This window comes from Pleurodeles waltl, chromosome 8 (assembly GCF_031143425.1).
Source record: "Pleurodeles waltl isolate 20211129_DDA chromosome 8, aPleWal1.hap1.20221129, whole genome shotgun sequence".
NCBI lineage: Eukaryota > Metazoa > Chordata > Amphibia > Caudata > Salamandridae > Pleurodeles > Pleurodeles waltl.
Window position 1 is genome coordinate 724,537,908 of NC_090447.1, and position 288,358 is coordinate 724,826,265.

Here is a 288,358-nt window from a genome sequence, read left to right on the forward strand (position 1 = left end):
AGGAGGAGCTAACAGTTTTCAAGGACTAACAGCTGCAGACCTTACTGAGCATGTGCGAAAGTGGGAGATGCTAAATATAACTTGTCACTAGGCAGATTTCAAGAGTAGTTAACAGAAAGGTAGGACAGAGCACATGGTGAGCACATGGCAGCATGTGGCAGAGAAAATGGCTGCCATGAATACAAAATGGATTCCGCGAAATGTTCACAATAGTTACAAACACATATGTCTTCTGCTAATGCTTAATCTAATCGCTGCTAAACTACAACACTCTGGTGGGTGTACAGTTAGGGTGACCTCCATCATGCAGGTCACTGTGCTCTGCTTGCTAAGCCAAATGACACATGAATCACCCTCAGCAGACTTCATGATGCTCCCTCCACTGAAAGAAGATATAGATCAAGCCAGATAGGCAGACATGTGCAACTTTGCAAGGACGCACGGTCCCTTGGGCCTATGATGAGTGAAAACAATAGAAAAGAGTTAAAAACTTGATTTCAGAGGAGAAAAGAGAAAAAAAGATTCTGAAATTGATATATTTGAATAACTTGAAGAGGATCATCATTTCCAGGGTGGCTCCTCCGCAATGGCCAAGGAGCTACGCCACACTGGCCAAGAGCCAGGAAATGAAAAATCAAACAATAATTCCACTATCATTTCATTTTTCATCTGCTGGCTCAGCCAGCTGTTCTGGGAGAGGTGGGGCTGGGCCACAGGAGGTGGGAGGTTTGAATAGGAGAGAGTGCATTTAAGTGCACATGTGTGTGTGGCCGGCAATCTCAGGCTGGCCAAACACACACGCACACTTAGGTTTTTCCAGCTCGGCTCGGCTGGTGTCATGTGAATTTTGGGACATCACAAGAAGAGGAGCGACCAGCAAGGTGACAAAGGACAGCGGTGGCGGAAGGTAAGTGTCCTTTTTTTACATTATTTTTTTATTCTTTCCACCATCCCTTTTGACCCCCCAGGACTGAGATTTGCAGTGGCTGCCGCTGATCATTCCTAAGTGTATTGGTTGTTTATTTTAATTCAGAGTGGGCAACACATGTCAATAACTTCCTCAAGGACACTATCGTTAATCTTTCAGACACGAGTGTTGAATAAAAATTATGCATCTGGCAAATTAGTTTTGGTTTATAATATATCAACGTCATGTGAAATAGAAGACACCATTTGAAATGGTGAACTTTTTGCAGAGCTAATGTTGAACATTTTCAGTTTTTAACTTTCCCTGGCTCTAAAAGATGATACAACTGCATTCCTCAATAATAAATTATTCTCCCCAACATTTAAGTAGAACAATTAGGGTTTCCTTCCTTTAATAACTGAATATATTCAGGATAAATGTTTAAAATAACTGATCACTCAGCAACTACTGAAACATATATTGCTAACTGTATGCAACTAGTATGACACATTTTCTGCTGTCATTGTTAGTCTAGTATAATGAATGGACTATTTTATTTTATTTCAAATAAACTATTATTTATATGGAATATAATCTTATTCAAATAAGCATGACAAAGAGCTGTTATCAAAATTTTTAACATACTGACAGCTTGGAGAAATCACTTTTGATCTCGTGATCATTCTCTAATCACTTTGGTAAGCACATTCAAGGCATAAGGTTAGATGTGTATCAGGCACAAACACATGAGAATTAGTTGACTGATGCTTAGGGAGTTCCTAAAAAAATACATACTTGTCACTAGTCAAACTCAGGTGGCATAGGTCACGTAAAGTAATTATGACAATATTTAATGCACACAATGAGAAAAGCATAGCGAGCTTTAGAAATGTGTATGAGCAAAAGACACTGCAATCAAATGACAACATTTTTTCAAAATAGACAGTGAAATGTAAGGAATATTTTCTTTCAACTGAATACTTGTCCATGATTTGTCAAATTCACTCTCACAAAGGTGATAAAGGGCACTATTGAACCCCACACTTGCCCAGAAAGATCACTTAGGGAGAGGGGGTGCAAGGGTAAAAGAGAAGCAATGTGATGTATGCCCTTTACGGAAGAAGGACACTTGGTAAATTAAAAGTAAGCAAGGAACACACTAGTGGGACAGACTTTGTATGAGTTCTAAAATTATTTGAAATACGAAATGCTGTTCACAAAGTAATAACCTATCATCCACTTGACAAGACTTGACCATCGTTGGATCACTTTAAAAAGTATTTTCTGTACAACAGAATACAAATAATCTCTGTGGTTTAACATAAATCACACATAATCATCAATTAATATTTTAATTAGCATTCTTTAGAAAGTTGTGACTTAGTAGTTCTTCTAAGTCATGGAACTAATTACAAAAACGTTTAGAAGCGAAATGTGCCAGATGCAAATATGCACCTGAGGCCAAGTACAAAACCTGCATCATGCTGTATTGACAAAGATTCCTGGCACAAACAAGTAATCATAATTATTTGTCACAATTTATTAATATGCACACGTAATGTACAGCATCAAACATATAGGGGGTCATTCCGACCCTGGCGGTCATAGACCGCCAGGGCCGGGGACCGCGGATGCACTGCCAACAGGCTGGCGGTGCATCCAGGCCAATTCTGACCGCGGCGGTAAAGCCGCGGTCAGAAAAGGGAAACCAGCGGTTTCCCGCCGGTTTTCCCCTGGCCTGAAGAATCCTCCATGGCGGCGCTGCAGGCAGCGCCACAATGGGGATTCCGACCCCCTTCCCGCCAGCCTGGTTCTGGCGGTTTTGACCACCAGAACCTGGCTGGCGGGAACGGGTGTTGTGGGGCCCCTGGGGGCCCCTGCAGTGCCCATGCCAATGTCATGGGCACTGCAGGGGCCCCCTAACAGGGCCCCTCAAAGATTTTTAGTGTCTGCATAGCAGACACTGAAAATCGCGATGGGTGCAACTGCACCCGTCGCACCCTTTCCACTCCGCCGGCTCCATTCGGAGCCAGCATTCTCGTGGAAGGGGGTTTCCCGCTGGGCGGGAGGGCGGCCTTCTGGCGGTCGCCCGCCAGCCCAGCGGGAAAGTCAGAATGACCGCCGCGGTCTTTTGACCGCGGTACGGTCTTCTGGCGGTTCCCGCTTGGCGGGCGGCTCCTGCCGCCCGCCAAAATTGGAATGACCGCCCTAGTATTTTCTCCACAAATTGTTTTCACCTGTCTTTTTGACAGGAGTGCACATGGATCAAATGGTTTAACATGAAAAGAGTGCTGTAAACATGACAGAAGGAAACAAGACCTAAATAGACTGGACCATGGCCCTATATCTTAAAAGAAAAAGGAGGTTAGACCATTGGGGATAAGAAGAGCTATTGAATCTATTTAGCTACATCATTTGCAGAGTCCAAACATAAAGGGTCTCTTTCACAAATCTACTTGCATGTGTAAGAACCTTGGTAAGAATCTTCTCCTTTGGGTGGGGAGTGGTTGTTGCAGAGTGGGAATGCCCTTAAAGTTGGTGAACACACACATTGGCCATGTTTGTGGGTATTCACAAATCATTTTCGGATTTCTTTTAATCCTGGAAAACGTCAGAGAGTTACCTGTGGTGAGGGCATAAATAAATCGCTTTCCAGATGAGGAATTGTTCCCGAAATTGACGAGGCCTTTCTCACAGAAACATTTTTACCCTTTAAAGACCAAAAACATAGACGAAAATTAGTAAATGCTAAAATACACAAGTGCTAAATATTAAAATATAACAAATGCTAAAATATACAAATGTATATCTTGACGTCGGAAAAATGAATTCATGAAGCCTTTTCAGAATTATACAATTTAAAACTGAGTTGCAAGGTCAGGAAATTGTAGCTAGGATGAATAGGACTGCTAACGGAGCAAGCGTAGGCGCAGTTTAGGTCAGTGGAAGCTATTTGACATCCTTTCCCAATGTTAGTAGTACAAGAAGGGCAAAAATAGAATTATCCACCCTTTAATCAAATCCAGACAGTACATCTGCAAAACTGACCAACCCGAGTCCGCTTTCACTATTCTGCCACTCCTGAAAACATACACAGAAAATCCATGATTGCACAGGCTCAGAAGAAAAAGAATATGAAACTGTAATGAAATTACAGGGTATTTGCTATTTGAACTGTTTTAAGAAAATTCTACAAAAACGTATTTCTTCTAAAAAATAGCAGAGAGGCTTTGCATACAGTGGAACTAGCAGGCAATAGACATTAAAAAAAAAAACGAAAAACAGAGCTTGATCAATGTTAGATACAGCAAGATTTGAAGTTATTAAATCAAACGACAACATTTCAGTCTGAAGGAAAATTCTCAACAGGGGGCATTCTTTACCCTTTGGACCTGGTTAAGGAGGATCACTTGCTCCTTTTCATTGGAAGGTCATATCGTTTCCTAATCGAATACATTGGCATCAAAAACGTGTGTCCCCTCACCCTCCAAAGCACATGGGAAGTTGGAACCTATGTTGCACCACTGATCGAATCCTCAATATGATCCACCCCACATTTTTATCCGTTGAACCTAAAAGAGAAAAATCTGTCCTAGCTCCTTGAACACGTGACACTTTCGGCATCCAAGTATCCCTGCCTCCCAATCCGCAACCAAATTGACCTAGTCACTGATATTAGCACCTCTCTCAGTTCCATTTATACAAAGCATTTTGGGGGGCACAAACCTTCTGATTTGCAGAATCATAAGGGTTTCCGCTGCACGATGTACTAAATCCCCCTTAAAAGAGTGTCAGAAAAGTTTTAGCACATAAAAAGGCTTTTGCAGACCTTTGTGACTTGCCTATTTGTCATTTTGCAAAGGGATGTTTCAATGGTTTGTGACCACAACAGAAGTCTCAAGCCACTGTTTCACAAAGGCTTCCTCACTGTGATTTATATTGACAGCCAGAGGGCAGTAGGCAGTATTTCAGAGGAGACAGCTGGTCAGCTCTGACAAAACCTTTTTTTGAAAAACAGCACCATTCCTTTTAGTGCACTTGGCATGCTTACAAAAAATCTAATTTTGCAAAGGAAATGCAGTTGTAGAGGTTTGCTTTCCCTTGTAGAACTCCATCCCTCCATTTGCAGCTGTTCACCTGGAGTTCGCAAATTCTCAATTGCCTAATTAATACTATTTAGTGTGATCATTTTTCAACCAGCTGCAAATGCATAATTTGTGATGAGTCCTATTAGTACATAGGTCACATGGGAAATTGCATTTCCATTCACAAACCAATTTATAGGCAATGATCACATTGTTAGTGTTTGGGAATAATGAATGTGTCCCGAAAATAATTACAACAGTTCTGCCCATGACATATCTGACTGCTTAGTTCTACTTCAATTAAAACATCATTTGTGAAAAGCAAGCCAGCTCCGATTTATGAACTTCCTCTACAAAACAATAACGCAAAATAGCAATGATGGATCCACTTGGTTTCTCCACAATGCTACAAACCAGACTGAATATTTTAAGAAGGGACTGTAAACAAGCAATAATCACTGCCAAATAAAATTGTATTCACGACTAGAGTGTCACTTCCTCAAACCAACCCCAAACTCTTTTTCTTTAAGTCCATTTCAATATCTCCTCGTCTACAACTTTAAAACTTTCACCCAACATCGAATACAGCATGTTCTTCTACTACTTCACAAAAAAATTGATTTCACAAAGAGCAAATTTTAATCTGACTCAAACCCAAATCCAACACCTAGCCCCAAAACTAATACCTGAAATTAATTTTGCACTGCCAGCAATAAGTACAGACACACTTGCCGGAACTGTAAAAAACTTGAATTCCTCTGCATTCTTACTTTCATTTCCATCAAAAGCATTTTCCACCTTTTTGAGCAAATATGTTGTTCCTTCATCAACTCTTTAATTTCTTTTATGAGTTTTTGATTGAATTGCTAACCACCAAATTTCCTTAATCTTACAAAAAACACCCTCGAGCCCAGAGTCGTGTTTATTTTTGTTTACATTTTGTTTATTTGTTGCCAAATGACACAAACACTACCCAGTGATTTTGCAAACACAGCAAAGATTTACAAGTGATACATGGACACAGATTTGTCGCAAACGGAAAGGTAATTAAAAGCAGTTACTCATCAGATAAAAGGACTCAACTGTATTGAGCATATCGTTATTTCAGTGCAACAAAGGCTTAACCACTCATAGGTAGTCATAGTTGCCAATGATAAGTAGCAGGATGTCAAGCATTGTACAATTACAACTAAAACAAGATGCAAAGATATCAATTACATTATAGAGTTAACTTTGATTAGTAATTAACTTACAGTGCAGTAAGGTTACATAATACTCAAGGCAGATATTGGAGAAGGTATCTTATGAACGTATTTGCTGTAACAGTCACCAGGGTGGTGAAAAAGAAGCATTTCTTTTCCACATTTTTTAAAATATTTTAATATTTGTTGAGGGCCATGAGGAATCCTAAGGGCCCCTACAGCCCTGCTGGCTCCCCTACCAGCACCTATCTCGGGTGTTAACAGGAGCCAGCATTGCTCTCACCTGGTGAGAGCAACTTTTCTTTCTGTTCCTGCTGACTGTGAGCAATTCTGTGTTGTCCTGCCTAATAGCACAAGGAGGGAGACACTTCTGTGCTCCTACCTGGTTGAAGCATCTTTCTGCTCCTGCAGGTGGGAGTACAGGAAGACTTCTCTGCTAGGGCTCTCAAGCAAAAAAAAAATGGTGTCCCGGGGAATTCGGTCCCCATGGCCATATCATGGATTGGGGAGGGGCCCCACACACTCCACTCCATTATTGAAACACTGGCCACAGGAGATGGGGCTGGTATTTTATCCCCCATAAAACACCCGGGGGCTAAAAAAAAAAGACTGGAGACTGTTGCATTGTTTTTAAATCAGAACCCAGGATCTTCCACAGATCTAACAAAAAAAAGCTTTTTTGGCACCTGGGCATCCTAGTTGAATCCACCCCATCAATAAGGCCTTGGGTGGTGTAGGGTATCCCCTCCTTGCCTCCCATATCTTTCGTTTTACTTTGTTCTAGGATAGAGGACCGAGTCCCTGAGTCCTGTCATGACTGCCATCACATCTTTGTTGATGTGGTCGCAGCCAATAGATCTTATATAAAGATCTGCTGGTTTTGGACATCCTCCCCAGCATGAAATACACAAAGGTGTTTAACCTTAATCACAAACTACTGAACAGTTTAACACCAAATCATAAAAAGCACACTTTGTGGACCAAGATCCAGCTTTCTGGCAAATTTGGTGTAGTTCCTTTTAGCACTTTTTGCGATATCGCTGTTTAATTTTCTTTTAGAAAAATGAATAGGGAAAATGTGTTTTGGGATCACCACCATTTTCTCGGTCCCCCATTTGAAGGATCACCGTAAAACTTTCCAGGAAGATGCTGAAGCACCAAAGTTATAAGCTAACCGAAAAATGTTTTTACTATGGTGCCTCCTTAAGTTAAAATGTGAAAAAAAATAACTTGGGTCATGCGTACTGCACTACCAATGCCTATTACTGCAGTACTAAGGGTCTCACCCCCGGTGGTGGCACTCAGTTGGTATCGCAGTACCACTCTACCAATGAACAACAGTACTGATGAATCATTAAAAAAACATTAAGAAGGGTCTGTGAAGTCCCTGTGGCCAGGGGCATAGCTTCATGGAGAGTGTTTGGGGTGTTACGCCCCCTCCCAATAAATGTATTTTCTCATAAATAATTTTGTACAGGTGCTTTCAAACGGTTATTGGGAGGTATCTGTTGGATTTCATGAGTAAGTTTCATGTCAATACAAACAAAAAATTACACATACTCTCTCCCTCTCTGCTTTCAAAGTCTGCAAAAATTTTGGTTATTTTACAAAATATTGTGATTTTTCACACTTAGTACCCCCACCAAGCCACATCCATCTTGATTTCTGCTGCCCCTAGAGACCCTCTTGTGTGTCCTGCTTGTCGTATAATGCATTTTAACATTACATGTCAGGGTGACTGTTGGGAAATCTGAAGGTCAACCCCCAACCCCAAATCTTATTAAGCAACATACACTCCTGTCTGTGGCCAACCCTCATTGGGCAGGCTATAAAGCTAGAGTAGCAATAGGCTACATGTTTCATCCTCCACTCTGGTTTTCATACATTCAACTAGTTTTTGAAATTGTTGGACAATAAAGCAGTGATCTTGAATGTGGCCTTTCTCTCAAACCTAATGGATTCTCTTTTGGTTGTACTGAGCAGCTGAAACACTTACCTATTAAATTTGAAATCGTCTTTCATAATGGCTTCATCCTGAAAATTAATAAAGGCTTTGATTACATAAACAGAATGTGCACACAATAATCACACACTTCTCACATCCTATCCTTTTGCACAACGACTCAAACTAACATACAAATACCATTATTGATAACTAACAGGCACGAAGCATAACTCTTAAAACATTGCACTTTTTCATTGCATGTAAAATAGCAACATATAAACACACTCAAAACAGCCATTCCCATCGTTAAAGCATAAACATCACACACATCATTCTTCTGTTCTATTAGCTTCAGCACTCAATAACACTTCAACTCTGCCACTAAAAATATCAAAAGATAACAGATGTAAGCGCGTCTGACCTTATTTGGTTAATTTATAAGGGGACGTGTTTGTAGATCGATGGACCTTTTGACTGTGCTTCGAGTAGTTCCCACCATGTAACCCCATACCAATACAAATTAATAGCAGTAACAATCAATAACATCAATAATCAATAGGAGTCAGCAATTTCCACACAACATGACCATCTCTGCCATGAATAACAACACCTTTATGTAAAAGTTAGAATGTTTAGCTCACTATATTAACAATTCTAAAATCCCTTAACTTAGCCTCAAAATCAAATGGTACGCATAAAGAAACAATACTGGCTGACCAAATAGCCTAAAGAATTGCAATTTAATCAAAGCCTGGACTACTACACATTCTAAGATTACAGTACAAATCAATAGTAAGAATAACTGTGCAAAAGAAATGGCAGACATTTAGAGTCAGCAATGAAAAGACATCAACTGTTACTGCATGTATCGAGCATCATTAGTGAGTACCCTAACTAACCTTCAGATTAGAATAGCATGTTTGGAATTCATACAAAAGCAATCTAGTCAACACAAATTTGGAATAATATCTAACTATGGCTCTATCAAAATTTCCGATTGGTACCTAGGAACAAAAGCAAATAGACATAGCAATCAGTAACATCGTCTTATACCTGGCATCAGTATGGCTCAGAAAGCTGCGACAGTCTTCATCAATTGGAAATCAGTTCGGTCAGCAAAGCATCGGAATTTGGCATTCAAGTTCAGAATAGAAATTTCTCAAGAATAGACTTACAGAATTTTGCTTCTAGGCAACAAAGTTAAGGAAAATTAAGCATGTCTCCTCTAGGGACAGTCAAGAAAATAATGGCGAAGTGTGTTCACTCGGTGCAGACTGCCTACGTTAGAATTCCCAAAACTACTTCCCACATTGCTATTAATCGAAGAATTGTACTTTACATTTATCCCAATTAAAGTAGAACCCCCAAATCTAAGAATTTACTAGTACACAGTTCACATGTCGATGAATGGCTCCACTTCTCCTGTTCCCGTTGTTGGGCTTGTCAGGTATCAATATTGTCCCAACTTATACCCCAGTCAGTACATTCTTTGTCAGCTACTGGGAAGGTCACCTTTACACATACTACATTATACATTGTATCCCAAGTTAGTACAGCATAGTCTAGCAAGCATTTCTAATGAGAAAGAATTTCAGCTATGAGCATTTGGTCAGTTCAGTGGAAAATGACAATTACAATTAAATTCTGTAACCAGCCATTTTATAAGTCGCCTAAGAAATGCAGCTTGACAAGAGGCCATGCAGCTAGGTCCAAGACCTCACTAAAGTTGGGGCTTACGATTCATAAAACTAATACATAACACATAACCCTTAATATGACATACTACTACATTAATCAAAACATGAGCTCAAAATTTTACATTAATAAGCCATTTATAAGTGCACTTTGTAAACATTGGAGGCCACTCAAGTAGGTGCAATTTCAAATGTGTGCATTATTTCCTTACGTTAACTTATTTTCTATGCAAATTCAACACTCAGAATACATGAATATTCATTAGTAAAATTCAGCTTTAGCAATCCCTCCTCTGATGACTAAATATGTCATCACACCTACATCTTCCCACACAAATTTTCTGCTTCAGCAAAATGTTTTTCATCTCTATCCATCTCAATCTTCGTTCCCCCTTTGAATTTTTCCTAAACAAATTTTCCCGTTTCATTTCTTCCCTCCTCTGATAATTTTTCATCTTCTTTAATTTGACCATCCTACACAATTTACATATTCCACATGCTCCAATTATGCAAATCACAATAATCAATAACCCTTGCATTATTTTCAATATTATCTCTTTCCCAGTGATGCTGAGCCAATTTCCCACTGAAACAAATCCTTTTTCAACTTTCTCCCAAACACCTGTTTTGTTTCCGCTCTTTCAAATCAGTCAGTCAAATTAGTCAGGTTAGTAGTAAGCTTCTAATTTCTTTGCTATTATCAGGAATATTCGAGCAGCAATGCTTCGAATTAAGCATTTTGCAAACTCTGCCATCTTTTGCTAAAAGAATGTCTAACGCAAGGCGGTTCTGAACAGTCATAGATATTATCACAGCCATTTCTGTATCCATTAGGATCATGGCTCCTGAAAAATTTGTCAACATGTTAATCACAATAGTAGACAACGTTTGAATATTTATAGAATTCAGAACAACTCCTACTGAAGGAATCATTGCTCCAAATATATCTCCTACTATACTAGAAGGATACTGTCTCTTTTGTTTAATGTGATGTAACTCAGTCATTTTCGGTAATCTTTACAAGTCCTCAAGTTGAAATATCTTTGGGAAAACTATCCCCAAAAAACATGTGCCATACCAACCTCTTTGAAGACGGTAATAAGCATTTGGTCCACAGATGTAATATATACCAGGAATCCTGGACAATCCAAAGCTTCCCACAGGGCTTTTTCAATCCCATCATCAGTGAATTACATGGACTGCTCAACCCTTCTTTTAAAACCCCTTGGTTTACAAATTCTGCAATTATGCAAGCAACCTTTTCAATGATATCCTGTGGCATGTGGTATTGGGGAATCTGGAGAACATTTCCGTTTGGCTTTATTGGAACTTTATCTGGCCCAACTCCTTTTATCAGACCAATCTCTTTCCCTCTCAAATCCCACACTCTCTGTTTGACTGTTCTCTGTAAGTCAGGAGGAAAATCCTTTCCTGTGAACACTGGAAAGAAACTAATCGGGGGTACTCCTCCTTTTTTATCTAGTACTCTTTCTCTGGATCTGGTTCATCCCCATCATTACTGTTTGTCTGTATCTCGAAGCCATCATTTGAGCAAGTAATTGAGCATCTGGCTTTATACAGCAAGTCTCTTCCCAGTAGGGATAGTGGACTTGAATCACAGACTACAAATTTATGTAATCCTTTAAAGTTGCCAATTTTAGCCCAAAACCGGTTCTGTGATTGGATTTGTCAAATACTGATTCGCTACTCCTACAATCTTGCCTGTTTCCCTGAAAGGAGCAGGTTTGGAACTCCTGCAGTTCTCACTGTAGAGCATGTAGCTCCTGTGTCAACCAAGAATGAAACTTTGTGACCCATTACCTTTCCCTTCACATATGGACATTTCTGATCTACTTCTAAGGAAGCTGCAAGCACACATTCCTCTTCATCCAAACTCTTGCTCATCCGATCATCATTTATTTCATTCTCACTGTGTAATGGGAATTTGTGTACTGTGTTATTACTCTGGTTAAACTTCTGACCTGTGACCTGTTGAGGAAGCATCACTTGCTGCTGCTCCATTGGGGCTTAAGGTATTTTGAATTGCTGTCTAGGTACCATCTGAACCTGCTGTTGCAATGCCTGCGACTGTGTCATTTGCACATGTGGCATTTGCACCTGCTGCATGGGTTGAGAATTTTGCATCTGATTCACACTGTTATGGAAATTTGGATTATGACCTCTCATTCTGGGTCATCTCTTTTTTTGGAACAAATTGATATCACTTGTTTGCTGAACAACACCTTCCTGTACCATCATGGGACACTCCCGCTTCCAATGTCCGACTGCTCCGCAAGCGTGACAAGGCAGCAATCTCTTCATTCCCTGCACATCATTCTGAATCACTACAGTACCCAAATCGTGACTACGGTTTCCATTACCAATTCCTCCGCAACCTCTACCGCTCATCTGATTTTGAAATATCACATTTACCTGCTGCTGCGGTTGCAGCTGTTGTGGAAAATGTACCTGCTTCCCTGAATGACTCATCATCTGGCTAATTTCGGGTCTCAATCCTTCCTCAAATCTAAACACAAAATAAAGCATGATTTCGGCTCGATCATTTCTGTACCTCTGTAATGTTTAAATGCCTGCAACAATCTTTCATAATACGCATGTATTGACTCCTTTGCTTCCTGAGCTGTCCTGTCTATCCTCTGCCAGTCAATGTTTTTGGGCGAAATTCTCGTTTTCAAAAACTCAGTCACTTTGTCGTAATATTTCATTACCTCAGGAGATGGTGCACCTTTAGTCAGATCTCTCTCTTGTTCTTTTGTCGGCCCATCTATACTCCTCTTACACTCCATCCATAAATCATCGGGAACTTCTATCTCTAGTAGGGTGTTCAAATCCTTCCACAGGTATTTTGCAAGTTTCACAAACCTGTCTGTTTGCTGGTACAATTCTACTGGCTTCTCTCTCAACCTGGGATTATCATTTGTAAAGGATAGAATGTTACTTCTGCTTTAAGGGGCATGGACAAAATTCCCTCCTGGAATCTCTCTCATTGGTAAAATTTTCACTAGGATCCCTACCCTGATGCACATTTGCAATGAGATCTGTAGAGTCTCTTTTTCTTTTATCTCTCTTCTTTATCCATCTACATTCCCACTTGTCTAATGCAGCCCATGTCTGGACACATTGGAGTAACTCCCTAAGGTGTGCCTTCCTTCCTGCAGACCTCAAGTGTTTAAAATCTTTTGTGTCAAAATCTAACCTGTAACTCCTTTTCAAATGTTTTGTTTTGTCTATATTCCATACTTCTCTGCCAAATCTGCTGACGTTTGATGCACATTTCTCACTTCCCTCATGATTTGCGGGCACAGATATCTCAATTCTGCTTCGGTGTAGGATTCAATTCTGTTCACACCCATAGTTCCTTCAATGAGCTCACCCACTTCCATTCCCAGTATCGTATAGTTTAAGTACTCCTCTCCCTTAGGAGCACTCTGTAGGGTATTCAGCTTGTCTAACCCTTCAGTCAATTGTTGGGCAGTCAAACCTTGCAGCAAAATGTTGTTAGTTTGGGTCCTTGGCACCGGTTGTATAACTACACTTGGAGACTGCAGTGTCAATAATTTCAGGATGTGACTAACATTTGATCCTATTACAGTACCTGGAGGAACCCTGAATGGACTGAGGTCTAGCAATAATCTTGTTCCGTCAAAGGTTTGTCCCACAGGAGAGACTATTCGAGTATTCTCATTGAGTTCTCCCCTCATTGAGTTCTGATTCAGGATTCCCTTTCCACTTGCACTGTTATTTTCTTGTGCAAACAAAGGTACAATTGGGCCAATGGTGACAGGTACAGGTACAGGTACAGCATCTGGGCTTGGTCTAACATTCAGGTTCCGTGGGTGCAAAATTCCCGTGTTCTGGCTCATCAATACAGACATGTTTGTCTGTGTCTCCCGTTACAGGAGTGTACTTTGGCATTGCTTGTGACTGCACTTGAGGCAGTAAAGGCCATATGTGCGAACACATTTTCCCATAGACACACAATGGGTAAAATGGTTTAATACATCTGGCCCTAAGAGTGGAGTCAGTTCTGTCTGAACCAGTGTCGGTTTGGGGAAAACCTGTCTTTTGGTTTGTGGCAGTTTCCAGAATGGGTACATCGGGGTAAATTCTTGGGACATTCGGCTGTGGCATCTGATTTTGTGCTACCGTTGTAGCAAGACCATTAAGACTGCTCTGCCTTGGGCTCTGTGTAATGCTAGGATTAATCTGCACTGGACTCATCATCATGTTAACTTGTGTCGATGGTGAAGGGTTTACACTATTGTTCGGACCACTTTCTTGTGCTGCATATGGTGGGGGACAATTTCTCAATAACTGTAAAACAAACTCATCATCATCTGACTGTTCCTCAAGTGTAGAAGATCTACTAGACTCCTTTGATCTCTGCTCCCTACGCTCAAAAGGGCTTCTGTTTGTCTTTCTAGTGGCTTTCTTCCCTCCTCTCTCACTGTCTTGTGTAATTGCAGGAAACAACTTAATCCCATGTAAAGTCTTGGTTCTCCAGAATTTCTGATCACTGTCCCATCTAGCCTCTGTTAGTGTTTTTTCTGCCTTTCTCATCCTCCTCTCAAACTTCTGTTGCTGTATGGCTACTAATTCCCAGATTACTAAAGCCTCAAACTGTGCTGGTCTCGGAGGAGGTTTCAGATCCTACAGCACCCTCCTCAAAATTCTCTAAGCTCCTCAAATTAAATGTTCCGTGGGCACAAAACTCTAAATTCCCATATTTTTCCATCACTTTGATCCATCGCTTCAGCCAAAGACATGGCACGGCACCCTTTCTTCAATTACAATGTAATGTGGTGTACCTTCTGGCGTTGTAATATCCCCTATACTCGTTATAACATAAATATCTTCCCTTAAGGCACTCTTTAAAGCTTTGAAAAATGTCATTTTTGTGACCTTTATTTTACTCAGAATCAAATCAGGAAGAGACTTAATCCCAGAATCACCTTCACCAACCTTCTCAACCAATTGCGCTTCACGGTTGTCTGCCAATCCGTGCGTGACCCTTTTCACTACCCAACCTATCCCAGCGCAGCTCAAATGACATCACACTCACATGTACAGTGGCTGACAAAGTCTTGCGGCTTGTCCTCTTAACCTCAGATTTACATGTAACTAATGCAAAATTATTGTGAGCACTGAACAAAATCAAAACCCAGTTTGTCCGTTTACTACAAGTAGGGTAACATAATCGCTTCAGAAACCTTACAGATTTTTCACTGATGGTGTTTCACTCTAGCAGCTACTCCTTCTTTCTCAATTTCCCTGATTCGCAAGCAAAATTCAACAAACAAATTTCACTCTCAACTGATCAGTAGGTCTGTCCTGGTGCACATAGGACTTGCCAGATCTCAGCTGAAAATTCTTTCACTCACTTTGACTCACTCTCTGACTTGTCGACCATGCCCGATCGACCTACTAAACTAGACAAATTACAACAAAAAACAATTGTCTCATATACTTTTCAATATATTACGGAGTCTTAGACCATGCAGGGTCCTTTTACCAACAACCACGTGGACAATTTTTGAGCACAAAGCACCACACACGTGAAGTTTGACGACTTCCCTACTCTTACGCTTTGGAGTACGCACACTGCTTCTACAACTTCATTTGGAGTAGGCAAACTCCCTAAACCCTCACAAACCTCACAATTCACATGCAATTTGCATAAGCTGTGCAAGCGCAAAGGCTTCTTCATTCATACGGTCACTAGGATGCCAGGAACATCCTCAAACCATCATTGGCAGGCTCCAAGGTTCTGGGAAAGTCATTCTAATTACTTAGGGGCACATTTTCTCTCCACTTTGTGTAATTAAATCTGAATAAATCCAAACTTTCACCAATTTCTCTTACCAAATCTGTAAATTACTCTGCCCTTTGTGGGGACTAACCCTTACCCCACTACGATCTGTGGGAAAAACTTATATTCCCGTCTCAGGGGCCAAATAATCTTCTGATGGGCTCTTAAGGAGACTGACCACGTATAAGGCCTTTATGATGGGCTCCTAAGGAGACAAACCATCAAATTCTGCTACCATCTCTGTTAGCGCGTCTGACCTTGTTTGGTTAATTTATAAGGGGACGTGTTTGTAGGTCAATTGACTTTTGACCGTGCTTCAAGTAGTTCCCACCATGTAACCCAGTACCAATACAAATCAATAGCAGTAACAACCAATGATCAACAGGAGTCAGTAATTTCCACACACCATAACCTCTCAGCCATGAATAACAACACCTTTATGTAAAAGTTAGAAAGTTTATTTCCCTATAGTAACAATGCTAAAATCGCGTAACTTGGTCTCAAAATCAAATGGTAAGCATACAGAAAAAATATTGGCTGCCCAAATCGCCTAAAGAATCACAATTTAATCAAAGCCTGGACCACTACACATTCTAAGGTTACAGTACAAATCAATAGTAAGAATAACTGCACAAAAGAAATGGCATACACTTAGAGTCAGCAAAGAAAATACATCAACTGTTATTGCATGTAGCAAGCATCATCGGTGAGTACCCTAACTAACCTTCAGATTATAATAGCATGTTTGGACTTCCTGCAAAAGCAATTTATTCAACACAAATTTGGAAAAACATCTAACTATGTCTCTATCAAAATTTGCGGTTGGTACCTAGGGACAAAAGCAAATAGACATAACAATCAGTAATATCGTCTTATACCTGGTGTCTGTATGGTTCAGTAAGCTGCGACAGTCTTTGTCAATTGGACATCAGTTCGGTCAGCAAAGCATCGGAATTCGGCATTAAAGTTCAGAATAGAAATGTATCAAGTATAGACATACAGAATGTTGCTTCTAGGCAACAAAGTTAAGGAAAATTAAGCACGTCTCCTCTCGGGACGGTCAAGAAAAAGTGTGTTCTCCTCTCGGTGCAGTCTGGCTAAGTTAGATTTCCCCAAACTACCTCCCACATTGCTATTGGTCAAAGAATCATACCTTTACATACAGTCCAATGAAAATAGAATCCCAAATCTAAGAATTTACTAGTACATTGTTCACATGCCGATGATTGGCTCCTCTTCTCCTCTTCCCGTCGTTGGCCTTGTCAGGTATCAATATTGTATCAGCTTATACTCCAGTCAGTACATCTATTGTGTGCTTTGGAAAGGCCGCCTTTACACACACTACGTTATACATTGTATCCCTAGTTAGTACCGCATATTCTAGCAAGCAGTTCTCATGAGAAAGAATTTCAGCTACGAGCACTTGATCAGTACAGTGAAAAATCATAATTGAATTCTCTAAGCAGCCATTTTATAAGTCGCCTAAGAAATGCAGCTTGACATGAGGCCATTGAGCTAGGCCCAGTCCCTCGCTAAAGTTAAGGCCTATGATTAATAAAGCTAATACATAATAAATAACCCTTAATGACATACTACTACATTAATCAAAACATGAGCTCAACATTTTACTTTAATCAGCCATTAATAAGTACAATTTGTGAACATTTGCGGCCACTCAAGTAGGCGAAGTTTCAAATTTGAGCATTATTTATCTATGTTAACTCATTTTCTAAGAAAATTCAACACTCAGAATAAATGAATATTAATCAGTAAAATTCACTGTTAACACAGATACCTATCTTTTCTACTGACAGTCTTTCACTACTCTGCCCTCTTTCTGCTTTGCTAACTTTTCAGTAGTGCACAATTGCAAGATTACTAGCAATAAACTAAACAAATTCGTACTCAAGTTGTCTTTTTGCAAGTAGAAATAACATCACACATCTCTAGTAGATCACAAATATGCTGTATAGCTGAATAAAAATATTATACAAAATTCTTCTCTTTACATAGTTTTCCAACAAGCTATCAAGTACTGCATACAACGTAAATAATAGGACAGAACTAAAGGCGCTCTCAATGTTTTTGTAGGAGTTATGCACTTGTGTCAATCTGTGGTGACCCTGAAAACTGTTTATAGTCTAGATAATAGGATATGATGTCTACTGAGAGGGTCCACAGCAACTATGTGCAATATTTATAATACAGATATAAACAGGCAAAAAGTCTGATCAGTAAATTTGATGCAATTGCAAATTTTGTTCCACTAAAAAATTACACTTCACAGAAATAAAGCTGGGAAGTTCCGTGAAAACTGTGCATTGGGTATTCTCTCATATACAAAAGTTATGCGAGAAACCTACTCAATGTACCTTCCTTACAGTTTCTAAAGTAAGGGAGGAAAAGTGTCTCATGCTGTGCTGCAAAAGTCCATTTTCACAATTCTTGCAAGACATTTTCGGCTTGAATATCTCTCCTGCAGACAAAAATTATGCACAAAAGTATAAGCGAGAGAAAACAAAAAACATGAAAAGTCATTAATAGTGATTTAAGTGAAACTGTGCTTGCATTATATAAATTTTGCCTAGTTTACTTATAACTCAATGTGATGTTAATACGAGGGAATATCAATAAATGCTTTTGTGAATTCAGTGCCTAATCCCATTCAATTTTAACTGCGATTCTCCAAATATACTGTGTTACTAATCTGTAAACACTAGATTAAATAATCTGTGCGATATTCTGCAATCTCTAAATTTTCAGGGGGGTTTTCAGGTAAACATGATTGTCAAGCATATAAAAGATCATAGATACACAGCAGAACCAACAAAGTCAAACATGATTTAAAATAATCTTATTCGGCAATTCTGCGTTAAATTGTGGAAAATGAAGAAGGACAAAGCCGGGCCATGTGAAAAGCCTTACATAGACTGGAAGAGATAAATTCAATGAATACCTTTTGGTGGTCTGTGAATCTCTCAAGACGATTAGGGTCTGGTGATGTCTTCTTTCAGACACTTGGGATCATACTGGTTTGACCTGCAAAAAATACACGTGTTTCTGATAGCTGCTATCGGGATTTAAGAATACAAGTATGTGAGACCATCAAACGTAAATCTTAGAAATTGTGGAATGTAATTCTAGCTAACAGTGCCAGTGGTGTAGAAAGGGGGCCTTGGTCATTATTGCAGGCAAGCAAAATAGGCTCCTAGTACTCTATTTTTCACAGTTAAAAAAACAGCTATGATTGGAGTGCAGCTGGCCCTTCAGCCCGCTGGGCTCTGGTGTCACTGCGCCTGGTGCACTGTTGATAGCCACGCTCAAACGTACCTTCAGAAAAAGTGTAAACGTATTAAACAAAAGGAGACGAAGTATGGAAGCGTGTGCTGTCTCTTAGGTGCATATATTAATCCTTGTAGAATTAATTATACTGGTCTTTGTCAGTTTTATGACAAGTAATCCTACCTACAAGAAATGTTTGCAGTCTAAACCTGAACCCTAAAACCCATCCTCAGAAAACACATTGACACATATCTTGACGGCTATCTTATGCTCCAGCAGAGTACGTTTCAGGTTGTCTGTCAAAATCCCGAATCAATAGAAGGTCCATGACTCTATTTTACCGTCGAGATTGTCAAAAAAGGTTCGATTGTGACTTGGGCATTTAGAATCCATTTAACGCCCAAAAAAACTGTCCGACTTTCTCTCTACTATGAATCCATATCGCGCAAAACTTGTTCTTGTCTCGCCTTCATACTGCGTCTGAGAATAAAGTAGGCACATCGAGCCTGTTGCTACGGCGCGTTACGTGGGCTTAGTTTGGGGAACGTGACTATATATTAATAACTGAATATTTTGCGGCTGATGCTTCTAGCACAATTCTTGAGGGCACAGCCTCTTTTCTATTGCACAAAACAAGGTGTCACTTTTTTATACCCTGTTCGTCTGCTGCTTAGATCGAAGGCTCTTTGATACATTAACCTGTTGCATTAGTCATGCTTGTATATATGTCAGCGATGCCTCCATTAAAAAGTCGATGCTATGGGTTAATACCAGATGTTTCTGAATGGAATTTAGTATACTTGGGGCTTGATTTAGTGTTTGGTGGGCTGTTAGTCCCTCATAAATGTGAAACATCTGGTCCTCCTTATTGCAAGTGTCATAGGATGTGTTAGAAATGGGGTTTCTGGTTGGCTAGGGTATGCACCTAAGCCAGGCAGAACCCACCTACTCTAGTCAGGGCGAGGGAGTTACACACCCAAGATATCCCCTGCTCACCCCCTAGGTAGATTGGCACAAGCAGTCAGGCCTATCCCAAAGCGTTTGCACAACACACACAACACAAGTGACACACATCCCCACCACAAAGGAAACACAACACCAAGTTATATAAAAATTAACTGTATTGTACACAGCATCATTAGACCAAACACAACATGTCTTTAATATCCTGCAACCCAAGTAGTTCTCAGAACATTACACAGTACTATTATTCTGCGTAAACCAGCAGTAATCACATACACGTATATTTGCTGGTTATTCTGCAACATACGCAGTAGTCAGGTAAACATTGCTGAAGAAATGCACATGACATAGTATACATAAATGCCCATAAAAGGAAGATTAGAGAACGCATGGCAAGTCATGAAAACATATCAACATAAATGCATAGATCACAGGAAACACGTAATTACGATTGCCAGGACACCAGAATGAATGCCCCAAAAGGTAAAATATCACAAAAGAAAGTGAATGGCAGGATTAACAGATGAACATGGAGTTCCCCCTGCATAAGTGTCAAAACAACATCATGAATGATCATACTGCGGAAACATCAGAGGAACTCATTGCACCATGGTAAATGCACAGGACATCCAACTTTCCTATGGGGCATAGGTCAGCTCAACCAGATTATCAGGGTTACCATGACCTAGGGCAAATGGGGACGTCCGTTTCCCGATTCTGGAGTTTCTATGCTCCGATTACTGTGGGGCTCAAAAATGTCTCTCAGCGGGATGGGTTCTCTGATGAGGCCTCTGTCAATTCTTGAAGGTGATAACCCCCACAATCAAGGTCCCAGCAACCCCCTAATGTGGTCAGGGAGGAGGGGAAAAACAACAAGAAAAGCACGCACCTTCGTGGGAGGTGACCCCATGCCTCACACGGGGGCCCCATTCCAAGCAAAAGTCTCCTGGCTCTGGGGGGTGCACAATCTACGATGAGCTCTCTGGCTTTGGGGCCACAATCCCAAGCTCCCGCCCAGCTGCACGTCCCCCTACTGCGGTCTGGGAGTGGCAGAGAGGCGGATGGCTCACCTCCACGGGGAAGGCCTCCTGTGGCCTCGTCTCCTTCTTTAGAAGAAAAGGGAGGGGGCACCACAAACCCTCCTGAGCTCAACGCTTTATTTCCCCCAGCAGGCCTGCACCTGATCCTGGTGCACAAGCCTTACTCCTTTCCTCCCGGGCCATGAGGGTGTCTCAGGCCACATGTTGGTGCCTGGTTGTACCCCGGGGCACTGTGCTCAGTGTTTAACTCCCCCATGGCACTGTAAGGAGTGCCCTTGATCTGGTCTTTATTTTGCCGTGCCCCAGGGGTCTCCAGCTCAGTACTCTTTGGACGTACTTCGACGACACAGCCTGCCTGAGTCGCAGCAGTGATTTCTCTGGCAATAATGTTAGGAAAGCGCTCTCAAGGTGTTAATCAAACAAAAGAAAGAGTGGTGTCAAGGCGCTAAGTGAAACAAGTAAAGCATTTGTCGGGCGCTTATGCTGTAGCACAGGAGATTTAAAACACAGTTCTGTCCTCGCCCTCGAAAGCAATTAGCTGCAGGGGGCAGAGGCCACAGCACCTAGGTCCTTGGGACACAAGTGGAGCACAGTGCAGTAGGGCCCAACAGCAGGACAGCACAAGGGAGATGCAGTCAGGCAAGTCCTCCCAGTTACCCAGCAGGTCACAGGTCACACAGCAGCAGCAGTCCAAGGCAGTTCCTGGTAAGTCCCTCTAGCAGCATTCTGTGTCCATGTCAGTTGTTCCAGAGTGTCTCTCAACATGGTGAATAATCCCTTGTACTTATACTCAGTTTTGGACACACTTACAAAGAGGGGGGGAAGAGGTTCCAATCAGTTACAAATATTTCTAGGAGTGTCCCATCTCTCCTCCAGCACAGGCTGCAGACATCAGTTGGGGGTAAACAAGCTCTTTGTGTGAGGCCAGGGCACAGCGTTTACAAATGCAGGTGTGGCCCACCTCTCCTTCTCTCAGCCCATTATGCAGATGCACCTCTGTGACACCTTGACCCTCCCTATGTGCAGGCTGTCTGATAAGTATGCACAAAGCCCAGCTGTTACTCTGCCCTAGATGTGGATTAGAGTCAAGCTGCAAAACACCGGAGTCATAAGCATAGAGAAATGCTCACTTTATAGAAGTGGCATTTCTATAATGGTAATAAAAAATCCACCTACCTCGGTAAGCAGCATTTCTCACTACCATTACAACAATACCAAACATGCCTATGCTACCCCTCATATATCAGACAATACCCCCTAGACATAAGGCAGGGCATTTCCAATGCAATCCTATGGGTGGGGCAGCACTAACAGCAGTGAGAAACCAAATAGGCTGGTTGTCACTACCAGGACAAGCCCCACAACCAGGCACATGCCCTGCCTCCAACATACATAGCACCCTGCCCATAGGGCTAGGTAGGGCCTACCTTAAGGGTGACCTACATGTATGAAAAGGGGAGTTCCAGGCCTGGTAAGTAAATTTAGATGCCAGGTTCCTGTGGCAGTAAACTGTGCACGCATGCCCTGTGCTAGCAGGCCTGAGACAGGTTTGAAAGGCTACTTCTGGGGGTAGCGCAAGCAGCACTGGAGGCCCAATAGTAGCATTTAATTTACAGGCCCTGGGTATAGGGATACCACTGTACAAGGTACTTATAGGTAATTTAAATGTACCAATTAAATGTAAGCCAATCATACCAACTTTAGAAGGGAGAGCACCTCCACTTTAGCACTGATCACCAGTTATGAAGTGCTCAGAGCCCCAGAACTAACAACAAGAAGTCAGAAAAAGATAGGACGAAGCAGGCAAAAATGTTTGGGGATGACCCTGAAAAAAAGGGGAAGGTACAACTGAATGTTATGGATTTGCAATAAAGCATGTGGGATATCCTTCAAAATTCTGACAGTAATCGGTCCACCAAACACTAAATCAGACCCTTAGGCTTCGTCAGCCAATATCATTAGTTGATGTCACGTAATTTGAAATTGTAATTTTTTTAGAAGGGTCAACTTTCAGGACTTTGTGCTAGTACTCTGCTGGTTAGCATTATTATTCGGTGCCTTTTTCTTCCCTCCTTTTAGGAAGATAAGAAACTGCTAACTATACGACAGAATGGCAACATGCTGCATCTAGAGCTGCACAAGACAACGATGGTGTAATTCACGTTTATTCCTTTTTGACATCATAATTATTAAGCAATGTACTATTTTTACTTTGTATAATTACACCTGCATTTTTTAAAAAAAACATCCCTCTGTTATTGTTACAGTGTGATAATGTAACTCTAGGCCCTTCACATAATCTTTCCAAGTTTTTGCTAGATTCTCATATGTGTGGTGTGGATTTGAAAAGTTGGGAGTCAGTAAAAAGGCGCTTTTGCTACTGTGCCAGCATTTTTGCTGCCACTGGGGGACAGGAGAACTCTGCAGCGAAGACTTCAGCTTGTTGTCTTCCTTTGCCTGATCACTTTCAGCTCCCATTTTCTCAGACCATGTATGTCAATTTACCAAAAAGCCAGGGGTAGCAGAAGTAACATCACATACCCATTAATCTTAATGACATTACAGGAAGTGGCATCATATGAACCCTCACCTTGATTGTGTCAAGGAAGGCATGTCACCTAACCCTAACATCACAACAACTGAGGATTTGCATTGGATAGTATCACAAAGTAACACAAAGTGTAGTGTGTGTTGCTTTGCATTATTTTGTATCAAGGGGCATTTCATGGATGGTGCATGGGCATTCCCATGCAACCAACCATGGCTATAGATGCAAATCCCTACCTACAAACATTGGTAGAAAGGAATTTGAGCTAAAATCTTATGCCTCCTTAAGGCAGACGTAACAATGAGGATTTTTTCATTCCTGCTTGTTATTAGAACTTTTCATATGTGTGTTGCACTGTACAGTACATATATAAAAGGTGGGAAAAGTATTAAAGCAGGGTTTTTTCCTGGAAGGGGCCTCTTCCAGTGCAAAACCTATAATTCAGACAAAGTATACACTTTCACTCGACACAAGGGTCTGTGTTGTGGTGCATGGCTGCCAAAAGTGTACCAGCGGATTGAGAAAGAAAAAAATGCACTATATCTAATAAGATATGGCATATTTTTTCTCTCGCACTTTCGCACAGGGCAGCGCAGCAATTCTGGTCCATTGTTGCCTTGTGCATAAGAGCAGTAAATCTGGGCCTCAATCTCACGCAATCACACTCAGTACCTTTCACTTGACTGTCACTCACTTTGACTCCCACACACATGCTTACCTATACATAAACATTTTTCACACATATTCATACTCTGTCTTGCTTGAACACACTCTCAACCACAAGCACGCATACAACGTACATTCAAAACCATTTTTACTTACCACAGCTGCCACCATATGTCCTAGGTGTGCTCCATTTTTATTACACTATTAGTGAATAATAGACTATTATTCACTATTAGTATAATGAACAGTAGGCAAATGATGAGGAATATGGAGTCCCATGTTCTTCGCACTAATATTGGTACTTCTGAGGCCAGGCATTGTAAAAACAGTGCCAGGGGTCACAGCTGCGACCCCTGGTGACCACTAAATGACATCGATATGTCAGAGGATTTGTGGCAGGACAAAATGGATTGGGAATTATGCTGCTTGTCACGCATTCATAGCGGGGACAAGTGTGTTTCCCTTTTGCCACTAATAGGGCGTAAGGCAGCTCCAAGTGAGAGTGGAGATGGAATATCCGAGAATTGCAATTCACAGCAGTTGGATGTCAGGCAACTTGTCTTATTTTTATGTATGTTCTATTTCTACTGTACTTACATCGAAACATTTTTGCTTCTAAGCTTTATCAGAGAGAGAAATATAGTACTTTGCATCTCTTATGAGGCACTGATGTGAGTGAAAGGCTGGGTAGCAACATACAACACTTTGAAGTTTAATTTGAAAGTGCTGAACAGCAGATACCTAGGTGGAAATCATGTTGCTGTTGTGCACGATTGTCCAGAGTGGTAATTTTATCTTGATATAAGGCACTGTTCTGGGCGCAACTGGGGGACGATGAGTGAGGAATAGTACTTGGTTAACTGTTCTATATGGTTGAGGGGGTGTGGATTAATATGAGTGTTTATATTGTGGAAAGTATGTATTTTTTGTGTTATGCTGATGAGTATTAGGGTACTGTAGCGTCGCAGCCCAGTGACGTAACTGGACCTCCCGAAATTACCACCTGGAACTGACCCATGTGGAACTGAGAGGAAGACCCCCGGCATTTGAGTAGCCCTGTGGGTTACTCCATGGGTCACGTGAGGAAGCTAATAAAGGTGTGGAGAAAAGGCGCGGAGAGGAGAGTAGTTAATTGACCGGCCTTTTGACCACAAGTAGTCACAGCCAGAAGTGTCCAGTGTGCTTATTTGACCAAGCTGAGCGATGCTCTGATAGCGCGCTATACACCCACACCCAGGGACACTACAGTGATGACCAGGGACCCGCGCTGTGCCCCACAGTCCACCAGCAGTGCCGGTGGAGCCTACCTGACCAGAGTGCCGACTGGCTGACTCCCGCCTCACGCATACGTGCATCAGCTGCCCCAGAGCCCTGCACCTCGTCAGTAGCCACGCCCTGCTCCCTGCATGCACTAACTGCATGGACCTCGATGCTGTGAAGCATGCAATTTTTAAGAAGGTCAGTGAGCCCAACAGTGACACGGGCATACTCCGACTACAATCACTGCAGCACTGGGGAGGAACTGTGCCAGAGCGCGCTGTACAAAATGTTGCAGAGTGGGTGTGGTTCTTTTTCTATCCCACCAATACACAAACTTCCTTACAGTCAGAGGAACTCTGTGGAGAACTATCATACCCTTACTCCTGCAGCACCCCGCCAGTGCCAACTATGCACTCCTTCAAAGGAGAGGGAAATAATAAAACTGAAAAAAACAAAGGAAACAATCACACAGGCCCTAAGCTGCCACCCAAGCCCACCACAGTCTGTGCCCAACACCAGACGTGCTAACATCTGAAAAGTGAGAGGAGCAGACCACGGCCACAATACCCACACTTGAACCGTTCCAAATTGATTGGGCACCATCGGCACAAGCCTCAAGGTGGAAGGACTGGGTAGAGAGAATCCTGCTTTTTTTTAAGCAACGAAAGTCGAAGACGCCCAGAAACGCGAAATGATTCTCCACCTAGGGGGAAAAGACATCCACTGAATATCCAAAATGGTATCTGAGGCCGTACAGTAGACTCACCTCACATTGATTGTTGCTCTCAATGCCCACTTTGAGCCCATGACCAACATGGACTACGAGAGATTCGTGTTCCACCAGGCACAACAACAATCCGATGAATCGATTGACACTTTATACATGAGGCTAAAAGAGCTAGCCAGCACATGTTGATTCACCAATGAAACCGAAGAAATCAGAGGCTAGATCATACAAGGGTGTATGTCGACAAAACTGAGAGAGAGGATATTAGAAGAATCCGGACAGTAGCTAGCTGACTTACTAACGTTAGGCAGAACAAAAGAACTGTCCAAAGGTTCGGGTGTCCCACATGGAAGCCGCACTGACTGGGCCAGTCAAAATAGAGCCAGTGAATGTTGTCATCTCAACACCCAGCAGACCAGCACCCCGGAGGAATGCGGCCTCCCCCAGGATTGCAGCTACTGCGGAGGGTACTCCCACCGCCCTGCTGACTGCCCGGCAAGAGGAAAGAAGTGTGCTGGCTGCGGAAAGCTAGATCACTTCGTGAAAGTCTGCCGGTCGACCAAGACCCACACTCCCAGACCGACAGTGAACACCACCTTCGAAACTCAATCGCACCATAGTGACATGGACGATGACGATCATCTAGAACATTCTATACACTCTATCTTAACCGCTGACACCGCTCTCCACACAATACGCCGGCTGCCAAAGTGCGACATCCAAGTAGGGGGACACCATACTACGGTGGTGGCAGTCACTGTTGCCTCCATAAACATCATGTCCGCGGACTCCTTCCAAGAAATGCAGCCACACCCTGTTTTGACCCCCACTGCTGTGAGAGTATTCGTCTATGGACAATTCACCCCGCTGGCTCTGCGAGGGAAGGTCAAGACAACCATCCAATATGGGACACAAGCCATTGAGCAGACAGTATATGTGGCAGAGGATGGCCACGGAATGTTACTGGGATGCCAAGCTGCAGAATCATTAGGCATCGTAACATTTGCATTCGAAGTTCAGGAGGAGCCAGTGAAAGAGATACTACGAGACTTCCAGGGCATCTTTGACGGCACTGGCTGCCTCAAAGGCAAAGAAATACAACTGCACATCGACAAGACCATCCAACTGGTAGCACTGTGGCACCGTTGCATTGCTTTTCGTCTGAGGCCCTAAGTGGAGAAAGAACTTGACAAACTAGAAGCCAAGGGCATCATCGAAAGAGTGAATGGGCCCACACCATGGGTATAACTGATTGTGGTTGCCAGGAAGCCCATACAACTGGTGAGGTACGCATTTGCATTGATACGAAGCTGCCCAACACAGCCATCAAGAGAGAGCGGCACCTCACCTCCACCATCAACGATCTGATTGGGGAGCTATGCGGACCTAGGTGATTCTCCAAGCTCGACCTCCGGTCGGGATACCACCAGCTGGTGCTGGCCGAAGAGTCGCAATACGTCACCACATTCTCAGCACATGTAGGTTTAAGGTGTTACCGCAGGCTAAATTTTGGAATATCCAGTGCTGCAGAGTTCTTCCAGAATATAATTCAAGAGCTCCTTGCGGATCTACCTGGTGTCATGAATGTCCGCGACGACATACTTGTCTATGCTCAGACTGTGCCAGATCATCATGCCTGTCTGAAATGTGTGCTCCAGCGAATCCAAGAGTCAGGCCTCACGCTACACTGCAGCGAATGCAATATTCAGAAAAGTTTTTTCTGCAGCCGGAGTCGCCCCTGACCCCGCCAAAGTCCAAGACATCAAGGATGCCACTCTCCGACAACAGTGACCGAAGTCTGCAGCTTCCTGGGAATGGTCAACTACTGTGGATGCTTTACAAAAGACCTCACCCAAGTGACACAACCTCTGCGGGACCTCACTAAGTCAGTGGTGCCCTAGTCGTGGGGACCAGACCATTAAGCAGCGTTTCAAGCCACAAAGGATGCTCTATCTGCAGACACCACACTCAGATACTTCGACCCTTAGATCAGTACCACCATAGCAGTCGACGTCAGCCACAGAGGACTCAGGGCAGTGCTACTCCAGCGGCAAAATGAAACCGAATGGGCTCCTGTTGCATATGCTAGCAGATCCCCTACCCCAACGGAACAACGGTACTCACTGATAGAGAAAGAGGTGATTACAATCCACTGGGGTTGTAAACACTTTCACTTGTATGTGTATGGTCATCCCTTCACAGTAGTAACGGACCACAAACCTGCTACCCCTTTTTCGTGGGACAGCTTCAAAGCCGCCCCCATGGATAGAGAAGTGGATGCTCCAACGGCAGGGATACAACTGCCAGATAGAATATTGCGCAGGGTCTCACAATCCTGCTGATTACCTGTCAAGACATCCAAGGGCTGAAAAAGAGGAGGGGGAAGAAGGAGCCAGTGATACGGAAGCATACGTGAGCTGCATCACTGAGCAGTCCAGGCCCTGTCCCATCTCGACTGAGATTATTCGCCAATCTACACAGGAGGATAAGTGCCTACAGAAAGCACTCAGAGCTGTGCGGACCAACCAGTGGCACCTCCTGAAGAAACAGTGGTCACAGTAAGAGCCCAACGCAAGGCGCATCCTGGAAAGTCTGTATCAAGTCAGAGATGAGCCAACTGCAGACCCAGAAGAGTGCTTACTTGAAGGACATCATTTAGTCATCCCATCGAGTCTAACAGACCAAGTTGTCAAACTCAATCATGCCTGAGACCAAGAGTCGTTTATGAACCAAAGTGTGGTTTCTATTGATGGATGAGAAAGTAGAGTCCCATGTCAGAACCTGTGAGTGGTGCCAAGCAGCGGGGATCCCAGCCCACCTACTCCTGTGGAAACCGAGAGAGGGCCCCAGCAGCCATGAGTGTCGATCAGCCTTGACTATGGGAGCCTTCACAAAAACAATTCTATATGGCTTTTTCCTCTGCATCACATGTAGAAAGAGGAAAAAATTAGGAGAAATAAAGATATTTCTTCTCGATGCACCTCTACTGGGAAAGTATAGCATTTTGATGTATTTCCAAAATCAATGGGTGGATGCGTGGGAACTCCCAAGCTCCACCCACCCTGGGGCAGAGTAATACAAGACAGTGACTTGCTCTGCCTTGCATTACTCCGGATATACCAAGCACTGCAGGGCCAGTCAAGGTGGCCTTGCATGGCTTGGTAAATCTGACTTTAGTGTTGTTTTGCCCTAGGGTAACCTTGTGTGATGCAAGGGAAATGTGACACTTTGATAAATCTGGCCCATAGTTTGTAGCTTTGCCACTCTTCCATATGTCTGTTGTCAGATGAAATGTGCGCACTGTGGCCTCCAGCATTGGTTTTTCAACCAATGTGACTGTTAGACCTGACAGCCTGAGGGTGTCACCTCTAACTTTTTGCCTGCCCCCCTCCACTTTTGGATACTGTTTTTGCTGGTTTGAAGACTGCACACTTTTAACACTGCTAACTAGTGCTAAAGTGCATATGCTCTCTCCCTTTAAACATGATAACATTAGATCATACCCAATTTACTTATAAGCCCCTGGTACCGTGCACTATATGTGCCCAGGGCCTGTGGATTAAATGCTACTAGTAGGCCTGCAGCACTGATTGTGCCAACCACTTAAGAAGCTCCTTAACCTGGTGTCAGGCCTGCCATTGCAAGGCCTGTGTGTGCAGTTTTACTGCCAATTCAACTTGGCATATAAGAGTTCTTGCCAAGCCCAAAACTCCCCTTTTTCTACATATAAGTCACCCCTAAGGTAGGCCCTAGGTAACCCATAGGGTAGGGTGCTGTGTAGGCAAAAGGCAGGACATGTACCTGTGTAGTTTACATGTCCTGGTAGTGTAAATTCGTTTTTACGCTGCTGTGAGACCTGCTCCTTTCATAGGCCAACACTGGGGCTACCATCATATACTGTGTGAGTGGTAGCTGCTGAAATGAAAGTAGTAGGAAGGTCATATTTAGTATGGCCAGAATGGTAATACAAAATCCCGCTGACTGGTGAAGTTGGATTTAATATTACTATTTTGGAAATGCCACTTTTAGAAAGTGAGCATTTCTCCGCACTTAAATCCTTTTGTGCCTTACAATCTATGTCTGGTTGGGTTCAGTTGAAAGCTGCGAAAATCGACACATAGCCTGCCAGAAACTACGCACAGCCTGCATCGCAGTGAAAAATTCACCGCACGCCGAGTCGGAACAATGCAGCCTGACTTCGCAACGAGAAAATCGATGCAGCCCCAGCGTAGTGACTGGAAATTCGACACACGGCCACTGGATCGAAGCAGCCCCTATGACTTTGCCTTGTCAGCGCCGGAATTCCACGATTCATCCCCGGGGCATCCGGAAACCCCACAACCCGAAGAGGATCCAAGACCGAGCACCGGAAATCTATGCAAAGCCTCCACTGCGTGAAAAATAAATGATGCATCGCCGTGTGCGGCCCGAGAAATCGACACACACCTCTCTGTTTTCCACGCATCTCCTCCTCTGTGGTTCTTCGCAGAGATTTTGAACGCAAACCAGGTACTTTGTGCTTGCAAGACACATTTATTGCTTTTAAGAGACTAAAGACACTTTATATCATTTTTACAGGGATATCTCAAAATATACTTATTGCATTTTAATCGTTTTGACCTGTATCTTAGCAGATAAATATTAAATATTTTTCTAAACACTATGTGGTGTATTTTTGTGGTGCTATACTGTGTTATTGCATGATTTATTGCACAAATACTTTACACAGTGCCTTCTAAGTTAAGCCTGACTGCTCGGTGCCAAACTACCAGAGGGTGGGCACAGGATAATTTGGATTGTGTGTGAGTCACCCTGACTAGAGTGAGATTCTTTGCTTGGACAGAGGGTAACTTGTATGCCAACCAAAGACCCTATTTCTAACATTGGTGATCAGCGGTGAGGTTAGGACTAGTATTTGTGCAGTGACATACAACGCTAAGTGCACACTACCTACCCACAGTTGAAGGTCAACTTGATTTTTTATCTTTTTCTGCAAGTTCGTTTTCTACCTGACATTTTTTAAATAAAATCCTCATTCAACATGTCTCTGGCTGGGTCTCAAGCTGGAGATGAAGCTTTTGACCTAACCATGCTGGAGACATATACTGTCAAACAGCTGAAAGGGTTGTGCAGGTATATGGGAGTACCTACACAGAAGGCCTCTAGAATGGAGGAATTCCTAATGACGCTGAGGGCCTGGGCAAAAGCCCATTCTGATGAGAATGTTAAGGAGGAGGGTCCAGAGGAGGACCCCTCAGAGGATTTTTTGCCATCAATGGAAGATTTTACCACTGTAATTGTGCCCCCTGCCAAACCAAGCAGCAGTGTCTATGACCAAGGCCTGACTGCAGAGGAAAAGAGAGAGGAGAGCGAATTCCAATTACAAATGGCAAGGTTAAAAACTGAAGCTCATCAGGAGGAGAGGAGGGCAGAGAGAGATGTCAAACAGGCTGAAGCTGAGAGAGCAGCCAAGCAAATTGAAGCTGAGAGAGCTGAGGCTGCAGCTGCGAGAGCCTTGGCTGAAAATAAACTTTTGTTGGCTCATGAACTGAGTCTCAAGGAGCTGTAGATCAAGGCAAGATAGTCTGAGTCCAACAGTGATGGTGGCAGCATACTTACAGGACGTGTTGGGGAGAGAAAGGTTTGTTTACCTAAAAATGTGGTGCCAAGTTATGTGGTGGGAGATGACATTGATAAGTGGTTGGCTGCCTATGAAGTTGCACTAAGGGCTCATGGGACCTCTGAAGAGCAATGGGGGCGGCCTTGTGGTTTTATGTACCAACAGTGGGGAGGGACACACTCCTTACACTAGATCCTCATGATCAGAAGGTTTATGCACCCATGAAAGGCGCTTTACTGGCCAAGTTTGGGCTGACTCCTGAACTGTCAGAGGTTTAGGGACAGCGCTAAACTTTCCACACAAACTTGGGTAGACTGTTTTGATTTCTCCAATAAGGCACTGAATGGAAGGGCGCAGGGCAGCAAAATAAATGATTACAAAGGATTATATAATTTCATTCTGAGAGAGCATATGCTCAGCATTTGTTTTACAGAGCTGTGTCAGCACTTAGTAAACAGTAAGATGACTGATCTCAGGAACCATGCTCAGGAGGCGGACCTCTGTGTTAGCACCAGCGTGTCCAAAAAGGTATCTGGGGGGACACCCACAAAGATGGTCAGGGTTCCCAACAGAAGAAAGAAGGGGGAGAAAAACGTAAAGATAAGTAACTCTCAAAAGGCCCCCAAAACAATTCCTAAGTGGGGGGGGGGGTGGTAACTATTCCTCATCTAAATTTGGGAAGAAGCCAGGGTACTTTAATAAGAAGATTGGGAAGTTCATCCCCAAATGCTTAGACTGCTACCACCATGGACACTCTAAGGTCGACTCCCAGTGTTCCAAGAGAGCACAGCCCACCACTGGAGAGCAGACACCTGGGTTGGCTAGTGTAGCGCTCGGGGGGAGACAGTTCAAGTTAGTTTTGGGGAGCAGATAGAAGTGTCCCTAGTATTCCTGGGAGATAAGGAGATGGTGCCAAAAGCCCACATGCCTGCCAATACTTCCAAGTATAGGCAGTGGGTCACCATTGATGGGCAAAGGGCGGAGGCTCTGCGTGACACAGGAGCCAGTATGACTACTGTCAAGAGTCAGCTGGTGTCAGCAGAGCAGATAGTCCCTAATACATTCCACCAGGTCATAGTTGCTGACAATCATGAGAGTCACCTACCAGTGGCTCTGGTTCCCTTTGAGTGGGAGAGTCTCTGGTACTCTAAAAGTAGCTGTGAGTCCTGCCATGCCTGTAGATTGTCTGTTAGGCAATGATCTTGAGCATACTGCCTGGAAAGAGGTAGAGCTCAGATCCCACCTGGAGATGTTAGGTTTGCCTGAATGGGTCTGCATGACCACAAGGTCCATGGCTGAACGGTAAGGGAGTCAAGGGCGTCTGGAGTCTGGAAGAATGGCCCAGACAGCTGCACAGAGGAAGGGCAAGAGGCACGGGAAACCCGCCTCAGATATTCCCATGGTGGTGGACGGGATCCCAGTGGAGGAGGCCCCTGAGCCAACTGGAGAGGATATTGCTGACCTGGGCAACCTGCCTGAACTTGCTGGCTGGCAAGTAGAGAGTGGGCCAACCAGGGAAGAATTCTGCGAGGCACAGAAAGAATGCCCCACCCTTGAGAATCTGAGGCAACAGCCCAAGCAGCAGGTGAAGCCTCTGGCAATCACCATATCTACTGGGAGAATAATCTCCTTGACAGTGAGCCTAAGGCTCCGGCCATTGGGGTAGCACGTGTGCTGGTGGTCCCCCAGTATTACCGGGCCTTCCTACTGGGCCTGGCACACGACATCCCCCTGGCAGGACATTTGGGCCAAGACAAGACCTTTGCCAGGCTTGTCACCCAGTTCCATTGACCTATAATGTGGGTAGCCTCTGATAGTTTCTGCAGGGCCTGCCCCACCTGCCAGGCTAGTGGGAAGACAGGGGAAAGGCTTAAGGCCCACCTGTTCCCACTCTCTGTCGTTGGCACCACCTTTGAAAGGGTGGGCATCGACGTCATTGGTCCCTTGGACTCCAAAACTGCCTTGGGCAACAGGGTTATCCTGGTTTTGGTGGACTGTGCCACCCGCTACCCAGAGACAATCCCTTTGAGAACAGTGACTGCACCGGTGGTGACCAGAGCCCTGGTGGGAATATTTACCCGTGTGGGGTTCCCAAAGGAAGTTGTATCTGACAGAGGGACAAACTTCATGTCCGCGTACATGAAGTCCATGTGGGATGAGTGTGGGGTAACCTACCGGTTTACCACACCTTACCATCCTCAATCCAATGGGCTTGTTGAGAGATTCAACAAGACCCTAAAAGGCATGATCACTGGCTTACCTGAGGCCATGAGGCATAAGTGGGACATCCTCTTGCCATGCCTTCTTTTTGCTTATAGGGAGGTGCCCCAGAAAGGGGTGGGGTTGAGCCCCTTTGAGCTTCTCTATGGTCACCCTGTCAGGGGACCACTAAGCAGAGTGAAAGAGGTCTGGGAGAAAGCTCCCAAGACACCTCCCCAGGATGTGATCAGTTACATTCTGGCCCTCCGTAACCAAACTCAACGCTTCTGGAAGCAGGCCAAAAGTAACCTTGAGGCCAATCAAGAGGTTATGGAGTGGTATGACCGGAAGGCCACTCTGGTTGAATTCTCACCTGGAGACAAAGTTTGGGTAATGGAGCCAATAGAGCCTAGAGCTCTCCAGGACCGGTGGACTGGCCCATTTGAGATCAAGGAGTGGAAGGGGGAGGCCACTTACCTAGTGGACCTCAAGTTCCCCAAGAACCCCACTAAGGGTCCTCCACCACAACCGACTCAAGCCTCATTTGTAGAGGTCTGAGGTCAGTATGCTTCTTGTGACAGATGAGGGCATGGAAGAGGAGAGTGAGCCTCTTCCGGACCTCCTCTCTGCCAAAGAAGGTGATGGGTCAGTTGAGGCTGTCAATCTCTCTGACTCCCTCACTCTAGATCAGAGAGGAGACTGCTACGAGTTATTGGAACAGTTCTCTTCCCTGTTTCCCTTACTCCTGGGCTCACCCACTTGTGTGTCCACAATATTGACACAGGAGACAGTCCCCTGTAAAGAACAACATTTACAGGTTGTCAGATAAGGTGAAGGCCAGCATCAAAGAGGAAGTCACCAAGATGCTGGCCCTAAGGGTTATTGAGAAGTCCAGCAGTCCCTGGGCCAGCCCGGTAGTGCTGGTACCCAAGGCTGCTGCACCCAGTGCCAAGCCAGAACTCTTGTTCTGTGTGGACTTCCAGGGTCTCAACTCAGTCACACAGACTGACGCTCACCCCATCCCCCGAGCTGATGAGCTCGTAGACAGGCTAGGCACTGCCAAATTATTCCTTAGTACTTTTGATCTCACATCAGGGTACTGGCAGATTGCCTTGACTGAGGGGACCAAAGATAGATCCGCATTTTCCACATCTGAGGTCCATTACCAATTCCGGGTGATGCCCTTTGGGTTGAAAAATGTCCCCGCTACCTTCCAACAGTTGGTCAACAGGGTCCTAGCTGGCAAGGATGCCTTCTGTGCAGCCTACCTAGATGACATAGCCATCTTTAGTTCCAGCTGGGAGGAACACCTGCTCCACCTCAAGAAGGCGCTTCAGGCCCTGCAATAGGCAGGCCTGGCCATCAAGGGTAGTAAGTGCCAGATTGGACAGGGTTCCGTGGTGTACTTGGGACACCTAGTAGGTGGTGGCAAGGTGCAGCCACTCCAGGCCAAGATTGAAACTATCAAGGCCTGGCAACCACCTGGAACACAGACAGAGGTGCGAGCCTTTTTAGGCCTCACTGGATACTACTGTGGGTTTATCAGGGGCTATGGATTTATTGTGACACCATTGACAGAACTTACTTCCAAAAAGCAACCTAGGTTGGTGAATTGGACAGAGGCTTGTCAGAAAGCCTTTGACTCCCTGAAGGAAGCCATGTGCACGGCCCCCATGCTCAAGGCTCCTGACTAATCCCAGGAATTCACTGTGCAGACAGACGCTTCAGAGCATGGCATAGGGGCTGTTCTAGCACAGATAAATTAGGAGGTCCTAGACCAACCAGTAGTCTTTATTAGCAGAAGACTATTACCACGGGAACAGAGGTGGAGTGCTATTGAGAGAGAAGCATTTGCTGTGGTCTGGGCACTGAAGAAGCTGAGACCATACCTGTTTGGGACGCACTTCCTCATCCAGACAGACCACAAGCCCCTCAGATGGCTCATGCAGATGAGGGGCGAGAATCCTAAACTCTTGAGGTGGTCCATTTCCCTACAGGGAATGGACTTTACGGTGGAGCATCGCCCAGGGATTCACCACGCCAACGCTGATGGTCTCTCTAGATACTTCTGCCTTAGCGATGAGAGCTCCCAGGAGGTTGGGTAGCTCTCCCCACATTCAGCAGGGGGGGGACACATGTTAGACCTGACAGCCTTAGGGTGTTCACCCCTAACTTTTTGCCTGCCCCCCTCCACTTTTTGGATACTGTTTTTGCTGGTTTTAAGACTCTGCGCACTTTATCACTGCTAGCCAGTGCTGAAGTGCATATGCTCTCTCCCTTTAAACATGATAACATTGGATCATACCCAATTGGATTATTTAATTTACTTATAAGTCCTTAGTAAAGTGCACTATATGTGCCCAGGGCCTATAGACTAAATTCTACTGGTGGGCCTGCAGCACTGATTGTGCCACCCACTTAAGTAGCTCCTTAACCAGGTCTCAGGCCTGCCATTGCAAGGCCTGTGTGTGCAGTTTCACTACCAATTCGACTTGGCATTTAAGAGTACTTGCCAAGCCTAACCCTCCCCTTTTTCTACATATAAGTCACCCCTAAGGTAGGCCCTAGGTAACCCATAGGGCAGGGTGCTGTGTAGGTCAAAAGGCAGGACATGTACCTGTGTAGTTTACATGTCCTGGTAGTGTGAAACTCCTACATTCATTTTTACACTGCTGTGAGGCCTGCTCCTTTCATAGGCTAACATTGGGGCTACCCTCATATACTGTTTGAGTGGTAGCTGCTGATCTGAAAAGAGTAGGAAGGTCATATTTAGTATGGCCAGAATGGTAATACAAACTCCTGCTGACTGATGAAGTTGGATTTAATATTACTATTTTAGAAATGCCACGTTTAGAAAGTGAGAAAGTGAGCATTTCTCCGCACTAAAATCCTTCTGTGCCTTACAATCCACGTCTGGCTGGGTTCAGTTGACCGCTCCCTTGTGCATTCACTCAGACAAACCCCAAACACAGGATGCTCAGCCTCACTTGCCTGACTGCTCAGTGCCAAGCTACCAGAGGGTGGGCATAACATAATTTGGATTGTGTGTGACTTACCCTGACTAGAGTGAGGGTCCTTGCTTGGACAGGGAGTAACCTGACTGTCAATCAAAGACCCCCTTTCTTACAGTAACATTTCCGTGTGCTGCTGAGTCACAGCAACAATATAGAAATAGGTTTAGCTTTGGACCTTCTTATTCTCCAGTCCGATTGTATCTTGGCTGCAGATGTGCCAAGAACCACATTAGATGGTGAGATTGTCTGCAAGATCAGCTGTGGTACTGGTCAGGATTGCTTATTAGCCAAAGATGCTGTGGGCCACCAAGGGGCGATAACAGAGTTCCACCAAGATGGGATGATATGATTTTGGGGGTCATTCTGACCCTGGCGGTCATGGACCTCCAGGGCCAACGACCGCGGGAGCACCGCCAACAGGCTGGCGGTGTCCCGCCGGTTTCCCGCTGCCCAGGGGAATCCTCCATGGCGGCGCTGCAAGCAGCGCCGCCATGGGGATTCCGACCCCCTTACCGCCAGCCTGGTTCTGGCGGTTTTGACCGCCAGAACCTGGCTGGCGGTAACGGGTGTCGTGGGGCCCCTGGGGGCCCCTGCAGTGCCCATGCCAATGGCATGGGCACTGCAGGGGCCCCCTAACAGGGCCCCACCAAGATTTTCAGTGTCTGCCAAGCAGACACTGAAAATCGCGACGGGCGCAACTGCACCCGTCGCACCACTTCCACTCCGCCGGCTCCATTCGGAGCCGGCATCCTCATGGAAGGGGGTTTCCCGCTGGGCTGGCGGGCGGCCTTCTGGCCGTCGCCCGCCAGCCCAGCGGGAAAGCCAGAATGGCCGCCGCGGTCATTTGACCGTGGTGCGGTCATTCGGCGGCTCCCTGCGGTTACCACGGCCGGCGGGAGTCAGAATGACCCCTTTTATGTCTTCAGGCACTGTATGAGAATAGTTGGAGGTTATGCAAGACTACACATTGACCTAACTAGAGCGTATCATTATTTTTCAATTATGAATAAACTGGTATTAGCAGTTAATAAAATGCAACACCATTGCACTATCGATGAAATCCACCCCTTTTAGCACCAGTAAAAATGGTGTTTGCTTTGCACCTGTAAATACAGAAAACGTGCAGAAACACAACGTCTGCATGCTATTAATTTAAGTAAAAGCTGCCGTAGTATCTCCATTAACAGTTGTGGAAATAAATTATGGCATTACCACTAGGAACCCTCCCCTCTATAAATACGGACACTGAGTTGTAATTTCGAAGTTGAATGCATTTGCAAATCCTTAGGCTCAGACTAAAAGCAAAGTTCTGTTTTTTGACTGAGACATGGCTCTACAGCACAATTAAAGAATTCATTGAAGCTGAATAATATGTTTAAAACTGATTGGATATTTTTTCCTGCTTCAACCCATAGCAGCACTCAAAAATCCAAATTGAAAAAACACAGGAATAAACAAATAACAGGTAGATAGATTTCTTGACAGTCTTGACTAGCACATTTATTAACAAGCCATGAGGGATGATTATATGTTTTCTGTCATTTTTTGAGGAGGGGAAGAGGGGTGAGTTAGGTACCATTTTAAAGGTATATAAAGAGGATGTCTGCTTCTGTGCCTTGATGACGCTGCAGAATAAATTCGTCCGTAACACAATAATATAATTCGGGCATTAGCCCAAACTTAAGGTTTCTGCAGTATTTGCATGGTAAATTTAGAGTCAAATTTTGCTCACTGTATTGTTCAAAGTAATGTTCACAGACCAGTAAGCTTTGTCATATCTCTGTACCTAAGGTATTCCATAGAGCCATATGCTTAGAACCATTTCAAAACATTGACATGACACTGGGATCAGTTTTCAATCAGTCACGCTGACAGTAAATGCACAAAGAGGAGACATTTTGGTACAGAAATGGGTCACTCCTGTAAATGCTTGTGCGCTATGTTCCAAATATGAGGTTAAAGTCTGGCTTGAAAATAGAGTTGTTGCTACATCTAGTTTCGAGAAACACAATTCTGACATAATCCTGCTTTCTAGGTTCTTCTGTCTGGCAGATCTTTGATAGCTTATGATCAAATACATGCTATTAAAAACAGTGGGCCTGATTTAGAGGGTGGTGGGCAGGTGCTCCGTCACAAACGTGATGGATGTATCGTCTACCTAATTACAAGAGCATTCTAGCCTAATGCACTTGCAATATAGTGGACAGGGTATCGATCACATTTGTGCAGGAGTACCCATCTCAAGCTTTTCAATAAACCAAAGATATTCCATCTCAAATGATATATCTTACTCAGATATAGTGCCTGAATAGGGTTTGGTGGGCAGAGTTAAGGGAGGCAGGCAGGTAGATCATGCCTATCCACAAAGGACAGGAAAAAAACGAATGCTCTGCCTTATTCCATCGCAAAATTGAGAAATATCCACTGGCACCAGCAAAGTTTGACAGACAGCACATGATCGACGCCGTCAAACGTTTTCAAAGTTTTTTATTTTTCAAAAAAAAAAACCCAAAGCAGGAGTTGCTTTTTGAAAAAAAACAACAAGTGCCCCCTCACTATTGTAGTTTTCTCCCATGGTGTAGCAGTAACTATTTTTTCCTGTCCATCCTAGACAGGTTTTCACCACTAATTTGGGTGACGAACATAAAAAAAGAACAAATAACACCAGCCCTGATCATAGCTCCTCATTAACAAAGTACCATTTATTGCACCTTATAACTAACAACACTCCAGGATATGTTACTAAACATGTGCGACAAATAGGCCTATGACAAGCTACTGGAGATTAACATGTGGCTTTTGTGTTACCAAAATATGCATGATATGGTGAATACTGTATACTTTTCCCTTATTAAACGTTGGTAAATTTGACCTGCCAAAATTTAATCAAGGGTGTGGCATTTAACTCGCTTGGGGACTCATTTACAAGTGGTCTGCACCGTTGGCGCATTACTTTGCTTGATGCACCAGCAGCAGAGGCTGCAGGGCCATATCTACAAAGCCACACAGTAACTTTGCGTGGCTTCACATGGCCTTGTAGGTATGCCCCCCCTTTCACACATTACTCTGTGTGAAAGGGGCATTTCATGGGTGATGCTGTGGGTTTTTCCATGCAATGCCCATGGAATCTGGTACATTCCCAGGTTTGCAAGGTTTCGTAAAATTCGGAATGCTTCAGTTTCCTACACCACCCCAGTGGTGGCATAAGAGTGCCTTAACGGGAAGAAATAACATTATTTCTCCTAGTTTTTTCTCTTTCTATGTGTGCTGCAGAAGGAGGAAAACTCCTCTAGTGATTGTTTTTGTGCAGGAAGGTGCCCCTTCCTGCACAAAAACAATCATCCCCACCACAGAGGCATCCTTGCACCACGGAGCAAGGGGGCCTGCTTTAGTGCATGGCAACATTTTGTATACCAGATCAGGGGACATGGACAGGAATGCACTGTATATTGTAGATGCGCCGCATTCCTGTGCTTTTGTTTTGAAGCAGGGCAGTGCAGCAAAAAGGCTTGCAACTCTTTCCTGTGCAACAACTTTGTAAATATGGCCCTCAGCATGTAGTACATGCATTAAAAATCACCAAATCCATAATTGTGACCCCTGTAGCACCTAGGGGTCCACACAGGGGTCAGAAAAAAAAATGATCCACTCATAATCAGGGCCTAAATAGTTAATTTGACACGTCGGCGTAAACCGTGTAGTCTGCCTGACTCAAATACCCTGTGTGGCCTGAAAGTTTGTCAGAGAAGTAACTCTCCGTCAAACTCCAAATCGGGCCCATAGTCTAAATTTACAAGATTTCCTGGGTAATTGCATTTTTTCAAAACATTCAATACCGCCCTAAGCTAATTTAAAGAAAAGATTTTGCTGTGAAAATGTTATCTTTATGCAAAGATGCCACTGGATGACAGACAGCACATAATTGACGACTGTCAAACTTTCTCAATTTTTTTTATTTATAAAAACAATAACCCAAAGCAGAAGTTACTTTTTGAGGAAAAAAAATGCCCCCCTCGCCATTGTAATTTTCTTCCAAGGTGTAGGAGTAATTCTTATTTTTCCTGTCCATCATACAGAGGTTTCACCCGCTAATGTGCGTAACGGGCAGAAAAAAAAGTAACATCAGCCCTGATTCGAGTTTTTCATTAACTAAGTGCTATTTATCACTACTCATAAATAACTATACCGCAGAATACGTTATCAGGTGTAACAAATAGCGCTTATGACGAACCAATGGAGAATATCATGTGGCTTTTTGGTGTTTAACATACCAAAATACGCATTAAACTTTGGAAAGTTTGACTACTCATCATCAGGGCCTAAATAGTCAATTTGACACGTGGGCATAAACCTGGTAGAGTGCCAACTCAAATAGGTACAGCCGGATTGAAAATTTAGCAGAAAAGTGACTCTCCACCAAACTCTAAATCGGGCCCAAAGTCTGAAGCTACAATTTTTGTCGAGCAATTGTTTATTTTTTTTTCAAAATATTCAATACCGCCGTCAATTAACTTAAAAAAGACTTTGTTGTTAAAATGTTATCTTTCTGCAAACATGCCGTTGGATGTTTGCCATGTTTAATCTGGTATAAATTTTTATTTTATCGATCTTATTTTTTCTTAAAAGGAAACATAAATCCAGTCAAGAGAAAGATCTTTACTAATGCAACTTTTAGTTCACAGATAAAAAACTAAATTCAGAGACTGAAGCTGGCTTTGGAAGGCAGGTTGCGCCTCAAACTGTTGATGCTTCGGTGATTAATGGCGTCAGTAAGTACCCGTCTTTTTCATATCATGCTTGTCAAAGATGAAATCTCTGTTGCAGGTGTTCATGCTAATGAATACATGATTGACATTCTCCTTGAGCTGCCTCCAGTTTCCTTGCATCTCCAACAATTCTCCACACAATGCAGACAGATCAGCACCAACTTGCAAGTGAGGACGAATTCCGATTCATTTGATCCTTCAGGAAAAATTACATTCAATTAAAAAATATACTTTTCATGCAGTGATGCATTTCAAAGTATTTTGCATATCTGAAGCAAAATATAAAACATTGTAATTTAAAAAAATAAACAGATGATTTGTTTTCAAGCCACAAGTGAGTTTGAATAAATATATACTACACTTATTTAAATATTCAAGATTTGCATTTACTAATATTTTGGTTCAAGTTGCATCATGTGTACTTGATGTTATTGGTAGAGAAGATGTTCATATCAGTATTTACTGTCAAAGTGTTTAAAAAATACATGTGGTTGGCCTTTTCAAATTCCATCCATAGTATTCATTGATTCAAGAGAGAGTAGTATTAGGACAACCAATATTTGTTACATCTGATTGCATTAAGATCCCAAGATATTCGACCTTAGACACGCGGCCTGGAATATAAACCCCAAAACCCTTCATCACCAACACCTGAGTTTTACTGTACCTAAATCCAGACTCTGAAATTTCCCAAACATTTTTTGTAAGTCGCAATGTTTTTAAAAGCATGGTATGTGTCTAACAGGCTGACCAAAGGTCAGCTTGACCAGCACTCACCATGTTATGGTCAGGCAGTCAGGTGCTTTACATGTGCTAATCTGCAGGGAAGTTGAGCCAAGCTGTGCTAGGCTGAAGAATTTACAGCCTTGAGGGCAGTGATCTAGTCACCACAGCAAGGCTCTGTGAGGTGTCCCCCGTCATGATGAGGGGGAGCGTCACTGATAGAATCATTCCTGGGCATGTCAGATTTATGACCTGAGGAGCTTAGGGATTTTTATCAATGCTGCCTTGTCACAGAGTAGAGTGAGGTCAGCAAGATTTAATGAACCCACCCCACTCTGTAACAAGAAAGGGAAGGTACTCATCTCATTAGTTGACCCATGACAAGGTCAGCCAATAAGAGGCATGGGTGGAATCTTCCTTGAGTGGCTTCCCTTCCTGAAGCCTCCAGCATCTTTTAAGGTCAGTGTGCTTCTCCTTTCCGTCTCCCTTCGACACCATCACAACCCAGGAAGTACTTATTGAATGTGGGGTGCATGGGTATATGTACGAATTCATGTGTATTTGCACAAGTGTGCTGTGAATGGATGTGCGCTTGTGTAGGCTGAATGGATGGGTGTGAGTGTGTCTGTTGATGGGTAGGTTATGTATGTGCTTGTGAGTGAGTGGTTTGAAGTGAGTGTGCATATGTGCACTACTCATTCACATTATGAGCCATCACTGGTTATGGACATATGCTGTCAAATTTATTTCCGCCAATTAAAATCTACAGGATGAAAATTCCCATGTTCCAAAAGATTAGCTATAAGTAGCTGGAAATAAAGAACACAAATTAGTGGGAGCAAACAGGCCCACCTGTTAGTGTTGTACTCTAACAAATATATGATGCAGTCTATAAGAGTTGATTGCTTCTTTTAAAAGAAACAATTATATCGATCCAATGTCTTGAAGGTGCAATCTGATGCCCTGCTGAAAGATGATTAACCAGAACTAAAAATGTTGCAATAACGTTGTAAAATATCCTATTTTGTTTAGCTCCCAGTAAACTCCAAAATAGTGCCTTCACCCCTCCTGTTTTTCTGAACTTCATATGCTTTGGGATTAGGCACCCTGCCACTGCTAACCAGTGCTGCACTCTCATTTAAACATGGTAAAATGGCTTACAACCAATTTGCACTTTTAATTTACTTATAAGTCTCTCGTAAAGGGGTTTTACATGTTCCCAGGGCGTGTAAATTAAATGTCATTAGTGGGCCTCCAGCAGTTATTGTACCACCCACTTTAGTAGCACTTTACAACATGTCTCGTGCATGTCAGTGTAGCCTGAGAGCAGTTTGAAACTGCCAATGTGACCTGACAAAATAAACTCTTTGCCTTGCCAATCTTTAATCTCTCTTTTTAATACATATAAGTCACCCCCAGGGTAGGCCCTAAAATACCGATAGGGCACAGTGCATTGCATTTAAAAAGTTAGACAATATTTTAAGTTTCACATGTCCTGATAGTGAAAAACTCCTAAATGTGTTTTTCACTGATGTGAGGCCTACCTCTCTCATATAATAACATTCGGGTACCTTATTACATTAAATAAGTGATAACTTTTGATTTGGTGTAGGTAGGAATGTCATGTTTACACCTAAACAAATAGTCATTTAAACCCCTCTTTCATGATGAAGTCAAATCTTAAGATGGAAGTATGAAAATGACACTTTTAGAAAGTTATCATTTTATTGTCCTGACCATTTGGTGCCAGCAGCCTGTATCCTGGGTCACATGACTATGGGGGTGATTCTAACCCTGGCGGTCGGTGATAAAGCGGCGGCCAACCCGCCAACAGGCTGGCGGTCCAAAAAATGGAATTCTGACCCTGGCGGGAACCGCCAACAGAAACCGCCACTTTAGCACTCCGACCGCCACGGCGGTACAGACAAACAGCGCGGCGGTCACCGCCAACAGACAGGCGGCAGACAATGTACCGCCCACAGTATCATAACTCACCAATCAGCCACCTTTTCCGGGGCGGGAGCCCCGCCGATAAAAACACGGCGGAAACAGACTACGAACGGGAAAACGCTCACCTCTACGCACTCCACGAGGAAGGAGGACAGCATGGAACCCGAATTAAACATCCTACCTGCTCTCGTCTACCTGCTCATCTACCACGAGTATGAACGCCGGCGCAGACGACAACGGTGAGTACTGCACCTACGACACACGGGAGGGGGGAGGAGGAAAGCTTACGGCACACACATATGCGACCCCCACCCCCCAAACTATGTACACACCAATGCAGAGCAACAAGTCACAGTGACACCACCCAAACCCCCCTGAAAAATGCAAAGACATAATTAAATTGTGAATAAAAATTTATGTACAAAATAGGCTCTGAAAAGTATTGGTCAACTAGCCAAAAAATCAATATCAAAATAATTCTATATACATTGCAATGGATAACCGAGGCAATTAGTCCTGCACATCAAAAGAAAATCAAAGTGTCCGTGGCTCAAAGTGTAACAACACAAGGGCAAAGCCCACACAGGAGACCTGAGTCCTTTGGAGAGAACACTGCAGGGGCATCTGATGAAAAAACTACAGGCACCTCAGGGGGAAGGGAAGGGGGGGGGCACCACAGCCACATGAGTCCACGACGCCAGATCCACAAAGGGGCCACCATGCCTACTGTGCCATCCTGGGGAGTGCAAAGCCACAGTCTCTCAAGTCTATACAGTAGGTGGGTTGCCCACTGTTCCATCCTGGGGAGTGCAAAGCCACAGTCCATCAGGTGGATTACAGTCTCCACTGGTCAAGGAGGAGGCATGGTGGGCACAGTGAACCGTTAACAGTGCATGCAGGAAGGGCCCAGCGGAGCGGTGCTTGAGACGGCGGGGCCCAGCGGAGCGGTGCTTGACAGGAAGGGCCCAGCGGAGCGGTGCTTGACAGGAAGGGCCCAGCGGAGTGGTGCTTGAGACGGCGGTGCCCAGCGGAGCGGTGCTTGACAGGAAGGGCCCAGCGGAGCGGTGCTTGACAGGAAGGGCCCAGCGGAGCGGTGCTTGAGACGGCGGGGCCCAGCGGAGCGGTGCTTGACAGGAAGGGCCCAGCGGAGCGGTGCTTGACAGGAAGGGCCCAGCGGAGCGGTGCTTGAGACGGCGGTGCCCAGCGGAGCGGTGCTTGACAGGAAGGGCCCAGCGGAGCGGTGCTTGACAGGAAGGGCCCAGCGGAGCGGTGCTTGAGACGGCGGGGCCCAGCGGAGCGGTGCTTGACAGGAAGGGCCCAACAGAGCAGTGCTTGACAGGAAGGGCCCAGCGGAGCGGTGCTTGAGACGGCGGTGCCCAGCGGAGCGGTGCTTGAGACGGCGGGGCCCAGCGGAGCGGTGCTTGACAGGAAGGGCCCAGCGGAGCGGTGCTTGAGACGGCGGTGCCCAGCGGAGCGGTGCTTGAGACGGCAGGGCCCAGCGGAGCGGTGCTTGACAGGAAGGGCCCAGCGGAGCGGTGCTTGAGACGGCGGGGCCCAGCGGAGCGGTGCTTGACAGGAAGGGCCCAGCGGAGCGGTGCTTGAGACGGCAGGGCCCAGCGGAGCGGTGCTTGACAGGAAGGGCCCAGCGGAGCGGTGCTTGACAGGAAGGGCCCAGCGGATCGGTGCTTGACAGGAAGGGCCCAGCGGAGCGGTGCTTGACAGGAAGGGCCCAGCGGAGCAGTGCTTGAGACGGCGGTGCCCAGCGGAGCGGTGCTTGACAGGAAGGGCCCAGCGGAGCGGTGCTTGACAGGAAGGGCCCAGCGGAGCGGTGCTTGAGACGGCGGGGCCCAGCGGAGCGGTGCTTGACAGGAAGGGCCCAGCGGATTGGTGCTTGAGACGGCGGTGCCCAGCGGAGCGGTGCTTGAGACGGCGGGGCCCAGCGGAGCGGTGCTTGACAGGAAGGGCCCAGCGGAGCGGTGCTTGAGACGGCGGTGCCCAGTGGAGCGGTGCTTGACAGGAAGGGCCCAGCGGAGCGGTGCTTGACAGGAAGGGCCCAGCAGAGCGGTGCTTGACAGGAAGGGCCCAGCGGAGCGGTGCTTGAGACGGCGGTGCCCAGCGGAGCGGTGCTTGACAGGAAGGGCCCAGCGGAGCGGTGCTTGACAGGAAGGGCCCAGCGGAGTGGTGCTTGAGACGGCAGTGCCCAGCGGAGCGGTGCTTGACAGGAAGGGCCCAGCGGAGCGGTGCTTGACAGGAAGGGCCCAGCGGAGCGGTGCTTGACAGGAAGGGCCCAGCGGAGCGGTGCTTGAGACGGCGGTGCCCAGCGGAGCAGTGCTTGACAGGAAGGGCCCAGCGGAGCGGTGCTTGAGACGGCGGGGCCCAGCGGAGCGGTGCTTGACAGGAAGGGCCCTGTTCAGCAGTGCTCTTCTGCACGGCGGGGCCCTGTTCAGCGGTGCTCTTCTGCACGGCGGGGCCCTCTTCAGCGGTGCTCTTCTGCACGGCGGGGCCCTCTTCAGCGGTGCTCTTCTGCACGACGGGGCCCTGTTCAGCGGTGCTCTTCTGCACGGCGGGGCCCTCTTCAGCGGTGCTCTTCTGCACGGCGGGGCCCTCTTCAGCGGTGCTCTTCTGCACGGCGGGGCCCTCTTCAGCGGTGCTCTTCTACACGGCGGGGCCCTGTTCAGTGGTGCTCTTCTGCACGGCGGGGCCCTGTTCACCGGTGCTCTTCTGCACGGCGGGGCCCTGTTCAGCGGTGCTCTTCTGCGCGGCGGGGCCCTCTTCAGCGGTGCTCTTCTGCACGGCGGGGCCCTGTTCAGCGGTGCTCTTCTGCACGCCGGGGCCCTGTTCAGCGGTGCTCTTCTGCACGGCGGGGCCCTCTTCAGCGGTGCTCTTCTGCACGGCGGGGCCCTGTTCAGCGGTGCTCTTCTGCACGGCGGGCCCTGTTCAGCGGTGCTCTTCTGCACGGCGGGGCCCTCTTCAGCGGTGCTCGTCCAGTAAGTCAAGGGAGCCAGACCTGGCCTGGACTCCCTGCTCAGTCGCCCTCCGACCGTGCTGTTGCTGGACCCTTCGGTGACGGAGTCCTGGGCCCTTTGGTGTCCTCCCTAACACCCGGGATGGGGCTTGTGGGGCCCTCCTGCTCCGCGCTCCTGCTGGCTGACTTCTCCGCCCTGCTGCCCTTTCGCTCCTTAGATGGGGCTCTCGGGCCCTTGCCTCCCCTAGATGTTGTGGCTGGTGAAGTGGGCGAACTTTGGTCCTTGGGGGCAGCCGTGTCAGTCCTCTCACGGCGGCCCTTTAGTTTCCTGGTCCTCTTGCCTGGGGGGGGGCTGGCTGTCCCCTTGCTGCTGATTGAAGTGTCACTGCTGGCAAAGGGTGGACTCCAGAACCCATGCACCACAGTGACACTCAAAGCTGGGCTGGTGGTGGCTGAGGTGCTCTTGGGACTCTTTGCAGATGGAGGGGGTGGGTCAGGGGAGGGAAAGAGGTTAAGATTAGCGAGGAAAAGTTTTTTAGGACCAAGGTAAAGGGTAGGAGTAGTGGTGATGGGAGTGGAGGAAGAGGATGTGGTTGTAGGAGAGTCAGGTGTGCTGTCTTTGGGTGCAGGTGCTTGTGCTGGAGGCTGTCGTGAGTTGGATGGCTGTTGGGTGGGTGTCTGCCTGCGTTTGTGTGTCTTGGAAGAGGGGGTGACAGACACAGTGGGAGAGGACACAGGGGACGTGTAAATTGTAGTGGGGGTGGTGACTGCACGTGTGCGGACTGTACTGGAGGGTGTGCTGGTGATGGAAGCACTGGCTGATGGTGGTGTGCATGCAGGTGTGAGTGTAGACGTCACTGGGAGGGAGGAGGGAGACGAGGAGGAGGGGGACACAGAGGTGGTAGTGACTGTTGGAATGTCTGCATCTGGGTGTTGCTTGGGTGAATGCTTGTGGGTTCTGTGGTGCTTGTGTCTGGATGAGCTGCCCTTGGGTGTTGAGGTGTGTGCAGGCTGGTCTGATGGTGTGGATGGGATAGGCTGAGGAACAGGAGACAGAGACAGGGTGGAGGCAGTCAGAAGAGGGAGGCTGGAAACAGGGACAATGGCTGCCGTCAGTGCTGAGGCCAGAGCATTGAACGATCGTTGATGGGCAGCCTGACCCGAATGAATGCCCTCCAGGTAGGCATTGCTCCGATGCACCTCCCTTTCTACCCCCTGGATGGCATTCAAAAGGGTAGTCTGCCCAACAATGATGGTCTGAAGGAGGTCAATGACCTCCTCACTGAGGGCAGCAGGGGTGACAGGGGCTGAGGTGCCTGGGGCGAAGGAGACGCCCGCCGTCCTGGGTGAGCGGGCACGGAGCGTAGGCTGAGGGGCTGCTGGGAGGGCGGGGCTGGTGCGCTGTAGAGGCGAGGGGCCCGGATGTTGCCGCCACCGCTAGGGAGCTCCCATCCGAGGACGTGTCGGTGTCGCTGGTGTCACCACCGGTCCCCGTTGTGGTGCTCCCCTCGCCCTCCGGATCACTGGTGCCCTCGGTGTCTGTTCCTGGGCCCACCGGGGCCTTGTGACTTGCAGCTCCCTCGTGCTCCGATGCCAATTCTCCTCCGCCTGATGATGCTAATGCACACATGCACAAGAAGATGAAGAAGAAGGGTGGGGGGAGAAAAACGAAGACCAGGTTGAGTGCATGCAATGTCAACACCGTTGGCGGAGAAGACAGACACAGGAGCCTCATGCACTAAGCCGCGCATTCGGGGTACACTACTCAGTACTTCTGACTAGGACAACAGGTCTAGAGACGACAAACGCGCACATGTGTGATGCTGGACGATCGATAGCTGTACTTGTCACCCTACAGAGGTGGGGGCCGGGAGCACAGGGCCATGCCTAAAGGAGAGGACTACACTACAGAAAGCGCCCTGGCCTAATGTCACCCACAACCCTCCTCCCCACCCAGACACCTCCACTGCGCAGAAAGATAGCAGAATGTGCTGATACTCACCCCCTTGTGTGTGCTGTGATGTCCTCAAGCGCCCATCCAAATCAGGGTAGGCCACCGCCAGGATCCGGGACATCAGGGGGGTCAGGGTACGACTGGCACCCCTCCTAGGTTGGGAGACCATCCCCAGCAGTGACTCGGCGGTCTTCCTGGTCCCGCGGCGGATGTCCTCCCACCTCTTGCGGCAGTGGGTGCCCCGTCTGACGTGGACCCCCAGGGCCCGGACTTCCTTGGCGATGGCACGCCAAATGTCCACTTTCTGATGGGCGCTGACCTATTTGACATGTACAGGGTGGGAAGGAAAAATTCATCAATTTTCTGCATGTTAGATGTGATTGCCCCCCCCTCCCCAACCTTGCCATATGGCACATGCTCTCATGTGTCGTGCGTTGCACTCCTCATTCGCCCCCCACCCCACCAACTTACATCCACCCCACTCCACACAGGCATAGCCCATTCAATGTGCACCCAGTGTACTTACCTGTTGGTCTGGAGGACCGTAGAGTAACGCATACTGGGGGAGGACCCCATCCACAAGTTTCTCCAACTCCTCAGACTTGAAGGCAGGGGCCCTTTCCCCAGTCGCAGCAGCCATTGTCACTTCCAGACCGAGGTCACAGCAGCACTTGCAGTATAGGTCCTCTCCTGTGGATGATCAGGTCTCGAGTGATTAAGCAGATAGAAAATGGCGGTCACGCCCGCAGCGGTGCATACCGCGGCGGTGCGTACCGCGACCGCCGGCGCACCTCGTCATTGGCTCCTGAAACCCATAGGCTTCAATGTTAACCAATGCGGCTTCGTATTGCGGTCTTCGACCGCCTACCGCCACGGTGTGCCACACCAGCGCATTGACCTCACATCCCATTGTCCGACTTCACAGGTCAGGCAGCTGCCATTTCAAGGGCCCACATGGCATAATTTGTACTGCGTCACACAGGCCTAGGCCTTGCATTGCCACACATACACGCCTTTCAATACATAGATAATCGTGTGCTAGGCATGCTGTGGTGAACGTACCTGTGATTTTCTTGACTCTGTGCTCCATGTTGTCCTTCCTAGGCACCGTCCGCTGGGACTTGCGAGGAGAAGGATGAATCCTCGCGTGTACCGACCGCTGGTGGACCTGTCGACAATGGAAGAACGCCATATCATACTACGATACCGACTTGACCGAGCCACTATACATGAACTGTGTGCCCAGCTGGAGCCAGCCCTGATGTCCCCCATCCGCCAACCCACAGGAATTCCCCCTCTAGTGCAGGTTCTGTCAGTCCTCCATTTTTTGGCAAGTGGCTAATTCCAGACAACAGTGGCCATGTCATCTGGAATGTCTCAGCCTATGTTTTCAAAAATTTTGTCTAGAGTGTTGTCTGCCCTGACGAAACACATGCGGAGCTACATTGTATTCCCTGAGGAGGTTGATTTGGCCACTGTGAAGGGTGATTTTATGCCCTTGGACATATCCCCAACATAATTGGTGCCATTGATGGGACCCATGTGGCTTTAGTACCCCCAAAAGACGATGAGCAGGTGTACAGAAACAGGCAAAGTTACCATTCTATGAATGTCCAGGTGGTCTGTTTGGCTGACCAGTACATCTCCCATGTGAATGCCAAGTTCCCTGGGTCAGTGCATGACGCGTATGTGATGTGTAATAGCAGCATCCCTTATGTGATGAAACAGCTACAGAGACAACGTGTGTGGCTAATTGGTGACTCTGGTTACCCCAACCTGCCTTGGCTATTGACCCCAGTGAGGAATCCCTGGACCAGGGCAGAGGAACGGTACAATGAGGCCCATGGGCGAACTAGGAGGATCATAGAAAGAACCTTTGGCCTCCTGAAGGCCAGGTTTAGGTGCCTGCATATGACAGGGGGATCCCTGATGTACTCATCAAAGAAGGTGTGCCAGATCATCGTGGCCTGCTGTATGCTTCACAATCTGGCATTGCGACGTCAGGTGCCTTTCCTGCAGGAGGATGGTCCAGATGGTGGTGTTGAAGCAGCTGTGGAGCCTGCAGAGAGTGAAGAGGAGGAAGACGAAGAGGACGACACAGACAACAGGGACAGAGTTTTCCAACAGTATTTTCAGTAGCACACAGGTAAGATTCACCCACGCCATTTAACATTTACTGAAAGCCCCCTGCATCTTTACTTTGTGTATTTCCCCCCAGTTCTTTTAAACTGATGTTTGATTTTCCCTTTCCTTTTCAGTGCTGTATGACCCACTGCGTGACTTCTGCTTGGTTAGCCCATGGACTAATGCTTATTGACATCGGTATGTTGTCATCACAAAAATAACAGAACATTATTGATCAGTAATGTGTTATACATTTGTAAATAATACAGGCTGACTCCTGAATGATTTCAGTGCAATGAGTGATTTATTTTTAGTGCTAGATATTGGTACATGATATTAAAACGGTGATGGGTGAGGGTGGAGTTATGTCCATGGCAGAGTCCAGTTCTCAGTTTCACAGGTGCATTTTCCATATGCCTGTGGAAGGATGGAGCAGGGGCAGTTCAAGGTTGGACAGGGTGACACTGTGGGACAGTGGGATGACATCAGGGGGTATCTTATGCTGGCGGGGGTCTTGGCATCCTACTCTGTCTTCCTGTGAGATCTCAGGTTCCTCTTGCGGGGTGGTTGTTCTTCAGCAGGAGGTGGGGTTCTGGTGGGCCGTCGTTCTGTGGGGGCCTCCTGACCACTAGCGCCGGCGGAGGTGGTAGGCTGTTCCTGGCTAGTGACAGGGGCCCTTTGTGGTGCCACATGGTCCCGCAATGTGGTTTCTATCCGGTTGAGGGCCTGGACTATGGTACCCATAGCGGTAGCGATGTTCCTGAGTTCATTGCTGAACCCCATGTACCGTTCCTCCTGCTGTGCCTGGATCTCGGTGAACCTGGCCAGTACCGTCGCCATCGTCTCCTGGGAGTGATGGTATGCTCCCATGATGGTGGTGAGGGCCTCTTGGAGAGTGGGTTCCCTGGGCCTGTCCTCCCCCCCCTGTCGCACAGCAGCCCTCCCAGTTGCCCTGTTTCCCCGGGCCTCTGTCCCCTGGACGGTGTGCCCACTACCACTGCCCCCAGGTCCCTGTTGTTGTTGGGGTGTTGGGTCAGCCTGGGTGCCCTGTAGTGGCGGACACACCGCTGATTGACGCGTCCGCGAGACAGAGGCATGGGCCCGCTGGGTGGGAGCTGTGCGGGTGTTCCCAGAGGGGGTTGGGTCTGCTGTGGCCTGTGTCTGTGTGTGGGGAACCGACTGTCCAGAGGTCCCCGATGGTCCGGGCTGGTCATCAGGTTCTAGGTCGACAGAGCTGCTGTCCTCGCTGGGGGCCTGTTCTGGGGGTGGGATGGACAAATCTGGACCCTCCGTGGCAGTGTGTTGGCGTTCGGGCCCTGCAGGGGTAAAGGAGTATGGTTATTGTTTCTGTGTGTGCCATGGCGTGCATTTTGAGTGCCCTTGTCCCCCAGTGCTGGCATTCCCTTGTGGGAGGTGTTGTGAGGGTGGTGGGGGGGGGGTGTATGGGTATGTGCAATGGTCATGCTTTGGTGGTGGCTGTCTATGGTTTACATTGGCAGGGAGGTTGTGTGCTGGGGGGTTGAGATTGGGGGTGAGGGGGGGGGTTGGCATGCTGGTGGTTGGGGGGGTGAAGTAGTTGAGATTCGACTTACCAGAGTCCATTCCTCCGTGTACTCCAGCGAGGCCATCAGGATGCAGGATGTTTACTACCTTTTGCTCCCATGCTGTGAATTGGGGTGGAGTGGGTGGGGGTCCGCCGCCAGTCTTTTGCACAGCGATGTTGTGTCGCGACACCATCGAGCGCACCTTCCCCCGTAGGTCGTTCCATCGCTTTCTGATATCTTCCCGATTTCTGGGATGCTCTCCCACAGCGTTGACCCTGTCTACGATCCTTTGCCATAGCTCAGCCTTCCTTGCTATAGTGGTGTGCTGCACCTGTGTGCCGAAGAGCTGGGGCTCAACCCTTATAATTTCCTCCACCATGACCCTGAGTTCTTGGTCCGAGACCCTGGGGTGTCTTTGGGGTGCCATGGGGTGGTGTGGATGAGGTGTGGGGTGGTGTTTGTGGTGATGTGCGTGGTGATATGTGGTGATGTGTGCGTAAATGTGGTGTGGGTGATGAAGTTGGGTTCCTGTGTGTGTTGGGGTTTTCGATTGCTGTGCTCGCTCTCTCTATCTCTATCTCTATCGCCTTCTCTCCGATTTCCAACTAGTGGGGGTTTGTGGGTGATGTGGGTGTGTGTTTTATAGTTGATTGGATGTGTGGGAGTGTTGTTTGTATGTGTCTCAGGTGTGTGTATTTCAAATTATCCAATGTGGCTGTGTTTTGGAGCTGTGTGTGTATTTTGAGCGCGGCGGTGTGTACCGCCAATGGAATACCGCAGTTGAAAGACCGCCGCGTGGATTCGTGGGTCAGAATGGCATGGGCGTGTTTGTGTTTGCGTGACGGTGGAGGTTTGGTCATCTCCAGTTTTCCGCGGCCCGCTGATGAGGCGGCCTTCCTTGGATGTCGGGTTTTTGGCGGTTTCACAGTTGGTGGTCAGAATGACCGTGGCGGTTTACCGCGGCCGCGGCGGTAGAATGGCGGACTTCTGACCGGCGGTAAGGGCCTTTTACCGCCGAGGTCAGAATGACCCCCTATGTGTAGTTGGCAATGGGCTTTTGTATATTCTTCCCAGACAGTGACATAAAGGGAGACTAGATGCTGGCAGGATGGTCCATCCTGCCAGGATGGAAGGGGTGGAACTCTGCACAGACACAATTACATTTTAAAGGGGTTGCCTCGCAGACTCACAAAGGAATTCACACAATCGGCTTTTAAGCCATCTAAAACATCCTGGGCCCAGGGCAGGAAGAAAGGAAATTCCAGATCCATGAGTGGGAGGAAACTCCAAACATTTCTTCTACTTCAAAGCTGGCGCAAGGTAATAAAATAGGACCCTCAGACCCTCTCTTCAGTTCACTCCTGGCACTATGAATAGTACAGAAGAACTGCCCAGGTGCCAGAAGACTGCCCTGCTGCTTGCGGTCTGCCCTCCTCTCGGGAAAGGAAGACTGGACCTACTCCTTTCATCTCAGGCAGAGTGGCTCCAGGGTCAGATGGCTCACCCCCTGTTCTGAGCTACAAGGACACAACAGGCTCTAGAGGCCTCCATGTAACTGCCTAGCTGACCTGCTGCACCGGACCTGCCTGTCACCACATCAAGTTATAAGGCCAGCATATTGGCTTTGGCAAAGGGTCATCACAACCATAACACATGGCATTCCTTTTGGCTTTATCCAGGGGTCACTACATCACCAGATTTGTAAGTCAACAGAACATGTATCTGAGTCTTTCTTTAACACATTTTGAACATAGAAAATGCAGTTATAAAACTAACCACTAGAGGTGGCTGCACCTCCAAGATGCAGTACAAAAGTTGTGGCCTCAGAAGGGCTTGAAATTATGATTTAAAGTCTAGGGTATCATGGATGTTAAGGTCACAGAAACTAAGGGGCACTTTGTCAATAATTTAAGGGGAGAACAGCTGAGCCCCCTGCAGACTTCCCCAAGAAAAGCTCACATTGGTGGTGTCCCTGCCCTCCTGCGACCTCCACAGGCAAGGAAAATCTTTGCAGAGATTCCCTTGCTGGGCATTTTGGGGGTGTTCCATCACGAAAGCAGTGAATTGTAATTAATAAATGAATGAATGAACCAGCATTCATGAAGCACTACAGTTACCATTACAGGTATCTTGGCACTGTAGCATCTTTGCCAACTTCCATCTACACCATATAGTATACCTTTCTCCACTTACAAACCCACCTCAACCCCTCTTGTCGTAATTCTTCTTTGGAAAGAGACAGGTTTTTAGACTTTTCCTGAAACTGTTCAGATTTCTGTTGGCTCTAAGATCAGCAGGTAGCTTGTTCCAAGGCTGGGATGCTTTGATTTTGACAGTCCTCCCCCACCCTCATGTTCCTACATTTTTGCACATGGATCAGAATTGCTGTAGCAGAATGTAAGGTCCTTCTCGGTTTGTAGTAGCAAAACTTATTTTGTAACAGTACTGGTCCAGTTCCATTTAATGCTTTATGTATAATACACGAAGCCTTGAAGGTAATTCTTTCCTTCACTAGCAGTCATTGTAAGGCTCTCAGTGCTGCTGATGAGGAGTCTCTTCTTGTTTTCTTCAAGGCCAATTTTGCTGTAAATGTTTGTACCCTGTACAATCTATTGATCAGATTCTCCAGACCTCCCAAATGCAGCGCATTACAATAGTCTAATCTGCTCAAGATGATGCTTTATACTACCAATCTTTGTATTGGTTGAGGTAGTAATAGTCAAATTTCACAGCTGGCTAAAATAGGTAGCTGCTATTTTATTAATGTGGGTTTCTAGGGAGAGATGTTTGTCTGCATATACATACAGATTCCGCACTACCTGAGACGATTGCAGGCTCCCTGAGCTCACCCATGGTCAGAAACTCCTTGGGACTGTTTTGGGAATATTAGAAGGAGAGCAGAATAAGAACTGAGGATCAGATTTACAAGGCCCTAGTGCCACTGGAGCGTCACTTTCAGTGACACTCCTGTGGTGCTTTTCACTGCACCACATTTAAAAGGAGGGGTTAAGCCACTTTTTGTGGCATCATGCCCCCTTGTAAATATGGTCCCCTTCTATGCAGTTTTCTGCTTCAGAGGAGGATGCAATGGGTATTGATGTAGGTGTTCCACTGCAACACCCATTGCTTTTGACGCTGCCCCAGATTTCCAAGGAGGCGTAAATATGAGGCAGTGCCAAAAACTAATGCCACCCCCGGGGTGGCATTAGCAGGGCTCAATGAGGAGGAATACTTTTATTCTTCCTCATTTTTGCTTTTTCTATGTGTGCTGCATTCTGCAAAACACATAGAAGGAGCAAAAGGCCGTGAATGATTGTTTACGTGCAGGAAAGGACACTTTCCTGCATATAAATAATCTATCCTCTCAAAGCAGACACTTTTGCACTATGGTGCAAGGATGCCTATGTTGGCACAGGCAGCTTAATATGGCACCAGCTCAGAGGGAAACACAGGGGTGCACCATATTCCTGTAAATACGACTCATCCCTGCATTTCAAAAGTGGCATGGCACTGCTATTTTTGGTGCAGCACCTCGGTGGCACCACTTTGTTCCAAATATGGGCCTCAGTATTTCCTTCATTGAACTTTGAACTGTTCTTTTTTAGCCAGCTAGCCATTTCTTCTATGCAGATCTGAAAATTGTTTATAGAATTAAGATTGATTTTCTCACAAGATACAATTAGCTTTGTGTCATCAGCATAGTTCACAAAAGAGATCTCCGAGGATCTAATTAGGCTTAGTAATGAACATATGGATATGCTGAATACAATGGGGCTCAGGGCTGAGACCTGATGTACCCCTGTTCCATTTTGGTGAACTTTGATCGGAAAGGGTAATAGAAATTGCTTGGTGTCTATTTGTCAGGAATAATTCAAACCATTGTAATCAGGTTACCTCCACTCCTATTTCTTTGAGTTTCTGTAACAGTATCTGGCGGTTCATGGTTTTAAATGCAGCTGATAGATCTAATATTATCAGAATTGCCATTTGGCCTCCGTCAACCACCATCCTCAACTCATCCATGGTCAGGATTAAGGCTGACTCCATTCCATCTAGTGGTCCAAAGCCATTTTGCTTTTCCAAAAAATGTACTAGTACTTTGCTCATGTATTTCTCCAGTATTTTAGTTGGGTAAGAAAGTTGAGTGATCAGGTGGTAGTTACTTATATCATATCGATCAACCAATGGCTTTTTCAATATTCGAGTCACCAGATCTTTTTTCCATGCCTCAGGTACTGTAATGGTCTTCAAAGATTGATGACACATTTTTAGCAGACTACTCTATGTTGCCAGACATAAGGAGGCAGAGGGTCCAGGAGGGAGACAGAGGATTCCAAATTCCTCTACTTTTATAGGTTCCATTCTATTTAATTTTGTTTTGCTTACTTCTGGAGAAAGGAATTCTGCCATGCCCTCTGTCAAGGATTGGTCCTCCCTCCCAGGAACCTTGTCAATATTTGCTAAAATTAGTTGTATTGTATTGTTAAACAATTCTGAGAGCTTATCACATAGTTCCTGTGAGGGCTTTACAGCTTGTTTAGTGCAGTCTGGCTTAGGTAAATTATTTACCACACTATCTATCTTTTTTATATTTGTTAGTTGCTTCTATTATTATTTCAGTGCAGTAGTCCTGTTTGGCTTTCCTGGTTTCTCCTATGTAGCTTTTCAGAGCCATACTTAACTGTACTTTATAATGTTCAAGATACGCTCCATTTTCTCTCTAATTTTCTACAGTGACTTTTTTCCTCTCTCAAGGATTCTGTTAATCATGGCTCAGATTGTCTTCCCTGTTGAGGCACTGTTTTTTCTGGTATGATTTAATCTAAGATGTTCTTTATAGAGTCCTGTATGTACATGTAGTGCCCATCCACTGTCCCCACTTCTTGTAAGCAGCTTGTATTGTCAAATATCTTTCTCTCTTTCAGCTTGTTTAATTTGTACTACGGTCTACCTTGAACCCGCTTTAATGCATGTGACTCCCCCGTCCCTGCTGCAGTCATCGCCAGCTCAGTATAAATAAGTATGTGGTCTGAACAACTTAGAGGGGTTAGATTTATTATGTCAATTAAGTTTGTAGGGGCAAATATCAAATCGAAAGTGTGTCCTCCTGGATGAGTGTAGCCAGTCACTAGTTGTTTCAGTCCTAGAATCTGACATGTGGTCAAGAGTTCCCTGCCCTGTATGCGGGAGGAGTCCTCTGTCCACATATTAGAATCACCCAGTACAAAGAGGTTAGTGTGAGAGAGGGCAAGGTTTGTGATCAGTTTCCTAGAGGGCAGTAAGAAGATGTTTAAGGGCCCACGTGGCCTGTAATATGAGAAACCCAAATCAGCTGTTCTTTTTCTTGTTTTAATAGTGAAGCCAACTGACTCTGTCCCCCTGTATTTGTTCAGTTTCTAGGATCCCCAGCTCCCATTTATCTTTAAAGATAATTGCCACTTCCCCACCTCTCTTCCCTATTCTAGGTCAATGCAGTGCTTTAAAACCCAGAGGGCAAGTAAACCCCAGATCCACTTGTGAATCTGAGGGGATCCAGGTCTCTGTAATGAAGAGAATATCCCAGCTAATAGATTCTAAAAGGACCCATACTCTAATGAGTGTTTTATCAGGGAGCGAGCATTGATTAGGCCTCATTTCAACTTCTTCTTGTCTATGTTTAAGCTTGATTGATATGTATTACAAGGTTGTCTTCATTCTTCCCTCACTTCTCTACCCTTATTTTGATTTGGGTCATACCTGAGATTAATTAGCTCCTTACTGGTAGATGAATCCCCTTGTGGTGTCCCCCTTCCATCGCTGTGAAAACTGACAGTGTGGCTGGCACGGACAATGCACAGACGGCCGCTGATGGGTTTGCCTTTGGCACACCTTTGACGTGTCATAAGCTCACTCACCCGCTGCATGGTCGTGCTAACATGCTTCCTTTATGCTTCCCTGGAAAACCTTTACAAAAGCTAGACCGCTTACCCTTGAAGCAGCAATGGTGGCCATCAAGCGGTATTGGTTCCCAAAAAGGTAAAAAAGTTGTCTACCACATTACTCTTATTTCCGTTGACAATGCCACCATCTAGGTATTTTTATATTACTCACAGTCCTTCTCAGTATTAAAACTAATTCCTCTTTTAAAAAAAGTTTAAAGCAGGTTTCTTATTTCCCTCCTCCCCTGTGCAAAATATACTGTAGTCTGTTACCAGCTGGCGCTGCGTAGTCACGCTAGCATGCTTCCTTTATGCCTCCCTGCAAAACCTCCACAACAGCTATACCACTCACTCCTATAACGACAATGGTGGCCATCAAGCGGTATTGGTTACCAAAATGGTAAAAATGGTGTCTGCCACAGTATTCATAATTGATAAAGCCACAGTCTAGAGATTTTTTATATTCCCCACATTGCTTCTCTGTATTAAAACTAATTCCTCTTTTTAAAAATGTCTAACACAGGTTCCTTCCTTCCTTCCTCCCCTGTGCAAAATACTCTGTAGTAGCAGGCACAGGTAATATACAAGTCCTCCCACTTTGTGGGATTATGGTGGTCTTGTGCCGTGAAGGTAAAGTCCCTTGTACTCTTATTTTGTTGGTGGTGCATGGTCCTACCTGGGACACTCCAAAAGCTAAGCCCATGTTGGGGCCATAGGGGGAGCTCCATGGGCACTCCAACCCAGACCAGCTTCTCGCACCTGTTCTTTTTCTTCTGCTGCTCCTGTGCCAGGAGCAGCTTGTCTCTTGCTCCCAACCGCAGTGGGAGCAGCGATGTATGACTGGGCCTCCCCTGCTTCCCTAATCACTGGCATGGGGAGTGGGAGATGTTCGGGCTCCCAGAGGTGAGGTTCTAGGACCCAGTCGTGGTATTCTGGGCCTGGAAATGAGGTCCAGGGCCCATTAAAGTTACAATGCCTAGGGGATGGATCCCCAGACCCAAAGGAAATCTGGGAAGGAGGCACTATGCAAGCCCCCTTCCTGGGCAAAATAAATAAATTAGTCTTGAACAGGCCCCCTGGGGCCTCAGCCCTCCCAGGGAAAACGTTTGACTCTTGGTGGCCAGCTCTAGCCACCAGGAGCATTTGCAGTAGGCCTCTTGACCTCAAAAAGTAGCTTATCTTCAGGGGAATTGATTTTACTGGCTCCTTGTGCCAGCGTTCTATTTTGCCTGATTTCCTGGCATTCCCCTCCTCCTGATGAGTCACAGAAGTCCAGGTCTACTCCCAATTGGTCCTCGGGGCCTACGGGGGCCAAAACCATTGGCCCTGGGTAGACCCAGTAGTCTTGGAGAAAGCTGCAGATAGAGTCCTCAGCTCATTAGGGTCTCATGGGGCTTGTCTTTCCAGGTGTCCCTGGTGCTGCCACTCTCATAGTCTAGTTCCAAAGTTTTGTTCTCCTTCTCGTTCTGGGGTGCCACTTTTATGCTCAGTCCAGCTTGTGGGTTGGGGATTCCCGCTTTGCTTACCCCCCCACCCCCTTTTTGGGGGGTTTGTCTCTGATCCTGTTAGTAAACAAAAGCTGCTAAAATAAATGGCTGGTGTTAAGTCTCCTTGGGTGTGCTGTGGAAACTCACCTTTGAAGTATAATCATGGCAGGGCCCAAATCCTCCCCTCTCTGGAAGACCCACTCTCTCTCTACACCCAGTTCTCTTTGTGCACTGCCTGGCTCCAATAGGCATTTTCCAGTGACAAAGCCATAACCAGTGCAGTCAGCTGGAAATGCCCAGGAACTTTAGGGAGGAAAATGGCAACCTTCTAACATGTCATTTCCAAAATGATCACTTACAATGCAAACTCACCATTAAAGAAGATGTTAAATTACAATTCAAAAGAGAATAATATCTATATTTCTAGCTGCTACAAATCCAAATGTAGCTCTTTGTTTATGTAACAATGTAGCCCGATGATTCCTCATGGCAGCAGCTAGCCATGCTGCAGTAAAAATAGCTTTTGAGGGATATTTCACTGTAAACACATGTTCAGCATTCATTTCTATATGTCCTACTTTTAAGCACCTGCAGTCTGCATTTTTGGGCCATAAGACCTCTATATCAGTGACCTATTAGTATTGAAACGGAAGATTTATGCCCTTCAAAAGGTTTATTATAACAGGTTGAATTTGCATTGTTAAACTGTCACAGGCAGGTTACCTGTGTGCAGAAACTATGTTGTCCACAATTTTAGTATCACCCTTGCAGCCTACACACTTGTTCATGTGTTCATATCTAATCAACCCGGTACCCCTTACCCTAGCTGCGGCGCAGTGGTGTTATTTTAAAAGACAGACACTGGTGGTAAACAAATGCAGTCCAATATGCCATTAAAATATTGGGAGTGAGACTCAGGTGGTGAGACACACCCACCATAAACGTTCAAAACCATGTCATCAAAAAGCTTAAAATCTGTGCATACTAAATGAGCAGCACTCACCTGCAGCAGGTTGGTCGGAAGAGAGTTGGAAAAGATAAAGGTATTCCTCCAACATTAAGTGCTAAATGCATGTTCTTATGCTTCTTGGTGCTATCGACTTACAGTATGATATACCCAACCAATATTAGCCCACCTTCTGACAAAATATGAACTTTATAGCTCTTTTCTAATGGATAAGACCACTCTTTTGCAAAAAAGGCACTAGGTAAAGTGTTCCATAATTTGGGGATCAAGCTAGAAAATGCTCCACTACCTTATATAGATTTGCACACTTTAAGAACCCCTAAGAGCAATAACTTATCTAGTTTCAGTGATTTAGTACAGTATTTCAACAGAGCAAGTCTTTCGAAAAATGAACTTTTCCTCAGAATTCTTGCTCTATGGTAATAACATAAGACCGTAAACCTAATTTATCTCTACAGGAAACCAAAGAAAGAAGGGATTGCTGAGCCTTTATGGCAGATTCCTACATACACAGATTAATTATCACCTTCTCTGCTGAATTTTGTAAAAACTGAAGCTTGTGAGTAACTTTCTCTGGCACTCCCAGATAAAATGTATTTGCATAATCCAAGAGAGAATTAACATCCACATAGGCCAGTACTGCTCATAGAATGTTTGGAACAAAAAGGTAAATCTTCTGTAGGCGCTTTTGCTGTAGAAAGGAGGAAGATACTATACAGCATTGATCTGGAATATAAGGCTAAGCTCATGATCCAGCTTGGAGATCCAGCTTCAAGCCCCAGCTTAAAATTCTCAGCCACAGAAGGAGGTAAGCCTAGCATATCAGGCCAAGTGTTGTTCTTCCCTAAATCAATCACTTCTGCCTGTAAGGCAAATAATATTAAAAAGATACAGGTCTGCCAATCATGCCTCCCTGTTTATAGCAGTGCAATATAATTTACCTGTTTAATTTGGTCAGTTGAGTAGGCAATCCATATGCCTAAGTAGGCCAAATACTTTGCTGCCCACTGGAGAGGAATCCTTGCCTTTAACCAGGCTACTTGATTTTCAAAGGTGGATATAATCAAGATATGGATAATCCTCTTAACTATCCATCTTTCAGCAGTTCATCTATTAGGACCTGGGTGGAGCATGTCATGCCGAATACCTACATCATGAAGTTGTCAGCATGCATCGAGGTGGTGTGGACCTCTTTTCCTATCTTAGTCTCCTGGAGTTCCTCACTACTGCACAACATGACTGCAAATGTCTTCATTGCTAAAGAGAAATTAAAAGGAGGCATCCTTCCCCAGTATCTCTCTTTGTATTATAATCTGCAGAGAGAAACCACAATTAAGTCTGATTTGGTCAGCCAAGAGTATCTATTTTACACAAATCCTTAATCTCCCCGCAAGCCAAAAGTCTCTAAGGTGTGCAGGAGGAATCCAATTCACGCGATCAAATGATTTTTCTCCGTTAAAGTGATAACCAAACAACCTTTTTCTGGGCTCTTTAAATGTTGCCTATTAAATATATGATCCTTTGTGTATTATCCCCTCGGTTCTTCCAGGAACAAAGCTGCATTGGTCCTATTGATCAGAACACTCAAGAACATCCCCAGGTAGACTTCCAAGATACTCATGGACAGCTTTACCTCTATTTCAAGTGGTATATCTGCCTTTATGAGATATACTTAACTGTACCTTTGCATTATTAAGGGAAGGACAAAATCCGACCCCTAGCACAGCGTCTGACATTGTTCCAGTTTCTGAAAAATAATTAGATAATGTCCCCAATATTAGTACTAGTCGATGACATAGCAATTTCTCAGTGTCAAGCATCTTTACTTGTGTCCTTAGTGCTGCCGGTTTCTGCCACACCATGACAAAGCCTGATTTCTTTCCTTTCTTTAATCTGACTGACATTCCATGATTACTACCTATAGGATGTCCCATAAGCAGATATTGCTCACTTCCTTTTATTTCACCATATATTGCATAAACCCTTCTGAGACTCTACTTTAGAGTCCCTGAGAATTCAACAGCACATCCCCCAGTCCTCAGTGTCTCAATGTCTTGGAACCTGGTGTAGTTGTCACTGTTAGGACTATTACTGGATCTCATATTGTTCCTTAACTAATGTCTGAATACGAGACCCTCAGTGTTAGGGAAAGTGAGGTACAAATGTGATTTAGTATAGAATAGTTTCAATGAGTAGCCAAAAAAATATCTGTAGTCCTGTCTGTCAGAGTGTTGTATCCATCAAAGCCATAGAGTGATTCCAAACCACCTCCCACCAACCACCACTTGTGTTCTTCACCATTAAATTTAAGTCCCTAGCCATAGTGACCTACTCCTCTGCCCCGTGCTGTATCTCACCGATAGCAGTCTTTAGGAAAACCTCCTGCGCACAACTATATGCAAAATACACAATGGAGACCAACTCACCTGCTCTGCCTCTCTGTTGCTAATCTTGATGTTAAATGTGTTGTCCATGAGGTTGGCCACTCACTTTTTTTGCCTGGCCTGAGAAGAAGAGTTTTTTAGAAAAGCATTTACTCTCCATACAGAACCAGTCCCTTTAAAGCAAGTATGTTTCTTGGATTAAGCAGATATATCCCCTGGGATTTGAAGCATGTATAGAACTGCCAGCTGTTTTACCAGAAAGATTATCCCTCTGCCAAAAAAATACTGTCTTACTCCTCAAACTTAAGTGACTCACTGACTTTTAGTGAAGTTTTGGCTTGATTTAAGAGAGTGGATGTGATCCTATTCAATTTATAGCATGTGTATCTGACCATGCGCCTGCCTAATTCCCATTGGGCTGATGCTAACCCCTCCACGTCCAACAAATGGACTACAAATAAAAGGAACAGTAAGGCTGTCAGTGCCTACAATGCCCCAACTCCACATAGTTCTCCCTCTAAGGACCACTACCTCAACCCTTGACCAGTCTGGTCAAACCCACCTTTGGAGTTTCCCCTCCCTCTATGCCTATGCCCCAGCACCTCTTTTTGTCTTCGTTAATTTTAATCCAGTATTACCAAGCCACTGTCTTATTGTTCAATCTGCTTTGTCCCACGGTGCTGAGGCACACAGTGTGAGAAATTGTGTTATTGATTCAGAGGTGTGGAAGCCCTACTCAAGCAACAACCATAATCCTTGTCAGGGTGAACCACAAAAGGTCACCAAAATATCCTGTGCTTAACCCTCTGGTAGCTTGGCCCAAAAGCAGTCGGGCCTATCCAAGAGGCAGTGAGCAACCTATTTATTCCAGCACACAAACATTAATAAAATGAAAACACAACACAGCAAAGATCCCACACCAATTGAGACAAATAGAGAAAATGCTAATAAATAGAATTACATCAACATGGATCACATCTAATCAGTTGAACTGGAGTTATGAATATTTTCATTTTTTGTGTGAAAAATAGCATGAAAAAGAACAAGTGCCAACAGCAGGTATCTGTACACTCAAGGCCAGGACAATGTCACAAGGTAAGGCCGACCACAATGGAGAGTGGGTCGGATAAAGTCACCAGGTTCGCCCTGGTCAAGAGTTACCTTCAGACTTAGAATAAATTCTGAAGATTTCCTGGAGAAAGTAAAGTCCTCTGGGGGCCAGGCAGCAGGATGTAGCCAAGAGAAGTTCACCAAAGATGGGTAGGTGCTGAACAAAGTCTCTGTAAAGCCATTGATAATGGTGAGAAAAATTATGGGTGGCATAAGCTGGATTTTAAGGGAATGGAGGTTGTCATCATTGTCGGGTGCCAGTTACTGCACACCCCGCAAAGGTTTCTATGTTCAGACTTCAATGCTCTTTTGGAGCTTAAAATATCTCAGTGGGAATACGCTGGAGGATGTAGCCAAAGGGGGCCCTACAAAGCCAAATACTGGGGGATTTTCTGCTGCAGAGAAGACCGAAGAGGGAGCTGTTTAGAAGTTACTACCACTGACAATGCACCTTCATCAGGTCAGCTGGCAGGTAGGTCACGGTCTCTTGTTGGTTCTCGGAGTAGTTTCTGCTAATACATTTTCCAAGTTCCAAGTTCCAAGTTCCTGGGGTTTGGTAGTAAAAGGCCACTTTAGCACCACACCAAGGATTTAGAGCCTGGGGGGAACCCCTTAGGGGTTAACAGTCTCTCCAGCAAGGACCAGCAGCATGCTGGTAAGTTGCAGGAACTCTGTAGCTTTTCTGTGACACTGGAGCTCACACAAGAGGCTTGAGAACCATTGGAGTCACTCTAGTGGTCCTGGGTTCAAGGAGCAGGTCCATTCTTTTTTCCTCAGGCAGCAGATCAGTAGGGTAATCCTTATCAGAAGCAGGGTAGTCCTTCTTCTGAGTCTTCCACAGGTCCAGAAGTGATCGAATCTGGGAGTTTGGAGTGCCACCTTTTATCCCCAGTACCAGTCCAACAGGGGCAACATCTGTCCTACTCCTATGCCCTTCCTGGGTCTACCTGACAAATATCTAGGATGGTAAAAGGATAGTGTCAGGTTCCTTTGTGTGTGCTGCAAGCAAGGTATTTAAAATGTAATTCAGTGCTGGGTACAACTCCTTACCCAGCCATTCAAACAGGATGCCCATCTTGTCACACTTAAGCCCCTTTTGTCCTCGTGTCTGGGAAAATTCAACAATGTATCACAGAGGAGACATAAACAGTCATCCACAGACAGCCATATGACCCTGTTTACCATCAGAAATGCACTGTAGGTTTGGAATAAAATGCCAACTTTCTCAAAGTGACATTTCTAGAATTGTGACTTAAAAAACAACTCTACTTTTAAAGAGGATTTTAAATTCCAATTCAAAAGAGACCAAAACATATTTCTCTAACTGGTCCCAAGCTAAAGTTACAAGTTCACAATTTTAAACATGCAAACACGCTAGCCATCTCACAGACTTTGGATCATATTAAAAATGCTTGAAGACAAGCTGGCTGACCTGGAGGATAGGTCCCGATTGGATAATGCATGACTACTGAGGTTAGCAGAGGGCACAGAAACACAGACAATGTAAACCTACATGGAGATCCTACTACCTATACTTCTCAAGATTTCAGCTGGATCTGAGGAGATACAAATTCACAGAACTCACAGAAAATCAAGACAGAAAACACCAGCACTCGGCACTCACCGAGGGTGTTCATGGCGCTAATGCAGAGGTACGGTGATCAAGTTTGCACACTAGCGGCAGCAATGGGACATGAAATGCAATGGAAACTGGATGTCTAGCTATTTCGATTACAGTGTCGCAGCACAGAGGAAAAAAAGACCTTTGAAAAGGTGAAGCAAAAACTGAGACAATCAAACATTCCTTACTCTTTACTGCCCCTGCTCATTTGTGAAATGATGCCCAGAAGAAGAGATACTTTTTTGATCAGTTTGAGGAAGCCTATACATTTGTAGTGCCTTTGGGCTCAGCTGCATAATGTATCATGTCACAATTATTCTTGAGTTACACTGGTTTATATTCATGTAATGATGACACAAGAAATAAAATTGCATGCCAAAGGAAAGTGATTCACAGGAATATAGACCAGATATGACAAGAGGTAACCCACTGGAGAACTACACCAGATAGTCGCAGATAGTGTTGACGATTGATAGTAGTGGCTAACCTAAATGGACCCCTCTCTGGATGAACCAATGTGAACCAGTGTGTCGTGGTAATAGACGGATATTTGTTTTCTGTGTTGAGGCAGGGATGTTGGAAATGGGGGAGGATGGAGGAGGTCACTAACACATAAACCTTACAAGCATATCAGTATAGTTGTCTGACTAGCCACATTGTTATTCATACCAGCTGCTGGGTGTTACAGTAGCAACTTGGAACATCAAAGGAATAAGAACCATCAACCAACAAAGAATATGGTAACATTTGAAATGCAGACATGCTCAAATAATAATGTTTACACAGACATACTTACCACAGACAAAATGGGAAAATTGAAAGGAACACTATGGCATGACAGCTTTACTTCCTTGGCCTGGGAAATGGCAATAAGGGTGAAAGCTACATTCAGAGACATTAATGACCGATATGTGGGAGTATTTGGGGTGATGTTTGTGGAATCAACAGTATGGTTAAACACATTTGCTCTAAATATAGATACTCCCACCTACTTTGAGGAGCCAACAAAATAGATGACCCCCTAAACTCATTAGAGATTCCTATGGAAGGAAGACTTTAAGTGCCTCTTAAATAGATACCTTGATAGCTCCAGGGTAGCTGTTTGATCACTGGGTAGATCTCCCCTAGCATTACATGACCCAGTGGAAAGTTTGAACTTCCTCTAAATATGGAGAGCACAGCATGGAAATGTGAGAGAATATCCCTTCTACTCACCACGACACAGCCCATTCACCCACATAGATTTCACCTTAATACATCCAGAACACATAATGGACTTTGCAGAAGTGGAATATCTAGGCCACTCTTTATTGGATTGCACTCCCCTTTCTGATTATTTGATAAGATTGGTATTCACTTCACTGATACCTCAGTGGCATACTGTGAGAAAATTAGGGATGCCATGAAGGAATATGTTACTACAAACATTGGCACTGTGGATTCAGCAGGGACTGTGTGGGAGGCTTCAAAAGTAAGGATCAGAGGTTAATACATCTTGTGCCACATATGGGGAGAGGAAATCATTCACAGCAACAATAGCTACATTGGACAGTAAGTTAAAGGAGTTAGTTAGGCAAATATTAATAGGACTAGGGAACTGGGAGACCCCTAACTACCTAATGGAGAACCTGACAAAGGCTAGAGAGTGTTTTGCTAAACATGATTATAGAATATATACTGACTTGTCACACTAACAGAGGGACAAGTTAGGGAGAAACGTAATAGGATGATGGCGATTCAGAATCAACGTGGGTATTGTTAACATAATAGGCCTCAATAACTGGCAGATCTAAGTATTTTTATGCCACGCTATATTCTAGACAGACGGGAAACATCGTGAACAACTAGATCTAAACCACTACTTGTCTGAACCACTACTGCTAAACAACTAAAAAGTCTCTACAACTAAGTACTGAACAACTACTGTCTAAACAACAATTGTGTCTGAATAACAATTGCCTGAACAACAAATTTTAAGGTAAGGTTTTCTTAATGGTTTTTATGGTTTATTAGTTGTTTAGAATATATAAATATATATATATATATATATATATATATATATATTAGTTGTTCAGGCAATTGTTATTCAGGCACAATTGATGTTTAGACAGTAGTTGTTCAGTACTTAGTTGTAGAGACTTTTTAGCAGTAGTGGTTTAGGCTATAGTTGTTTAGGACCTAGTTGTTCTGTCACATATTCTAGACAGACAACTAGAGGTGATGCAGTGATTGAGGCTCAATTGGAAGATGACCAGTGGCTTGATGTACAGAAGACCTGAAGGGACGAGCTTAATGCTCTGCTGATTATCACAGATATTAAGGCCCATATTTATACTTTTTTAGCGCCGCATTTGCGCCGCTTTTTGACACAAAAACTGTGCAAACTTACAAAATACAACTGTATTTTGTAAGTTTGCACCATTTTTCCATCAAAAAGCAGCACAAATGCGGCGATAAAAAAGTATAAATATGGGCATAAGTGTGCAATATAAGACATGGGATCAGAGAAGACGCCAGCCTCAAATGGTTGATTTCTATTAGGGATAGATAAAAATTCTAGCTCTACTATAACTAAAAATAAATAATGAAACATTGGTTAAAGGGTTACCTCCAGACACACTGAGGGAGGCTTAAACAGTGGTACGTCATAGCCTGGTAGTGATGTCTTGGAATGCAAGTCATACAGGCAACTATAAATGATAAACCAATATGAACATTTTTGGGGAAGATCATGGCTAGATGACTGGCCGAGGCAACTGAGATGCTCATTCATATGTATCAGATGGGATATGTGGGTGGGTGTACAACCACCACTAACATACAGGGAGCATTTGTGTTCATGGAACATGCACAACAGACTAGAGAGAAGTGCACAATAGTCTGAATGCACACAAGGCTTTTAATACAGTAGATAGGACGTTCATGTAGAAGGCACTTGAACGTTATATGTGGGAAGAGGATTTTTGCAGTAGATTTCCCTCCTGTACACAGGTAGTGCAGTCTATGTGTGCATACAACACATGATGTCTGATAGATGGGAAATACAGAAGGGAATCAGAGAGGTGTGTCCCAATACCAATTAATTTTTGCTCTAACTCTACAACTGCTGGCACAAATCATTAGACTAAGACACATAAGTGACAGAATACTACTAAACTCCAAACAAAATTTTAATAACACTATGTACTGATGACATGTTAACGATGAGTGACACAATTGAAACTTGGACAAGTATAGAAAACACACTGGGGGAGTTGGGACATCTATTAGGTCTTCCCACTAAACCTAAATAAATCAATATTCTATCCCATTAAAGGAATGCATATGTGAGAGGAAAGGAACATGCCATTGCACACCCAAACTTCCCCATTTCGATACTTGGGGGGTGGATGTATCAGTATAATGTGGAAACACTACTGCAGAATGTGGACATTAGCATTACCAGATGGTTGAAGTTCCCCATGTCACTTATCGTCCGCATCACCATCAGCAAAATAATTATTATTCTCAGTGTGTTATATGACCTGCAAAATATTTCTATGCACATTCTGGAAGTGTGCTTTCACCGACCAGACAAATTTGTTAAGGAGACTAAAGTGGGGATGCAAAAAAGCTAAGACAGTACCGGATATCCTGCAGCTGCCTTAAGAAGAGGGATGTGGTATGCCTTAATCCCAATCCCAAATGCCAAGTGGTGAGCCATATAACATGGGAGGCTAGACCCCTGCAATCATATCTCACAAAGGACCTCAAGAGTAAAATATTCAATTATTACTTTCCGTACAATTTACCAAAAGATTCATTAGTTGATCAAAACTTTTCTTCAAAAAAAGGAAAAACGTAGGAATGGTCAGACAGTTATTTAGCAAGGCCAGGGGAGATGGGAGGAATTGGATATAGGATATAGGTGGTCAGTGCATAGGCAGCTTTTCACAGTCCTTGGGCAAGACAGGGTAGTATCCTGGAACCACAACAATCCCTGGTCATTTGGAAAGGTTGGGGCACAATTTGTCTTCAACATTTATGCTCCTAGGAAAAGCAACTGATTTCGCCTAAATTCACCAATCCTACAAAAAGCACCTAACAAGGTCAAGCCCTAGATAACCTAAAAAAAAAAGTAATTTCTCGTTCAACCTCTTTTATCATTTTTATGGGGATTTATTTTTCAATGAGAGTTACCATTAAAACAACTCAGGGCCCTTTTTGGTCAATCCTCTAAAGCCCTCTAAAACAGGAATGCTGTGTCAACCTTACCTTCTGAGGTAAAAAATGCAGCATCTTCAGTTTGGTACATTTGTCTGCGTCTAGTGAACTAAAAGCAATGGTTTTAAAATGTGTTTGCGACACAGGTTGATATCATGTAATCATTTGTAATCACATGAACTAAACAAAATACTGATGGGGGAGATGTTGAGTGAATTGGACTGCTCTATAACAAATCTCTCAAGAGTTGATATGTTGCATTTGTCATTTAGAGTGAGGTGGGGGAAATTCCCAGCAATCAATGTAGTGTACTCGAATAATTTAATTGGGGAATAGCAAATAGGGGTTGTATGAATGACAAAGGATTGGTGCCAAATGGAGGGCGGGGGGCAATAATCTAAAAAGTAAATAACATTCTAGAAGCCTTTCAAACATCAACCAGGCAGGAAGGCTCTGTTGCATTAAAGTTTCTTGAAAATCATGCCAAGAAATTGGTGTGTTAAATACATACCAAGACATTTTATCATCTGCTGGTACTAAAAACAATCCCAGGGAGACAGTTGAGGAAGTTGAGAGTCTGGTGCAGGGGTATGTGTGTAACATGTAGGGTTCAATGTCAATAAGATAGATGGGTCAGTTGGTGCACATGCTGTACAAATACATGTGTGTGTTTTACTGTGCATGTGTTCATAACCTTAAGATTGTAATTACATATTTGGTATAGCGAAAAACTAATTTCAAATAGCAACAAATCCCTTCAGTACAGTTAATTATCATTTCATTTGGAGTATCTCAAACCTGTGCTTAGAAACCTAGTATATGTGTGTGTGTATACGGGTGTGTGTGTGTGTGAGTGCGTGTGTGTGAGGGTGTGTGTGTGAGTGCATGTGTCTGTGTGTCTGTGTGGGTGTGTGTGTGTAGACAGGAGTAGATTGAAATCATTAGAAAAAAATAAAAGGATCTGAAGATATTGTTGAGACGCATGTTATTGAATCATCTTTAGGATGAAATCTGCACAGATATTCTAATGCCTTATATTTTATATATCACATATTACTACTATTTTAGGAATGGAGGGCTTTATATTTGTCCAAAATCCACATCCTAAAACTACATGTGCTGATTCCAAAGGCAAAACAATTACATTTGAATATGATAATAAAACAAACTTTCAATGACAGATGAGTGTGTTCCCTCAGTAACTCTTAATGTATTCACTCTACCCTCATCCTTAAAAGCATGAATCTATCCCTACACTCATTGACTCACTCTTTCAATTATCCACTTACCTATCCAAAATACTACACACACAATACTACACACACATACACACACACACACATGCACACACATTCACACACACACGCCATTCAAATTATAAACCAGACATTTAGTTTACCAACTTTGGGCCTGATTTAGAACTCAGTGGATGGGTTACTCTGTCACAACGGTAACAGATATCCTGTCTGCTGAAATCTAAATCCCATAGAAAACAATGGGTTTTAGATTTTGGTGAATGAGATATCCATCGCCATTGTGATTAGTTGCATGTGATAACAAAGGTTGTCTCCAAAAATTTTCCATTGAATTATGAATGTAAGTAAAATTGCAGTCAATAAACAGATGCAGCTAGTGCAACAAATATCACACTGAAAGAATTGCATTAAGAGCTGTCATTGTGTTAACTACTAATGTTCAGAAACAAATAGTTAACAACACACAAACACTTAAATTTTTCCATAATGTCGACATAAATATATTTCAGAATTCTCTATCAAGACACATAGGTGGTCATTCTGACCCTGGCGGTCTTTGACCGCCAGGGCGGAGGACCGCGGGAGCACCGCCGACAGGCCGGCGGTGCTCCAATGGGGATTCCGACCGCGGCGGTAAAGCCGCGGTCGGACCGGCACCACTGGCGGGGTCCCGCCAGTGTACCGCGGCCCCATTGAATCCTCCGCGGCGGCGCAGCTTGCTGCACCGCCGCGGGGATTCCGACCCCCCCTACCGCCATCCAGATCCCGGCGGTCGGACCGCCGAGATCCGGATGGCGGTAGGGGGGGTCGCGGGGCCCCTGGGGGCCCCTGCAGTGCCCATGCCACTGGCATGGGCATTGCAGGGGCCCCCGTAAGAGGGCCCCTACAAGTATTTCACTGTCTGCTGCGCAGACAGTGAAATACGCGACGGGTGCAACTGCACCCGTCGCACAGCTTCCACTCCGCCGGCTCGATTCCGAGCCGGCTTCCTCGTGGAAGCCTCTTTCCCGCTGGGCTGGCTGGCGGTCTGAAGGCGACCGCCCGCCAGCCCAGCGGGAAAGTCAGAATTACCGCCGCGGTCTTTCGACCGCGGAACGGTAACCTGACGGCGGGACTTTGGCGGGCGGCCTCCGCCGCCCGCCAAGGTCAGAATGAGGGCCATAATTATATACCTGATGTGGAAAACTTTGGGTCTATTGGTTGTACCAACCATGTGTTTACTTAACAGCACTGTATTCCCTGAGGAGCTGGAGTGCCTGGTGTGGCACAGAGCACTTGGAGGATCAAAGGCTTGGGTTTTCCATGTGGGCTATAGCTGCTCTACGTTTGCCATTTAGTGAAAGAAAGCAGCCTGGGCTTGTTATATCAAATCCCAAACCGAGCTCATGAGTCCAATATAGTGGAAGCAATGACTGTCTTGGCTTGGTCATTATGTTCAGTGAGAGATGGCACATCAGAATGGCACGCCACACCATTATAAGGATAAAAAAATCCCTTTAATAGAAACGGTATAAAAAAGTAAACATAACCAATTACATAGGCAATGCACTTTACAAACTAACCACACTAATGCAAAGTAAATTCCTAAACCCACCCCTTCTTTGCACATTGAAACCTGTCATATTACTCATGCTACTTATGCACCAACTGACTTCATCACTTGCTCCCCCGTCACCTTTGCCCAATCCAGTGTCTTGGTTGATGACCATAGCCGTGGCCTCATTGGGTTGTGCTCACCCATTATGAGAGCTCCCCCATAAAAGCAGTTGCCCTGTTAACCTTAGCAACTACGAAAACCTAAAGACATTTTCCTGTCTCACCCCTCCCTTGCCTGTGAGAGGCAATTAATACTGAACAACAGTACTAAACTCTGCTCTTTCTTCCCCTGTGATTGAAATTGTGTTATTGGTTGAGAGGAGTGGAAGTTCCACTTAGGCAACAACCACAATTCTTGGTCGGGTGAATGACAAAGGTGACTAAATTACCCTGTGGCTAACCCTCTGATAGCTTGGTCCAAAAGCAGTCAGGCTTAACCTTGCAGCTATATGTGAAGTATAAAGTATTTGTGCAGCACACAAACAGTAATAAAGTGAAAACACGACACAAGAAAAATCAAGAAAAGTTTAATAAATAAAATCATAGCACAACAAATTAAATCCAATAAAAGAACAAATATTGTAAGGCTTTAGTATTTAATAGCTCATAAAAGATGAAAGTGGCAACTGCAGGTAGCTGGTCTCACAAGACTTGGCCAAAGTCAAAAGTTGAGGCTATCCACGATGGAGTGCAGGTCAGATAAAACGGGTGGATTGGGCCCAGTCTTTGCTTACCTTTGGATTTACAACATTTCTCAAAGAAAAGTCCAGGAGAAGGTAGAGTTCAGAGGGCAAGGCTGCAGACTGTGTTGAGGAGGGGTCGTTGTTGCTGGGGAGCCACATTACAAAGTAGAGCAAATCCTTCAATGATGGTGGAAAAAAGCTTCTAGCAGGAAAAGCTGGATTTCAAAGTCAAGAAGTTTGCCGTTGTTGTCGACGGGAAGCTGGTCACCATTAAGTCCTGTGAAGATTTGTGCCTTTGAACTTAGACAACTTTTTCAAAGGAAATATCCTCCAGAAGGACAAAGCTGCAGCCTGTAGCCAAAGTGTGCTCCACGAGGCCGGGTGCCATAGTTAGAAGATCTGGATGAACACTATTTGCTGCTGTGGAAGTCTGACCTGACCAAAGTTCACCGAACAGCGATGCACCATGGGCAGATCAACTGAATGGTAGGTCCAGGTCTTCTGTTGGTGCTCCATGAAGTTTATGGTTGACATTTTTCCAAAGTACCAAGATTTAGGGTTAGGCAGGAACAGAATATCTAACACCATTTCCAAGGGTCCAGTACTTGGGGGTACTCTCTTTGGTATTGGGACTCACTCCAGCAGAAGCCAGGTGCAGGGTCCAGAGCTTGTTAAGTCCCTGTAGCTCGCAGAGGAGGCCAGCCAACTAGCACTTAGAGACACTTTTGGTGGTCCTATGTTCAAGGAGATTGGAGAGCTTTCCATCAAGCAGCAAGAACGCCCATCAAGCAGCATGGCAGTTTTTGATAGTAGAGGGATATGATCTGGGGGCAATCCTTCTGCAGTTTTCGACAGGGTCAGGAGTGAACTGAAGAGATGTTCTGGGAATCCAACATTTATACTTGGTGCCAGGCTTTGAAGTGGAGGGATTCCCTGTACTATCCCCACATCTGGTTCTGAAAAGCTCTTCTCTTCCCCTGTCAAGGCTCCAAGAAGTCTGGCATGACAAAATCTTAGTGTGAGGTTCCTTTGTGCGTGCTGGAGGCAAGCCCTTTGAAGAGTAATTGGGGCAGGAAACCACTCCACCCCAGCCATGGCCTATCCTGCCAACACAAAGTCCCCTTTTGTCTCACTGTCTGGGAGGAATCCACAAAGCCTAATGGTCATGCTATCACAGTCAAGTCTTCCAGGACATTGACAGCATGCATAATTGATGAGGACAAGAATATGCCAACATTCTAAAGGTCCCATTTTTAGAATTGTGACCTAAATCTGACATAATCATTAAAAGTATTTTAAAATGATGGTTCATTTGATTCTAAACATGATATATCTAGCTGCGCCCAATGCAATTTTGCACGTATTAGATGTAATAAGATAATCCAATGTTATCCAATGGGAGACATGGGCCTTGCAGTACTGAAAGATAAATTTAGGTATTTTTCACCAACTGGAAACATTAAATTTAAACCCATCTATCCTATTTTTTAAATACAAAGCACCCTGCCATATGGGCCTTTAGGGCCTACCTTGTGGATAAGTTACAGGTCATAAAAAAGGATGCAGGTAGACCTGATAGCTTTAGGGTGGTCACCCCTAACTTTTTGCCTGCCTCCCTCCACTTTTTAAATACTGTTTTTGTTGGTTTTAAGACTCTGCACACTTTACCACTGCTAACCATATGCTCGCTCCCTTTAAAAATGGTAACAATGGATCATACCCAATTGGACTATTTCATTTTCTTATAAGTACCTAGTATAGTGCACTATATGTGCCCAGGGCCTGTAGAATAAATGCTACTAGTGGGCCTGCAGCACTGATTGTACCACCCACTTAAGTAGCCCCTTAGCCTTGTCTCAGGCCTGTCATTGCAAGGCCTGTGTGTGCAGTTTCACTGCCAATTCGACTTGGCATTTAAAAGTACTTGCCAAGCTGAAAACGCCCCTTTTTCTATGTATAAGGCACCCCTAAGGTATGCCCTAGGTAACCCACAGGGCAGGGTGCTGTGTGGGCAAAAGGCAGGACATGTACCTGTGTAGTTTACATGTCCTGGTAGTGTAAAACTCCTAAATTCATTTTTACACTGCTGCAAGGCCTGCTCCCTTCATAGGCTAACATTGGGGCTTCCCTCATACATTGTTGGAGTGGTAGCTGCTGATCTGAAAGGAGTAGGAAGGTCATATTTCGTATGGCCAGAATGGTGATACAAACTCCTGTTGACTGGTGAAGTTGGATTTAATATTACTATCTTAGAAATGCCACGTTTAGAAAGTGGGCATTTCTCTGCACTTAAATCTTTCTGTGCCTTAGAATCCACGTCTGGCTGGGTTTAGTTGACAACTCCCTTGTGCATTCACTCAGACACACCCCAAACACAGGATACTCAGCCTCACTTGCACACATCTGCATTTTGAATGGGTCTTCCAGGGCTGAAAGGGTGGAGGGCCTGACACTTACTTGTCAAAGGACAGCAGCCTGCCCTCACACAAAGGACTGCCACCACCCTAATGGGATCCTGTCAGACAGTATTGAACTGAAAGGGAACATTTTGCACCTCTAAGCCACTCTTTGAAGTCTCCCCCACTTCAAAGGCACATTTGGGTATTTAAACAGGACCTCTGCCCCTACCAACTCAGACACTTCCTGTAGAAGAAACTTGAACCTGCATCCTGCCAAGAAGCACTGCCTGGCTGCCCAAAGGACTCACCTGTCTACTTTCAGTGAAGGACTTCTGCCTTGCTGTTGCTCTGCTGCCTTGCTGCTCTCTGGCTGTGGTGTCTGTGGTGAAGAAGTGCTCTCCAAGGGCTTAAATAGAGCTTGCCTCCTGTTCCCTGAAGTCTCAGGACCAAAAAGACTTCATCTCTACAAGAAGGGCTCCTTGTGCGGCGAAATTCGATGCACAGCCTGCCAGAAACGATTCACAGCCTGCACCGTGGTGAAAATTTCACTGCACGCCGAATCGGAATGACGCAACCCGACTTGCATCGAGAAGATCGATGCAGTGCCAGCATAGCGATCGGAAATTCGATGCACAGCCCACTGGATTGACGCACAGCTGACCCGGAACGACGCAGCCCGACTTCCAGAGAGGAATCGATGCAGCACCTGGTGTGTGGGAGAAAATTAGACGCAACGCCCACCGAATTGACACAGCTCCTGTGACTTCGTCCTGCCAGCACAGGAAATCCACGCATCATCCCCGGGGCGTCCGAAAACCCCAGAACCCGAAGTGGATCCATGACCGAACGCCAGAAATAGATGCACAGCCGTCTCTGCATGAAAACTAAACAACGCATCACTGTGTGAGGCCCGAGAAATTGACGCACACCCCTTTGTTTCCACACATCTCCTCCTCTGTGGTTCTTTTAGGAAATTTTTCACACGAACCAGGTATTTTGTGGTTGAAGGAGACTTTGTTTGCTTTTAAAAGACTTAAGACACTTTATATCACAGTAATATCTCAACATATACTTATTGCATTTTAATCATTTTGACCTGCATCCTATCAGGTAACTATTATATATTTTTTTAAAGATTGTGTTGTGTATTTTTGTGGTGCTATACAATGTTATTATATGATTTATTGCACAAATACTTTACACATTGCCTCCTAAGTTAAGCCTGACTGCTCAGTGCCAAGCTACCAGAGGGTGGGCACAGAATAATTTGGATTGTGTGTGACTTACCCTGACTAGAATGAGGTAACCTGACTGCTAAACAAAGACCCCATTTCTAACAGATGGTTTTAGCTTGGCAAAAGCTTTTTTTGCTATGTCAAAATGCAATGGTAGGCCTAACACATATTTTAAAGGCTACTTTAGCGGGTGGCACAATGAGTGCTGCTGGCCCACTAGTTCATAGAACAATCCGTTCCTGATGAAGTGTACTGAAGAGACAATCTAGGGATCCAATATTTATACTTGGTACCAGGCTTTGAAGTGGAGGGATTCCCTATACTGCCTTCACATCTGGTTCTGGAAAGTTGTTCTCTTCCCGTGCCAAGGCACCAAGCACTCTTAGGGGACAACAATTTTTGTGAGGTTCCTTTGTGTGTTCTGATGGCCAATCCTTTGAAAAGTAAGTGGGGCAGGGAACCATACCACCCCTAGCCATGTGCTATCCTGCCAACACATAGTCCCCTTTTGTCTCACTGTTTGAGAGGAATACACAAAGCCCAGTGGTAGGGCTATTCAAAGTCCTGTGGCCCAGGACACTGGCAGGAGGCACAATAGACAAGGACAAGAAAATACCAACTTTCTAAAAGTGGCATTTTCAGAATTGTGACCAAAATCTGACATAATCATTAAATGTGTTTTTAAATTATGTTTAGATTCTCAAAATGATATCCCTAGCTGCTCCCAATCCCAGTTTTGCACTTAATAAATATAATAAGATAACCCAATGTTTTCCAATGGGAGACATAGGCCTTGAAGTACTGAAATACAAATAGAGGCATTTTCAACACCAGGACACCTTAAATTTAAACCTGTATATCATACCTTTTGAATACAAAGCACCCCTCCCTATGGGCCTTTAGGGCCTATCTTATGGATAAGTTACAAACAATAAAAAAAGGATGATTGTAGCTTGCCATAAGGTTTATTTTGCTAGGTCAAAATTCCAGTTTATAACTGCACTACATGCCGCAATGGCAGGCCTGAAACATGTTTTAAAGGGCTACTTTAGTGTGTGGCACAATGAGTGCTGCTGGCCCACTACTTCATGGAACAATGCATTCCTGAAGAAGTAATTTATATGTACTATGAATTCAGTTAGTATAATAATCCAATTTATAATTAATTGAACAAATTAAACAAACATATAATGAGGTGTACCAAAAGATTAAACTGTGACAAATTGTACGAAAATGAGTTCCAGTACTTATGAAGGATATATAAATCATTGTTCAATCATGGTCCAAGATGTAATAATGTGAAAAGCACTAGCCACCAACACACAATAATCATGGAATTCCGTTTGTAGTATGGTTGCTAGTGATTAATGGGGATCAGTATATCCACCTAACATACTACAGACTTTCTGACCATAGTCCATTCACACTGGTAACTTAATTTAAAAAGGATCAAAGTCAGGTGATCGGAGTCCGAAAGGATGTACTGTCAACATTTCAGTCTCAATTGGCTAAAGAGTCTGCAAGACCATCTTCAGGTCTGAGTGATGAAAACAAAGCCAAAATGGCAGACCCCCAGAGAAATTAACAAAGATTCAAACATGCCCTACTTAATAAAGGTCAATCCAAAAAAATCATGAAAAACTAGACACAAAATTCTGTAATTTTTCAAATGATTTGCATATATGGTCATGAAGAATATGATCAGCCCTATCTCCATCAGAAGAATCAGACCAGTAGTGAGCTCCGATAGAGGATTTCATGAAGATCGGTGCCAGTCAATTAATTAAATAATGGCACAAACTTGAGAATGTAAAACCTCAGCGGACCTAATGTGGTGACTCTATCCAACCTGCTCTCCATAGTGGTCATCATGAAAGTGTGACTTTGACCCAATCCAATGCGACCAGATCTCCTGATTTGGCAATTCCTGCTTTTTTGGTACTATTTTCACTAAAGTCTTTAAAAAATCATATCTCTGTTTCTAATGATTGTATTTTTGTTGTTTTAGCCTTATTTTATGTATTACAATTTACACCAGTTTTCTAACCTGATGTGGGAGTTTGAAGTGTTGCACAAATACTTTACACATTGCCTTGAAACCTAGTAGGCATAGGTCTCTTCTCCTTCCTCCAAGCTACTCTCCTTGCCAGCCACAAGGATCCATTGAATGACTGGACTCCCTTCTCTGTAGTTGGCACAGTTGTGCCAAACTTTGCATAGTGCTGTCATGCAATTCACCTTAGTAAGTGACCAGCAGCCTCCATTCCCTGGAAACTGTCCCCTTCCTGTATTACACACATCAAACTGGATGCAGTGCCCTTGAAAGGGCTTCAGCTGTAATGGTAAGTCACTTGCTGTATGCACCAATGGTACTGGAGTAGTAGAAGTCATCCAATGTATCCACAACTTGTTGTCAACATCCTCTAATTCTTCCTCTGGGTTCAAATCCAAACATGCTCTAAATTCCATGTTGTGCCAGATACATTCAAAACCACCATAATCATTTGAACCCCCTAAACAACATCCATATATTTAAAAAGTGCAGCACATCACTTCAGATGGCGTTCACAGTAAACACTTGCAAAAATGCAAAAGTCCAGTTTTCATTTGTCCGGGGAACCTGGGGCTGTCTTGCTAACTGCCACTCTTTTTCCTTGGAACCTTCCTTTGCCTGAATCTCACAATGTAACAATTTAAACAAATCCATAAACTTCTTCCAGATTTTCTCCTTCATTGTTTGCATCAAATGGGCCACTAAGGCCATGGTAATACTCATGTATGGCTGTCTTTTCACCATTTCTCCTTAGTATCTTTCAGCCCTGTGCCTTTTTTCCAGTCACCTGAATTATTTTTGGCTCTTGCACCTTATCCTTGGTTTCCTTACCATCCCCCTCAGCTGAAGCCTCCTCTTTACATGGTGCCTTTTCACTTTTATTATTGTTATCCAACAAAACGTCTGGTGCCTTAACCAGACTATCACCCGCTCCCACTGACACACCCTTTAGAACTTTCTCTTGTCTTCAACACCACCCACAACCATGCAAAGCCCTGCAATCAGTCTTACCTGGTCTTCAGTCTTTACGAATTTCTATCCTGAAAATTCCTTCCCCCGTTTCAATTTTGTATCCTCCAGGATTCTCACTCTTATGTCTGGAATCTGTAAAACGCCAATGCCTCTTCATGATAAATCCCTACCCCATGCACTGATGCTCATGTATTCCTTACCATCTCCACACTGTCCATCTGTCCATAATCAACTAATTCATGTTCTGCTGAAGAATTGGCATTTCGTCATCCTCCACGCCATCATCATCTATGCGGTGATTGGTTCATCATGTCTCATGGCCCCATGTTGTAGAGGATGTCCCTGGCTTTCTTGAAGAGCATGATTCTCTGCTGGTGCTGCAGGGCAGTTAGCAGGTACTGGTGGTGTCCATGGTAATCTAACAGGCTAGGCAGGTCATTGTGGCCTCGTCAGAGCTGCATGTCCAAGTTGTGCTTCTGGTGTGTCTGCATGGAGACATGCTGGAATGGAAGCAGGATTCTCACTGTGAGCTGCCCTGGCCAGGATGGATCTCATGGACCCTGAGGATGGTAGAGAGATTCTCTAGCCTTTTCCATTGAATGTACAGTGTGGGCTCCGTGCCGATCACACAGATATGACTCCAGTCCCCTGCCGGTGTGCTGCTGGGCTGTGGCTGCTGGGATTGCATTGCCAGTGGTAGTGAGGCGGGGAAGCTGTAGAAGGACCTGAGTTGATGAAGCGGAGGAGTCAGCTGTCCCATAGCAGCCCCATCAAAGCAGCAGTTTCAGGTCACAGTTCTTTCCCATAGTTATGCGGCATCAAGTTAAGGGTTTTGGTAAATGCAACACATTCCACGAGGTGCTCTGGGGTGTGCAACCTCATCTTCAAAGCCAGAGTGCCCACCGAATGTAAGAGTTAAGGGCCTTGGGGGAGCAGCGCCGGATGGGAGATTCAGCAGGGTGAGGCCATGTTGGTCACCACTAAGCTCCTCTTCCCGCCTATTTATTGATAAATGCAAAGCATTTGCCAGATGGTGACCAGTTTATAGGCGCATTTATAACATTGAGAAACAACCCAGAACAAGAACAATCAATAATTAATGGCAAAACATATATGGAAAAGGCAAGTTCACACTGACGTTTGAGTTAAACCAGCTCCAGTTGGAAACACATGCACCTTCCTGCATTCTGACTGTACAGCTCTGTAATGATCTCGCTTCGAATCAAGATTTTAGTTTTAGGTCCCCCAATGCGAAGAACAGATTTTCGTCCATTTACAAATGACACCTATTTATGCAACGCTCATATTTTAATTGAAATTTCGTGGCTACTCTCCCTTAACAATTATGAAAGGCCCTGTGGATCATTTGATATGGTGAAAGGTTTATAATAACAAGCAGAGAAGCGCTGAAAACCAGGTGCCTGGGTCGTCCTCTGTAAAATATTCGTTTTTCTCCTTCATATAAATACATCGCTCATCTATTGATACAAGAAATATGATGTTACAGCACATGTCCGTGAATAATAACACCAGCAATGAGGTTGATTGAATTAGCAAAAAGGATAAAGTCCTAGTAATTCCACTCATTAAAGAGGTCAAATTTGGGGTTACTAGCTAAGGAAAGGCAGCCTTAACATGTCATAGCATACTAATAATCTCCAGACTTCAATTTCCTACTAATAAAGCGTGATATAATGTAGAATAAGCTCTGCTATTCGCTCAGATAGCCACAGTCAAAGAAGGGATAATGTGCAACAACTGAACAAACAGTTACCACGTAGGATGTGTGTGCGCGCGCCTTACGAAGGCACGAACGACGTTGTGATAAAAGAAAAAGAAAACATTAACTCACCGACTGAATGGAAGAAACCTGGAGGTCTCCATATCCGTGAGACAATTTATAGACTGCTTGAAACGAGCTAAACGACTAAAAATGTTTAAATGAATATAGAACAACTATCTGCTTCTTCCAGATGGCCAACATCAAAACCCCCTGCAACGGTGACAAAAACAGGGACAATCCATGATTTCTTGATATGGATTGGAGCAAGCAGGGTTTTTCAGCAATCCTTTTTGACAGGAAGATTTTTGCACAGTCCAAACGAAACCAAAAAAAATTGGGAAACACTACTATAACTTACGAGCACATGAATTGCTTTTAATCAACTTAAATGTAAATAAATCCTAACCCAAGAATGTTTTTTTACTGTAGCACATTCTTACTGCACTTTTTTGTTGTCTTGTTAGTAAAGCATGGAACAAACTGAAATTGCACTGATGTTTCGTTAATGAGCACTACTGCCAAACCATAATAAGATTATCATTCTATTTGGACGTATGTCTATATTTTGTGCACAGCATTATCACCTGGAGGATATCCGCACTAATATCAAATAACCACATGATCACACTTATATCTATAACCCACTGATTATCTATACGGGCATGATTGGTAGATTGTATAAAAATGACTCTATTTTCCATTATTCAGTTTCATGGAGGAATAGTCACGACTCGCATGACTGATCCTGTATTTCTGCAGTTTTAGATTTTTCCAAAACAAAATGACAAGAGTAATAAATGTGTTTATTTTGTTGCTTGTCTTGCATTGGAATGCATTTCTTTTTACTTTTTTTGTGATGTGCATATGATGCCATGCTGTATTTTCTCACACAATGGCCCTGATTTAAGAGGGCCTAGCGCCACTTTAGCACCCTCTTAACGTCATTTTTTTTATGCCAATGCAGCGCTAAGGTGGCCTTTTCCCCATGCCATATTGACAATGTGGCGCAATGCATGCATTGCGCCACTGTGTAACCCTTTGCGCTATGTTATGCCTGTGCCAGGCATAATGTATGCAAAGGGGGTGTTCTCCCATTAGAGGGGCCAAAATAATGGCGCAAAGAAATCAAAAAGATTACTTTGCGTCATTTTGTTTTGGCACTTGTAACGCCTACTCAGAGCAGGTGTTTAAAGAAGGCACAACATTGTTTACAATGGGCCACAATGGGTTTGCAGGATTAGTGTCAACATTTTTTACGCTAATTCTGCAAAGCTTCAAACTAGCATCAAAGATTCTGATGCTAGTTCCCTAACTACTGCCATGGTGCATCGTATCTTAGGTACGGCGCACACAGGGTGGTGTTAGGGGGGGCGCTAAGGGGCGCAAAAAAAGTGGTGCTGCACTGGGTGCAGCACCACTTTTCTTAAATCTGGCCCAAAATTGCTGATTATGAGATTGTACAATATGTTGCGGCACAGTATGCTCCAGAGATTCCACCGACAATTAGAATACCAGACATGGAGGGACTGAATTCTTTATATGTTTTTTTGTAGCATACAGTTTATTACATGATATGAATATACATGATTAAAGGGGGAGGCAGGTTTGCTAATGGTTTTGTATAGTACTGATTTTTTTAAAGATGTACCCATAATAAGGATGGAGCATTTCTTCCATCACAGGAATCAATGCTTGTCAAGGTCAATTAATTTTTGGACCCAGCATAAGGGTGTGAAAACAAATCATAAAATTTCACAGCAAATTATTTGAAATTAACAGTAAGACCAATGTGGAAACACAAGGAAAACTCCAGTCTAAAATAAAGTTAAGGGGTTTTATTACAAGCTCAAACTCTATGCCATCTACACAATTCTCAAGGAAAAGTTATAAAGATACAAAATCACCAAGGGTTGACCTAGGCCACGGAAGAGATTCAAATGAACTAACTTTAACAGAACTACACACTCCACAAAAACAATAAGGAACATCAGAAGACTCACCTGATGTGCAGAAAATAAGCACTGTTCTGTTTTTTACAAGCATTCAGGCAATTTAAAAGTAATCTAAATGTAGGTAATTCAGGCAAGGGAAACCCCTAAATATCAGCCGTTCAGGGCTAAGCAAAACATGTGGGCAAAAAGACTAAAAGCCCAAATGGGGCAAAAAGAATTTGGAAAAAAGGAATCTGGGATTAAAGGGTACTAACTAAGGTGGACAAAAACATAGATAAAAACGAAAGCATCAGCATTTCAGAAGCTCGGTTAGGAGCCTTCTTCTGTGGATCAGGGGAAATGTCTAAATCTCAGTAAAGCATTTCAAAGGGACAAGGGTAGAGGGGGCATTACCTCTCAGAGTCCAAAGGGTTCAGCAAGCAGCAAATGAAGCGGGGAAAGATTCTGATCAAAGTCAAGCTGGGGAATGGTACGTTAAAGTTCATATGTCATGATAAGTTGTCCATCTATCATCCGATATCAAGTAGAAGATGTAGCATCGAATAGAAATCGATCTGGCGACATTGACTGCAGCATGTCCAAAATTCCCATTACGAACAGGTAGGAAATATTCCATTCAGTTCTCATTCATGTGACTTTAATTCATTTACAATGTTGCCAGTTCACAGTTACTAATATTCTGAAGTCAAGGCCAAATTCACAAACTCTCTGTGTAAGACAATAATGGATCTAGGGCCATATGTACGAACACATTTTCATATTGACACAGAATGGGAAAAACCCTTTGCTGCATCTGGCCCCTACTTCCAAGCTAGCTTTCTCATGAGAACGAAATCTGGAAACAAGGTTCACGTTAGCAAGAATGATTAAGCATTGTTTTCACCGTCATGAAGCAGGGCCTTACAGGCCTCACTTGGACTAATGCAATGAATTAAGATTAAGACATCACATTTTTACAGTGGTGTTTTTTTAGCTGTGACTGTGTGACATTTCCCTTCTAGTTTGTAGTACAAGACTGCTTAAAAGCCCGCCTCTTTTCTAAGTAAAAAGGCTACATACATCTTGCAGAGTGTGTTTAGGAGACTGCTTAATCTGTTTCTGTGATTTCAATTGTGTTTAGAAACTGTCTGCATCCCCTGTTTTTTGCCTTAAAAAAGCAACCTTCCACAGTGCGCGACAAGCAGTATTTCAGTGTTTTTTTCAACAGTCCCTCCCTTACCTGGAAAGTAGACTCTGCTAGCTTGGAAGTGTGGATTCAGCATGTCTGTATCCAAGGAGATTCTGAATGGAGCAGCAGCTGCCTCCTCCCTTCCCACAGGGGCTGGGCATCAGTTAACTTGACCCTTAGATAAGTTCCTATTGGTTGTTGCATATGGTGTTGTGATAGGTTGTTGGGGCTGGTCTTTCTATTAGTTTAGGGATTAGAGTTGGGCTAGTGATCGGTAGTAGGGCTGAGATTCTGATTGGTTCCGGGTTCTAGGGCTGGGTTTGTGATTGGTAGTAAGGCTGAGATTTTGATTGGTTCCTGGTTTTTCGGGCTGGGCTTGTGATTGGTACTAGGGCTGAGATTCTGATTAGTTCCTCGTTCTAGGGTTGGGGTTGTGATTGGTTGTCAGGCTTAGGGGTATGATTGGTAATTAGGGCTAGGTCTCCCATTGGTTGTTTGAATTAGGGTTAGAAATCTGATTGGTTAGGGTTAGGACTAGGTTTCTACTGGCCAGTAGGGCTATTTAAGCCCATAACTCAGGGCGTCTCAGCCCGGGCGTCTCAGCTAAGGGCTGAGAAGACAAGGGCAGTTGCCTGTTTGGGCCTATTCAGGACTGGTAGGGCCTAGGGCCAGAAATGCTGCCCAATTTACCATTTATCAGAAAGGACTTTAAATCCTACACATCTATCAACATGCAAGCACATTATCTGCAAAGGCATCCAAATCCTGCATCACAAACTGACCGCAGACAGATAGCAATGTCCCATCATCCATCACGATACCCCACATACTACACCTATACACATATCCACAACAACTACAACAGTAAGACACCTTCAGTCTCACAGCAAACACTATACTGTCCACTCCCGCTAACACAACCTGCCATCAGCCACACAACACAAAACCACACTATACATTACTTTCAGCCTCCCAGATACACACTCCCTGTTCATACAAACCAACAGCACTATCCTCTATTGGCTCCACACAGACCACCTTTCATCATAACAATTCCCAAACCCAGCCTTCCAACACACCATCTACAAACACCCTTCCCCTCTATTCACCAATTACATGCAACCATACAATCCTCACACTCCACTACACCACACATATTACCTCTTCCAGCCATCACAACTAACACAAACTCCCCTGACACACATCCATCCACTCTTACACACCTCATACATTCATCTCCAAAACACATCAACACCCCAGTAAGACTCTAATTCCATTCACCAGCACTAACTCACATACAAATCCCTCATCGAAAACAACTACATCAATATCCGCTCTCACTATTCCACATAAACAATACAGACGACACACATCAGCAGATCAAATCAACAGAATCTTTCATTATACTTATCGTCATACTCACCACCCTCATGACACAAATAATACAAATCCCATCCTATCTTCACCCCTACATTCTCACTCTTCACAAACACCTACCACAAGCACCCCAACCCAGAAAATTTCATTCACCTTTCTCTCCTCCATTGCACAATTTAGAGCCTTACATCATGATCCACATGATTCTCCACCACCCCAACCCATACTCCATCCACAATAAACAGACGCAAACGCTATCAGACTTTTTCTAAACTGCCAGCTCCTAAATGCTCTGTTACTCTAAAAAAACAAGCACCACATCTACGACCTGCTCACAGACACACAACCTGACTTACTATTCATATTGGAATCATGGTTGGGATATGACATGGTCCCAGTGTTGCACAAAGCCGTTCCTATGGACTATCAAACCATCACAGAAAACCATACAGGCAAGAGAGGAGGTGGACTAGCTATTATATTCATACAGGCAATAAATCTCAGTAAAACAGACAACTTTTCCATACAAGGTTGTGAAGCCCTCCTCACCAGATGCCACCCTACTCCAACTTCCTCCTGTAACTTTCTTCTCCTTTACAGACCTTCACCTAACAACTCTACATTCCCAGACACTTTTCTAGATACAGTCTCAAACCTTATTACATTATACTCAAACCTATGCATTCTTGGGGACCTAAACATTTGGGCCCATATTTATACTTTTTTTTGTGCCGCAGTTGCGTCGTTTTTTGATGCAATATCGTCGCAAACTTACAAAATACAATTATATTTTGTAAGTTTGCACCGATTTTGCGTAGAAAAGCAGCGCAAATACAGCACTAAAAAAGTATAAATATGGGCCCTGGTTTGACAAACCCAATATGTCACATCCAAAAGCTATCACCATTGGCCTAGTCGCATTGAACCTACATCTGATTGTACACAATCCCACACACATCGCTGGACACATCCTAGATGTCATTTTTGCAAAGCCTGAACTAGTTACCATTCATAGCATCACGCTAATCACATGGTCGGACCACCATTTCATAACTTTCCGACATAAAACTCCACAAATCAACACACCCCAAAAAAACTTACATACATGCACCTATCGACCTTGGAGCAAACTCAATTTTGATGACTCAGAAACACAACTAACAGCCAACACAGATCTAGATACAATTAATTCTGTTCCAAAACTTTATGGGTGGGTACAGGAAGCTTTTGATATCCTAATACCACTCAGAAAAACTAAACAGGACAAAAGAAAACCAACACCTTGGAGAAACACAGAACTTAAAAAGGTAAGCAACAAATCAGAAAGTTGCAAATGGGCCTGGCTCAAAACAAACAACTGTCAAGACAAACTGCAGCTACACAAACTTAACAGAATATACAAATCATCAATCAAAAAAGCTAAAAATTGTACTATTCACACAGAATTCAAAATGCTAAATCTGCAACCAAAGAATTTTATAAAATTCTCAATGAATTTCGGAAACCTACATGCATGGAAGGAAGTCATCCCACTACTCTAGATTTCACAAACAAACTGGCAACTCATTACACAACCAGGGCAGACACATTGGACTCCTATTTAAAACAGAAGAAAACCCCTTTCTTAAAATACCCTCTAAGAATAAACCAACCCAGCCTCTACAGTCCTTCAAACAAATATCCCAAGGTGAATTTATGGAGTTGGTCAAAGCAAGCAGACCTTCCGGTTGCTCTTCTGACCCTTGTCCACCACACATCTTCAAGAACATTATTTTATCTACTTCTGCTGCCACACCTGTAAGAAGAATCATCAATAACTCTTTAACTACAGGAACTTTTCCTGTAGACCTGAAAAAGACATACATAAGACTATTATTAAAAAAGAAACCTAGACCCGCAAGACCCCAACAACAACTGACCAATCACAAATGGACCTTTCCTGGGCAAACTGATAGAAAGAGCAGCATTCGCCCAGATGTCACAATTCATTAAAGACAATTCTATACTTTCAGACTTCCAAACTGGATTCCGCCAAGGAAGAGGCACTGAATTGGCACTTATAGCAATCTGGGATGATCTTAAAAACACAGTCAACCGCAATGGAGTTGCTGCACTACTTCTCTTGGCCCTTTCGGCTGCCTTTGATACGGTTGACTATACCACCCTAATTCAAAGACTACACGAAGCCGGCATAGAAGGGACTGCTCTCGACTGGATTACATCCTACCTTCAAAAAAGATCTAATATCATCTATTCTCCTCCCTTCTCATCCAAACCCTACCTCACAAAAGCAGGGGTCCCCCAAGGATCAATCATCTCACCTTTGCTTTTCAACATCTTCATGATATCATTACCAGAACTGATCAATGATTTTCATCTCACATGCTACAAGTATGCAGATGACACACAAATACTACTTAAATTAGAATGCCCCAAAAACATTGAAAACTCAGAAATCTTCAGTTGCCTCAGAGCAGTTGATCAGTGGATGACTTGGAGCCATCTCCAACTAAATGCTTCCAAAACTGAAATACTCATATTTGGTGACTGGAAAAGTTATGACCCACTGTGCACCTGGCCAGATGATCTCGGACCACCTCCTCAATTATCAAAGGAAGTTAAAAACCTTGGAATCACCATGGACTCCAAGTTAACTATGAATGCCCAAGTGGACAAATTAGAACAAACAAGCATCATCACCTTGAAGACTCTACGGCGCATATTCCCCCACCTCGGATTTCCACACAAGGTGCAAGCTACTATCTCGCTTGTACTATCCAAACTGGATTATGCCAATGGCGTCTACCATGGATCATCTCTATCTATTATGAAAAAACTACAACATATTCAGAACTCCGCAGCCAGGCTACTACTAAATGTAAAGCCACACGCCCACATCTCCCCTGCCTTGAGAGCACTACACTGGTTACCCGTTGCCAGAAGATGCACCTTCAAGCTGCTTTGTATCACCCACGAAGCTATACATGGAACAGGACCGCTATTTCTCAGAAACAAAATAACCAAATACATTCAACAAAGAAACCTCTGCTCAAGATTGGCACCCCGTCTTAGAACACCACCTTACAAGAAAAAGACTGTAGGTGGTACATCCTTCTCCGTTCAAGCAGCCAAACTATGGAATTCAGGCCCATATTTATACTTTTTGACGCTAAACTGCGCTAACGCAGTTTAGCGCCAAAAAATTTAGCGCTGTCTAACGCCATTCTGAAGCGCCATGCGGGCGCCGTATTTATGGAATGGCGTTAGCTGGCGCTAGCAGACCGGCGCTGCCTGGTGTGCGTGGAAAAAAACCACGTAGACCAGGCAGCGCCGGCGTAGGGGGAAAATGGCGTTAGGGCGTCTTAAAATGGGGCAAGTCAGGTTGAGGCAAAAAAATCGCCTCAACCCGATTTGCGCCATTTTTTTCGACGCCCAGACGCCATTTAAATGACTCCTGTCTTAGTAAAGACAGGAGTCATGCCCCCTTGCCCAATGGCCATGCCCAGGGGACTTATGTCCCCTGGGCATGGTCATTGGGCATAGTGGCATGTAGGGGGGCACAAATAAGGCCCCCCTATGCCACCAAAAAAAATTTAAAAAAATAAAAAATTATACTTACCTGAACTTACCTGAATGTCCCTGGGATGGGTCCCTCCATCCTTGGGTGTCCTCCTGGGGTGGGCAAGGGTGGCAGGGGGGGTCCCTGGGGGCATGGGAGGGCACCTGTCGGCTCATTTTGAGCCCACAGGCCCCTTAACGCCTACCCTGACCCAGGCGTTAAAAAGTGGCGCAAATGCGGGGTTTTTTGACCCGACCACTCCCGGGCGTGATTTTTGCCCGGGAGTATAAATACGACGCATTTGCGTCGCCGTCATTTTTTTAGACGGGAACGCCTTCCTTGCATCTCATTAACGCAAGGAAGGCGTTCACGCAAAAAAATGACGCTATTTGCCCATACTTTGGCGCTAGACGCGTCTAACGCCAAAGTATAAATATGGCGTTAGTTTTGCGCCGAATTTGCGTAGAAAAAAACGACGCTAATTCGGCGCAAACGGAGTATAAATACGGGCCTCAGTACCCCCAACTATAAGAGCCACAGATAACTATCTTGTCTTCAGAAAACTACTCAAGAGTTGTCTCTTCCCTTCATAATCACCATATTCAAACAGCTATGGACTGCATTTGCCTATGTTGATAAATATTTTTATCTGATTATGTGTATATTCTAGTTACATATAGTTCTTTAGAAAATATGTATGAGTACTAAGTCATAACAATAAACTACACACGTACTCTTTAAACCTGTTTAATTAATGTATATTTACTCATGGTCTAAATATGTAGATGCATGTACATATATGTGTGCATATGTGTGTGCATATGTGTGTGTATTCATGTGTGCATGTATGTGTGTATATATGTGTGTATATCTGTATATATATATATATATATATGTATATATATGTATGATATTCTATGCTTAACATGTTCCTAGGTCATTGCATAACTCCTAGATAAGTTGTTATACTAGATACTTATGAATCCCTGCTCTCATTTTATATCACACTTTGTCTACCCACTATATGTCATGTCTCTATCAATCTATCCTCCATTCCCACTCTGAGTCATCCCAATTCCATTATGCTACTTTCATCTCCTAAATAACCCTTCCGAAGTACTTCCCTCCTTTTCCACATCTAACTTACCCAAATCTCACTTTACTACCATGATCTCCCAAACACCCCTACTTTATTCTCCCTCATTCATCTCATCCTGCTACTATGATCTCCCTAACCCTTTTCACAGACTCTTCCCTCCTCCATCACCCCCTTTACTCACCCCAAGCCTAAATCCTATTACCATAAACTCCCAAACAACACTTCTGGATTCTTCCCTCCTCCACCCCTCCATTACTCCAGTCAATATAACAAACTCATATATCCGTGACTCAAATTAACTTATAATAATACTAAAACTGTACTCATATTTTCCTATACTAATCCACCACTAATTCCTTTTGGGTTCCGAAGTAGCATGCTACTCGACAGAAAGCGCTTCAACACCTTGTCAGGGGTAGTAAGTGCTATGTAAATACTATTACAATACAATACATTAATTTATGCATTTAATATACTTTCAACATTCTAAACCATAACTCAATATTCATACAATGTTCATGTTGCAATGCATTTTAAAATTAAAAATTCTATTAACTTTTTCATTTAACTATGAAGCATTACAACATTCTCTACTTTTGTATATCACATGTAAAGTCAATTATTCTTTTAGGGCACACTATTAGTTTTCAACATGAATTACAACATAATGGCAAATAAAGTCTTTAAACATGAAATTAGAATGTTATACCAGGTAGGTTCAAATTGCTAAACTAGAGTGAATGGACATTAATATTAATATGGCTTTTTAGTGCACTACTTTACAACTAAACTATTAATAGAATGATCAACATAAGGCATAACCTGCCACGTATAGATGATGATTGCGACATGAGGGACAGTATAAACATTTCTGCTACACCAATAATATGGAGGTGATTTTGAACCTCTCCAGTTTGATGGTGGCTACTTCTGCTTTGTTTCCACTTATTATATATTGCACATTATGGGACTTTATGCAACTTTACTCATGTTGAGAATATATTGATTATCTAAGATTGCCGAACAAATGTTGCAGTCCCTATGAACTCCTGAATGTTAATTAAATTTCAAACAAGTTCCTCAAATTCTAGCCGTGCTTATTCAGTATGTCTTCCGCAATGGCACTTTGTATCAATCTACTCATCACTGTCCTCACCATCAGAACTGTCCCCAGGTGCACTGGCAAATGAGGCTACCAGCAAACATTCTAACTAAAATACTTAAATATTTTGATTTTTTTTTTCAATTTCTCATAACACATTATTAGATTTGCACATAGAGTCATATTCTGTCATATGGCAATAATACTCTAGTCATATTATATTAAGATAAGTGTGGTTGAAGATTGGAAATGTGAACTAGCCAGTAAGTTTCTGAGATGCAGCTTTCTGGCACATTTTCAGCACAGCTAGATTCTGATAAATTTTTTTACATTGCACTGTTTTAGGGTTTGAATCTAGTTTAATTTTTCATGAGGAGGTTGAGTCAGAGTCATTAGGAAATCTCCACAAAGGACTACTCTGATTTGTGACAGCAAGGGCATATGTCAGTTCACGTTGCATGGTGCATTGATGTAAACACATTATTAGATGCCCCCTATAATGGTGGTCCTAAACTTCATGATCACCTGAAGGAAGGCACACAAGCTGAGCCAGATGATATACAGACATATATCACTTGAGAAAACACAAACCGCCATACACACCATCCACAGAATTAGGTGCAGTACGGTGAAAACCAAAAGTGCTGTTAATGGGTTTTTGGGTTTAGTTTTGTCAGTAGTAAAAATGTAACTTTTTGTTTTTTCCAAAACTTACTCAAAAGTGGATTAGATACATTCATGCAGCAATCAATTTGGTTAAAATATCATGGTTTTGATCTGTACAGCAGGCAGTGATTTAAGTAATGGTCTTAAATTGGAATAGCATATCTGGTGACAGTGCATTTTTTGACTGCTATATTTGAATACTCAAACGTTTGTTGATTTTGATTTGGTTTCTCTTGTAGATGAATGTCTCAATCCCCCAGATTGAAGGACCAGCGAGGTCCATAATACATTGAGGTTTTCGACCATTAATGGAACAATTAAGATTGAGGTAAACTTGCATCATGGATATGAAATATGTGGAATATTGATGATGAGAGGAATTTCATTACAAATCCTGAAAACAATTTATTTTTTAAGTTACCCATATTTGGATTTAAGTTTGATTATTTTGGTCAGAAAGTTTGCTGTTAGCATCATATGAGTGTGCCTGAGGACTGTTCTCCCGGTGAGGACAGCAATTACAGATTATCTAAAATAGAACTGTGCGGCACATAAATAGAACATCATTTGATGTGGAAAAAAAAGTGGTTTGTCCCCTTAAACTGTCCCCTTTCACTATTTGAACACTTTGTATCATAATCAAGGTTAATAAGATGATGAAGTAGTAGGTGCTGATTATGGACATTTTAGGATCTCTGTAGATTAGAAGCATATGGATGATTTTCAGCTGAGATAGTTTTATTGCAAGTCTTTGGTGTGCATGTTTTCATTCCCAGTCCTGACGATAGCCCTCATTTTGACGCTGGTGGTCTTTTGACCGCTAGGGTTAATCTGGTGGTATCACCTCCAACAGGCTGGTGATGTATACTGCCACATTATGAGCATGGCGGGTTTGGCCGCTGTCAACCCGCCACATCACCACTCATACCGTCCACACAAGACCTCCAGCAAGATTATGAGGCGGCCAACTGCCATGGTTTCCGCAATGGTAGCACCACCACAACAACAATGGCAGTAGGGCTACCAGTGACAGGAAGTTCCTTCCCTGCCACCGGTAGACAGCTCCCCCACCCCGTCAGCAATCACATGACCCACTGTACAGTCACAGCAGCCCACCCCCTACATTCACAGTGCCCCCACCCCCTACAGTCACAGTGCCCCCTCTCCCCACATACATGCACACACACACCCACCATGCTTACGACCCATTCCCCTCCACTTCGAGACACCCATCCACTCACACACATCAATACACGCATTCACTCACACATACTCATACTCATTCAGGCATGCATCCAAACCAACATTCTCACACGCATACACACTTACATGTAGGCACGCACTCACTGCAACATTCATCCACGCATTCACTCACATGCATACAACCACGCATACACCACAACACTCAGATGCATTCACACACGCACACACATTCATACACACATGTAGACACCACACACTCACACACAACACCCGTCACCCTCCTACCCACCTCTCCTGACAGACGCTTGACTTACCTTATCTGACGAGGAGGTCATCCGTCAGGGAACAGGAAGGGGCTGCAGGACACCATCAAGCTGTATTAATGGTCATAATACGGCTGGAAGCGTCCTTCTCGTGGGGTGATACAGGTGATAGCACCGCCAAGGCGCCTCCAACCGCCAGCATGGATACTGCCAGATATCCACCCAAAGTGTGGCAGAAATCCGGCAGTACCCATATTATGGCGGGCGGAAGCACTGGCGGTCTCCTGGCGCATGTGGCTTTGGCGGTCTTAACGAAAGACCGCCGAAGTTCCTTGGAGTTTTATAGTGTAGAACAAAATTTGTTGGTATGAAGGAGTTTTTCATTGTAACTAAATGTGTAAACATTATGGGGGTCATTCCGACCCCGGCGGTCAAGGACCGCCGGGGCCGGGGTCGGCGGGAGCACCGCCAACAGGCTGGCGGTGCCCCGCAGGGCATTCTGACCGCGGCGGTTTGGCCGCGGTCAGAAGAGGAAAACCGGCGGTGTCCCGCTTGCCCTGGGAATCCCCCATGGCGGCGCAGCTTGCTGCGCCGCCATGGGGGATTCCGACCCCCTCACCGCCATCCTGTTCCTGGCGGTTCCGACCGCCAGGAACAGGATGGCGGTGAGGGGTGTCGTGGGGCCCCTGGGGGCCCCTGCAGTGCCCATGCCAATGGCATGGGCACTGCAGGGGCCCCCGTAAGAGGGCCCCACTTTGTATTTCAGTGTCTGCTTTGCAGACACTGAAATACGCGACGGGTGCCACTGCACCCGTCGCACATCCTCCACTCCGCCGGCTCCATTCAGAGCCGGCATCCTCATGGAGGGGTGTTTCACACTGGGCTGGCGGGCGGCCTTTTGGCGGTCGCCCGCCAGCCCAGTGGGAAACCCAGAATACCTGCGGCGGTCTTTTGACCGCGCAGCGGTATTCTGGTGGTTCCCTCCAGGCGGGCGGCTCCCGCCGCCCGCCGGGGTCAGAATGACCCCCTATAAGTATAATAAAAGAAGCCTGGTTTAACTATGATAAAAAATAATTTAACTAAATTAACAAAGGCACGTCTAAAATTACCTGTGGAAAACACTGTTCCATATAGTTGTCTGCAGTGACTTTAAAGAGAATTCGCTTTCCCTTGATTACTGGAGGATATGCTGCATGACTGCAAATGAAATAAACTTGTTTTGCCTGAAACCTGATTTTTTATTTAGAGGTTGGTGGACAGGATTCATTTGTATACATGTGGCAAATAACAAGACTTCCATACTTCCAGAGCATTATAAGCTGTGACATTTGCAGAATGGCAGATGGATATTTATCAAGTTTAGTCAGAGTATCAGACCCGGCAAACTATAATTAACAATCCTAGTTCTATCTTTCTCATTCAAAATCAGAAAAACAGAGAACATTTATTTCCACCATTTGCTGTGAAGTAAATGTGGCAAAGAAGTTTGAAATATGTTCTCTAATGTTATTGCCGTGTGTAAAAGTTTAGTTTTAAGTAAATATTGGTTGGTCCATTGCATTTTGCACAAAAAGTGAAAATGGTGAAAATATGTTTACCTTCTTTTAAATACAATTGCAATTCTAAATGGTACAACCCCTGAATTGCCTGATAACTTGGAAAATATATGCTTTGTTTTTTTTTCAGACATTAGCATTGACTGGCAATACTGACTGGCAATATGCTGAAAGTGGGACACTTCAACAACTGCCCCCAGCCAATTCTTAACATTTTGTCACACCAGTGATTGGGAAGAAATGCAATAGAGGAAGGAGATCACCCCTTCCCGTGTGAGTTTTAATACTACGTTGCACTAGCTTTCAAAGTTTCAAGTTTATTGACATATCGATATATAAAATCTCATAGTCAAATCAGGAACACAGTTAAAAAAGGAAAGAAGGATAAAATTGCAGATACCACAATACAGAATATATCTTATAAAATAGAATATGTAATACAAGTGATGTGCTCAATTAATGGTTCTTCTAATTCATAATAGCAGCAGCTCTAAAAATCTCCAGCAATAGGCCTTATAATGCGTGGAACAGAACATCTCCTTATAATATCTGAAATCCAGAAAATGTCCGATCAAATAGATGAAGCAGGCTGTAATTCACGGTGGAGACAGCTCATGGAATCTGCAGCAATTGGGACCATAGGGCTGAATACATAACATCACATTATAATATTTAAAATCCAATAACATTTTCAATTAAAAAAAGGATAAGAAGCTAAAACTTTGGCTATGTAAATAGGGAAAAATTAATGCTTTAGGCTAGGCCCCTAGCCATGTGAAAAACATTGCAATAGTAGACTCTTACTCTGGGTCATCTCTACCAAGAGCCTTGAGTGCTCTACAGTGGGTAAACAAGGCTGCTGACAGGTATTTGGAAATGGTGCAGACATGGCTCCTCTGCTAGGGTAGGGGAGTATCGCCCCCCTCTCCTGCAGCAGCAGATGCAACCTTTTACTACAAAAAGACAAAGAACTACATATATTATCATTTTGGAGTAATAGGGCTAGGGCATTGGGGATGACGGCATTCCTCCTCCTTGCGCATGTATGTTTGGCCGGCCAAACACACATGCGCACTGTGCTCTCTCCAGCCCCACACTGTGTTGCGAGGCTAGAGAGAGCAGGCACAGGCTTGCAGTCTGCCTGGGAGCACCTCCCAGCCAATCCTAACACTGTGCCTGCAGCCCTGCAGTAGAGGAGCGGTGCGGTGGTAGCGGCAGCCTGGTAGCGACGATGCAGGTAAGTGTCTTTTTTTAAAAATAATTCCCCCATCCCCAGGCCCCGCCCCATCCCTACAAAGTTCTGTGAGACACTCCTGAATGGCGCTTACTTCCACTGTTGATGAATCACTTTTGCAAATCCTAAAAGCATTAGCATGGACATGAAGAGTCCGAATTTTGCAAAGGGGGATAATCCATTTTCTCCAAGGAACAATATATTTGAGGCAGAAAAAAAGAAAGTGTTCAGTTGTTTCCCTACCTGACAGACACAGTATACATTTACTATCACCGAGGCCGTTTAGCAACCATCGAGCGGTGTAGGTGTTTACAGGTAGAGTATCATATCTAACCTGGAGGAATAGGGAATGAACGTGAGCAGGTATGGGCAAATCCACAAAAGGTTAAACCAACGGCTCCTGCTTGACAAGCAGAAATTCATTAGTCAGGCGGCCCAACCTACTCATCTGGGAAACGCAGTCATTGGCCATCTCCCAAAATCTCTGCTTGACAAGTGTGACTGCATTGGCTGGGATCATCTCAGGATTTTCCCAGAACACGGAGGAAACCTAATTTAACTCATACTGATTTCATTTCCCGCAGCCAACTAACCTTATTCAGGCAATTTGAGTACCCTAATAAATCTCTAAATCCCTCACTGTCAGGTTCCAATTCTACAGTTTCACAAAGGCAAATCCAATATAGAGGGGGCTTCAGGGCTGCGTGATCTGCGATGCTGTTCAACCCACACTCTAGTCTTAAAGGTACCAACTGGGTGCCCTTCCCCAGCCGTGAGATGTTTCTTATAAAGTTATTTTCTTTGACTAACAGGATATTCTGATTGTTATTAAAACTCCACAGTTCCGCTCAATACAGAGTAGCTCTCCTAACCTGGGATTTATATATTCCCAGTATGGGATTTAATAGGTGACTTACACTGACTTTAGCCTTTCGGTCCAGGGCTCCCCTGTGACATATTAAATGTGCACTTTTGCTGATGTGTGCATCCCATCTTCCGGATTCCAGCAGTCTAACCCCCAGGTAGTAGATCTCTTTGACTCTTTCTAAAATTCTAAAATAACAGAATTTATTGTTATACTAGCATTCACCCTTTTCTTTCCCTGACAGCAGATCATCAATTTTGTTTTTTCTACATTGACCTCAAGGCCAAAGTCTTTGCAAAACAAACAGAATTTATCGACTAAGTTCTTAAGACCCCCCCTAGGTGATTTTGCCTGGATGTGGGTATCATCCGCATAAAACAGCCCTGTTATATTCCAAACCAGCCAAAAGTGGTGAATCGTTCACACAGTTGGTTAGGTACTCAATGCAGTTATTGATGTACAGGAGAAAGAGGATGGGAGCAAAAACACTGCCTTGCCACTCCCCCCTCTCAGTTGTAACCTATCTGTCAAATCACCATCCCTGCCACATCTAATTCGGGCATAAATGTCTTCCTGGAGACAGATAATCAGGTTCAAAAGACCAGGTGGAATGCCCATTTTGCTCAGCGTACACCACAGCTTATGTCTTGGGACCAGGTTGAAGGCTGACCGCAGATCAATAAAGGCAACACATACATTCCCTCTACCGATATCCACAGTCTTCCATTTAATTGTCATAAACCTCAAAACTTGGTGTATTGCACTAACTGCTGGTCTAAATTCGAATGGGTGTGCCGGCAGCCACTGCATTACAAACCATGTTCGTATAGGGTGCCCAAATATCAAGGTTTGACTTATAAAGGTTGCCCAGTATTGTATTGACACCAGGGGCTCTGCCCCACTTAAGGGAGGTTATGGCTGCTGTTGCTTCAGCTAAGGTGAACTTGATTGGAGGGGCACTCTCGCCCCTTCAGGCACTCATCTCTCTGGGTTCAGGTTCATCTCTCTTAGAATAGAGTGAACTGAATTGTTGGACCCACTCATCAGGAAGAATGGATGACCCAGTCAGAGGCTGGGGTTCCCCACTGTCGCTTGAAACCAACTTCCAAAACTTGCCAGAGTCCATGCTCCTTGCTGCTGATAAACGGGCTGTCCAACGCTTCTCTTCCCAGCCTATAGTTTGTTCTAGATTGTTTGATCAAACATCTATTTCCCCGCTCTGAGATCCCTCAGTAACCTATACCTGGGTTCTCTACTGGATCTGGTGCCCCACCCATCATTTCGCTTATGTCTCATTTTACGTTTCAGTTCTTTAACAAACAACACTTTAAGGCAATCAAATAATTTCCTGTGCTCAGCCAATATCCTCCCATCATCCTGCCCATATTAAAGAATAGATTCCATATGGCTTGCCAATAATTAGTACTTGCAGTAGTGGAGGGAGACAAATTTATAATTTCCCACTTAACATTACATTTGTTGTTTGCCATGATAAGATGCCAGTCGAAAGCCCCAGAGACAGAAGCCCCAATAAAGGGGAGTAAACTTCTAAGAGAAAGTATTAGTGGCTCATGGTCACTTTCTTCATGCTCCACCATTACCATGACTTCCATGTGACCTCACAAACATATGTCTAATAGCAGATCGGTTATGTGGCTTCTGCATTTCCCTCATCTGAATGTAGGGGAGGGATTTGCATCTGAACGAGAGCATCCATTACATGCGCGAAGGCCGTGGGCTTAAGTAATATTGACAATCTGAAATGCAGCCCTAGTCAATCTATGTCCATTACTTTTAGCTATTTGCAGGATCCACTATCGACTGTCCTCTTCCCAATAAAGCTCCTGGGCCAGTGGATAGGTTTCAAAAAGTGGTATTAAATTCCTCTGCAATCACAACATGATAAGCACTATTACAGGTAGCTAACATATTGTTCAAAACAGGTAGTGTTTCAGATTCAAAACAGATATTTACGAATAGAAGTGAGTGCTCTCTGTGAGTGGATAAAACTAGACCCTGTAAATCAGCGCAGCCCATATCCAATTGTCTGACTTTATACTTAAAAGATCTACTTTACCAGATTATTAGGCCCCCCAGAGGCTACCAGAAGACACCCTGCCTGCCAGAACCCAGAAGCTTTTGTACCCTGGTCGATACTTGGGTTCCACGGCCCATGTTGCCTGGAATATACCGATCATATGCTTATCTATAAAATCACCCCAATCTGGGATAGACAATTTGGGGCCATATGTAAGAACACATTTTCCCATAGACACAGAATGGGTGAAACTGCCTGATACATCTGGCCCTTGGCCTCTAGTCCTGCTATATTCCATCTAATGATTTTAACAGAATTCTCAGGCATTGCATGTGATTGTGCCAAAGGTACATCCAATAATTTGAAGTTTGTATCAATGAACCTTGGGGGCAAGCATCACCAGAATCAGATATTCCAAAAACATCACCTGACCCCCTACTTTTACTCCCTGAGGGACCTGATTGGCTCTGGTTGACAAAATCTTTCAGTCAGTCCACATCAAACAGTGCAGATAAAATCCACCTACAAACATTCTGTTGGTGAGGGGGATCACCATTCTGGTCATAAGTACTTACAAAATCTCAGAACTGCTAACGCGTCCCTTTATAATAATTTAGTACACATCAGGACTCGTTTTAGGCCAATAAATCTTTTGACCCAGTTGAGAGACACCTTAGGACGAGATAGCTAATCAATACGTCAATAATGCCATCAATATTTATTACAACAATGCATTTCACTTTAGTCAGAGACATACATCAATTCAAGGCACCACCATTACCTGGCAGTCATGAATAACCACACCAGTTTAGTAGAATTTTATGAATTTTATTCCCTATTAATTACAATTCTAAGAGCAAATGTGTTAATCTCAAAACCAAGAAGCAAAGTAGCATAGTCACAATATGGCAATTCAGATAAGATTTCATTAGGGCAAGAATCACAAACATCAAAACATAATACGGCGTGAACATAGATCAACTTTAGTAGAGTATCATTAACGCGTCAGTTCAACAAAGCATAGATTCAGTCATTTGTCTATTTGTGTCAGTCTAGTGAACCCCTGTCTTAACCGCTGATTAGCATAAGTATGTTGGGCTTCATGCAAAACAATTTAGTACACTAATTTGGAAAACATCTAACTATGGTCTCTGTCAAAAGTAAGCAGTTGGTACCTAGAAAGAAAAAGCAAACAGACAAATCACAATTTTCATTGTCATACTTACCCTCCAAGGTTTACAGAGGTGACAGAGTTTCTGGATAAAATCAATTGCATTCCCTAACACCTCTCTCAGGCTCCCCGTTTCATGGGTTTTTATCCCTTTTTCATTGCACATTCCCCTAAAATCTAATTGGCTAAGGTGTTGCACCCCACTATCTCTACCCAATTAATTTAGAATTAGCTCATCAAATTTGTCACCCCACGATAGTTCACAGACAGTTTATTGGTCCATATGATTGACGTCTTCGGAGGTAGCACGTCCGGTATGATTTCATCCTTCTGTAATTCTTTGCACACCTTTTGGTCAGTAGCTCCATTGTCTTCACCGGTTTAAACGACCTTGTACATTACATTAATCTACACTGTTGCAATTTGGCTAAACATTTCTACAAGCAATATGAATTTCATGAGAACGGATCCACTATGGTTACATTCAGCTTCTAGTTTGAAGAAAACAAGAGGTCATGTCCTTTTGCGAGTCAGCACACTGCACGTTAGAAAAACACATTTAATATGAGAGCCAGGCCGCTAAGGTTCGGCTATGCTAACTTAAGGCCTACAAGATTTATTTAGCATAACCTTTAATAACGTAATAATTAATAATTAGTACAAAACTATTTAAATGCAATAATTTCATAAACATTAATCATCTTCATTAGTTCCCGTATATATTGGCGGCCACTCCCCGTGGTCACATTTCAAGTGCACGTTTTAGAAAAACAGGTTAATACAACTTCTATGTGGCATTATCACACATTAGTTCATAAACATTTCATGTTAATATAGATTTTATAAGCTACGCTCTCTAAGTCCCTCCTCTGATGACATTCGTCATCACACAAAACTTTCCCTTTTGACCTTTCCCTTTTAATTTTTCACTCTGCGCATAATGCGCATTTCAACACCTTGTCCTTTGTGTAAGCTTTCCCAAATTTCATTAAACATTTTCTCCCTTTCACTTTCCTCATTTATTCTTTTCCTTTTGGTCCAATTTCTTCTAATTTTCTCATTCATTTTGCATGCTCCCCATAGACCTAATAAACAAGCCAGGACAATTGATAGAATCCCTAATATTTTTGCAAGCACCCCATTCCAAATATTTGTAACCCAGCTCCCTACTCTGGTAATTTCTTTTCCAACCTTTTCCCAAAACCAGGTTCCTTCAAATCCTTCAAATCTGCACTATCTCTTGTTAGGTTAGTAAGCATACCTCTAATCTTTCTACTATTATCCGGAATAAACGAGCAACAATGACACTCGTTAAGCATCTTACAGACTCTGCCGCTCTTTGCTAAAAGAATGTCTAAAGCAAGCCGATTTTGAAGAGTCATAGCTCTTTCTGCAGCAAGTTCAGTATCCATCAGGAGTATAGCCTCTGTGAAGTTTGTCAGCATGTTATCCACAATAGTAGACAACTTTTTAATCTTTATGGAGTTTAAAATAACCCCTACTGAAGGAATTATGGCTCCAAATATGTCACCAACAACAGCAGCCGCTGTCTCTCGTTTTTGTCTAGTATGTTGTAATTCAGACATTTTAGGTATTTGCTTTAAGTCATCAATCTGGTAAATCGTTGGGAAAACTATCCCCAAATAACATGTCCCATACCATCCCTTAGGGAGACGGTAATAAGCATTGAGTCCACAGATGTAATAGATCCCAGGGATCGCTGGATCCTGTCCATTTAACATAAATGTCCATTTACTCTGAAACAAAAACACATGCCTGCATTCACTCGTTCCCACAAATAAAGTGTCATGATCAGATTTCGGCCTATATATACAAAGCCTCCCTACATGTAATGCATCTATGGCTAATTTGCCCTGCGTTTTTTTTGCGGTGTAAGCATAATCATTTGCATATGTGCGTTTCTCCAGCCCTTTTTCTAATCTTTCTTTCAATGCTTTGCGTCTATCATCAGTGTGATCTAAGAAGCTTTTCTCTACAGGTGTTAATAAGCAGGTCAGATTGTTGCGGTGTGCATAAGCTGTGCCAAATGTTAGTGTTGGCTCAAAGAAACCTCTAACTAATTTTATACTGTGTTCTTTAGCTAATTTATTCAAAAATTCTCAGGGCACAAAAGAAAACACTACATCCTGATTTGAAAAAAAATATTTCACATGTTCCTGGTCATCGAATCTTATTAGTAGCAAACTACAACTTATCCCGTATGTTAATGGAAGACTGTGATAGGTGACCCCTTCTTGTACTGATGAAGGAATCTTTGTGCACACATAACAGTTCCTCGCATCCATAGTATCAACATACTCATTCAGCAAGCATTAGTAGAGAGTTCCCCCTTTGAATTAGTTCCCTCATGCAAATATTTAGTATCTTGCTCGAACTTCTCCCAGGGTGTTAGTGTTGTAGTTTCAGGTTTTGAAGCATTGTTGTCACTTTCTTATCGAACCACGGCATTCCCACAATCACACCCACAATTATTATTGCACAAACAATACCCAATATAACACTTAACCAACCACACACTTTAGTCTTTTTGCTACTACCTCTAGTTTAAGCCATGATCTGTAAAGAATCAGATAGCAGAAAAACAATCGACTTGAGGACGATTAAAAGCTCTTTTTTTTTTTCTTAATGCAAAAAGTCTTTTTTTCTTTCTTTCTGCGTGTATTTACAGCGTTTCACTCACCCCAGGACCCTTTTTGTCAATTCTGGTTATCAACTATCATAATCGTTTTTTCAGAGTCAATTCTGGTTTTATATGTCACATCCGGTAATTTATAAGTCTCTTTTCTGAGCCTTCAGCTTTCAATTTTCAATTTTTAGTTTCAACACAGTCTTTTCTTGTTTGAATTCAGGTACCGTAGTATTGGCCTGGTACTTCTCGATCAAAGCAAAATGCTAAGAATTCTGGTTGCCATTCAGATGTCATTGCATACGCCCATTCAGGACCTGGTTACCTTCTGTTTGCGATTCTCTTTCTTTTCAGTCTGCGTTCACTTTGCAATTCTCCTTAACTAAGATCCTCTTTTCTGGTTGGGTCAATTTCTTCCTCTATTGTTTCACCTGGGACGACCTCTTTCCTTGCAGCTTGTTTCTATGGCTAGTTATCACCTTTATGCGTTTTCTTCCTGCTTGGCCTTTCAGGACGCTGAACAGCACCCTCCTCTTGTACTATGGTGTTTTCTCTTGAAGGACCTGCAATTGGCTCAGGTGGTATCTCTGTGTTTTGATCTCCTTCTGTTCTTTCCCCCTCATCTTCCAGGTCTGTAACGGGTTCAAGCTCTAACCCGTCTACTTCTGGGAGAACCTCTCCTTGTTGCGGTTCTCCTGCTGCCTCTGCTGAGATAGGCTCACCGTCACCTCTCTCGAACTCATTTACTGTTTGAGGGACTAGGCCGTCCACAGTGGGCTCTCTTACAGTCTCAGTTTCCCTTTGAATACTCTCCGGCCCTGAGACTTCCCTCTCTGGAGCTCTTGATTCGGGCACCTCAAGTTCCTCAACAGTTGGACATGTTACCTTCTTTGTGTGACTGGCATGTATCCAGTTTGGAACTCCTGCACACTTCACAGCAGTGGTTGTTGTCAGTATTACTTGATATGGCCCCTTCCAGTGCGGCTCCAAACACGACTTCCTTACATGCTTTTTGACAACCACCCAGTCACCGGCTTGTAGAGTGTGACCTGGATCACTGATTGGTTGCAACGTATTGGCCTCCACCTGGTGGGAAAAAGAGCGGACAACATCAGCCAAACCTTTGCAGTAGTCCAACACCATATCATCCGTGATATTCACAAGAGCATTTGCAGGTACTGCGGGCAACCTCATAGCTCTGCCCATGATTATCTCATGTGGAGATAATCCTGTCTTCTTGTCGGGTGTGTTTCTCATTGACATCAATACTAAGGGCAATGCATCTGACCATTTCATGTTGGTAGCTGCGCACATTTTTGCCATTCTCGATTTCAAGGTACCATTCATCTGTTCCACTATTCCTGATGCTTCTGGCGATAGCTACAATGCAGCTTCGGCTCAATTTCTAATGCAGCACACAAGAGCTTTATCACCTCATTGTCGAAGTGTCTGCCCCTATCTTATTCTAAAGAGACCGGAAAACTGAACCTTGGTATTAACTCTCTAAGCAACAGCTTTGCTACTGTGAGGCTGTCATTCCTACGTGTAGGGTATGCTTCAATCCAATGGCTGAAAACACACACAATCACCAACACGTACTTCAAGCCTCCACACACGGGCATTTCAATGAAATCCATTTCGATCTTGCTAAACGGACCTCCAGCTCTCCCTATGTGGCTCAAAGTCACTACAGTTCCCTTTCCTACATTCATCTGTTGACAGATGATGCACCTGTGACAGGTAACCTCTGCGGCTTGTCTGAATTTCAGATTAAACCAGTCAATTTTGATCAATCTGATCATTGCGTCTCTCCCAAGATGTGCCTGTCCATAGTAAAGCATTGCAAATTGTGACAAAAGATTGTTTGGCAAAACCAACTTCCCCTCCTCTGACACCCACAAATCGTCAGCTCTCTGTACGCATTGCATTCTCTGCCGGGAGCATTTTTCTTCTCTGCTATCACGACCCTGCAGTGATTTGAGCTCATCTAATGTATCAACAACTCAATGCAAAATTTAAACATGTTTCATTTTCCGTTTGTGGTAACAATTCCCACTGATCCTTGAACGATATACAGTTCAATGCGCAAAACCTTGCAACTTGATCTGCATAGCCGTTTCCCATTGACACAAAGTCTTGTGATTTAACATGAGCATTGCATTTCACCACGGCAATTTCAAGAGGCAAATGAATTGCATGCAACAAATCCTTAATCTGTTTGCCATTTTTCACTGGTGAACCAGAAGAGGTAATGAAACCCCTCTGTGACCACAATTGACAAAAATCATTTACAATTCCAAATCCGTATCTGCTGTCAGTATAGATAGTAACTTTCAGATTTTCAGCTGCGTGGCATGCCTTAGTAAGGGCAATTAATTCAGCCACTTCGGCGGAATACACTCTCTCGAGCCAGGAAGCTTCTATAATACCGGTGATTGTACACACAACATAACCGGCTCTCAGAATTCCGACTGAGTCTCTCAAACGTGATCCATCAACAAACATAATGCAATCATTTTCTTTTAGCTGCGTATCTTTAATGTCAGGTCTGGGTTTGGCACATAGTTCTGTTACCTCAAGACAGTCATGCTCCACTTCCTCCTTGTGATTAATCTCAGTGTTTTCAACAGGAAGTAGAGTTGCCGGGTTCAATAAAGTACATTGCTTTAAGGAGACATTAGGTGACCCCAAGATAATTGTCTCATATCTGGTAAGTCGGGCATTTGTCATGTGCTGAGTTTTAGTTCAGGTCAACAGAATTTTAACTGAATGCAGAACCATTACTGTTAGGGGATGTCCCATCACTATGCCTTCACACAGTGTTAGGCTCTGACCAACTGCTGCAAATGCGCGCAAACAACCTGGTAAGCCTACTGCGACTGGGTCCAGAGTAGCTGAAAAATATGCTACAGAGCGGTTTGCACCTCCATGGACCTGTGTTAAGACAGACAGAGAACAAGCATCACGTTCATGACAAAACAGTAGAAAAGGCTTCGTATAATCAGGCATACCTAAGGCTGGTGCCCTACACATGCACTCTTTCAATTCTATGAATGACTCAAGCTCTTCCTCAGATAGAGTTATGGCATGCAGTTCATCCTTAGTTTCCTTGCCTGTCAGCTTTATCAATGGTTTAGAGATAATTGAGAAGTTGGGAATCCACTGACGACAGTAACCCACCATTCCCAGAAACATTCTGACATCTCTCTTTGTTGTTGGGGTGTTCCTCTGCAGTATGGCGTCACCCTCTTTTTAGATATTCTCCTGGACCCTTTCTCAATCAAATGCCATAAATATTTTACTTCTTTCTGACAGTACTACAGCTTCTTTGGGGAAACTTTATGTCCGTTCTTTCCCAAATGGTTCAGTAAGGCAATTGTGTCATACCTACAGTCATCTTTTGTTCTGGACGCAATCAGCAAGTCATCAATGTACTGCACTAGAGTCGAACTAAAAGGCAATTCTAGTGACTCCAAATCCTTCTTCAGTATCTGATTGAAGATAGAAGGTGACTCTAAAAACCCTTGAGGAATTATGCACCAACTGTACACCTTGTCCAGGAATTTAAAACTAAATAAAAATTGTCTGTCCTCATGAAGAGGTACCGAAGAAAATGCTTGTGACAAATCTACAACTGTGAACCACTCTACATCACACGGAACCTGGAACATGATTACTGCTGGATTTGTCACTATGGGGCTACATTTTACCACAATCTTGTTTACCTTTCTCAAGTCTTGTACAATTCAAACCTTCCCACAAGGCTTTTTAAGACCCATTATTGGCGAATTACATGGGCTGCTCAATACCTCTTTCAGCACTCCTTGCTTTACAAAGTCTGCAATTATCTGCGACATTTGAATAAGGACATCTTGTGCCATGTGATACTGCGGCACTTGGGGAAACACTGCATTTGGCTTCACTTGTACTTTAACCGGTTCTACTCCCTTTATCAGTCCCACTTCCTTTCCTGTCAGGTCCCACACTTTCTCTGTCACAGTTCCTTGCAGCTCAGCTGGCAAGTCAGTTACTGTAAGCATTGGGAATAAGGTTATCAAAGGGTAGTCTTCATTTGCGGTCTCTGTTTCTGATTCTGAGAACTGCCCATCATTTCCCTCATCATCATTGTTGGTTTGTACTTCAATCCCTTCATTAGAACAGGTAATTGAACATTTTGTCTTGCACAGTAAGTCTCTTCCCAGTAGGGATACGGGACTCGAATCACAGAATACAAACTTATGCAGTCCCTGAAAGTTGCCAATCTCAACTTGAACCGGGTCAGTAATCGGATTTGTCAGGTACTGGTTTGCAACTCCTACCACTCTTATGGTACGCCCTGATAGTGGTAATTTCGAAACCTCTGCACTTCTGACTGTAGAGCGTGTAGCTCCTGTGTCAACCAAAAATGAAACCTTGTGACCCATCACCTTTCCCTCTACATAGGGTCCTCTCTGATCTACTTCTAGGGACGCTGCAAGCCTGCACTCTTCACTGTCTGAACTGTCATCCCGCCATTCATCATTCATTCCATCTTCACCACGCAATGGGAATTGCTGTACTGTGTTATTTTGGCCCATCACTTGCCCTGTGACCTGCTGAGGAAGCATCACCTGTTGGTGTCCCATTAGAGCTAATGGTAATTGCATTTGCTGTCTAGGTACCATGGGAACCTGCTGTTTTACTTGTTGCATTTGTGTTGGTTGAACACGCAGCATTTGTATTTGCTGCATGGGCTGTAACCCCTGCATTTGAACCATGTTATTCTGGAAGTTTTGATTCTGTCCTCTCAATTTCGGACCCCTCACATTTTGAAATGTACCGACATCAGTGCTTTGTTGAATGACACCATCATGCACCACATTTTCGGCATTCCCTCTTCCAATGCCCCAAGCCCCCGCCCGCGTGACATGGTGACATCTTTTTCATCCCCTGAGCATCATTTTGAACCACAACAGTATTCAACTCTGGACCGCGATTCACAAAACCTCGACCTCGGCCTCTCGGTTGCGCCTGAAACAGGCTATTCCCTTGCGGTTGGTGTTGTACCATCTGCTGGATTCCGTTTCCCTGCATACCTGCTTGTGCTGCCTTAATCTGCATCACCATCACTTTCTCCTTCAACTTTCTCTGCTTCAACTCAATCTCGTCACTGCAGTACTTCGCATACTGCAACACCTCATCAATTGGCTTCGCTTGCCAACAAATCAAATGATTCTTAATCATCTGGATAACCTCTGGTCTCAGCCCTTCAACAAATCTGAACACAAGATGGTTCATGTCTTTCGGTTCAATAGTCTCAGTGCCACTGGAATGTTTGAACGCTTTCAACAAACTCTCACAATAAGCATGGATTGACTCTTTAACCTCCTGTGAGGTCCGGTCAATTTTCTGCCAATCAGTCACTTTCGGCGACACTTTCTGCTTCAAAAACTCAATCACTTTATGATAGTACTTCATCACCTCCTCAGATGGTGCTCCAGTCACCTTATCCCTTGCCGGTTCCTGTGTCGGCCAGTCTACACCTCTTTTACACTCAAGCCATAAATCAGGTGGAACAATAATCTCAAACAAGGTATTCAAGTCTTCCCAGAGACACTTCGCAAGCTTCACAAACCTGTATGTCTGCTGGTACCACTCTATCGGTTTCTCCCTCAACCTGGGATAATCATTTGTAAATGACAGGTCTCCCCTAGACCATGGTACATGGATTAGAACCCCACAAGCTGTTTCTCTCATCGGTAACATCATTACTGATCCCGTATCTGGTGAAGCTTTAGCTTGACTTGATCCCGGACTGTCACTTTACTCCTTATCTCTTTTCTTTGCCCATCTACCTTCCCATTTCTCTAAAGCTCCCCAGATCTGCGCACTTTGCAGTATTTCTTTAAGATGCGCTTTTATTCCGGCCGACTTCATGTGCCCAAAGTCCTTAGAGTCAAAGTCTAATCTGTAGCTTCTCTTCAAATGTTTAGTATTCTCAATATCAATATTGTGTTTGCCTGCCAGGTTCGCCAACCTCTGATGTATCTTGCTTACTTCTTTAGTGATTTTGGGGCACAAATATCTCCATTCTGCTTCTGTGTATGACTCTAATCTGTTCACCCCCATTGTCCCTTCCACTAGTTCAGCAGCTTCCACACCCAGTCTTACAAAGTTTAGGTAATCATCTCTCTCTGTTCTCTCTGCGATCACTGTAGCAGGTTGTGAAGTTTTGTTATTTCCCAACCACTCGTTTAGTTGCTGCATGGAAAAGCCTTGCAACAAGATGTTTCCTGCCTGCATTAATGGTTTTTGTGATGTCTCCACACTCATTGTCTGCGGGGCTAACACACTTGACCCTACTTGTCTCATTGCCTCTAAAGGAGCCCCAACTGGGCTAAGGCTTAACAGAGATCTGAGATGCTCGGCTGTTTGCGATCTTGGCGGTATTGATCGAGGGGTTCCTGTGAATCCCTCTCTCCTTATCTCCTGGGCCCCCACCCCTTGATCACATGTGTCAGGTTTACCTTGTGCATACAGTGGTACAGGAGGACCAACAGTAATTGGTAACAATATGGCAGCTGGTGTCTGCCCTGATCCTAAACTCCATGGAGCAGAAACTCCTAAAACTTGGCTCCCAGTGGCTGGTGTAGGTACGAATGGGGATCCTCCTGCTGTACTATAACTTGGAATCAACTGTTGCTGCGGTTGGGGCAGCAATTGTGGAGTTGACTCAATCTGCACTAACCTCTATTTTGTATATATCGGATCAGGTGGCACTATTAGATTCGTAGTAGTCTCTAGTACTGGGACGTCTGGATAGATTCTCTGTATCTTCGGTGGAGGTTGCAACTGTATCTGCATGTCCGGCGCAGTGGGTACACTGACACCATTCTGTATCAAAACCATATCACTAGTCTGTACTGTATCTGTAACTCCCTTCTCTTGCATCTGGTTCCCAGGACCCGCACTAGTGCTCGGGGCATTGTCGTCTACTGCATAAGGTGGCGGACGATCATGCAACAACTGATTAAGAAATTCTTAATCATCTGAGTCTTCTTCTTCTATCCAGGACCTCTTAGCCTCTTTAGGCTTATTAGAGTCTTTGTCTGTCTTGCAGGTGGCTTTCTTTCCCTGTGTTTCATCTCCCTGTGTTATTGCTGGGAACAATTTAAGTCTGTCAACTATTCCCCTTCTCCACATTTTGCTTTCTTTGTCCCATCTAGCCTCAGCTAAGGTCTTTTCTGCCCTCCTCTTTCTTCTCTCAAATTTCTGCTGTCTTTGTTTAATAGCCATTAAATCCCAGACTGCTAATGCCTCGTACTGAGCTGGCCTCGGAGCTGGCTTTTGTACACTTAACATCCACCTCAAATTCTCTAAAATCCTTCTATTGAAAGTTCCGTGTTCCAGAAACGCCAAACATCCCTCCTTTTCTGTTAATTTGCGCCACTGTTTCATCCATAAGCAAGGTGCGACTCCCTTATCCTCCATTACTATATAAGCTGGAGTACCCTCAGGAGGTGTAGGCCCTCCTTCACTCGCCAAAATATATGCGTCTCCTTTCAGAGTACTCCTAAAAGCCTTAATAAAATTCATCTTTGTGTCTTTACTTTGTTTTGTATTTAATCAGGAAGTGACTTTAATTCCCAGGACACCCTTCACCCAACTTTCTCAACCTTTTGCCTCTCACAGACGGCTGCCAATCCGTGTGCGACCCCTCTCGGCAACTGACCTATCCCAGTGCGGCACCACTGACGTCACACTCACACACTACAGCTGACAAAGTCTTGCGGCTTGTCTGCCTCTCACTGGATTCACACCAAACTAATGCAAAATTACTGCGAGCACCTTTAACAACAATTCAAATTTGCCAGTTTACTACAGGAAGGGTACACAATCGCTTTAGAACTTTACAGAGATTTCACTTAAAGCCTCGGCTGCTACTCTCTCCTTCTCAGTTCCCGAATACGCAAGCAGAATTAGACCCGCAAATCCTACTCTCGACTTGTCAATGGTTCGTTCTAGTGCACTTTAGAACTTGCCAAGTCTCCATCGAAGGTTTCACTCAAACATTTAGACTCAAACTCAACTTGTCAACCACACCCGATTGACCTATTAAATTGCACAAATTACTACGTAAACCCAAGTCTCTCCTACACTTTATCAATATACTCCGGAGTCTTAGACCACGACGGGTCCGTCAATTAACAACCAACCACGTGGATAATTTTTAAGCACAAAGCGCCACACTCATAAGAAGTGCGTGGACTTCCCTACTCTCATACTGCGGAGTACGCCCACTCCTACTATAACAACATTACCTGGCCTAAACACACATAATCCTCACATAACACCTGCAATATGCATAAGCTGAGCAAGCTCAAATTCTACACCACACATGCTAAAACGCCAAGAACATTCCCAACTCACTTAGGCAGGCTCCGAGATGCCAGGAAAGTCATGGGGAAGTCAGAAACACATCATATCTCCAATTTGCATTATCTCAGAAAAGCAATTTTAAAAATAATTTTCCGTCCTAGGGCCCCAAAGGGCCTAAGCCGTCGCTCTGCTACCAGAACTGCTAACGCGTCCCTTTGTGATAATTTATTACACATCAGGACTCGTTTTAGGCCAATTAATCTTTTGACCCAGTTGAGAGACACCTTAGGACGAGATAGCTAATCAATATGTCAATCACTACGTCAATAATATCATCAATATTTATTCCAACAATGCATTTCACTTTAGTCAGAGACATAAATCAATTCAAGACACCACCATGATCTGGCAGTCATGAATAACCACACCAGTTTAGTAGAATTTTATGAATTTTATTCCCTATTAATTACAATTCTAAGAGCAAATATGTTAATCTCAAAACCAAGAAGCAAAGTAGGATAGTCACAATATGGCAATTCTGATAAGATTTCATTAAGGCAAGAATCACAAACATCAAAACATAACACAGCGTGAACATAGATCAACTTTAGTAGAGTATCATTAACACGTCAGTTCAACAAAGCATAGATTCAGTTGTTTGTCTATTTGCATCAGTCTAGTGAACCCCTGTCCTAACCGCTGATTAGCATTAGCATGTTGGGCTTCATGCAAAACAATTTAGAACACCAATTTGGAAAACATCTAACTATGGTCTCTATCAAAAGTAAGCAGTTGGTACCTAGAAAGGAAAAGCAAACAGACAAATCACAATTTTCATTGTCATAGTTACCCTCCAAGGTTTAGGTCAGCACTCAGGTTCAGTCTTCGTCTTCAGGACATCAGTCGATTCGCCATCAGTCAAAACTCAACTCCGGGGCAAAAAGGGGCACTTCCCTCATAAGGAGGTAAAGTGTAAATGGGCAATCTAAGGAAAAGGATGGTTTTAGTAAACCAATAATTCACCAAACAGAGTGACAGAGTTTCTGGATAAAATCAATAGCATTCCCTAACACCTCTCTCAGGCTCCCCGTGTCATGGGTTTTTATCCATTTTTCATTGTACATTCCTCTAAAATCTAATTGGCTAAAGGGTTGCACCCCACTATCTCTACCCAATTAATTTTGAATTAGCTCATAAAATTTGTCACCCCATGATAGTTCACAGACAGTTTATTGGTCCATATGATTGACATCTTCGGAGGTAGTACGTCCGGTATGATTTCATCCTTCTGTAATTTTTTGCACATCTTTTGGTCAGTAGCACCATTGTCTTCACCGGTTTAAACGACCTTGTACATTACATTAATCTACACTGTTACATTTTGGCTAAACATTTCTACAATTAATATGAATTTCATGAGAACGGATCCACTATGGTTACATTCAGCTTCTAGTTTGAAGAAAACAAGAGGTCATGTCCTTTTGCGAGTCAGCACACTGCACGTTAGAAAAACACATTTAATATGAGAGCCAGGCAGCTAAGCTTCGGCTCATGCTAACTTAAGGCCTACAAGACTTATCTAGCATAACCTTTAATAACGTAATCATTAATAATTAGTACAAAACTATTTAAATGCAATAATTTCATAAACATTAGTCATCTTCATTAGTTCCCGTATACATTGGCGGCCACTCCCCGTGGTCACATTTCAAGTGCACGTTTTAGAAAAACAGGTTAATACAACTTCTATGTGGCATTATCACACATTAGTTCATAAACATTTCATGTTAATATAGATTTTATAAGCTACGCTCTCTCAGGTACATCCAATAATTTGAAGTTTGTATCAATGAACCTTGGGGGCAAGCATCACCAGAATCAGATATTTCAAAAACATCACGTGACCCCCTACTTTTACTCCCCCGAGGGACCTGATTGGCCCTGGTTGACAAAATCTTTGAATCAGTCCACATCAAACAGTGCAGATAAAATCCACCTACAAACATTCTGTTGGTGAGGGGGACCACCATTCTGGTCACAAGTACTTACAAAATTTCCTGGACCAGATTTTTTCCCCTTAAAAAGAGGAAATCCTGTATAGGGATAGAAAGCTGCACATCTGCATAAAAACGTTCCCTGTGCAAAGGACCAACTTTGCAGCAATTTAAAAAGATCTGATTAACAAAGGTAGGATAATTGAAATTTAGGACAATACAGTCCCCTTCACTGTATTTGTTTCACATGCCCACCCAGGCCACCCTCCTCAACATTAATATTGAGGACACCAGTGGGAATGGAAAGTTAGCATTAACACGGAGCCATTTAATAACCTTGTTTTTCAATTCTGTGAAATATTCTGGGCTTTTTGCCTGTAAACTAGGAACACTGGTAATAACTGTCACAAACGGACTGGCCTCAGGTGGAGGATGCAGGGCCCAAGGTCACCTATCACTACCTCCTACCATCTTTCGGTTATTTGCTCCTTGGCAGTTACTAACCTCTCTACCATCTCTGACCACTAGTTTGGCACCTCTTTCTCCCATATTATTAGGGACTATACTGACAGATTGGCATTCCTCCAGAACTGGACCAGGGGTAATGATATTGTGATCAATACTACAATGTGAATCCAAGCATGTGGGTGGCCCATTTGGGAGAAACAGAGCACCCTCCCACAGTCTAGACGCTGTTGGGCCTGGAGCTGAAGGGAAGAGATTTTGAGCAGTAAGTCATTGGTTTTAAGTAGTTGAACAACCTTCCCTTAATTCTCTTCAATAGCTGTTAAATGATTTTCAATAGGGCACAGTCTCTAGGCTAGATCCTCCTCAAAAAGCTCCATTGTTAAGCCGACTTGGTTAACAGGTCCCCTCAGGGGCCCTACCCCCACTCTTTTGTTCCAGGGCTAGAGGGGCCAGCAGTACGTGCACGTTTAGTCCTCTGGGGTTCTTCATCATGCTTTCTTTTCCCGGTGATGGCTGGGATCCCAGTTGTTCCAGCTACGGGACCAAATGTGACCAAAGGAGGCTCAACTGTGGATAGATCTATTAAGGTGGTAGCTAACTTCTCCTGGAAAACATCTCTTCTAGCTCCCTGCTGATTGTCCCTCAGATGAAATTGAGGCAAAAGCGAGGACAGAGGAGGCGATAAGGGGGCAGCCAGCCAAAGGGACTACAATGGACAGCGGTCTTTTGGCTGATTCGTTCTACTTTTCTATGGCTCCAACTGTCTTCTGTAAGAACCTATCTAATGTGCTATTGCCCTTGAAACTGGTATGTATTGTGACTACTTTCCGTTTGCACATCTTTCCTCTGGAAAGTGCTATTAACAGGTGCTGTAAACAATAGATCAGAGTACAACCACTATCCAATAGTGCCACTGCCTAATACCAACTAGGGGCAGCAGAACGACTTAGCAGAAGAAAAGATAACGCTTACTATAGGCACCAAGAAATTGTTGGGAGTGAAAACTGTCAGGAATCCCCAAGGTGCCTCCTCGTTATCTGTCAGCATCCCCAGGGATTAGGGTTAAATCATATCTCTGTTCTTGGTTAAACCTTCATGTTTCTAAGTAAACATAATCTGCTGTATTACTCAATTGACTTTATCAATGCTTGTTTTACCAATGCTTGTTTGCTAATGTGAGCAGGTGTAGACATGTGCTTCTAATTGGGTGTGGTGACTCATCCACATGTGGAAACTCAGCATCTTTCCTGATTGGCTATAAATAGCAGAGTGAAGCATGCCTCCTTGCTTGGCTTTGTTTTGCTTCCTGATCTCAGCATCTGATTTGGCAGTCCAGCCCCAGCTGTCATCTTCGTATTCAGGACTTTTGAGGCAATTCTTTTCTTCGTTCCTGTACCAGCTGACATCAGACATTCCTCCAGAACTCCGGAAAAGACTGCAGCTAAGTGACTAGTGTTCTCCAGGGAGTTTGTTCTTTGAGCGCCGCGCTTTCCTAGAACAGCTGGTGTATTTCAGACCTTGTATTTTGGCAGAGTGCTTATCTTGAAGAGGCAAATGTATTTCTGAACATTCTACATTATTCTTGTAGTTACTTGCCTAAATGTGCTTCAGGAAATCTGCTTGAGCTCAAGTACTACAGAAAGTGACAGTGCAACTTTAAAAGAGCATTTACGTGACTTTTCTTTCTCTAATAGCATAACTCGTGATTTAAATTGTGTCATTCATGCCTGTGTTTCAGGTTGGAGGAATTTGCTTTTGAAGGGGTTTTTCACACACACAGTGAAACCAAACCAAACTGTGCTACCCTAACTATTTAAACTCAGAGTGGACATTTATATTTCTTGGATTGTTTTTGTTCCTTTTAGTTGAACCCTATGCATGCAGGAAAGTTATATGTGATATAATGAATGCCCTTTTTTGACTTTCTTGTGCATGATAAGTGCAACCACAATTCTATTTGTGGTGTGCAACAGTGAATCTCTGTCAAGCCAGCCCTGGTGTTGTAGTACTTATTGTTATGGTACTCAGTTTGGGTTTTTGGTAATGCAGTGTTAGTAATTGTGCCAACAGTTTTTATTATCCAAGAAAAGTGCTGGAGCATCCTGGTGTTCTTCTACTGCTCCCATGCCCATATCAGAAAGAGAGATTCAGTTTCAAGGAAGTTGAGTGCACTAACTCTACTATCACTCTGTCAACAATGACCTGCCCCCCAAAGATACAGGGTGCCTGGCTGGGCCGGCTTCATGTGGCAGAGTTTTGTCTCTTTCTCTTCCACTCCCCCTTTCCTTTTGGGACACATACCTGTGTCCATCAGGAAGTGCTGAGAGGTGTCCCAGGAGGTCGGGGGGCATACCATCGCCCCTGCAGACATCCTGCTTTTCAGGTGAGTGGTCCCGTCTCGACAAAAACATTAGAGTGGTGGCCCAGCACAGCCTCTTCTGGCCAATGACGGGTGAAGACGGGCCTGCTCTTGGCCTGGTCTTCTCCTGGGCTGCACTGGGTTGCGTCCCATGCAGCGGGCTGCAAAGGTGGACTAAATGTGGCCAATGGTGCCAAAAGACCGTGGCTCCTGCCTCTCAGGAATCTGGGGACTGAAGTCCTTCTGGTCCATTGTCACAAACTAGGCAATCTGTGCAGTGGGCTTTGAAGCTGGACTACATGTGCCCAATGACGCCAAAAGACCGTGATGTCTGCCACCCAGGAGTCTGGACTAAGTGCACCTGATGGCACCAAAAGACAGCAGCTCCTGACGCTCAGGGGTCTGAGGGCTGAACTCCTTCTGGTCCCCCTCCACAAGCTGGACGTCCACAGTTATTGTTTATGGTATTAACATGATAAGTTCTAAGCACCCAATGTGGTAGAGCTGTTTTGTGTTTTACTCCAAAGACTCATGCAACAAGTTTGATATGTGCTTTATCACATAACTGTCCCTTGCTTGTCAGGGGACCTTTTCTATATAAGAAACACTCCAGTGAACATTAAGTGGTGGGGAGGGCCTTATGGACTACCCTATCATCAATGGCACAGGATCTATGAGATCTTCTTTCATAAGTTCCTTCACACAAAGATGACATTCTTTTAGCTCTGATCAACTTCACCTCTGTCCTCCCCGAGTGACCTGAAAAGGTTGCTGGATCTTTTTCCTTTAGAAGCCTTTGAAAATTGTTTTCAGCTCTTATTGAGCTAAGGTCTTTATCTTCTTAAATTATCATTTAATTAGAATAGTTTATGCCAGTCCTTCCATTGAAATAATAGTGGGCATCCTGGTCGCACTTTTAATATAGATATTATAATGATGCAGGCACTCTTCTAATCTATTCATTTTCACCCTAACTGTCATAAAGTGGGCATGCCTGTGATGGCAATCCCTTTGAAAATTATCAGTAGAGAGAATTTTATGAGTGTATCCTCATTGAACTACGGCTTGTATGTGTGTAAACACCTAAAGGCAATATTGGTCACATCATCCTATTCATGCTACCAAAACAGAGACCATGAATCCTATCTCTCCTTCCACAAAAATGAGGAAGGGATTGGTTTCCCAGCAGTGATTCATCACAAATGAACCTGTTTAAGGAGAAATTCTACCCTGGTGGGGGGACATTGCATCCCTCATGCAAATAGGTTTTAGGAACAATATTAAAGATGCTCACATAAGCCAGTTGTAGTTGTATGAAAGGAGCTTTTCTTAACTTCTCATTCAATTGGAGGTTGCTACTTGCACATATTAGCATGTCAGTCAGTTTGAAACAAAGGTTCCTTCGGTTCCAAAAGCCCTGTTCTAAATTAGAACTAACTGTCTCATTGTTAGTTTTTAGAAAGAAGGTGAGACATGAAGGAAACGCAGGGGGCCTTTCTTACATGAAGTTCCCAGGGCTCCCTTTCTAGCTGATTATAGATATTGACCAGAATTGATGAGAGGGTTTAGCCCTAAGGCACTCCACATTTAACTGAAAACTTCTTGGAACAACGTTTGCTGAACCACTGTCTGAAACCTGGTCATTGAGAAAAAAACGTAAACAATTTCAGAGCAGGACTGTTAATTCCTACTTCACAACAGTCTTTCAAGATGTAATGGTTTGCTGTTTTGAAGGCAGGGAATAAGCCATAAAAGCTGAGACAAGCATGTAGACCAGGACCACTTGTGTTACTCAGATCATCAAGCGCAGCCCACAAGGCCTTTAAGAACTGTGTCTGAGATAAAAGTCTGTGTGGGACCAGTCAAGGCCTCTCAATGATTACAAGAAATAGGAAGCCAACAAACCATATGATGCTAAATGATTGATTTTTGGAAGTTCAAATAACATAGGTTGTCCAATCAGATTCTTCCAATCCTTCATTGAAAGTGCATTTTCATTGGGAAATCTAATGCAGGAATCCCTCTTTATAATTTGTTTTGGGATCCTCTCTTCGCTCTTGCTTCACTTTCCTTTGTCTCTCCTTCTGTTTGGCCTCCACATCACTACCTGTGTTTTTTTTCCTAGGATATGAATACATGGGCACAGTGGCATTCTTGGAGTCGTTTTTGTATTATAGTGTGAGAAAAGTCATTGAAAGATGATCTCCGTGCACCAAGCATGTCTATGCAAGGGTCGTCAGTGTTGAGATTAGCTATGCTATAAAGCATGCCCAAACATAGTATTAATACAACCAGTAGCCATACACCACCCTGGTGTTGCAGGTGGGACTTATTAACTTTGCCAGTACTTGCTTCCCCTAAGCTGAGGGTTGATCTCGTCCAAGATCCACTATCTAATCTTCAGAAGGCTATTCTTCTGATTGGCTCCTTCCTACATAACCACCATACTCAAACACTAATGTAAAGCACATCCCTGTGCATGTATACATTTATAAGTTGATTTTATGTGTGTATTTAAACAAGTGTATTCTTTTGTACAAATACGAATACTATGTTTTCCACCAAAAATATAGATGTTCTTTAGGACTGCGTAACAAATGTATGCATTACTTATGGTTATATATATTATTTTATGCTTACCAAATATATGTCACTGTATAGTTGTTTATCTGTTGTTTGATGAGATGCTTGGGGTCTGTGTTTTATTTATCTATAACAATATGAAAATATAATCAAAACTATTTTACCTACAAGTGCTTTACTACTGAAATATTGAGGAAAACATAAAACTAAAATAAAACCAAATATAAAAATACAGCATTATATCTTATCTTCCTTAGACATGTATACTCTTTCTAGGTTAATATTTATTTATATATTCATTATCTTACTCCTACTGTAGAAGGAAAAACACCTTTGACTCTGTTCAATGTACACCTCTATTTCTCATCGTATACCTCTCTCAATGTATTATCTACCTCCACTCTCTGACTCATCCCAAAACTCAATCTACTACTATGATCTCCAAAATAACACTTTCTAAACTCTTCCCTCCTCTGTCCCTTCTTGGCTCACCCAGACCTCATTTTACTACGATGACCTCCAAAATAACCCTTCTTAAATTCTTCCCTCATGTATTACTCTTTTGGCTCATCCCAAACCTAGTTTTACAACTGTGATCTCCCTAATCCCTTTCAAGACTCTATCTTCCTCGATCTCCCCTTTTACTCATCCCATACCTCAACCTACTACCATGATCCCCAAATATCACTTCCTATACTCTTCCCTCCTCTATCCCTTCATTATCCTATTCAATCCAACTGACAAACTTTCATGTCCCCCACCTAAATTAACTCACATTTCTCTAAACTAATTCACCACTAATCCTTTTTGGGTTCCAGAGTAGCGTGCTACTTGCCAAAAAGTGCTTGATGCCTCATCAGGGGTAGTAAATGCTATATAAATACAATTACAATTACAATTACTAAACTGACATTTGCACCGCACCATTGATGCGCACATTGCATATTTACCCACGTCAGGCAGTGCAAATGTCATTTTTGCACTGCACAAGTTTTGTACAATGTGATCTGAAACATATGCAATATTTTACATCGCCAACGAGCCATGCCATGGTATGCATCAAGCTGTCCCTTCCTTCTTCAGTGGAAAAGTTGATATTTTTTTTTTGCTATCCTCTGAACTGAGAAACCAGCCATTTTAAATTCAGTTTTATCTATAAAGATAGGGATACCACATATTTTTAGGCAGTTTTGATATTGAAAAAAAACGAAAACACATTTCTTGCTGCCAAACCCTAAATGTTAAGAGTTGTTTTTCTTTTCAGTATTATTTGGAGTCTCCAATTTACAAATTTTCCCTTACACTGGTGACTGCTGTTAAATTATTCACGTTCAACTCTCATCACTGATTTGTGATGGCAGGGCAATGTTCAAGGACTTGAGGATGCCAAGGCTCCTATAATTTGAAGGGGAGCAGAAACAGAATTCTCCACATTAAAATAAACTAAATTGTGGCAACAAGAGAGATAAAAAAATACCTATATTGTGGCAAAATTATGAGGAGCTTGTGACTGAAAACTTCACAGAATAATTACAAAATATCCCTAAATGTAGTACGCCCTATTCATGCTCCTGCAATGAGGCTATATGTGTTCAATATAACCAGTCCACAGATATGCAAAGAAATACGTTAGAGAACAATGCAGGCCCCAAGGCTGATATACATTACATATGAAGGTGTACTCTAAGCAGCTGAGATAAAGAAAGTCCATTTTGACTTGGTGGATCAGAGGTATGTCTTTCTTTTTTATCCTCCTGCACGTGAATAGGGGGTAGGGGCATAGAGAGATCTTTTTCCATTTCTGTTCAGAGTTAGACAGCTTTTCAGAGAAGAGGCCACAGAGTCTGGACACCTGTCCATGCTGAGAGAGCTGGGGCTGGTTGGGATGGCTTTTTGAGTTTGTGAAAACCTACTAACTTGCATGTTTTAGAATTTTCACCTGCTCTTCGCTAATCTTTTCCCTGAATAAAGTTGGAAATTGACTTATGACAAGGTCAGGAGTAAAACGTCTTCTAGGGTTGGAAATAAAGTGGTTGGGGGAAGTGAACTTGTAACTGATCATCATACAGTTCAAAAATATTTTTTAGAAGTACAATTTCCTGGTCTTCTTGTGTAAATTCTTGTAAATTCATGAAATACGTAAAGCTGCACTAATGCAAAGACATCTACTTTGGGTGAACTTTTGTGGCTTTCTTCTCGAATTGGGCCGCTCATAGGTGTTGCGTTAACCAAGACCTTTTGGGGCATATTTAAGAAAAGTGATGTTGCACACAGTGCAGCACCACTTTTCTTGCGCCACTTAGGGCCCCCTCACGCCACCATGTGTGCACGGTATTTAAAATATTGTGCACCATGGTGATAGTTAGGGGACTAGCGTCTGAATTGTTTTATGCTCGTCAAAAATATTGATGCTAATCCTGCAAAGCCCATTGAGACCTATTGTAAACAATGATGTGTCTCCTTTTAAAGTCTGCTCTGAGCAAACGTTTACCGTGCCAAAAAAAATGACACAAAGAAATCTCTTAGATTTCTTTGTGCCATTTTTTCACCCGCCCTAACAGGGGAACACCCCTTTTGCATACATTATTGCTGGAGCAAGGCATGAATTAGCACAAAGGGTTACCAAGTGGTGCAATTCATGCATTGTGCCACTTTGTAAATATGGTGCGGGATTTTGACTTCGTTGGGACACATTAGCGTAAAACAAATTACACTGATGTGGCACAAAGAGGTGCTAAGGGCTCTTTAATATGCCCCTTTATTTTTATTAAAATGGTATCTCTCTCGCTATCCATCTGTGGTCTGGCTTCACTGTGAATGATAGCAATCTGCCCTTCACCAAGGAGCATATTGGCACACAAACTAGTTTTGTTGACAGCCAGAAACTATTGTGACAATGTGTGCTTTTTTGTTCTATTTTTACTTTTGACAATGTTTGTTACACTGGTGAAAGCCCGGCAGTACCCACAACAAGTTTTACAAAAGCCATGACAAAATAAGACACACTTTGAAATAACCCACAAAATGACCACTGATGTTGGACCTATTGGCTTTGCCAATGCTTGCTTGTTTTCATGTTTCTCATAATCTTGTTGAAAGTGGTTACACTGATTTTCCATTGTGAATATTTTTGAAAATAGTAGCATGCATCAACACTTCTTATAAATGATGCCTCAAAGAAATGGCACCTAAAATTCCACAGTAATTTAGCAAAACATTTTTTTCCTAGTTGCATTTTTGTGAACATTTTATTTTGAAAGCAATGAAATCCCAATCTTGCTTTCAAGTTTGTGCAAAAATTCTGGGAACATTATATGTAGTCTCATATTTTAAACTTTGCTAACGTGTGTACACATTTGTCTTTTAATGGGACATCTGTCAGTAGCGCAGGCTGAGCTTACAACATTTATTCAGATCGCTCATTCAGATCCCTCACCCTAATAATAAAGGCTTTGCATTAATGGACCATAAACACAAGTTCAAACAGCATGAACATAAGGAAAGAAATATTACCTCAACTGTAAACAATTCCCTTCTTGTTTTCCACAATGTGATATTTTAAACTGCCATCCAAAGGGTGTGTGCTGGAGGGGGTTGGGCCTACCTGTCCCAAGGACAAATTAAACATGAAAACTTATTGTCCTTAACCACAAACAATATCTCCTGGACATCGGGCTATAGGAATTCCACATCCCTGATCTAAGATAGCTTTGCTGCATAACTTCCACACAAAGCTCTTGCAACCAAACATTTTTGTATTATTGGACAGCGTAACCTGCTTAAAACTATATTATTTTCATACATTTTTTATTGTTCCCTTGTCTGCAATAGACAGATTTGCTTCTCAATGTCTTTCAGACCACTAATGTCATGCAGCCCATCCCCCTCTCCACAAAGAACTGCTAGTGACCAGCTCCAAATATTTCAGGGAGGCTAAATCACCCTCTCCCCCAGATCTCTTATAGAGGTTAAACACAGTATCTCACATTGCTATCTTGAATCTTAAAGGAAGAATGCTGAATTCCTACCAGTAGCCAATTAGAATTTTCCCTTTGAAAGACCCAGGGGCATATTTAAGAGCGCCACTGGAGTGTCACCCACTGCATTTGCATTTTGACGCTGCCCAGATTTTTGAGCTTTCGTAAACCTGAGGCAGCACCAAAATCTGATACCACCCCAGGGGTGGCGTTAGCAGGGCGCAACAAGGAGAAATGTTTTCATTTCTCCTTGTTTTTTGCTCTTTATATGTGTGCTGCTATAGTAAACCCTAGTTTGTTTTAATGGGATACAGGAGTTAGCTTAGCCTTTGGCTTGCAGACTCGTCACCTTTTACCCTACTTAGCTTGCTCTGTTTTAGCGCATTTCTTTAATTAAATCTTTTAGGATGGCTGCCTTGTTTTAGTTAAGTCCTATGTTTTAGTTTTGCGTTATCAGTGCCACCGTGCTAAGGTGTTCATATCAAGTGACAAAGATATACAAACTGTAGGTGTTCACATTAGGTACTTTCCCTCTTCACGTTTTCGAGGGAATTCTTTATATAAATTACTGTCCTAAGCATGTCTTGTTATCTATTGTTTGGGAACAGAGCTATGTCATGGGTCCAAACAGATCTGTATAAATACTCCTCACTCAAACAGATAGTCAGAGGGATTCCAACCAGATGCCATTGCTGCTATTGATGCTGCACCTCACCTTGACGTTGACCCAGTCTTGGTGTCCCTACAGAGTCTGAGCTAGGGACCTCATTCCAAGGTAACGAGGTTTGGGGGCCCTTCTCATGGAATCTTCTCATGGAAATGGCATTGGAAGATTAGGTGTAACATACCTAGCTCTCATTTAGGTTAGAGAGTAGTCTCATTATGCTAGGGTATTAGGACATATCTCATACTTTATGTCATTAAATGTTATTGCAAGATGGTGGGGGTCTTCGTATTAATGACTCTTGTCTTTATCATTCTGTTTCTTGCACTGTTCGTTATCCTACTCATTGCAGCCCATGCAATTTATCTCATATTGCAGTTTTGCTAACTAAAACCTATTGAAACTTTACTGCATCTTCTTCATTGCCTGTGTTTGATTGAGACATGGTGTTTACGTGAGAAAGGGGTAATCTCCGTTTAGCCATAAGACTCCCTGAGATGTCACACTCTTGAGTCCATGCGTAAAGGTTGCCACAAATCACCTTTTACTGTTTGGGTTTTTGGTGAGGTGCTGCTTGTGAGCCGGGAGGCTTGGGACAAGAGTTGCGACTTGTTGTAGGACTGGCATAGTCGCCTACAAACATAAGTGCTGTCATCCTTAAACCAGCAGTCTTGCCTAGAGCAAGAGACAAACTACAACACTACATTCAGCAGCACACATAGAAAGAGCAAATCACCATTTAAGATTGTTTTTGTGCAGGAAGGTGTTCCCCCTTAATATCTTCCACTATAATCTGTCCTCCCAGACTTCTTTTTTAAAAAGTGACCAGCATTCTCCATAATTGTACTCTAAATGGCAATTATGACACTACCTTTGTCTCAAAGGCAGGAATAGACAAGGCAATGGAATGCCTCAAAAGAGTCAATTAACTAGATTTTATCACTTAAGATGTTTCAACTCTGTACTATATTTAGGTAAGACCATTTCCAAGTAGCAATATCTCTGGACTTTTTCAAGGACATTGTCCTCCAACTTCTAGACATCATTTAATTAGTTCATACCACATATAATGACCCAAGAGTTTTTGTAATTTATAACAAGGAATTATTTTTAACCTAGGGTCAGATGTACCAAAAATCGGTTAGAAAACATTGTTTACCAATTGCAACTGTTATTTTTGCAAAGAGCAAAATTTAAAAATCAACCTATACACTAAAGAGCTGGGTCTTATAAATCTCAATCATAGTGGGTTGCAGTTTGACCCACCTCATGATTGTTAATGAAGTAGGTCCCATGTTTTGACCCACTATAATTTGAGATCATCACAGGAATGGTGACTTGCTGGGGCTGGTGGACCACAGTGACTGTGATCAGCCTTTTTTTTTTATTAAAGGAAACTGCAGAGCATTTAAAAAGAAAGGTACTTTTATTATTATTTTTTTTTGACAGTTGACAGTGATCCCATGGATAACTACCTACTTTTAAACAAACATTTTTTTTTTTAGATTCACAAAGGAGAAGCGGTCCCAAGTGACCCTTCCATTTGCATTAAAAAGAAATGTTTCTGACTCATAGAACTGGATTAAGTATGTAAGAAAAAACATTTTTAACAGTCACAAATTCCACATTGAAGCTTTTGTGACTAAGACATGCTTAGTACATATGGCTCATAATGCCCTAATGCATTTAAATGCTTCTGCAAGGCTATCTGTGTTCAACAAAAATAAATTAATTACCTGTATATTACAGTATTTGTACTCTCATGTTCACCAATTTAAGTGGTTAGACATCATGGGGGTCATTACAACCCTGGCGGACAGTGTAAAAGGAGGGGTAATACCGCAAACATGCCGGCGAAAAAAAAAGGGAATTACGACCCTGGTGGTAACCGTCAACAAAGACAGCCACTTTAACACTTCGCCCGCGACGGCGGTACAGACAAACAGCGTGGTGGTCACCGCCAACAGACAGGCGGGAGACAAAGTACCGCCCACACTTTTACAACACACCAATCCGCCACCTTTACCGGGGCGGATTCACCGTGGATAAAAACACGGCGGAAACAGCCTTTGCTATGGGAAAACGCTCACCTCAACACACTCCACGAGGAACGACGACTCCATGGAGCTGGAACTCCAAATACTACCTGCCCTTGTCTTTCTGCTCCTGTACGAACAACAGCGGCTTAGGCGCAGAACATACCGGTGTGTAATGCATCTACGACATGGGGGAGGTGGGAGGCAAAAGTTAGGGGACACCCACCAAACACCCCCACCCCCACCCTCGCATATTACAACATACACACCAAGGCAGTCAAAAATATCACATTAACAACCCACAATCCCCCCAGAAGAATGCAAAGACAAAGCGAGATCCGTTCAAATATTGTAATGTGCCAATATATATGTCATATAAAAATATACTGAATCATATCTCAAAATCTGTCATATTTATATATACAATACAAGAAGTAGTGCAGATATGCACACAACAATGTCCGTGCACCAACAGTCCAAAAATGCATGGGCGAGGCCCACAATAGATACCTGACCAAAATCCGAGAGAACACTGCCGGGGCATCAGATTGAAACACTACAGGCACCTCAGGGGGAAGGGAAGGGGGGGCACCTCAGCCACATGACTGCAAAGCCAGATCCACGACTGGGCTCCATGCCCATTGATATATCCTGGGGAGTGCAAAGCCACAGTCTCTCAAGTCTTTACAGTGGGTGGCTTGCCCACTGTGCCATCCTGGGGAGTGCAAAGCCACAGTCTCTCAAGTCTCCACAGTGGGTGGCTTGCCCACTGTGCCATCCTGGGGAGTGCAAATCCACAGTCTCTCAGGTATTTACAGTGGGTGGGTTGCCCACTGGACCATCCTGGGGAGTGCAAAGCCACATTGACGCAAGTAGATGCAGTTCTCAACTGGTACTGGGTGGGACTGGTGGCCAGACTGGATGAGTCTCCCTGTGAAAGTTCCTGTCCTGTCACTGTCTCAGCTGCACATGGGAGAAGGATGCCTGATGTGGCGGCCTATTCATACCCACACGGTGTTTGCCCTGATCAGCGGTCTTCACCATGGCGGTCTTGGCCTTGTTCAGGGGTGCTTTGCCTTGGCTGGCTATGGACTGTTCAGCGGTGCTTTGCCATGGCGGTCTTGGCCTTGTTCAGCGGTGCTTTGCCATGGCTGGCTATGGACTGTTCAGCGGTCTTCACCATGGCGGTCTTGCCCTTGTTCAGCGGTGCTTTGCCATAGCTGGCTATGGACTGTTCAGCGGTAGCCTGAGATGGCGGTTCAGATACTGACATTGGTGTGTGGCATGACGAACTCCACACTGGACATTGGGGTGTGGCATGACGAACTCCACACTGGACATTGGGATGTGGCATGACGAACTCCACACTGGACATTGGGGTGTGGCATGACACACTCCACACTGGACATTGGGGTGTGGCATGACGTTCCATCATCGCCCAGCAGGGCTTTGGGATCCTGGTCCCTCCTGGGCACTGACTCCGGCGGTGGTCTCCTGACCAGTGACGATACTCGGGCCCTCCTGGGCACTGACTCTGGCGGTGGTCTCCTGATCAGTGACGATACTCGGACCCTCCTGGGCACTGACTCTGGCGGTGGTCTCCTGACCAGTAACGATACTCGGGCCCTCCTGGGCAATGACTCTGGCGGTGGTCTCCTGACCAGTAACGATCCTTGGGCCCTCCTGGGCACTGACTCTGGCGGTGGTCTCCTGACCAGTAACGATACTCGGGCCCTCCTGGGCACTGACTCTGGCGGTGGTCTCCTGACCAGTAACAATACTTGGGTCCTCCTGGGCACTGACTCTGGCGGTGGCCTCCTGGGCACTGACTCTGGCGGTGGTCTCCTGACCAGTAACGATACTCGGGCCCTCCTGGGCACTGACTCTGGCGGTGGTCTCCTGACCAGTAATGACGGTGCTGGCGGTGTGTCTGGACCGCCGGAAATGATGGCGCACTTCTCCGCCGTGACACTCACAACAGGATGGGCAGACTTCCTCGGAACCTTCCCCACCTTCTTTGGAGTTACAGCTGACTCACCAATGGCCTTCGATCCCATTTCACTTGCTGTCCCACCAGGAGTCTTGACACGGTCCCGTCGTCCACTCTCCAATTTCGGTGCCTTTACAGGGGGTGGGCTGACAGTGCCTTGGCTCCGGGTCCTACTGGCTGCCCTGGTGGACGGTGCACTCCAAAAACCTGGAACACGCACCACTGGTACTGGAGGCTTTTTGGCTGAGGCGCTACGACGTGACTGATGAACTGGAGGGGGAGTGGGGGCAAACAGGTCAATTTGACAGAGGGACAGTTTCTGACGGACACTGGGATGGGTAGTTGGAGGGGGTCTGGGAGTGGAGGTAGAGGAGGTGGTTGTAGGAGGTGTCACTTTAGGTGTTTTGGGTGCAGGTACTGGAGGCTGTCGTAAGGTGGATGGATGTTGGGTGAGTGATTGCCGGCGTTTGTGTACTTTGGGAGGGGGCGTCACAGACACACTGGGAGAGGACACGGGACGTGTAAATGGCAGTGGAGGTGGTGAGTGCAGGTGAGCGGCTTGTGGTGCTGGGTGTTCTGGTGCGAGTCTTAGTGCCTGTAGATGTGGTGCATGCAGGTGTGTGTGTAGATGACACTGGGAGGGAGGAGGGAGAAGAGGAGAAGGGGCACACAGTGGAGACAGTGGATGTTGCTGTGTCTGTATGGGTGTGATGCTTGTGTGAGTGCCTGTGGTGTGTGTGGTGCCTATGTTTGCTTGAGCTACTTGTGTGTGTTGACTTGTGTGCCTGCTGGTCTGTAGGTGTGCTTGGGATGAGCTGGAGTACAGGGGATTGGGTCTGGGTGGAGGAGGTTGGAGGGGGGAGGCTGGACACAGGGACAATGGCTGCCATCAGTGCTGAAGCCAGAGATTGCAGGGTTCGCTGAAGGACAGCCTGACCAGAATGAATGCCTTCCAGGAATGCATTACTGTGTTTCAACTCTCGTTCTACACCCTGGATGGCATTCACAATGGTAGACTGCCCAACAGTGAGTGACCTGAGGAGGTCAATGGCCTCCTCACTGAGGGCAGCAGGGGTGACTGGGGCAGGGCCTGAGGTGCCTGGGACGAAGGTGATGCCCACCCTCCTGGGTGAGCGGGCACGGGTCACACGCTGAGGGGCTGCTGGGAGGGCGGTACTTGTAGGGGAGGTGGGGCGGTACCTGTAGAAGTGGGGCGCACAGATGGTGCCGCCACCACAGGGGAGCTCCCATTGGCGGACGAGTCCGTGTCGCTGGTTGGTGATCTGGTGGCCGACCTGAAGCTCCCCTCGCCCTCCGTCCCACTGGTGAATTCAGAGTCTGTGGTGTGGCCCTCCATGGCCATGTGGGATGCAGCTCACTCGTTCTCCGGTGCCACTGTACCTCCGCCTGTTGATGCTGATGTACAAAAGGACAGGGAGAGCAGGAAAAGGGGGGAGAGAGAAGAAAGAGAGTTTTAGTGCATGGCATACCGCTCCCGTTGGCAGACAAGACAGATGCAGCAGCCCCATGCATTACGCCGTGCTCCTGACCTCTGCACATGCTATTTCTGGGAAATGGCCTACATGGCAATGGTAGTAGTCTGCCCACATGGATGGCAAAGGGGCAACTATACATCAACTTCCCTCTGTTTTGAGCCGGGGTAGAGTGCCACATGGCCTACATAACAGAGGGGCCTTGCCTACCTAACTCGCCCTGGCCTAGGGACACCCACAACCCACCACCCCCACCCAGACACCTCCACTGCACGCAAAGTCCATATGATGAGGTAGTACTCACCCTCTTGTGTCTGCTGTGATGTCCTTAAGCGCCCATCCAACTCCGGGTAGGCCACCGCCAGGATCCGTAACATCAGGTGGGTCATGGTGCGACGGGCACCCCTCCCACGTTGGGAGGCCATCCCCAGCTGAGCCTCCGCCGTCTTCTTGCTGCAGCGGCGAATGTCCTCCCATCTCTTCCGGCAGTGGGTGCCCCGTCTCTGGTGGGCCCCCAGGGTCCGGACTTCCTTGGCGATGGCACGCCAAATGTCCCTCTTCTGGTGGGCGCTGACCTACATGACATGCACAAAGAAAGAGGACAGTCATTACCTACTGCACCGTCGTTGTGATTGGCCCCCTCCCAACTCTATCCCTGTGGCCCATTCATCCCCATGCATAACTGTTCTATGTACTCTGCCCCCTTCCCTCATCCACCCAGCCCTCTCCACCCAAGCCTAGCCCATCCAACGTGCTCCCTGTGTACTAACCTGTTGGTCTGGAGGACCGTAGAGTAGCGTGTACTGGGGGAGGACCCCATCCACAAGTTTCTCCAACTCCTATGCAGTGAAGGCAGGGGCCATTTCCCCAGACGCAGCAGCCATCGTTGCTTCCAGACCGAGGTCACAGCAGCACTAGCAGTGTAGGTCCTCTCCTGTTGAAGGTCAGGTATCTGGTGATTGAAGGGATAGAAAATGGTGGTGACGTCCGCGGCGGTGCGCATCGTCACCGGCGGCGCACCTGGGACCCATAGGGTCCAATGTTAACCAATGCAGCATTGCGCCGCGCTCTACGACCGCCTACCACGACGGTGTCCAACGCCAGCGCAGTTACCCCACAATCCCATTGTCCCAGTTTAGAGGTCAGGCAGCCGCCATTTCAGGGGCCCACATGGCTTCAATTACTACTGCGTCACACATACCGAGGCCTACACTCAAAACCTTTCCCGGATGGGTTAATTGTCTGTTGTAGTCTTGTGTGTGACTGTGGGTACATACCTGGAGGAATGCTGACAGTTTCTTCGCTGTTGTCCTTCTTAGGCACCGTCAGTTGGGACATATTGGAAGATGGCGGAGTCCGCCGGTGTACCGACCGCTGGTGGACCTGTTGACAATGGAAGAGTGACATGTCATCGTGACCTACCGGTTTGACCGTGCCACAATCCAGGAACTATGTACCCAGTTGGAGCCAGACCTGATGTCACCAATCCGCAATCCAACTGGAATCCCCCCTGACGTGCAGGTGCTGTCAGTGCTGCATTTCCTTGCAAGTGGGTCTTTTCAGACAACAGTGGCCATGGCATCAGGGATGTCCCAGCCTATGTTTTCCAACGTCTTGTCCAGAGTGTTGTCTGCCCTGCTGAAACACGTAAGGAGATACATCACTTTCCCTGAGGTGGAGGATTTGCCTACAGTGAAAGGTGATTTCTATGCCCTTGGACATATCCCCAACGTCATAGGTGCCATTGATGGGACCCATGTAGCTCTGGTCCCCCCCCGCAGGAATGAACAGGTGTAGAGGAACAGGAAGAGTTATCATTCCATGAATGTCCAGATGGTCTGTTTGGCAGACCAGTACATCTCGCAGGTAAATGCTATGTTCCCTGGCTCTGTGCATGACGCCTACATCCTGCGGAATAGCAGCATCCCTGATATGATGGGTCAACTCCAGAGGCACCGTGTATGGCTATTGGGGGACTCTGGTTACCCCAACCTGTCCTGGCTATTGACCCCAGTGAGGAATCCCAGGACCAGGACAGAGGAACGGTACAATGAGGCCCATGGGCGGACTAGGAGGGTGATCGAGCGGACCTTCGGCCTCCTGAAGGCCAGGTTCAGGTGCCTCCATATGACTGGTGGATCCCTATTCTACTCACCGAAGAAGGTGTGCGACATCATCATCGCCTGCTCCATAACTTGGCATTGCGACACCAGGTGCCTTTTCTGCAGGAGGATGATCCAGATGACGGTGTTGTTGCAGCGGGGGAGCCTGTGGAGCCTGTGGACAGTGATGAGGAGGAAGCTGATGAAGCTGAAAACGACAACAGGGAGTCAGTCATACAGCAATATTTTCAGTGAGACACAGGTGAGTACATTTTCATGTTTCACATATTATTAACTTTCACACGTCTACCTCTATCCTGTACCTACATTTAACTCCCTATTTGTTAACTGAGTTGTCCCCTTCCATTTCAGTTTCACTATTGTGGTAACCTACGTGTCAACAGCTTGCACCCTTGAAAGGCTTGTGATGTGTGACATTGGTATGTTGGCCTTCCAATGGGTAACCTTTTTTAACACTGCAATTGACAATACAAAGTTCACAATCATTCACTGACTCCAGTTTTATTAGTGTTTCAAGGGTGTTTATTTAAGTGCATAACAATGAAGGGGGGTTGTGAAATGGGGATGGGTGATGGTGGAGGAATGTCCATGGCAGAGTCCAGTCTATTAGTCTCACAGGTACATTACACATCTGGCCATTGGAAGTGGAGCTGGGGCAGTTCCAATTTGGACAGGGTAACAAAGTGGGAAAGTGGGAGGACGATCAGGGTGGTCTTATTTCCTGGCGGGGGTCTTGCCATCTTGCTCTGTCCTGTTCCTGGATCTCAGGGCCCGCTAGTGTGGTGGTGATCCGTCTGCAGGGGATGGGGTGCTGGTGTGTTGGTCCTGTGGTGGTGCCTCCTGTCCACTAGCACCGGCGGAGGTGGTGGGCATTTCATCGTCGTGGCTAGTGTCAGGGGCCCCTTGGAGTGCCACGGTGTCCCTCAAGGTCTTTTGAATGTCCGTCAGCACCCCTACAATGGTGCCCAGGGCGGAGCCGATGGTCCTGAGCTCCTCCCTGAAGCCCAAATACTGTTCCTCCTGCAGACGCAGGGTCTCCTGCAACTTGGCCAGTACCGTTGCCATCGTCTCCTGGGAGTGGTGGTATGCTCCCATGATGGAGGAGAGGGCCTCATTGAGAGTAGGTTCCCTTGGCCTGTCCTCCCTCTGTCGCACAGCAGCCCTCCCAGTTCCCCTGTGTTCCTGTGCATCCGTCCCCTGGACCGTGTGCCCACTACCACTGCCCCCAGGTCCCTGTTGTTGTTGGGGTGGTGGGTTCGCCTGGGTGCCCTGTAGTGGTGCACACATCGCTGATTGACCTGTCCTGGGTAGGGAGGTTTGGGCCCGCTGGGTGGGTGCTGTGCTGGTGTTCCCAGAGGGTGGCAGTTCGGTGTTGGGCTGTGGCTGGGCAAGGGGAACCAACTGTCCTGAGGCCAACGATGGTCCGGGCTGGTCATCAAGATCCAGTGGGGCAGAGCTTCTGTCGTCACTGTGGGCCTCTTCTGGGGGTGGAGTGGTCTTGTCTGGACCCTCTGGTGTGGTGACGTTCCTTCGGGTTCCTGCGGGGGTATGAGTACATGATTATTGCATGTGTGTGTTTCATGATGTGCAATGTTTGGGTGTGCGTGTACCCCAGTGCAGGCATTCCTGTGTGGGGGCTTGTGTGGTGATAGTTGGGGGGTGTTGTGGGTCTGTGCAGTGGACATGCTTTAGTGGTGGGTATCAATGCTTAGTTAGGTCATGCAGGTTGTGGGGTTGGGATGGGTGGTTGGTGTCATGGGTAGATAGGTGAGGATTTGGAGTGATAGGGGAGGGTGTGAGGGTGGGGGTGTGTGATAGCAGGCAGGTAGGGTGGGGGATATGATAGTTGAAATTTGACTTACCAGTGTCCGTTCCTCCAACGACTCCTGCGAGGCCCTCAGGATGCAAGATGGACAAGACTTGCTCCTCCCATGTTGTTAGTTGTGGGGGAGGAGGTGGGGGTCTGCCGCCAGTCCGCTGTACCGCGATGTGGTGCCTGGATACCGTGGAAAGCACTTTCCCCCGTAGGTCGTTCCACCTCTTCCTGATGTCCTCCCTATTTCTTGGGTGCTGTCCAACAGCGTTGACCCTGTCGACTATTCTTTGCCATAGCTCCATCTTCCTGGCTATTGATGTGTGCTGTACCTGTGAGCCAAATAGCTGTGGCTCTACCCGGACGATTTCCTCGACCATGACCCTGAGCTCCTCCTCGGAGAAGCGGGGGTGTCTTTGGCGTGCCATGGGGTGGTGTGTGTGATGTGTGGGGTGGTGTATGTGTTGATGAGTGTGGTGAGTGTAGTGGTATGTGGTGTTTTGTGCGTGGGTGTTGTGTGGGTGATGGTGTAGTGTACCTCTGTGTGATGGGGTTCTCTATTCTGTGCCGTCTCTCTCTGGTCGTTGTTCGTGCTTTGTTGTCGTAGGGGTTTGTGTAAGTTGTGGGTGTGTGTTTTATATTGTATTGGGTGTGTGGGAGTGGTGTGTGTATGTGTATCAAGTGTGTGTATTTCGAAATGTCCAATGTGGCTGTGTTTTGTAAGTGTGTGTGTATTTTGAGCGTGGCGGTGTGTACCGCCAATGGAATACCGCGGTTGAAAGACCGCCGCGTGGATTCGTGGGTCGTAATAGCATGGGCGTGTTTCTGTTGGCGTGGAGGTGGAGGATTTGTTTCCGCATGTTTCTCGCTGACCTTTGGTGTGGCGGACTTGTGTGGGTGTCTGAATTTCGGCGGATTCCGAGATGTGTGTCATAATAGCTGTGGCGGTCTACCGCGGCCGCAGTGGTTTATTGGCGGTCTTCTGCACGGCGGTAAGCGCCTTATACCGCCAAGGTCGTAATGACCACCCATATACTTTCAAGACATCAGGCAGGTTGCCTCATATAGATGAAAAAGCATCAGTGCTAAAAGACAGCCCGAACTAAAGACTCAGGGGGTCATTCTGACCCTGGCGGTCCAGGGCCGGGGACCGTGGAAGCACCGCCAACAGGCTGGCGGTGCTTCCAGGGCCATACTGACCGCGGCGGTAAAGCTGCGGTCAGAAAAGGGCAACCAGCGGTTTCCCGCCGGTTTACCCCTGGCCCAAGGAATCCGCCATGGCGGTGCTGCTTGCAGCAATGCCATGGGGATTCCGACCCCCTTCCCGCCATCCTGGTCCTGGCGGGGAACGGGTGTTGTGGGGCCCCTGGAGGCCCCTGCACTGCCCATGCCACTGGCATGGGCAGTGCAGGGGCCCCCTCACAGGGCCCCATAATGATTTTCAGTGCCTGCAAAGCAGACACTGAAAATCGCGACGGGTGCCACTGCACCCGTCGCACACCAGCAACTCCGCCGGCTCCATTCGGAGCTGGCTTCATCGTTGCTGGGCTTTCCCGCTGGGCCGGCGAGTGGCCTTTTGGCGGTCGCCCGCCGGCCCAGCAGGAAAGCCAGAATGGCCGCCGCGGTCTTTTGACCGCAGTGCGGTCATTCGGCGGTAACCGCATGGCGGGCGGCTACCGTCGCCCGCCGCGGTTGGAATGACCGCCTCAGTGTGTTGCTACTTAATTGCCCTATGTAGACATGTTCAATAATTATAATCTGGGTATTAGAATATAGACACACTACCTTATCCAAAGCCTCGTTATTGATAGTAAATATTTACAAATGCTGCTAAAACTCATCTCCATCAGTGGTATCAAATGATCCATCAAAATAAAAAAATTACCAGAAGAGGAATCCGTTGTATTGCCTTGTGTATTTCCCACCAATTTACTCATAAGTATTGATCTACAGTTGGCTTAGTGATATAAATTATTTTGAAGTTCTTAATATAATGATGGTATCAGACACCAATATATTGTATTTGTAATTGTATTTATACAGTGCTTACTAGCCTTGACGAGGCGTCAAAGCACTTTTGGTGAGTAGGACCGTACTCTATAACTCAAAAGAATTAGAGGTGTTATATTATAGTATATTAACTATGCTTATATCGCACACGACTCACCCCGAGAGGGGTATCCCAGTGCCGAAAGATCACTAACCAGACAAAATGCAGTTACGTCTTAAACAGCACAGATTTCAGGAGATGGTCAGTGAATTTCTGTATATGAAGAGGAAGTTTGTTCCAGTATCGAGGAGCCAGATATGAAAAGGCTCTGCACCGGATCTAGCTTCTGCGCTTTACCCGCAGATCTTAAAGATCTACTTGGAAGGTGCTGTGCTAGGTTACATAGTGTGGGCCTCTTGCATTCAGCACTTTATGGGTTAAACAGCATACTATGAAAACAATTATTTTGTGTATAGGCAGCCAATGAAGGGTCCCCAGAAGGGGGGAGGATGTTGATCTGGATAGTAAATTACAAATTAGCTGTGCCGCAGTATTCTGTATAAGTTGAGGTTTGTTCAATATGGTCTCATGAGCAGCGGCTATTAAAACGATGCAGGTTAACAACCAATGCTAGAGTCAAAGTTTTCCTGGACGAGAAAAGGAGTAAAGGGCAAACTTTCTGTAGTAACCTAAGCATGTGAAAGCAGTTTCCTGTCATTGTCCCAACCTGGTCCGTCATTGATAGAGACTGATCTAGAAGGGGCTCCCACATTTTTTAGGATAGATGGAGGGCAAGGCTAAGATTTGAAGGCCACCAGTCAGAAGTTCAGAAAAGATGGACCTTGCCGAGATGGGTGGATTAGTATAGGGAAATATGAGTTAATTTGAGCGATGGACATGTGAGTCTGTTAGTTGGATTGAGTAGAGTAATGGAGGGATAGAAGAGGGAAGAATCTAAAAAGTGTTAATAGAAAGATCATAGGAGTAAAATGAGGTTTGGGTTGAGTTAAAGGAGAAATGGAGGAGGAAAGATTCTGTAGAAAGGGATAAGGGAGATCATAGTAGTAAAATAGGGTTTGGGATGAGTCAAAGGAGAGATGCATGAGGGAAGAATTTAGAAAGGCTGTTTGGTAGATCATAGTGGTAAAATGAGGTTTGGGGTGAAACAGGATAGATAGAGGAGGGAAGAGTCTAGAAAGGGTTATTTTGGAGATCATAGTAGTAGAATGAGGATTGGGATGAGCCAGGGAGTGGAGAAAGAGGATAGATTGAGAGTTAGTTATAGGGTGAGGCAAATTAGTGCGTTTGACAGAGAGAACATTTCTTTCTCTTCTACAGTAGGAGGAGTAAAGTAGTAAATATATATATACATTACTACATAGACAGGGTATATATGTATAAGAAAGATAATATATTGAGATTTAAAGTTGTATTGTATAAATGAAGACTATCAAGTGTTGCAGTACTTGAAGGTACATTATTTGTGTATTTTTTATAACAATGTTGTTTCTATAAAGTATTTTTTTTATTGTATCTTTTCCTCAACATTTCAATAGTGAAGTGCTTGTAGATAAATAATTATGATAATATTTACCTATTGTGATAGATACATAAAGCAGAGACCCACAAGCATCTAATCAAGCAACTTATATAAAACTATACAATGATCTATATACATGTTAATCATAGAAAAACATATACATAGATAGATAGATAGATAAACAGATAGATCAAAGGCCTTGACAAAGAAGTAAATATTGCTATCTTGTTTTTCATTTTATCAAACCTATAAGCACTTTACTAGATTTTGGGTTTTTGTTGTGTTTTCAACATATCTGAAAACCGTATTGTGGGAGATATTCATGCTGACCTTTTGCAGACTGTTAGAAGCATAAGCGTTACCATGTAGCTTCAGGGATGAGCTGACCCAACTGCGTTTTAAACTTCTTGAGTTATTGTCAGAGTTACTTATTGGTAACAATGCATATTACATTAAATGCCATGTCAGAGGTCATGGCTGTAGTTAACAACGTTTCTTTTTATACATTTTGTCTTTCACTGATCAAATGCATTTTAAAGAAATTACGTTTTTATATATTATCAGAAGACATTTCTCTGTAATTGTTGTTTTTTATTCAGTATTCACTTGATAGGAATGTTATACTTTGTACCTGTTATGTCTCTCTCTCGCTATATATATATATATATAAATATATATATATAAACACACACACACACATATATATATATATATATATATATACATATATATATATATATATATATATATATATATATATATATATATATATATATATATATATATATACACACACACAGGCACACACACACACACATATATATATATTGTTGGAAATGGCCTTTCTGCAGGATCACCCACAAACTTTTTACCTTCCTCCTTTTTTTCTGACCTCATTTTTGCTGGCTTTAGAACTCTGCGCACTTTACCACTACTAATCAGTAGTAAAGTGCATATGCTCTCTCCCTAAAACATGGTGACATTGGCTCATACCCAATTGGCTTATTTCATTTACTTGTAAGTCCCTAGTCAAGTGCACTACATGTGCCCAGGAACGGCAAATTAAATGCTACTAGTGGGCTGCAGCACTGGTTGTGCCACCCACATAAGTAGCCCCCTATCCATGTCTCAGGCCTGCCACTGCAGGGCCTCTGTGTGCAGTTTCACGGCCACTTCGACTTGGCATTTAAAAGTACTTGCCAAACCTTAAACTCCCCTTTTTCTACATATAAGTCACCCCGAAGGTAGGCCCTAGGTAACCCATAGGGCAGGGTGCTGTGTAGGTAAAGGGCAGGACATATACCTGTGTAGTTTTGTAGTGAATCCTAGTTTGTTTTAATGGGAAATAGGAGTTACCTTAGCCTGTGGTTTGCAGACTAGTGTCCCCGTCAACCAGTGACTTTTACCCTACTTAGCTTGTTCTGTTTTAGCACATTCATTTAATTAATTCTTTTAAGATGGCTGCCTTGCTTTGACTTAGGCCTATGTTTTGAAATGCATTATCAGTGTCACCGTGTTAAGGCGTCAAGATCAGGCGACAAATACAAACAAACTGTAGGTGTTCACTTTAGGTACTTTTCCTCTTCATGCTTTCGAGGGAATTGTTTAGATTAATTACCGTCCCAAGCACACCTTGTTATCTATTGTTTTGAACAAACCTTCATCAGGGGTCCAAGTAGGTCTGTATAAATACTCCTCACTTTATCAGACAGTTAGAGGGATTCCGACCAGATGTCATCACTGCTATCGATGCTGCACGTCGCCTTGACGTTGACCCAGTCTTCATGTTCCTACGGAGTCTGAGCGAGAGACCTCATTCCAAGGTAACAAGGGTTGTTGGCTCTTCTCATGGACATGGCATTGGCAGATTGAGGTTTAACATACCTAGTTCTCTTTTAGGTTGGAGGTTAGGCTTACATGCTAGGGTATAAGGACATATTACACACTTCATGTTATTTCATGATATTTCAAGATGGTGTATTAATGACTCTTGTCTTTACCATTTTATTTCTTGCATTGTTCATTATCCTAATCGTTGCAGCCCATGCAACTTATTGCAGATTGCAGTTTTGCAAAAATAAAACCTACTGAAACTTCACTGCATCTTCTTCATTGCCTGTGTGTGAATAAGACGTTGTTAATGTGAGAAAGGGATAATCTCCATTTAACCATGACGCTCCATGAGATGTCACACTTTTGAGTCCATGCATAAAGGCTGACACAAATCACCTTTGACTGTTGTGGGTTTTTGGTGAGGTACTGCTTGTGAGCTGGAAGGGTTGGGACAGCAGTTGTGTTTTTTTGTAGGATTGGCATAGTCGCCTACAAACATAAGTACAGTCATCCTTAAACCAGCAGTCTTGCCTAGAGCAAGAGCCCAGCAACAACAGTTTGTATGTCCTGGTAGTGTAGAACTCCTAAATTCATTTTACAGTGCAGTGAGGCCTGCTCCTTTCATAGGCTAACATTAGGGCTACCCTCATATACTGTTTAAGTGGTAGATTCTGATCTCAAAAGAGTAACTAGGTCATATTAGTATGGCAAGAATGATAATACAAAATCCTGCTGACTTGTGAAGTAGGATTTAATATTACTATTTTAGAAATGCCACTTTTAGAAAGTGAGCACTTCTCTGCACTTAAATTCTTTTGTGCCTTACAATCCACATTTGGCTAGGTTACTTGACAGCTCCCTTGTGCATTTCACTCAGACAACCCCAAACACAGGATGCTCAGGCACATCTGCACACGTCTGCATACTGAATGGTTCTTCCTGGGCTGGGAGGGTGGGGGGCCTGACACTTTTGAAAGGATAGGGGCCTGCCCTCACACAATGGACTGACAAACCCCCTACTGGGACCCTGGCAGACAGGATGGAACTGAATGGAGACCTGGTTCACTTCTAAGCCATTCTTTGAAGACTCCCACACTTCAAAGGCACATTTGGGTATTTAAAAAGGGCCTCTGACCGTACCAACTTAAAGACTTCTGAAGTTAGACACTTCTGGACAAGATACCACTGGTGAAGAAACTCTGAACCAGACCCTGCAACCTGCTAAGAGGAACTGCCTGGCTGCCCAAAGGACTTACCTGACTGCCTTTCTGCAAAGGACTGCTGCCCTGCTGTTGACCCGCTGCCTTGCTGCCCTCCGCTCTGCTGAGAAGTGCTATCCAAGGGTTTGGATAGAGCTTGCCTCCTGTTCCTTGAAGTCTCAGAGGCAAAAAGTCTTCGTCCTACAAAGAACTCCTTGTGCGGTGAAAATTTGACGCGCAGCCTGCCAGAAATGACACAAAGCCTGCATTGCGGTGAGAAAATCACTGCATGCTGAACTGGAACGACGCAGCCTGGCTCCCCGAGAGGAGATCGACACAGCGCCAGCATTGCGACAGGAACCTTGACGCACGGCCCACTGGATTGACACATAGCTGAGTGGAACGACGTAGCCCAACTTCCTGCGAGAAGAATCGTCGCAGCACCTGCCGTACGACAGAAATTTCCCCCCATCGCCCACCGGATCGACACAGCTCCTGTGACTTCATCCTGCACGCCCATGATTTCTCTGCATCATCCCTGGGGCGTTCGAATACCCCGCAACCTGAAGAGGATCCAAGGCAGCGCACCGGAAATCAACGCAAAGCCTTACCTCTGTAGAAAATTTTCAACACATCGCCTGTGTGTGCCCAGAGGAACCGATGCACACCTCCCCATTTTCCATGCATCTCCTCCTCTGCGGCCTCTTGTGGAGAATTTGAATGCAAAGCAGGTACTTTGTGTATGCAAGAGGCACTCATTGCTTTTTAAAGACTGAAGACTCTTTTTATCATTCTCTGAAGTGATATTTCAACGTGTACTTATCAAATCTTGATAGTTTTGACCTGCATTTAACCAGATAAATATTCAGCATTTTTCTAAACACTGAGTGGTGTATTTTTGGGGTGTTCTACGGTGTCATTGCATTATTTATTGCACAAATACTTTACACATTGCCTTCTAAGTTAAGCCTGACTGCTCAGTGCCAAGCTACCAGAGGGTGGGCACAGGATAATTTGGATTGTGTGTGACTTACCCTGACTAGAGTGAGGGTCCTTGTTTGGACAGGGGGCAACCTGACTGCCAACCAAAGACCCAATTTCCAACATGTATATATATATATATACATATATTACGCACTAGAGGTCACCAGCATTGCTAGGACCATGTTTCCATTGAAAACGCGTTTGTTGACTTGCCAATATCTTTGGTGCTGCTTGATGAATCTTCACCACATTTTCCCAAAAAAGTGTCCCAGATAATCTTGTTGTACATGGGAAGTTTCGGGGTGACCCAATCTTGTTGTACATGGGAATTGACCCATTAAGCAGGAGCAGAGAAAAAGGAGGCTCAAATGTAGTATGTTTCCCATTATAATTCCAATGAGGTTTTTGAACATGATTACAGTCCGAACTGCTGGATGGAATAACAGCAATTTTGGCAGAAAGGTAGCTTTTGGTCCAGAAAGAAGCATTTTTGTTGTTTGATGTAAATCCATTCAGTAGTTTTGAGATATTAAAATTAAAATAAACATAGATGTCTAGAGGTGTGAAGGCTTCACCAACACTCCAGATCTCTTGCTGAATTCCGATTGGCTGCCAACATTTCAACTGCAAAGTTTTGGCAGCCATCTTGGGACTTGGCTTCAGATAAGTCCCAGAAAAAAGATAAAGAAAAAGAAAAGTGGGCAGAGTAGGGACATCCTAATAGCTTAGCACTTTTTACAAAAACAATTGCGGAAAATTTGCAACAACATTGCAAATTTGTGGCAAATTATTTGAAAGAAATACTAGCCTGTTTTCCTGCACTTGTTTTAGTAAAGCCCCCAGTGGGCCAGGACACGCAGGCTTGCAAAAAATAAAGGAGGGGATTTACAGAGTCCTCTTCCAGGGCTGATTTATTCCCCAGGGACCATCCCCTCTCCTGGGATTAATTTCAGTAGTATGCAGGGGCCACAAACCCCCCTCACCCCGAGGACCACCACCTCTGGAGGCAAAATGCCTTAATTATAATAGGGGGTCCTGTAGACTACCCATCCCCCGGGTATCACCACCTCCTTAGGGCTGTTTCAATGCTGCCCCCTCCCAAATTGAATAGAGGTGGGCCCTGGGGAATGGGGCCCTCAGGGCTGAATTCGGCCAGGGGAGGGAGACACGTGGCTCCCTACCCCACTGAATAGTGTTAGTCCTGGGGGAAGGGGTCCCCTGGACCAAAATTGTCTGGAGGTTTTCCCTTCAAATTGCTAAGAGTATCCACATGTTCAACTCAGCTGGAAGCTGCACTTGCTTGGGCCCCCCACTGTCTAACTTAGTAGTATGCATATGTCTAATCCCATTTTTCTATGTTGATGGACAACTTCCCAAAGGGTGCACCAGTGCATTTTCTGACGATTTTGATGGTATGTTCTTTATGCCAAGGAATATGAGGACATCTCTACAAAACAAAGAAGCATTTACTTCATATAGATAAAAGGAAGGGCCCTCGTTTTGTGGAGATTTGTCTTTGTAGTTCCATTAGCCTCTCTATAGGAGGAATAATGGTATGAAATAATTGTAGAGAAGCAGGCAACAGGAACAAACAAAACACACACACAAGGTCACTGGTGACTTTTTCTTGTGCTCCATTACACAGCTGTAGGGTAGAATACATACTGGACATCTACCCAAGGAGGCAGAAAGATTCCACTTTGTTAGATGTTTCATGCAAAGCTGTGAAATATTGTTGGATAATAGGGAAGGTGATGTTCCTTTGTGGCACAGTCACCCACACAGCTACTGACACACCCACACAGACACTCACACACCCACTCACAGATGCACTTCGATAATCACTCAGACACTCATGCACACACTCACAGATCCACTCAGAGACTCACCCACCGATTCACAGAGACTCACAAACCCATTCACAGACCCACTGAAAGACTCATGCACCCACTCACAGACGCACTCATAGATTCACACACCCACTCAGAGGGCCAATCAGAGACTCACACACCCACTCACAGATCTACTCAGACTCACACACTCACTCACATACCCACTTAGACACTCATGCATCCACTCATAGACCCACTCAGACATTCTCTCACATACCCACAGACCCACTCAAACTCTCACACATACACTCACAGAAAAACAGAGACACTCACATAACCATTCACAGAGACACTCTCACACCCACTGGCACATCCTGAGACACCCTCTTACACCTACTCTAACACCCAGTGACCAAATGGTTTTGTGCAAGTAATGGCTTTTGAAAAAAATGTATACATATATACAGATATATATTAGTTTTCCAAGCTGCCAAAATGCTACTGCACCTCTCACACTGCAAGTGCTGCCAACCGGAGAGGACGGCCTCCCGTTGTATTTTTTTTTCTCCCAATTGGAAGTCAGGCACTCGAAAGGAGATTTCTCAAAGACTCGTGTCCCTGTCATGCACAGTTTTCTCATCAAAAATGTTACTACAAATATTGCATTGATATTGTCAATGATGTTATCAAAGTTGTCAGGAGTGATGTAATTTTTGGGGTAATTAGCAATGCATGGGGAGTGTGTGAGTTGTAGTTACCTTAGGGCACAAGTTATAGTTACTTGAAATAACTCTAACAGGTGAATTTCTATGGTTTTTAAGGTTACATGTGAGCTTAACTTCAATGTCCCTGTAACTTTGGGTTTTTGAAGTGAATTCCCTGTGCCATGCACAGTTGGGGTTAGCCACAGGGCCTGGCCTGTGGCCTGTCTCTACAGCCAAAACCTATCCCACCCAACCCCCTATAACCACACAACCCACGCTGCACACGGTATTTGGCTGTAAGCAGCGGGTTGGGTGCCGGGGCTGTAGCCAAACCTTGAAACAACTTAACCCCGCATGACCCCTGAGGCCGATCCTTGCCCCAGGGACACCATTCCCCTTGGGCCATCACAGATATTTTCTCTTTTTTTGGTGAGGTGGGCTGTGTGGTCCCCCTGGCTGATCTCGGCCCGGGGATCCCATCCCCCGGGGCCTGGCCTAAAAAATTGATATTTTTGAGGGGAGGAGGGCCATGTGGCCCCCTACCCAGGCTGATTTTGGCCCCAAGGACCTTATCCCCTGGTGCCTGGCCTATTTCTTTTTGGGAGGGAGGCTATGCAGCCCCCATTCCTAGGGCTGATCTCAGCCCCAAAGACCCCACACCCAGGGCCTGGCCATGTGACCTGAGTGAACCCCAGGCCACCCAGTGACAAATTTGGGGACCACAGGGGGAACTTGAAGGCCGCTGCGGTCCCAGCAGGCTAACCACCTGCTGTGGGAGCCAGCATTGCTGTCACAGAGAGGGAGTTGGTAAAGCAGCTCTGTCTCTGTGAGTGCAGTTTCCTCTGTGTCTCTGCCTGCATCTTTGCCGTCAGGGAGACAGAGGAAACCTCTGCTGCAGCAAGGGAGAGTTGTTTGACAGCACTCCCTCATTGCGAGCAGAGTGTTTGCTGTGATTTGGTAGCACCTGTCAAGCCACAGAAATCAGCTTTGTCCAGGTGGTGCCCCACCCCAGGACATAGTAGGAGCTGGCCCTGAGGGGGTGGTAACGAGGGCCATGAATGGCTCCTTAAGGGGGGTTCTCCTCCAACATGCAAATAGACCCGGGAAAGAATGGTCCCTGTGGCTTGAGGGGACCACACAGCCCCGCACTGATTTTCCAAAGTGCCCTAAGGTGGTGGCGGTCTCCAGGAATGAAAGGCAGATGAGTGGCCCCTGCACTGCTTTTTAAAAGTGCCTCGGGTAGGTGGCAGTCCCCGAGAATGCGGGGAAATGTACTCCCCGCACTCAATTAGAAAAGTGCCCAGGGGAGATGGCATCCCCTGGGGCTGGGGGACAGCATATGACTACCCTGCATTATATTTAAAAAGTGCCCTGGGGAGGTGGAGGTCCTTACGACTGATGAGGAGGCTGCACAGTCTCACCACACTCAATAAGAAAAGTGCCCAGGGGAGGTGACATACCTGGGGCTGCAGGAGGCCACACGCCCGCATTATATTTAAAAAGTGCCCAGGGAGGTGGTGGTCCTTGGGGCTGCGGGGGTCCATGCAGCCCCCTCCCAATCAATTAGAAAAGTGCCCCAGGGAGGTCGGGGTCCCTGGGACTGCAGTGGAGCCACACACCCACCCCACATTATATTTAAAAAGTGCTCTGGGGAGGAGGTGGCCCCTGGGGCTGTGGTGGTGCCACATGGCCTCCCGCATAGAAATTGTGAATGCCCCTGTGACCTGGCCCACCCGAGAGCCTGTAAAAAACAAGCACAGGACCCTGCACTGTTTTTTTTCAAAAACATTTCTACAAAGTTACCACTTTATTGCAAAATCACAGCTAAAATTGAAACAAAAAAAGTTTTTTGTAGCCCTGCGAGCTCCCTCTGGGAATCCTGCATCAAAGCTTAGGGGTCAGGGTGACTCTACCCTAGCTCCTTGTCCTTTTTTTTACTGTTTGTCTGAGACTCGGCTGAAGCCGAGTTCGAAGATGGGTGCCAATACTTCCTCGTTTCAAGTGTTGACAGCCAATAACTGCTGTGCATTTCCATGCACAAGCTCGTTATTATTCATGAATACATTGCGAAGTGTGAGAAAACAGGGCTGATTGCAGAGGCCACCTAACTTTTTGCCCACATTTTTCACTTTTTGCTGGTGTTTAAATGACTCTGATGGTGCCCTGGGTACAGCTAACCAGTCCCAGGGCCTGTGCTCTGTGCAAAATCAGTACGCAAATTAGGCTAATTATAATTGGCTAAGTCAACCTATAAGTCCCTAGTATATGGTAGGGCATGTTTTGTTTAGGTGCACCAATAAGTGCAGTGCTGAGGTGCCCACTGTCATTTTAAAGGCAGGCCTTGGCTGCTTTTAAATTAAAGTTACATGCAAATTCAACTTTGGAATTAAAAATACTTCCAAAGTCTCAAACTACCTTATATTTACATATGTCCCCCCTAAGGTGTGCCCTACGTGCCCGTACGGCTAGCTGCCATGTAACTATAAGCGGGGACCTTATAAAAATAGTTTTATAAGCCCTGGTGAGGTAAAACAGGCAAATTTGTTTTTCCCTCTTTGTAGTGAATGGCCTGCATAGGCTAGGATGGGGAGATTTTATTTTAATTTATAAAGTCCCCCTAAGTGTCGGATACCTTAAGTCTGGTATCAAATTAATTGTTATAATAAATCCCACAACTTACTATTGTTGGATTTAATATAACCTGTGCAGGTAAAGAGTTTTAAACTCTACCTAAAAAGTTGCCAAAGTCAGCCCTGTAGTACTCTGCTTTGATTGGCCAGCTTCTGGCAGCCTGGTCAGGCTGCCTTGATGAGGTGTGAAGTAGCCTGGCCTCAGCACAATGGAATGCGCCTGGGAGGAGTACTTCCCTCAGCAGATGGAAAAGCAGGAAGGGGGAGGCCTACCAAACTGGTCTTCAAAGGCAGGGAAGGACATTTTGAGTAGCCCAGCACATCGCTCACATCCTGCAAACCCAGACAATGAGGTGCCCCCCTGATTAGATGAGAATAAGATTGTTAGCCACTCCAGTGGGTGAGGTCAGCCTGAAGTAACCTCCAAAAATCACTTTTAGCCATGATGGATTTTTGAGGAATGTTGCTCCCTGGGATTGATTTTGGCCACACTTCCCAGGAAGTGGTCATCAGAGGGGAATGACCCTGCACCTTATTGGAGAACCAGGACCCCTCTGTTTCCCCCCCCCAAGAGCAAGGATAAAAGTGGCATACCTGCACCCACACCTCAAATCTCTACCAGATTCCAACAAGGAATAACTACAGAAGAAGAAGGACTGCCCCGCTGGACCCCTGACCTGCACCTGGACACTGCACTCTGGAGGACTGCACCAGCTGCACACTTGGGCTTCACCACAAGAAGGACTTTGCCTGGCTTCAAGTGGTTCAAAGAGGAACTCACTGTTTGCTCCAGGTGTAAAATTGCTAACTAGAGTCCCCTGCACCAACTCCTGAAGAAACTGACCAGTAGACCACTGTACAGTGGCTATTTTGGAGTTTGCGCCAGGTGCCTTCTGGGAGTTGTAGTCTGCACCCTCAAGGAGCCTCTCAGAGCTTCTGGAACCTTGGGGTGAGCTGTGGAACTCAAAAGAACCTTAAAGGAACATGTGGAAGAGGACCCAGAGGTTTGGAGAAGTTTGGAAAACTTTCGGAAAAAAAGCTCTATAAAGGGACCAACCTGCTGTGGCAACACTAGCCAGCTTGCCTCAACTGCAACCCGGCCTGACTTGCAGGTTTGTCCCAGTGAAGAAAATCTCAGAAAAAGTGACTAAGTCTGAGCGTAGAAAGTTGACCGGGACCTCCCAGGCAGTGTATCTGAAGAGGGCTTCAGGGACGTCAGATCAAGATTGATCAGAAGGTAAAAATCTCCTCCGAGGGCCCCTGCGACACGTATCTGAGGAAGAGTTCTAGGAGGTCGGATTGGACTGGCGACTTGGTCCCGCTGAAGTAAAACTTCAAGAAAAAGACTGAGGGGCATATTTGTACTCTGTTTGCACTGAATTTGTGTAATATTATTTACTCTAATTAGGTGCAAAACTAACTCCATATTTATACTTTGGTGCTAGACCAGTCTAGCGCCACATTTATGGATTTAAAGTCATTTTTTAGAAGTGGAAACCTACCTTGCCTTAATGAGATGGAAGGTAGGCGTTCCTGTGCAAAAAATGACTCTATGGCCTTAACGCCATATTTATACTCCAGTGCAAAAATGATGCACGGGAGGGAGGAGGGGTCAAAAAATGGTCAAAGCTTGCTTTGCCCCATTTTTTAACGCCTGGGTCGGGGCAGGCGTTAGGGGACCTGTGGGCTTATTTCCAGGGTGGAACATCATGGGATAAGCCCACAGGTCCCCTCCCTAGGCCCCAGGGGTACCCCCACCCACATCAGAGGAACTGCAGACGATGGGGGACCCCATCCCAGGTAAGTCCAGGTAAGTATTGCATTTTATTTTTTAAAGTGCCATAGGGGGCCCTGAAATGGGCACCCATACATGGCACAGGGTGCAATGGCCAGCGTGGTGGGCATGACTCCTGCCTTTTCTAAGGCAGGAGTCATGTGGTATGGTAGGTTTAGCGTAAACAAATGACGCTAATCTGGTTAGAGTCATGTTTTTTTACTCTAACCTGTCGAAAATCATTTTTTGGTGTGAAACCCCCTTCTTCCATACCACCAGCCCCACCCGACTAAAGTCATTTTTTTAAACTCTAGCCTACCCTTTGCACCAGCTTGCACCATTCCAAAAAGATGGTGCCCAGCTGGTGCTAAAAAATGGTGCAAGCTGGTGCAAAACGTTTTGATGCAAAACTGCGTTAGTGCAGTTTTGCACCAAAAAGTGCAAATAAGGCCCTAAGTCCGAAGGTAAACCTTTGATCGAGGCCTCCCACACACTGTAGCCGAGCAAGGCTCCATCACAATCGGCCTCAAACTTTGACTTTGCCCCAGTCGAGGTGCGACCAGATGACCAGATTGGCGCTATTCGCTTCTAAGCACTAAAAAGCATTAATTCTTTAAGAATTCATATCTCCGGTTCCCCTTATCTGATTCTAATCATTGTAGTATCATTTTAAAGATAAACATATAATCTATTTTTATTAATTGGTGTTGGATTTTTATTGTGTTTTGTGTTTTACTTATTTACTGTTTTGTGATTTATAAACTTTGGCCCTCATTGAGACATTGGTGGTAAATGCCACTTACTGCCATGCTGACTGTCGCCAACATACCACCACCGCGGCGGATATCCGTTCATCATATTATGACACACACACACCAATCCGTCACTATTCAGCCACAGACACAAGTCTGCCACACCAAGGGTCAATGATAAACTGGCGGTATCAAAACCCACACCTTTACGCCAATAGAACAACGCCCATCACATTATGAACCATGAATTACCACGGCGGTCATTGAATGGCGGTAAACCATTGGCGGTGCATAACGCCGTACTCAAAATACACACACTCAAACAAAACAACACTACATTGGTCAATTTAAATAACACACACCTGGCAGCCATTCACATACCACACCCACACCACTATAAAACACACACCCACACTACCCACAACTCTTTACGAATACAAACCACTGGCACAAGACAGACACCACGACTACATACAAAACCAGAGCCACACACCACCTACACCTATACACCACCCACGCACCCCACATCACACTCCCCAACACATCACCTTCCACACCCTCACCTACACAACTCACACAACACCCATGGCACCACGAAGACACCCCAGATTCTCAGAGGAGGAGCTAAGCTCATGGTGGAGTAAATTATCCGGATACACCCTCAGCTATCTGGAGCACAGGTGCAGCAGATATCCATTGCTAGGAAGATGGAGCTATGACGGAGGATCGTGGACATGGTCAACACCATGGGACAGCACCCCAGAACAAGGGACGACTTCAGGAAGAGGTAGAACGACCTACGGGGGAAGGTATGTTTCATTGCAGCAAGACACCAACTCGCTGAACAGAGGACTGGCGGTGGACCCCCACCTCCTCCCCCACAACTAACAACATAGGAGGAGCAAGTCTTGGCAATCATGCATCCTGAGGACTGGACTCTGGTAAGTCAACTATTTACTACTACTAACCCGCTACCTGCATGCCATCACATACACCCACCCTTACCCTCACTCCTATCCCTACACCACCTCCCACACCCCCACCATCACATCTCACTCATCCCAATGCCAAGCCCTGCATGCCATACCAATGCATGGACACCACTCACAGACCAGCATGGACACCTATTACTAAAGCATGCACACTAGAGAGAAACAGCTATCCCACCACATACAACCGTACACAAGTGAAAGCTGCCAGGGCAAATACAACCAAGGAGGGCAACCCACTGATGCACAATATGTCATACACAGAAACAATAACACTGCATTGACATCCCCACAGGTATCCCAGCCAATGTCAGCGGCGAAGAGGTACCAGCACTATCCAGACCCCCCACAGAAGAGGCCCACATTTTTTACAGCAACTCTGGTCACCTGGATCTGGATGACCAACCTGGCGCTCAGGGACCTCTGGACAGTCAGTTACCCAGGCACAGTCACACACCACTAAAGAGCCTCCCCTACCTGGAAACACCACCACAGCACCCACACAGTGTACCCATACCCTGTCCCCAGGACATGTCAATCAGCAGTGTGTCCACCACTACAGGGACCCCAGGGCACACCTCATACCCAAGACAATCAGGGACCTGGGGTCAGTGGCATTGTGCACACGATTCAGGGGACAGAGGCACAGGACACCAGGGAAACTGGGAGGAGTGCTGTGCGCTAGGGGGAGGACAGGCTCTCCAGGAGGCACTTGCAGAGGTCCTGGGAGCCTACCAACATTCCCATGATATGCTGGGCCAGACCCTGGACAATGTGCAGGAGAACAGGAGGCTGGAGGACGGACAGTACTAGAGGATCAGGGGGGACTTTCAGGCCATCAACACCACCCTGGTGTCCATAGCAGTGGTGCTGGCAGACATGGCCAGCATTATGAGGGAGGCAGCCTCACAAGCAGCGGGCCCCAGCCACTAGCCAGACATCCGAACTGCCTTCCACCTCCACTGCCGCTAGTGGACAGGACCAACAGGCCACCAGCACCCCTCCCCCTGCAGAAGGTGAACCACCCTGCAAACGTTCCGGAAACACAGGCAGAAGCTAGAGACTATTGCCAAGACCCCCACCAGGAAATGAGACTCTCCTGATTGTCACACTTGTGTCCCACTCTGTCACCCTGTCCACCTTGAACTGCCATTGCTCCCCTTCCTATGTCCCCATGGACAATGCATCTGTGCTACAAATAGACTGGAACATTACCCTGGACTTTCCTCCATCATCACCCCATCCCAATGCACTTGCCCCTCTACTTCCTAGCACTTAAATAAAGACCCTTTGAAAAATTACAAGTATGGAGTATGTCAAACTTATTTTAGTATGTATTCCTTTAACCAGGTTCAAACATTGCAATTCAAATGTACAGTAATGTTCAAAAAGGAAAGACCTGTAGTTGGCTGCAGTGATCACACCAGGAATGATAGTGGGGCACCAACATCTGCAAAATGAGTTGTCAAAGGGTACAGTGAGTGGGCATAGAAGTGGGAAATAAGAGCATTTCAGTGCCAAAGATAATCTAAATAATGCCAATGAAATGTGAAGTAACACTGTTACCTGTGTGTCACTGGAAGTATTGTCGAATCACTGCAGTTCTGTTGTCCTCATCCTCATCCTGTGTCTCCTCATCCTCATGGTCCACAGGGACCACTGCTGCCACACGGCCATCTCCAACCTCCTCCTCCTGCAGAAAAGACACATGGCATCTCAAGGCAAGGTTGTGCAACATGCATCATACCACGATTATCTGGGAGACCTTCCTGGGTGAGTAGCACAGGGATCCCCCAGTAAGATTGAGGCACCTGAGCCTGGCCTTCAGGAGGCCAAAGGTCTGTTCGATTATCCTTATTATTCGCCCATGTGTTTCATTGTAATGTTCTGCTGCCCTTGTCCTGGCATTCCACACAGGGGTCAGTAGCCATGAAAGGTTGGGGTAACCTGAGTCACCTACAGACATCGATGGACAACATTTAGCCACACACGGGAAACATCCTTTTTTACGACTTTTTTTTCCGAAAGTCGTGGTTAACGAAAGCGCAACAACGCTTTTTTTAACCACGACTCTGTTTTTTTATGCCTTAACTATGTATGTTCTGAACAACGAACATGCGTGGTTAAGGTACAAAGAAGGGAGTTGGCGAAGGTAAGTGGTGGGTTTAGGTTTTGGGGAGGGGGTGGGGGGTCAGGGGGTTTTAGGTTTTAGGGTGGGGTTGGGGGGGTGGGGCGTTTTTGGTTTTGGGGAGTGGGTGGGGGGTCAGGGGGTTTTAGGTTTTGGGGTGGGGTTGGGGGGTGGGGCGTTTTTGGTTTTGGGGAGCGGGTGGGGGGTCAGGGGGTTTTAGGTTTTAGGGTGGGGTTGGGGGGGTGGGGCGTTTTTGGTTTTGGGGAGTGGGTGGCGGTCAGGGGGTTTTAGGGTGGGGTTGGGGGGGTGGGGCGTTTTTGGTTTTGGGGAGTGGGTGGGGGGTCGGGGGTTTTAGGTTTTGGGGTGGGGTTGGGGGGGTGGGGTGAGGGATGTAGGGTGAATGGTGCCTATTGCTAATGATTTTATCAGGAATGCCTTTACAACAAAATATCGTTGTTAAGGCATTCGTGGTAAAATCATTAGTAGTAGCAACGAGGTTGGTGTTCCGACCTCGTTGTTAAGGCAGTAGTTGTTTTTGAAGTCGTTGTTTCATCGTACAATCGCCACCCACTATCCTATATCGCCCACATAATACCCATACACCAACATCTACTGGGTGAGAACCAGGGCTCACCTATTAGCCATACACAGTGCCTCTGTAGTTGGTCCATCACATTTGGGATGCTGCTATTCCTCAGGATAAAGGCATCATGCACCAACTCTGGATACTTTGCATTGACATGGGAGATGTACTGATCCGCCAACCATACCACCTGGACATTCATTGAGTGAAAACTCTTGCGATTCCTGTACATCTGTTCATTTTTCCAGGGGGACAAATGCAATCAGTGTTCCATCAATTGCCACAATTATGTTGGGGATATGTTCCTTTCTATAGAAGTCAGCCTTCACTGTGGCCAAATCCTCCATCTTTGGGAATACAATGTAGCTGCACATGTGTTTAATCAGGGCAGACAACACTGTTGTCAGCACTATTGAGAACACTGGCTGTGACATTCCTGCTGCCAAGCCCACTGTCACTTGGAAAGAACCAGTTGCCATGAAATGGAGCAGAGATAGGACCTTCACAAGAGGCGGGATCCCAGTGGGGTGACGGATAGTAGAAATCAGGTCAGGCTCCAATTGGGCACACAGCTCTGTGATTGTGGCCCTGTCAAGTCTGTAGGTGAGGATAATGTGCCTGTCCTCCATTGTTGCCAAGTCCACCAGGGGTGTGTACACGGGGGGATGTCTCCATCTCCTATTCATCCACAGCAGTTGCAGTTTAAGGGACAAAAGAGTGAGGAGCCGGTCACAAACTGAACATCGGAGCAACAACAGTAGAATGGATGATGTTAATTTGTAATCGGTTAGTCGTATTTGTCCTGTTTGTCCAATTTCTTACTGTGACGCTGTTATTATCGAGGCCCTGCTCCTCCCCTGAAATGAGGTCCGCCTGTCCTATGTGGAGGGACAGGTGGAAGTGAGGTAATTCCGCTGTGCACAGTTGTGGTAGGCGGTCGGGAACCACCGTGCAACCCCTCATTGGTTAACATTGGGCCCTATGGGGTACAGTGGCCAATGGTGATGTATGCCGGCGGTGACGGTATGCACCACTGCGGACGTGACTGCCATTTTCTACCTGATCACTCACTTGCTACCTGACCTTCCATAGGAGAGAACCTACACTGCATGTGCTGCTGTGAACTGTGTCTGGAACCTACCATGGCTCGTGTGACCGGGGAAAGGGCCCCTGCCTTCACGTTGGTGGAGTTGGAGCGACTGGTGGATGGGGTTCTACCACAGTATGGACTGCTGTATGGGCCTCCAGACCAACAGGTGCGTACAATGTGAGCACAATGCATGTGGCATGAATGCATGGAGTGGTGTGTGAAGGCCTCGTGTAGGGAGGTGGATTGATAACCCCTGGGCGGCGTGCAGCTTCTGTGCTGGGCCATGTGTGTGCAAATGGTGATGTGAAGGGGTATGGTGGGCCATAAGTGTAACAGGCAGGAGGGTGTGACTGATACCATTTCCTGTGTGTATTTCTCTGCAGGTCAGTGCCCATCAAAAGAAAGGTGTATGGCGTGCCATCGCGAAGGACGTGTGGACCCTGGTGGTCGATGGCAGTGGGAGGACCTGAGACGCTGGGCACCGAAGTCAGCCGAAGCCCAGCTGGGAATGGCCTCCCAAGGAGGAAGGGGTGCCCATCAAACCCTGGCCCCCCTGTTGGCCCGCATACTGGTCCGGAGCTGGATGGACGCTTGAGGGCATCACTGCAGCCACAAGGGGGTGAGTACAGTGCCCATCATTATAACTTACGCATGGTAGGGTGGTATCCGTGTGAGGGATGTCTCAGTGGGTGCCCTTAGTCCAGGCCTGACATGGCAGCATATGTCCTCTGGTGGCTAGGGTCCAGAAGGGATAATCCTGCTATCTAGCTCATAGGCATCCACAACTGGTTAGGGCTGTGTGGGTTCCAGGTGTGCTACATTTGGCGGTATGTGCCCCTCTTCATGCCTTGGTGGATAGCATTATAACTGGTAGTGCAATGCATAGTGCGTAGGGCTATTCCCTGTGTGTCATGGTGGTGTGTATGCCAACAGTGGTGTTGGTGCAGTCATTGACCCCGTGTATCCTTTGTCTCTTGCTCCCCCTCCGTTTTGTTTTGTCATCCTGTCCTTATGTGCATTAGCATCATCTGGCAGAGGACCAGAGGCACCGTCGACGGAGGGAGCTGCATCCCACAGGACCCAGGAGGCAGAGTCCACTGACGGTGAGGGCACCAGTTGGACGGAGGGTGAGGGGAGCACCACGGCAGAGACTGGAGGGGACAGTTCAGACTCTGATACCTCCTTCGATGGAAGCTCCCTAGTGGTGGCGGACACCTCTGTGACCACCCCAGCTACAGGTACAGGCATCACCCCCGTACCAGCACCGCCCTCCCAGCAGCCCCTCATCGAGTTGCCCGTGTCAGCTCACCCAGGAGGGGGGGCATCTCCTTTGCCCCAGGCACCTCAGGCCCTGCCCCAGTGAGCCCTGCTGCCCTGAGTGAGATCCAGCTCTGCAGGGCAGTCAACCATTGTGAATGCCATCCAGGGGCTGGCAGCCCAAATGCAACAAACGAATGCATTTCTGGAGGGCATTCACACTGGCTTTGCGGCCCAACAGAGAACGATCCAGGCTCTGGCCTCCTCTCAGATGGCAGCCATTATCCCTGTCTCCACTGTCCCCCCTTCAACTTCCTCTTCCCAATCCCAATCCCATTCTCCTCAACCCCAACCTATCCCAAGCACACAGGCAGATGAGCATGCACACACGACAACACACAAGAGTGGCACAGGCAAACATAAGCACCACACTTCATCCTACAGGCACCCACACAAACACCATCCAGATGCAGACATACCAACATCCACAATTTCCACTGTGTCCCATTCCTCCTCCTCCTCCACCTCCTTCCCAGTTGCATCTAAACTTACACCAGCATGCACTATATCCTGATCCACTACCAGCACCACCACCACACATAGCAGAACACACACCTCACTGGCAGACAGCTCCAACAACAGCCATACACACGTCCCCTGTGTCTTCTCCCACTGTGTCTGTCCCCCCCTTCTAAAGTACACAAACGCAAGCACTCAGACACCCAACAGCCGTCCACCTCACAACAGCATCCAGCCCAAGCACCTGCATCCAAAAACAGCAGACAGACACGTCCTACAGCCACTCCCTCTTCCTCCGCTCCCAAACCTTCTCCCTCTTCCCGCCCCAATGCCCCTAAGAAGCTTTTCTTCACCGCCATTGACCTCTTCCGTACCTCTTCCCCCATCCTTCACGTCTGGCCAGGGTGGAAAAAACCCAGGCATGCACCTCAGCCACCCAGTCCACGGGCCCAGTAGTCTCCACACCCAGTCGTGGTGGGAGAGGATTCAGGGCACCAGGAAGCCTCAAGGAAGGGGTGTCTGCCCCAGCTGCTGCCCAGAAGGGCAAGGAGCCATCTCCTGCTGCTGCCCTGACGGCCAAGGAGCCATCTCCAGCTGCTGCCAGGAAGGGAAAGCAGCCAGCCCCAGCTGCTGCCAGGAAGAGCAAGGTGCCTGCCCCAGCTGCTGCCAGGAAGAACAAGGAGCCAGCACCAACAGGCAGGAAGGACAAGGGGCCTGGTGCAGGGACTCAGGCGGAGCACCCACCACCAACCATGGTTGTGCAGCCATCAGAGGCTGCAGGGGATGGGCTAGAGCTGCCCCCCACCACCAGCAGCAGCACCACCACCACCACTGAGCAGCCGTCACCGCCAGCGGACGGCATGAAGTCCTGCCGCCATGGGCTGTTGTGTGGCCTGCCCCCTGCAAATCCTGTTGCCTGTGGGTATGACACCCAGCTGAGAGACTGTGACCTTGCACTCCCCAGGATCAAGAGCACAGGGCATGTTGCCCCCTCCAGAACCAGTGGGCAAGTCACCCACCAGCCCCAGCCTCCCCAGGATCAGAAGTATAGGGCACGGTGCCCCCTCCAGAATCAGTGGGCAGGTCACCCACCAACCACAGACTCCCCAGGATCAGAAGCACAGCGCACAATGCCCCCTCCAGAACAGGTGGGAAAGTCACCCATCTGAGAGACTGTGACCTTGCACTCCCCAGGACCAAGCACAGGGCATGTCGGCCCCTCCAGAACTAGTGGGCAAGTCACCCGCCTGAGAGACTGTGGCCTTGCACTCCCCAGGACCAAGCACAGGGCATGTTGCCCCCTCCAGAACCAGTGGTCTTGTTTCATCTGCCGGCTGAGGTGACCCCCCGGTTCCCTGTCCGTCTGAGGTGCCTGCCTATTTACCAACTGATGCCCCTGCGGTGTTCTCAGTGGGGCGTTGGACATTAGCCAGCAGTATGGACTGGACAGTGTCCCTTGAATTGTACATATGTATATGCCATTAAATTGCATTTTTGTGTTTCTACTTACTTTTGCACAATCCTGTAGTCCGTGTATTATTCCTCAGGGGTATGGGGTAAATATGGTTTATTACTGCAGCTGATTGTGTGTATGGTGTTGGGGATGGGGGTGTGTGTTGTGTGTGTGTATGTTACTCTCTCCACCCCCCCCATGTGCTAGGTGGCTGTACTCACCGTGGTTGTCTTCGCCGTCATTGATGTTCGTGGTGGAGCAGGACGTAGAAAATCATTGGGAATATATGAAGTTCAGGCTCCATAGCAGCGTGGTTCTTCCCTGGGTCTCCAATGGTGAGCCGTTTCCCTTCTGTGCAGTGTTTCCACCAGGCTTTTGATGTTGTTGGTACCGCCCAGGAAAAAGTGGCCGTTTCCAGGGACTTCAAATGGTGGGCAGAACATTGACTTCCGCCTGGCTGTAGGTGGCTACCGCCGTGGTGGCTGTTGTTTTCGTCCTGGCGGTCGGTGTGGTGAAGTGGTTGTCTATCTGAGTTCTCACTGCCATGGTCATAATTTGGCAGTAATTACCACCTGCCTGTTGCCGGTATTACTGCCACTTTATCACCGACCACCAGGGTTGAAATGCAGGCCTTTGTCTCCTAAGTTAAGCCTTCTCACTGGTTGCCAAGCTACCGGGTTGAGCTGGGTTTAATTTATTGAGACCTAATTGGACCTAAGTGGAGGCTAGTGACCTATTGCTAAGTGTACTTGCATGTCTTTACCATTAATTCATTTTCCAACACGAAGGATTAGCATCCCTAGATATACAAATTAATTTTCTCCGTAATATCTCCAAATCTCAAAAACTAGTGGACAGATTTGCACCAATTAAGCAAAAACTTAACCTGGGTACCGAAAGCTAGCTTTCTGCCAAATTTGGCGTAATTCTGTCCAGTGGTTCGGGCTATAGTTCTGACTAAAGGTCCTATGTGAATTAACATAGGAATGCAACTTTTTTGCCCCACCCTTTTCTCAGCCCCCACTTGACAGATCACCCCAAAATTTTCTGTGCACAAAAAGAATCACTGGGGCAAATGTTTTGGAAAATCTTGTGAAGATTTGTCTAACGGTGCTAAAGATATAGGCAAGTCAAAAATGCTTTTTCATTAGAAACATGGTCCTAACTAACTACATATATATAGATGCATAGATTTTAGAAATTAGGTCTCTAGATGGGAGTCATCAGTTTACACCCTGTCCACATAGGGACCCATACTGTAGTCAGGGTAAGGGAGATACACAGCTCAGATAACCCCTGCTCACCCAAGCAGTCAGACTGATCTCAGAGGCGAAGTGTAAATTACTTGTACAAACATGCACAGCAACACAGTGAAAACACCACAAAAGCACTCAACATCAGTTTAGAAAAATAACCAATATTTCTCTGAGTAAAGCAAGACCAAAATAACAAAAATCAAACATACACAAGCAAAGATAAGAATTTTCAAAAATTAAACTTCAATATAGCACTTAAAAACACGATAGTTCCAACTTGGGAATTGCAACGTCATTGACTGAGTTGTTCCCAACAACCCAATCAATCAATCAATCAATCACATTTATAAAGCGCGCTACTCACCCATAAGGGTCTCAAGGCGCTGGGGGGGAGGGGGTCAGTGCTCGAAGAGCCAGGTCTTGAGCTGCCTTCTGAAGGGGAGGTGTTCGGGTATGGCGCGAAGGTGACTGGGCAGGGAGTTCCAGGTCTTCGCTGCCAGAAAAGAGAAGGATTTTCCTCCGGCGGTGGTTTTGCGGATGCGGGGAACGGCTGCCAAGGCCTGACCGGTGGAGCGCAGAGTGCGCGGAGGAGTGTAGAAGGAGACGCGGGAGTTGATGAGTTTGGGTCCGAGGTTGTAGAGGGCTTTGTGTGCGTGGGTGAGGAGTCTGAAGGTGATCCTCTTGTTGACCGGGAGCCAATGGAGTTTTCTCAGGTGTCCGGAGATGTGGTGGTGGCGAGGTATGTCCAGGATGAGTCGTGCTGCGGCGTTCTGGATCCGTTGAATTTTCCTCTGCAGCTTGGTTTTGATGCCGGCGTACAGAGTGTTCCCGTAGTCCAGGCGGCTGGTGACGAGGGCGTGGGTGACGGTCTTCCTGGTGTCGATGGGGATCCAGCGGAAGATCTTGCGGAGCATGCGGAGGGTGTTGAAGCACGCTGAGGTCACCGAGTTGACCTGTCTGGTCATCGAGAGGGAGGAGTCCAGGATGAAGCCGAGGTTGCGAAGAGGGCAGCACTGGTCATGGAGTTGCACGGATCCCCAGGTACAAATCCTTTAGTAAACGAGGAAACAAGTCAGTGCACGGAGTCAGGGAGGTGAGGCATCGCTGGATCTGGTGCGTCGTGCGGCGTTGGTTCCTTACTGCTGAGCAGGAGGGAATTGCTACACCTGGTTCTTCTTATTTTTAGGCCAGCTTTCAATCCCAATGGCCCAGAAACTGGAAAAGGATACCCCTGGCACTTTAGGTTTCACAGCAAGTAAACTCAGGGGCTGGTAGGTGAAATCTTTGATGTCCCTGAGACTTCTTAACAGGGGGCACGCTCAGTTTAAGCCCTTGGAGAAACTTCACAAACAGGACACTCAGCAAAGTCCAGTCATTCTCCTCTTTAAGGCAGAAGCAGCAACTGCAGGCCAACCCAGTAAATCACATACATCAAAGGGGCAGTACTTCTCCTCCATCTCTTCAGCCCTTCTCCATTGGCAGAGGTTCCTCTTGATCCAGAAGTATTCTAAAAGTCTGTAGCTTTGGGTCCACTACTTATACTCAATTCTGCCTTTGGAATAGGCAAACTTCAAAGGAAAGTCTCTGTTGTACACAAGATCCTGTCTTACACATGCCTGGTCCCAGACCCACTCCAGGGGGTTGGAGACTGCATTGTGTGAGGACAGGCACAGCCCTTTCAGGTGCAGGTGTCAGCTCCTCCCTCCCCCTCTAGCCCAGGAGGATATGCAGGACATACCTCAGTTCCCTTTGTGTCACTGTCTAGATGGTATTCACAAACAGTCCAACTGTCAGTCTGAGCCCGACGTGATTCCATAAGCAGACAGAGACACAGAATGGTTAAGTAAGAAAATGCATACTTTCTAAAAGTGGCATTTTCAAAAAGACAATCTAAAAACCAACTCTATCAAAAGATGTATTTTTAAATTGTGAGCTCAGAGACCCCAAACTCTAAATCTCGATCTGCTCCCAATGGAAAACTGCACTTAAAAGATATTAAAAGGTAGTCCCCATTTTAACATATGGGAGAGATGAGATAGGACTTGCAATAATGAAAAACGAATTTGGCAGTATTTCACTATCAGGACATGTAAAAAACACCAGTACATGTATATATATTCAGACACTGCTTCACTCCAAACGGGCCAGCTACTCTAGGGTGGTGGAGCGTGTACCAGCGGAGCACACCAGTAAATAATATGCAAACACTGTCCAAGAAATATGCTCACTCAGGTAGAAAGCAACAGGGATTCAATAAAAAAACTACGTGTTTCGGCCCACTACGCGGCCTTGATCACATGACCCGTGCATCATATTTACTGTGTCATATAATTCTAATAAACATAAAAAGCAGACGAACATAGACAAGTATACATTATCACCGTATTTGAATGGTAAAATGCCATATTATAAGTAGCTAATTGTGCATTAGAGAAAAACATATAACCAGTAAATTTGTGTTCTGCTTCAAAAATCGAAATTCAGAAACAGTTCCTGTAATACATCAGGGAACAAACATGTTCTGAAATTCAGACTTGCGATCGGATAATCGACATACAATTAGTGATGCGGTCATCTGTCATACACCAAAATAAAGTATTGTGATTATTCAACCGCATCTGAGATCAGAACAATAAACCAAAAATATAACTTCTTTATACCCCATATACCTTACACTCAAATTGGGGGAGTACCTATCCCTTTACAGAAACCCTGTATAACTTAATTGGAAGCTAAATAAATTAAATCATTCTAACCACACATACAGGACTACAGGACAAAGTGGCACTCCTAATATTGAATAATCACAGCCAGGACCAGATGCATTCATGGCCTTTTCTCAAAGATATAATTAAGGCCTCATGGGATCTAACCAAATTCATGTAGAGAAGAAGAAGAATCTCCCAAATTGAACTGATTACCACAGCCCAAATAGAGCTCTAGCTTCTACCACCCCTAAAAAATATGAAGAAAGGGTAGTTAAAGGAGCTGAATGTAATTATAATTGCTGAGGCTTCTTCACGAGAAAAGGTCCACCCATCAATCAAGTCCAAGTGGGCAAATCAAAGAGATAAGATAAAACATGTGACAATCCCATATTCCCCAATTCAACAATAAAGAAAGAGTACAAGTTACAAAACCGCAAAGTGCTTATCTGGTGAAGAGTGCTGGATTGAGAAAAAAGAATAAAGGGTAGGGGGAACCCAGTAGATCTAAGGAGAGGGACCTCTTCCTTTCCTCCTGTGAAGAAAGAGAAAGAAAAGAGAAAACACAGTATGTAAAAGTCTGCCATGAATATCATTCTCTGCTCTACACGTTAAGGGGAGAAAGCAAACCACATATTATAACAAACCACAAACAATAAAAGGCAATATTATACCAAAAATTATAACAAAAATGTAAACTAAAACGTTACGACAAAAAAAGGGGAGGGAAAACTTATAAAAGGAGGACCCAATTTTCATGGACTTTTCTTAAATCTTAACTCTGTCCCTTATTTTTTGTGTATCTTTGCAGTTTTATTTAGTGCAAACTTGACTCGAAGGTATTGCAGTACTTTACATATGTATCAGGTACATTATACAATGACACATTCTTTTTGGGCTTCAGGCATGGGAAGATTAAGGTTCTCATATGAAATTGGCGGTCATCTGACCACCATGCCATCGATGTCGGTAGTACCGTTGCCAGGTTGGCGGTAATGACCGCCAAATTCTGACCATGGCGGTGATCCGTCCCATAGACAGCCAATGTGCCACCCTAACCGCCAGTGCAGTTCAACCACTGAACATGGCAGTAGCAATCTCCAGGCAGGCAGAAGACAAGGTTCCGCCCACCATATTATGACATAGCAGACCGATAGGATTTCTGGGGCGTTAGCAATGCCACCAAAGCCTGGTGGAAACACACCATATAAAAGGAGACACTCACCTCCAGGGACACAGAGGAGTCCGTGGCCGCCATGGAACCAGAACTGGAAGTTTTCCTGATGCTGTACCAAACCATGGCAGTCCAGGAGCACCAACGCCAATGAAGACGATGATGACGACGGTGAGTACAGTTGCCAAGCACACAAGAGAGTGATGGAGGGGAGTGTGACACGCACAACACACACCAAACACACATGCCACACACCCAGAACAATCTGCAGATTAAATCAACAGCAACAGAACCCAGGAGCAAAGACACATACCTTTGGCGCAACCACTGTAATTAGGTGGGAACAGCGACCTCAATTGTATGAAGAGAGAATTTGAAATATAAATGTGTACAGAAATGGCCATTGGCCAGTCCAGAGTGTCTGAAGGCCACAAGGCAACCTCCAAGGCCCAACTTAACTCCTGGCAGCCCAGTCACTCCACTGGGCAGGAACATTATGATAATGGTATGCAGGCACATCAGGGGGCGTGGGCAGGGGTGGGGGGTTTCTTCACGGGGGGTCTTTGGGCTTGGTATTTGGAGGGGGCTGGTCCTTGCCCTTCCGTTTGAGTGGCAGAGGTGTGGGTTTGGGGTGGGGGGCTGGAGTGCCATTCTCGTGCCCCTTAGTGGCAGCAGAAGTATCAGGGGGAGGAATGGGGCTTGATTTTGTGCTGAAGGTACTGGGCTGGGGAGGTGGGACTTTTCGCTTATGGGCAGGATGGAGGGGAGGTGGAGGGAAGAGGTCAGGTCGGGAAAGGAACACCTTCTTAGGACCAGTGGGGCGGGCTGTGGGACCGGTAAGGGAGTGGAGGTAGAGGGAGTGGTTGTAGGAGGGGGAGGTGTGCTGGACTTGGGTGCAGGTGCATGGACAGTGTGCATGTGTGAGGTGGATGGCTGTTGGGGGTCTGAGTGCAAGCATTTGTGTGTCTTTGGAGGGGGGCAGACAGGGTGTGGAGGACAAACAGGACGTGTGGATGGATGTTGTGGTGGTGTCTGCAAGTGAGATGGGTGTGCTGACTGTGCATGTGGTGTGTGGGGTGCATGTCTGCGGGTCTGCTGTTGTGGGCAAGGCTGTGCAGATGGCAGGATCTGGGACTGTTAATGCTGTGCATGCAGGTATGAGTGATGATTTGACTGCGAGGGAGGAGGAGAAGGGGGAGACAGTGGAGGCAGTGGCTGATCTTGTGTGTTGGCTGTGTGTGTGCTTGTGAACAGAAGTGTTTTTCTGTGTGAGTCCTGTGTGTTGTTCTGGGTGCATGCTTGTCAGAATGTGTGCAAGGGATGGGTTTGAGGAGACTGGGACTGGAAAGAGATTGCTAGAGGGGGGACGGAAGAAACAGGGACACTGGCTGCAATCAGAGAGGAGGCCAGAGCCTGAAACTATCTCTATAGGCCAGCCAAGCCACTGTGAATGCCCTCCAGGGAGGCATTGCATTGGTGCATCTGGGATGTCAGCCCCTGGATAGCATTCACTATGGTTGACTGTCCTACAGAGATGGATCTCAGGAGGACAATGGCCTCCTCACCGAGGGCAGTAAGGCTGACTGGGGCAGGGCCTCAGGTGCCTGGGGCAAAGGAGAAACCCACCCTCCTGGGTGTGCGGGCATAAGCAACTAGAAGGGGGGCTACTGGGAGGGCAGTGCTGGTAAGGGGTGGCAGAAGATGAAGTAGCTGGGCTGGTCCCAGAAGGGTCTTCCACCACCAGGGAGCTCCCATGAGAGGAAGAATCAGAGTCAGTTGTATCAGCTCCTGTCCCCTCTTGGAGCTCAACTCTCCCTCCGTCCCACTGGTACCCTCGGCATCAGTGGACTCTGTCTCCTGGATCCCATGGGGTCCAGCTCCCCCACTCACTGGTGCCCCTGCTCCTTCGCCAGATGATGCTAATGCACACATGGACAGGATAACAAAAGGAGAGGGGGGTTGAGAAAGAAAGGGAGCACAGGGTCAATCACAGCACCAACAGCACAAATGGCATACACATCACTATCACTCACTGGGACTAAATATGGGTTGTATGGACCACACTGGCATACCACTGGCTAGGTACTACAGTAGGTAGGAGCCAAACACTGCCATCTGCACACCCACTAGGACCAACTAAGGCCTGTCTGCCAAGGAAAGCCAACTACCTAGCAATTAAAAATATGCATACCACCCAACATACCTAAGCTAGACCACGCAGCAATGTCCAAACTGGCAAACTGGGGCTTCCACTGACTAGAACCCTGCTCCCGAATCCCATGCCAGGCAACAAAGATGAATGTCACACACATTACTCACCCCCTTGGGGCTGTGTGTTGCCCTGAAGCACCCATCCAGCTCTGAGTAGGCCACTGCCACTATGCTGGCCATTAGAAGGGTCAGACTCTGACGGTCACCCCTCCCTCGTTGGGAGTCCGTCCCCAGCTTGTCCTCTGCGGTCTTCTGGGACCAGCGTCTCAGGTCCTCCCACCGTTTCCTGTAGTGGGTGCTCTGCTGGCTATGCACCCCCAGGGTCTGCACGTCCTTGGCGATGGCACGTCACACCCCCTTCTTCTGATGGGCACTAACCTGCAGAGAAAACACAGGCAGAGGGACACCATGAACCATGCAATCCAGCCTGTCACACATATGGCCTACAAACATCATTTGACCCTCATCAAGCACACACATGACCCGTACCTATTCATTCACATTGCCTCCAGCTATATCCCCAAATGACACACTGCCAGCACACACATACATCTACATGCAGCCATGTCACATGCAACATACCCATGATGTACTCACCTTATGGTCTGGAGGCCCATACAACTGCACATTCATAGGTAGGACCCCATCCACGAGCCTCTCCAACTCCTCCGACGTGAAGGCTGTGGCCCTTTTCCCTGTGGCTCAGGCCAAGGGAGGTACCAGACACAGGTCTCAGCAGTACATTCAGTGGAGATGTAGTCCAGTGGAAATTCAGTGATCAAGTGAAGCAGTAGGAGGAAAATGGCGGTTTCGTCCACGACGGTGAACACCGTCACCGCCAGTGTGGATCATCATTGGTTCCTGTACTCCATAGAGCCCCATGTTATCCAATGAGAATTTGCACAGTGGTACAAACCACCTTCCGCCATGATGCCTAACGCCGGCGGAGTGAGGTCACTTCCACCTGTCCCTGCATATAGGACAGGCGGTTGCCATTTTCTACTGCTAGTACTCATGTATTGAATTTAAAAATGCATCATTGGTGTTGAATGTACATACCTAGACAATTCTAGTGTCCATCATACATACATGATCTGTATACTCTGATGTTGTGTGTTCATAGGTCCTGTTGTCACTCCCTTTTTACTTTTGGGTCCCTTAGGTACCAACCACTGCGGAGGAATAGGAGGAGGAGGTAAGCACCCGTGTACAGACCCCTTGTGGACTTGGCTACACTGGAGGGCATAGTATCAAACAACAAGGACCCCTTAGGAACCAATTCTAACACACCTGTTATATTACATCACCCCCCAACGTACAGCATAGAGCCCAACTTGTACAAACAATCCCTTATTATGAATCCAAACATGTATTTATTGTTTCTCTATATACAAAATTTACAATCCCCCATCGTAACAACAAAAAGGACAGAAAAAGAGTGCACGTGGATCAAGTGCTTGTGAATATAAGAAAAGAAAAAGAATAATCAATTCCCACAATACAATTCAAAAGATCAGGTTAAAAACGATATATATAAGCCTGTTGGTTGTTCTTTTTATCATATTGAAAGAATAACTTAACCAAGATTCAATCTCCAATTTTGTGTCCTTCTAAAGAAAAAAATCAAATCTAGGCTGATGACGATGTTGCTCTTGCAATTTGAGAGCTCAGAAAATATGCCTTCATTTAATGTTTTTGCAGCACTAACCATAATTCCTATGCAGATAAGAGCCTCTCATAATTATAATTTTTAAAAGATATGCTTTAGGTATTAAGCTTTGATTACATCAAGATGACGTCAGGCATGCCACACTTTTGTAATAAATGTAGAATGTTGGCAATCTAGTTATTCCTTAGAATACTGTGGGGAAGCAGATGTCAGGGGCACAGTCTCGGATAGTTGAGGGTAGGAAGGAAAGTGCAGCAGTATCAAGTTGACCATGCTGGGAAAAAGGAAGAGGTAGGGGCATGACAATTGACCAGACAAGGCAGGAGAGAGGGGATAAGGGCCTGCACGTCGACAACAGAGGGCAGGGGACAAGGGAGCAGGGCCGGAGCAGCAAGCTGATCTTGGATTGCAGGCGGGATGGGCACTGGAAACATAACACACTATGGAGGGTAACAGCAAGACTATAATTGCATACACACAGATAATGAAGGAAAGGTGGGAGAGGGTCGGGCAGCAAGCTGATCATACAGGGCAGGTAGGAGGGGCTGTTGCAGCACAGAAGGCCGTGCATGGCAAGCAGGAGGGTTAGTGGCAGCAGAGCAGAGGGACGGGGCAGGGGCATGCACAAAGTACCATGTAGGACAACAGGGATGGAAAATGGCTGGACACAGACAAGGGAGGGCAGGAGAAGGGGCTTCACAAAAGACTACAAGGGGAAGGCAGGAGGAGAGGTTGCAGCATAACAGAGCATGGAGGACAGAAGGGAGTGGCAGCAAAATGGACCATGGAGGACAGGAGGGAGGGAATTGGGGCATGGAACTTGGACAGGCAGGGTGGAGATGGCAGTGACAGGTGACAGCCATCTCACCACGCTAGGTAGGAGGGAGTTGCATTGGCAGCTCAACAGAACACTCATAATAGATAGGAGCGTGTTCTGCTTTGCTTTAAGCTAAGAGGAAACCGATGCCAAGGGATGCAGCACTCCTTGTCTGAGTAATGAATTTAATAAAGCATTAGATATCAAATAAAAGCACAACAATATAAACATGAGCATTTAACTGGAATGCAGTAAAACACGTCTAAATGCTAAAATCCTCACAGCAGTTAAACAAAAACAGGCCTAAAAAGTGCAATGCATCAACAGTGAATATATGCAGTGAATATGTAGATGTGTATATATATATATATATATATATATATATATATATATATGAACAGCGAAGTCAGATAACCAAGAATAAAAATGCATCACCATGGGGATCGAACTCTTTATCCTTGTCAGCATCATCAAGCCGAGGAACCCTGGACAGCTGAGGCAGAAGGTTTTTCCAACCACATTCAAGCAAGCTCCTTCTACCTCAGTGCCATGCTTCCCCACCCATATACCTTGAACAAACCCTAGTGGAATATTCTGGCAATCTCTCCATCCCTTTCAGTAAGTGGCTGCAATCGGTCTGCGTCACAAACATGCAAAGGAACGGGCCCTGCCCTGAGGCAGATTCCTGAGGCAGTTAAATACAGATAGCATTACAAAGGGGCATGTCCATGGAACAAGGTGGACAAAAAGGAGGGAGAAAGGGCAAGCACACAGACATCAGAGGCAAGTGTTAGCAGGGTAGGGGCCACATGCTAAGCAAAGAGGCTAAGCAGGAGGGCACTGATGGGGCAAAGAATTATGCTTCAGAGGGTAGGAGAAGTGGGCAGGGACATCAAGCTAAATAGAGAGTAGTGGCAGTACATTCGCCCATGCTGGGCAGGAGGGAGGGGGCTGGTGCATGGACTCAGACAACAATGGGTAGGAAGGAGGTAGTTGGGGCAGCAAACTAACTGTTCAGAGCAGGGGGAAGGGCAGTGGCAGATCAGCAGCCACACAGGACTGTAATGAGTGAGCAGGGGCATGGACTTGGACAATGGACTGCAAGGAGGAGGAGAGTAGGAGCGGCAAGCTTGGGTGGGGCAACACAGTTCCAGGCCAGGCCCTACATCCAACTCCACCCCCTCCAACTGTGCATTGCAATGGGCATTTTACTTAACGTTAAAGAACCCCTAGAAAATCACAACCACATTGACAAAAATCCAACATACACAAGTCAAGATATCCCTTTTAAAAGTGTAAGCAAGTTTAGTCCATAGAAATCAATGTATGCATTTGTTTTATGGCAAAGTAATTGTAATTGTATTTATATAGCACTCACTACCTCTGACAAGGCATCAAAGTGCTTTGCAGCGAGTAGTATGCTACTCCTGAACCCAACAGGAATTAGTGGTGGATTAGTATGGGGAAATATGAGCACAGTATTAAGATAAGTTAATTTGAGTGGAGGATATGTGTGTTTGTTAGTTGGATTGACTAGAGTAATGGAGAGGCAAAGGAGGGAAGAATCCAGAAGTGTTAATTGGGAGTTTATAGCAATAGGATGAGGCTTGGGATGAGTAAAGGAGAGAGGGAGGAGGGAGGAGTCTGTGGAAAAGGGTTAGGGAGATCATAGTAGCAGAAAGGGGTTTGAATGAGTCAAAGGTAAGATAAATGAGGGAGAATTTAATATGGTTGTTTGGGAGATCATAGTAGTAAACTGAGGTTTGGGGTGAGCTAGATGCGATAGAGGAGGGAAGAGCTTAGGCAGGGTTATTTTGCAGATCAAAATAGTATAATGGGTTTGGGATGAGTCATAGCTGGAATGGAGGATAGATTGATGGATAGGTTGATGGGGATATAGAGTAAAGCTTACGAGAGAGTACATTTTATTTTATGTATTTATTTATTTATTTTTTGTTAATTTTTTTGTTTTTATATTTATTTATTTATTTCATTTTATTTATTTGTATTTCTTTTCTCTCTAGTACAGTAGGGCAAGAGTAATAAATAAATATACAAGTAAATACATAGTAAGGGAATTTATGTGCAAGGAGCATAATAATGGGTATAATAATATGAGAAGTAAACTTGTATAGACACAGACTTTCAAGATTTGTAATATTTGATGTTCATATGTGTAATTTTGTTAACATTAATTTATCTTTCCTCAATTTTTCAATAGGGAAATGCTTGCTGTTAAATAGTTAAGATAATATTTGCTCATTGTGATATAAAAAAGAAATCAAGTATTCATGAGGATCTAATATAACAACTTATCTAGGCGCTATGCAATGACTTATGAACATGTTAAGCATAGAATAATATACACATATATATGTATATACACACACACATACACACACATGCATACACACATACATATTTAACTGTGAGCAAATATACGTTTGTTAAAAAGGCTTAAAGAGTATGTGTATAATTTATTGTTATGAAATAGTAACTATACATATTTCTTAAAGAACTATACATATGTAGAATATGCACATAATCAGATTATAAATATTTATCAACACAGGCATTTGCAGTCAATTGCTGTTTGGTTATGGTGGTTATGAAGGAAAGAGACAACTCTTGAGTAGTCTTCTGAAGACAAGATAGTTATCCATGGATCCTATACTTGGGGGTAATGAATTCCATAGTTTGGCTGCTTGGACAGAGAAGGATATACCACCTATTGTCTTTTTCTTATATGGTGGTGTTTTAAGGTGATGCCAATCTTGAGCGGAGGTTTCTTTGTTGAATTTATTTGGTTATATTGTTTCTGATGAAAAGCGGGCGTGTTCCATGTATAGCTTTGTGGGTGATACAAAGCAGCTTGAAGGTAGATCTTCTAGCAACCGGTAACCAGTGTAGTGCTTTCAAAGAACCTTAGATACATCAAAAATCAAAGATAAGAAAAGCCACAGGGGAGGTGAGGCACCAGAAAAGCAAGCAATGTGTTGGTTCCTTACTGCTAGGGGAGGTGATTTGTCGGTTCCTTACTGTCGCAAGGAGCTGATGCGTTGGTTCCTTACTGTCAGGGGATGTAATGCATCAGTTTCCGGACACCCAGCCTCATTTCCTTACTGCGGTGCAATGTTGATGAAGAAATTGGCTCTCAGGGACAATGCGTTGAAAATCCAGACACACAGTGCAGGCGCTGCATCGGATCCTTCCAACGTAGCGTCAATTCATAGCAGCGATGTGAGTTGATGCATGGATTTTCTCCCTAAGATCACCAGAACTCACTTTCAAAGGCCCAGGGAAGGAATTTGGCACTACCTGGTAAGCCAGGACTCTCAGCAAGAGAGCCCAGGTGTTGGCAGGTGAATGGTTTAATGCCCCTGAGACTTCTTAACAGGAGGCAAGCTCAGTACAAGCTCTTGGAGAACCATGGAAGGCATAATGTAGAAAGTAAAGTACAGTCCTTTCACTCTCAGGACAAAGCAGCATGCAGCAGGCCAGCACAGCAAAACAATAGGCAGAGTGGCAGTCCTCCTACAGCATCCAGCTCTTCTTCCTGGCAGAATGACCTCAGTCCAGAAGTGTTCTAACTATGTGGGGTCAGACATCCAGTATTTATACCCATTTCTGTTTTTGAAAAAGGCAAACTTCAAAGGTAGGTACAAGTGTCAGCTTCTCCCACCACTCTAGCTCAGGATGACCCATCAACCTGGCGATGAGCTATCAGGATGTGCAGGGCAAACCTCAGCTCCCTTTTTGTGACTGTTTAGAGTGAATGCACAAACGGCCCAACTGTCATCCTGACCCAGGTGTGCATTCAGGAAACAGGCAGAGGCACAGAATGGTTCAGCAAGAAAATCCCCACTTTCTAAAATAGGCATTTTCAAACTTACAATTCAAATACCAACTTTGTCAAAAGTAGTATTTTTAAATTGTGAGTTTACAGACCCCAAACTCCATATGCTCCCAATGGAAAATTACACTTAAAAGATATTTCAAAGCAATCCCCATGTTACCCTAAGGGAGAGATAGGCCTTACAATTGTGAAAACTGACATTGGCAGTATTTCGGACAAATAAAATACACCAGTACATGTCATACCTTTTAAATACACTGCACCCTGCCCATGGGGTTGCCTTGGGCCTACCTTATGAGTGACTTACAGGTAGTAGAAGGGAAGGTTTGGGCTGGCAAGTGGGTGTACTTGTCAGATCAAATGCCAATTTAAAACTGCACACACAGGCACTGCAATGGCAGGTCTGAGACATGTTAACAGGGCTACTCATGGTTGGAACAAGCAGGAGCACTAGTAGCATTTTATTTACAGGCCCTGGGCACACATAGTGCACTTTACTAGGGACTTACCAGTAAATCAAATATGCCAATGATGGATAAATCAAACAATACCCAGGAAGCACTTGCACCTTAGCACTGGTCAGCAGCGGTAAAGTGCCCAGTCCTAAAGCCAGCAAAAACCAAATTCAGCACAGGGTCAAAAACAGGGGGTCAGAAACAAAAAGGACAGGGGAAACCATGGCATGAGATGACAGGTCTAACAGGGGTAATGCATTCCATAGTTTAACTGCTTTAACAGAGGACGATGTGCCACCTATTGTCTTTTCTTGTATAGTGGGGTTTTGAGGTGAGGTGAAAATATTGACTGGAGGTTGCTTTGTTGAATGTAACTCATGATTTTATTTCTGATGAAAAGTGGTCCTGTTCCAAGTATTGCTTCATGGGTAATACAAAGCATCTTGAAGGAAGATCTTCTGGCACCCTGTAACCAATGTAGGGCCCTCAAGGCAGGGGACATGGGGCCTGTGACTTTACACGTAGGAGTAGTCTGGCAGCAGAGTTCTGAATCTGTAGTAGTCTTTTCCTAATTGATAGAGATGATCTGTGGTAGAGGCCATTGCCACAATCCAATTTAGACAGTACAAGAGAGATAGTTGCCTGGATCTTGTGTGGAAATCCAAGGTGTGGGAAGATGCAGCACACTTGATTATTTGTCCACTTAGGCAATCATTGTTAACTTGGAGTCCATGGTAATTCCAAGGTTTCTTACTGACTTAGAGCCTCATGATGAGTAAATATGAGTTTATGAGTTTGGCAGTCCCACTGCAGGTCTGCCAAACTCGCGGGAAGGATGCAGCTGAGTTCACCACCGCCCTGGATGAGTACAATTCAGACTGCCATCACCCCATCAGTGACAAGGTTCCGGGGAGGAATGTCAGTCTCCCAGGTTGTAATATGGTAGTCGGATCATCACAGTTGCGGCAGTTCAACCGTCACCGTGAGGTAGACGGTCCTTGTACCGGCATCCTCACAATAAGGCCCTTAGATATTTTAGGAGTTGGTCCCAGATCATCAGAATAGGCACAGAGGGGGTCATAATTTTTCCAATGACCACATCTGAGTATTTCAGTTTTGGAAGCATTCAATTTGAGAAGGCTCCATGTCATCCACTGATCAACTACTCTGAGGCAACTGAAGATTGTTGAGTTTCCACTGTCTCTGTGACTTTCTAATTTAAGGAGTATTTGTGTACCATCTGCATAGTTGTAGCATGTGAGGTATAATTCATTGATCATTGTGGGAAATGACATCATGTAGATGTTGAAATGCATGGGTGAGATGACTAAGCCATGAAGGACCCACACTTTTGTCAAGCACAGTTTGGGTGAGAAAGGATTAAATTTGTTCTGTTTTGAAGGTAGGATGTTATCCAGTCGAGGGCAGTCTCCTCTATACTGACTCCGTAGAGTCTTTGTATTAGGGTGTCATGGTCAACTGTGTAAAAGGCAGCTGAGAGGTCCAAGAGAAGTAATGCAGCAACCCCATTGTGGTCTACTGTGTTTTTATGGTCATTCCAGATGGTGATGAGGGCAGATTTTGTACCTCTTCCTCAGTGGAATCCAATTTGGTAGTCTGAAAGTATAGAGTTAGCTTCAATGAATTGTGTCATATGGGTGAATATTGCTCTTTCTGTAAGTTTGCTCAGGAAAGCTCCATTTGTAATTGGTCTGTAGTTGTTGGGGTCATGTGGGTCCAGGTTTCTTTTCTTTAATAATGGGTGTATGTATACCTTTTGTAGGTCTTCTGGAAAGATTCCCTCAGTTAAAAAATTATTAATGATTCTACTTACTACGGTGGCAGCAGAGGTAGATAAAATAATGTTCTTGAAAATGTGTGGTGGAAAACAGTCATGAGAGCAGCCGGAAGGCCTGCTTGCTTTGATCAGATCCACAATTTTACTTTGTGATATTTGTTCAAAGGAATGCAGAGGATTGGTTAGCTTACTCTTGGAATGTATTTTGGAAATATATTGGGGATGGTAGTTTTTTTTAATTACAAATTGGAGTCCAATGTGTCTGATTTGTTTGGGTAATGATGTGCCACTTTGTCAGTGAATTTTTTGAGTAATAGGATGAGTTCCTTCTCAGCATTTAGGTTTAGAAATGAAGTGAGAATTTTATAAAATACTTCAATTGCACCTTTAGCGTTTTGAATTATGCCTTAATAGTACCTTTTTTATTCCTTTTGATTGGTGATTTGAGTATTCTGTTAAGTTTGAGCAGGTGCAATTTGTCTTGATTGATGTTTGTTTTGAGCCAGGTTTGTTGCAGCCTTATAATTTGTTGTTTTATCTTTTTTAGTTCTATAGTTCTCCAAGGTGCTTGGTTTGTTTGTCCTGTTTTGATGTTTTTAGTGGTATTGGGATATGAAAAGCTTCCTGTAGCCACTCATAAAGTTTTTGAACGTAATGTATTTTGTCTATATATATGTTGGCTGTTAGCTGTGCTTCTAAGTATCCAAAATTGAGTTTGTTCTACGGTTTATAGGTGGAAGCATGTAAGGTAGTCTTGGGTTTGTTGATTTGTGGTGTTTTATGTTGGAAAAGCTACAAAAGGGTAGTCTGACCATGTGACTGGAGTAATCCTTTGAAGGTAACTGGTTCTAGATTTGCAAAAATGGCGTTCAGGATGTGTCCAGCAATGTGTGTGGGTTTGTGTGCTCTCTGACTTAGGTTCAGTGTGACTAGGCCAGTGATAATACAGTAGTTTTTAAATAGGGCATGCTGGGTTGTCAAACCAAATGTTTAGATCCTGAAGAATACATAGGTTGGAGTGTGGTGTGACAAGGTTTGAAACTATGTCTAGAAATGCGTCTGAGAATCTTGCATTGCTAGGTGGTGGTCTGTAAAGGAAGAGAAAGTTACAGGAAGATGCTGTTGTAGGGTTGCATCAGGTGATGAGGGCCCCACAACCTTGTATGGAAATGTGATCACTTTTGATGAGATTTAATGTTTGCCTTAATATAACAGCTAGTTCACCTCCTCTTTTGCCTATACAATTTTGTGTGGTAGCTTGATAGTCTAGAGGAACTGCTTCATGCAACACAGGAGCCATTTACTCTCCCAACCATGATTCAGTTATGAAGGGAAAGTCAGATTGTGTGTCAGTGAGAAGGCCATAGATGTAGAGCTTATTTTTAGAGAGTGATTGAACGTTTATCAGTAGGCAGTTTAGAGATTGTGTTTTGGTGGTGGTGTGACTTTGTCTTCTAGAAGAGTGAGCAGTATATTTTGAATTTGTAGCATGTGCTTCATTAATGCTAGTATTAACTATATGAGGGTCGCAATAGTGTTGTTTTTCTATATCGTATTCTTCATCCAGTGGGCTTAGAAGGCATTTTGTTGGGGCTATGTATGTCAGTGGTGGAGATGCTGGTTGAGAGTGAGATGGCAAGTTGTGTTGTTTTTATAGAGTAGCCTTGTTGTGTAATAAACATGGAGATGCAAAGTTGTGAAGAGTGGCATGTTGCTTATTTTGTTTGAGACTGTTTAGGGTGGAAGGAGTATGGGTTGGAGGATGCGGTAGAGCGTGTGAGTCATATTTTAAGGCTCTAAATTGTGCAATGGATGAGAAGCAGGTGAATGAGAGTTGTGTTGGTGTTATTGAAGATAGAGAATTTGGGAATAAAGATGGTTTAGAATGTGCAATATTTGTGTAGTCATATGGTTGGAGTGGGTGTATGTTTCGAATTTGTGATGAAAAGGTATATGAAAGTGTTTGTGTGAGAGAGATTTTGATGTGCTGGTGTGTGTATTATGTTTTGTTTTTGTGGAGTAATGAGAGGAAATATTGATGCTGTGGTTTTTTAAGAAGGATCTGTGTGTAAAATACTACTGGTGAGTGGAGTTTGAATGGTAAATGGGGTGGTGATGTGCTTTGGAAAAGTGTAAGTGGTGTGTAAGAGTCGATGGGCAAGAGTTATGAGTGTTTGTGTTAGATTTGATCACTCAAAGAGTTAATATGTCTGGTAGAGTGGAGTTTTTGATTGTTTGGTTGTGTGTTTTAGTAATAAAGGGGGAGGCTGTTGGTGAATGATATCACGGAAGGCTGAGTATCGGTTTGGTGGTGATAAAAAGGGATCTGTTAGGGAGAAGTAGGAGATAGAGCTGATGTTTTGTATGAATAGGGAGTGTTTGTCTGGATGCATTCAAGTTATGTATAATGTGGCTTTGTGTTCTGTTGTTGATGTCTGGATGTGTTAGTGGTATAGGTCAGAGTGGTGTTTTCTGTGAGAATAAAGGTGCCTTTGTGTGGTAGTTGGGTTAGAAAGGTGTATAGGTATGGTTTGTGGGGTTTTGTAGTGGTTGTTGAGATACTATAATGTGGATGGGGTTTGTTTGTGGTAAGTGAACAATGTGCATTTGCTGAGAGATTTACTACACGTGTGGATATGGTTGAATTAAGGTGGTTGCAGATAAATGGTAAAATGGGCAGCATTTCTGCACAAACAGACAACTGCTTTGTACTATCCACCTTTAGCCTCAACACCCAGGCTGAGACACCCTGACCTCTAGGCTTAAATAGCCCTATTGGCCAATGGGAACCCTAGCTCCAAGCCTAGTCAATCAAAACCCTAGCCCTATGCCCTAGATGATTGGCAGACCTGGCCCTATTAACCAATCACAGACCGAGGCCTTACACCCAAACAAAACCCAAACCATAATCCCTTAGTCCATTAGACGCCCTAGCCCTAGCAGACAATCAGGACCTAGCCCTAACAGCTGGTCAAAACTCAAACCTTAAGCCCTTAGTCCAATAAAAAATCTAGCCATAGGAACCAATCAGAACCCTAGCCATAACAGCCAACTCAAACCCTAAGCCCTTAATTCAGTAGAAACCCCAGCCCTAGCAACCAATCAGAGCACAGATGTAAAAAACAGTAAAAGGGCAAGTGACCTTCAGTATAGGCTGTTGGGCAGGGAGCAGAGGGGTGACCCTAAAAACAGAATCTCCCTAGATACAGATAGGCTCAGTCTGCACTTTGTAGCTTCCTCTTCAGCTCTGCAGATAAGGTCTACTTCTGAAGCCACTAAAATGCTGCTTTTCGTGCACTTAAACTAATCTCCATTTCAAGCCAAAAACAAGTGCACCATGCAATTTCCAAACACAGTTTAATCCATAAAGCAGATTAAGCGGTCTCTTAAACAACTCCAGTTAGCCTCTGAGGTGTATTTTGCCATTCTACCTTGTGGGGGTGGGGTGATAGGGGAATTATTAAAGTATAGGGGAAAACCAGGGGAGAAACAGTCACATGTAGAACAAAACAGCAGTTTTAAAGTACAAAATGCACAAAAATCTAGAGGTAGATTTAAACAGTCACTCGTAGTGAAAAAGGACTTTAAACATATCAAGAATACACAGTACAAAGTCTGTGTTCTTACCACATTCTTTGTCTTTTGCTCACTGGGCTGTTTTTGGGCACAAAGAAACTGGGGTTTCAAAATGGAGATGGCTGTCTTGGGATTCCCTCCACAAACCTAAAAGACCAGTGCAGTTGTGAGAGGAGGGCTTAGGGTTGTCTTGGAGCTAGAAGGCCTATTAGTAGGCACAGGCTGTTGGGCAGGGAGGTGTTTCTGAAATTCAGAATCTCCTTGGATACAGACAGGTTCAATCCACACTTTGTAGCTTCCTCTTTAGATCTGCAGGTAATAACCAATTCTGAGGCTATTAAAATATGTAACTAACTAAAACGCACACACACTAACACACACACACATATATCCATCTATCTATCTATAAAAAGGGGGTCAAAAAACATGCATTTCCCATCTTATTTCCGTTGGGAGATTTGAACAAGACTATAACCCAAAACACTGGACGGAATTACACCAAATTTGGCACAAAGCTAGCTTCCAGTATGCAGATCACACTTTTTGTTATTTGGTATAGATCCATTCAGCAGTTGTTGAGAAATGTAAGGAAATCCAAATTTGTATTTCTGTGGCCACAATGACTTTGCCAATAATAACGAGCTTGTGCAGAGATCTGATTGGAACAGGAAGCGTTGGCAGTCATCTTGAGACTGGGCATCAGTCGAGTCCCAGAAAAAGAGTCAAAAAAAGAAAAGAATAGGGGGCAGGGTATGGACACCCTGATCACTTAGCTCTGGTACAGGGGTGACAGAGGGATCCTGCCAAGGCAAAAAAGTACTTTAAAAAAAAAGAAGTTGCTGCAAATTTGCAACAATGTTACAAACTTGTGGCAACATTTTTCTAAAAAATCAAGCATGATCACTTGTTTTACTAAAGCCCCTGGTTGAGGCAGGACCTGGGGCATATAAAAATAAAGTAGGGGGTGCACAGGCCTCCCTCCTGCGCTTATTTATGCCCCAGGGACCACTACATGCCAGGAGCAAAATCTTTTTCATTTAATTAGGTGGGCTCTGTTGACCACCTGGGCCCCAGGGACCACCAGTTCCCAGAGGCTAAGATTGTATTATATACAAGGGGATTCTGTGGCACCCCCGCAGCCCCAGGGACCACCACCTCCCCGAGGGCAATTGTTTTAAAATAAGTTAAGGACTTGTGCCCCCTGCAGCCCTGGGGACTGCCACCTCCCGAGGGCAATAGTTTAAAAAAAAGGTGGGCAGTGCAGCTCCCCTCATGGAGCCAATAATGGCCCTGGGGACCACCACCCCGCAGGGCCAGCTCCTGCTATGTTCCGGGGTGCCCATTTCAGAGACACAGCTGTTTGTTCTGACTTGGCTGGAGCTTTGACAGCTCCTGCCAAGACATAGCAAACACATCCTCACTCCCAGCAAGCGAGAGCTGTCAAACAGCTCTCACTTGCTGGGCGCAGATGTTTACTCTCTTTCACTGCTTGCAGACATGCGGGCAGGGAAACAGAGGAAACTATTGTTTTCATAGTCATGGAACTGCATGTTTAGCATCTTACTGTCTGTGACAGCAGTGCTGGCTCCCGCAGGCCTTGAGGCTTCATGGTCCCAGTGCACACTGGGTTCCTTGGAGGGCACCCTGAAGAAATGGCTGGGCTCCAAGGGATGGGATATCTGGGCCAAATTGGCCAGGGGAGGGGGGACTGCACAGCCCCCCACTAGAGTCTGTGGGTCTCCCTTTAAATTGCCAAGAGTATATAAAGAGGCAAATCACCTGGAAGCTGTGTCTGCTTGGCCCACTCTGTCCACCTTAGTAGTATGCATGTCTTCCCCCTTTTGCCAGGATGATGGACAGCTTCCCAAAGGGCTCCCAGTGCATTTCCATCTAATTTTGATGGTGCGTTCTTGATGCCCAGAAATATGAGGACATCTTTACAAAACAACAAAGCACTTACTTCATATAGGTAAGAGGAAGGACCCTGGTTTGGTGGAGATTTACGTCTTTGTAATCTTGTAATCTTGATTACCTCTCTATAGGAGGAGTCATTTTATCATAGAAACAGGCAACAGGAACAATCATGTTGCCAAAACTCACATAAGGTCAATGGTGACATTTCCTTGTGCTCCATTACACAGCTGTGGTGTAGAATACATACTAGACATTTACCCAAGGGGGCAGAAAGCACTCCAATTGGGGATATGTTTCATACAAAGCTGAATACAAGGGCAGGTAAGGTTCCTTTATGGTAGAGTCACTAACACAGCTACTGACACATACACACAGACACCCACAAACCCACACACTCACTCACAGACACACTCAGATGCTCATGCACTCACTCACAGACCCACTCAGAGACTCAAATACCCACTCACAGACCCACTTACACACTCATACACCCACTCACAGGCCCAATCAGAGTCATACACCCACTCACAGACCTGCTCAAAGGCTTACACACCCACTCAAAGACTCACACACCCACTCACAGACCCATAGAGACACTCACACACCCACTCACAGACCCACTTACACACTCATGCACCCACTCACAGACCCAATCAGAGACTCATATACCAAATCACAGACCCACTCAAAGACTCACACCCCCTCTCACACACCCACTCAAAGACTAACACATCCACTCACAGACACACTCAGAGACTCATGTGCCCACTCACAAACACACTCAGACACTCACGCACCTATTCACAGACCCACTCAGACTCACGCAATCACTCACAGACCCATTTAGACACTCATGCACCCACTCACAACTCCACTCAGAAATTCATACACCCACTCACTCTCAACATACACTTGCAGACCCATGCAGACATTCACACACTCATAGAGACACTCTCACACCCACTGTCACATCCACATAGACTCTCTCACACCCAGACAGACACCCATACACCCCCTCTCACACTCAGATTCATCCTTTCATCCATCCTGTGGCCAACTCCCAACACACATGGCCAAATTCTGTACGGGAAGTGGGGTTGGGGCTTTAGGGGGTAGACTACAGGGCTTGTCCATAGTCCAGGCCCTGCAGCCAACCTCTTCCATGTACAGCTGAGGCTGTGCATGGCAGTGTTTGAATTAACGTATAGTAATTAAAATTACTTTCCATTAAAAACATAGAAATTCTCTGGAAAAAAACAAAGGTTACAGGGACGTTATAGTCAGGAAATAGAAATAAAAAAATAGAAATTCACTAAAAAAAGCAAAGATTATAGGGACGTTATAGTTACGTTCTGAATTTACTCGCACAAAACCAGAGAAATTCAGTAGTTATAGTTAGTTATTTCAAGTAACTATTACTCGTGGCCTAGGGTAACTATAACTCGTGCCCTCACCATGCACTGCTAATTACCCCAGAAATTACAGCACTCATGAGAACTTTTATAACGTCCATAAAAATATCAATGGAACATTAGAAGTAAAATTATTGAAGAAAACACTGTGCATGGTGGGGGTCTGAGTTATAGTTTCCTTAGGTCTTTGTTTTTTTAAGTGAAAATATATCTTATATATGTATATATATATATATATATATATATCTCTCGAAAAGAAAGTTGCTATGTCTATCACTTTGAATTTAACAATGTGATTAGTATTTTATGTTTGGTATATTTTGTGTATTTTGTTAGTTTGGCCACTAAGCCTTTATTTCGGAGGTGATTTATACACCTTTGTTCCTAAAATATAATAATTTCCTCATAAGTTTGAGCAATAAGCAAAGGGTTAGATCTCGAGTGTGCATACACCAGAAGCTTCTATTTATGTGACTACTGCTAAAGCCTCTTCTTAATATGATTATTTTTTGGAATTAGATGAACTTACTGTTTTGTAATGAATGTTAGATTTAAAATAATACTTTTATGATCCGTAATTCAGGATTGATGTGAATCATAGATATTGAAAAAAAGAAAGGGAAAAGTATTTTTTCTTTGCTTGTTTGACTTTAGTATATTTCTATGGTGAATTGGGCACAATTTTGTAAAAAGGCCACAGTGAAGACCCGTTGTGGGTTGAAACGCACAGCCGGATAAATCATTTGCAGATGCTAGCACGTTGTGTGCAGATTTTCTTTTGCAATATAACACTGAAGGTGAATCTCCACCCCTTTTTTTCAGCAACATCCCCGATTGGTGAATGAGGCTGCCAGGATTGCGGAACTGTTGGTTTTGTATATATATATATATATATATATATATATATATATATATATATATATATATATATATATATATTTATTTTTTTAATGGATTAGGCAAACTGCTCATCCGCACCAAGTTTCAGGATTGCAGCAGACCAGGTTATCAGGTTATGTCTTAAATACTGCATATAAAAAGTTACTCCATTTGGTCAAGGTGTATAATGATATTTATTTTGAACCCCACTAGGATTTACCTCTCTTAAAGGACTTGCACATCAATTATGAGAACGTGGATTTTTATCTAGACTATATATAGTCTCAGGAGCAGACCCACAACAATCTTGACTTCTTATCTTAGATCAGTAAAGTAAGAAGTTGGAAATCAGCAGGATTGTTTGATGTCCCCAATTCATGGATTGGGCAAACTGCTCATCTGCACTGATTTTCAGATTTACATGGGACCAGGTTATCATGTTATGACTTAAATACTCCATTTGGCCAGGGTGTATAATAATATAAATTTTGACCCCTGCTAGGATTTACCTCTCTTAAAGGACTTGCACATCAATTATGAGAACGTGGATTGTTATCTAGACTATGGGGGTTATTACAATTTTGGAGGAGGTGTTAATCCATCCCAAATGTGACGGATACACCACCAGCCGTATTACGAGTTCCATAGGATATAATGGATTTGTAATACGGCTGGTGGTATATCCGTCACTTTTGGAACGGATTAACACCTCCTCCAAAGTTGTAATAACCCCCAAAATATAGTCCAGGAGCAGACCCACAACAATCTTGACTTCTTATCTTAGATCAGTAAAGTAAGAAGTTGGGAATCAGCAGGATAGTTTGATATCCCCAATTTATGGAGTGGGCAAACTGCTGATCTGCACTAATTTTCAGGATTACACCAGACCAGGTTATCAGGTTATGACTTAATTACTGCTTTTAAAAAGTTACTCCATTTGGTCAGAGTGTATAATAATATTTATTTTGAACCCCACTAAGATTTACCTCTCTTAAAGGAAGGACTCAATTATGAGAATGTGGATTATTATCTGGGGTGGATGGGGAGTTGACCCTATCCTTTTAGTTAAAGTAAAGGTTTCAGTAATTTAAATCTGAGCTCACCCCCCTGATAGCTATGGCACAGAGCAGGCAGGCTTAACGTTTAGTAATACCAAAACAGTCTACACATTGAAAACACAGCACAATAAAAATCACACTCCAAGTTTCAAAAATAGAGTATAGTTTATTGAACAAAATGACAAATTAAAATAGTGTCAAAAAGCATAAATTGTCAACTGTGGTCGACTTTTTACGATAGGGAGGGACCTATGTGCGATTGCGTCTGACCCCTGTGGAGCGCGGTCATGTATACCAACCAGGTTTTGACCTGGTTGGAGTTTTTAACTTAGGACTTATTCTGGAAGTCAAAGGTCCTCAGTGAAGCAAGGAAGCGTGCTAAAATGAAAGAAGAGCTCCATGACATCAGACAGGCATTGTACCAGGTCTCAGTGAAGCCATTAGCTGAATGCAGTGTTGCAAATGGGCTCCACCCATGTATTATACCCAAAATGTTTGCTTTTTTTTTTACTTTCTACTGTGGGTGAGTCTCACTACTTGTGTCTCACATATATTAATCACTTGGTAAATGGACTGCATGTGTTTACAGCCAGTCTCCATCTTTCAAGACAAGGCTGCCATGACGCAGCTAGGGTTAGGGTTATTTGGCTAGTTACACGTGAACATGTGTGCACAAGTGTGTGCACACTTCTACGAGCTGTGCATGTGCGGCTACCATTGTGCACAGCCTGGAACTGTGCACAGATAGCTTGGCACAGATGGGACTCTGCAATTTAGATGCTGATCTGCGATATGATTTACAATATTTGTGGGCACTCATAGGTAAAGTCAGTAGGGTTTACTGGTTTATCTGCACAGTCAGTATATTATAAACATAGGGGAAAAGTCTGCCTTATTGTGCAGTTTTGCTTCCATTAGGCCTAAAACATCCCCCAAAGTGATACCTGTGCTCCAAGTTTGAATACGCATGTCCTACGATTCTACATGTACACCTTGTGGGTCATCCAGAATTTTAATATTTTGTGGCTCAGCTCAGGATCAGATTTCAGGGGGCATATTTATACTCTCTTTGCGCCGAATGTGCGTCAAAACCTTTGTCGCACAATCGGCGCAAACACTGCCCCATATTTATACTTTGACGTCCGACCCCGCGGGCGTCAAAGTTCCACCATGTGCTTCATTTTTTAGAAGGGGGAACCAGCCTTCCGTTAATTATATGCAAGGTAGGCGTTCCCTTCCAAAAAATGACTTTAAGGCCTGTGCGCCTTATTTATACTGTGACGTCATTTTGACGCACAGGAGGGGGCAGGCCTTAAAAAACTGCGCCCAGCCTGATGGGTGCCGTTTTTTAACGCCTGGGTCAGGGCAGGCGTTAAGGGACCTGTGGGCTCAGAAGGAGCCCAGAGGTGCCCTCCCATGCCCCCAGGGACACCCCCTGCCACCCTTGCCCACCCCAGAAGGACACCCAATGATGGAGGGACCCATCCCAGGGAAGTTAAGGTAAGTTCAGGTAAGTTTTTTTTTTCGTTTTTTTTTTGTGGCATAGGGGTCCTGTTTGTGCCCCCCTACATGCCACTATGCACAATGACCATGCCCAGGGGACAAAAGTCCCCTGGGCATGGCCATTGGGCAAGGGGGCATGACTCCCTTCTTTGCTAAGACAGGAGTCATTTCAATGGGTGTTGGGCGCCAAAAAAAATGGCGCAAATCGGGTTGAGGCCAAAATTTTGCCTGAGACCTGACTTGCCCCATTTTTTGACACCCAAGCTCCATTTTCCCCTACGCCGGCGCTGCCTGGTGAGAGTCATTTTTTTTTAGAAATAATAGGTGTTATTGGGAGAACATCCTGGTGCAAATTTTGGGAAAAAAACAAGGTAGTCTGACGCCACAGTTCCTGGATCACAAATGTAGCCTCAAATTTGAGGCCTATATGGATAACATAAATCCTCCCTACACCAAAACACTTTTTATTAAGTTTAGATTAGGGATCCTCCCGCTTAAGACATTCACTGCACGATGGAGCGTGGAGGACTGTAACTCAATATTTTGTCATCATTGTCAAAAGAGTCACTTGCGCACTTTATATTCTTTTGCCCTAGATATCTGGTGCCCAGGAAGAAGTGGATTGCCCCGTTATGTAGGCTAATAGGGATAATGGAATGGAACACAGCCTTACGTCTCTTCATAACTGACACAAATGACAAAATAGTTTTTTCTGTCGCAAGATACCTGCAAAGTGCATGGGCAATAAGAAATAGAGAATTGTTATAATTGTGTGTTTTAACATATCGGTTCTAGATTTTACTTATCTATTTATCTTACGAAGTAAGTTGTAAATTGACCAGAGCCAAGATACATTGGTCATCGTACTCCATATTTAACACCATAAGACAAAAGATTTTTAGAATAATGTCTGTTTTACATTGGTTTTATAAAAAGCGATTTTATTATTTATTCAGGGTCTTAATGCATAATGTGGTAATTGTTGCTGATTTCCATTTGTAACTGGCATACTGCTCAACTATGATATGATGTTTTATTGCTTACTTTTATGGCTCTTAGCCGAAATAAAGTATAATTTATTATTATTATTATAGTGATTCACTATGATCTCTCAAATGTAACTTTGTATCAAAGCAAATATCCAAATAGTTATATGTTTCCACTGAGTCCACTTTGTTCCAACCCAAATACCAATTGTAATCTCCCTTATCTTTTCCCAGCACCATTATCTCAGTCTTATCTAAGTTAACACAAAACTTTTTACTAGTACAGTTATCCGGAAAGAGATCCAATTTCTTTTGTAGACCTACTTCAGTCATGTCCATTATCTCTAAATCATCTGTATGCAATAGACACAAAACATGTGTGCCCTTCATTTTGGGGAACAGACCATTAGCCTTTTTTAACATATTCGGTAGGTCAGTCAAAAACAGGGAAAAGAATAAGGGAGCCAAAACACATCCCTGAGGCAGACCATTCTTAATCTGGATTTTCCTTGATAGGGTGTCAACCATGTCTAGTATAACCCATACTTAATTATCTCTATCCAACTCTTGGAGGAATAGGAGAAGATCCTTCTGGATTTCGAGCCTCCTCAACATTCTCCATAATAGATTTCCGTCTACCTAATTGAAGGCTGTGTGGAAATCCACAAAGCACCAGATCAGTTTCCCTCTTAAATCTATTGATTTCTTTGCCATTGCCTATAGGCTGAAACAATGGTCCACGGTTGAGTGGCCTTCTTTAAACGTACTCTGCTCAATTGGGATAGCATTAATGTCTTGCACCCAGGTCTTTAACAAACTTGGCAATGCTTTGGAGAAGATTTTCTCCCCCATATTTCATAAACTAATTAACCAATAGGTCTTAGGCACAGTGGCATCATCGTTTTTATAGATGTGCCTAATAATTGCTCTCTTCCAACTTTCGGGGTAGTGCCCCATGGCCAAAATATTTTGAAAAGTAACACAACAGAAGGGTGCCCACCAATCTATGTTGTTTTTTATTATTACTATGAGGAGATTGTCTGGGCCTGCAGCTCTAGTTAGCTTAAGGATCTGTATAGTTTATTTTATCCTACTGAGTGAGAAGTGCCACCCATTCTCTTCACCTACTTAATTCACTTCTGTATATATTGCTCAGGTGAGTAACCCAGTCATCTTCCATAACTAGGCACCTCATTTTCCCTGCCCTGCTCCATTCACGCACTGATTGCCAAAATTTGTATTATTTGTCTCAATTACCTTGTTCATGGTTTAACAGATTTTGCTTGTCCAATCCAATTTCCTCATCCTCAACATATTTTTCAATTTGATTTTTGCAGAGCCATCTAGTGGCCGGTCAGATTTTTTCTTAAGCCATCTCTCTTATTTTCGTGTTTTCAGTTGTAACCTCCTACAATCCTCATTAAACCCCCAATTCCTTTTAGTCTGCATGCCAAGATCTCTTTCCTCATTACGAAATCTCTGGCTAAATCTCGCTCTGAAACAGGCTGTCCTACAACATAATCATCCCATATCAAGAAGTCATCCTGGCCCTCCAACATCTCTGGCACCGCTGGCACCTTTTGGTGTAGCATAAACTCATTGAGAATTTTTAGATTTTCATCTGACATGCATGTTGTTATATGCCTCAGGTACTCAACATGCAATGGAATAGCTGTGTCTCTTTCCTCCCACTGCCCTACATTAAATAATAACTAGAATGGCCTATGATCACTTCCCTCTGTGTTCAACACTTCAAACCCTTCCATCGAGGAAAAGTGCCAAACATTAATGAAAACACAATCAATTGGGCAGCCCTGGTTTCCTACATAAAAGGTCTGACCAGTTGGGCCATCAGTGTCTACTTGCCCATTCACACAACACAGTCCAGAACACCCTAAGAATTTTGCTAGGGCAGCATCACATGCCAAGTAGCCAGATCTTGGGAAATTAGCTGAGGGCACATGGGAATTGGACACCAGGTCTTTGTACAATTGATCACTGGAGGTTGGGTCAAGTTATGATTAAAGTCCCCTAGGACCATTACCTGCTGGGTGGAATAATCTGTGCATATTGCCTTTAGATCTTCTAATAACAACTCTAGCTGTAATGTGTAATCCTCAGCACTCCACGGTTGTGCATATATATATTACTGTGACAAAGGCATATATATACATTAATCCCAATGATAATCATATCATAATATATATGCCCTCAAAACCAAACTACATGCTGCTCTCCTCAACACCGCCAACTGGATGACCACTAACCACCTCAAGCTCAGCTCAAACAAAACCGAGATCATCATCTTCGGCCCCAACAAAACCATATGGGACGACTACTGGTGGCCCATCGCTCTAGGCCCCGCACCCACCCCCGCAAACCACGCACGCAACCTCAGCATCATCCTGGACCCCTCCCTATCCATGACACAGCAAATCAATGCTCTAACCTCCTCCTGCTTCCACACACTCCGCACTCTAAAAAAATCCTTCAAATGGATTCCCCCAGAAACCAGGAAGACAGTCACCCACGCACTCATCAGCAGCAGACTGGACTACGGTAACGCCCTCTACGCCGGAACCACACTCAAACTCAAACGCAAACTCCAGAGAATCCAGAACACAGCTGCAAGCCTTGTCCTTGGCCTCCTCCGCAACAAACGAATCTCACCATACCTCAAATCCCTTTACTGGCTCCCCATAGACAAGAGAATCACATTCAAGATCCTCATCCATGCACACACTTCCCTTCACAACACCGGCCCAACCTACCTCGATGAAAGAGTGAACTTCAACACTCCCACATGCAACCTCCGATCAGCTGACCTCGCCCTAGCCACAGTCCCCCGCATCCAAAGCACCACCACAGGAGGCAGGTCCTTCTCCTACCTCGTCCCCAAAACCTCGAACTCCCTCCCCACCAACCTTCGCAAAACCAAAGACCTCCTGCTCTTCAGAAAGAACCTCAAGACATGGTTGTTCGATCAGTGACCCTCCATGCCCCCCCTCCTATTTCCCCACCCCCAGCGCCTTGAGACCCTCACAGGTGAGTAGCGCGCTCTACAAATTTTTTTGATTGATTGATTGACTATGCATCTCGGTCTTTTTCACATTTGGACTGACTCCCTGGTGCACATTATTTTAGCTATGGACATGTTTGCTTTCCCTTTGGGGGGTGCATTGCACCTATCAGGGAAAACAAACATCGTCATGGCCCAAAAACAGTAATGTGACCTTGTGTAATTTGACTGGTGTTCACGTAAAGTGCACCAGCACTTTTGGGTTTGGTTCCTACTATATAAAACTGCAAAATAATGGGCCGAAACCCCAGAGGGCATATTAATACCCATATTGGTTTTCCCCAAGAAAGACACAACTACATTCTTCGTGGGTAAAATTGGCTCCAATATACTGGACCACCAGAAAGTGTGTAGGCCCATGTAATGGGCATGTTGTTAGCGTTTATTTGCATGATATTACCACAAACATTGGCTGCAATAAGCACAAATGCATGCCGTCTTCTGCATTGCGCCAAACACCTCCACTGCTTGTCTTTTCCAAATCAAAACTTCCCCAATGTTGAAATGTGAGCTACTTTTTAGGTGTGACCTTTGCTTTCACTAAAATAAGTCAGGACCAGGTTTACAACGACTTTTTGTTGTGCTTGCATGCCTTTTTTTATCCACACCTGGCTCAAAATTCTTGTTGGAATTTTACAAAGGAAGACAAATGGCTACTTGCAATGCTTTGCAACCTAGCACATTGTACGGCATTGTGTTTCTTTGTATTGAAGAGGCATTCTATAGGTGGTGCATGAACATTCCTGTGTACCCACTCATGGTTTTTGATGCAAATCCATGTCTACGAAAACTTGTAGTCGTGGACTTGAGTGAAGATCCAGTGCCTTCCTGAGCCTGGCATAGTATGGAGAAATATATTGATTTCCCCTCGTGCAGTAGACATATACAGTGGAACAAAATCTCGAAGGGTAGTTTTCATGCAGGAAAGGGCCCCTTCCTGCACTATACTATCCTGACCATAACACCGACACCCTTGCACTTTGGTGCAAATGTGTCTGCTTTGGGACAAGGAAGCAGACAGTGCACCAGCACATGGAGAGAGCATGACTGAGCTATTTCTTGGAAGGTCTGGTGCAGTTCTGCTCTTTTCTAAAAATGCAACGCAGTGCAGAAACTTTGCATGCTGCATTGTGACGCTTGTCCATGAAGTATGTCATTGTATTGGTGATGTGGCAAGATAAAGTAATACTTTTCTATGTTTTTGGAGAAGTTCTATACAGGAGTTTATCAGATCACAGTATTGATAAGCTAACTTTTTTTTTATTTTACTCCGTGTATGCCATCTACATCTCAGAGAAACACAAACCCATCCACTGATTTTGTAAGATAATTCTTCTTTCTATGTAGGACCAAGTGTTCCAGAAGGAAGGTTTTAGACCCAGGCCCTAATTAGAGTAGTGGAAGACATCTGTGAGGCAAGATGAGATAGTGGATCCTATTCAACAAACAACCACAATACTTGACAGGGTGAACCACAAAAGCCACTAAATTAACCTTTGATCAATTATCTGTTAGCGTAGCACAAAAGCAGCCAGGCTTAATTTGGAGGCAATGTGTCAAGTATTTTTGCAGCACACAAGAAGTAAGAAAATGAAATCACAACAGAAGGAAAATCCCAAACCTATTTAGAAGAAATAGAGTGAATTTTAATAAATAAAATGATACCAGAATTAGAAAAATCCAATCAGTAGACCTGGATATGTGCAATTTCTACGTTTGAGATAGATATAGTGCCTAAAACACAAAGGCCCTCATTCCAAGCTTGGCGGGCGGCGGTTGGCGCCCGCCAAGCGGGAACCGCCAATTGGCAGCTCCGCGGTCAAAAGACCGCGGGGGCCATTCTAACTTTCCCGCTGGGCCGGCGGGCGCCCGCCAAGGGAGTGCCCGCCGGCCCAGCGGGAAAGGGCCTGCAACACAGAAGCCGGCTCCGAATGGAGCCGGCGGTGTTGCAGGTGTGCGACGGGTGCAGTTGCACCCGTCGCGCTTTTCCCTGTATGCTAAGCAGACAGTGAAAAGCATACTGGGGCCCTGTTAGGGGGCCCCTGCACTGCCCATGCCAGTGGCATGGGCAGTGCAGGGGCACCCAGGGGCCCCAGGACACCCGTTCCCGCCATCCTGTTTCTGGCGGTGAAAACCGCCAGAAACAGGCTGGCGGGAAGGGGGTCGGAATCCCCATGGCGGCGCTGCTTGCAGCGCCGCCATGGAGGATTAGCCCAGCCGGGGCTAATCCGGCGGGAAACCGCCAGACCCAATGGAATGGGCACTGAAGCAACGTCAGCCTGTTGGCGGTGCTTCCGTTGCCCGCGGCCCTGGCGGTCTTTGACCGCCAGGGTCGGAATGAGGGCCAAAGTGCCAATAGCGGTCATCTGGTAGTGCTAGACAAGGGTGGAGGAACAAGTTATGGCGAACCACAAAGGAGCATGGGCTGGATATAGGAATTAGGTTAATCCCATTGGAAAAGATACCCTCTTAAAGTCTGACCTAAAAAAGTCAAGTTTACGGTGGAGGAGACCACAAGAAGTTGGGATAGTGCTGCAGATGGTCATCACTGTAGCTTGAAGAACAGGCCTAGTGCTGTGAACACGAAGATCTGGCTGGTGTCATGGAGGATAGTTGCTGGACTTTTGCACTGGCGATTGCTGTGAGCTGTTATTGCTTTAACATGAAGTGCAACGTGAAGAACAGGCCTAGTGCTGTGGACACGAAGATCTGGCTGGTGTCATGGAGGGTAGTTGCTGGACTTTTGCATTGGTGATTGCTGCAAACTGGTATTGTTGTAACGTGAAGTGCAAATCATGTGCTGGTTGTTGTCGCTGGTGGTGGCTGTAGTGGGAAGAGTCAGGCTCACTAGAGTTCGCGATGGTAGTCGCAGGCTGGAGATTCTTGGTACAAACATCCTTGACAAGCCCAAAACTTCAGGATTTGTCCTTTCTTCACAGAGGAGTGCACTCTGATGAGAGTCAAGGGCTAAGACCTGGGGAGGCATGTCTTGGTAATCAGGGACTAAATCTAGTACAGTAGGGCTCAGGCAGGTCCGGTTGCAGGTCCAGGCAGGCCCAGGTGCAGCCTTAATGATGTCTCTTGAGCTTGGTGTGCCCCTGTAGCTCAGAACAGGAGGCTGTCCAACTCACTCTTGGAATCACTTAGATTACCCTGAGGTGAAGGGAACATGTCCAATTGAACTTTTCAGAGAGCAGGACAGGCCTCAAGCAACACGGCAGTCCTCTAGGGAACAAGGCAGGCCTCAAGTTGCAGGGCAGTCCTCTGAAGTACAAGGTAGGCCTCCAGCAGCAGGACTCTGGGGGACAAGGCAGTCCTTGTTCTATAGTCTACAGATCCAGGAGTGTACTGAAGAATGTCTCTGGAGGTCCAATTTGTATTACCAGGTGCCACCCTTTGAAGTGGTGCGATTCCTTATACTACCCCACATTAGGTTCTGAAAAGTTCTTTCACTCCCCTGCTAAGACTGCAAAAAGTCTTTGATTTCACTACCAGGACATGTAGAACTTGGAAACACATGTGCTACTTTATACAATTCACCTTGCCCTATTGGCTGTTTAAGGCCATATATTTTAAAAAGGAAGGTTTGGTCTGGCAATAGGTTTATTTTACCAGGGCGAATCGGTAGTTTAAACCTGTACTACAAGCTGAATTGGCAGGCCTGAGACATGTTTTAAAGGACTTCATAAGTGGGTAGCACAATGAGTGCTGCACTAGTAGCATTTAATTTTAATAGCCTGGACACATGTAGTACCATATAATATGGACGTATATATACATTAAATATGCCAGTCAGGTGTAAGCCAATTGTATCATCTTTTAAGGAGAGAGCACACACACTTTAGCACTGAGTAACAGTGATAAAGTGCACAGAGTCCTAATACCAACAAAAATGTAAATTGAGATATCAGAATGCATCAATTAAGTATGGTAAGTCCAGATACCTTCACCTATTCGTCAGGTGTGCTAAAGGACCTTAGGAAAAGAGTATGAGAGGGCTGCTACATTTGTCCCAGCAATGCGAGGGAGTCATGGTCCTGCCCTAGATATGATTGGACTCTGGAAAGCCTATGGGTCCTGGCTCAGATCAGGCAGAACCCTCCAAATATAATGTGAGGATTCAGCTAAAAAATTGCCGCTCTCTGCCAGCACACAAACTAGACATAAATCTCTTGCTGAGTGAGGGGGCACCAGATGCCCTCTTTTTGACAGAAACGTGGCTCCATGAGGGTTCAGGGCCGGATTTAGCTCTTGCAGTACCCAAAGGGTATGTGATAGCAAGAACCAATAGAGATAAAGGGAAAGGAGGGGGAATAGCAATTATTTTTAAACAAGATTTTCTTTTTAACTATAGTCCCCTTGACCTCGTAGGGTGTGAGGGAATGATTTTTTTCCTTTACCTTCAATCCTACGTTTACATTTACAGGAGTACTACTCTACCGCCCCCGGGACTTATGATGAATTCCTGAACCTATTACCAGAGCGGATGGCAAGTCTCATTTGCAATAGGCCGAATTTTACTTTATTAGGAGATTTTAATATCCAGGTTGATAATTTAGAACTAATGGCAACTAAGCGGTTAGTGAATGATCTGGAAGCTCTGGGATTACACCAATTGATCAGAGGCCCCACACAGGAGAAAGGGCATACTTTAGACCTGGTGTTTAGTAATCTTTCATCGTTGGTCGCACTACCCCCTACCCCTGTAGCATGGTCCGATCATTTTTTAATCACCTTAAAGGCTAATATAACTAATAGGTTTGGACACCACCACCACTCCAACAGTAAGATTAGGAAATGGAATAAACTAAAGACAACAGAATGGGTCAATTCACTGAATAGAAATAAAAAATATTTTATGAGGGACCGGCAGATAGACCCTACCTCTTTTAATGAGTGGATCTCTGATAATCTGGACAGAGTGCTGCCCTATACACCCCTCTCTGGGCAAAAGAAGGGAGGAAAGGCTCCCTGGTTCAATAACCACTTAATGACATTAAAGAGGAACTGTAGGAAGATTGAAAGGAAATGGAGGAAATTACTAAAGGAGGAGGACAGAGAAGGGTACAGAGGTTCAATTAGGTTGTACAAGAAGGAGATCAGATTAGCCCAGGTGACCTTTTATGGAGATCAAATTGAAAAGGCGGCAGGATCTCCTAAAGAAAATTTGGTGTGCTCAAAGAGCTATTGTATATTCCTGCATGCCCGGAAGCAATGGAAGCTTCAGAAGAACATAGTAACAATTTTGCCTCCTTCTTCTTAAAGAAGATTGAGGACATCTATGAAAACTTCTCAGGGGAAGTAGGGGGAGTCGCAGGGCTTGCGATGGAGAAGAAGGAAGGTGACAATGTTTTACAGAGTTTTCTTCCCATCTCTGAAGAAGGAGCTTTGGGGCTCCTCAGTAAATTAAAATCAGGCTCTCCACTTGATCCCGCACCTCCCCATATTATTATGCAGGGAAGAGTAGCGCTAAATCCGGTAATAACCGAGCTGTTAAACAGCTCGCTACAAAGTGGGATGGTGCCGGACTCCTGGAAACATGCAGTGGTCAAGCCCCTTCTAAAGAAGCCTAATCTAAATGGAGCGGTCTTTAAAAACTACAGGCCTATCCCGCTCCTTCCCATGATGGCAAAACTTATTGATAAGCACGTAAATATACAACTATCGCGCTTTCTGGAAGAACATAAGATTTTGCATACAACTCAAAAGGGCTTTAGACCGGGCCACAGCACTGAATCTGCCATGATTGCGGTTACGGAAGAAGCGAGAAAACTAATGGACCAAGGTCAGGCAACTGTAATAATAATGCTAGATTTGAGTGCAGCATTTGATACGGTCAATCATGATCTACTCATTCAAAGAATGGGAAATAGTGGGATTAAAGGAAGGGCGCTTAAATGGTTAAGCTCGTTCTTACAAAATAGAACCTTTCAAGTCCTGGATCGTTCTTTTTTCTCAGCCCAGTTGAAACTTTTATGCAGAGTTCCGCAGGGCTCATCTTTGATTCCCACTCTGTTCAACATTTACATGTCCCCCCTAGCAGAAGTCATAGAACCTTTTGGGGTATCCCTGGTGTCACATGCGGACGACACACAGCTGGTGGTTTCCTTCTCCCCCAATAAGGAGGCGGACAACTCAGCCTTGCCTGCCTGTCTCCAAGCGATTGCTGCCTGGATGAAAGAAAGCAGGCTGCAACTCAACGAAGAAAAGACAGAAATTATGTTTTTAGGAAAACTGGCCAATCCTGCTAAAAATATAGGACCAGTAATACATTTAGATTATTTACCCCCCCCCAAAGCTCAGATTAAAGCCTTGGGAGTTTGGTTGGATCCCAAACTCACCATGGAACATCAAGCCAAGAGAACGTCAGCCACCTGTTTTGGGATTCTTAAACTACTAAGGAAGATTATTGGTCTGCTTCCGCCATTGGCCAAAAGATTGGCCGTACAAGCCCTGATTTTATCCAGATTAGATTATGGAAACAGCCTCTTTTTGGGATCTGCAGGTTATTTGGTTAACAAACGACAGGTGGTACAAAATGCTGCAGCACGTCTGCTCTTTAATCTGCCTAAGACCACATCAGCTAAAAAAGCTCTGATTGAACTGCACTGGCTTCCAGTGGCAAAAAGGATAAAATTTAAGGCTCTTTGCTTCTTCCACAGAGCTCTATATAAAAAGGATCCTCATTATGTAAAATCATTAATTTCACTATATACACCCACAAGAGTTTTGAGATCGGCCTCTAAAGCCCTGGTAGTGGTACCCAAAGTAAAGAGAACATCATGGGGAGGAAGATCCCTGAAGTACCAGGGAGCCAGACTTTGGAACTCCCTACCCACGAATGTTCGCATGATGAATCAGGAGACAGAATTTAGGAAGGCCATTAAAACCTGGCTATTCTAAATTCTTCTAAGTTCCCCCTCTCCAAGGAAGTTTGAGATTCCTCCAGTATGTTCTAAACTTTTCAAACTGATCAGCGCTACGAGGCCTCCGGGTAGCTGGTGCTATATAAGTCTCAATAACATAACAGAAGGGGTGAAGGCAAAATGTTTTTGGAGAAGACCACACCAAGGATGTCAGGTCTAACAATTTTACCCAAAATGCAGTGCAAACCTCAACCATTGCCTAGAATAACACATCTTTCAAACATTTATTTGATGGAAACTTCAGGAATCAGAAGAAATCCACAAAGGTCCCAGAACACAGCGTTACCCCACGTGTCTTAATAAAAACGCAGCCCCACTTGTGTAGCTGGGCCTAGTCCTTGCAAGGACTTTCCACTTAGTGGTTTAGGGCCTATTCTGTTATTAGTCACACAAGCCACACCACCCTGGACTCCCCTGGTTGTTTTGTTTTCAAAGATGGGTAGGTTTGGTAAGTTTAAATAGGAGCCCCCTGAGCTACTGCACAAAACCCACAGCTAATCCAATTTCAAAAGAAGGGTTGTTTTCAGTGGAAAATGTTCATGTTGCATTTTGTGCTCTTTCCTTTCAGGCCCACTCACACAAGTGAGGTACCATTTTTTATCAGGAGACTCAGGGGAATGCAGAATGGTAGGAAATATGTGGCTCCTCACAGTTTCCAGAACTTTCCATCACAGAAATGTGAAGAAAATGTGTTTTAAGCAGAAGTTTGAAGGGCTTCTGGGTAAAAAAATACCTGTTGACAGGCACACTAGTCATGCCAAACGGGACTGCTGCACGTCTAGTTTTCACATATGTGCTGATTTGGTGGATTTCCATAAGTGTTGTGTAAGTTAGGGCCAAAAAATCCACAGCTACCAAATTTACAAAAACGGGGGGTTTTCAGAGGAAAAGATTGATGTGCCCATGTTGTGTTATGGGACTCTTCCTGTTGAGGGGGCTAGGCCCACTCACAAAAATGAAGTACCAATTTTATCAAGAGATTGTGGGGAATGCGGGTCATAGGAAATTTGTGGCTCCATGCCTGTCCTAGATCTTTCCATCACAGAAATGTGATAAAAGTGTTTGTTTTTGCCACATTTTGAGGTGGTGATAACCAAGCAAGCCATGCAACCCTGAACACTCCAGGGTGTCTAGTTCTCAGAAATGCCTGGGTATAGTATAGGCTTTCCTGAGGCTGAGTTGTGGCCCAAATTCCACAGGTAGCCAAATTGTAAAAAAAAAAAAAACATCTAGGTCGTGTTTTGGGGTATATTGTGTTGTACGTTGTAGGCCCAGCTACACAAGTGTTATACCATTTATATCAGGAGAAATATGGGAATACAGAATAGTAGAAATGCTTTCTCCAATTGGATTTCTCCTCATTTTTGTCTTCCAAATGAAAGCCAATGTGTGAGAAAGAAATCATTTTTACAAAATGCCCTCTGAATCGCATGCTAGTATGGGTACCCAAAAATTCAGAGATGTGAAAACAACAGCTGCTCCTATACACAGCATACATTTAAGAAATACATAGGTTACCTTTGTACATAATTTTCACTCTTTATATTTGACCATACAAGTTGATCTATTCTCGATATACAGTGAAAAACAACATAACGTTCCGCTCAGTTGTTGGCTTTGAGTAGCTTAGGCTTTCAGTGAAATTACAAACCCTGTATATCCCCATTACAAGAAGTGTCTAGCAAACATAGTGGTGTGATGCTATTGTAAATCAGTCACCGTAACAAAAAGTTTCATATAAAAGCTTTGTAAAAATGGTTGTTTTATTTTAATGCCAAAGAGCAAATGTGCCTAAATGTTCTTGTCTTACATTACCACCATTACAACCTCCAGAATTCAGTTTTCATAATATGGTGCTCAAAGGTTTTTAGAGAAAGCGTCACCTTAACAGTGCGTGTTAAACACATTTAGTGATGAAGCCCATATTTTGAGCAGATAAGGGACATCTTAATAATTTGGGGGGCGTTGGGGCAAACATCTGAGGGGTCCCTGAGCAGAACAACTTTTAATTTATGATCCAATTTCAGCTCTTTTATTAACACTTTGGCCAGCTTTTTTACCATTGTTAGCGCATCAGACCTTATTATGTAAACTTACAAGGGAGACGCGTATAGGCCGATGGGCCTCTTGACTGCGCTTTGAGTTGTTTCCACCATATTGCCCCGTACCACTACAAATCAATAGCAAATAGCAATCAATGACATCAATAATCAATAGGAGTCAGTAATTTCCACACACCATGATCTCTCGGCCATCAATAAACTCACCTTTATGAAAAAATTAGAATGTTTATTTCCCTATATTAACAATGCTAATGTCACGTAACTTAGTCTCAAAATCAAATGATAAACATACAAACACAATACTGGCTGATCAAAGTGGCGAAAGAATCTCAATGTAATCAAAGCTTGAGCTACCACATATTCTAATGTTACAATATAAATTAATAGCAAGAATAAGTGCGCGAACGAAATAACATACATTTGGATTCAGCAAAGAAAAGACATCAACTCTTATTCAATGTAGCTAACTTCATCAATGAGAACCCTAACTTGCATCAGATTAGAATAGCATGTTTGGATTTCATGCAAAACAATTAAGTAAACACAAATTTGGAGAAACATTGAACTATGGCTCTATCAAAATAGCAGTGAGTACCTAGAAACAAAAGCAAATAGACATAACAATCAGTTATGTCATTTTATACCTGTACACAAAATGGTTCAGCAAGCTGTCACAGTCTTCGTCAACAGGACATCAGTTTGGTCAGCAAGACATCAGGATACAGCATTAGAGTTCAGAAAAAGCAAAGTCTCTTTAAGCAGTTCGGAAAAGAATAGCAAAACCCTTAAGAAAGAATGGAGAGAATGGCTCCCTAAACAGTTAGAAAGAATAGAGCTAATGGTGTATCTTCTCCCAGTGCTGTCTGGCTAAGTTAGACTTCCTAAAAATACTTCCCACGTCCTCATTGGTCAAGGAATCGCATGTTTACATTTAGTCCAATGAAAAAAAAAACCCTACTCAAAGGTTTTACTACTACATTGTTCACACATCGATGATTGGTTCCTCTTCTCCTGTTCTCGCCATTCAGCTCGTCAGGTATCAATATTGTTGCAACTTATACTCCAGTCAGTGCATCCATTGTCTTCTCCTGGTAAGGTCACTCTCACACATCATACAATAGACATTGTTTCTCTAGCCAGTACAGCATCTTCTAGCACGCAGTTTCTCATGAGAACTAACTTCAGCTACGAGCACATGGTCACTACAGTGGAAAATCACAATTTAATTCTCTAAACAACCATTTTATAAAACACCAAAGAAATGCAGCTTGACATAAGGCCGTGCAACTAGGCCTAAGACCTTGCTAAGTTAAGACCTACGATTAATAAAGCTCATACATAATGCACAACCCTCAATATGGCATACTCCTACATTAATCAAACAAAAGCTCTATATTTCATATTAATAAACCATTAATAAGTACACTGCGTGAACATTCGTGGCAACTCATGTGGGCGCAACATCAAATGCATGCATTATTTTTTCTCTTTGTTAATACATTTTCTACCAAATTCAACACACAGAATATATAAATTTTCATTAATAAAATTCAGCATTAACACAGTTGACAGGCACGTCCAAATTCTAAATGTGTTTATATTTAATGTTCAGGGATAGTGACATGTTCTTTTATTATTGTAATACATTAATACAGCAGCACATAACTAATATTATTTCAAACAATCTCCATGACATCCTCCAATTTCTCATATGTGAGTTCCCCTGTTTTGAACTAAAAGCAAATTGTTTAAGGATGTTGCATGAAACATAACCACAACATTTCTCTGTAGAATGTCTGTAATAGACTCTCACACATCACCAACATTGAAAATACATTTAAGAAAAACTGTATTTTTAGCAGGGCTGTTAACAAATTATTCAAGTTCATCAGGGCAAGACTCTGCAGAACAGAGCTAACTCTATCAGGGGGGCCTCTGAAAGAATGGGGCACTGGGCCATAGCCCACTTTGTCCATGCCTTGAAACATCTAGGGCACAAGTACTGTATTCTATTAGAGTACATTGTACAGTTTATAAATCACAAAAATTCAGTGCTTGATTTGTAAAAGGATAAGTCCTGGTTCCCGAAACTCTGCTCAGAAGCTCAGTGCTATTAAATGTTGATGCATGGGATATTAAGGCAGGGTAGCCTTAAAACCACCTGATGATGCTGTAATCCACTACTAAACACTCCCTGCCGCTTTATATAACTCAAGCAGTCTCCTGATTTCCCCCTTTGCAATGGTTTTACAATCTTTGTCCTCCTCAGTCTTTCAGCTTTCTGTTTTTCCCAACGTTCAAATTAAGCACTGCTAAAATCACAGGGAAAAGTCTGTACTTAGGTGCTCCAGGACCCAGGAATTAAGTGATAAATTCCCCGCAGGGACTCGATACTTCTTTTCATTAAGTAAAATTAACCATTGTGATTTAAATCAGTTACTGTACAATAATTTAAGGTTTCTACCGCCTCATCATTTAAAATCCACTCATCCCACATAAATTACTGGGTCTGCTCCGATCATTTTATAACCATTGCAAGCATTTTGTCAAGTTAACCTCAGAAATAATAGTGAACTTAAAAAATCCCCAAATTACATGGTCCCTTTTCAAGAATCTAATAAGACAGAAAACTAAGGGGCATATTTCTACCCCATTTACACTGAATTTGCGTCATTTTGTTTTACGCAAATTTGGCGCCAACCTAACTCACATTTTGCTAGCAGGAAACTATCTTGTGTCAATGAGATACAGGGTAGGCGTTCCCGGGCAAAAAATGACAATATGGCCTTAGCGCCATATCTATCCCGCCGTGCTAAGATCAAGCACGGGGGTCATAAATGATGGAGCTAAACTTACTTAGCACTAATATTTAACACCTGGGTCAGGGCAGGTGGTTAGGGGACCTGTGGGCCTCTTTCCATTGTCAGAGACCATGGAAATGGGCCCACAGGTGCCCTTCCCTAGCCCCAGGGACACCCCCACCCACACCGGAGGGACGCCAGGGCGGGGGGGGGGGACCCCATCCTCTGGCGAGTAAGGTAAGTAAAGGTAAGTATATTTATTTTTATTAAGAAGTGCCATGGGGGGGCCTACCTTGGGCCCACCTACATGGCACTGGGCCAAATGGCCATGCCCAGGAGACATATGTCCCCTTCGCATCATGGCCATTGGGAGGTGGGCATGACTCCTGTCTCTACCAAAAAAGGAGTCTTGTCCATGGGGGTTGTGCGTCAAATGATGACGCTAGTCTGGTTAGAGGCATTATTTATGCCTTTGCCCATACTAGAGTCATCCTTTGATGCACAACCTCCTGTTCACCCTATGCCTCCCCCACCTGGCTAGCATCCTTTTTTAGGATGCTAGCTGGGCCTTACCACCGACAACTGTCATACCATATTCATGACACCCGGCCGGTTCTTGGTATGGCGCTAGCTGGCAGATTCCTTTTCACGCAAAACTGCGTAAACGCAGTTTTGCATGAAAAAGTATAAATCAGGGCCTAAGAGTTGTTAACTTGAATGTACAAACTGCGGTATTGAGTTCCTTTTCATAGACCGGATGAAGAAATATTGCCTGTTTATATCTTTTTTTACATCTCTTAGTTTCCAGTCCAATTGTGGCCTGGCTGCTAGTGTGCTAAGAGCACTCCAGAGATGTTGGCCTTTTCTCCAAGATAGGGAGGGGTGCTGGTGATTACAGCTTTGTAAATGATGCAGTTGGTTATGGAGATGGAGTTCCATGAGGGTGTGGGTGATATTGTAGGATCACCCTAAGGGATGCCATTGTGGAATCTGGGGAGGCCATGATGCAGAGGAATACAGCTATGCAATGCAATACTATGAGGTGCTTAACAAGTCCTCCAAAGTTGTTTTCTGGAAGTAATAGTTTAACTTTATTTAGGAGAAAGTTAGTATCACGCTGCCTTTGTTTCTTGGCAATACCTTCCTTGATGGTGACATTTATGTCCAAGGTGAATCCAGGTGACTTGGCATTCAGTGAGAGTTTTTGTTCAAAGCCATCAGGATTCAGCCAGGTTTGTATTATCTCTTGTTTGTTGGCCCTATTAAATAAAAGGAATTCTGTCTTGAATCAGTTGAGCTTCTGGGAGGAGCCTGGCATCCAGGTCCTGATGAGGTGCACCAGTAATAAAGGAGATGAATGCCTGGAGCAGAGGAAACATTAAATTGTGTATCATTGCCATATTGGTGAATCCTGATGCTGTTATCTGTCTGTAGGGCCACAAGGCACTCCATGAAAATCATGAAGATGATAGGTGTAGGAGGCTGGACTGGCTTGTAGTGAGTACCAAGGGGTACTTACACCTTGCACCAGGCCCAGGTATCCCTTATTAGTGTAGAGGGGTGTCTAGCAGCTTAGGCTGATAGAAAAGGTAGCTTAGCAGAGCAGCTTAGGCTGAACTAGGAGACAAGTGAAGCTCCTACAGTACCACTAGTGTCATATGCACAATATCATAAGAAAACACAATACACAGATATACTAAAAATAAAGGTACTTTATTTTTATGACAATATGCCAAAAGTATCTCAGTGAGTACCCTCAGTATGAGGATAGCAAATATACACAAGATATATGTACACAATACCAAAATATGCAGTAATAGCAATAGAAAACAGTGCAAACAATGTATAGTCACAATAGAATGCAATGGGGGCACATAGGGATAGGGGCAACACAAACCATATACTCTAGAAGTGGAATGCGAACCACGAATGGACCCCAAACCTATGTGACCTTGTAGAGGGTCGCTGGGACTGTAAGAAAACAGTGAGGGTTAGAAAAATAGCCCACCCCAAGACCCTGAAAAGTGGGTGCAAAGTGCACCTAAGTTCCCCAAAGAGCACAGAAGTCGTGATAGGGGAATTCTGCAGGAAAGACCAACACCAGCAATGCAACAACAATGGATTTCCAGACGAGAGTACCTGTGGAACAAGGGGACCAAGTCCAAAAGTCACGATCAAGTCGGGAGTGGGCAGATGCCCAGGTAATGCTAGCTGTGGGTGCAAAGAAGCTGCCACTGGATGGTAGAAGCTGAGGATTCTGCAAGAACGACAAAGGCTAGAAACTTCCCTTTTGGAGGATGGATGTCCCACGTCGTGAAGAGTCGTGCAGAAGTGTTTTCCTGCAGAAAGACCGCAAACAAGCCTTGCTAGCTGCAAAGCTCGCAGTTAGGGTTTTTGGATGCTGCTGTGGCCCAGGAGGGACCGGGATGTCACCAATTGCGTGAGGGGACAGAGGGGGCATCCAGCAAGACATGGAGCCCTCCCAGAAGCAGGCAGCACCCACAGAAGTGCCGGAACAGGCACTACAAAGTGGAGTGAAACGGTGCTCACCCAAAGTTGCACAAGAGAGTCCCACGCCGCCGGAGGACAACTCAGGAGGTCGTGCAATGCAGGTTGGCTATGCATGAAGGAAATCCTTCGTGAGTGCACAGGAGCAGGAGTATCTGCAAAACACGTGGTTCCCAGCAATTCAGTCTAGCGTGGGTAGGCAAGGACTTACCTCCACCAAACTTGGACTGAAGAGTCACTGGACTGTGGGAGTCACTTGGACAGAGTTGCTGAGTTCAAGGGACCTCGCTCATCGTGCTGAGAGGAGACCCAGAGGACCAGTGATGCAGTTCTTTGTTGCCTGCGGTTGCAGGGGGAAGATTCCGTCGACCCACGGGAGATTTCTTCGGAGCTTCTAGTGCAGAGAGGAGGCAGACTACCCCCACAGCATGCACCACCAGGAAAACAGTCGAGAAGGCGGCAGGATCAGCGTTACAATGTCGCAGTAGTCGTCTTTGCTACTTTGTTGCAGTTTTGCAGGCTTCCAGCGCGGTCAGCAGTCGATTCCTTGGCAGAAGGTGAAGAGAGAGATGCAGAGGAACTCTGATGAGCTCTTGCATTCGTTATCTAAGGAATTCCCCAAAGCAGAGACCCTAAATAGCCAGAAAAGAGGGTTTGGCTACTTAGGAGAGAGGATAGGCTAGCAACACCTGAAGGAGCCTATCAGAAGGAGTCTCTGACGTCACCTGCTGGCCCTGGCCACTCAGAGCAGTCCAGTGTGCCAGCAGCACCTCTGTTTCCAAGATGGCAGAGGTCTGGAGCACACTGGAGGAGCTCTGGGCACCTCCCAGGGGAGGTGCAGGGGAGTGGTCACTCCCCTTTCCTTTGTCCAGTTTCACGCCAGAGCAGGGCTGAGGGGTCCCTGGACCGGTGTAGACTGGCTTATGCAGAAATGGGCACCATCTGTGCCCATGAAAGCATTTCCAGAGGCTGGGGGAGGCTACTCCAACCCGGCCCTAACACCTTTTTCCAAAGGGAGAAGGTGTAACACCCTCTCTCTGAGGAAGTCCTTTGTTCTGCCTTCCTGGGCCAAGCCTGGCTGGACCCCAGGAGGGCAGAAACCTATCTGAGGGGTTGGCAGCAGCAGCAGCTGCAGTGAAACCCCGGGAAAGGCAGTTTGGCAGTACCCGGGTCTGTGCTAGAGACCCGGGGAATCATGGGATTGTCTCCCCAATACCAGGATGGCATTGGTGGGGCAATTCCATGATCTTAGACATGTTACATGGCCATATTCGGAGTTACCATTGTGAAGCTACACATAGGTAGTGACCTATATGTAGTGCACGCGTGTAATGGTGTCCCCGCACTCACAACGTCCGGGGAATTGGCCCTGAACAATGTGGGGGCACCTTGGCTAGTGCCAGGGTGCCCACACACTAAGTAACTTAGCACCCAACCTTTACCAGGCAAAGGTTAGACATATAGGTGACTTATAAGTTACTTAAGTGCAGTGTAAAATGGCTGTGAAATAACGTGGACGTTATTTCACTCAGGCTGCAGTGGCAGGCCTGTGTAAGAATTGTCTGAGCTCCCTATGGGTGGCAAAATAAATGCTGCAGCCCATAGGGATCTCCTGGAACCCCAATACCCTGGGTACCTCAGTACCATATACTAGGGAATTATAAGGGTGTTCCAGTATGCCAATGTAAATTGGTGAAATGGGTCACTAGCCTGTTAGTGACAATTTGGAAAGAAATGAGAGAGCATAACCACTGAGGTTCTGGTTAGCAGAGCCTCAGTGAGACAGTTAGTCATAACACAGGTAACACATACAGGGCACACTTATGAGCACTGGGGCCCTGGCTGTAAGGGTCTCAGTGACACATACAACTAAAACAACATATATGCAGTGAAATATGGGGGTAACATGCCAGGCAAGATGGTACTTTCCTACAATAGGCGACTGTATGGAACCCTGGAGAACTCCGCAGATGATAGGAGGTGTCCATGAGAACAAACTTGTGACAACAGGAAAGGTATTAGGAGAATGAGTGGAGGACAGGGTTGGATGGGCAACTGCGTCAAAGGCAGTTGAGAGGGCCAGCAATAGCAGAAGGGCAGGATTATTGTCATCTGTGGTCAGGAGGGCAAGGTAGTGGTCTCCATGCTGCAGCATGATGTGAAGCCAGACTCGTAGTCATGTATGTTTAGGACTAATGTGATCTTAGAGTTGAGCGTAAACTGCTTTCTTAAATAATATCACCAATGAGGGATAGGTTAGTGATAGGCTGGTAATAGGCAATATCATAGGGGTCTAACATAGGTTTCTTTAAGAATGGGATGTTTTGCCTGTTTGAGAGTTTCTGGGAAGATGCCTTGAGTCAGGAAGGTGTTGACAATGGTGAGTAGGGATGAGAGAGCTTCCCTGGAGAGAGCTTTGCTAAAGAAAGAGCGTAATACATAATCTTCATAGGAAGTGGCTTTGAGCGAATTGATTATGTCAATGAGTTCTGTATGAGGCTTCATGTTTGTGGATTGAGCATTTATTATCAGAAGGATCATTTGAGTACCGGGGGCTAAAGGTTTTGATTTGCATGTGCATGTTTTTGTTGTTCTGTGGATATGCAAGTAATTTTCCAGAAAACATTACTGTTAGCGTCAGGCATAGAGATAAATGGATAACAGATAAGCAGTGGCAGTGGAAACCCCATATGACATAAATGAATATGTCATTTTCCTAAAGAAATTACAACAGTTCTAAGATTACCATTCCACCACACATGCCACCATTTTAAGATTGAGGTATTCAACAACTTCCGTAGGCTAAATTCCACAAGTTGGGGGATGTGGTTCATGAAAAGAATCCTGTGAAGTAGTTTGGCCCGTCTTAGCACTAGTTCCTGTTCTAGGGATACAGGGCAGCAGAACAGTGATTCTATCGCCATTCCCTGGTTCTAAAAACAAATGTTTGGTCTTGATTGATGATATGAAATTTCATCATGTGGCCGATTCTGCGTAGTAAACACATGGATTCCTTGGTAGCTCCTTTTCCCCTCTAACTACCATACAGGAAACACCTCTTCAAGCATTAAACAATGCTGAAATTGTTTCCCCTAGGTTGGAGAGGATGGAGAATGAACTTTTGTTGATTCACTTACCACTACAAGCACAAGAAATGTCCAAAATGTTAATCTGCAATACACTAATGCAAGACAAAACAATGGCATTGTTTACGATAAACCACTGTTGGATACATCTAACAGTTCTCTTTCGCCTACACTGGCTCAAGTTTTTGCACAGACTGCTTTTGTTATTTTGCTGACATATGATTTCTCTTCATCTTCAACTGTTGCCTCAGGAAATGGTACACGTGAGCTTTTCAAGTGGCTTAAACACACTTATTTGATTCGGCCATGGTATTAACTGTAGTTTATAATGGTATTGCTTGCTTTTCTCCTGTAGATTGGATTTATTATTGTCTTCTTTTTGATTATACATGGACATTATCTTCTTGAACGCTCTGCAGTAGAACTGGGAAGTGAGATTTTAAATGCCTTACTTGTCTTCCCACAAAGTGCTAAGAGACTTGTCCCTATTAAACATTTTTACAGTTCCATATCCTGATGGGATTGTTTGGGATACAGCTCTGTATGATATTTCTGGGGTCCTACTGTATTTATTCAAAATTCATATATATTCAGAATTTCTATGAATGATATTCTTTGTTAAAGCAGTTGATTCCATGCTTTCTGAGCTTGATTATTGTATTGTATTTGAAAGTGAAGATATGAATTCTGCAAAATATGGCAAAATGTTCTGTTAGCATCATTATGACAGCATTTCCAACACAGAGCTAGTACCCCACATAAATCTTTAATTAAAAACAATGGGGACATTGTCCAGTCCACTGGTGGGGAGTTCTAAAACATATGTAGACAGATTCACTTATTTTTCTGGCCATGACCCTATCAGCCCTGAGTCATATCATTTCAAACTGCCAACAGTAAAAGCAAGTAAAACCCTGCCGACAAACACCAAATTGATTTATTCAAATTTATTTGTTTCCAAGTTGGCCATACAAGACTATGACTATTTGAAAAATACAATTGATTTAAAAAATATTTTGGGGAACAAACAATTGACAGGTACAGGGCATGGATATCTTACTCAAAGCATACTTACCTCCATTGTAATTGATTTTCCTGAACTGAACTGTTCAGCAAACAACTTGTCTTGTGTTGGCAAAAATGAAAGAAATGAATGTGCCCACCATTCCCTCAACAGTAAAATTTGAGAATTGGCAAACTATTGTGAACTTTATAGAAGATCAGCTCAATGGTATGGTTAAGAATAGTACATTCATTTGAATACTTTCTGGTCTCAAACAATGGCTATTGCGGCTAGTGGATACAAATATTTGTCATGCACGTTTTTTTACTTTACAGAAAGTTTTAAAACAAGAAGACCATATATAACCACACTCGCACAAGTAAAGTCACCACATACAGCATGGGTAAATGATGTCAGTAATGGTTACAAAACTGCACATTGACAGCTGTTAAAGAACACCTCTCTCTCATCTCTGAGGATATAGATGTGCACGCTAGCTTGCTAGGACCCAGAAAACCATGCTCCAAAAGATACTTGTATGCTGTATACAACGAAATAGGGAAGCTTTCACAAATGGAAGCTGCTGCTCATGTAAGGCAAATAAATAAGGCAAGCTTAGAAAAATCATTGGCCCTTCTCGATAATGGTGTGAACAATCTGTCTACTCGCATTTAAATACTAAACAACATTGTGTCATCAGCAGTGGACAAAATTCAAAATGACATGTTATTGTTATAATGTATTCTAAACATGGTAGCATTGGCTTATACCCAATTGTTATATTTAATGCACTTGCACGTCCCTAGTACAGTATACCATATGAGCCCAGGGCATGTATATTAAAAGCTACTAGTGGGCCTGCAACACTTATTGTGCCACCCACTATAGTAGCTCTTCAAGCATGTCCCAGGCCTGCCACTGCAGAGTCTGTGTGTTCAATTTTAAACTGACATTTCGACCTGGCAATTGCCCCTACTTGCCAGACCCAAACTGTCCTTTTTATTTCATATAAGTTCCGCCTAAGGTGGGCCCTAGTTGTCCCCAAGGGGAAGGTGCAGTGTTTTTAAAAAGTTAGACATATACTATCAAGTTTAACATGTCCAGGTAGTGAAAAACTGCTAAATGGAGTTTTCATTCCTGCAAGGCAAATCTCTCCCATTGGTTAACATTGGGATTGCCTTAACACATCTTTTACGTATAATTTCCAATTGGGACAAGATAGAAATTTAGAGTTTGGTGTCCCAAGACTCATAATTTAAAATCATACCTTATAGTGAAGTCAGATTTTAGATTGTGTATCTGAAAATGTCACCCTTAGAAAGTTGGCATTTTCCTACTTTAACCATTCCGTGCCTCTGCTTGTCTCTGAATACACGTCTGGGTTGGGTGACAGGTGGGCTTTGTGCATTTCCTCTAGACAGTCACACACAATGGGAGCTTAGGGTCTGTTTCCTCTGTCTTTTTGCCTTCTGACTTTCTGTTTTTATGGTATGCTGGACTCTAGTTTCACTGATTTATTGTCTCTGCACACTTTACCACTACTGATCAGTGCTAAAATGCTTCCTATGAAAAGTGTATTGGTGATTGATTTATCCATGATTGGCATATTTGATATACTCATAAGTCCCTAGTAAAGTGCACTATGCGTGCCAATGGCCTGTAAATCAAGTGCTACTAGTGGGCCTGCAGCACTGATTGTCCCACCCACGAGTAGCCCTTTGAACATGTCTCAGACCTGCCACTGCAGTGTCTGTGTGTGTTGTTTTGGACTGCCAATCTGACCTGGCAAGTGTACCCACTTGCAAGGCCCAAATCTTCCCTTTTTGTACATGTAAGGCACCCCTAAGGTCGGCCCTAGGTAGCCCCATGGGCAGGGAGCAGTGTATGTTAAAGGTAGGTCATATATTGATGTGTTTTACATGTCCTGACAGTGAAACACTGCCAAATTCATTTTTCACTGTTGCAAGACCTATCTCTCTCCTATATTAATATGGGGACTGCCTTTCAATATGTAGTTTCCCTTTTGGGAGCAGAGAGAGATCTGGAGTTTGAGGTGTCTGAACTCACAATTAAAAAATACATCTTTGGGTAAAGTTGTTTTTTAGATTGTCAGTTTGAAAATGCCACTTTTAGAAAGGGGGCAGTTTCTTGCTTAACCAATCTTTGCCTCTGCCTGATTGTGTATTCCATGCCTGAGTCAGACTGACACTTGGGCTGTTGTGAGTTCCCTCTAGGCAGTAACACAAAGAAAGCTGGGTTGTAGCCTGCATATCCTGATGAGCCTCCTGGGCTAGAGTGCGGAGGGAGGAGCTGACACTTACACCTGAAAGGGATGTGCCTGTCCTCTCACAATGCAGTCTCCGACCCCTTGGAGTGTGTCTGGCACCAGGCCTAGGCAAGGCAGGATCTTGTGAACAACAGAGACTTTTCTTTGAAGTTTGCCTACTTCAAAGGCAGAAAGGGGTATAAGTTGTGGACCCAAAACCCCAGACGTTTAGAACAAATCAAGAGGAACCTCTGCCAGCTGAAGAGATGGAGGATGAGTATTGCCCTTTGCTGGGTGTGCTTTGCTGGGTTGGCCTGGAGTTGCTGCTTTTGCCTTAAAGAGGACAAAGGCTGGACCTTGCTGTGTATCCTGCTTGTGAAGTTTCTCTAAGGGCTTGGTGTAGAGCTTGCCTCCTATTGGAAATCTCAGGGATATCAAAGACTTCAGCTTAACCTGCCTACACTACTGGGAACTGTGTGGTTTGTGCTGTAACACCAGAAAAATCACTGCAATGCCATCAATGATGCCGCTGACTGCACCGTGACCTAATAACACCACATGGAGCCGTGTCCCACGTCGCACCTCAACCCAGGTCTCACTGACGCCGCCACCTGACACTGTCACTGAGCCGCTCCATGACCTGTGTGCCCTATATTTTGAATTGCCTTCCTCACACTGCAGTCTTGGTATCTCTGCTGACTCTGTTCCATGCTGACACAACGCCCCTGCCTGTACCATGGTCTACGGACACCACTCGTGAGGTATGTAATACACTGTCCAGCCCCACAGCTCCAGTCCACCAACGCCAGTGCCATCGACTCCAGTGGCATCAACAGACGCCCATGTCTACACCATGACCCGTGGGCTCCATACGGGGCTCGCCCCTTGCCACACCGCTTACATGGGCCTACCGACGACAGTGTATTAGCAATGACGCTACCTGCACCTTGGCTTGGAGACACCACACGTTGCACCGCCCCACTTCACACTGTAGCCCTGGTCTCACACGCCACAGGATGCCGTCACCGAGCCGCTGCCTGCATAGTGACCTGTGGGCATGTCACATTGTCCAGCTTTGCACCGCAGCCCTGACGCCATCCACGCCAGCGCTCCTGACTTCGTCATCAGCCCGGATTATGATCTGCAATGCATGTTACTTCAAACATTCAAGAACTAATTTTTCAGATTATGGACAATGAGCATTTTATGGCCTATAATACATGCTGAACATTAAAAAACAACAATCCATTTGCTTTTGTAAGGCACAATAGCACCTGGAATTTGACTGCAGTTGCATCTTCTTGTAATGCATTTCAAATTCATCAATATTTTTGCTACACAATAAAAAGGGTACTCCTGGTGTCATGTGAACTTCCCTCTTAAAATAAATCCTCTTTGGGGATCAGACAGGGGTACGTGATGGCCCCCTTAGTGGTCCTCATATATATCAATGATCTAGAGGTGAGTCTGGGCAAAGAATGTAAAGCTCTGCCAGAAATGAAGTCCTGTGCCCTTTCAGTTTTATTAAACGCTGATAATGAGGTTCTAATTTCACGAACTGCCAATGGATTACAGTACCTTTTAAGTGCTTTATATATTTTTATCAGGGGACTTGATATTAAAACAAATCATGGTACATTTTTTGCTATGAGCATTGACCTAAAAAATGTTAAAACATACGATCCTCCTGGGAGGCTCAGAAATTTGTAAAGTCAAGACTTTTACTTATCTGGGTATTTCTCTTGACCATAATTTATCCTGGTATAGCCTATTTACCAACAGTGCAATTCAGTCCCAAAGAGCTGTGGAGGCACTAGTTAGTGCATAAGCTGGTGAGTGAAATGATTAGCATTTATAAAATTAAGTGCACTGCTGCATCACCAAATGGAGCAGGGGTTTGGGGGAATAAATGTGCCAGTCCACTTCAAAAGGCCCTGAATACATTTTTAAAAATACTTTTTGCAGTCCCCAATCTATCCCTTCTTTTGTGTGTCACTCCAAGGTGGGTTTGTAACCCTGGGCAGATACAATCAGGTTGGACTAACTCTTACTTTGGATTAGAATCTGGGGAAAAACCAGAGCTTCACTTTCAAAAGATGTATTGGAAGACTGTCTTTCCCAGGATTATTCTCTGGCAATCCCTTCTATCAGCTACATTAAAAGGGGTTTTATAGATGTAGGTTTCCCAGAGCTATTTATAAACCTGAGTAATATAAAGTAAACAGTCATGTCTCAGGTAAATGAGCATTCAGGGAAAGGCGGTGTAGTCTCCATCAGGCCAATTTTGACAAATTAAACACTAGGGTTAATTACAATCGTATTAAAACATCACTGGGCTGTGAATTGTATTTGACTTACATTTTTAATATGAACTGGAGGTTTTACATTAGTAGGTTTCATTTAATTCACTTTCTAAGTGACCATATATCTAAGCAAAGCACTATGCACTTTATCCTTTTTTTTGTCATTTATATTCCCATTCATGAAAGTGCTTTCTAACTCTAATTCTCCATTTGTCCAAAATTAAAATGCATACAAAGGCATTCATTTATTGCAAAAACTGTGTAACTGTGATCTCTGTATTGCAGTGGTAAATTTTGTTCACTGAGCAATGAGAATTGGAAATAAGTATGGGGCACTGTAATGAAACGTTTTAAGAACTTTTTATATAATGGGCCATGATTCTATTTAAGATTTAGTTTTAAATCTTTTTTTTATTATTAAATTAAATAGTTTTATTGCCAGATTTTTTTTATTATGTTCTTTTATGGCTTGTGATAAGTCTAATAAAGAATATTTTTGACTGATTCTCCAGTTACATCATGTGAAGCACGTTTTGGTCCTATTCTAATTAGTTTCTTCGATTATGAGCTAGGTTGCATATCTAATACATTCTCTTTTTATCTTAGTTTGCTTTCCTCAATGATACGGCCAAGAAGCATTGCACATTGTAGTAGTTTGGATCCTTTCACATGCTGAATAATTCCTCTTGAATGTTGTATGTCACAATATCAACAATACAAATCTACAAAGATCATCCATACATTACATTGTCTCCAGCTATGTTAGCTGAGTAAATAAATATTTCCTATTCCAAACTCCACACCCTGATGATGTAGTGTTAGAAGATGTTGTGAAAGTGACTCATTTTCAGGTGAAATTTCACATGAGATATCCCTTCCCTCCACCAATTCACCTTCAGTGATCTTTGACATTAAGATGACTACCTCTTTATGGTGTTTTCTTTCCTCAATAATCACACCTATACCTTTTTTTGAAGAAAAGGAATTATTTGCACAGCCAAGTTTATTTTTTCATGTAGCCTTTGATACGAGCAATGAGTTCCATCCTTTCTATTTCTCTTTCTTATTTGCCATAAATTTGCTGTTTAATGTTTGTGCTAGATTCTGCCTCCAAACTGTTGCAATTCAAAGGATTCACAAAATATTTTGCAAATACAATCTCTTTTTCTTGTATTGACTTGTCCATATTCTACCTCACTAAACAGAGTAGCTTTTTATAACAATGACCATATTTTTGATACCCTTTATGATTTTAGAACCTAAATGTATTGATGAGGGTAGGACATGCCATGATTGATGCAATCATGAGCTAGCATTCCAAATGGAATTTGGTTGAAGCACTGAAGAAAAGTATGTGTATATATATATGTGGTATTTGTATAGTGCAAACTTAGCTGAAAGACACCACAAACTCCGCTCGTTCCTTATTTTATCACATAGGTGGTCTTCCCCCAACTTTTTGCCTGCCTCCCTCCCTCCCTGCTAACCAGTGCTAAAGTGCTTGTGCACTCTCCTCTAAACATGGTAACATTGGCTGCTACCGAATTGGCATATTTAATTTACCTTTACGTCCCTAGTACAGTACACTATAAGTGTCCAGAGCCTGTAAATTAAATGCTACTAGTGGGCCTGCAGCACTGATTATGCCATCCATATAAGTAGCCCCTTAACCATGTCTCAGGCCTGCCACTGTAAGGACTGTGTGCAGTTTCACTGCCACTTCAACTTGGCATTTAAAACTGCTTACCAAGTCTTAAACTCCCCTTTTATTACATATAAGTGACCCCTAAGGTAGGGCTTGGGTAGCCCGTAGGGCAGGGTGCTATGTAAGTAAAATCCAGGACATGTACTTGTATGTTTCACATATTCTGGAAGAGAAAAACACCCAAAGTCATTTTTACAACTGTGAAGCCTGCTCCTCTCAAAGGGCAGCATTAGAAATTCCCTCATATGCTGTTGAGTGCATATAGAAAATAGTAGTGAGAAATCCTGCTTACTGATGAACTCGGATTTAAAATTACCATTTTAGAAATGCCACTTTTAGAAAGTAGGCATTTCTCTGCACTTACTGCTCTCAGTGCTTTTCAGCCTGTCTACAATCCACGTCGGGTCTGTGCTGGTTGACAGCTCCCCTTGTGCATTCCACTCAGACAGCCAAAAATAGAGGGTACTCAGCTGCATCTGCATTCATCTGCATACTAATGGGTCTTCCTGGACAGGACGTGTGGAGGGGCTCTCATTTACACATCATGAGCTAGTGGCCTGAATTCACACAAAGGATTGATAACCCCCATATATCTCTTGGCAGAGAGGACTGGGTTGAAAGAGAATGGCACACTTCAAAACCACTCTTTGAAGTTTTCCTTCACTTTAAAGGCACATTTTGGTATACATACGGGGTCTGTGACTCCCTAAAATCAGACACTTCTAGACCAACAACTGGACTCTGTCAGACGGACAGCTGTGCTTCCCAAATGACTCATCTGGACTGCTTGTCTGGAAGGACTGCTCTCCTGCTTATTGCCCTGCTGCCTGCTGACCCCTGACTCTGCTTCAAGGAATCTGCCACCCCCCCAAAGTGCTCTCCAAGGGCTTGGATTGAACTTGCTAATTGTTCTGAAGTCTCAAGATCATCATCAATGTCATCTGAAGGAGAAAATCCACAGCACCAGAAAAACCGAGGCAACGCCTACAAAATTCAATGCAGCCTCTGCAAAATTGATACAGCGCCTGTCTCGCGGTTGAAAAATCACTGCATCATCTGTCAGATCAACGCAATGCCAGTTGACTCTCCAGAACGCATTTTGTATTTTCCACGCATTGTCCCTGCGAGTGAAAATATCCCAGCATCACAGTGAGGAACCAAGGCAGCGCTCCTGGAAATCGATGCATCACCTTGCCGTGTGGAAATAAACGATGCATCCCCTTCGCCACACCAGAAAATCAAACGCATTGCTTCACTTTCTGACACATCTCCTCTGTGGCCCTCTGCATTGTAATTTTTGATGCCACCCAAGTACTGTGTGTTATTTGGATACAATCACTTTTTCTTTTGTTTGTGCTATAATTCTTTATTCAAAATCAAAAGCATTGATTCTGTACATAAATCCAGTTCAATATGGCATAAGTACAGAGCTCACTGTAAGGTCCAGCATATTCATGCAGAAATCTACAAGCATACAAGTAAAAAAAAGGTAAACTGAGGTGTATCAGTGTCCAACAAGACTTAAGAACACTTGCCGTAGTTCCAGACTACAATGTAACTAGTAATATAATACAGGTATACTGGTAAATGTACGGGTTCTGCCCATGTCTCTGTCTTTGCCCTAGTGGCAGTAAATATAAAGGACCAATATTCCGGGCATACTCTCGCTCATTGTTTCTCTACCATTCCCCCATACTTCAGTATCTGCCCCGGGTGTGTGAGCGAAAGGGGCAGCATGAGAAGGTTTTGAGTGGGGAGCCCTTTAGGGAGATTGGGCAATTCCGTGGGGCCGCGGAAGCAAAAAGCACAGGAAGATGACTGGAAAAGGGGGTCAGGATATCAAGAAAAGGTGTATGGCGTACAGATCGGGGAGAGGAGAATTTATAGAGATGCAAGAGGAATGGGTAAGGGAAAGAGAAAGGGGAAAAGATAACTGTTCGCACATATAAGAACACAGTGAAGGGAGCGGAGATGACAAGAGTGAGATGTTGCACGGAATGGGTCTCCGAACCAATACAAGCAATACCAAATAGCAGGGGGAGGGAAGATAAGTGCGGAACTAGGGATACTAGGCATATCTGGCATCTGGTATGTCAAGTTTCACAGCGGGGTTAGTTCGGGGCTGTGAGAGGTGAGGGCCGCAGAGAAAGAGGAAAGTGCAATAACAGGACATTATTCATGGTAAGAGAACAGGTAAGGTAGAAGGGAGAAGAGGAACAAAGGTAGGAGAGAGGGGAGAGGTTGGGGTAAGCGGAGAGTTGGCGGGAATGGCAGTGACTGAGGCAGGAGGAAGATGGGGGTAGATGGGGTCAGGAGGGAATGATCAAGGAGGGATAGCTGAGCCAATGGGAGGGGAGGCAGCAGAGGGGATGGGAGAAAGAGGGGGAGATGAACAGGATGGGACAGCCTACCCAGGGCGGATCACAGCCCAACCCAGATGGAAACGCTTGGCAATGCGCAGCTAGGACCGTGCAGGAAGGGAGGATAGCGCACTGGCACGTGGTTATGCGAGTCCCTGGCAGATAGCTCAACTCCCAGTATTGCGAATCGGGATGCTTGCAGATGTCTTTCAACCCTCCATCGTGGAAAAAAAGGGGGCCCACGTTTGAAGGCATACGTCCATCTTATCCTTGAGGCCATAAATGAGCTGCTCATGAGTGGCCACCTGATACAAAGCAGTGACCTATTACCCATGAGGAGGGACAGTGTCTGCGCGTCAATGCCTGAGGATACATACTTTGGCCATAACTAGCGCTGTGTGTAATAAGCGCTGCTGCATGTGGGAAAGGTAGCCTAATTCACTGGTGTCATGCAACAATAATAGAGAGGGAATGAGAGAGGGCGGTAGAGGTATCACCCCACCGCCCGCCAGAAAGGTTGTTTAGCTGGCCAATCATGCAGGTTGTGTGGCAAATCACAGCAGGCGTGAGGGCATCTCCAACAAGAGGCGTGGGGTAACAACCACGCCGAACGCAACCTCTGGGGAGTCCAGTACAACTTGTGTAACGTCTTGAATAGACTGAATTTTAAGTGAGCCTCTCGAGCACCTTGGTCTCTGGCCGCAATCAATTCTGCCCAGTCCTCCAGTTCATATTCAATCTGGAGGCGTGCCTGCCACTTGGCCTTAAGGGAGATCAGGAGTGGAAGGGATAAGAGGTGACGATTCAGCTGTACATGCAGTCCGGATATTACTCCACAAAGGGATCCCCAGTTTTCCAGATAGTGAAGTATCAGGGATTGAGAGAGTCTCCAGGGGGGTTTCCCCAATCGTCTCTCCAGACAGTGTTTAAGCTGGATAAAACACCATAAATGGTGTGCCGGAAGATCAAATTCCTCCCTGAGTTCTGTGAATGAGTTCAAGGTGCCCCCGGTCAGAAGTTGGTCAAGCCCCTAAAGGCCCTTCGAGCGCCACTCTTCCCAAAAGATGGCTTTTTTCCCTATAAGAAATCCCACATTGTCCCACAGCGGTGCTCTGTCGTGAATCTGGGGGTCTACTTTGAGTAATCGGTGTGCCTTTCGCCGTGAGTGTTGCATGGCTCTGATCATTTGATTGGTGGTGCGTAGGGCAGTAGATCTTGTACAGTAGAGTACCTGGAGCCCCGATGAAGAGTGTGAAAGAGTCCTTTCTGCCGTCACCCAGGGGGGTGGGTCCCTCACTCCCGGTAGCAGGTAGGCTAGCTGTGAGAGGTGTAGTGCCAGCGTGTAATGTTCCATGGAGGGAAGACCCAGCCCCCCCGTAATCACGCCTGCCCAGTAATGCGGCTTTGGGCAGCCGCAGGAGCATCGACCCCCAGACCAAGGCTCGAATGTGACGGTCTATCTCCCGGAGAAGAGACAGAGGTATCTGGAAAGGCAGCATACCCACAACATACAAAAATCAAGGCAGGGTCACCATGCGTAACGCCTGGGCTCTTCCACACATGGAAAGCCCCAAGTGTGCCAATTTATCAAAGTCTCATTTCGTACTGGTTAGCAACAGGTACAAGCTCTCTGCCACCATTTTTTCTAATCCTCTATTGATGCAGATGCCGAGGTATTGGAGGCAAGACTGTTCCCATTTCACTGAAAAGCCCTGAATTGACACGCTCACCATTACTGGGGATAGCGGTAATGCCTCACTCTTATCCCAATTGATTCAGTATCCTGAAAGGAGCTCAAATTCAAAGAGTATGGCATGGCGAGCCAGTAGGGAGTTGGATAGATGGGTGAGGGTGAGCAGGATCTCATCGGCATATAAATAAATGGTAGAACAGCCACCAGGGATAGATATCTTGGAGATGAGACTGGAGCCCTGTATCATGGCCGGCAGAGGTTTGACATCCAAGAGAAACAGCAATGGTGATAGGTGACAGCCCTGACTGGTCCCCCTACGCACCGAAAAGGGTCAGAGAGGAACCCACCACAGTTGATCTGCGCGGTCGTGGAGTCATATAGTAAGCCCACCATATTAATAAAGCTAGTCCTGAGGCCAAAGCGTTCTAGCGTTTCGAAGAGGTACCACCTCTCTATGCGATCAAAAGCCTTCTCAGCGTCCAGGGAGAGGGCAAGGGCCTCCTCCTGTGAGTCTCGTGCCACCCAGAGAGCATGGAGTAGTGTGTGGAGGTGATTCCTTGAAGAGCGGCAGGGTACAAAGCCAACCTGTGTATGATGGACCAAAGAAGTTATGACCTTCTTAAGACGAGCCGCTAGTATCCTCGCCAGAATTTTAACATCTCAGTTGAGGAGGGATATGGCACGGTAACTACTACAAAGAAGGGGGTCCTTACCTTGTTTGGGTAAGACTATTTTAGAAGCTTTGTTGGAAAGGGGATGTAAAGAGCCTGTTTGGGTAGCCCCATGAAAAGCTTCATATAAGGCTTCCACTGTGTCCTCCCCCGTCCATTTCTAGAATTCTGTCGGGTACCCACTGTCACCAGGAGCTTTATGATGTGGGAGGTTAGCAATAGCCTGCTGAATCTTCTCCTTGCTAATGACTCCCTCCAAAAGGGCCCTGCCTTCCTCCAAGAGACAAGGCAGATTCGCCTTCTCGAGAAAAGTGGATAACCGGACCCGGTCTTCCACTGTTTCCGGAGCATAAGGGGTCCGGTAGAAGTGACCAAACACATCAGCAATTGCCTGGGGTTGTGTAATGAGTGTACCGTGGACGCTGTGTAGGGCCGGAATGGCCAGTGTTGCCTCTCGTTGACAGAGCTGGGGGGCCAGCAGCTGGCCTGCTTTCTCTTCATGCTCGTAGTGGCGACCTCTTTATCGCTGTAAGGCATATTCCATGTGCGATGTAAAGAGGGTGTTGAGCTCCATTTTGGCTTGTTCCAAACAATGATGGAGGGATGGGGAGGGAGCCAGGGGGTATTCACGGGTTGTTTGGGCAATACAATCTTCCAGAGCTCTCTGCTGTTCGCGGTTCTGGGTATTGGCAATGGCAGCGTCCCTCATAAGTTGCCCCCTGATCGTCACCTTTGCTGCAGCCCACAGTAACTTAGGCAAAGAGACCGAGCCCTTGTTATCATGGAGATAAGCGGTGATATGGGATCTAAGATGCTCCTTCCCCTTCGGGGTTCGGTATTGGGGGGTGTTAAGGTGCCAAGGCTTACGACCAGGGGAAGCCAGTCCCAACTCCAGGGACAATAGGACCGGAGAGTGATCAGACAAGGCGGCCGGTAGTATCGCAGACTCTCCAATGGCTTGCAAGAACCGATGAGAGACCAGGAAGTAGTCTATGTACTGGGGAGACAAAGGTGTAATCACGATCGGAAGGGTGAGAAAGGCGCCAATGGTCCAGCAGATTGTGGTCCGACATGATGTCCCCCAGAAGGGCCCTGTCCGCATTGTTGCCTGTATCACAACCACTTGATCTATCCAGAATGGAGTCTGGCGCTAGATTCCAGTCCCCCAAGATACTGAGAGGCTCCGATCTCTGTCAGCAATCCATTAAGACAGAGGAAAAAGGAGCGTTTGGAGCCCGTGAGAGCGTAGACAGATCCTGCAACACACACTGTGGAGGAACCCAGCACCAGCTTGGCAAGGACATAGCGCCCTTCTGGATCACACCCTGTCTTTAGAAGTCTGAACTGTAAGGATCGGCGGATGAGAATCGCTACTCCACACCTCCGTCCCGAGCCCTGTGCCTTGTCATGTACTGACGGTGCCCTGCTGTAGAACACTCTTCCGACCCAATCCCTGCGCAGCTTCTCTGATTCTGATGGGGAGAGATGGGTTTCTTGTAAGAGGGCAATGTCTGCTCTTTTGGATCGTAGGTAAGATAGGACTTTTTGCCATTTGATTTAGTGTGTCATGCCATGGACGTTCCAGGAGAGGACCATCAGTGGGACCGTTGATCCCATTAGGGGACGGAATTGATCTGGGACCAGGGAACTAAAGATCTCCAATGTGGGAGTATACTGAATGAGGGATTAGTGTGGGAGGTCGTAAGTTCTGCCCCTCTTCTGTGAGGCGGCATGATGTTGGGATAAGGCAGAAGAAGTAGGAGGAGTGTCACTCATGGCAGGGGAGTCAGGACTCAAGAGTGTTGGTGCGTAGTCCATGGGGCGTTGGGTGAGGTCATCCAAAAATAAGCCAAGGTCTGTAGGTTCGGTAAATTCCCTTGATTTACCATTGTATGTGATCCACATACAAGCCGGCTCAAAGAGACCAAATTTGATGTCCAGCTTCTGAAGTTGTGGTCTAAGGGCCAAAAATGCCTTCCGCCTCTCATTTGTTATCCTGGCGAAATTTGCTGCACTCTGACCTCATGGCCCTCCAAAGAGTATGGACCTTGAGACCGGGCCGTTGAGGTAACCAGGCGAGCTTGATCATGACGGAGAAAACATGCGATGATAGGGTGAGGTCACCCAGAGGTTGCCTTAGGAAGAGGACCGATCCTCTGCACTCTCTGGAATTCGAGCGGTGGTGAGAAGTCCAGGCTAGTGAGCTCGAGGAGCAAACTTTAAGGAAGGCTTTGGTGTTGGTGCCTTCTTTGTGTTCCGGTATGCCAAAGAAACGGACATTGTCCCTCTGAGTCCTGTCCTCAAGATCCGTGATCTTTGCACGTAGGGTCCGTAACTCTGCGTCATGTTCCGGTACCATCCCGACGTGTTCCTTAACAGTCATGAGGCGTTGATCAAGGTCGGTTACCTTCTCACAAAAGCAGGCTATATCCGTCCGAATGGAGGCGGAGGCCGTGGAGAGATCCGAAATCTTAAGGTCCATAGCTTCTAAGCGCCACCCTACCGCTGTAATCTCCTGCAGTATGCGGTCTGTGTCATCAACTGTTCGAGTGTCAGCTGGTAAGGTCACAGAACTGGAGAAGGCCGGCTGCGTAGCCATGGTTTTCGGTTGAGAAATGGCCTCTGGGAAAAGCAGTTGACAGGAGGTTTTGCCTGAAGATTTCCCACTTGGCATTGCCTCTGGGGATGAGAGGTCCTGGAAGAGTGAGATAGGGCACTCTTGGAAGTTAGGCTATACCGCAGCCAGGTGAGCAGGAGTGCCTTCCTGGTGACGACTAGGGTCCCCTGTGCAATGGCCTCTGATGGGCGTCCAGGGAAGTAGAGCCAGTCCTCATAGAAAGTAGCATCAAGGACAGAGAGGTCGTGGGATTCCCAGAGCAATAAGAAGCGGAAGACTGGACTTCCCATTCTGGCTGTGGTATGACTGGTTGTTAGGGGTCTATCTGCCCTAGCTTGCTTTGGCCTGTCTATGGCAGGACTCAGTGTTATGAGAATCTCCAGGCCTGCCGTGGGCGAGAGAGGAGAGGCGCGCTGAGGCAGCCCGGATGTGAATGTGAACTGGCTACGGCAGCCCCCAAGTTGTGCCTGCGTGGAAACCAGATTGGTATGGGAACGTGGCTAAACGGCTGGATCACATCTTCAGCCTCTCCTTACTGAGGGCGGCCGTCGTCCCAGGTTGCCGGCATCCTCCTGCTTTGCTATGTTCCCCGGGCCCAGAAGGGGGCTCTTCGCCAAAATGAGGTCTTGTTCCGGGCTCCTCTATGGTGGCAATGTAGGAGCAAGCACTTCCATTGAGGGAGAGCACCTTTTCTCTCTGGGTCCCTCTGTGGGTCTATGGGGGCGTGTAATGTAATTTGTGTTTCTGGAGTTCAGTTTTCCCCCCCATCATGCAGCGCAAAATCCGGGTGTGTGCGATGTTCCTTCCATCAACTCTCCGACCCTCCTAGATGTCCAGGGGCGGGAAGGGCATCGCAGTCAGGTGCTGTATTGCCTGGCCGTGTGTACCCCCCCTCAGTGGCCCCCAGGGTGTCCTAGGCCGATTTGTGATGTGCCGTGGCCATGCGCAGCTCTCCCGCGGTACCTCCTTGTGGCAGTTTGAAGAGGCCGACTTGCCTCACTCACGTCGTCTGAGCCGCCAGTTTGCCAGCGGCTCGGGCGGGCCTCAGTGAGTTACCCGCGACCGGGGATAATCCCCTCTGGCCGCCTGCCTCACCTCTAGTTTTTGCGGGCTCCTGGAAGAAATTTGAGCCACAGCCGTGGACGCCATTGTAGGTCGCAGCATCTCCGTGGTCCTCCCAGCGTTGGGTGGCTGAAACCGACACTTTTGGGCTCCGCTGTGCGTGCTTAGCAGGGGTATGTAGCAAAGGTAGCCTCTCTGGCAGCTGGGGTCCCCTCTGTGTCCCCCGTCTCGGCCCGATGCGGGGACCACTAAATTTAGGTGGTCATGCTGAACGGCAGCCAGACCACAACCACCTTTTCTTAAGGATTGAGACTCATCTAAACAATTAAAAAGTGATATCTTTACTTGCACATATTGCATTTTTGTCATTTCGGTCTTATTTTAATCAAATTAATATTATCTATTTTCCTAAACTGGTGTGGAGTACTTTTTTGTCTTTCCAATGTGTTGCTGTATGAGTTTTTGCACAAATACTTTACACATTGCCTTCTAAATTTAGCCTGCCTGCTCTATGCCAAGATACCTGAGGGAAAGCAAAGGTAGATTTTGATTGTGTTGTGACTTACCCTGACTAGCATTGTGGTCCCTACTTGAAAAGGGTGCATACCTCTGCAAACTAGAGACCCAGGCCCGTATTTATACTTTTTGACGCTAAACTGCGCTAACGCAGTTTAGCGTCAAACAATTTTGCGCCGGCTAACGCCATTCTGAAGCGCCATGCGGGCGTCGTATTTATTGAATGGCGTTAGCCGGCGCAAGCAGACCGGCGCTGCCTGGTGTGCGTGGAAAAAAACCACGTACACCAGGCAGCGCCGGCGTTGGGAAAAATGGCACTAGGGCGTCTTAAAAATGGTGCAAGTCCACCCGATTTGCGCCATTTTTAACGACGCCCAGACGCCATTTACATGACTCCTGTCTTAGTAAAGACAGGAGTCATGCCCCCTTGCCCAATGGCCATGCCCAGGGGACTTACGTCCCCTGGGCATGGTCATTGGGCATTGAGGCATGTAGGGGGGCACAAATCAGGCCCCCCTATGCCAAAAAAAAAAAAAAAAAAAAATAATAATACTTACCTGAACTTACCTGAATGTCCCTGGGGTGGGTCCCTCCATCCTTGGGTGTCCTCCTGGGGTGGGCAAGGGTGGCAGGGGGGGCCCTGGGGGCATGGGAGGGCAGCTGTGGGCTCATTTTGAGCCCACAGGTCCCTTAACGACTGCCCTGACCCAGGCGCTAAAATCCGGCGCAAATGCGGGGTTTTTTGCCCCGCCCACTCCCGGGCGTCATTTTTGCCCGGGAGTATAAATACGACGCATTTGCGGCGCAGTCATTTTTTTAGACGGGAACGCCTACCTTGCATCTCATTAACGCAAGGAAGGCGTTCACGCAAAAAAATGACGCTCTTTCCTCATACTTTGGCGCTAGACGCGTCTAACGCCAAAGTATAAATATGGCGTTAGTTTTGCGCCGAATTTGCGTCGAAAAAAACGACGCTAATTCGGCGCAAACGGAGTATAAATATGCCCCCCAATTTCTAACAACATGTATTTCTTATCCAGTTGTCATGTTCTGTAATCTTTGAAGGACTTTAGACACCTCTAATTTGGATCTGGGAAATGTGATCCACCCACATTCAGCACTTATAAGTAGAGGATAACAAAGATAGGTATTTCTTACAATATCTGAAGTATTATGTTATTTGTACACCATGCACTAATTGTGATATTGATATTTTCTTTTTTATTAATTAATGTATTGAGCTTTGTAATATGATGTATTATTGCTCTATTCCAGGGCAGTGCAGGAATTCTTAATCTAACTCTAATTTAAGATACCCACTTTTCAAATGAGGAAAATTCTGCCAATCAAAAATAATTGCAAGACTGGAGAAAAATACCTCATCTCAATTCTGCTGCCTAAGGTATGATATATATTTAGGTTTCTATGAAGGGCTGTGTCACACAATGTGAACACTGGAGGAGCTAAGCTAAAACACTGTCTCTGACATAGTTCAGGGCTGACTGGTTTCTTAAGTGGTTGAGGAGCTGCAGCAGCACTATTTTACCTTAGTAATAAAAGGTTATTTGTCACAGGATCTTTCATGGCATGTGCTCCTTTCGGCTGGAAATGCAAAAAATTGTGTTAGCATATCTGAAGTAGGCAACATTACATACCAGGATAACATATGTAATGTTACATGACAACCTATTTAAAACGCAACAGGAAACACTGGAAGAAAACAGACAACACAGAATACAACTGAACAACTGCAGTAGAACACTAGAAAAGCACTTGCAATAATACAACACAAAAGAACAGCAGCAAAATTAAACACAGAACACTTCTCCATGACAATAAAATGCCACACAACAAATGTACACCAATGTTCATGTCACACATTGCCACCTCCACCAGTATTTTAAATTACTACCAAGGGCATGAAATCAAAAATGTTTTGGTGATGCACAAGGAGCATGAGCACCTTTAATCATTCAGCTCTGTATAATTTATGTGCCTCGTGTGTCACTAACCCAAAAGAAATAGTACCAATTAACTTTGGAACTTTTGTAGCTTTTTTCCTAATTTAGCACATTTACATCTTGTTTTCAAATTTACTCCTGAAGACCATTTTTTAATTTTTGTTTTACTGAGCTGAAGTAACTAAGACAGATAACGATAGGTGAGAGAAACATTTTTGATAAAAGAGAAATTCATCACGTAAATCCATGATACTTTCCACAATTCAACACTGATATTCTGGGGAGCTCTAAATGTTTAAATACGCATTGGCAGAGTCAGAATATGTACCTCAAGTCCAACTACCTTTAGTTCGTCATCTGCTAAAATCCAATGATTAACAAACATGTGAGATTCGATCATTGAATACCATAGGTCTAATAAAGTCGACATGTGCTAAAGTGAACTTGTGCTAAAGTAAACAAGTGCTAAAGAGCATTAACAAATCCTGAGTAGTAATATACAAACACCATTAGAATTGCCCATCTCCATAGAACACTAGTCTCCTGAAAAACTCTGCCATAAAATCTCACTTTAACAAAAACCTGGGGTGACTGTGAATAAAAGCATTGGTCCAATCATCATAGGGTAGAACACTATATGGACAATAGAAATGTGGTGTTCGATGCAATCGCCGATACTACCTATTGACACACTAATAAAGCGAGATTTTTCTAAAGTGCCAAAAGAGGCAAGAGGTAATCCCATTGACCTCAGGATTAGATATAAGGAATATATTACTACCCCAGATACTCTGCTATTACTCGGGGCTAAACCCAAATCCCTGTTTTAAAAACATATCGTACCTATGATTCATTGGATACTGAGACACTGACAGATCTTAGTTTAAATCCAGATAGTTCCATGAAGTATGGCTTTTTTTAAACCCCCACCCTCTCAGTACACCAAAATTGTAAAATCAAAGAACGAGCTATAGACAGTGCATTTGACAAGAATATTTGTGCAAATTTGTGCGTTGCAGAGCCCTGAGCCTGCCTAGTAAAACCAAAAAGGACCAGTGACAGTTCCCATTCTATATCACCTCCAAGAGCCTGACTCGAGGTGGAAGAAAGATGGTACCTAAAATGTACTGATCTCGGGCAAGAGTAGAAAATATGGAGTCATGAAGCTGCGTCCTGCTACTTGCACCGAAAACAATGATCCTCGACAGAGGGAAACATTCTGTGAAGGGCCGCTGGAGGATAATATGCCATCCATCAAGACAGAAACGCCATACTTTTCAAATTTGCTGCCCTTAAGGCCTTATGGCCTATAAGCGATATAGCTTGCCAGTCATCCTCAGAGAATCGAAAGTGTATAGCCTCCCAGATTTTTTTCTAGGAAATCAGTCCGATGCTGTTGCTCTCCTTTCTTGCATTGCAACCCCTACCAGTTCCCTGTGCCCAAAAGGTTAGACATAAAAATTGCGCGCAGCAGAAGATGTGTATCTTGTAAAGGATCAAATTAGCAATCTGTTGAAAACTGAGAAAGAAATCGTTTACAGAAGTCACCATATCAACCACAGATCTCTTGCCATGTCATGCATTTACCCTGACAAGAAATGCCCCATTGCCTTAAACCCATTACAATTCCAGTGTCTAACCTAAGAGGAAGGCATAGGCAAGCCCAGTCTCTTGGAGTTTCAAAAATGCATAGACCGATGAAATGCGATTAAAATGACAAAATGCTGCAAGTCTGGTCCTCAAATCCTGTAATCCTCATATTTGTTTTTTCCGGTAGTTTCGGGACCTTGATCAAAACTGAAAGCTGGGTTTCGGCTTTCTGCGTCAATGTTTCTAAAAATAACAGATCCACTGTGCCTTACTGAGTGAATGCTCTCACCAGAATATCAAGGAAAGCTTCCCCCAGGGAGCCACCAGAGCAAAATCATGCTTAAATGTGTCTAAAGCCTTTTCTAGTATTAGGTTTAAGTTGTTTTTTTGTTTTATTTGCAGTATCGAGAGCTAAATCCTGGAGAACTTTGAAGTCCTCTCCCAAAATCAGAGGCCCAACAGCATTTGCAGCAATGAGACTGTCTCATCAAGCCCTGGGGCATAGTAGTTGACCAAGTTTAACAGTGCACCATTGACTACATCCTTCAACCAAAGCCACCTGCCCTATGGGTCCAGGATTGCCTCAGTAACCTGCCAATCCAGCCCCTTCCCTAACACAATAGCCACCCCCTTACAGCAAGACCAGCAGAAGCAAAGTAAGCTTGCAAGTACTTCTTAGGAATATGGACTTTTTGGCAATTTATGTTAAGATGGGTTTCTTGTAAAAATATAACTTTTGGGCTGAAAGCCCCCAACCATCTTGACACCTCCCCCCATATTTCCGTCTATTTGACATACTGTTTACGCTACAGCATAAAAGTCTAAGTTTACATCCCATTGCAAACATCATCTGGCAGTTTAGAAGAAACCCTACAGCACTCCTCACCCATGTGAATTGTTTGTTTCATTAGGGATACCATTGCATCACTTTTCCTCACCAATTCAAAACCGTATTCAAATGTGCTCATTATGCTTATAAGTGAAATCCACCTCCCCTTGATCTCACCCCAAAAGTGCACCAAACACAAGAAAATAAATTAACACCAAACTCAAGAGGAGAACTATCAAAGCAAACTCCTCCACTCCTGACAGGAGGAGAATTGCCCACAATACCACTCCTACAGTGTAACAAGTTACACTGGGTGCGTGGCTTTGCACCCTATGGTACCCATGATCCCCCCACACACATGCCACATCAAAAATTAAATTACAAATAGCCACATGTTGGCCAGGCTGGACAGCCAGACAAAACAAAAAGATTGAAACATAGCTAGCAAGCACTCATTAGTTAATTGGGCTCTAGATTGACTGGCCTGTAAAGGCCTGGCACACTAATTATTAGCAAATTATCTTTTTGTCCTCTTTTATTACACACTGGATGAATTGATAGTCTTGTGCAGAAGCTGCTGAGCCTCTGCCACACTGGTAAAAAGATGAAACTGTCCCCAAGCTAGGACTTTCAATTTAGCTTGTTGTACAATTGATGCGTGTAAGCCCTGAGCTTTGAATAGATGCAACATTTTTGCAAAGTCCTCCAAGTATAAGCAACCAAAGCAGTAATATCATAAAAAATGTGGCATTGGAGAATCTACTGAGCTCTGATAAAATAATTCATCCATTGAAGAATGTGCTGGCCTTCACACCCTTCCAGGGCACCCACAATATGCAGACTGGTGAGTAGAGAATGATTTTCAATTTCTTCTATCACAGCCTCTAAAGATGCACTGTCTTTCTTAAGCTGGGTGACTTGCTTTTGTGTCGAAGAGACAATCTTCCAATTGCAATACTGTGTCCTCTGCCTCCTTCAACCTTGTGGAAAACTGTGCCATCTTCTTCTTCTTGATTTTGGTGAGCCTTGAGTGGAGCGCTGATACTTCAGATGCCTGTGATGCACTGACTTCTCTAATCTCCTCAAGTATCATATTGAACAAAATTTTGGCCTCCATTTGCATAGTTCCAGACTTATCAGAGGAGAAATCTTGTTGCCTCGCCATCTGCTATAGACAACCCATCGCAAAAGACTCTAGTACCTGGGGGGTAGTATACTGGGGGCCAGAAAGGGACACCTGTGAAGGACCCAGGCTTGAAATACATGTGGGAGCTGGTTTAGACAAAGCTGACATTGGAGCAGTTCTCTGTAAGGATTCCAAATCACCAGGACCAGTTTTGCCTTTGAAAAACAGAGGATACCCCTTACCAATGTTTATTACAGTGAATATTGCTGGACCCAGACCAGCCACATTGGAGGATAACCCAGGAGATGCATGCCAAGTCATGCCTATAGTGTTAGATGCATCATGAGAAACAGCAACCGTAGAAACCTGCGGTGGATCCATGAGGGGACCTGTGAGTGAGCCCAAAGTGGGGCCCACCCACTGCTCAATGGCTCCAGCCACCTCCTCTGCTCCAGAAGGCCCGACGTCTGAAGGAGTCATCTAGACTTGGAGGGACAGATGCTATCCTGATTTCCTTGTTTGGACGGGGCTGTGATTAGCTCTGGTGGTAAGTTACCCTTCAAATTTTTTAGCTCTGTAAGTATCCAAGTTTCCTCCAGCAAACTTGAAACGCTTTCTCATTCTGGTCCTCTTTCTGATTTTTTAAAATTGTTGTTTATCCTTTCTCCGTTCTTTATAATTTCTCTTCTTTATGGTCTAATACTGTGGCTTAATGTAATAGTATAGTTCCTGCAGACCAAGTAAACCACACAATAACAATGGGGGGAGGTTACGCTAAAGATCCTCATAGGGAAAATGGCAGCAAGCAGCAGTTTAATAGGATGTTCACTGAGTTTCCAGATGGAAATGGAGAGTTCTCCTCTTTTCCCTTGCTCCCAGATGACCAGAAAAGAGAAGGAGAGGAAACAAATCATAGGGGGAGCCACAACTTGCTTACTTGAAATGTCGATAGAGGCTAGATCTGGCCAATGTGTTCCAAATATCAAAATGGCCCCCTGGCATTCTGCGGCCCAGCTGCAGCGTGAACAGGTGGCCTGCTGTTATCGGCCATGATCCAGCCTTCAGTTTCTCTCTAGGCTCCCGTGCTGCCTCAGAGGTTAGCACAAACCAAACCGCTGCATGGACAGTCAACATACAGATGACCAACACTGCAGGGCCTGCCGCTGTTCTGCCTGCCACCTTCCACAAGCCACCTTCACCATACAACACCCATTGGGAGGAGTGAGTGGTGATGCAATGGCACAGGATTTTGCGTCTCACCTGCTCTTTTCTAGTGTCCTGACCTGGAAGTGGTTCAGCATGACCAGGGGAGGGCCAAAGGGAAGCCTCAGCAGCGGATCATGTGGGATCCGCCTGCCCACTACCTGAGGACCATCTATTAAGTCAGTCTATCTGCTAAGAAAATCAATCAATCAAAAAATTCGCTGTGTAAGAAAAATTAATTTTTTGAAGAATTTTGAGTATCTCCTTATAGGACAAATTTAGGTGCATAATCTGAATGATAATTATATTCAATAATAGCTAACAGAGGTGATAAACACGTATTTTAAGTGCTTGATAATACAAGATAGAAAAGCTGGATAGAAAAAAATCTCGCTTTTCTCTAGTAAAGTAGATATTTTGTTTTTCAATTATAAAATCAGAGTGTCCAGTGTCACTAATTTTCCTACCAAATAGACATTGGACTCTCTTTAACGAGTGCCTCTTAATCCATAATCCATAACCTTTTCATTGATGTCTAAAAGAGTTTCATGTAAAATATTCTTGCTTTTTGATTATAATCTAATACTGTATAATAGAATTGCACATTCATCTGCCCTTATGATTAGTTCACGGAGCTTTTCTTGATGGTGCAAAACTACAAAATTAATTTTTGGTTCAACTAAAACTATAGAGACCATACGGTACTCAGTTACAATGGTTGAGGGCTTCATTAACAAAAAATGTAAATCTGCGTTTGCAGGTTTACATTTTTGAAATTTGCAAAGGTTTCCAACAAAACAAGTACAATTTGACAAACGTCTAATAACTTCCTAATTATGTGTATGCGGATGCAATTACACTTTGTCTAATTACACAACAGTACAAATTAGGGCAAATGCACATATTTTACTGCAAACAGGATAACATTTTCCCCCGTGCAAAAAACTTCTTCTCCCGCACCCTATTTTTGGGGCTTTGCCTTCCATTTCGATCAGGAATCGGATTTACTCCTAAAATGACAAGAAAAATATCCTACTGGTGAGCGGTTGCGTCGCAGAGACTTGTGAGTTCATCCTGCCCTAAAACATCCACTCCACACCTCTCTGAGAAGATATACTCATGCGTAATATCACAGCATTCTCTGGTAATATTATGCATGAGGAAATGTCCCATGAGAACAAATTCGCCTTCTTTTAATTTTCAAAAGTTATTTCGTACATTTAAGTAAATCCACATGTGTGCAAATTTACATTACACACACACACACACTCACTTTGCACACCCACCATCAGAAACACACATCTTTAATATTGAATACTTTTAAAACGTCCATCCGACCTACATGATTACTGGTACAGATGCTATGCACACCAGTATGACGTCCACTATAATCATGTTAGAGGAGCAATCAATTTAGTTTTTAACAACTAAAACAGAGAGGAAAATGAAATATTAGATAGATCACCAAAGATAGACGGCCAGGTTAAAACCTGTGCTAGCACGTCAGACCTTATTTAGTGAACTTATAAGGGAGACGCATATAAGCTGATGGATCTTTTGACTGCGCTTCGAGTTGTTCCCACCATATAACCCTGTACCAATACAAATCAATAGCAATTAACAATCAATGGCATCAATAATCAGTAAGAGTCAGTAATTTCCACACACCGTGACCTCTCGGCCATGCATAACCACACCTTTAGGTAAAAGTAAGAATGTTTATTTCATTTCCTTATATTAACAATGCTAATGTCAAGTAACTTAGGGGGTCATTCCGACCCCGGCGGCCGGGGTCGGCGGGAGCACCGCCAACAGGCTGGCGGTGCTCCTGAGGGCATTCTGACCGCGGCGGTATGGCCGCGGTCAGAACCGGAAAACCGGCGGTGCTGCGCCGCCATGGGGGATTCCGACCCCCTCACTGCCATCCTGTTCCTGGCGGTTTCGACCGCCAGGAACAGGATGGCGGTGAGGGGTGTCGTGGGGCCCCTGGGGTCCCCTGCAGTGCCCATGCCAATGGCATGGGCACTGTAGGGGCCCCCGTAAGAGGGCCCCACTTTGAATTTCAGTGTCTGCTTAGCAGACACTGAAATTCACGACGGGTGCTACTGCACCCGTCGCACACCTTGCACTCCGCCGGCTCCATTCGGAGCCGGCTTCCTCGTGGAAGGGTGTTTCCCACTGGGCTGGCGGGCGGCCTTTTGGCGGTTGCCCGCCAGCCCAGTGGGAAACCCAGAATGACCGCCGCGGTCTTTTGACCGCGGGACGGTCTTCTGGCGGTCCCAGCCAGGCCGGCGCCTACCGCCACCGGCCGGGGTCAGAATGACCCCCTTAGTCTCAAAATCAAATGATAAACATAGTACAGAAACAATACCAGCTGACCAAAGCAGCGAAATAATCACAATCTAATCAAAACTTGAGCTACTACACATTCTAAGGTTACAGCACAAATTAACAACACGAATAACTGCACAAAGGAAATAACGTACATTTAGACTCGGCAAAGAAAAGACGTCAACTGTTATAACATATAGCAAACTTCATCAGTGAGGACCCTAATTGTCATCAAATTAGAGTAGCATGTTTGGACTTCACGCAAAACAATTTAGTCACACAAATTTGGTAAAACATCTAACTATGGCTCTATCATAATTAGCGGTTGATCCCAAGAAACAAAAGCAAATAGACATAACAATCAGTAACATCGGCTTATACCTTGCCTCAGTATGGTTCAGCAAGCTGTGACAGTCTTCATCAATAGGACATCAGTTCAGTCTACAAGACATCAGGATTCAGCATCAAAATTCAGAGAAAGCAAAATCTCTTCATGCAGTTCAGAAGAGAATAATAACTAAACACTCATGAAGAAGGGGGAGAATGGCCTCCCTTGACAGTTCGAAAGAATAGAGCTAATAAGAATAGAGCTAATGGCGTAACTTCTCTCTGTGCAGTCTGGCTAAGTCAGATTTCCTGAAACTACTTCTCACATCCTTATTGGTCAAAGAATCGCACATTTACATTTATTCCAATGAAAATAAAACCCCAAATCTACTAATTATCCAGTACATGGTCACATGTCGAAGATTGGCTCCTCTTCTTCTGTTACCATTGTTCGGCTTGTCAGGTATCAATATTTTTGCACTTTATGCTCCAGTCAGTGCATGCATTGTTTTCTCCTGGGAAGGTCATTTTTACACATACTACGATATACAATGCTTCCCTAGCTAATACAGCATCTTATGAAATACCGAATTGCAATTAGCGATTCGGTATTTTAAGTTGCCAATTGCGAGACGCAAAATGCGACACGCAAAACGAAGTCGCAATTTGATGCACCAAAAAATCGCAAATTGCGATTTTTCGCAGAATGGCATTTTGCACATGCAAAATACCACTAAGAGAAACCAGGTGCAACCTATATTAAGAGTCCCACAATGCTTCAGACTCTTTTCCACAATGGCTGCACTCTACGTCATGGCGAGGAGAATGAGGATCTTGGCAGGTTTGAGGAGAGGGAGGAGGAGACAGGAGCGCATTTTCAGAGTGCCCATTACCCTTTTTGACCAGACTGAGGAGGAAATATTTGAGAAGTACAGGTTGAACTCAGCCATGATACTTGAGCTGATAGCTGAGCTACAACCCATACTGCAGCGCACAACACACAGGACAAATAGCATACCCACCCATGTGCTGGTATTATACTCCCTCCACCTACTTGCCTCAGGGAGCTATCATGGGGTCATAGCAGCAGCTGGGGGGTATCACAGAGTGCCCTCTCTAGATTTTTCAATGCATTTATCAACGCCATGCTGAGCAGAATACACCAGTACATCCGATTCCCCCACACCCCACAGGAAATACAGCAGACAAAAATAGATTTCTACCAGATAGCACAGTTCTCCCACATCCTAGGTGCCATAGATGGGACACATGTTGCAATCTGTCTACCATCAGCCACAGAGTATGTGTCCCGCAACCGTAAATACCAACATTCCATGACTATACAGGTGATATGCAATGCCTCTTATATCATAACTGATCTTGTGGCAAGGTACCCAGGGAGCACACATGATTCGTACATCTTTCACCACAGTGGGATTCACACAAGACTGCTAGCTGGGGAGTTTGGAGAAGGATATCTACTAGGTATTGACCCTCTGTACAGTGGTGCATTGATGGCGTGGTGACGTCAGATGCCTCACTTACTCATCATACCTTCTGTTCCTTCCAGGAGACAGTGCCGACGCAGTGCGCACCTACATGATGACTCCCTACCTCAATCCTACAACACCTGCTGAACGGAGATACAATGCAGCACACAGAGCAACTCGCAATGTGGTGGAGCGCACCTTTAGGCTGCTGAAGAGTCGCTTCCGGTGCCTCCACAAAAGTGGAGGTGCACTACAGTACAGCCCAGAGACAACATGTAGAATAGTGGCTACTTGTGCAATCTTGCACAATATAGCTACCACCAGGGGCATACCTGTGGAAATATCTGATTCTGAATCTGATGAGGATGATGATCCCATACCACCCCTACAGCCAGCAGACAGGACCAGTGCAGCAGAGGGCAGGCAAAGGCGTGCTGACATCACGCACAACCATTTCAGATGTAAGTAAGAACAACACAACTCCACTGACATTTGTACTTGTAGTTAGTAAATTTATTACCTTAATGTCAGGTAACATCAGTTTCACTAGCAGCAAGAATCAGATTATGTAACTAAAAACAAAAGCAGATAACAGTATCTCACTATTCAATCATAGTTTACTGTATGACACAAAGATAAACAGTCCCCTGTGGCCATTACTCTCACTTTCTATGGCCATGCAAGCCACTTGAGTGCACAGTGGCCTCACTGGCACCTCTGTTTTCTGCCTCAGTGGAAGTGCTGTGGCTGGCACTGCGACACATAGCATCAGTTGTGGGCACTGCTACGCTGCTGAGGCTAGATGTGTCCTCAGTGTCCCCCAGTCCCAGTTCACTGGGTGTGGCGGAGCGGTTACCCAGCATATTGTCAAGCACATTTGTGATCTGCACCAGTCCCTGTGCCACATCCCTACTGATGTGCACTGCCTCCACCTGTGCGGCCACAGCATGCCGCGATATGAGGGTTGTTGAATTTGTAAGGCAATTGACTGAGCGACAAAAAACACCAAACATCCCCATAAAACGTCTCTCCTGCCTGCGGTGGCTAACTCTGTCGTGGCGCAGCTCAGTACACAGTTCCCTCACTGCACTTGTCAGCTCCCTGGTGTTCCCAGATGTTTGGATCTGTCCCTCCTGCAGTTTAGTGAGGTTCGAATTGAGGCACTCCAACCATGTTTGAATTGTGTGCCTGCATCTGCCTTTGTGAAGCAGAGATTTTCTTGTTTTGCAGGTGCTGCTGCTTCAACATAGCAGATTCCAGGCCACCGAACACTGATGGTCCCTTTCCTGCTTCAAACTGCTGTGCGCCTGCATACGTAGGCCTCCTGCGGGGTGTTGTGCTACGCTGGGGCTGGGACTCCTGCATACCAGTGCATCTGGTGAAGGAGTGTGGGCGTCATCCTGCAGGTCATGAGAGTCCTGGCTCAGTTCGGGTAGCGGTACAGCCCTAGCCCTTCGTCTAATGGGTGCTATATTCTGTGACTCACTGGTGTTTGAGTCAGATGCAGGGTGGGTTTCAGTATCCCCCGCAATGGCACTTGCAGAAGCTGCTGGGCCTGGGCCACCTGCAACGACAATGTGCAGCATGTCAGTTATGTATGTATCACCAAAGGTCACACAATGGTAATAAATGTACAGTTACTTCTCATCACAATGTTGTGGGTGTTGTGTTCTTCTGGGTGTCGCTCGGCATATTGACATTCATTGTGCTACTTTCAGCTCTGGGTTGTGGACTACCACTCCCATAAGGCATTGTCATGCCGCTTCTAAGATGTGGAATGGACTACTTCTCACAATGCTTTGCCCTACTTGCTAATTCCTAAGGGGCATTTGTGCATACACATATGGGGTTGCATTTCAATATTGCACTTACCTTTACTGGTGCTTGGTGTGCCGGATGTGTCGATGTCAGTGACCCCACTGACTGCTTCTGGGAGGAGTGTCGACTCCACCAGGTCTTCCATCAGGGTGGAGGGTGTCTCTTTGGTTGGGCCACCTCCTGTGCTCCTTGCCTCCTGCAGTCGTCTTGCCACCCTCTCCTTGGCACAGGAACGCAGGTCGTACCACCTCTTCTTCGTCTCCTCCACAGAGCGCTGCGCAACTCCCACAGTGCAGATTTTTGTCTGAATGTCTGCCCAGAGTCTGCGCTTTTCACTCTCAGGCACCTGGAGTGAGCTTTTACCAAACAAACGGTCATGGCTCCCCACCACCTCCTCTGTGAGCACCTCCAGTTCTTGCTCACTAAACTTTAGTTTCCTTTTCCTTTCTCCCTTCTCCTTTCCCTGTGCAGAGATGTACACGGTGGGTCTGTAGTCCTGCCTTCTTCATAGACTTGCTCACTGTGGCTGAGCTGTCTCTCTCTGAGTGCTCCTTGGGGTGTGGCACATGCAAACTGCCTGGGATGACTCAATTCCTGCTTGTGATGTCATCAGGCTCCTCCAGGTGTGCGTTCTCGCATTACTGAATCGCAATTTGTGTTCTCGCAAATTGCGATTCGGTGTTTGGGCCTCGCAAACCACAAATAACGATTTTTAAGAAATCGCTAATTCCGAATCGCAATAGTGATACATGGCATATTGTGACTCGAAAATAGCGATTTCTTAAAAATTTCTATTTGCAATTCGCAAAGCCCTTTCTTGATACATATGGCCCACAATCTTTTCTGTATTGCGTTAAATCTGAGTACCAGTTCCTTCCATTTGAAGAGTGGAATAAAGTGACACCTCTCTGACGAAAGGAACAAGACTACTTCTATCATCAAAACACCCTTTTCTTTCAGGTACAAACTGAGACATGACAGATGTGTCATGATTCTCCTGTAGCTGGGCATTGAGGAGTCAAGAAGACCCAGGAGATGATTCAACGTTCTTTTTGGTGGCCTTCCCTTAAGAATGATACAGAAACGTATGTATCAGCATGTCCTGTGTGTTCCCAAACCAAGATACCCCAAACCAAACCAGCAGGGTTATTGATGCCCTTACCTGTTCCTTCAGCCCCTTGGTGCACCCTTTCCACAGACTTCATATGTTCCCTACCGTCTTCTTCTGGTAACCATGTCATCATAATAACTGCTGATTCCTTCACCAACATGGTGCATTTCACAGCGCTAAAGAAATTACCCGCAGTCCCTGAAATGAGTCGCATAGTCATGCAAAAATTTTTTCGTCTCCATGGGTTCACAAAAGGTCATTTCTGATAGAGATCCACAGTATGTGTCACGATTTTGGAGAGCTTTTTGTGCCTTATTAAACACTGACGTGTCCTTGTCCTCTGGGTTTCATTCATAAACCAATGGTCAGACTGAACGTGTGACTCAGGAACTTCAGCAATACCTAAGATGCTACTGTAATGCCACTCAAAGCAATTGGTCGGATTTTCTTGCCCTTGCTGAATTTTCCAATAACAATACAGTAGTGCAATCGGAGCAACACATTTTTATTGCACCTATAGTTTCCATCCTAGGGCCTTTTCTACTATGCCCTGTAAAACTTAGGCGCATATTTATACATTTTTAGTGCCACATTTGCATCATTTTGTGACGCAAATGCAGCGCTAAAAAAGTATAAATATGGGCCTCAGTCTGTTCCTGCTGTCCCTTCATTTGCACAACGAATCCGCCAGATCCAGAGCCTAATCCATACCACTCTTTTGGCCTCAAAACAAGCAATGAAACAGAAGGCAGATCATCAACATCAGAAGGCGCCCTCGTATCAAGCAGGTCACAAGGTGTGGTTTTCTTCCAGATTTCTGCCCTCACGTTTTTATCAAAACAAATTCATACCTCATTTTTATGGGCCCTTTTGGATAATTCAAGTGTTGAATCCTGTTGCTGTTCGACTAAAGCTGCCTCATACTTGCAGGGTTCATCCTGTTTTCATGTGTCCCAGTTAAAACCTTTCATTCCTGATCAGTACTATCAACATTTTCAACACCTCCTCCCCTTTCTGTGGATGGCAATCCTGAATATGAGGGGCACGAGATCTGTAATTCTCGATTTTTTCGGAATAGGCTGCAGTTTTTGATCCACTGGAAGGGTTATCCCCTCAGTGACTGCTCTTGGGAGTCACCGGTTTGTTTGCTTTTTTTATTCTCGTTTTCCTGACAAGCCTGGAGCCTCGGGGAGGGGACCTACTGTGCCGCCGTGCTTAACCGCGGCAGCTCTTTTTACAGCCGTGGTCGGGCCGTGGCTCAGATTATCGGAGCGCTGTCCCCTGCCTTTTTGCACTACTGTGACGGCACGCTTCGGGAAGCACTTTTCGTGCTCCGAATTGCGTCACCCTTACCTGTTTCCTTGACATTTCTTCTTGCCCAGTGGTAGGGGACTCTTCTATTCTTCTTTTTTCTGTGCATTTCACTTTTTCTTTCTTCTGGTCTCCATGTTGTCTTCCTTATGTTCCTTTTTTCACAGCATGCTTTTTTCTTTTATACTGTTACCTTTTTTTCTATTCTTTTCTATGGGCCTTTCCCAATCTAAGATGGTGACGCTTTCTTTTCCTGTGTTGTCACTTCCTGTCTCTTAGTATATAAGTCACTGAGTCCCGATCTTCTTTGCGTTGCAAACACTTCCTCTTGGTGGTGATCCTCCTGTTCGTCGTGTTTCTCCAGTTCCTGTCACTCTAATTGTGACTTTTCCAATTTTTTCCTGTTTTGAGTTTTTTCCCACATTTTTGTTTTTTTCCCTCTGGGACTCCTTCTGGAGAGTACGGTGTACTTAGGCGTTTCCTGTCAAGCAGCACTGTGGCTACTAGAAAGGGTCACCCTTCTCTTGGTCAGTCCAGAACCAGCAGAAGACCGGGTGGTCTTTCAAATTCTTCAGTCAAAGGTGAGAAGCATCGTGGAGACCGTGACAGGCCCATTAAAACAAATGGTATGTCCCCTTTTAGCGCCTGCTCTATTCAGGCATTAAAAATAGCTGCTAAAAATGGTGCAGTGGAATCTCTTAGACTAATCTAGGCCTAAGTATTGTAAATAATATTGGTAGAAAATGCAGCATCATACTGCTGCAAGACCTAGTTATTATACCCCATGGTAATCTAAGTAGTAGGTTCTTCAATACTCCCTGTAGAGCCAGTTAGAAGACTTCACGGCAGATTTAAGAGCCCCCGAGTGCTTCCTTGCGCCACATTAGATTCATTTCTTGACACTAATGTGGCCCAACGAGGCCATAATTGCTGCGCCAAATTTGCAAAGTGGTGCAATGCATTACGCTACATTTGTGCTAGATTATGCCTGTGCCAGGCGTAATGTATGCAAAGGGAGCATCTCCCCGTTTGGGTGGACGGAAAAAATGACGCAAAGAAATCTAGAAGATTTCTTTGCGTAATTTTTTGGGGAACTTTTAATGCCTGCTCACAGCAGGCGTTGAAGGGTGGCACACCATTGTTTACAATGGCCTTCAAAGGGCTTTGCAGGATTAGCGTCACCATTTTTAACGCTAAAGCTGCAAAGCTCCGAACTAGTGTCAAATATTTTGATGCTAGTTCCCTAACTACTGCCTTGGTGCAGCGAATCATAGATACAGCTCACACATGTTGGTATTGGGGGATGGGGCCGCTAAGTGGCGTAACCTACTTTTCTTAAATCAGGCCCTTTAGGTCATAGAGAATTCCGTTCCTAGTTCTAAAACTACCTGCTTTATTTGAAGTTATTTTCATGCGATTGCAAAATTACGCTTTTTTATGATCAGTCATTATTGCGTGTAATTTCCTACATTCGACGCTAGGCTTTTTTTTAAAACAAACTTCCTTTAGCCTTTACAGTTTACACCATGCCAGTTTCCACTTTAGTTAAGAGAAATATTTTTCTTTGTCTTGTACAATTTACTTCAATCACAAAACTGCATGTGCTTGTGGAAACATACATGCGTCCTTGGAAGGGAATTATTATCTTTCCAGATGAAACAAATAGGCGTCAGCCGTTGATGGGAATGAAAATAGAAACAGGATGCGAAAAAAGTCCTCAAATTAAAATGGTGATCATTACTTACAATATGCATCTAGTGCTAATGGGAAATCAATTCTGTTCTATTAGTCTTCATTTCAACACGGCTCAAAGGACAAGATAAACAATCACATTTGTCACAATAGGTCGTTAAAATCCTAATCCTAATGGAGAATCAATTTTCCAATTGTCAGCCTCTGCTGATCATTGCCAACATCTGTGTTCCCATTGGAATTCATTAGCAGCCTTTTGTGAACTTTCTCATTCCAGGATGGGCTTGCATTATTCGTCACCGAGCTGCTGAACATTGTACATGTGCCTTGGTAACTACTTCAGCTTGTGAATGTGGGGGAATGCATTGTGGCATAGCATACATTTGTTTTGGAATATGCCCTTTGTTGCCAATAGTAGGGATTTGGTGTGGTAGATTTTGAGGTGTGCATCATTAAAATTGCTCACTAACTGCACCAAAGCCTAAAGCTTTCCTCTCCCACCTCTATCATCATCTCCAGTGAAAAGCCCAATGAGAGGGAGATAATTGAGCAATCAAAAGCTTTTTAATTAATTTCAATTGCGTTTTTGGTTTGGCAGTTTGATTGGTCAGCACACCTGGCACTTGGATCATTGTGAACGAAGAACACTCGATGCTTGTGATAAATTGAATTCATTTGGAGGCAGGGTATCAACTGTTTACCACTTTTGACAGTGTTCATTGATGTTAAGGGGTAATACTATAAAGTAAGTGTGGAGACAAATATTTTAAATTCGTGGCCTGAAGCACTTGCACAACATGTAAACTGCTAGATGGTGCTATTTTTTCATAATTCTGTGCTAATTTGAACCAAAATGCTGTTTAATACTTCACTGCATGATTGTACACATTTGCTATTACTTTCGCTTTGTTTTCCAGAAGTTGTTGCTATTTTGCAGCACCAAAAAATCATTGTTACATTTTGTCTAGAGTAGGTTCGTATTTTGTTAATATTAGTAATGGCGACCCACTACACAAGGACTTTTTCTGTACATCCTTGGCATCCCATTATGTGGCTGAGCAGTGGGGTGGGCGAGTCACCCCCACACACACTACCATTCATAACTATCTATTCACAAGTGCATGCACATATACCCCCAATCACAACCACATACACACGCACACACCAATTCGCAGCACACAATCACAAATACACATACATGCATGCATGCATGCACATACCCAAGCATTAAATAAATGATTCTTATTGGGCCACAGTAGTGATGGGATGTACAGCTGAAGGCAAAGTAGAAGGGACTGCAAGAATTTAAATGCTTCTGGAAAGAAAAATAAGATCACCCCACCCCTCTCTTTGGTTGACCTTGTTATTGATCAGTCAATGAGAGGAGTACTTATCCTCACTCTTTGCAAAGTGGGGTAAGGTCAATGAGAATTGCTGACCCCACCCTACTCTGTCACAAGGCATCACTGACTGACAGTCAGCTCTGGGCACTTCAGGGCTTCAAATTGAAGTGGCTTTGTCAGGCTGAGGAGGTCACACCCTCAGAACTGTGACATCTTCAGCCCATGCAAAGTTTGGCCCATGCCTGATGCCTGCACATTTAGAGCTCGTACAGGGTCTGGCTGCCCAAGTCAAACATGATGAGTGTCTGTGAAACTTTGTTAAGCTTGACAAGCTCTTCATGCTTAGCAAAAAGGAGGGCTGGGCAGGACCCCTCCAGCCTTCGTGACTGGCTATGCCTGCTGTAGGTGTGTGACAAGAGTAACACACAGGTACTCACAGAAGGGTTTCTGAAAACAATTTGTAAATAAGGACTATTACATTTGTATTGCTGCAAAATAACACTACCCGTCACAAAAATTAAATGGAACAAAGTAGCACAACACTCACAGACATGTAATATGATGCTACATATTACCATAGTGCAAATTAGCACAGTGTTAAATGCATCACCTGAGTGTAATGTTTGTGATACAAGCCTAAGAAGTTAATGGCCTGAGTGAGTTTCCTCATTTAGGAATATCATTTCAATATTTTACTGATGATACCCAACTTAGTCTCACATCGGATTGCAAGTCGGAGATGGCTCACAAAATATTTGTACATCTCTTACAGAAGTGGCAGCATTAATGAATAGCAACCGTTTTAAGCTAATTGGAGATAAGACAGAAGTTATTGTGTTGGGAGAGCCTACCTCGATCTCGTTACCAGTCAGGTGGCCAAACTCCTTAGGACCTTGTCCTACTCTTTCCCCTTCCACAAAAAAACTTTGAGGTTAGATTGCAACACGCTTTCATTCAAGTCTCAGATTTTGAAGGTTGCTTCAACCTGTTCTCTTCATTTTAAAAGCTTGAAAAAAAATCTGTTTACACCTGAGCTATTTCATTTTACCAGTTCAACATAATTCAGACCATTGTGCACTATCTATCTTCTACATCCAGCCCAGAATGTAGTGGCAAAACTGTTTTGCAAACTTCACCATGTTCCTCCTATCTCTATCCATCTAAACTAGCTGCAATGGCTGCCTATACATAAGTGTGCTGTTTAAAAGTCTCCTTACTTTAAAGCACTACATCAGAATAATAATCTATTTTTACATTAAATGTTCACTCAGTGTGTTATCTCTCACACCTTGCATTCCATTCATGCTTCTCTGATTTGTACACTCAAACCCAGACTTACTAAGCCCTTGTGATGCCATTGTGTCACGCAAGGCAGCACAAGGAAATGCAAGTGCTTAAGTGATATTTACCAAAGGCACATTGCATGACTTGGTAAATCCAGAGTAAGGCAAGGCAGTGCAAATCGCTGCCTTGACATACTCTACATTGAGAAGGCGTACCATGGCTGGAGAGTGGGTCTCTCCATGGAAAAGAAAAATTACTTTATTATAATTCAACCAGCCGAAGGCCGTGCGCCCATGTTTCCTACCCACCCCAGCCGATATGAGAAAGAAAATGGCAGTTACAACTTTTCTATCAGTTTACAGCTAGTCAATCAGGGTCTGCTTTTCCCCTGGATCTGAGGAGGATCCTAGGAGGATCGCAGGAGGATCTGAGGATCCACAGATCGGGCCCCAAAAAAAACTGGGCACATAAATGAAACGCATTGGGTCGGCAGTGATGATGTGCTCCAAACCACCACTGGTGCTCACTATGGTGTGATGACCAGCATGCCTGAAATCCAAACAAATGTTTCTTGTGATAAAGAAAGAAAACAGTGGCATTCCCAACTTGTGTGCTTCAGCTTTTTAAGAAATATATTTTTCAGATGCATCAGCAAAAATAAAAAGGCTAAAGCATACAAGCAGAGAGTGCTGCTGTTTTATTTATCACAAGAAACTTTTATTTACATATAATGTTATATACATATACAGATATATATATGTGTATATATATATATATATATATATATATATATATATATATATATATATATATATATATATATATATATATATATATATATATATATATATATATATAAATATATATTTACACACACATATATATGTCCCCAGTAGGTAGTTACAGTTAGGACCTAGTTTCCATATGAAAAGCGTTTTTTATTTTCCTAATAACTTTGGCGCTGTTTGACTAATTCTTTTCAAAATTAGTTTGCTACTCACTTCAGCTGCTGTCTTGAAAGTTTCTGGGCGGTCCGCAGACAGGAGTTGAGAAAAAAGGGGTGTGTTTCCAAAAGATGTTTTCCCCATGCAATTTCCAATACCGATTTTAGACGTAACAACAGCCTGAAATGTTGGACGGAATTACACCAAATTTGGCAGAAAGCCAGCTCTTGGTCCAGAAAGCAATCTTTTAGTGATTTGGTGTAAATCCATTTTGTGGCTTTCCAGATATTAAGTAAAAAATAAATTTGTATATCTAGGAAAACGGATCCTCCATGGATCCGACAGTCCTGTATTTGGAATCTGATTGGTTGCAAACACGTCACACAGGAAGTGTTGCCAGCCATTTTAGGACTCAAACTTAGCCGAGTCCCCCCCCCCAAAAAAAATAAACAAATAGGGGCAGGGGAGGAATACCCTGACTCCCTAGCCCTGGTGCTGTGGTCGCCTAGGACCCTGCCAGGGCCAAAAAAAAAATAGTTTTACTTTTCAGCAGAAACTGCAGTGGATCCACAATGGAACTGTCAAAATGTTTTTAAAACACAAGTGCTGGTTCCTGCGCTGTAATTTTTGTATGATCCCAGGTGGGCAAGGTCTGGGGCATTTGTAATACTTAGCTTTTTGCAGGGGGGGCATTTGTGGACCCCTCCCTAATGGCCCTTTGTGCCCCAGGGGCCACCACCTCCTTAGGACTTTATTTTTTATTTTATTAACATAAAAAGAAGGGGTCATGCAGCAACCCCCTCTGTAGGCCTTTAAAGGACCTAGGGACCACCACCTGCCTGGGGCTAGGATATATTTTAGAGTGGGGAAGTGAAGACCCCCCTCTTTCCAGCACATTTGCCTCAGGGACCGCCACCTCCCTAGTGTACAGAAGATGTAAAAAGGAGAGAGGAGGCTGTACAGCACCCCCTCCTGGGCCATATTTGGCCCAGGGACCGCCACCTCCCTGGGTCATGGCTAATATAACAAGTGGGAGGAGGGCTGTTTATGGCTCCGGGGACCACCAGCTCCCAGGGCCGCCCTGTGCAGACAAAAGTGGGGGGCTGCATGGCCACCAATGGCCATGGGGACCACCACCCATGGAGATGGCTCTCTATCTCCCGAGGTGCCCACAATCAGGAGATAGCAGTTTGTTTTTGCTTGGCAGGAGCTTTGACAGCTCCCACCAAGTGATAGCAAACTGTAAGTCCAAGCAGATGGGAGAAAGAAAACAGCTCCCACTTGCTGGAAGCAGACTATTCATCTATTATCGTGCCTGCTTTCAAGCTTCTTTAATTGCACCTTGCATGCAGGAGTAGTTCCAGCTGACTTTGAACCCGCCACATTTTTAGTGGTGTGCAATTTCTACCCGCCTTTTAGGAAGATGATGGACAGCTTACTAAAAAGCCCCCAGAGAGCATTTCCTACCAATTTTGGAGACAAGTTCTTGAAGCAGAGGAAAATGAGCACACCTCTACCAAAGAAAGAAGTGCTTGCCATATTTAATTAAGAGGAAGTACCCTTGTTTGGTGGAGACTCAACTTTATGTAGTCTTGTCGTCTTTTCCACACCAAGATTCATGTTATTAGTATGAAGCCACTCCAGGAACAACAACATTGCCACAATTACGGACTCACAAGGTCACTGGAGATATTAACTCATTGTGGAATATGCATTATACATTTACCCAATGAGGTAGAACATACTAATTAGCTAGTAGAAATTACTCCAGTTGGGTAAACATTTTGCACAAATTTGTGGCCTTTTCTTGCATAAATAAGCAGGACAGGATGCATTCTGGCACCGTAACTCATTTCACAGATATTATACCTTAAACACCCCTTAGGGTGCTTATGAGGGGTTGGCCAAAGGGCCTTGATGCAGGCTATGTGCTGCAGCCAATCTGCTGTGTGCATGGTTGAAGGCCGTGCATGGCGTAGGGTTAGCCACATACCAGGCCCTGCATCCAACCCCCCACTCTATCAAAAACCATGGCATTTCGCTGAAAAAAAAATAATGTTAGAGGGATGTTATAGTTAGGGTCTGAGTTTACACGCCCAAAATCATAGAAATTCAGCTGTAGAGGTATTTCAGGTAACTATAGCTCATGCCCTAAGGTAACTATAGCTTGCGCTCTCACCGTGCACAGCTAATGACCCCATATCTTACATTAGTCATGACATCTTCTATGGCTTCATTGATATTATCACTGCACTATTTGCAATAAAGTTATTGATGAGGGAACTGGACCAAGAGAAAAATGCGGGGCACTCACAGGGTACTGCTTTTCTCAGTTTATTTGTGTTTATTTGTACACAGACAGATGGGTTTCCGCATTTAGCCTTCCTCAGTGTCAATAAATCACTGGTGATGCTTCTCATTAAAACTCCCCATGATTGGATACATTTCATAAACATAAAAGTGAAACTCAGTTTGTGCATTAAAATAAATATTTCAAAATATAAAGTGACCATGAATTATTCAAAGTTCTTAGCAACTCACATTTCTTATTTCCTTGCTGCCCTTCGAGGTGAGAAAGGGCGAAGTGATGGACTCACCTCATCTTCACGTTCCTGTTTTCCACTTGTAAAAGAGAACATTCATTTGAAGGGCAGCAAGGAAATAAGAAATGTGATCTGCTAAGAACTTTGAATAATGCAGTGCACATGACCACTTTATATTTTGAAACATTATGCGCCTTTTAACATGACACTGGGAAATTATGGTGAAATTACGCTATTTGAGCAATATTGAAAGACTAAACCACTGTGCCAAAGATTATGAAAATATTAGGATGCATTATGGATATTGAAGTGTTGTTAATGGCACATGCTTGAAAGATATTTAAGCACTTGTTATAACTTGTATCACCTGTGAACAAGGCACTAATGGCGAAACGCGCCAGGAAAGAAAAGTTATCTCAGCTGCCAGTATGATTGAAAAATAAACGTGTGGGTTCCAGTGAATCGAGTCTCCAGTACTCTTTTTGTTGGATGGATATATATATATATATATATATATATATATATATATAGAGAGAGAGAGAGAGAGAGAGATACACATGGACAAATACATATATATGAAACATGTCAAGGGTTGCCTTTGCCTTCAGCATTTCACTTTTTATAGTGGGCTATCAGCACATTAAATTGATGACAAGCATGTCAAAGTGCACATTTTCCTTGCCACCTGGAGAGTTTTGACTGTGATTACTTCAGGACTCACACTGATTGTGCACCGCTGCTGATTTGGCCTGGGACTGAGTGAGACTAGTAGAGCTTATGCACCAGCTCCTCCAGATAGAATGGAACGCTCAGACCACTACTGTTGCTGAAAAACAATTTTATTGCCAGAATTGCTTACCCCAACGCATTTCAGCTTTAGCCTTAATCACAGGTCAAGGAGTGACTCTAAACCCACAGTGACATAACGCATCGTGAAGATAAACAACGGACCAATGAACAAGATACTAGGCATAGAGGTACCCACCATGCACCATGTTATAGTGAGGTTATAACTCTCTTACCATTGTGAAATACACTCACTCTATAAAGAAACATTACAATGAAATACATGGTACTGTTTTTCACATGATGCTAGCAATAATAGCAATTCAAAAATCATGGCACGATCTCCCCAATGAATAAAAACAATGTTACACAAAATGAAGAACATTTTTCACAAAATGAAGAACATTTTCAAAATTGAACATGCACCATCTGGAAGAACATACATTGGGGCATATTTATACTCTGTTTGCGCTGGATTTGCGTCATTTTTTTACGTAAATGCGGCGCAAACTGAACTTCATATTTATAATTTGACGCTTGACCCGTCTAGCGTCAAAATATTGGAGTTAATGTAATTTTTTGGCGTTCCCGGGCAAAAAATGAATCTAATTGTGCCTTATTTCTCCTCCCTTGCAGAAATCACACATGGGAGGAGGAGGGCCTTAAATAATGGCGCTAGGCCTGTTTAGCACCATTATTTAACGCCTGGGTTAGGGCAGGCATTAAGGTACCTGTGGGCCAATTTCTATGGTCAGAGGCCATGGAAACAGCCCATAGGTGCCATTCCCTGCACCCAGGGACACCCCCACCCACACCTTGGGGAAACCTAAGGATGGGGGGACCCACCCAGGTAAGTCCAGGTAAGTTTTTTTATTTTATTTTAAAAGCGCCATGGGGGGCCTAACGTGGGCCCACCCTACATGGCACTGTGCCCAATGGCCATGCCCAAGGGACATAAGTCCCTTGGGCATGGCCATTGGGTAGGGGGGCATGACTCCTGTCTTTACTAAGACAGGAGTCATGTCCAACGGGGTTGTGCGTCAAAAATTGACGCTAGTCAGGTTAGAGTCATTTTTCTGACTCTAACTTGACCAGGGCCATTATTTCATGCACAACCTCCTGTTTTCCCTACGCATCCCCCACCCTGTTAGCGTCATTTATTTGGACGCTAATTGGGCCTTCCTGTCAGCTAGCGTCATTCCCTAAATATGACACCCAGCTGGTGTCCAGGAATGGCGCTAGCCAGCAGTAAAGTTTTTAATGCAAACCTGCTCTAACGTAGGTTTGCGCCATAAAGTATAAATCAGGGCCATTGTGTGCTACTGATGAGAAATATTCACTACATATACCCATTGAAAAAAGCATGTTGCTGCGTCTGTTTTCAAATACAAAAGTGACAGAAGCGTGCTCATATTTGAACATAATAAATAATAATAGGAAATCACATAGGCCCTCATTACAAACCTGGCGGTAAATCCCGCTTTCCACCACGCAGAAGACCACCAACATACCGCTGCGGCCGCGGAATTCCGCTACAGGTATTACGACCCACAGCTCGGAATCCACCACAATACAGACACCACACAAGTCGGCCACACCAAAGGTCAGTGCTAAACTGGCGATACCAAAACCGACACCGTCACGCCAACAGGAATACGCTCACAGTATCAAGACCCACGAATCAACGCAGTGGTCATTCAACCGCGGTAAACCATTGGCGGTACACACCGCCGCGCTCAAAATATACACACACTAACAAAACACAACCACATTGGACAATTCGAAATACACACACCTGATACACATACACACACCACACCCACACACCCAATCCAATATTAAGCACACACCCACATCACCCACAAACCCTTACAACCAAACATTTGAAAGAAGGCCAGAGAGAGACTACCTAAAACAACACCAGCATCCACAGACACACAACACCATCACTTACACAACATCCACGCACCTCAAACAACACACACCAACACATCCTCTCACACATCACAACAGACACCACCGCACACATCACCCACACCACATCATGGCACCTCAAAGACACCCCAGGTTCTCAGAGGAGGAGCTCAGGGTCATGGTGGAGGGATTCGTCCAGGTAGAGCCACAGCTATTCGGATCACAGGTGCATCAGACATCCTTTGCAAGGAAGATGGAGCAATGGCGCAATGGCGCAGCATTGTCAACATGGTTAAAGCAGTGGGACAGCATCCAAGAACACGGGATGACATCAGGAAGAGGTGGAATGACCTACGGGGGAAGGTACGTTCCGTGGTATCCAGACACCAGATTGCTGTACAGAGGACTGGCGGTCGACCCCCACCTCCTCCCCCACAACTAACAACATCAGAGGAGCAAGTTTTGGCGATCATGCATCCTGAGGGCCTCGCTGGAGTAGCAGGAGGACTGGACTCTGGTAAGGCAAATCTTCACTACTTTTTCCTCCCCACCCCACCTGCATGCCAGCACATACTGCCACCCTTACCCTCACACCCATCACCCCAACAACCCACAGATACCCCACTAACACAACCCACACATCCCTAAACCAAGCCCTGCATGTAACACCAATGCATGGATACCCATCACCAAAGCATGTCCAGTAGAGAGACTCACTCATGCCCCAAAATCACCAATCACACACGGGTCACGGCAATAATGCAAGCACAGGAGTAGAGGGTCACTCACCCATTGCACAAGATGGCACACACAGATACAATAACTATGCATTTACACCCCAACAGGACCCATACCCAACGTCACCGAACAGTAGGTGCCAGACATATCCAGTCCCCCCACAGAAGAGGCCCACAGTGACGACAGCAGCTCTGCACGCCTGGATCAAGATGACCAGCCCGGCCCATCAGGGACCTCGGGACAGTCGGTTCCCCTGACACAGTCACAAACCACCACTGAACCTCCCCCCTCAGGAAACACCACCACAGCACCCACCCAGCAGGCCCATCCCTCTGTCCCCAGGACACGTCAATCAGCAGTGTGTCCACCACTGCAGGGAACGCAGGCAATCCCACTAACACAGGACGATCAGGGACCTGGGGGCAGTGTCAGTGGGCACACAGTTCAGGGGACAGAGGCACATGATAACAGGGAAGCTGGGAGGACTGCTGTGTGACAGGGGGAGGACAGGCCCAGGGAACCCACTCTCCACGAGGCACTCTCCAACTTCATGGGAGCTTACCACCATTCCCAGGAGACCATGGGCACGGTACTGGCCAAGTTTCAGGAGACCCAGCGGCTGCAGGAGGAACACTACCTGGGGATCAGGGTGGACTTGAAGTCCATCAACACCACCCTGGTCACCATTGCAGGGGTGCTGGCAGACCTTGTCAACAACATGAGGGACACAGTGGCACACCAACGGGCCCCTGACTCTAGCCTGGAGGATGAACAGCCCTCCACCTCCGCCAGCGCTAGTGGGCAGGAGGCACTGCCACAGGAACAACAGGCCACCAGCACCCCACTCCCTGCAGATGGAGAACCACCTCGCAAACGGTCCCTGAGATCCAGGAACAAGAGAGAGAACATTGCCAAGACCCCTGCCAGGAAATAATACCCCCCTGAATGTCACCCTTCTGTCCCACTATGTCACCCTGTCCACCATAAACTGCCATTGCTCCACTTCCTATGCCCCTTTGGACAATGCACCTGTGAAACAAATAGACTGGACTCTGCCATGGACATACCTCCACCATCACCCCAGCCCATTTTACAACCCCCTCCAGTTATTTGCACAGAAATAAACACACTTCAATGACAAACAATCTGGAGTCAGTCTGTGCTTTCACAAATGTGTAATTGCAATATCTATGGAATATAGCAATGTCAATTTACTTGTTCACATACATACCAGCAGTAAGCATAGCAGAGGGCACAAAGTGGGACCCAGATCTGTGAAATGGAAAGTCAAAGTGACAAGTCAGTGTCCATACACTGAGGGAAAATGACAGACTTATGCTAGCTCCAACAATAGTATGAGATGTGGGAAGCAGTTACATCTTCTTACCTGTGTCTCACTGGAAGTATTGCATGATGATGTTGTTTCGGTTGTTGATATCGTCTTCTTCTGTCTCCTCCTCTTCACTGTCCACAGACTCCACAGCTGCCACAAGACCACCATCTGGCCCATCCTCCTGCAGAAAAGGCACCTGGTGTCACAAAGCCAGGTTGTGCAGCATACAGCAGGCCACAATTATCTGGCACACCTTCTTCGGTGAGTAGTAGTAGTATAGGGAACCACCTGTCAAATGGAGGCACCGGAATCTGGCCTTCAGGAGGCCGAAGGTGTGTTCTATTAGCCTCCTAGTTCGCCTATGTGCCTCATTGTAGCATTCATCTGCCCTTGTCCTGGGATTCCTCACTGGGGTCAGTAGCCATGACAGGTTGGGGTAACCAGAGTCACCTGCAAATGTTGAGGGACAACTGTTAGACACACATTAACCCTTAGGGACAACCCCATACCCAGACACCTATGCCAACTGTATTGAGACCTTGGCCTCACCTATTAGCCACATACGGTGCCTCTGGAGTTGCCCCATCACAAAAGGGATGCTGCTATTACTCAAAATGTAAGCGTCATGCACAGAGCCCGGATACTTGGCATTCACATGGGAGATGTACTGGTCTGCCAAACACACCATCTGCACATTCATCGAATGGTAACTTTTCCGGTTTCTGTACACCTGTTCATTCCTGCGGGGGGGTACAAATGCCACATGTGTACCATCAATGGCACCAATTATGTTGGGGATATGTCCCAGGGCATAGAATTCACATTTCACTGTGGGCAAATCCTCCACCTGAGGGAAAACAATGTAGCTGTGCATGTGTTTCAGCAGGGCAGATAGCACTCTGGACAACACGTTAGAGAACATTGGTTGGGGCATCCCTGATGCCATGGCCACTGTTGTTTGAAAAGACCCACTGGCCAGGAAAAGGAGTACAGACAGAACCTGCACTAGAGGGGGTATTCCTGTGGGATGGTGGATAGCTGACATCAGGTCTGGCTCCAACTGGGCACACAGTTCCAGGATTGTTGCACAATCAAGTCTGTATGTGATTATGATGTGTCTCTCTTTCATTGTCGACAGGTCCACCATGGTTCTGTACACCGGAGGATGCCGGCAGCTCATCACCTGCCTCAGCAGACGTGCCCTATGGAGGAGAACAGCGAGCAGAGAGTCATCCAACACTGAGGTATCGCAATGTGTTATTTGCAGAAACGTTTGTAATCCGCAATGTGCCGGTATATGTCTGTATTCCCGGCCTACATAGGTGTGACGCAGTTTTTATCCATCCCATGTGGCCCCCTGAAATGGCGGCTGCCTGACCTGTAAGGTGGGACAAGGGGAAATGACGTAACTGCGCTGGCGTTGTACACCGTTGTGGTGGGCGGTCAAGACCGCAGCGCAATTCTGCATTGGTTAACATTGGTCCCTATGGGTCCCAGGAGCCAATGACGACGTACGCCGGCGGTGACGGTTTGCACCGCCGTGGACGTGACCGCCTATTTCTGTCTGTTCACTCACTTGATACCTGACCTGCAACAGGAGAGGACCTACACTGCCAGTGCTGCTGTGACCTGTGTCTGGAAGCGACAATGGCTACAGTGTTTGGGAAAGGGCCCCTGCCTTCACTTCGGAGGAGTTGGAGAAACTGGTGGATGGAGTCCTCCCCTAGTACACAAAAATGTACGGTCCTCCAGACAAACAGGCGAGTACACTGTGAGCATGCTTCATGGGCAATGCCTGTTTTGAGTGGTGTGGATGAAAGATACATGGGGGGGGCTGAGGCCTGCATTTGCTGATGGTGAGTGTATGTGCGTCACGGCATGGGTGGGAACTGGTGGGCAATGAGTATGACGGTCCGGACAGGGGAGTCATTTCCTTTCCCCCTGTACCATTCATCTAGGTCAGCACCCACCAGAAGAAGGGTATTTGGCGTGCCATCACCAAGGACGTCTGAACCCTGGGGGTCTACCACAGAAGGAGCCCCCACTGCCGTCAAAGATGGGAGGACCTGCGCTGCTGGATCAAGAAGACGGCGGAGGCCCAGCTGGGGATGGCCTACCAACGTGGAAGGGGTGCCCATCGCACCATGACCCCCCTGATGTACCGGATCCTGGGGGTGGCCTGTCCAGAGTTGGATGAGCGATTGAGGGCATCACAGCAGCCACAAGGGGGTGAGTACACTCTCATTCAGCTGGGGGAGGTGGGCAGTGTGTTCCCCTAGGCCAGGGCGAACTTGGTAGGCAAGGTCCCTTGTGAGGCAGGCTATGTGGCACCCCAACCCCACTAGTGGTAAGAGCCATCTACACCTAGTCAGGCCCTTCCAGGTGTGCAGCAATTGGGCTTAGGCCTCGTACCCCATGGGCATGTGAATTTTCTAGGAACTGTTAGTGCATTGCGTAGTGCCGAGGGCTGCTCCCTGTGTGTTGTGTCCGCCAACAATAGTAATGTAATGTAATGTAATTCGAGATTTATAAAGCGTGTTCCTACTCAGAGAGCATCGAAGCGCTGGGAAGAAAGCACGTAGTAAAAAATAGACAGAGGATAAGAAAAATAACAGAAATAATGAAGATAGAAAAACATCCAATAGAAGAAACTGAAACAAACTAAATCAAAGACCCTGATCTTGATGTACCAAAAAATTAACGAGGAAAGAGCCAAGTTTTCACCATTTTCCTAAATTTCATATAACCTGATTCTTGCCTAATATTCTGTGGGAGAGAGTTCCATCCTCTGGCTGCAGCTACTGTAAAAGCTTTGTCTCCCCATTTGGCTTTATGTGTGCGAGGGACCTGAATCAAGTGAGCTTGGGAAGACCTCAGGCTTCTTTTAGGTACATGCAGGAGGAGTCTGGAAGTCAGGTACCGTGGTCCTATTCCATGAACTGCCTTAAAAGTAAGGCAGAGCGACTTAAACTGGATACGCTGCGCCACTGGTAACCAATGTAATTTCCTAAGACTCTCTCTAACTGATATACATCGTGGGAGATTAAGAACTGCTCTGACAGCGTAATTCTGAACTAATTGGAGTCTTTTTATCAGCCCCTTATCCAGATTAAGGAACAGTGCATTACAGTAGTCTATCTTGGACATTACCAATGCCAGGATAGCAGATACTCTCGATTCATGTAACAGATAGGGGAATATTTTTCTTGTTAGATAGTGGTGTTGCGTGCACTGTACATGTTTTTCTTCTGTCTTCCCCCCCCCCTTTTTGTTGTCTCCCTGTTCTTGTGTGCAATAGCATCATCAGGCGGTGGAGCAGTGGCACCGGAGCAGGAGGGAGCTGCAACCCACTTGGCCCTGGAGGGTAAAGCACTGGAGTCTGAAGCCACCAGTGGGATGGAGGGCAAGGGGAGCTCCACAACGGGGACAGGAGCATACACCAGTGACAGCAACTCCTCCTCTGATGGGAGCTCCCTTGCGGTGGCGGGCACCTCAGTGCCCACCACATAAACAGGTACAGCCGCAACCCCCCCTACCAGCACCGCCCTCCCAGAAGCCCCTCAGCGTGTGTCCCATGCCCGCTCACCCAGGAGGGTGGGCATCTCCTTCAGCCCAGGCACCTCAGGGCCTGCCCCAGTCAGCCCTGGGGCCCTCAGTGAGGAGGCTTATGACCTCCTGAGATCCCTCACTGTTGGGCAATCTACCATTTTGAATGCCATCCAGGGTTTTGAGAGGCATTTGCAACAAACAAATGCATAACTGGAGGGCATTCATTCTGGGCAGGCGGACCAACAGAGAGCATTTCAGGCTCTGGCCTCAGCACTGATGGCAGCCATTGTCCCTGTGTCCAGCCTACCCCCTCCAACTTCCACTATCCAGACCCAATACCCAGTACCTCAGCCTATCCCAAGCACACCATCAGACCAGCATGCACACTCATCAACACACAAGAGTGGACATGGCAAACATAAGCACCACACATTCCACAAGCACTCACACAAGCACCATCCCCATGCAGACACAGCAACAGCCACTGCCTCCACTGTGTCCCCCTCCTCCACGTCCTCCTCCCTCCCTGTCTCGTCTCCACTCACACCTGCATGCACTACATCCTCAGCCACTACCTCCATCACCAGCACACCCATTACCACACACCTCTCACGTGCAATCACGACCCCCACTACCATTCACACATCCCCTGTGTCCTCTCCCAGTGTGTCTGTGAGCCCTCCTCCCAAAGTACACAAAGGCAGGCACACACCCACCCAACAGCCATCCAGCTCACAACAGCCTCCGGCCCATGCACCTTCACCCAAATTCAGCAGACGTATAACTCCTACAACAACTACCTCTTCCTCCACTCCCACACCCACTCCATCTTCCGGTCCCAGTCTGTCTAACAAACTTTTCCTGGCAACCCTTGACCTCTTCCCTTCACCTCCCCCCGTCCTTCCCCTAGAGCCAGGCTTTCCTGGTCCAAGCCCAGCACCTCAGCCACCAAATCCCAGGCACAGTGGTGCCAGCAACTGTAGGGTCATCGAGTGCGCCACCCATCAGGGCTGCCAGTGTGCCACATAGCGAGGGCAAGGAAATTCCACCAGCTGCCAAGGTGAAGAAGGTGCCCACATCCCGGACTGAGAAGCCGCACCTAACAGCCACCAAGGGCTCCGCAATCACAAAAGGGGATAGTGGCAAGACACCTGCGGCACCATCAAAGGTGGAGAAGGGACAAAAGCAGAAGAGCAGGTCAGGACAGGGCACGGTGGCACCGACTGAGGGACCAGTGTCACCCCTTCTGTCCACGACAACACCAACCTGTACGGCAGCAAACACCGCAAGCTGCCCCGCCACCAGCACAGCCACCTGCACCGCCACGTGCACCGCCACGTGCACCGCCACCTGCACAGCCACCTGCACAGCCACCTGCACAGCCACCTGTACAGCCACCCGCATGTCTACAGCCTCAGCGACAGTCCCCAGCATCTTCCCCAGTGGGCAGCCATCCGAGGTTGCAGGAGACGTCCTGCTGTGTCCCTCAGCAGGTGCTGACCCATGTACCACCGCCAGCACCGCCGCCACAGACACCGCCGCAAGCACCGCCACCAGCCCTGCGACATGCTCGGACAGTGGCACCACCGCTGACATGGCTACCATCCCCAGTGGTCAGTTGTCCGAGGCTGGAGGAGAGTTCCTGGACCCTGGCCAGGTTCCATGAGGCATGACTTCCATCACTGTTTGCACCTGTAGGTGGAAGGCGAAGCAGCAGCAATGTGGGGTATGTCTCTGCCTCCATGGCGTATCATGCTACCTGTTCCTCGGCAATCTCGTGGCACACACACCAAGGTGAGGGAATGGTACCTGCCACACTGCACGTGGAGCACTCTGGGCACCAGGCCCCCTCCAGAACCAGTGGAGAATGACATCCCCTACCTCAGTCCTTGGCAGGATGAAGCACTCTGGGCACCAGGCCCCCTCCAGAACCAGTGGAGAAATACATCCACTACCTCAGTCCTTGGCAGGATAAAGCACTCTGGGCACCAGGCCCCCTCCAGAACCAGTGGAGAAATACATCCACTACCTCAGTCCTTGGCAGGATAAAGCACTCTGGGCACCAGACCCTCTCCATAACCAGTGGAGAAATACATCCACTACCTCAGACCTTGGCAGAATGAAGCACTCTGGCACCATGCCCCCTCCAGAACCAGTGGAGAATGACATCCACTACCTCAGCCCTTGGCAGGATGAAGCACTCTGGGCACCAGGCCCCCTCCAGAACCAGTGGAGAATGACATCCACTACCTCAGCCCTTGGCAGGATGAAGCACTCTGGGCACCAGTCCCCCTCCAGAACCAGTGGTGAATGACATCCACTACCTCAGTCCTTGGCAGGATGAAGCACTCTGGGCACCAGGCCCCCTCCAGAACCAGTGGAGAAATACATCCACTTGAGAGACTGTGGCTTTGCACTCCCCAGGATAAAGCAGTGGGCAAACCACCCACTGGAGAGACTTGAGAGACTGTGGTTTTGCACTCCCCAGGATAAAGCAGTGGGCAAACCACCCACTGGAGAGACTTGAGAGACTGTGGCTTTGCACTCCCCAGGATACAGCAATGGGCATGGAGCCCCCTCGTGCAACAGTGGTGTTGTGCGTTCATCTGGCTGCGGTGTCCCCCCTCCCTCTGAGGTGCCTGTTTATTTTCGATCTGATGCCCCAGCAGTGTTCTCTCCATTTCCAGTCAGGTATCTTTTGTGGGCTTCGCCCATGCATTTTGGGACCAGTGGTCCACGGACAATGATTGGTACACTATCCGGACTTGTGTAGTTGGTGTACATATTTGTATATACTGAATTTTGAATTTTGACTATCAGATTTTTCATGATTACAATTGTTACAATCATTTAATTTTGTCCTTGTGTTCTTCCAGGGGGTGATGGAGTGCATTTGTAATGTTGCTACATGTATTTGTGTGGATGTTGTTGTGGGTTAGGATGGGGGTGGGGGTATTGCGTGTTGCGTGTGTGTGTCACTCTCTTTTCCCTCCCCCCTCCCCTGTGTTGTAATTGCAGTACTCACCGTGGTCGTCAACGGCTTCTGTCCTGCTCCTGATAGAGCAGAAGGAAGAGCAGCATTGGTAACACCAGTAGTTCGAGCTCCATGGCGTCCTGGTTCCTTGTTGGGTGTCGAGAGGTGAGTGTTTTCCCTTCTGTGTACTGTTTCCACCGTGCTTTTGATAGCGTTGGTTCCGCTCCGAAAAGGTGGCGGATAGGCATGTTGAAATACAGTGGGCGGTACTTTGTCTTCCGCCTGTCTGTTGGCGGTTACCGACACGGTGTTTGTTTCTACCGCTGTGGCGGTCAGAGTGTTAAAGTGGCTGTCTATGTTGGCGGTTTCTGCCATGGTCGTGATTCCATTTTTTTTCCGACGGCCTGTTGACGGTATTACCGCCGCTTTAACACCGACTGCCAGGGTTGTAATGAGGGCCATAATGTCCTGCAACATACATACCATTTTTGAAGTTTTGAGCAGCATCATCAAGCCAATGTACGAGGTGAAGTATGCTGGTGCTGGTATTTACCCTCATAACAGCCTCACTCATACAGTGGGTAAAGCAAGTGGAGACCAAGTGGTGCAAATGACATCCGTGGTTCCATTATTCAATCATTGGTATGTATCCATCCATGGATTTTGCACATTCCCAAATTTATTAAGGGTAGTAAACCTGGAGATGTGTCAAAATGCTACACCATTCCAACAAAGCTTTAACAAGGTGAAATATGTTTATTTCTCCTCATTATTTCCTCATTCTATTTGTGCCACAATCTGCAGCACATATACAAAGAGGAAAATGCCTCTGAGGATTGTTTATGTGCAGGAAGGTATCTCTTCCTGCACAAAAACAATCCTGTCTGCAACACTGGCACGCTTGCACTGTAGTGCAGGTTTGCCTGCTTAGGCCTAGGTAGCACTCGGGGTCTCATTACGAGTTTGGCGGTTGGACCGCCAGACCGTCATGGTGGTGGTCCCTAAAAGACCCCCATATTGGCAGTCTTACAGACTGCTGTATTACACAGCAGGACTGCCAAAAGCCAGCCAAAAATGCTAGTACAGTACAGTAGGAGACAGGAAATAGGTGTTCTGACTACCAGCACTGACAGCCTGGCGACCAACCACTAACTATGTCACAAGACAAAAGTCAGAGTGGCGGTCAGCCATGGGTCCCCGCCCATGGTGATCCGAACCACAGTGGTTTGCAGACACCAAAGTAATACCAAAAACCACATTGGATAGATTTGAAAACACAGCTGCCACAGATTGCCACACTCGACACACTTGCAAAACACACCCCTTCACAAACCACTATACTTTTCATCTCCAATGCAAAACACAGAAGCCAGAGCACAGCCAAAAAAAAAAAAACTTCAGAATAAGCACCCATCTAACTTTCCCTAAGCACATATCCCACACCCTTAACACACATTTCCAGTCACATCAATTCGCACTTCCCAAATTCATAAACTCACCATCACCTGTTAACTTGCTCCATTTTTTATCACCACCATGTGACCCTAGAAAAATCAATTTGCCCTGCAAATGAGTTACGAGTCACGGTGGATGAAATCATATGAGTAGAACCACATTTATTTGGAGCCTAAGTCCAGAACACTACTATCACCAGGGAAATAGAAATGTGGCAAAGGATAGTTGACAGAGTGGATTCTGTAGGCCCCTGCCCACGCACAAAGGACAACATCAGGAAGAGTTTAAATGACCTCTGGGGCAAAATCCATTCTATGGCATCCAGGCACCAGCTACTGGTCCAGAAAACTGGCCGTGCTCCTCCCTCCTCCCTTACAACTCACATCCTGGGAGGAGAAGGTCTTGGCCACGTGCATCTTCCATGCTTGACAGGAAAACCTGGGGAAGTGGAGTCTGGTAAGTCACAACACAAAAATATGTTACTGAAATGCATTGTTATGCATGCTCACTGCTCACCTTTTGCCAGCTTCACTGTCACCCCACTCACTAGCCCAGTGTCCACCTGTCTATGGACCCCTGTCTGGAATCTCACATGCTAAGTAGACTCACCTGGGGAAAAAACAGGTATGTACAGTGTATGTAGTACAGGGAGTTACAGCACTTCAATTCCCAGCAGGCATTATTCTACAATTCCAAAAAGCAGAACAGTGTATCCTTCTCAAAATTAACTTGTTTGTCAATTCCCCCTTGAAGTGTACCCACCTGAGAGGATGACCTTTGTATAGTGTATGTGTAGTGCAGGGACTGGCATGAATACAACTCCCAACAGGCACTGTTACTGTTACTCCACTCAGCCAGCCTAGTGTCCTTGCACCAAAGCCCCTTGTTAGTCAACTCCCAAGTGAAGTGTATTCACCTGGGAGAATAACATTTGTATAGGCTGTGTAGTACAGAGACTGACAGGACTGCTAAGGCCAGGAGGCTCTGTTCCTGTTACTCTATTAAGCCTGCTCAGTGTCCTCTGCTCCAAAGACCTTTGTTTGTCTACTCCCAATAGATGTGTACTCACCTTGGAGGATAACATGTGTATAGTCTGTGTAGTACGGGACTGACATGACTACAACTCCCAGCAGACACTGTTACTATTGCTCCACTCAGCCAGCCCAGTGTCCTCTGCTCCAAAGAACCTTGTTAATCAACTCAAAAGTGAAGTGTACTCACCTGGGAGGATAACATTTGTGTAGTTTGTGTAGTGCAGGGACTTACAGGACTGCTAAGGCCATGAGGTTCTTTAACTGTTACTCTACTCAGACAGCCCAGTGTCTTCTGCTTCAAAGACTTTTGCTTATCAACCCTCAATAGAAGTGTACTCACCTGGGCAGATAACATTTGTATAGACTGTGTAGTACAGGGACTGACATGACTACAACTTCCAGCAAGCACTGTTACTCCACTCAGCCAGCCCAGTGTCCTCTGCACCAAAGACCCTTGTTTGTCAAATCCTAATTGAGGTGTACTAACCTGGAGGATAACATTTGTATAGTTTGTGTAGTACAGAGACTGACAGGACTGCTAAGACCAGGAGACACTGTTACTGTTACTCCACTCAACCAGCCCAGTGTCCTCTGCTCCAAACACCTTTGTTTGTCAGCTCCCAACTGAAGTGTACTCACCTGGGAGGATAACATTTGTATAGTCTGTGTAGTAAAGGGACTGACATGACTACAACTCCCAGCAGGCACTGTTACTCTTAGTCCACTCAGCCAGCCCAGTGTTCTCTGCACCACAAACACGTGTTTGTCAACTCCCAATAGAAGGGTACTCACCTTGGAGGATAACATTTGTATAGTTTGTGTAGTACAGGCACTGAGAGGACTGCTAGGGCCAGGAGGCACTGGTACTGTTACTACAAACACCAAAACAGTGTCTGTTTCTCTGAAGTCCACAATACTTTTAAATTTCATATGATGTGTACTCACTGGGGGAGTAGGCATCTGTCTGGTATTGCGAAACAGTGAGAGTGACAGGACTGCTTCTCACAGCAGGCACTGTTCCTCCAACTCCAAACACCAAAACAGTGTTCTTCCCCAAAATACCCCTGTGTACCAAAACATCATTGAAGTGCACTCACCTGGGAGGAAACAATTAGTATGGTGTGTGCAATACAGGGAGTAACATGGTTGCAACTCACAGGAGGCTCTCTTACTGTCACTCAAACCACCAGTCGGTGTATACTTGCACAAATACCCTTCTTTGGGAATTCAGACATGAAGTGCACTCACCTGGGGAGATGACATATAACATGCATAAAGTACAGGGAGTGGCATAACTGATAAAGCCAGGAGGCTTTGTCTCTCAACTCCAAACACAAGCTCAGTGTGCATGTGTCCAAATATCCTTGTTTGTTAACTCGCAATGGATGTGTACTCACCTCAGAGGATGACTTATGTATACTGTGTGTAGTACATGGAGTAACAGGACTGTAAACCCCAGGAGGTCCAGTCCCTGTAACTCAAATCACCAGGCCATTGTCAATATGCCATAAAGCATTTGTCTGGGAACTCACAAACGAAGATGACTCACCTGGGAGGAACAAAGATATAGATCATGGTACACTCTGTGATGTGGCTAACTGCCTAGATCCATCTTGGGCAGCTAAGCCATGATGAAAATATTGTGGACAAGAAGGACAGATCAACCTGTGTGAAAAAACAAGACCAAAAGGCCTCAAGATGCATCAGCTGAACGCTATTGGCAGCAGACAAATTCACAGTGCACTGACCACTTGATGACTACAATAATATTCTCAACAAAGTGCTGGGTCTGCCTGCAGAACAGTCAGCTAGGCCTTCAAAGGATCAAAGTCACATCCTGCCCAGCCACTGTTTTGCCTGTACTGGTGGCAAGATGTAGGTCAATGCCCATTCTCCCAAGGGCTAATGAATTCCTACATCCTGCAGGTGATTGGCTGAAATGGAATTGGTATTTTTCACAAATGTCAGGTCAATACAATTGATAACATGTGTACCTATCACATAAAGAAAACCTACAAATCCAATGTGTACACAGCCTTTGCTAAATGTCATTGTAAACTATTGGAGGTAGATGTCTAAATAAAACCTGTAACATTGTATCTCTCACATCAACAGGTCAAGCTGCCACTGGGAACACCACACTCACTGAAGAGACTACCACTACTGCAATGGATGAAGCTCTCAGTGAGGACAACACTTGGACGTCTGGACATCAAGGATGGTTCTGGCCCATCAGGGCAAACTGGTCAGACAACATCAGTGAGCCTAACCATGACCACATCGAGTCCTCCCGTGCCCTGTTGCATAAACATTGCAGGCAGCCATTCTCCCCCCAACCTGTGTTCCTAGGACAGTGACAACCATCTTGTCTCCCCCAGTCAAGGATCCTGAGTCACAGCAACACACCTCCGAAAATGATGGTCCTGAAACCAGTGGTAGGGGGCAATCTGTGGCAAGGGCGCAGGCACGTGGTTGTAGGGTGTGTGGGTGGGATGTTGTGGGCCAGCCGCATAAGGCCACTGGAGATGGTGCTTGGCAGGACACCATCAGCCAAGTCTTGGGAGTCTATCAAGAATCCCAAGGCGTGATGGGTCAGGTACTTACTGAACTCAGGGAAATGAAGCAGCTGTAGAGGGAATTCCATTGTGAGTCACTAGAAAGGTGGAAGGCCACCAACATCATCCTGGCTTCCCTGTCTTAGGTGTACAGGGACATAAGCAATACCCTGGTCAGGAACCAAGAGCAACACCACACCCCTTCCTTTGACAAAGCAACACCAGTCCCTTCAGCATCTGTGGCAGCAACTGGAAGGGAGGCCCTGTCAGGTGAAGGACCCACCTCAGACAGCCCTGCCTCTGTAGCAGCCGAACCCCCCGCAAGCAGGGACATTAACCCAAGAATCCAGGAGCATTGGATGGCAAGACACCAACCACTGCCATCAACTGACCTCTTCCTGAAGGAACTCCTTTGTGTGCCACGCATGCATGCTGTTGACTGTTTTTCAACCATCTTCCATGCCCCATGGTAGTAGGACACTGGACTTTGGACTTCAAATGTTGAGTTCTACTAAAATGTTTACATCCACCATGACTGATCCCTCCACTTTCCTATTGTGGTGCATCAAATTATTATTTCCTGCACCTATGCCAATGAAATCACCTATCAGAAAATCTTGGCCTGCTTGCTTCTGTCCGACATTTACATATGTTGAGATGTAAGTCCATGTGATGCACATGAGGAAGACACAAGATGGTAGTAGAAGGAGGGATATGTCAGAGGTGGTCTCATGCTGAGGATTACCAGCAACACACTGATACAAGTGGCTGTCCCACCAAACATGTTATTGTACTGTACAGCACATAGGCTTTCAAAATGTCTGGACTGTCATAGCCAAGAAGAGTTGAACCATATTGAGCTGCGGTGGATATACCAAGATACAGTCCCCCAAGCCACAAAAGAAACAGCTTTGTCAGACCTTGTCCCGTTGAGAAGGCTAACAGATTAGTGGATGCTGTCACCAGCTTGAGCCTCCCCACATACCAAAACCTGGTCTGCTAACATAAAATAAGCCATGGCACAGACAGAGGGCAATATAATAGTTCCTGATCTTAGGTCCATCCTATTGAAATGGCCATGCATCTGGCAGTATGACACAAACCTATGTCAGTGTTGTAGGCACAGGCACTGTGGCCTGCAATGAAAAAACACATTTATAGCTACAAACATGTCATACAAGATCATTGTTGACACAATGTGAAGGGAGAATGCATGGATTGCACTTGATGACAACAAAAAGTCTCAAGGGCATATGATCACACAAATGAGACAATTGACCCAACACACCACATCCAACCAGTGTATTGTATTGTGCACTTCAGACTTCCACCCACCAAATGTTCAAGCTGGTTTGGCACAGGAATCATACACCCTAAATCTGTGATCAACATTACCTGGATCAATCCATGCCCACTTCCCATGTCAGAACAGCATCAGATACCTGTCAATGTCACAACTCTGAAATGCCCACATGAGGATGTCATGGTGAAGGTACCTGGATAAAAACAATGCAAGGAGTTTAGGTTGGAAATGTATATCTACGACCAAAAGCTCATATCAAACATCAGTTGATACATTTACATTGCAATGATACTGCCACAAACCCAGCAGAATATCATGGTAGTGAAATGTTCATGCCTGACTTAGCAAGTAACCCTTGGCAGCATGCTGCTAAGCATAGGATCCCCTATGTTTTGGAAAAACACTCAACTACACACATCCAGACAACTACAGTTCCTCATACAGTCACAGTAATTACATCACATTTGTTAGACCTGACAGCCTTAGGGTGGTCACCCCTAACTTTTTGCCTGCCTCCCTCAACTTTTTGGACACTGTTTTTACTGGTTTTTAGACTCTGCACACTTTACCACCAGTGCTAAAGTACATATGCTCTCTCCCTTTAAACAAGGTACCATTGGATCATACCCAATTGGACTATTTAATTTATGTATAAGTCCCTAGTACTGTGCACTATATGTGCCCAGGGCCTGTAGATTAAATGCTACTAGTGGGCCTGCAGCACTGGTTGTGCCACCCACTTAAGTAGCCCCTTAACCTTGTCTCAGGCCTGCCATTGCAAGGCCTGTGTGTGCTGTTTCACTGCTACTTCGACTTGGCATTTAAAAGTACTTGCCAAGCCTAAAACTCCCCTTTTTCTACATATAAGACACCCCTAAGATATGCCCTAGATAACCCAGAGGGCAAGGTGCTGTGTAGGCAAAAGGCAGGACATGGACCTATGTAGTTTACATGTCCTGGTAGTGTAAAACTCCCAAATTTGTTTTTAAACTGCTGTGAGGCCTGCTCCCTTCATAGGCTAACATTGGGGCTGTCCTCATATATTGTTTGAGTGGTAGCTGCTGATCTGAAAGGAGTAGGAAAGGAGTAGGAAGGTCATATTTAGTATGGCCATAATGGTGATATAAAATCCTGCTGACTGGTGAAGTTGGATTTAAAATTACTATTTTAGAAATGTCACTTTTAGAAAGTGAGCATTTCTCTGCACTTAAATCTTGCTGTGCCCTACAATCCACGTCTGGCTGGGTTTAGTTGACAGCTCCTTGTGCATTCAATCAGACACAACCCAAACACAGGATACTCAACCTCACTTGCATACATCTGCATTTTGAATGGGGCTTCCTGGGCTGGGAGGGTGGAGGGCCTGCTCTCACACAAAGAACTGCCACACTCCCTACTGGGACCCTGGCAGACAGGATTGAACTGAAAGGGGACCTGGGGCACTTCTAAGCCACTCTTTGAAGTCTCCCCCACTTCAAAGGCACATTTGGGTATATAAACAGGGCCTTTGCCCCTTCCAACTCAGACACTTCCTGGAGAAGAAACTTGTAACCAGAACCTGCAACCTGCCAAGAAGAACTGCCTGGCTGCCCAAAGGACTCACCTGACTGCTTTCTATGAAGGGCTGCTGTCTTGCTGTTGCCCTGCTGCCTTGCTGCTCCCTGGCTGTGGTGAAGAAGTGCTTTCCAAGAGCTTGGATAGAGCTTGCCTCCTGTTCCCTGAAGTCTCAGGACCAAAACAACTTCTCTCTTGCAACTGGACTCCTTGTGTGGTGAAAATTTGACGCACAGCGTGCTAAAAACGGCACACAGCCTGCCCCGCGGTGAGAAATTCACTGCACGCCGAACCAGAATGACGCAGCCCGACTTCACAAGGAGAAGATCGACGCGTCACCTGTGTTGCGGCCGGAACTTCGACGCACGGCCCACCAGATCGACGCACAGCTGACCTGGGATGATGCAGCCCGACCTCCACAGGGGAAATCAACGCAGTGCCTGCTGTGTGGGAGAAACTTCCCCGCAACACCCACCGGAACGACGCAGAGCTTGTGACTCCGCTCCGCAAGCCCAGGATTCCACGCACAGACCCTGGGGCATCTGAAAGCCCCGCAACCCGAAGAGGATCCACGACCGAACACCGGAAATCAATGCACAGCCGTCCCTGCGTGGAAACTAAACGACGCATCGCCGTGTGCAGCCCGAGAAATCAACGCACACCCCTTTGTTTCCACACTTCTCCTCTTCTGCGGCCCTTTGTGGAGATATTTCAAGCGAACCAGGTACTTTGTGCTTGAAAGAGACTTTGTTTCCTTTAAAAAGAAGTAAGACACTTTATATCACTTTTCAATGATATCTCTACATTTACTTATTGCATCTTTTATCGTTTTGGCCTGCAAATATCCAGATAAATATTAGATATTTTTCTAAACACTGTGTGGTGTATTTTTGTGGTGCTCTATTGTGTTATTGTATGATTTATTGCACAAATACTTTACACATTGCCTTCTAAGTTAAGCCTGACTGCTCAGTGGCAAGCTACCAGAGGGTGGGCACAGGATAATTTGGATTGTGTTAGACTTACCCTGACTAGAGTGAGGGTCCTAGCTTGGACAGGGGGTAACCTGACTGCCAACCAAAGACCCCATTTCTAACAACATTACATACTTACACTCAGGTAAAGTAGTGATTGATGAGATATGCCCGCAAGTCTTCACGTTCCTCCTCATCACTGTCATCCTCGCTTGGCATTTCAGGATTCGCACCCGGTGGCAGTGCTAGCACCCCCTCATCTGGGATGCTTGGTATATTCCTCTTCAAAACAATGTCGCGGAGCATGCAGCAGGCCACAATGTTCTTACACACTTTCTCGGGTGAGCAGAGGAGGGCTCCACTTGTCTTGTCCAGACACCTCAATCTGGCCTTCACAACGTGCTCTTCCATGGGTATTGTTGAAGTGCTCTTCCCCTAGCGCAGTTGAATTCCTCACCAGCATCAACAACCATGGATGGTGTGGTTATGCATGGTCCCCTGTTATGGAATGGGACATATGTGAAGCTATGAGTCCCTCTCATTGGATTTGTTGCAGCAGACATGGCGCACACACAAACAGGACATATGTGACTTACCAACCAGCCTGAGTACAGTCATGATATTAGCTGGGGGACTGAGCTGTTCTGCATAATGAAGGCATCAAGGACTGGACCCAGAAAACGGGAACAGACTTGTGAAATGTAGAGATCCCCCAAACAAACAACTTGGGCAAAGAAGTTAGCCTTCACATGGGCAAAATCCTCATGTTGAGGAAACCGGATATAACTGTCCAGGTGTTTCAACATTGCTGAGAGTGCATCCTTTAAACCCAGACTGAACATGGGCTGGGACAGCCCAGCAGATAGGGCTACTGTATTTTGGAAGGACCCTGTGGCCAGGAAGTGCAGCACTGCCATAAATTGTGCAATGGGTGGCATGCTTGTTGTATGACGAATGGCAGGCATCAGATCTGGCTCCAACTGACGACATAGATCCACAATTGTTTGCTGATTCAGACAGTAGATCTGGATGATGTGGTGCTCTTCCATGTTCTGAAGGTCTGGCAGTGGACAATAGAAAGGAGATTGTCTGATCCTCCCCCTCCCAGGGTGTCCATGTATGACAAGAAATGAGTATTGCCATTATTCAATGTGTCCCATGCAAAATACAGAATGCATGTCAATGATAGAATGGGACAAGGCATGTAGTAAGGTGCGGACGTGATACAAAGTACATATCACAACTGGCACACAGAAGTCACATGTGACCCCTTTGCTTTGCCACACATGTGTACACATCATGTACCTGGTCATCAACAATTTGTGCATTAAAAATTCCACTCGGACTGTGACTTGATGTCCCTAACTTACAAATGTTTTTTGTCAGGGGGGACTGTGCCCCAAATTGCCAGATGTGCCTAGCAATGTACAATAGAGCTGTTTGCGTGGTAGGACCTACATGACAGGACAAGACAAGCACGTATTACTGCAAATACAAACATTTTTTGAGGTGTGACACATTATTCGGAGCCATAAAATGCATTTCAGGCCTCTAAAATGGCAGATGCCTAACCTACTCCACTGGACATTAGTAACCACCCACGAGCGCCGACGGAAGTCGTCATGGTGGTAGGCTGTTGAAACTGTGACAGGCACAGCCATAGGGTAAAGTTGCCAGTGGCGGTTGCAGGCCAATGGCTGTGTCTGCCAGCGGTGACGGCTGTCACCGCTGGCAGATATGACCATCATGTTTTACAAAATCCCTCATTTGACTACTGACACTGCTGCCAGCAAGACCTCCGCTACCTGAGCTGCTGTGTAAGCCTCTCATAGCAGTCATTCCACACCAGCACATGATAGGGCCCAGCCTTCTTACAAGAGGAGTTGAGAAGCTGGTGTCTGACGTCCTACCCCTGTATGGACACCAGAGAATCAGGTAAGTGCCTCATGTGCACATATTCTCTCTGTACTTCACCACATATTCCCTGCTCACAGGCTAGAATGTTCCCATGTGTGCCAGAATGTAAACTCACTGCCATGTAGGTGCAGTCAGTGTGCATCAATGGGAGAGTCAATGAGCCTGTATTTGTGTTCAGTTTCAGATTTTGAGTTCTAGTACATTCTGGTCTGTGTGCAGTGAGTGTTCCCTGATCCACCTTGTGTTGGATGCACATAACTAACTGAAGCAACATTACAGCATCCCAAGACATCACTGACCTTATGTAGGAAGGTACCCTCTTTTTGCCATGGTTACCCCAATTTTCTGCCTTATGTCAGTGTGTTTGACTGTGTTCACTGGGATCCTGTTAACCAGGACCCCAGTGATTATGCTCTCGCTCCTCTAAATTTTGTTACTGCATACTGGCAACCCACTATTTCATCCAAAAGTGGTAAAATGGTGCCCCCTTATACATCACTAGTACATGGCACCTAGGTACCCAGGGCATTTGGGTTCCAGGGGATCCCTATGGGCTGCAGCACTTCTTTTGCCACCCATAGGGAGCCCATGCAAAGGCTTCTACAAGACTGCAATTGCAGCTTGTGTGAAAAGGTGCATGTATCTTTCACTGCCATTTACACTGCACCTGGTCACTTATAAGTCACCCGTATAGCATACCCTTCAGTCCTGAGGGTAGGGTGCAGAGTACCTGTGTGTGAGGGTACCCCTGCACTAGCAGAGGTGCCCCCATGACCTCCAGGACCATTTTCCCAGACTTCATGAGTGCAGGGTCGCCATTTTACATGTATAATGGACGCAGGACACTACCTATGTCCAGCTACATAATGATAACTCCGAACATAGGCATGTTTGGTATCAAACATGTTGGAATCATACCTCAAGGCTTTTGCAAGTATTGTTTGTATGATTCCATGCACTTTGGGGGCTCCTTAGAGAACACCCAGTATTGCCATTAAAGCCATCTGAGGTTTTACAGGCAGCCCCAGCTGCTGCCACCTCTCGGGCAGGTTTCTGCCCTCCTGTTGCTTGAGAAGCTGAATCCCAGGGAGGCAGAACAAAGGGTTTCCTTTTGGAGAGGGGTGTTATACCCTCTCCCTTTGGAAATAAGTGTAATAGGCTTGGGGGCGGTAGGCTCCCCAAGCCTCTGGAAATGCTTTGAAGGGCACAGATGGTGCCCTCCTTGCATAATCCAGTCTACACCGGTTCAGGTACCCCCAGCCCCTGCTCTGGCACGAAACTGGACAAAGGAAAGGGGAATGGCCACTCCCCTGTCCATCAACACCCCAGGGGTGGTGCTCAGAGCTCCTCCAGGGTGTCCCTGGGTTTTGCCATCTTGGATTCCAAGTTGGCAGGGCACTCTGGGAGCAACTGAGTAGCCAGTGCCAGCAGGTGACGTCAGAGCCCTCCCCTGATGGGTGTGTGTCTGTGTAGCTGACCAATCCCCCTTTCAGAGCTATTTAGGGTCTCTCTCTTGGGTGGTTCTTCAGATTCAGATTGGAAGACTCCAGGAGGAATCCTATGCATCCTTTACTTCACCTTCTTACCAAAGAAACTGCATCTGGACCCTCCAGGAACTCTACAAACTGCAACAAAGAAGCAAAGATGACTTCTGCAACATTGTATCTTCAGCTCCTAGCAACAACTGCAACTGTTTCCAGGTTGTGCATCCTTCAGGACAGGCTGTCTTCAGCCTGCACCAGAAGAACAAAGGAATCTTCCTTGGAGTCCCTACCCTGCTTCAGCAAACATCCCTCTGTAGCGACGACCGGTGGTGTGGGCCCCCTCTCCTGACAAAGTGCCTGGATCCACATCACAGGTGGTGGACTGAAGCAGTCCCGATGGTCCTGATGTCCTACTGTCCAACTTTGGTGGAGGTCAGAGCTTGCCTCCTCACACAAGAGAGTACCCTTGTGCACCATGTGTTTTGCAGTTGCCAAGGCTTGTTGGCATCCTTCCACAAAGTTTTTCATGCTCCCTGTAGCTCCGTCCCCCAGCACTCCTTCCTGTGACACATAGCTCCCTGCGTGGGTCTCCGGCGGCGTGGGACCAGGAATCCATTGTTGGTGTCTTGCAGTCTCTGCTAGATCTTGCATTATCTTCTTTCTCGTGTTCTTGTGTGTTCTGGGAAAGTTACTGTGAATTACTCCTGCTTTCCTGGGCTCTGGGATGGGTTCTATTACTTACCTTTGGTGTTTTCTAATACTCCCAGCACCCCTCCACACACAACACTTGCCTAGGTGGGAAACCGACATTCGCATTCCACTTTCTTAGTATATGGCTTGTGTTACCCTAGGCTCATTTCTAACTATTGTGATTTTCACTATGTGCACTGATTTCTAACTGTTTTTACAGCTATTTCCACATACTAGTGTATATAATTTGTGTATTACTTACCTCCTAAGAGAGTATAGTCTCTATGGTATTTTTGGCAATTGTGTCACCAAAATGAAGTATCTTTATTTATGGAACACTGAGTATTTTCTTTTATGTTTGTGAGTACTGTGTGACTACTGTGGTACTGCATAAGCATTGCATGTATCCTACTTAGGCCTTGGCTTCTCATCCACACTACCCCTAGAGAGCCTGGCCTATAGACACTGTCTACATTTCACTGATAAGGGATAACTGAACCTGGTATAAGGTGTAAGTACCTTAGGTACACACTACAAACCAGGCCAGCCTCCTACACCTTATGGATGTTGTCAATGTGAGACAATATGTAGTTGCATGACAGCATGAGCTGTATATGTATGTTGTATGTGTCAGTTGTTTGTTAAGTGAGCAATGCGCATGTTGCTACAGAGATTTCAAACAAATCTGCCCTTGCTAAACTGTTGTTTGGAAGGCATATCCTGACTCACTCTCTCCTTCAGGTTGCCACACACACACCACATGCCAAATTGCTGTTGGCTACATGATGTACTTTCATGCATGGAAGTGATGGGAACAAAGTTTCATGTATGTCTTGTCTGCTCAGCCTGCAGAGACCTGGGCTTGTCAAATGTCCCTCACAGTATGGGTCCAAGTATAGGCTGTTGTTGAATCACTTTTGCTTTGCAAATGTGGCACTGTGCCCACTCCCTCTCTCCCAGCAGATCCTGTTATGAGGCCAAATCTTGTCTGTATTGATATGCAGCTTAATGAGGCTCTTTTCTCTGATAAGAATGTAAATGGTTTTAGGATGAGAGCTAACAATTGCCGACAAATGTGCACTTGGTATCATTGTCAATGTGTGTGTCTGACCTCTGACAGGTCCATCAATCCCACAGCCCTGTTGTCACCTTCATGCAGGTCACATATGTCCTGTGCAGGCTCATTGCATTTCTGACATTTCAAAAGTGCACACAGTATGTTGTTTCCTGGGAACCCATGATATTTGACTCAGTAGTCTAGTCACATTGCAGGAAATGGACAATGCATGTCTATGTTGTTTTGAATGCAATCAATGTAATATGGACACGTGTGTTCAAAAGTGAGTTATATGTTAATGATAAGACAGAACCGCACCCCCTGAAATGGAATGAGTCCGCATTTGTATTTGCACATGTCCACACATGGACAGGCTAGACTCTTTCTGTATCCACCATGCCAGTCCCTTCATTGTTACCCATGTGTAATGTTTGAATTTGTAACCTGGCAACAGACTGTAGGGACTGTATGCAGAGGACCATTGTCACTGATTGTGAGTGCTTTGATGCATTCATGCCTAAGGAGTCTACCTTTCAGAAGCCACCGAGGTGTGATGTATCACATTGTTTCTCAGCTCTCAGTTAGATTGCTAGATCTTCTCCCACAAGATGTCAGCTGACCTTCCTATTCAGTGTGGGGCATGAGCAGGGTGGTGGATTAGTCTACAGATTGGTAAGTATTTGTAGTAATGTGCCTGTCCTCAATGCCTAGTATGTGCCACATTTGGGCTGCATGGGCAAAACAGAATGTTCTTAGCTTGGTGTAGTGACATGCATGTGACCCAGCCATTTTGGATGAGACTTGTGGACATGATTTCTTGTCTTGTCTATTACATCCATGCAGGTCAACGTCCATCAGAAGAAAGGGAGATGGAGAGCCGTCAACAAGAAGGGGTAGACCCTGGGGGGTCCACAGCTGGCAGAGCACCCACTGTCACAAGAGGTGGGAGGACCTTAGATGCTGGGCCCGCAAGATTGCAGAGGCCCAGCTGGGGCTGTCCTACCTACTTGGGTGGTGTGCCCATCGGACCATGGCCCCCCTAATGGCCTACCTGGAGCTTGATGGGCATTTGAGGGCAGCACAGCAGCCACAAGGGGGTGAGTACACAGCAAATTCCTGCCCGTCCCATTGACAGGTGATTGAGTGGGGTACTGACTGTTCCCGCTGACAATGAGGGATGAGCCATGTGTCACACAGTAGACGGGAGATTGTTTGTGTTGAATTTCAAGTGTATCAAACTGGTGTGCCTTGCCTTTTGGACCTGCTACCTAGATCAAAACTGGGGGGATCCTCAAACTATTTGCTCTGCAGTAAGCACAAATGGATGTGTAAAGTGATCATTTGTGTACTGTTTGTTGTTGTAGTGGGTGTAATTTCCATCCAAGAGATCACTACTCTTACATGTTACGGGCCAAAGGCAAGTAGGGAATGAATCATTGTATTATACTATGTGTCTGGGTGTTTGTGTAAGTAGACATCTGCCACCCAGAACCTAGTTATCTCCAGTCTGTGATGGGTGCTGGTGGGTCACTTTGGTCTGTGATGTGTCCATCATACATGTGGCATGGCTTACATGGCTAATTGTTTGTAGCTGTAACAAACTACTTTCCTTTGGTAAGTGGGAATGTCTATTGACATGAATGATGTGTCATCACTGTTGCCAACATCCCTTGTGCCTGCATGTCAACATGTGTCCCTTTCTCTTTAGGAAACAATTGTAAGCTGCAGTTTTATGTATGTTCTCTCTTTGTTGATGGGATGATGTAGGTATTCCCTCACATATATGTGGATTGCAAACTGTTTGTGGAATTGTTCATTTACAATGGGGTTACATTCCATCTTGCGCACAGTGTGTCATCATTGTTTAATGTCTGACAGATTACTTTGTACATCATAGTATGTCATTTGTCATGTAGAACTGCAGTAGCAATGAGGGACATGACAGGTAGGCTGACAGTGTGTAACCACTTTGTGTATATCTATGCCCTTCCTGTGGAATCATGTGGAAAAGTACACTGCACATGTGTAATGTTTAAGGATTGTGCCCTGAATGTTGGCATGCATCATGGAGTGACCTGCAGTAATGTTCACATTCCAAGTGTTTGGGTACAGTCATTCATCCACAGGCAGAGACCAGGGTTGGTATGTCCAAGATGTGAACAGTGATGTTGCTTCTCATTGGGCAACAGGTTGAGGACCTACTATCAGTCCTCATAAGTTCTGTGTCTCTCCAACATGCAAAGGACAGATGGCTTCTACAGAAACACTCAGAGGATGTAATTGTAATGGGTATCAGACATTAGTGCTGACTATCCTGGGGCCTGCTAATTCATTGTTTTGTGTATTCTGGAGATATACCTTGCTGACATTTTTAACCTGACATCAGCAGTGTTCCTTCCAATGCCTCATGTGTAGACTGAGTGACATTGATGCTACCTCCTTGACTCTGTTGGGACAGATGTAACTTGGTGAAGTGTACATTGTTAATATGTTTCCAGTGAAACATTGGTATTTCCATGTCACATACTCCAGGATATTGTACTTTTGTAAGCAACATAGCAGGATTTCAGGGCATCATTTCTCATTTGTTGGCTCCTTTTATATGTGCCAGATAGATGTGTGAATGACCTTGTGTGGCATATGTGGGAATGGATTTTACAATGGGATACTATTGTTTACCATTAGTTAACTGAGGTCTGCTGCATGTGGTATAGCTTTGATGATGAAGAGGTCTCCTAGTTGTTGTACGGTTATTGTGGGTCCAAAACTTCAGCCATGCAATTATGGTTGTCTAAAATCCTCATTTTCCTGTGGGCAACTTTAGTAGATCCACATGGCATGCTTGCACATCTTATGGCACATGTATGTGCCACTTAGGTGCAATTTTCTGATCCACAGACATCCACCTCAACACCCAAGAGTAGCTCACACAAACACAAGCACCACAAAACACGCAGCACATATCCCTACAACAGCCATCTATAGACCCAACAATACTCACTACTTCCCTGGACACTCCCACCACCCCGAGCATCACAGACACAACATCAAGCATACCCACAGGCACAACACTCACAGGCACTCCCAGTACACCCATCAAACCCGCAGACACCAACCCAGCAGACTCACAGACATCCACCATAGCACTACACTTGCAAATACCACAACAACAGGCACACATACATCTACCACATTCAGCCAACCCACCATCACCCCAACATACACACACACACATCTGCCACTCCACCATCCCCTAGCACCTCCACATCCCAACCCCCAAGACACACAAACGCCCACACTCACCCACAACATCCACCCATACACAACCTATAACCACTCCCTCTAACTCCAAATCCCGACCCCATTCTGATACCATCCCCATGTGTCCAAAATCTTTTTTGTGTGTGCCTGACCTTTGCCCTGTAACCCCCAACCCAGCTCCCAGACCATTGATTCCACCTCCAAGGCCTCCTCTGCACCCCCTGCAAGCAGCCATACCTCTCCCCCTGAAGAAGAGCACACCCCTCCAAAGAAGAAGACCACCCTTCTCAAGCCCAACCATCCTTACCAAATCTGCGATGGAGCCCTGCTCGGATACAGTGAGCAGGAGGCCTCGGTCAAAGTTTGACTGTGGCCCAGATTTATACTCTGTTTGCGCTGAATTAGCATCATTTTTTTACACTAATTCAGCTCAAACTTAAATCCATATTTATATTTTGGCGCTAGACTAGTCTAATGTCAAGATATTGGAGTTAAAGTCATTTTTTGGATGCATGAACCCACCTTGCGTCAAAAAGATGCAGGGAGGGCGTTCCCATCCAAAAAATGACTCTAAGGCCCTAGCGCCTTATTTATCCTCCCGTGCAAAAATGGTGCATGGGAGGGAGCTGGGACTAACTAATGGCGCCATGCCTGCTTAACCCCATTATTTAACGTCTGGGTCAGGGCAGGCGTTACAGGACCTGTGGACCCATTTCCACAGTCAAACACCACGGAAAGAGCCCACAGGTGCCCTCCCCAAGCCCTAGGAACACCGCCACCCACACCAAAGGGACAGCACAGGATGGGGGACCCCATCCCAGGTGAGTAGGGTAAGTAGAGGTAAGTATTTTTAGTTTTTTCAAAGTGCCACAGGGGGCCCTGAAATTGCCCCCCGCCCACATGGGACTGGGTGAAATGGCCATGCCCAGGGGACCCTTGTCCCCAGTGCTGGCCTGTGGGGTGGTGGGTATGGATGGTTTTGCATCAGGAAATGATGCTAGGCTGGTTAGAGTCATTTTTGTTTTTACTCAAACCAGCCTAACGTAATTTTTTGGTGCAAAACCCCCTTCTCCCATACTGTCACCCCCACCCGGGTAACGTCATTTTTTTTTTACGCTAGCCCACCCTTTGCGCCGAATTGCACCATTCCATTAATATTGTGCCTGGCTGGCACCCTGGAATGGCGCAAGCCAGCGCTATACTTTTAGCCGCAAAACTGCGCAAATGCAAAAGTATAAATATGCCCATTAGTCTTTTTCTTGAAGATTTTCTGGACTAGTACGAACTCACAAGTTGAATCTGATCTCCCTGGATCCCTTTTCTCATACGCGTCGCAGGAGCCCCCGGTCAAGGATTGTACGTTCGGATGATTTTTCGGGTTCGAAATCTTCATCTGGGACCAAGTTGAAATTGAAGCCTACCTTCCAGGCGCCCTCTTCGGGATCCACTGCGTGGGAAGCCTCTGTCAACTTTTTTTACATTCAGGCATAGAAACTTTTTGGGAGCTTTTTATCTCCAACATTGGGCAACCCTCTACAGCAAGCCAAATTTGAGTGAAAGTCAATGGATTGCCTTCCCACCTCCCCTGGTGAAATCCTGGAAGTCTGGGGCTGCAGAGCTTTTCAGCAGGATGGACCTGCAAGTCAGGCAGAGTCGAGGTCGACATACGCTGGCTTGACTCAAAATGTCAGGTCGGTCCACTTATGGAGCTTTTTTCCAAAGTTGCTCCAAACTTCTGGATCTTCTTCCAGAAGGACTTTGAAGGTTCTTTAGGAGTCCACAACTCACCTCAAGGTTCCAGAAGCTTGGAGTAGCTCCTAGGTGGTTAGTACTCAAACTCCCAGAATGCACCTGGTTCAAATCCAAAATTGACCACAGGTCACTGGTCAGCTGGTCAGTTTCTTCGTGACTTGATGCAGGGGACTCTGGTCAGCTATTTTCTACTTGTAGCATACAGGGAGTCATTCATGAAGCAGTAGAAGACAGACAAAGTCATTTTGTTTGTGAAGCCCAAAGTGTACAGCTGCTGCAGTCCTTCTGAGTGCAGTGTCCAGGTGCAGGCCAGAGGTCCTTCTTCTTCTTGTCTTGTTCCTGTCAGGTTCTGAGGTGTGGTACAGATCTGCCAATTTTATCCTTGCTCCTGAGGTGCTCTTGATCTGTCCAATCATGTGCAAGCCATCACCCTCTTAAATGACCACTTCCTGGCAAAAATGCAATAGAGTTTAGGTTTGGCTGAGCTCACCCACTGGTGTGGCTAGGTGTTCCTTAAAACACCCCTTCTTTAATCTACTCAGGGGTCACCTGGTTATCTGAGTTTGCAGGAACTGGGGTAGGGACAGTTGCTGTCCCAAATGACCTTTCCTTCTTTGAAGACCAGTTTGGCTGCTCTACCTCCATCCTGTTCTACCATCTGCTGAGGCAGATCTCCTCTCACCAGATCCTTCCTTTTTTCAGCAGAGGCCACTTCACACCTCATCAAGGCAGCCTGGCTCAGGCTGCCAGAGGCTGACCAATCAGAGAAGGGCTTTCTAGGTACAAATTATATTAAATTCAACAGTGGCAAGTTGTTGGATTTATTATAACTTTTAATTTGATACTAAACATGCCATATTTAGCTCCTTACTATGGGAAGTAAGATACTTTAATATTTTAAAATAAAATCTCTCCATGTTAGCCTATGGAACCCATTCATTGCAATGGGGAAAACAAATGTAACTATTTTTCCCTCACCAGGGCTTATAAAACATATTTTATAAGGTCCCTGCGTATAGTTACAATGCACCCAACCATGGGGACACTTAGGGCATACCTTAAGGGTGACTTATGTGTATAATTAAGGTAGCTTGGGACTTTGGAAATACTTTTTATTCCAAGGTCGAATTTGGGGTTAACTTTGACTTAAAAGCAGCCAACAAGACAGGCCTGCCATAAAATGACACTGGGCATCACAGCAGTGCACATATGGGTGTACAACCTATGCTTGGGCCCCTAAATCTACATGCCGTACCATTTACCAGGGACTTATAGGTAGGTTGGTACAGACAATTATAATTAGCCTAATTTGCATATCCATTTTAATCAGAGCACAGTCTCTGGAACTGTTTAGCAGTGCCCGAGGCACTATCAGAGTCAGATAAACACCAGCTTGCGTGAAAAATGGGGGCAAAAAGTTAGGGGGCTTTCTGGAATCAGCCCACTTTTCCCACAGTTTACTTATGATTTTGGCATCCATGGCAGCGTTGGTTTTATTGTCTCAATGATCATCAGGAGCGGCATGACATTTGTGAATAGCTCCATGGCGGCATTGGATGTGTAAGGCTTCCTGAAGGTGAGTGTCTCTCTTCAAACTGTTCATTTCCTCCAGCTTGTATATGATGGCTGGACCGCCACCGTCACATTGGTGGTGTGCAAGCTGGTGATGGGTCCTGCAGAACACAGACTACGCTCGCCTGTTTGTGCTTACTCGTGACTGTGGCGGTCTGTGCTGCCTGGCGGCGTTGCGGCAGACCGCTGGTGGTCTTTTGCTGGTATGATTGCCAAACTCATAATACAGCGATCCGAATACCAGACAGACGGTGGTCGGAGCGCCGCTGCCACCATGGCAGTCTGCAGCCTGCCAAACCCGTAATGAGGCCCTCAGTGTGCCGGCACAGAGAGAAGAAATGTACCATCTCTTAGTAAACACGGCACACTCCTCTCTCCTTTTAGTGCAGCACAGCAAGTTGTTCGTTGTGGTGTGTCAAATGTTAGTAAATCTGGCCCTGAGTTTTAAAACATTCTGCCAAGATGAGCGGTGCCTTCTCTTACAAAGCATCTTCATGTTGGAATTTCTGTCATCTGGATCTACGTGTACTTGTTACTTGAAGTGTAAGAACGTTCTTAAAACATGGCTATTTAATGTATAATTTTTCACTCCTTGCTGTAGTGTATTTTCAGTGCAAACACGCCTTTGCTAGCATTATATCTCGAAAATACTTCCATACTAAGAGGCTACAGACTTTTAAAAACATTTTACTTTTTTTTTCTCAAGACTCTTTTTTCGTTTATTTCAATTTCCCACACCAAGGCTGTCAACTTATTTTCGAATCACACAGCACTAACTTTGACAGTGTAGTTTTACTTGGGATACCACAGCAAGCTATGGAAGAAACAAAGATCAGGATAAAGACAGGAAAAATAGATAAATCTTCTAAAACAGTATTATAGTGTCGTTAAGCCCAAATGGAAAAGAAGCCGGCAAATCATAGAAACATTCTAAAAACGTGTTGGGTCTCTCATTTTTGATGTCACTATGAGCTATACTAGTGTTTGTTTTTTACACTGAAGTAGTAGGAAGGGATACCTTTAATCATCATATTAAAAGTGACAGTTATCCCGCCCCCCGGAAATGACGTCATTTCCTGTGGCTGGGACTTCCGGTGTCCCTGAAAGCCCTCCCCGGAAGTGACGTGTGTGCATGGGGGTGTCAAGTGGGATGTGCCCTCATGGTGTCACGTGTTAGCCCTGTGTCTGGGTCCTAGCCCCTGGGTTTTGGCCTATGAGATGTGTAAAAAGTATGACTTAGTGATGTGCACGTGGTTTCAGAGCTTGAGAGGGACAGGTCTGGACATGTCAGACATTCATGCCCAAGTGGCTGTTAGGGTACCTCTGCATAGGGCTGCAAAGTGGGCGGTCTGGTCAAACCTCCACACTGTTGGCTAATCCAAAAAAGTGGGAATGGTCAAATGCTGCTTTTGTTAGAGCCAGCCTATCAATTTAGAGAGGTAAATCTAAAACAGCTGTGTGCCTATAGGGTTTCACAGGGACACAGAGGGGTCTAAATTAGAAACTGGCCCAGTAATTAAAAGTTTGAAACACAACAGAGGATGATGGGCATAGCAAATCTAAAACAGATGTGGGCCTACATTCTTTCCCTGGGACACAGTGGGGATTAAATTAGAAAACTGGCCCAGTAATTAAAGTTTGAAACACAACAGAGGATGATGGGCATGGCAAATCTAAAACAGTTGTGTGCCTACATTCTTTCTCTGGGACACAGTGGGGTCTAAATTAGAAACTGGCCCAGTAATTAAAAGTTTGAAACACAACAGAGGATGATGGGCATGGCAAATCTAAAACAGATGTGTGCCTACAGCCTTTCCCAGGGACACAGTGGGGTCTAAATTAGAAACTGGCCCAGTAATTAAAAGTTTGAAACACAACAGAGGATGATGGGCATAGCAAATCTAAAACAGCTGTGGGCCTACATTCTTTCCCTGGGACACAGTGGGGATTAAATTAGAAAACTGACCCAGTAATTAAAGTTTAAAACACAACAGAGGATGAGGGGCATGGCAAATCTAAAACAGATGTGTGCCTACATTCTTTCCCTGGGACACAGTGGGGTCTACATTAGAAACTGGCCCAGTAATTAAAAGTTTGAAATACAACAGAGGATGAGGGGCATGGCAAATCTAAAACAGATGTGTGCCTACATTCTTTCCCTGGGACACAGTGGGGTCTAAATTAGAAACTGGCCCAGTAATTAAAAGTTGAAACACAACAGAGGATGAGGGGCATGGCAAATCTAAAACAGATGTGTGCCTACATTCTTTCCCTGGGACACAGTGGGGTCTAAATTAGAAACTGGCCCAGTAATTAAAAGTTGAAACACAACAAAGGCCAAGTATTGCTAACCTATAACAGATGTCTATTTCCAGGTCCCACCAATCATAGAGCACAGGCATAATTACCACTGTGAGCATGGTATAAGAACCCCCCACCTTCACAGACCTCTTTTTTCTGAACTACATACTGACATTTGTGGCAAGCAGGGCTGTATCAGGACATCATTGCTGGAAAAATGAAGGGCAGGGCTCAGACTGGTGATGCTGAACATCTTCTACTTAAGGTCTGTAACAGTGTGGTGTGTGTATGTGTTTTACTAAAGTTTAACAATGACATTAGCCCCAACCTGTTTAACTATACAAAGATATGTAAAATGCTTGCTTATAAAAAATAAATAAAAACAAATACAAATTTAAAAGCTATTAGTGTATTTTTGAGATACTGTAATTACTTTATGGGTTGGTTTTGTTTAATTGGTACTTGTAGGGGCTTGTGCTATGTATTTGTAGGTATTTTTATGGGGGAGCACTTATTTTGGGGATTGTGTTGGTACTGCTTGATTTGTACATGCTGGTTCTGGGGTTGTGTATCTGTAGGTATTTTTTAAAGTCTGCACTTGTTTTATGGGTCGGGGTTGTTTAATTGGTACTTGTTGGGGGTAATGTGCTATGTATAGGCATGTATTTCAGCGCGAGCGCACTTGTGATGTGGGGTGTATTGGGACTGCTTAATATGTACATGGTGGTTCTGGGGCTATGTATGGACATGTATTTTTGAGGGTATGCACTTATTTTGGGGGCTGATGGCCATGCTTAATTTGTACTTATGGGTTCTGGGGTTATGCATTTGTATGTAGTTTTGAAGGGCTGCACTTGTTTTGTGGAGTGGTGCCATGGTTTAAATTGTACTTGATGTTTCAGGGGTTGTGTATGGGCGTGTATTTTTGGGGGTCTGCACTTATTTTGGGGGCTGCGGGCCATGCTTAATTGGTACTTGTGGTGTCTTGTGCTATGTCTGGGCCGGTATTTTTGTGGGGTTGCACTTATTTTGATGGCTGCATGGTGGGCTTATTGTGTACATCATGGTTCAGGGGTTGTGTAGCTAATGGTATTAGTGGTGGGGCTGTATTTAATTTGTACAGGAATGTTATGGGTCTCTTTAGGTATTTTTTTATGTGTATTTTATTGTATGGGCCAGTATTATATGCTCCCACAACTAATGGCCGCAATAGTGAGTTTAAGTGGTGAGCTTTTGGGGGTGGCATAATTATTAATTTTAGAGCTCAGCGCCATGAGTTCCGGGGTGCAGAGCTTTAAAATTAATAACTATGCTCCAAGGAGTCAACCATAGCTCTGGGGGGCCCATGCTATGAACTTTTCGGCGCGGCTCTCAAGAGACCGCGAGGCCTCTTGAGAGCCGCGCCGAAATGTTCATAGCATGGGTCCCCAGAGCTGGCCTGAGCTCTGGGGCCCTCGTGATTAACTTAGCAAAACTGCTCTCAGAGGCTGCTAGGTCTCTGAAAGCTGCTTTGTTAAGTTAATCACGAGGGCCCCAGAGCCATACTGCGCTCTGGGGCCCGAGTTATTAACTCAGCAAAACTGCTCCACGAGACCTCCAGGTCTCTGAAAGCAGCTTTGTTGTGTTAATAACGATGGTCCCCAGAGCCGGCCTGTGCTCTGGGGACATGCGTTATTAACCTAGCAAAACTGCTTTCAGAGACCTCGAGGTCTCTGAAAGCAGCTTTGTTAAGTTAATAACGCAGGTCCCCAAAGCCGCCCTGGGCTCTGGGGACCCGCGTTATTAACCTAGCAAAACTGCTCGCAGAGACCTCCAGGTCTCTGAAAGCAGCTTTGTTGTGTTAATAACTCGGGTCCCCAAAGCCGTCCTGTGCTCTGGGGACCCGCGTTATTAACCTAGCAAAACTGCTCCCAGAGACCTCGAGGTCTCTGAAAGCAGCTTTGTTGTGTTAATAACGCGGGTCCCCAAAGCCGTCCTGTGCTCTGGGACACGCGTTATTAACTTAACCAAAGCTGCTCCCAGAGACCTCGAGGTCTCTGAAAGCAGCTTTGTTAAGTTAATAACGCGGGTCCCCAAAGCCGTCCTGGGCTCTGGGGACCAGCGTTATTAACTTAACCAAAGCTGCTCCCAGAGACCTCGAGGTCTCTGAAAGCAGCTTTGGTTAAGTTACTAACGCTGGTCCCCGAGGCTGTAAACGCCCAGAGACAGCGTTATCATCTTAGGAGATCTCTTCTCGGAGGTCGCGCTGCCTCCGAGAAGAGACCTCCTAACTTGATAACGAGGTCTCCGAGCGCTTACAGCCTCGGAGACCTCCATTGGCAGCATTAACACCGCAGCTCTCAGAAGCCGCTGGGGAACACCCCAGCGGCTTCTGAGAGCCGCGTTGAAAGTTTAATTAGAGAGAATGCCGTGCGTGTTTCAGCGCGGCATTCTCTCTAATTAAACCTTCTGACCGGCTCACAGAGTCCTCGGGGTGTTCCCTGGGGTCTCTGAGAGCCGATCGCTAGCCGCCAAAGTGCGGCAATAGTTTAAAAATGTTTAGTAATGGCGCGTGGGCGCCATTACTAAGCATTTTTAAATGCATTTTTTTTTTTTTTTTTTTTTTTTTTTTTAAACGAAGAAGGATTAATGGCGCGTGGCCATGGTCTGTGGGGCCCTGACCACACGCGCTAGGGCCCTAGGGGCCCGTACGTATATATATAAAATAAAAAAAATAAATGAATAGCGTTTTGGGGGCCTTGGGATTGGGGCTCCCAGGGTCCCTTAGGGCAGCATTTTTTTTTTTTTTAAATACAAATAAAGTTTGGGTGGCCATGAGGGCCCTGAGAACCAGGCTCAGAGACCCCAGGTCTCCATGGGGCATGCTTTAAAAAAATATATATATATAAATATATATATATATATATATATATATATATATATATATATATATATATATATATATATATATATGGCAAGTGTGACCAGGGGTTTAGGAGACCCTGAAGTCTAGAACATTTTAAAAATAGAAAATCACATAAATTAAAAAAAAAAAAAAAGCTGTTGAAATAAATAAAAAATAATAATGATTAAAAAATAACTATTCCTGGTAGGGAGCCTCAGACCCCTCAAGTACCCCACACCACTCACCGTAGTTCAGGATGGCATTGGATCTGATTTTGTTGCCCTGAAAAACCCAGGACCTCACACATGTTGCATCCACATCCGGACATTTTTTTTTTTTTTTAAAACAAAGACTGTGTGGTGTTGGAATTGGCTCAGCTTGGAGTTTAGACTGAGCTCCGCCCCCACACATGGTTCACAGCCTTGTTCAGCTAAGGTGAAAACCAGGCATGGCTCCTAGGATCCGGTTTCCTGGCTATGTCTTATAGAGACAATCTTAGAGCTCGTATTATGCAAGAGCGCCACCATGTGGAATTTGTTTATTAAACCGTGTATAGTTTTTGAGAAAAGTTTTACAGTTGTCAATATGTATTTATACTTACAGAACATAGGGATTCAACAATTTGAATCTTGATATATATATATATATATTTTTTTTTTCCCTCAAATTAAAAAAAAAAAAAATGTTCAACACTCAGTGTGCTTTTATGAAAGGTTCTGACCTAGAAGATGAATTGTGGGCTGCTTAAAGGTAAATCTGTCTCTCTTGTACACAGGACTGTCAAGAGTCTGGGGAATCCCATGTGGAAATGGAGACCGTGCAGCAAGGTGAGTTACAGGCCATAGGTCGTTCTGAACTACGTTGTCAGGAATGTTATTTTTTTTATATTACTGCTAATGGGAACCCATGTGTTTGCATAGGTTATGATGCCGAACTCAGGTGTGCGATTGCCTCTCTCCAACAAATCCTTCATGTTCAAGATGGGTCATACACCTTGTCACAGGATAACGTTTCTGCAGGTAAATATTAGGGTTCTTTTTGTAACCCCTCTGAAAACCTAACAAGCCCTACAATCAGACCTATATTTGGTCATCTTAGTGAGTTCGTATAGTCTATGTATTATCTTGTATGTGTAACATTATTTTTTATGTTTTTTATCCCGAGGGGTCCCTATGGATGAAGCGATCCGGAATTTGGATGCAAAGCTTAAAAGCCAGCCCCGCAAAAGGAAGTCCCTTGGTTCTAAGGACGGCCCGCCTATTAAGAAGGGACCCTCAAGCCGAAAAACCCAAGGTGATTTTTAGAAAATGTAGAGTCTGATGTATACTGTCCTTAGTGTGTCTAAACGTCTTTCACACCCGCCGGTATAGCAGCTATAACCAACCCTAATATGTATTTTGCTATCTTTACATCCTAGAATCATCACACCAGAGCTCCGGAGACGCTGGCCCTCAGCCTAAGCAGCGGATGTCATCTTTAAAGGTCTGCACTGGGGCTGCTCAAAACCCCACCGCGTCATCGGTACATGTGAACCAACCCGAACATCAAGACCCACCCTGCAACCTCTCTACAGCCACCGATCATGGTCCAGGTACAACTCTTAACGGCACCACACCATCCGTCATAAAGGGAATACCTAGTACCGCGACCACTTCTGCAACAACTATCCCGGGGATGGGGCATGGACAAACGGACATTATCGATCGTACAACACCAAACGCTCAGCGGTTTGTACCGTGTGTGGCCTCTGGAGGGTCCCCAAAACAGTGCATTAGTCCTAAAATAAATCGGCTGTCCTTAAAGAGTCGTAGGAAGAAGTTCCAGACCCCTGAGCTGCAATCTGGGCCTTTAGACCTGTCTTTTAAAAATTCTGTTATGGTACAGCCGGTTCCACCTAGGGCCCAGAGTTCTAATACCGGGGTGTCTGGCCACACCCTAACCCCTACAGGGTGTACACCGACCCCCTCTGTGTTATATGACTCGTCATTGGAAAATGATCACCCTGCAGAGGATCCTTACTCCCACTGTATAGGACTTCTTAAGGCTCTAGCTGGTACTACCCAAAGTTCTGAAGCCCCGGCATCCCCATGTGATACTTCTAAGATGATCCCCTCAGGGTTACAATCAGTAGGGTCTCAATCAGTAGCACCCAGCCACAACACTGCCTCTACATCAGCGGCCATTCGTTATGGCGATAAACATTTAACCTCCCATGTCTGATGTCCCCCGATACACCCCCGGGGGCATACGACCCCACCAGTCCTACGCCAAGTGCCTGTGCGCAGTGGTCTTCACCATCCTCATCAATATACCCCGACAGCAGTATAGGGTGTAGCGGAACGCAAAATCAGAGTTTTGGAACACCCTCGAGCGATGATCAGGGCTCTCAAACTCCTGGGTGTTCACACTGGGACCCTGTTTTTACGTCCCGCTCTGGTCCATCAACAGTGAGTGGTGGTGATAACGCCAGCCATTGTCCTATAACCGGGGTGGCTCAGGGAGTTGGCAATCATACCTCTAATGTCATAAGTACGGGCCTTGAAACCAACCTTTCAAACCGTACTAAAGTTCTAGACAGCTACATTAAAGAAATCCATCAGTCGTTCAGACAATTAAAATGCCAGCTCTGTCTAAAAACTTTAAAACTGTATAAGAACGCCGGTAATATAGGGACATCCAGAGCTAGCATGAAGGCTTTAAAACAGCTGATGGCTCGGTGTAGAAACACAATGGCCCAAACTTGCGCTTCAACAGTTATAGCCATGGGTAACATACCATCATGACTAGGCGTGCGTACATACATGGGGAATGTTAGAGCTACATTTACCAGTACAATGGGCCATAGGTCTAAATATGAAAAGAAGCCACAGCACCTGCTTAGTAGAGCTCTAAGAGTTTTACGAGCGCTCAATAGTCAGAGGTCATGTCAACCCCCAAAACCAACAACCATAAGACCTCAAAATATAGAGTTAGGAGGTGCTGATGGTCTTTACAGGCCCTCTGGGGGTGATGGTCCGAGCCGTCTCAGCCTTAAGCAGTCTGAAGGAGACCCATCCGAAGCAGGTGTAGGGTCAGTGTCACCATTTGTAAACAACACAAATATTGTTCAGATCGGCGGGGGACAGTTACCAAAAACCAGATGGGCCCATAAGAAGCCAAAGTGGCTTGGTAGCTCTAGAAAACGCAAGGTTGTAATAAAAAAGTTAAAGAAAGCCAGACTTTGCGTTACCAGAAGGTCTAAAAACACATCTACATCTAACCATACCCCTGTGAGCTCTCCAACAACCAGTAGTTCTCAAACTGAGGCTTCAGAACCAGTATTTATGGAAAGTGTGAGACGGTATAGTCGAGTTGTAGAGCGGTTTAACGCTACAGAGCACTATGAGGAGTTTAGGTTTGTTAACCTAGATCGCCTACACTCCTCAGATCATGGCATTATAGCTATACATCAGGCTGTGCAAGCGCTAATCGAACGATTGTTACACGATGTGGGTCCTAATGATTTCTTTCAGATGCGTTTTCAGGGACAGGGTCTCAATAGTCCCCTGTTCACCAGACGGTCATCTCGGGATGTGTTTGACGCTGTAACGTTTTTAGAAAACCTATCTAAACTTTTACAGAGCAAGGCTGAATTATTGGCGTACGGGTCCTTTAGAATCATCGCCCTCGTTGTTAGGGGTCGCGAGGGTGGTGCTTCCAGAGCCTTAAAGAGCGTTATGTACAGTAAAATCATTGGCAAGAAATCTCGGTGGTTGCTCGATTTTAATACCGGAGCTACCAACATGTGTCTGGCCGCAAGCATTGCGGGCTTATTGATGGACCGCTCTACCCCAGACACCGTCATTATGTCGATGGCTGTAGCGGCACATGAGGCACTTCAGATACCGTCTGACAAAATGGTAGGTTTTGGGGATCTGGGCCTTTTTGAGAATCACTTTGCCGTGACGGTTAAAGTTCTATACCATGCCGGTTCTTGGAAGTACTTCACCATCAATGAAGGTGTGAAAAACAAGACCGTGTATGTGCTGCATCATGAAAACCACTTTTACGGTGTCTTGAACCTGAAGGGTTTTCTAGGGTCCAAGTATGTGTGCGAGCATTGCGATCATATATACAATAATCGGACCAAACACCAGTGTGAATTTCACTGTAAAATGTGTCAGAGGGTCGGTTGTGTCAATGACAATGCTCAGAAAGTGAACTGCACAAAGTGTAAGCTGTTTTGTCGGTCGCAAGACTGATTAATCACGCACATCGGCCTAGCCCAATGTGTTCTTAAAGCCGACTGTGGGACATGCGGTCGCTATAAACCTGTCGACCACAAATGTAAAGGCATGGAATGCCCTAGGTGTACCGAGGCTTTTATAGCCGGAACAACACATGAGTGTTACATGCTCAGAAGTCACTACCAGAAAAAAACAGAAGACTATATCGTATTTGATATAGAGTGTACGCAAGAGACGGGTGTGCACCAGCCAAACTATATTTACGCCCACCATCTAACAGGTGATGAGAGCTGGGAGTTTGAAGGACGGTCATGCGTGAATGATTTCCTCATCACGTTCATGCAACCTCAATACCAGGATTATAAATTTCTGGCTCACAACTCCAAAGCATATGACTCATTCTTCATTATCCGTGACCTGATACATGAAAAGCTGCCCATTAGTCTCATAACCCAAGGTTCCAAACTAATGCTGCTTAAGGTTGTACCTTTTGACATTAGGTTCATAGACACCTTGAATTTTCTGCCCATGTAGTTGAGCAAACTGCCAAAAGCCTTTGGGTTTGAAGGCTGTAAAGGTTATTTCCCTCACTTTTTTAACACCTGGGCTAATCAGAATTACAGCGGCCCTATGCCTCCGCCCGACAGTTATGGTTGCGAGTACATTATGCCCTCTGAAAAAGAGAGTTTTCTACAGTGGTACGGTGAAAACCGTGAAAAATGGTTTCATTTTCAAACTGAATTGAAAGCATACTGTCAGACGGATGTTATGATATTGCGAAAAGCATGCAACCTTTTCAGAGATATTGTGGTGGCGATGACAAAACGGGTCCTGTTTGTTGAAACCGAATCACTCAAGAGTAAAGAAAAAATAACTGTATACCTGGACCCATTTCAAAACATTACTCTGGCTTCAATGTGCATGTCTATTTATAAACACATGTTTTTATTGCCTGGAACTATCGCCTTAGTACCACCTGACCTCTATAACGGCAAGCAGAAACGTTACTCCACCCCCTCTATTCAGTGGCTCATGTACGTCTCTGCGAATGAGAGCATCTTCATTCGGCACGCTTTGCAGGCCGGCGAATACCGGCTGGGTCGCTACTATCTAGACGGGTATGCATTAATTAACGGTGTACCAACGGCCTTTGAGTTCAACTGGTGTTTTTACCATGGATGCCCTCAGTGTTACAAGCCCCATGAGTTTAATAGACTGCAGGGAACCACGTTTGAACATCTGCACCGCAGGACTATGGCGAAGGCGCAGTATATTGAGAGTTGTGGGTTTGTATTGAGAACTCTCTGGGAACATGATTGGGTAACTGAGCTATTGAAAGATGGTGAACTGAGCACTTTTATTAAGAGCCAGCAGTTACCTTCACCGCTGGAACCCCGTGACGCCTTATTCGGTGGTCGTACAAACGCCATTCAATTGTACCGTGTAGCTGGCCCTGGTGAGAAAATACATTACTACGACTTCACAAGTCTGTATCCGTTTGTGAACAAGGTGAAGTTGTACCCTATGGGCCATCCTACAATCATATACCGGAACTTTAAACCTCTCAAAGAGTACTTTGGAATCATTAAGTGTCAGATTCACCCACCGCGGAAACTTTACTTTCCGGTGCTCCTTTATAGAGTCGAGGGTAAGCTAATGTTCCCCCTATGCCGTACCTGCGCTGAAAGTAAACAGCTTAGCGAATGTCTGCATAGTGATGAGCAGAGGGTGCTGGAAGGGACATGGTGTACCATCGAGGTGCAGACGGCCCTAGAGAAAGGGTATCGCCTAGGTAAAATCCTGGAAGTCTGGCACTTTCCAAACACAACAACCCAGCTCTTTTCTGAGTACATCAACTTGTTTCTCAGAGACAAGCAGGAGGCCTCAGGGTATCCAGAATGGTGTGTCGATGAGCCCTCAAAGAAAAAGTATATCGCTGATTACAAAGCTCGCGAGGGTATTAAACTGAGACCTGCGTTCATTAAGGTTAACCCCACCTGCCGTCAGCTACATAAGCTCTGTCTCAATTCCTTGTGGGGAAAGTTCGCACAGCGTACCAGTTTGTCAAACACATCCATCGTCACAGATCCAGATGAGCTTTTTAAGTATATATTCACACCGGTTTATGACATATCCAGTTGTGAATTTATTGACGACGAGACGGCCATTTTATGCTGGAAATACGCCAAAGAGTACCCCACAACGTGTAACAATATAAACATCTTTATAGCCTGCTTCACAACCGCTCACGCCAGGCTAGAGCTTTACAGGTTGCTGGACAAGCTTCAGGAACGGTGTTTGTACCATGACACTGACTCGGTTATCTTTGTGAGTAAAGAGGGTGATGAAGATCCTCCGCTGGGTGATTATCTAGGGGATTTGACCAGCGAGCTCGAAAAGGGGGAGTATATACAGGAATTTACCTCATCAGGCCCTAAGACGTACAGTTATAAGACCTCAAACAACAAGGTTTGCATGAAAGTCAAAGGTATCACTTTAAACGTCAACAATACGATTAAAATAA